The sequence below is a fragment of the Pan troglodytes genome, chromosome 13 (genome assembly GCF_028858775.2).
Source record: "Pan troglodytes isolate AG18354 chromosome 13, NHGRI_mPanTro3-v2.0_pri, whole genome shotgun sequence".
NCBI classification, from domain to species: domain Eukaryota; kingdom Metazoa; phylum Chordata; class Mammalia; order Primates; family Hominidae; genus Pan; species Pan troglodytes.
Window position 1 is genome coordinate 56713489 of NC_072411.2, and position 288358 is coordinate 57001846.

At 35.9% G+C, this 288358-nt stretch overlaps 1 protein-coding gene, 2 long non-coding RNA genes and 1 pseudogene across 5 annotated transcripts in view; 1 reads left to right on the forward strand and 3 right to left on the reverse strand.

Moving 5' to 3' along the window:
* Positions 1-832: 832 nt before the first annotated feature.
* On the reverse strand, positions 833-10106 carry LOC104005215 (uncharacterized). Its single transcript, XR_678432.5, has 3 exons — positions 10029-10106; positions 2143-8204; positions 833-2028 (listed from the first exon to the last, which is right to left on the reverse strand). It is a non-coding gene; the product is annotated as an uncharacterized LOC104005215 (long non-coding RNA).
* A 20-nt stretch (positions 10107-10126) lies between these two features.
* KCNJ3 (potassium inwardly rectifying channel subfamily J member 3) lies at positions 10127-169164 on the forward strand. Of its 3 annotated transcripts, XM_001141809.7 has the most exons (3): positions 10127-10939; positions 21083-21299; positions 165565-169164. In XM_001141809.7, the coding sequence occupies exons 1-3, from the start codon at positions 10238-10240 to the stop codon at positions 166149-166151; spliced, it is 1506 nt and encodes a 501-aa protein (XP_001141809.3). In that variant the 5' UTR covers positions 10127-10237; the 3' UTR covers positions 166152-169164. The 3 variants fall into 3 exon arrangements, 2 of the variants coding, with proteins under 2 accessions (XP_001141809.3, XP_003949951.1); XR_678431.5 differs by lacking the exon at positions 165565-169164 and having other exon boundaries at positions 10127-11052; positions 21083-21170; XM_003949902.6 differs by lacking the exon at positions 21083-21299.
* A 90107-nt stretch (positions 169165-259271) lies between these two features.
* On the reverse strand, positions 259272-259920 carry LOC100615690 (chromobox protein homolog 3-like; annotated as a pseudogene).
* A 23408-nt stretch (positions 259921-283328) lies between these two features.
* LOC107973708 (uncharacterized) overlaps positions 283329-288358 on the reverse strand; it is a 5165-nt gene continuing 135 nt past the window's right edge. The window contains exons 1-4 of the long non-coding RNA XR_001716101.3: positions 288268-288358; positions 284336-284512; positions 283961-284033; positions 283329-283388 (exon numbers count right to left, since the gene is read on the reverse strand). The exon at positions 288268-288358 is cut by the window's right edge and continues 135 nt beyond it. This is a non-coding gene — a long non-coding RNA (uncharacterized LOC107973708). The remainder of the gene's footprint in view (positions 283389-283960; positions 284034-284335; positions 284513-288267) is intronic.

A 288358-nucleotide genomic window follows, 5' to 3' on the forward strand; every position in this document is an offset into this window, starting at 1 on the left:
AGTTCACACAGCCAGAAAGTGCAAAGCAAGGATTTACACTCCAGTAATCTCAGGGTAGTATCAGAGGTCATTTTTAAGAGGATCTTGAAATTCACGCTGATTAAGGTAACTTTGAATTGTGTTTTGAGCATCAAGTGTTTTAGTATGATTAACAGAGTGGAAGGTTATCCCCAATAAAATAATACCTTTTAATTATACTTTAACAATTTAAAATGTCTGATAACAAATTTATAATTACCTTACAAATTTTACTGATGGAGTTGATAGAGTATTTTCATAATGCGTGCTTTTGTCCCATTGATTAGTGCTACATCTCTTATTACTCATTAGTAGATTCGGAACAGGAAGCAATATGGAATTGGAACAACTAAGGCGTTAACTATCTTAGTCACGTTGTGTACATTCTGCTGAGACATTATCATGCCAGACTTCGTTAATAATTGCAGTACCCTTAAAAAATGGACTTCAAATTCAATTCCAGAAGCAAGAACACTGGGAAACAACGACAAATTAAAGAAGAAAAAGAAATGACACTTCTCTTTCAGTATGAATATCTACATGGTAGCAGAGATTCAGAAATGCATGGTAATTAGGAAATGTTCTGCATTAAATTGTTTAGGCAATATTCTTTCAGGAGAATCACAGTAGTATTTACCGTGATGGCTACTGCAAATATATCTAATTTAATAGCACAGTTTAAATGAATTCTGATAACTACTTTGTCCTTCATCTATGTTACCTCTAACAATTGGTATGCAACCTTTCACAGCTGTAGAGGCAGCTTTGTCATTCATTGATGTTGTCAAGAAGCATAAATAATCACTATGTGACATTTTGACACGAGGGTTTATTTACTGATGTTTGCATCCTGACATTGACAGAATATGTGAGGACATTCTATCAGCAGCACCTCCAGCCTCACAGAATACAGAAAAGAATGTGCACTTTACTGATAACTGGAAGTGAGATTTGACCTCCCTCTCCCAACTTTCTTATGTTTTCCTCCACATTTCTCTAATTGTTACATCCCCATTCTTTGCTTTTATTAAAAAGAACTTGCTAAAATAACTTCCTTGTATCCAGGAAGTTAATTTATTATTTGGTAATTTCACGACATGTTTTTATTCACTTTTTGATGTCTGTTTGATGAAAAAAAAAACTACACAGAATGTTAATGTTAAACAGCAGGTATCTCCTTAATATTATGTGTCTGATACAGTGCTAACATCCATTCACCCTCTTTAATAGGGAAATTTGTGTATTTTTAGAATTCTGTCAATCATCTTTGCTGTGTTTGGAGAATAGACTTTCCAATTAGTAGATAGAGATGAGAGAAGGAAAACGAGTAGCTTTAGAAAATCATTACATTTTATATTTTAATTGGCTATTTGAATACCAAGATGTTTCTAGAGTCACATCACCTATGTGGTAATAATAAATAGGTAGATGCTCCCTATGAATGAATTGAATACGATTTTTATTTTCAGGTTAGTTTTAAATAATAATTGCTAATTACTCAAATGGAAATTTGAGTTACAAGCACACACCTTGTAGGGTGGAGGAGGAAAGACCATGTAACAAGGAAGTAGAGAATTTTAATACATTCCCACTCTACCAATAAAATCATCCCCAGGGCCTCTTCCGTTATTTCCAGGAAAATCATGAAGATGATCTGAGGATGGCTGGGTAATCATGAAAGTGGGTGAGTTTTAGTGGCCATCTTATAGGGTAAACTCAAAACAGTTCTTTCCCCAAATGAAAATCATTTTAAAGTTCCCTTGAGTAAAAACTGGGAGGAATTCTACAAATGAGCGTGTAAAAATGACATTCTAGTTTCTGGCAGTTTTTTTTTTTTCTGTAGTTGTTCTCTACCCACCATCTCTAAATAATTGTATTATATAGAGCAGATGACCAGCATGGCTGAACCCGGCCTGGCTCTGTATCTTTGTGGACACACAGTGGTGTGGTCTTCCTCTAGCTTAACGGTAGCCTTTGTGAGAATTTTAATTTCTGTGTTCTTTCTTCCTCCTGGAAAGTATGATGCAAAGTGGTGAGAATTATAAAGACAGAACTTCTACATACACATACACAGAAAGCAGAAATATTATTAATGGAAAAAGTTTAAACATTTATGAGCCTTACAATTCCGCAGCTCCAGACTCCCCCATCCATGTTCATTATTTATGCCTGCATGGGTGGTGGCATTGGATGAAACTGCAGTCACTGTACAGTGTGTCCTGCTTTTCCCAGTTGCTTTTCCACTGAGGGAAAGATCCTCCCATGAACAAAAGTTTATATCCACACGTTGGACTCTTGTGATTTGCGAGACAGCAGGGAACCAGGGTTTACTAATTGCAGCTGTTCCTGGTGCCAAAGAATGAGGGATCTCAGGAGTGGGGAAGGAAGATTGATGTTCTGTGTGTGACATTTCCCAGGGAAGCTCCTCTGCAACAGGCATGCCGTTCCCATTGATCAGTTTCTTAATCCTAGCTGTGCTGTCAGAATCACCAGTGGAGCTTCTGAAAAATACCAACGCCTTGGTCCTCCCCCAGATATATAATTGATTGGGAGTGGAGTCCTGAGGTGATTCCGATGCATGGCTAAAAACTATAAACACAGCAATTAATTTCAGAAAATTCATTTCACCATTCTCCCTTTATATTCACCTTTCAATTTACCATTCTAAGCTGGGTTACCTGCCATTAAATGTTTGAGTTCTGTTCCCTGCCCCTTTGTCACGGAGGGTCTTTCCTGCCTTACTGGCTTCTCCCTTATTCCCTATACCTGTCCTATTGTCCAACTGCTCTGTTTCTCCCTTCTCTCCCTCTCCTTCATGCAGTCTTAATGCAGCCTCCATACTGGAGGATGCTAGAGGAAGTTACATAGATATATGTGTATCTTCTAGCCAATTATATTCAAAACGAAGATGAACATGGATGGCTATGGGTTATATCCTATACCCCAGTCACCTCTTACTCCACAAAATGGAATTCATGTGATTGCACCAAAACTGAAGTCTAATGCATATATTCATAATCTGCTGATTAGATTATAGAAATATTTCTGGATATTTGTAACAAAACTTCTGAAGAGACACCGATAAGTTCCATTTCTCTACTCTGTCTGGCAGCCATGGAGATATGCCACTGGATCTTCCTTCAGGAAGAGCTTGCCCTTCACCTGGAGGCCATGCAGTTAGCTCATGGCCTCCAGCTACAGCACCTTTCCAGATCTGAAGCAGCATTCAGCTAAAGACAAGGACTGACAAGGGCAGCTCCCAGCCACTGACAACTCGGTGGGCTATTAGGACCAGGCCATCTTTTCCCAATGTGGTACTCTTCTAATGGGCACGCTGGGCTCGGGAGCTCCCCATTGAGTTAGCCAAGACTTTATCTGACTTACATCTGATTTACATTGTAGTCTGAGTCCCTCTCTACTCAATTCTTCTTCTTATACCTCTCCATCTTTCCTTTCACAGGTGTCAGCTCTGCATCACAGTTGAAGGCTGTCTCTGCTTCATTTTCTTCTTACGCCTTTTATCTTTTTTAGGCATTGAACCCTAAGAAACTTCCCCTCTTAACTTTCTCTCAGCATCTGCTTCCCAGATAAGCTGTGTTGACGTTATTATCTGCCTTAATATTTTTAAACATTGTTTAAAACTTTTATTACTGTTTTCCAATTACTGAAAAATAATTTCAATCTTTTCTGTATATACATACACAGAATATTAGAGTGAAAATTTTACCACCTCTAAAATCTACTGTTTGTATTTTTCTCCCAGAATTTTAATACATGTTTGAAAGGTTCTATAACGTGGTTACAAATTATTTCTTATTTTATTCTAATTGTGTAAAAATCTTACCCTTAAAAATCTTGTCATTAAAAATCCATTCTCAGAGTTCTAAAATTAAGTAGTCTGAGCAGAGAGAATTTAATGCTGAACCAAATGTAAGTGATTCCAGTTTGATAGGTTTGGAAAACTCCCATTAGCCGGAGCCATATTTCCTGAAGGGACTTACTTGTTCCTCTGAATGCAAATAAAGCAGTCCTCTTCCTTTAGGTACTTACCACATTGTATTGATTATTATTATTGTCATTATTATTTTGAAAAAATACATGTTGTCATAATATATTTTGTTGACATAATTTCTTCATTTCTGATCTGCACAAACCTTGGCATAGTGCTAGATACATGGTTTGTGCACATTAAGTGTTTATTGTACTGAATTAGGCAAAATTCTTATACATATTTTGACATCTGCGACTTCATTGGTGTTCTCAGGGGGAGAAATCCTCAGTATAACTTCCATGTACCTAGATGAGAATAGGAAATTGTTATTTTTCTTTGAAGCCCTGCCAAAAAAAACTTTAGGTCTGATAAAACAGTTATTTCTTTTTAAACAGATGTCGAGCTCTTGAAGACTTTAAAAGTCCTTATTATTTCATAAATCAGCATACTCCAATGTACAGCTTTGCAGTAAAGAGAGGGTTTAAGTCAGGAAAACCTTGTTAAATAAATGGTCTACAAGTTAGAATGGCATATTGCCTTTCTCCGAATCCTCAGGCAGAGGCCAGGGTTTGGAGCCAAGATTAAAGGCTGGATGAGTCATCTGCCATGGTATGGCAATGCCTCTGTTCTCACGTCTGCGCAATCAAATCTCAAACTGATTTCTCCTTCTCGTTTTTTTCTTCTCTTTTTGGCAAGAGAGAAAATAACTTCAGCATTCTTTTTTAGGAGGGTAAAAAAAAGGAACACCATTCTATTTCCCAAAATTGCATATAGAATTTCAAAGAGTGACCTCTTCCCAGATATAGCAAAACTTATGGTAGCAATGGGAATGTGTCACCTTTTGATGTATGAAAGCATTAGATCCCCAGGCCTGCCCATCTCTTCATTGTACTTTTGGAGAATGGTAGGATTAGGAGTAAAGGAGTATTAAATATAATACCATCTTCCCCAGACAGTAATTAATATTTCTGGCCATGCAGACTGTCACGTGGTATGTCACAGTGGCAATAAGTGAATGACGAGAAGACAGACTCCAGGGATACTGAGATGTTCAAAGCCTTGCTTTTGTCACAGTTGGCCGATTAAGTCATTTTTAGAATTTGGACTTCTCAGGGGCAGAGGTTTTTTCTTTCATATTAGATATACTCTTTTCCCCACACCGTTCAGTTACATAATAGGATAAGTGCGTGTACAAAGTATAAAACACAGAATCATATTCTTCATTTTTGAAGTTATAGTTATTCATGATATTACTAATTTTGGACACAGCAAATAAGACACTGCCAGAAGTACTTTCCAGGCAGAATAAATATGTAGCTTGCTCCTAGCCGAGTTTGTTAAATATAGCTTTGATCCCCCCCACCCTCATGAACTGTATGGTAGTTTTCTCGTAATCTACCACCCTATCTTTAAATGTTAGACTCCAGATGATTTTGTATTCTGCAGTTACATTTTCCAGATCTTTTCTGGCTTTGTGGCCTGGCCTGAAATTGTGTGCCTCTCTCTCCTTTGACCCATTCTGCTTGCAGTGTTTCACTTCAGTTCATCAGACAGCACCTGATTAGGAGGCCTTCTATCATCCATTCCCCACACATCCTCCTGGCCTCTGCACCACGGGGCTGGCTGCCCTCCAGAAGCTCATCCTGGAAGCAGCTGCCCTCACAGGAAAAGATGAGTTTGGTTCATCTGTGAACATTTTCAAGGAGTTGAACTCAATGTCACAAATAGGTCAAAGCCTCAGTGACATTTAAAGTGTGACAAAATGGCATCCTTAAAAATATTTAATTTCCCTGGCAGGACTGTGTCATTAAAAGAATAGAAATCTTGACAATAAGCAGATGTGTTTTGGAATCCCTGCTTCACTGCCTATCTGTGTAATATAAATGCTAACCTGTACAGTTCAAAGCACATTACCTGGCACATTAAAGTAGGTTCTTAATAAATTTTGGTTCTCTCTAAAACTCTATCAAGTGTTTATCATGCGTAAGGCCAGTTTGGATCATGGAATACCGGATGGTACCAAATTATTAAGAAGTCGATGCTCAGGGTGCTCAGAGGGAATCTTCATAAATTCTAAGCTGAAATACCAGTTAGAATGTGAAAAATGCCACATTGCAAATCTAGGGAAATGAGAGTTCAGAGGAGGGATGTATTACCCTTAGTGGGAGTATATAAGGAAAAACTTTATGACATCAATAGCAATTGAAATAAAATATGAAGAAATCCTTCCCTTTCCTTACATACTAGTGCCTATTATTTGAACTTTGCAGGTGTAGAAAAAAGATATTCTAAGTGATGAGAAAAAAAGTGAGCAAATGAAGATAATGTAGGGCATGTTTGAGAAATACCTAATAGTCAAATTTGGCTAGAGCAAAGTGCCCATTAAAAGGAAGGTAGGAGATAATTTGGAAAGCTAGATTATGCAATGTGTTGGAGAATCTTAGATTTCACCTGCATGAGAAGCTAGGCCTATAAAGGAAGAAGGCCTTTGCCACGAATCAGGAGTCCTAGGCTCTTTTCTTACTCTGCCACTACCTGGTAAGGGACGGCAGAGCATCCAGGTTCTACAGTCATATTGTTCTGTGGTCAAATCTGTTTCCACTTATCAACTCTGTGACATTGAACAAGTTATTTTGCCTTTATATCCCCAATTTCCTCACTTGTAAAATGAGAGGATTAGACTAGACCATGTCTCCTGAAGTATAAACTTATTTGTTTATAAATTTGGTTGCTAGAAAATGGCAAAGGTTTTTCATGAAAAAGTGTTTTTCAAAAAGTGGGAATGTTTTAAGATCTTCCAGATGAAATAACTGGAGAACTTTTATTTTCTATAACAATACTAAACACATGGTTTAAGGCGAGAGATCTAGTACTACTATCCTGGGCAGTTTGCAGGAGATGAAAACCAAATAAAGACAAGAAAGTTATTTGAGTTGGGCCTAACTTGAAATGAGAATTTGAAGAAGAGTAGTGACTTTTTTTTTTTTTAAAGAGCGGGGGAATTATGAGAGATATTGCAGCAATAACAATAAAAAAGACTTGGAACCTGATTCAGTATCATTTCTAAAGCTGACGAGCATAGGAAGTATTACTCTTTTTCAACAAAAACTTACATGTTTTTTATATTGCCATATAAGTGATCTGATTTAGTCATTACTTTTATTTAATTCCATATTACTTAGAGAGCTTCAATGCATGTAAAGTTTCCAGTGATATAGATTGGCACATATTATTGATCTAATAAATATTTATTGTGGACCTAGTATGTGATACTTTTCTAGGTACTGGAGACATAGCAGAGAACAAGACAGACGAGGTCCTTGCTCTTGTACAGCTTACATTCTACAACTGATAATGGTGGAAGAGAAAGACAACAAACAAATGAAGAAAATGGTAGCTAAAAAAAAAAAGTGAGATGAGGAACATAGATAAGGTTGATGTGATGGGAATACCTGAGATGCTAGGGAAGGCTTCCCTGAGAAGGATGCATTTAGGTTGAGAGTTGAATGAGTGAAGGAGCGAGCAACACGGAGCGGCAGAGCAGGAACTTTCTAGGTAGAGGTAACAGATCTAGTGCAAAGGCCCAGGGCTGGAGCTATGCTTTGGTGTGTATCAGGAATTGAAAGAAGCCAAGCTGCCAAGGGCATAATGAGCTTGGGGGAGAGTAGTCAGAGATGAGATGAGAATATAGGTGTTAGTTCACAGCATGCTGCCAACTCCAAAAGCTCATTTGTAATCTCTTCTTGGCCTTGTTGCAACTTTATAGCCCACTATATAACATCCTTCATAGCAGAAATAAAAAAAACACATTTACTCTCTTTTTTCATACCAACACTAGGAAAATGTTCAAACTCCCAATTTCTCAGGGGAGAAAATTAGGTCTCAAAGTTGTTCAGCTACTTGCTCAAGGTCACACAGCTTGTAAATGGCACAGACGCGACTCAAATCAGGTCTTATGATTCTAGGACCAGAGAAGTTTCCACTTCCCACGGTGTCACTTTCCCTTCTTATGTAATTTTAAGAGAACAAACAGATAGTTACTGACCTTTTATCAGCGAACTGGCAGGAGAAGCATCTGTAACTGAGGATAGATGTTTTAACCAAATAACAGTGAAAGAGTCCCCTGCTTATGGCTGACAACCTGACATGCACTTTCCTGCAGTTGGTTTATAAGTAGAGAGGTAGAGAGGAGTACCTATTGGCAGAGAATGCATAGAGTAATTATGTACTTATTTTCCTTTCCATGGGAATCTTATAGCAGCCTTTTGCTTTTATAATGCCATGATTTGATGATTTTCCAACAAAATCAACTTCATGTATCTGGGCTGACTGAAATATGCCTTAAGATACCATGGCATTTTAAAGCAAACGTGAAATGTGGTAAACAAGCTGGTATTTACTCATGGGCACTCTATTAGCTATTTCTGCACTTTGTCCCTCCATTAAGTTAACTGCCAGGCTGAGGCCATTAAAATCCAGCCTTCTTCCTTCAATTATAGGCACACATTAACTCTAGATATTCTGAGCCTTTCTAATAGAGCCATTTGCAGAAAGGATTTCTATTAGTGTTTCTCTCCTTTCTGTTCTCATCCTAAGGCCCCTCCTGCTTCCTGCAACTTTGAGTTCTGAATATGCCTATCTGAGAGCCAGTTGGGATCTCTGTTTATGATGCAACCCCAAATCCAGGCATCCGTTTAAACGAGTGCCCAGTTATAGAGACATATTGTACTTCTCTTCCTTCAGAGAGCAGCATTTGCTTTTTACTGGGGGCTTTCTGACTGATGCAGGGGGCGAGGAAGGAGAGTTGGCGGGCGTTTGGGAGCAGATTTAGAGCCGCTTCTCATTGGAGGGGCTCGCTTTTCCTGAGCTGCCAGACACTGCAGGCTCAACTGAGGCTCGGAGGTGCAATTCAGGCTGGTGGAGCAGCGGGGGAAGGCAGGGACAGGCGGGGCTAGCGCGGCTCTGCAGCTGATCACACGCACCACCACACACACCACATTCCTGCTGCCCCGGCTTGCGCCTCGCATCTTCCACCCGGGGCCACCGAGGCGCTGACAAGGAGTGGGGGACCGAAGAAGGAAGAGGCAGAGGAAAAGCTAGAGCGGCGCTACTGTTTAACCTGAAAGTCTGACCGGCAGCCCAAGGCTCGAACCCCGTCCAGCAGCACCGCTGTCGCCTGGAAGGAGGGCACAGCGCCAAGGAACCCACGAGCCCCCGCTCGAGTCATTCTGTGCTCTGTGCGCCAAGGATCTTTCTGGCAGGGACAGCGCGGTGCCCTCAGGGAGGTGCGGAGCTTGGGGGACCTGCATTGGCGCCCATCGTGGTACACCAGGAAAAGTGGGAACGAGGAAAACAGCCGTGAGCGCGGAGTGCGAGGCCAGGCTGCCGCTACCGCCCGCTGCGCCGCCTCCTGCCCTCTCCCGCTGGGTGAGTGCCCAGGCTTCGCGCACTGCCGTGTCTCAGCTGAGCGCGGGGGCGGCCTGCGGGCCCTTGAGGGTCCGCCGGAGGGCCCCGGTGGCGCCCGCGGAAACTCGGCGGTCGGGGGACGCCAGGCGGACAGGTCTCTGGAGTCCGGAACCCGGGAATCTGAGCCCGGAGGGCGTGGGTAGGGGGCGTTGCACCAGTGCCCGGCAGACATGCCTTTGGGCGGGATTTTGGCTAAAAGATAGGAGACAGGTGCGCCGGGGGTGCGGGGAGCGGTCCCAGGGGGCGGGAGATTGGGGAGCGGCGGGGAGGGGGGAGGGTCTGGTCCAGGCAGGTAAAGGCAGCTTCTTAGGCAGCCAGCGAGTTGGCAGGTGGGTTGGGACTCGCTTGTCAACTCATTAATTTTAAGCAGTCAGTTTGGGGGTACTGCAGGATAATCAGGAGGGCCGTGGGGAGTCAAGAGCTGACCCGGGATGCCGGTGGTGGGGAAAGAAAAGAGGAGCCTCTGGAAGCTTGGAGGCAAAATTGCGCTTGGGTTCCTGTTCCTTGCATCCCTCCTGGCTTGAGTGCGGGAGAACACTTTTTAAAGACTCACCTTGGAAAGAAAGCCTCCGTCCCAGGGGAGAAGGAGAGGCGTCTGCAGGGGGCAGAGACCGCAGCTACCTGCCGGGTGCGCCCCCCACCCAGGAGCGCTCGCTTCGCCCCCTTTCCTCCCCCGCCCCCACCTCCTTATTGGTGCTAGTTTGCAGCGCCCAGCTCCTGCGACTTCGCTTCGCGTTTGAATCTGGCTCGCCCCTTCGTATTATGTCTGCACTCCGAAGGAAATTTGGGGACGATTATCAGGTAGTGACCACATCGTCCAGCGGCTCGGGCTTGCAGCCCCAGGGGCCAGGCCAGGACCCTCAGCAGCAGCTTGTGCCCAAGAAGAAGCGGCAGCGGTTCGTGGACAAGAACGGCCGGTGCAATGTACAGCACGGCAACCTGGGCAGCGAGACAAGCCGCTACCTCTCGGACCTCTTCACCACGCTGGTGGACCTCAAGTGGCGCTGGAACCTCTTCATCTTCATTCTCACCTACACCGTGGCCTGGCTCTTCATGGCGTCCATGTGGTGGGTGATCGCCTACACTCGGGGCGACCTGAACAAAGCCCACGTCGGTAACTACACGCCTTGCGTAGCCAATGTCTATAACTTCCCTTCTGCCTTCCTCTTCTTCATCGAGACGGAGGCCACCATCGGCTATGGCTACCGATACATCACAGACAAGTGCCCCGAGGGCATCATCCTCTTCCTCTTCCAGTCCATCCTTGGCTCCATCGTGGACGCCTTCCTCATCGGCTGCATGTTCATCAAGATGTCCCAGCCCAAGAAGCGCGCCGAGACCCTCATGTTCAGCGAGCACGCGGTGATCTCCATGAGGGACGGAAAACTCACGCTTATGTTCCGGGTGGGCAACCTGCGCAACAGCCACATGGTCTCCGCGCAGATTCGCTGCAAGCTGCTCAAAGTAAGTGCTCCCCGCCCCTTCCCCACCGGGAGACCTGCGTCCCCCAAACCCGCGGAGTAACTCGTCTGAGAACCAGCCCGGGCCCCCTCCCCTGGTTCTACCTATAGCCACAGGTAAAATTCCTTTTGGGGGGTTGGGGGTTGGAGGACTGGGCAAAGAATGCGGTTGACAGTTCTGTTCCTTTTCCACTCACTCTCGTGCTCTTGTTTATATTCGTCATTTCGGATCTGCTTGTATCACTTACTGGACTAGTAACACGTGAGGACTGCTGTTGGCTCCTGGAGCCATGAGGGCAATTAGTGCCCTGTTCGCCTTCCTGTCCCTGTTGCTTCGCTATTCAGAGCGATTTTATTTGTTGTCTACACACTACCCCATTCAATGCGAGGTACTAGAACTCAACTGAACAGCTGTTATTTTGAAGAAATAGGTGCTGAACTTGCCTCAACTTTCACGATGGGCTTTTCTTATTTTTTTCTTTCCTTTTTTTCCCCCTAATAATATTAGGAGGCGGATTGCTCCTCTGGACCCAATGACTTTAACTCTATGGTCATCTTTTTAACAAACACACAGATACAAGAAGCAGATAATAAAGTGGAAGAAACCACACTTGGTTCTTTTAAATTTTTATTTTTACTAAATATTTTCTTGGAGAAGTATTCTTTGAAAGCTTGAGTGCTTTTCCTGTAGAGCCTCTTGTTAATTTTATTCTTAATTGCCTGTTTCTGTGAAGCCTTTGTCAATTACAGATTTCACTTGAAGCTTTCAGCATCCATTAAAGAAGAATTGCTTCCTACCATCAACGGTGTAAATGCTAAAACAAATTGCACATGGAGTGGTTATTAAAGCAAGGTCCGTCTAGTCGTTAGAGGGCACCACCACAAACAAGAGAAGTCCTTCTTAATCACTCATCCAATTAGAGTATGGGAAGGAAGGCTTAAAGCCCAGTTGTTTGTCTCTGTGTGTGATTTACAATTCATTTTTTTCCCTAGAGGGATTTGTCTTAGTAGTTTTCAGATGTCCATAAATTGAAAAAGATGACCTTAAATAAATAGTTCGTACAATGAAAAATATTTATTTGAGGTTGCGTAGAGAACTGAAGCCAGAGTCTGAATTTAGTATTAATAAAATGAAAATCTGATCAATATTTGAGATTTTGCCTTTGAAATTTCAATTTCCAATCCACAAGTATATATTATTTTACACAGCCTCAACTTAATGTTGTAGTTAAAAGGGATCCAATGTGCTTTTAAAAAGTTTTGCTCTTGTGTCATTTTCATTATTCACTTACAAGATCTTACCATAATTATCCTTGACCAAGTTGCTCAGTAAAGTGTTTAAATTAAAGCAGTTCACTTGTCCTGTCACTTCATATCATATGCATATTTACTGTGCTACATACAGTAAATAAACTACATTTTGTACACCACAGTGGAAAATTATCAACCTGGTTCTGATGTAAACGTTCATTAACTATGAATAAATAATTTGGGTAGATCATATTCATATATAATTAATTTCAATGAACTGCATACAATTTTTTAAAATTTAACTTAGTGTATTGTTATTGACCGCTGATTGAACCAAGCAGTTTGTCAGATCAAGCTGGGCAGTTGTGTTGTAGATATGTTTATTACAATAGTAACTGTATGTGTCTTTATCTTTGCATAGACCACAATATAGCACCTGCTTCTTTAGGTTAGGCCTACTAGACAGATAGAAATACTTTGTTACTATAGTGGCAAGGTTTCTGTTCAAGCAATCCATGTTTATGTATCACTTTGAGACTTACTGAAGAGTAGTTTACTATATTAACTGATGTAATGGAAATTGAAAATTAGACATTAAAGGTTATTTATAGACATTCTTTAGTTTTTTAAACATTTAAGGTTATTTATTACAGATGTCTTTTCCAGACAACATATTTTTGATGTTTATAGATTTTATTACATTTTATTTCAACAAAGCCAGTCGTAATTAGAATTAACCTATATGTTAGTTTTTGTTTATTTTCTTCATACAAAGGTACAATGATTCTGAAGCACCCAGTCTCTACACTGGTGCAGGGTACTGATAATAATTTTTCTGCCTAAGGAAATGTACCACATATACCATAAAGAATATCCTAGTTAAAAAGATGAAAGATGTATAGTGTTGACAAATTTGGAGCAAGGTGCTATATTAACACAAGGTGATAAAAACATCTAGTTAAAACAATACATATAATATTCTTATAAAGTCTTTTACTTTTGATTTGTTAGGAAGATGTCAGTGCTAGAAGTAAACACGATTTACCTGTGGCATCAATTTATATTTAAACAAAATTATGGTGAAATTCTCCCCATGGCGAAGGGAGAGAGTTGATCTGTGAGTAGCTCTTCAACTAGTCAGTTAGCGTAGCTTGTTCAAAGTTAATCTTTCCTGTAGGCATGGTAATTTAAATGAATTGCTGTAGCTCTTGTTATTCCTTAGACTTCATTAAAAAGGAGTCATGTTTTATTGGGGAAATAATAACATTCAGCAAAATTAGAGGGGAGATTTGCCTTTAACAAGTTGCTCTCATTTTCTCTTAGGAACTGAGATTAAGTGACCTAAAACAGTCAACTGTATTTTTAAATAGAAGCTATACCAAAATCTTGACGTAATAATATGTCCCTATCAGTTTTATACATTATTCTGATTAAATATTACACACAATTTCCCCCTTTTAACCTCCATTTAACAATTTAAATGCAAAATTTATGTGTCTTTAATGCAGAATGTGTAGAATTTTTAAGGCAACAAAAGCCAGTATAATATTTAATGCTAGTAACTATAGTGCATGTATTCTTTTCCTACTACCTAATTTAATTTACTAATTTTTCTATTACTGTTTTCTTATTTGCTAAATAAAAGCTTCTTTAGATAAATGTAAAACTTCTATTTAATAATTATAAAGCACTTTTTGATTCTTGGGGAGACAATAAGAACATGGGCATGGCTTTCTAATGCTTTCTGTTATGAAATTTCTCATGTATAATAGTTTTTAAATGCCTAACTTTTGATGGAAGTTTTTTGTAAAACTTATTTGCCTAATTTTTATTATGCTTTTCACTTATTTGAAAGCACATTTTATCTCATCTCTATTCCTGTCTTCCAGCCTTACAAACACTAAAATATCTTTCAGTAGTCAAATATAGACCTTTCAACTTTATGCCTGGAGGGGTCAGTCCTTTTTCTACTCATAAAAAGAGAAAGTAGATTACATAAAAATCAAAGGCTATAGTTTGAAGTTCCTCATTAAAATCTGTGATTGAATTATAAATATAGCTATAGACAGCTCTTTTAAGATGAATATTCTTTCTTCCTCTTCTCCCCATATTGAATTTTTACTTGAATTTTCCATTTATTTTAGTTATCTTCTTTTCTCTTTTTGTTTTACCCAGAAAATAAGGACTAACTAGTATCATGGCTATGCTAAGTTAATATGTCATCCAATCGAAAGTTTTTATAAAAATGCCTGGATTAGGGATTTGAGACCAGTAGTTGTAATGTTGAACCCTATAGTTTAGTGCTGGGTTTAAAGGATTTGGAAGTCTTACTTACCCCTTTCTACCATCCTAATAATAATGGTTGATAGACCTAGGCATACAACTTGTTAGGGCAAGAATTAATTACTATTCTTTGATACACTGTTCGAGAAATTACAAATTTATTATCTCAATGCCATCATATATATGGTTATATTCATCCAGTCAGCACACATTTTTTACATAAAGTAAACATAAAATAAACTATGGTTGCATTCATATTTTGAAACAAAAAGGTAAGGATTAATTTTCTGGAAGCATAATGTTACTTCTTTATAGTTCTATTTATTGCCAATAGGCATCCTCTTTCTTTCCTAAGAGGTCAGCTGTGCAATCCTTAACTTTCACTTGTCAAAAGGTAATAGAGTATATTCCTTTCCTCTTCTAACATCACATATGTTATTTTTGTGCTCACCTTCTTTTATCCTCCATATATATGTGTGTGTGTGTGTGTATACATATCCTCCATATATATATCTATATTCCAAATTGGATGTTGTCTTGTTTCTCCATATGACTATTATCAAGTGCAGATGCAATAAAAAAATGGTGGTCTGAAAGACCATTAAGCTCTTTATCCTCCTCATATGTCCTAACATTTTGCTAATCTAACCACAACGATTCCTGAATCACAGGATTCCTGCAGTTTTCTCATATATTTATAGGTTTGCTTTCATTTTATATCTTGCACTGAAACGTGATTATGTTTTTGACTCAGTATGATCTTAATTTTATAACTGACTCTTCACCAATTGACCGTGGCCAATTTGAACTTTATTTTTAATCAAGAGACAATTATTTACCTCCCTTTCCACAAATAAAATCCACAAATGAATGTCTATATTTGTAAAAGCCCTGTTCTTCTGAACATCATCTAAGCCATTAGTAAAAATATTCGAGAGGTCTAAAGCTGAGTACCTCAGAATGCTCAGGAGCTAGGTCCTGTATTGGTTGGTGAGTTCTTCAGGTAGATTCACTTTATCCTTAAAATTAGCACAGTTCCTATTTAGTCTAGTTTTTCTTTCTCTGACACAAGTATACTAATTCTCTAATAAGTATAGAACTTGGCTTCTAAAAATATATAATTATTATTCTTTTTAAAATAGTGGTAATATATTTTGTTTAGTTTTGTTTTTTATTTTTAATATTATTCCTGAAAAGTAAAGGGTGGATTGTGCTCAGGGAATAAAAAGTGAACAGAAATTAGGGGCATAAAGACCCATAAATAAACAGCAGTAGGTAAGAACAAGTGATAAAACGAAGCAGGAAAAAGCATTTAATAGATTGGAGGGTATTTGGCGAGTAGGTGGAAATGTGCAAGTAGGGTTACGAAGCCTGTCCTCAATTATTATAAATGCCACAAAGGCCCTCAAGGAGTTATAAAGCCGCTCTTTCATTTGAATGGTAAGAAAGCCTCACATAATCTATTATAAAATAAATTACATTGCGTTCTGTAAGAAATGTTCTTTTCACAAAATTGAACATATTTTTGTGGGTTAATTGGCTCAGCATTAAAAATCCTTATTTTGGACTTGACATTGGGTCATAGTTTTTCCTTCTGAGTATTCATGGAGTTTCAAGCTTAAGGAGTCCAAATAAATGTACAATGTAATTGTAGACAATGCCAATAAAATTCTAGGTCTATATTTCCCTCCACCTGACTACTTAAATTTTGGTCTGTGCACCAAAGCCATTGCCCTAACTGCTTTGGGTCACAAGGTACTTTTGTTCCTGATTCTGGTACCTGCGTTTGGCTCATTTCCCAATGTTAGTTTCCAGATATTACCCTGACCTCATTCCATGTAATTTTTTTTATGACTGCAGCATATATTCAGCATGCACACACACACATAAATGCATATTACACATGTAAAGAGGATAAGTGAAATTACAGATAAAATGGTGGGGAGGTGGTAAGCAAGAATGGCTTGCTCTCTCCGTCTTAGCCTCCTTTCCTTTCCTTCCCAGACCACTGGCCCTGTGGGCCCTTTTCCAGCAAGGACTTGTGAAAGGTGGTTAGGCATGGATCAAACTTTAGAATATGATAGAGGTAAATCTATAGTGTAGGACAGTAGTGATTTAATGTGCTATTCAGAATTCCTTAAGCCTCACTCCAAGCTAGGAAAGAACATAGTTACATATTAGAGAGACGGGAGAGAGAGAGGGAGCAAAGATATGGATTGCACTGGATAAATATGTCCTTGACAAATGAATGTGGGCACTTGGCCATATATCCACGAGAAGGAGGGGGGCCAAATGTGGATCCGCTTGTGCCAGGGCAGTGCTAAATGTATATCCTAGGATCATGTATGTATATGTGTGTGTGTGTCTGTCTGTCTTTGAATAAGCACTTAACAGTTGCCCTCTGTAATATGAAGACTGTTGGCAAAATACATGACAATGATGATCCCTTCTAGGCACCTGTGACTTTTGATTCTTTTTCCACCTATAGTCAGAATTGTAGTTGATTATCTTGTAGGCCTCTTTTGGGGCTCTAAGGAAGTTCAAAGGCCTTTGGCTTGAATTGCTTCTTTGAAATTAGTATAAATGACTATAAAATGTGACACAACCCTTAAATTCTACACATAGAGCATTTACATATAGTGAAAATGTGAATAATTGAAATATTATTAAATGATATCTGTATTATAAGTAACTTCAAAATTATTGCCACAACCAAAATTGTACAGAATTATCGAAAAATACCTAATATTCACGTTATAATTTTTTGGACAGTTAATTTAAACAATTAATTTTTTTAAACAAATTTTAAGCTCTAGATTTCTTCAATTTTTATAACTCCCAGAATTTTTTGTAATGCAATCAACAAGATATACTAAAATGGTGGAAAGACCTTTATTTCCTTCCCAAGATTCTATAAAATTGAAAGTAGAAGTTGAATGGAAGTCATTCTCAACCCAAGGATTTTTTCAAATTATCTTCTAAATTTTTAAGAATTAGTCATTTTTATTCACTGTCTTTCTTTAAACTTCTTTTTTACTTTATTTGTTCCACAATTCTTGTGATTCTAAATAATTTTCTTATAAACTAAAAGTCAAACTTAGTAATCAACTTCTTATAAATTTAAATAATTTACTGCATAAATCTTAACTTTTAGCGATCGCTTTGAATTTGAAAATAATTTAAATTATTGTTGATCTAGACCATATCAATTTATACATTTGTATCTAGAAAACGATCCTGGTTCTATGTTTTCTTGGGAATTAGAAAGTTTATTGAGCTAAAGGAGATAACTGCATCATCAACAAATTGCTCTATCAGTGGAAATTTTCTTATATCATAATGCTTAACATGACACAATGAAGAAAGGTCAAACTGGTTTTTATCTCAAAATATTCTGCTTATTATCAAATATTTCTGAGTGAAATAGGGTAGTTAATTGCTATATAATATGAAACTGATGAAATATCAGTGGTGCCAATTTATTATATACTCAAATTACAGAAGAAAATTGATTTTGTAAAGACACATGCATAACTCATCTTTATTTTTTCTTTCACTTTCATATACATGTATTTATCACAGTTCCTTGAACAAACATTCAAACATTCTCTCACTCCTTTTACACAAGTTGAGATTTAAAACTAACTCATAGGCTTTTTTTCCTCCTGCAAATCCCCAGAATTGCACCAGAATTAGGACAGCCTAGATTAGAATTATTTAGAAGCCTAAAGTAGAATGTATGTGCTTCTGAAAATGTATTTGGTAAGCATGTATAGGTTTTGAGAGCATCAAAAGCATGTGACTGAACACTGCTAAGATAACTTCGCTGTAGTCAGAAGCTCAGACTTCAAACAATTGTAGTATTCCAGGCACCTGCCACATTAAAACCACACCCTTCACTTTTGACCTGAGCCAAAGTCTATGGAATTTCAGTGATTAACAGGCTCCTCACTCTACTACAAAGTCAAAGAAGGAAAAAAAAATCAGGGAGGTGAACATATTAATAGTTGAAATATTTGGTGGCCTAATATAAAGGAAGAAGGACCTGGACAATAAAATTGTGAATATGTGTAGCATCTTTGTCATTTAAAGAAAGGTTAAATTATATAGTATCCACTGGATACATATGTAAGGAATTCAATACATATGTAAAGAATTTCACTTATCTGAAAAATATATGAGCATTGAAAGCATGTTTCCCAAAGTGTCATATAATAGGAAGACCTGGATAGGATATCAAGTATTTGAGGTGGGAGGGTGGGGTAGGGTAATTTTGAGTACAGGTGTAATTTTCAGTGTATAGAGCAAATATTTAAAATCAGAAGGTATATTAAGTCTGAATGGAACAGATATATGCATATTTAAGCCAAAATTACTTATGTCTGAATAAACTACTTTGGTAAAAATAAAGTATTTCTTATTCCAAGTTGTCATCCTCCTGATAGACTGCCTGTTTCTAGGCCACTTATATCCATGGGTTATTAAATGATTAGGGAATACAAAATTTAATAGCTTACTCTAAAGCCTTTTAGAATGAGGCACAGGTATAAATAACAAATGTATGAACAAGGAAGACAAATTTTAATATTTGTGTACATATATAATACTTGGGAAAATATATCTTCTTTGGGGAAAATTATTTTAGAATAAATGGGAGATTTAGTTTCTAAAAGAATTATTATTGTCAACAATGCCATGTAGTTCAGGAAAAGCAGAACTTAGAATGGTCAGCAAAAAGACCCAAATTAATTATATACATCAGAATACCACCTTGTGTTTATATAGCACCTGTTTCTTAGTAGGTGAGAGAACAATGACACAAGGTTTTTGTTTTTGTTGCTTTAATTTTGTTTTGTGTCCGGCATTTATTTTGTTATATTAATCAATACTTGTTATACAACCATGTAGTTGGAAAGATGTTGGTCTCATTTATATTTTACTAATTTGAGAATAGATTTAGAAATACAGGTCACTCAAAAAAGTTCTTTTGGGAGCTTTTTCATGCTGTCTTGGAAACGCCTAGTTTTCTCCAACATTGGTTGCTAGAGCTGCTGTTTTAATTTTTGCACCATCAGATTTTTCAATGGGCTCTTTTATTTGTTTGTCAGTAATCATTTTTTTCATAGCCTTCTTTTTTCAGCCACACACAAGTTAGAGAAGAAAAATAGTCTCCCTTTCATTAGGATTTTGTCTACACAAATAATATCCCTGAATATTTCTAACTACAAAGTAGCCTCTCTAGTTGACTAATTCTCCTGTTGAAACTCTTTGCAACAATTGCTGCCATAATGAAGCACCACCAATTTGGAACCCTTCATTCTGTTTTGCCACAAAGGACATGTTGCTAAGCCACATTTCTCAGTGTTTTCAGACTCACTTACTCCACATAAAAAGCCAATGTATTTTTTTTGGAACTCTGAGAGTAAGAATTTTGTCTTCAAACTATCACTTCATCGGGCAGACCAGTCTTATAGATTGTTTTGTTATTACATTTGTTTTACATGGAATCTGTTAGAATACAATGGATTCATCAAAGTCCTATTTGACCAGCAGCATGCTCCACCTTCCCCCCATTTTTTCTGTATTTAATTCCTAACTACCTAGCCCTTATTTTACCCCATAATTACATAAATTAAATGTGTATGTTTGCTTGTGCATGATTATTATATGTGACAGATATGGAAAATAAAGATAAAAGGAAATAAGTAATTTTACTCTCATGGTTTGCTATTTTTTAACAGTCATATTAAATTTTCTCATAGAACCCTAGCATGCAAGCAATTTACTTAATTAAGCTTTAGAGTGATTTATACCGAAACTGAATGCCACTACCTTAGAAACCTTTTATTAAACTATGTTTCTCAGGTATAGCTTTTTGAAATTGCATTTTGATTAAAGAAAGTTCAATTTAGTTCAGTTTTTCACTGTTTTAAAACTCATGAAATGACAGAGAAGCAAATATTTATAATGCAGTTTATTATTAGGAGTTTGAAAACCATTAGCTAACAACATCTGCCATTTATTTTTATTATGTAAGCTCTTGTGTACATAACATAGCTTAATATGGGAACATCTTCACTCTTCTATTCCATTTTATATGTCTTTGTTACTTTTCAAAAGTCTGAAAAATAAATTGTTGTGTTTTGCTTTTTAGTAATCAATAAATCTCTTTCAAAATGATGGTCAATCTTTGTCAGCTTTAACACACTCCATAAGAATTGCCTACTTATTTATTTGCTTTGTTGAGAAAAAAAATATCTGGCATGCAATGAGTTATCCTGCAGTGATTGCTGTCAAGCAGCAGCACATGCACACTCAGTTCCACAGTTTGTGCTAACAACCATTGTTGGACCAGGCATTTCTCCAAAGCTCATGAGTTAGGGAATGGTAATTATAGCAAGTTGTGTATTATAAATAATGCATGTATGTTCCGCATGAGCTATGTGGGATTTCGGCCCATTTGCTAGAACATAGTTGCATAATGATTTGTTTGGATTTTGTTGCAGATGATTGATAGTGCAGAATGTTGGCAATGATGTAAATTACTGTTGGGCTGCCTTGAAATTTTCAGTACAAGTGGTGATTTCTTCTCTTTTTCTGTGTGCTTGTCTAGTCTCGGCAGACACCTGAGGGTGAGTTCCTTCCCCTTGACCAACTTGAACTGGATGTAGGTTTTAGTACAGGGGCAGATCAACTTTTTCTTGTGTCCCCCCTCACAATTTGCCACGTGATCGATGCCAAAAGCCCCTTTTATGACCTATCCCAGCGAAGCATGCAAACTGAACAGTTCGAGATTGTCGTCATCCTAGAAGGCATTGTGGAAACAACTGGTGAGTAAAAACAGATATGCCATAAAGTTTCTTTATACCATAATGACATTATATGATATGCACAATACCTGTCATGAATTGGGCGAAATGACTCAGAGTTTACAATAATGAAAGTAATGATTTGCCTTTTATTTCTTTGTAAGGTTAAATTGATACCATTTTGAAAATTAAAATGTACTGTTTTGATGGTTACATAGATAATATTAACTCAGGAACACTCACTGTAAAAAAAAAGTGAGATGACTTCTTATAAATGATTATGATGTTCTATTATAATTACAAACTTGACTTTCTTATAATCATGATTTTTCTTTAAAGATTTAAGGCTCAAAAAAGTAGGGTAATTATTGAGCAGCCTGAAATCAGCATGCATATTCTGGCCTTGGGGATGGTGACTTGGGGTGTCATTGATAGAGCTTTGATATCCACTATGTGCAACCTCAGTGGAAAATTCCCTGTGTGTGTGTCTGTGTGTGCTAAAGCAGCATTTTAATATCGAAGTGGGTCAGCGGATTTCCCCAGCTGAACCTTGACCAAAATTTCATTTCAAAAAGATATTTTTTTCTTTTTCTGCTCCTGTATAGCTATGTGCTATATGTTTCTCCTTAACATCCAATATAACATTGGTATGCCCCAAATACCATTTGCTATTTTCTGAGGACAGTTAAGTTGACAAAGGAAATAAACAATAGTTATGAACATATTATTTGGGGCCTACACATTGCTTAGTTTGGAAGCTACTGGATGTTTGAGATTAATAATGTAGTTTCCATATAATTATATGTATACATATATGTGTGTGTGTATGTGTATGTGTGTATTTTGAGTTCTATGCTTTCTACAAGTACTGAGAAGACAATAAATATTTTAGCTTTTAATTGTTTTCTACCACTATCATCTGAATTATATAATGCTAATGATTATGTATAAACTATAGCAATATAGAAATTAGCACTGGCAATACTACAGATAAATTCAAGCTTTATACCAAGGTGGAAGATCCTCAATTATGTAACAGTCAGTATTGTCCAAGTAATAGAGGGAGGCCAGTCATTGTAATTTTAGCATGTCTGTCACATAACACCTATCTGAAATTTACGCAAGATATCTACTCTCTTAAAGCTTCTTTTCCTTCTCTTCAAAGTGAGGATGATATAATAACCACCTCCAAGCTGCTTGTAGTATTTTAAACTGAAGCACTATTATTAGTTACTGAAGCACTATTATTATTACGATTTTAAGAGCAGTGAAAAAAGATTTAATGTATTAATCTATATATGAAATTGTATTTCTGCATACTATTTTATGATTTAAAGCTCCCATTCATTTTTTCAACTTATAATTGAAATATCATAATATTTTTAAAAATACCATATATTGATAAAAAGTATAACCAATTTATAAAGGCTCGTAGTCCAAGAAATCTTTACATTTCCATTTTTAGTCATCTCATTTATTAAAGTAGTAATGTATTAGGGCTTAAAAACAGATGTTGCCATTTTTATTGGTTTATTTCTTATGGCATATGGTTCTTTCTTTCATACATCTGCTTATAGTTTACCAATTGCTTATTATTATTCTCATCACTGACATTAATGCATTTTTGCTTCACTTGACAGCTTTAAAAATGTTTTATTAGATCTATCTATCTACTTATCTATCTAGCTACCCATTCATTCATTTCTGTTTTTCCCTAAATACTGAATATATTTGTTAGGAGCGAATGCGTTTTTCTATAAAATCACGGTCTGAAGATGGTATAGTTCTTCAACATTATTTTGTGTTTCTTAACCTTAATATACTTGAAAAATTAGGCCGGGTATTTTGTAGAATATCTCTCAATTTGGAAATGTCTGCAGTATCCTTATTCATTATTTTGATTTTTGGCCCCTACATGGCATCTTAAGGGAATATTGAAGCAGGTTGTTTGTAAATTTTACCTATTTTTCAGAGGATCATGGTTAGTACATAATATCCTACATGAGATTGTAAAGAGTTTTATAACATAAATTGTTTATTAGAATTATAGATGTTATTTTACCATTCCCCCCCCCCCCCCCCCCCCGCCTAAAAAGAAATAATAAGCTGGAAGACAATACTTTCCACAGAAAATGTGAAAACTTGGCTGGAGATTGAATTTCTTATTTAGAGATTGCCTTTTATGGAGAAGAGATTAAAGTCCACTTCCTCTTAACCTCTTAATTAAGCCTGTTTTCTAGATCTAATATAGCAAGACAAATAAGAAAAACATTACTCATAATTTATAGAATTTATTTTGTGGAAAATTTATCTGACATTTTGTTTGTGTGTATGCCCTAACTAATTAAATCCCACACTGTTCAAACTCTATAAAATCTCTGTATATTTCCAGACCTCCCTGAGCCTGGTAAAAATAACAAAGACATTCTTATGTCCATTTGATCATTTAAAATTTTGCTGAGATTTATTTAGTTTCATCTTTGAGGATGTTTCTTCCTTTATCCTTTCATTCACAATCAACTTTACTTTCTCATAATACGTATTGCCTACAACAAGACAAATATGATCTTATGGGATTGTTTCAGGGAACAAGAATACTGTTTTTACTTCTTACTCTCTTGTGAATAAACTTTTCACTACTTTGTGAATAAAGTTAGCTGATGTAACTTTCTATCATATTTAACATTAAAAAACAGCTTTTCATCATTCGGTCACTCGTGTATTAGATAAGTATGTATCGAATGTGTGTTGTGTGCTTGAAAGTATGTGAGATGCTAGAGATATAGTGGTGACCCGGACAGACAGAATTTCTTTCCTCAGGGGGGTTATATTCTAAGGAGGTGGCAGACTATAACAGCCAGATAAATAAGGGAGATATCAGATAACATTGTGTTGCGGGGGGTGAGCGTGCGGAACCAATACTCAGGAGGCCGAAGTGGAAGGATTGCTTGAGCCTGGGCGACGCAGTGAGACCCTGTGTCTAAAAATAAATAAATAAACAACAAAACCAAGGTGACGGGATAGGGATAAAGGGTTCCTGTAGGCTGTTTTAGGCTAATAGGGAAGGTCTGAAGAGGGGACACTCGAGCTGAGACCTGACTATGCAGAAGGCCCTTTTGGGCCAGTCTGGGGGAAGAGCGTGGCAGACGCTGTGGAACAGCTGGTGCAAGGGCCCTGAGCTGGGAATGAGCTTGATTTATTCTGGGAACTAAAAAAAGGTGGAGGTGGTTGTAGCAGAGTGAGCCATGTGGAGAGTGGGGTGAGAAGTCAGAGAGGAGGAAGGGCCTATCTGCATTCTAGATGGTTTTATTGCAGCAATAGGAAGTGTTAGGATTTCATTAAAAAGCAGAGCCTGTATTTATACGAAAGAGTAATAATTTAGTAATCTCAAAATGTATATAACAACAAAAAATCCACTTTTTACCCATGGTGGGTTGCATGTAGTTAATTTAAAAATTAGTCATTCTGAATGTCTTGGAAATGCATTCTGAGACACTCTGATGCCTCAAAAATGCACAAAATTTTAGATAGCTACCACTTTTGTATCTATCAATTATCTTCCCTCTTTTACCCTCCTACCCTAGCACCCCTACCCAATTTCTCCATTCACAGCAGTGTGCCGGTGGTAAGAATCTTCTCATTTCATTTAGTTTTTGCTCATTCCTATTGTTGTGGTCTCAGCAGGAGTGGTGGGGGGAGGGAAGTGAGAAATTAGCTTTCTAATTTTCTTGAGAGTTTCAGCTTTCAGCCCAGGACTCAAATGTTACTTTCCCCACTTTTTTGGAAGTACTCCTCATTGATCAGACACAGGTTTGTTGCCCTCCTTGCTTCAAATGAGTTGGATTTTCACTCTCAAGCTTTGCCTCTTCATTAATAAGCTTTACATCTTTGCTCATCTAGCAAATTTCAAAACAGAGGTTACCTCTCACTCTTGCTCTCTTTGCAACTTCTCCCAGGAGAGAGAGCACTGCTAGAGGCAAACAAAGCATTGCAGATTTGGCTCATTAGAACTCCATGCTTTCAAACTTCAATCTGGTTTCTGCTGCTATTTGGCAGTCTTTTTAATTGTCTTTTCTGTACTCTCAGGCCTGCTCCCCATGGGATCTATTTTAGACCTTTTCTCTCTTTCTACACTCCCAGTCCCAGCTGTCCCATCCCTGCCTTGGCATGTCATCTCTCCACCTAGTCTGTTAAAAAGAATGAGACACTTCAATTTTTATACATTTCTTTATCTCTATTCTTTTCTCATAGTTAGCTTCTCTTTCTCTTTCCTGGTGTCTGTGGAGAAAAGTATCTATTCTTTTCCGAAACTATGTCTTTTATAGCTACAAATGTTTCTTATGCATTGCTTTCCACCACCTATGACTCAAGCTCCAATTCTTAGCATCCCTGACACCTAAATTCCCATTGACTCCTTTCTATTTGCTCTGAAATATTTTCAGTTCTTTCCTACTGGAAAAAAATAAAACCCTATTATTTATTTGTCCCTTTATACATTTAAGGTTATTTCTGAAATTCAGACACACTACATTTTCCCTGCTTTCTCTCTCTCTTTTTTCTTTCTCTTTATATTTTTCAATTGTTCCATATATCCTACATCCCTGCCTCTTCCTACTCCTCCTCGCTCCTGTAAATATTTTTTAGTTTTTCCTTTCTAGTCTAGATATTTCCTTTCTTTTAGTGAATTCACAAAGTGCTCACAAGTCCACCATTTATTTTATCTCCAGATATGAAACTTACCCCCAGCTATGGTCTTCTATTTGTTATTTAATTTCTAGGCCAATTTTTTCCACTTGAATGTCAGTATTTTAATTCAAAGTCATCTTGTCCAAATACCGAGTCATCAACTTACCCTCAAATTATATCCTCATTCAGAAAATCTACATCTATTAATGGTAGCTATTTTATCCCTGCCCCCTGTTTTTTCTTTTTATATTTAATTAATTTGTTCATCCAGCAAATGCTTATTGAGCAGGTATTGTAGGCTAAACAATTCTAGACTTTAAGGGACACAGTTTGCAAAACAAAATCCCTGCCTTGTATGGATACTTATGTAATGTGAGATACAGACAATAAACATAATGAAGTGCATCATATATAATGTTAGAAAATGATAAGTGCTTTGGGAAAAAAATGCAGCCAGGCAAGAGGGATTGGGAGTGTAGGGAGGTCAGGGAAGGCTGATTAAACAGGTGATACTTGAGCTGAAACTCAGTATTTTGAGCAAAGCAAATATTAATGACTCAGAGTAGAACTTTCCAGGTAGAAATATTAGCAATTACAAATGCTCCAAGGGGGCAGGGTACCTGGCTGCTACTCCCTGTTAGTAATAATTCTCAATTCAACTATTCCTTTTTAAGCCCACATCACGGTACTTCTAAATCACAGTAGTTGTTTCAGAAATGGATTTAGTACCTGGAGGATCTCTGTTTGCATACAGATAGCAAACTACTGCCTGGTAAATTTGTGTACAACACTACTTTCATGAAATACTCGTGCTCAAAGCCCCTAATGACTGCTCCATCAAAATACACACATTTCTTATTGAGAAAATTAGGCTGCCCTTCTTATGGTACTGCTCATACACTCATGCTCACTCTTGCCTCCCATATTTGTGATCATGTCATTTTTCACTGCCTAGGATAGGATTTCTGCCTTTTCTCATATAGCACAAGAGTGGCATATTTGTTGAATCTTCCCTGGGCACTTTAATCCATAGTTTTTCTTCAATACCTCATTAAAACAAAACTTTTACTATGCAAGTGCTATTAAATGCATGCTTATTGTAGAAAAAAGTACAAATATGCAAAATATAAAACTTTACTCTTAATTTTATCTATCGCACTGTTAACACATTTGTGAGTAAGGTGCTTATATTCAGATATATTATTCTTATGCTACATGTGCCATGTTATAACTGGCTTTATTGTATAATCTATTGTTAATCCCTTTCGTGTCAAGTTACTGATCTACACCATTAGTTTTAATGACTTTACTATATGCTAGTTTATATATCTATCTCAATTTTTTATTGCTTATCTCCTAGTTTTGGATCTTGAGACATTTACTTTTTAATAAGGTTAAATACTATTATAGGCCCAGTTTCAATTTACTTATCACCAACTTTACCATTTTAGATAAATTCTCTGCAGATAGAATTTCTGGGTAAAAGCACATATATATCTGCTGGTTTGTAATACATATTGCAGGGTTGCTACCAAGTGCCTGTTTCCTCATACCCTTGCTAATAATGGACATAATTATTTTATTTTTTCATTATTTATTATTATTATTTTTTGAGATGGAGTCTCACTCTGTTGCCCAGGCTGGAGTGCAGTGGTGCGATCTCGGCTCACTGCAAGCTCCGCCTCCTGGGTTCATGCCGTTCTCCTGCCTCAGCCTGCCGAGCAGCTGGGACTACAGGTGCCTGCCACCACGGCCGGCTAATTTCTTTTTTTTTTTTTTGTATTTTTAGTAGAGATGGGGTTTCACCGTGTTCGCCAGGATGGTCTTGATCTCCTGACCTCATGATCCGCCCGCCTCGGCCTCCCAAAGTGCTGGGATTGCAGGCATGAGCCACCACGCCTAGCCCATTATTTTTTTTCTTTGATTATTAATAGTAGTGAGATTGAAATTATTGTATCTCTCTATTGGCTACGAATTTTATTTTGCAAATTGTCAGTTAATATCGGTCATTTGCTTGCAACTCTTTTTATGCATACATTGCTCTTATAAATAACACATTAAAAAATGTTTCTAGCAGTCTGAATACTTTTATGAAAATGTTTTCTTAATGTGTATGTGTATAATTGTATTATATTTAACTCAAGTGTTTTACTACATCTCTGAATAAACTATAAACTTTCGATATTGGTTATGGACTTTGTTTATGGCTACTTATTTTATATGCCATAGATCCTGGAAAGTGGTAGAACCTAGTAAAAACATTTGATCTGTTTGTTTTTATTTGTAACTGATTTTAATAGAGTTGCCTTCGTCTTATAAGCTTACTCTTGTGAATTTTTTCTTACAGGAAATTAATCAGTAAGTGTTTGTTGATTACCCATGTTATTTTAGGTTCAGGATAGTATAAGATTGATTAAGGAGAAAGTCCGTAGTCCAGAGGGAAAAACGAACTGAACTAAATCAAGTATTAGCACTGTGTACTCAAATGAATGTTAAGTTAGGCTACAGCAGGGACCTAGAGGAGTGGTCCCTAATGGATTTCTTCCAAAGGAGGTCCGAGAAGTCTCTCCTGAGAACATGGTGTGAACTGAAACTTGAAAGTGAAGCAGAAGCTCAGCAGGAGAGTAGAGGGAGCTAAGCCTTCTGGCCAGAGACAAGTGCAGGCGCTTAGGATTCATTTTATTAGGGGTGTCATAAATAATTTGGTATGATGAGAGTGTAGAACAAGTCTAGGGGAACTGACTGGAGATGAGCCTAGAATTAGCCCTGGATAACAGTTTGGACCTAATTCTGCAGGCCATAAAGCTCTTGAAGGATTTTAAGTAAGAGAACACCATGATCATATTGGTGTGCTAGAAAGATGCCTCTGGCTCCAGGTGGAGGATGTGTGGCTGAGACTGGAGACAGCCCAGTTATTAAGCTGTTACAATAGACTTGACCAGAGGTAATTGGGTCCTTCATGAAGTTGTCTGGCTCAGCAACCTGTGACTGTTTAAAATAATTTAAAAAGCCCTTGGTTTCCAAGATGTTACTTGTGATTAGGGAAAAATGGCCCCAGGATTCTTCCTCCCGAAGTTCTGTAGGCTACTTAAAAATCCAAGACACCCAGATAAATAAAAATGATAAATTAAGAATGATAAATTAAACAGCACTATCAAGCCCTTGACTCTTTTCCTTATTAGTGAAAAACAGCTAGGAATTTTCTAATGAATATATCATAAAGTAGAAGCTCCACTTGTGAAAAATTGAGGTGTACCTGTAATTTTCCTCTCTTAATGATTTGACAATGTTCAGCTTTATTAATTGTAATTAATCATAACTTTTTAGTGATCTGTCAAAAGACAGGATCAGCAAACTACGTAGTGTTATGGTAAGTGAGGTAGTACTCTAATGACCATTGGAAATGTTATTTATCCTTCGTAATTGCAGTTTCTGGGTCATTAGCCTGTGAGCTCCTCACTCTTGTTATAGCCATATCTAAGTCAGGGGTATCATGTTTACCTCTCTAGTTTCCTTGTTTCCGCCCAGATTGCTGATTCCTTTTAAATTAATTGTTGGTGTTTTAGAAGACTTACTACCTTATCAGGAAAAACTAATGACACATGGATTTGTATAGATTGGACATCTCAAAGTAGGTTCTTCCTGGAAATTTCTATTGTTATATATTTGTTATCTATTGCTTAATTGTGAATTTATTTCTCTTTAAGATATATCTTATCAGTAATTCATAGGTCAAAACTCAAACTTTTTGAGGCCACAGATTCCTTTTTAATCAAAGCAACTTTTTATGAGGAGTTCCTAAATAAAATCCTACCTTACTATTTTCTTTTGATAGGTAATTGTAGAAATTTTCTGCAGACTTATGAAAATAATACTTAAATATTGAAGCATGAAGTAGGGTGACAACTGTCTTAGTTTGCCTGAGGCTGAAAGGTTTTCCAGAACATGTGAAATTCAGTGCTAAAACCAAGAAAGTCCTGTGCAAACTGGGATGGTCCCCTTACTCAGCAGTCTGAGAATGTTAAATCAGCCTTCCTAACTGCCTGCCTCAATTTAATTGAGAAGTTTACTTATCGATAGTGAAATGTCTTTTTGCACTTAGGATTGGTGTATTCCACCATTTCCTTACTTTACTTTTGTCAAGACTGAAATCACAAAAATACATAAAAAGGATATTTGCACATACGTTATTTTTCTGTATGGTTTTCATTGCAGTGTTTTATAGAAAATTTAGTTAATACAGCCCTTAACATCTTAGAGTGGACATTTTTCATTAATTGTGTGGGAGGCTGGTATGGGTGAATTACCATACTAATGTGAAGTGGGTTGAAATATGGTTGACACTACCTTTGTCATAATCTAGACTTATATGGATAAAGGAAATCAGCAAGCCTTATGGATAATCTAGTTAATTTTTAAATGTAAGCACAGGAAAATTGTAATTGGGGGACAAGCAGATTTGGTTAAGATGCGTCATAGTGCAGTTACAAGGAACTGCACAATTTACACTAATTCATTTCCAGAGTTTTTCAAGATGAGGTCTTGGGACTACCTGTATCATAATCTCATGGGATTCTTATTAAAATGCTGACTTGTGGGCCCTCACCTAGATTTACAATGTTAAAATGTCTGACGTTTGTGGTCCAGGAAATGTGCATTTTTAAAAAACACACAACTAATTCTTAGTAAAAGCACTAAAGTATAGGACTCCTCCATCTAGCAACTAGGAAAGCCACTAGTGTTTATTGAATTAACTACTCAACTGCAATAGCTTGACTTAACCTAAGCCATTGGCATGTGGTAAAACTGGAAGAGAACATAGCCCTTTAAATTTCTGAAGTCTTCGGAGGTGAATCTTTGTTAATTCAGACTGTGCCGATCAATGTAGCCAAATGAAAATTAATGTGGGTAGAAAACAGTGAAAATCAAGAGTATGAATTAAAATGCATGACTATTCATTACCATAACCAAGAACAAGATGTGATATTTATTGTGGAACATTGTGTGAAGATGTAATATAAATGCCATGCAAGGATGTTAGTGCCACTCACTGATGGAGAGAATTCTGATCCTTGAAACTGCTACACACTCATGAAACCAGAACACCATGTGCTATTATTTACTGTTTCGTGGTAGAGAATATCATTATGCTTACAGCAAAATTCAAAATGACAATTTTCATAATTTTACACGGAAACTAACACTGGCTGTTAGTCATTAAAACTAAACTATTTGAGGGCTTCCTTTTCTGGGGAAAATTTTCCAAAGTTAACAGAGATTAAATAGAAATATGCTTTTAAGAGGTAATGATAATGAGTGGATAAGGGCTGAGGTCCAGATAGAGTGAGTCTCTCTTGACAAATAAACATTTTAGGCCTAGTTTGACATTGCCTCAATTTGATTAGTTTTAACTTTGTTATTTCTATGCCCCAGGCTCTGTCTGAAAAAGAACTAAGATTATTTGACCTGCTGGATTCATAGCAGTGACCTTAGCACTCAAATTCCAGTAGAAAATCATAACTGCACTTATTATTGCTGTTGAAAATACATGTTCAATGAGATAAAATAATATGAAGTTATTTTATGAACTGGAACATCTTAATATTTATTAATGGTGGAAGCAGAGTGCCATCAGAATATTGAGAAAATATCCTCTTGGGACAGGGTAGGGAGGGAAGGAAGGAAGACCATCAATTCTTTGTTGTCCAGGGGTGACTTACCCTTGGAGCATATTATTAACTGTGGTGATTACATATGGGGTGTATTTGTTTAGCCTTTTATGTCAAAAATATACTCATAAGCCTAAGAGTAGCTCTAGTTCTGATCCATTCCTGCTGCCCACCTCAGAGAAGAGCTATGTCTAGACCATTTTAGAGGGATGATTAGATCTTAAAGCCTTTTGAAGAAAGAACATCTTAGTCTCCCTTAAATTACTGTCAAGCGATTTTTCCATATGACTCTAAATTAATTTTTAATATAATTTAAGCCCTTAATTTTATTTTACTTTATTTTCATTTCAGATTCCTTGTCATTTAAGTTGGAAAATGTCCTGTTCATATTTCAGAGCCCTCTTATTCACATGTAGTACCGACTCTGTGCTATACCTTACCATTTAGATACAGGTAAAATCTGGTTCCTTGGAAACAAAATTTTCTCCCAAACACACATGAATATGAGAGGATAAGTGTGGGAAGGGATGAATGCATAGTGCTTTGATGACTAGAGAAGGTTTGGACCTTATGAACTGAACGTATGTGTATGTGTATGAGCTTTCAGCACTATTTTAGTACTTTTTCTTCACTAAGGGTTTACTTTCTGACTCATGCTCCTGATTCAGCAGTTCCCCAGAAATGGCTTCAATCCTTCTGTATTTGGCAGCACTACTTAGAGAATGTAGAAGGAAAATGATGTAGCCTCTTTGTGTGTGTGTGTATTTATTCAGATTAGCATTATCGGCTCCAAAAATGTTTCAGCATGTGTTATCTAGTTTTTTTTCTATTTTTGCTTTGCTATACATTTTTCCCAGTGGCCTTTTAAAAAATATCCTTCATTACCCTCCATTTTAATTTTTCTACGTTCTGTGCAAAGCTTTGTTAAACTCATATGATTTATTCTATTCATTCAGTTAAGATTTTTAATGTTTTATAGCCTGTAGATTGTATAACAGTAGTGCTTTACAATAATCTTTTACGCAAAAGGTCAGGTCTTTTAAGTGTTTAAAGCCAGTTTTCTAAAATTGAGGGTAGGCTTTGGTCTTGAACTTTCTATGTCCCATGCTGTGTAGCACACTGATCTATTGGTTTTAATTGAGCTATTGCATATTGTTGGAATTCAGTCTAACAAGCTGAATTTGTCTTGTCTGCTAAATATATCTAAAATATTACTAAATGAAGAGATGTAACAGAGAGCTCTCCTGGGTTCCAGGTTCTACTAGACCAGTAGTACAAATGCCAATTAAAATATTGTTTCTTATTTGAACTGATCATTTAATCATATCTGCTTGATATGTCTTCTCTGGCTTGGATAAGCTTGGTAAAATCTAACACGACATGTTCAGCTTTGGAAGGATATTTCTTACTTTTTTTTTTATAGTGGAAGCCAGAATATTATTGGAACCAGAAAAGGATAAGAGTTGGAAAAAAAGGCACATTTATGATTTTTAAAATCTTAGCTGCCATCAAATTGAATAGTAGAATTGGAATGATAAAATTATAAAGATAAAATGCACCTTAATGATAATCTAGTTAAAACCCTCTATTTTACAGAAATGGAAACTGTGATTCATTGAGATGAAACAACTTGTCTGTCTTCTCAGAGTCCATTGGTGGAATGATCTGGAACATGTTTTTGTGCTTTGATTCTTATTCCAGTGTTCTTCTCATTACCAATAATGTTTCAGTTATTTAAATGCATGTCTTGCTTGCCCACTTTAAAATAATTTATAATGACATAAAGACTATATTTTGTTAACATTTGTCAATAATCTTTTTTATTTCTAGGGTCTAAGTTTCAGATCAGATAGATAGTTACCTAGCTAACTAGAGAGGAAGGCAAGTCAATAGATTTTTGTCTCATAGGTAGGCCTTCTCTTGAACAAAATTACAAAGACTTTTTTTTTTTTTTTTTTTTGCGGCAAATGCACTAAAAGTTGTAGCTATTAAGACAGCCATATTGTCAGTAACTGTGCATAAACAAACTACGTATCAAGCACTGTGCCAGACACTGAGTACACAATGGTGAATAAGAAAGTCTAGGGGTCTCAGCCAGTATAATTCATAATCCGGTGAGAGACAAAAACATGTACACAGGCAGTGATGAGTAGTGTAAATTGGGAAATGTGCCATGCTACTAGGGGATGGATGAGATCACAGTTTAGTCTTGGGAAGAATGAGTGAGACTTGGCAAAGAAGGGGGAAAAGAATATTATCAAAAGAGTGAAGAAAGTTGGGGGACCTCAAGTGTAAGAGAAGAGAAGAACTTGCTGTTTAAATAACTGAATGACATTCATATGGTTAGAGGTAGAGTGTGTGTGAGCTAAGGGTATTTCAGGAGATGTTAGTGGAAGAGTAAAGGCTGGAAAACGTAGCACTTTTAAGTCACGTATGTGCACTTAACTGTAAATGGCAATGGGGGAGCCATAGATGGTTTTTAAGCAGGAAAATGACATAATCACAATAGCACTTTAGAAAAAAACCCCACTGACTGACCTTGGAGACAGTGTAAAATAGGGCAAAACTGGAGGTGGGTAGAACAATTAGGGTATTACGGCAGTAATTGAGTTGAGAGATGATCATTTATTCATTTATTGCTAGAGGAAGTTTGAACAAGTATCCACTTTTGGCTGGGGTATAGGGGAAGACTTGAAAACTCAAAGTATGTAACATTCTAATTTTTCCCTTGATAAAGTTTCATGCTTGAAGATGGAGGGGAAGACATTTAAGATGGTAAAACAGTACAGGTTAGAGGGTATGAAAATGCAGGAAATAGGCTGAGCATGGTGGCTCATGCCTGTCATCCCAGCACTTTGGGAGGCTGAGGCAGTTGGATTACTTGAGCCCCCAGGAATTCAAGACCAACCTAGGCAATATAAAAGACCCTCTATCTGCAAAAATTACAAAAATAATAGTGGGGTGTGGTGGCACGTGCCTGTGATCCCAGCTACAGGGGTGGCTGAGATGAGAGCATTGCCTGAGTCTGGGAAGTCAAGGCTGCAGTGAGCTGTGATGGCGCCATTGCACTCCAGCCTGGGCAACAGAGTGAGATCCTGTCTCAAAAATAAAAAGATAAAATAAAATAAAAGCAGGAAATATATAATGGAAGAGTTTCTAAATTCAGGTTTGGACTGCAGGGTGAGGTATACGAAGAGGAATAAGATTAAACAGTAAGGTGTAAGCTAGAAATGTATTGGGAGTAGGTTGTGGATAGCTGAGAAAGCCAGACTTTCACTTTATGAGGCAAAAAACAAACAAACAAAAAGGGAAGCTATCACAGGTTTTTGATCAGGAGATTCTGGGGTCATATTTGTATTTAAGGTCTTTGGGTAATAATGTGTAAAATAAGTAACAATAGTATACGTAATATTGTCTTTCTCATTTTATTATGTTTTGTGTTTGTTTTGTCCCTTTTGTGAGAGGATAAATGAATGTAGTTTGTATTCATTTAGCTTTGTAAAAAATGCTTTACATTAATGGGGTAAGTACATTTAAAAACTAGATTAAATATGCTCAGTACTTCAGTAAAAATAAATTGTCCAAATTATTAATTTTACAACTAAAAAATACAAAAATTTATTTTTAGGAGAGTATTTAGATACCTAGAATGAGTTTGTGTTCAAAACATAGTCTTTTAAAAATCCTTCAGAGTGATATGAAAGATAAATTACAATTTATAGCTTAAATTATAATTCCAAATTATGATTAGATTTCTAAAAAGCTTTTTAACAGGAAATCTGTGAAAGCATTTGAATCACCCAATTATACATTTGTATTTCATAATTTAAAATTAAATTCTAGAGAGCACTGTTGAATCATACACCACTTGTCTTTCAGAATTCTTTAATAAAGAAAAGTATGACTCTGTGAAGAAAAAACAAAATATCAGAAACTTGATATTTCTGATATTCCAAATATCTCCTTCAAGAAATATAACTTTATTGGTATAATATCAACTACAGCCTATTGTTTGTTTGTTTGAAAATAATATTAAATTAGATTTATGCTTTGTGTGAAGATAAAATGATGAATGTTATAGTTACAGAAATCAGTCTCATGGTGACAATTTCCCATTAATAAAATACCATGAAGAGCTGAGATTACACAGTGTTGTTGTGGGTGTGTGTCTGTGTGTGCCTCCTGGCTTCTGATGCACACACTTAAGGTTAATCAAGGACCATTAAAATATAATCATTATTATTATTATTTTATCTATGCTATTATTAGAATATCTTAGTTCAGTAAGTGCTGACTATAGATAAATTCTGCCCTATTTTTTGAACAAAATGCATTTAAACTGATTCAGGGAGAGAAAGGTATAGATAAATCAACTTTTCGTACAGCTCGAGAATTTTCTTTTGATGTGTTGCCAAGGTCAGCCTAAGTTATTAAACATTTCCTGCTCATGCAGTGAGCAAGCAAAAGTGAGAGTAGAGCATAACCTGTTGAAGAATGCTTTCCCTACGTATTTCAATTCCTGGAACTGTGCCGCAATTATGTACTATAGGAATGGTTTATTGCCTTTTACCTTTGCTTTGCCATTCTCCAATATAATGTCGTGTCAAATGGGAAAATGAAGATTTTTTAACTGTCTGAGAGAATAAAACCTGCTGCAATGGGTGTAAGTAAACTCTATACTACTATTATACCTGTAATGTTTATTTTAATTATTTATAAATAAAATATACATTTATATTTATATTTATACTTATATTTATAAATATAAGAAAAATGTTATGTTTTATTATATATGTGTATATATATACAAGATATATATAAGGTATATATATATACACATATATATATATATATATATATATATATATATATACCTTTGATGCAGACCTGAAACATGAAGAAATATTTTACTCTGAAGAGATTTTAATGACTCACCTGGGCTTTTAGTGTTTCCCTTGGGAGATTCTTCTGCTTCTTAATGGTACATGTTTCAAAAATAATTTTCTTAGACATTCAAATATCTCCTTCAAGAAATATAACTTTATTGGTATAATATCAACTACAGTCTATTGTTTGTTTGTTTGAAAATAATATCTTTCACATTGTTACTGGTTTTGATCACATTCCCACCTTGTCATTCTCTAGTCAAACAATAGATGGTTATATTCTGTTTTTTTTTTTCTCCAAACTTCTCTTCTATAGACATGTCCTCTACTACTTTCTATTTTTTATATCTCGCCATTCTTCACCAACTACCCAGATATTTTGGGAAGATATCTTTTCTCTGCAAGTTTGCTTTTTTTTTTTTTTTTTTTGAAAATAGTAGTAATGGGAATAGCTTCTCCACATAACTGTCAGATTTATCCTGAGAAACGTTTTCCAGTTCAGTGTGTCATTTTGTCTTCCGTTTTTCATTTCCCCATCCCCATTTCATGGTTCCACTCCCAGTGTTTTTTTCTTAGAAAAATTTGATAATTTTCCTGTATCAAACTTTATTTTATTAGTTCTTCTAGAAAAAAAGCAATTCTAAAATTCTTATGGAACCAAAAAAGAGCCCACATAGTCAAAGCAAGACTAAGCAAAAAGAACAAATCTGGAGGTGTCACATTACCCAACTTCAAACTATACTATAAGGTTACAGTCGCCAAAACAGCCTGGTATTGGTATAAAAATAGGCACATAGACCAATGGAACAGAATAGAGAACCCTGAAATAAAGCCAAATACTTAGAGCCAATTGATCTTTGACAAAGCAAACAAAAACAAAACATAAATTGGGGAAAGGACATTCTATTCAACAAATGGTGCTGGGATAATTGGCAAGCCACATGTAGAAGAATGAAACTTGATCCTCATCTCTCATCTTATACAAAAATCAACTCAGAATGGATCAAGAACTTAAATCTAAGACCTGAAACCATAAAAATTCTAGAAGATAACATTAGAAAACACCTTCTAGACATTGCCTTAGGAAAAGACTTCATGACCACTATCCCAAAAGCAAATGCAACAAAAACAAAGATAAATAGATGAGACTTAATTAAACCAAAAAACTTCTGCACAGCAAAAGAAATAATCAGCAGAGTAAACAGACAAGTCACAGAGTGGGAGGAAATTTTCGCAGACTATGCATATGACAAAGGACTAATATCCAGAATTTATAAGAAACTCAAACAAATTAGCAAGAAAAAAAGAATCCGATCAAAAAGTGGTCTGAGGACATAAATAGGCAATTCTCAAAAGAAGATATACAAGAGGTCAACAAACACATTAAAAAATGCTCAACATAACTAATGATTAAGGAAACGCAAATCAAGACCACAAAGCAATACTACCTTACTCCTGCAAGAATGGCCATAATCAAAAAATCAAAAAATAATAGATGTTGGTGTGGATGTGGTGAAAAAGGAACACTTTTACACTGCTTGTGGGAATGTAAACTAGTACAACCACTATGGAAAACAGTATGGAGGTTCCTTAAAGAACTAAAAGTAGAGCTACCATTTGATCCAGCAAGCCCACTACTGGGTATCTACTCAGAGGAAACGAAGTCATTATAAGAAAAAGATATTTGCACATGCATGTTTATAGCAAGCCGCACAATTCACAGTCACAAAAATATGGAACTAGCCCAAATGACCATCAATCAAAGAGTGGATAAAGAAAATGTGTGTGTGTGTGTGTGTATATATATATATATATATATACACACACACACACACACATTTTATATACATACACACACACACACATACACACACACATACACCATGGAATACTACTCAGCCAAAATAAGGAATAAAATAATGGCATTTGCAGCAACCAGGATGGAACACAAACTCAGGAATAGAAAACCAAATATCATATGTTTTTACTTAGTGGGAGCTAAGCTATGAGGACGCAAAGGCATAAGAATGATCAGTGGACTTTGGGGACTAAGAGGAAAGGGTGGGAGGGGACTGAGGGATAAAAGACTACGCATTGGTTACAATGTACACGGCTAAGTTGATGGGTGCACCAAAATCCCAGAAATCATCATTAAAAAACTTATCCATGTAACCAAACACCACTGTTCAAAAACGTATAGAAATAAAAAACAAAAATTTAAAAAACTTCTATTTTACTAGTTCTTAACAATACTTTTAACTTTCCATTTTTATTATCTTACTTGTAATCTACACAGATTTGCCAGTGACCTGAAAATTATATTAATTTATGAAAAGAGCATGAATGGCCGTGCGCGGTGGCTCATGCCTGTAATCCCAGCACTTTGGGAGGCTGAGATGGGCGGATCACCTGAGGTCAGGAGTTCAAGACCAACCTGACCAATATGGAGAAACCCCGTCTCTACTAAAAAAAAAAAAAAATACAAAATCAACCAGGCGTGGTGGTGCATGCCTGTAATCCCAGCTACTCAGGAGGCTGAGGCAGGAGAATCGCTTGAACCCAGGGGGCGGAGGTTGCTGGTGAGCCAAGATCGTGCCATTGCACTCCAACCTGGGAAGCAAGAGCGAAACTCCGTCAAAAAAAAAAAAAAAAAAAAGAGAGAGAGAAAAAGAGTATGAATTAAATTGATTTTAAAACTGTTCCTTTTAGTGTTTACAGAATATCATAGGTTCAATATGATTTCTCACATTAAAAAAATTGCTTAGATTGAAAATTTCTAGGGTGCAGAGGTTATACATGATGTTAACTTTTAAAAAATGGCGTCTAATACCTGCGAGGTCAGCTGTCGTAGTAGAAAAAATGCTAGGTTAGAATACAGTTCTGCCCTTTTCTGGCAAAAAATGTTATTTTTGCCAAAGTCAAATAATAATCTTGAGTAAAATTCTCATTGCTTATAAGATATAATTTATAATATATATTTATTTAAAGTATATGGATAATATATTATCCTGGAATTTGCTAAATAAAGTGAAATATTTTATAAAATTATGAAGTTCCATAATGTGAAAAACAATTATTTTGATTAATGAAAATAACTTAAATATTATTTCCCCCTGTTATTAGTATTTCATTAAATTCCATTTCATTAGCTCTTCTTTTGATTATATCAAAATTTCATTAGTATTCTATATCATATTGCATATGTATTAGTATAGATACATTCCTGGTTATTCATTGTGACCTCATTACTCTTAATGATAGTGTGGTTATAGCCAGTAAAATTACTGATACTCTTGGCATTGTCTATTATTTACAGAAATCACCTTGTGTCTTAATTTTATCTACTTGCTTGTTGGATGCTTGTCTTTATGTATTTTTCCAATACTTTGCTCTAGTGCTCTGATGCTGGGCAGCCATGCAAATGTCAGAACTACTTTTTACTGATGTCAGTTTGGAAAGGGGATGTCTAAAATAGCATATATTCTCAAAGTTTTGTGAAGTTACAATAAACCTCTTCCCTATTAATATACTACAGGCTTGGTCTCACTTTTTGGGAATTTATGTGGTTGATTCCTGGAAACACTGGAACAAATCTGCCACCTTTAGTGAAAAAATTCAATATCCACAATATCCACAGTCTGAATTTCCTATAGAAGAATGTAGCATGTGATATTTAAAACTTGCCAATTTAAAAATATGTCAGGTGATTGGGCTGTAGTATTTTAAGGAATTAGCACCTGTGGTGAATTTTGGTCTAGATAGAGTCAGATTGCCTGGTTTTAGTTTCTATATGCCATGTAGTATCCGTGAGATTCTGGGCCAGTTGAATAACTTCCCCTGGCCTTGGTATCTTCATATGTAAAATGAAGGTAGAAATTATACCGGTCTGATTTTTTTTAGTGGGAAAGGGAAGGATTAAATTAACAATATTAAGATGTTAACAATATTAAAACATGTTAGTGGCCTTAGCACATTATCTAGTACTCCAGGCCATCCAGTAAATATTAGTAATTGTCATTTTTGTCATCAAAATCATTAATATCATAGGGTTCTAAGTTTAACTCAGCTTTGAGGACTAATTATGTTTTAACATCTGTAATATATACCAATTTCTTGAATAAATTCTCTAAAACTATTAATCAAGAATGGAAATTGTTTGAGATTACAACATATTTACAAGAAAACCTTTTTAGTGAGTGCCAGAAATGAAGTCTTCTTCAGTTTCAGAATGTTTTTGAGTTAGCAAGTGCACATTTAGCATGACTTGAACAAATTGCAAATTGGGTTTCTCTATGCCATTTTGGGAGGATCACATCCAAAATTTATATGTTTTGCAACCAACTTTGCCAGCCAGATCATCATAGAAGAATTTAACTAATCCTTTAATTTTTAAATGCAATAAAATGTCATAAAGTGATAAGAGGAGAGACTTTTAACTGAGCCACAGTCATTTAATTAAGTTCCTTTGAACTAGACTATGAACCTGAATATAGTAGTCAGTGTTCACAATACCCCTTGTAGATTTTATTTTATCAACAACTGTAAGTTTAACTCCTAGTTGATTTAGGCCTTCTTGTTGTTGTTCTTGTTAAATAGCATTTTTGAAAGTGTTTTTCAGTAGCTTAATCATTATATGAACCATCCACAATAAAGCAGTATATGGCTTATAATGTTTGATAACAAAAGTTAATTATCATGACTTCTCATCATCAATGAGAAGCAGAGACTGGGGACTAAGATGCTGTATATAAAGCAATACAGACTACATAAATCAATTTTTAAAAACAGAGTGAATAAGAATAATGTTTTATTATAAAGCAAACTGTAATGAAATAATTTTAAATCAGAATAACTTTATATCAGAAAGCTGGGTTTGATTGCAAATAGTAGAAAACCCAGCCAACCATGGCTTAAATAGCTGAGTGTTTATTTTTCATCTGTAAGGAGATGTTCAGAAGCAGGCAGTCAGGCTGATCCATTTGCTCGAAGACTTCATATAAAAGCCCAGACTCCTCTTACCCTCCTTTACCGTCTGTAACACTTGCTTTTCCTAGTTGGGTTCATTGAGATGGCTGCTGCACATTTAGGCATCATTTCAGAGTTATAAGCAGAAAGCAGGGGCAACTGCTTTCTGCTTATAACTCTGAAATGATGCAACTAAGGACCAACAAGGCTTTCTCCTGGAGAGACTTTGCCATTTTATTCAGAAAAGGACATTACCTGGGAAATTATCTCTCCATTTCATTGGTCAGAACAACCTCCTCCCACCCCACTGACTCCAACTGGAAGAGTTAAAAAATTGAGTAGTTGTAGTTGTACATATTTTTGATTAAATTAAAGCCTTCTCTTAGTAAGAAATAATGAAATGAAGGAATGGATAATCTGAGAAAAGAGGAAATCCTTGCTCAGCCAAGTTTTAAAAGTTATGTTAATAAAGCCATAAAATGAAAAGGCATTATTTTATATAAAATTTCTCAAGCTTAATAATTTAAAAGTCCAAATAATCCAATGAAGATATTTAGTATTTTTCCCATAAAAGCTAACTTAAGTAGGAAAAATTGTGGTAGAGAGTATTAAAATTATTAGGTTTAGTGATTTGGTGTTAACCCATATTGCTTTTTTAATATGAAATAAGGCTAAGGTATAAGTAAAGAAAACCTTCATCAACTTTTTTTTAACTACCAATGAATTTTGCAAATATAAACATTAAACCCCATATAAGGTATTATAGAAACATCAAATTTTATTGTAACCTTAATCATGCTCACATGAGAAGCTCTTTTCTCTCCATTCTTTTTAACATATTCTAGTTTGAATCTCATCATAGATTAAAAATGCCCTTCCAGTAGATGGTTCTTCATCTACAATATATTGGCAAATCACACCCTGCACTAACGTATAATTGATCCCTATTTGAAGTATGGTGTTATTTCATACCTATCAAAAATTGAAATCACATTTAAAAAGTAATTTAGCATATTTTTTTCTAAAAAGAAGTAAGAATATAATTCATTTAGACTCTGTTTTATGATTCTTACAATACTAGAAGAATGCCGAGTACAGAAGGATCATTTAGAGAAGAATATGATTAAATGCCTCTCCGAGTTTGAGGTCAAGGTAGCCTATTCAGATGAAGTGTCATCTCACTAGAATTTTAAAAAGATGAATAGAATTTTAGCCAGCACCAAGAGCAAAGGCTTGAAGGAGTGATACAGTATGGTATGATTTGGGTAACATTACCTGCCCTTCTATGTGAGACAGGGTGTGAGAACTCTGAAATTCTGCCTATCAAAAATAAGAGGTGGAGTTGCCGTATCATGAAGCTATTCAAATATATTCTTTTGGATTAGCAAAATCCGAAACAATTTTGAAAACTCAAATTTATGTGGTGAAATTTTTATGTTAGAATTAGTAGCTTTAGTTTTGTATCATTTTTACACTTTGTACCCAAGTTCCTATGCCCATTTTTCTGTTTTGTGAATAAGAGAATTTATCTAGTTAATTCAAGGAAAATAATTTTTTTTCTGAAATGTACAAGTTATGTACATATTTGAGTTGCTCTGAGTAAGGCAAATAACGTCTTTGGGTATCTTTTAAATATACATAACTCATGCTTTTTTGTTTATAAATGTAAGGATGGTATCTATGTATTGCTGTCTTATATATTTGTTGTCATATGAAATTACCTTTTCAAATAGGTGATAGGTGAACAGATCTTGCTCTGGAAAAAAAAAGAGAGACACAGTTTTTGTATTCAGTACTTTTTCAAATAAAACAATCTGATTCACTTTTTTTTTAAGTGGAGGGGATTCCAGGGTAAGCCCATGCATTCTTAGATAAAAAATTGTCCTACCAAATGAAAATAATTCATTTCAGTGGGTCTTTGTAGGGTAAAAAATTATCATCATGTTCTACTGATATGTAATGCTAGTATAGCAATAGTGTATTCATTACGATGTGCCAGGGAAGAGACTAAACATGTTAAAATACACCTTTTGTTTACTCACACCATCTCCATGAGTTAGGCAATATTTCCCCATATTTGTAAATGAGGAAATGTCAGAATAACTTGCCTCTTATAAGTCAAAGTCTCAATTTGAACTTTGACCTGTGTGATATAAGTCAAGGTATTTGCCTATTAAGTTAAAAAGTACTGGAAATACAATTTATTAATTTTTATCTCCTTATGAAATGCAATTTGTATAGAGTTTTGTAAGAAGTGAGTTTTGCACCTTGCATACGTGTGCATTTTTTATTTCTAAATGTCTTATTTATCCCAGGACAATTTGGTTGCTATGGGAATTTGTCACTGTTTCCTAATTAGAATAGCATTTATGGGTTATTTTATTTTTCACTTGTTATTTACTTTACTTCATGACAGTCAATACTTTTCTTACCCATTGGTGTTTGGATAAATGAAAGACAATTGCAGACTTCAGTGGATTCTTTAGAAACAAACAAACAAAAACATCTTACAGGCTCATATTTTGGAAAAAGACTCAAAAGGCTTGTGACTTCAATCAGTTTTTTCCCATTGTATTACCACTCAGTTTGAAGTTTTGTATGGTTAAAAATTATCATCAGGTTCTACTGATAGGTAATGCTAGTATAGCAATAGTGTATTCATTACAATGTTCCAGGGAAGAGACTGAACATGTTAAAATATACCTTTTGTTTACTCACACCATCACCATGAGTTGCCATCCCAGGTAGTTCACTAGCAGCTCATTTCTATCTTCTTTGCATTGTTTTGCTAACTGCCTATCAAAATCCAATGTGTAGCTTTGGGCCTGCTGTAAACAATCTGGCAAGATATCATTCAAAATCATGCATTATTTACAGATCACTTGGAAGTACCAGAGATTAATCAAGGATGGAAAGTACAAAAGCACATTTAGCTTTTATCAGTGATTTATTTTAAAAGTGGAAAATAAATCAGATGTTTCGTGCATTTCTAGGAAACAGAAGCCAAGTCTGCCCAGCACAACATTGAAAAAAGCAAACTAATGAAAACTTTAGTGTTGATTTTTGGTTAACCTATTTGTATGTATACATTTTGTTTTATAAAACCTACTGTCCTTTTTACAAACTTAGAGATAAACCAGTCATTTTACTTATGGTAAGAACCCATATTGGGTGTTGAAACAGATTCTATCACTGGCAGATTCTATTTTACTTTTTTTATTACAAAATTATTTTTTAGTGTCTGTATTTGAACTAACTACCCTTAAACCTAATTCTCAAGTGAATGCTTTTTTAAATTAACTTACTCTATATTAATTTTAAATTTAAATTTAAAAATCTTAAGAGTCCTACCTCCTGCAAAATTAGCCTGCAGTGTTTTCCTTTTCACTGTGATACAATGAACATTTATAATAAACAGTGAATGTTGCGCTTTGTTTCCATTTTGCCTTGCAAAACAAAAATGAGTTTTCCTAGGAAAATAAAATAAAATATAAAATAAATTTATCTTCCTGCATATTTTCATTAGTTTTAAGTTGAGGCCCTCTTTGGATGAAGGAGGAAGCCTGAGTCAGTGATATCCACTTGCGTTGTCTCAGGGGAATGAATGCTTATATAATAGAAATTTCTATGAAAAATTCCTTCTTGTCTTGAATTGAAAGGTTGAAGCCCCAAAGCTGAAATTACTGGGTAAAAAGTGCTTCATATTATAAAGAGGTGCTAGATACATTCGTGTAGGACTGTCAAAATGACTGAAAAACTGCTTCAGTGACTATTCACCCCCATTGCTAGCCTTGATTTGTGGAAGAATATTGACAAGAATTATTAATGTAGAATGTGTCAGCCTACTGGGGAGTTTGTTATTCTGGGGCATTTCATCATTCTTATCCCATAGAATATTGAAGAGGAGAAATCCTAGTCACAGTTCCTAGGAGATCTGACATGTGTTTGTTGGTGTTGGGGTTTGGTGTGCCTAAGTGAATATAGACCTCAGGAGCATCCAAGATTTATGAGTCCTGAAACTTACACAATATAAAGAACTCTGTATTACGTTTGCAAGTTTTACAAACTTTCACAATGTGAACTTATTTCTAAGGCCTTTTTCAGGGATTTGGAAGAGCCTTATGCAAGGGACCCTGAAGTTTAAATTTCCTTAATTTCAAATAAATCTACTTCTAACAGAAAAGAATATTTGCATCCCACTTTCATGAAAATTTGCTGAAGATACCTGAGAAGACAGAATTCTGCAAGACTGAAGGCAGATAATGTGTCTAACATTTTAAATGGCAAGGATGCGTTAGTTTGTCATAAGCTAACTGCATTCTGGAGGAAATAGCTGGAAATACTTGTCCTAAGAGGAATTCGCCCAAAAGGACTACTTGCTGGAGGGTAGCACCTCCTCACCTTAAGAAAATCTAGGATGATCCTCCATGGTTAGAATCTGAGAAAGAAGTCATTAGAAATACCGCTCACCCTCTCCTTCATCCTCTGCAAAGAGTGAATTAGTGAAGTATCAACCACAATTAAGTGTGAGCCACCTCAAAACAAAACAAAACAAACAACAATGACCCTATATGTGTCCTATAAAGAAACCAGCATCTGTTGATGGCCAGAATGGAGAGCAAGACAACCAGCCTGTGTTCAACAAGATAGAATGGAGAAGTGCCTGTGTTTCACCCCTCTACTAGTAATTCTCATGCCTACTGTTCTGTCCAATTTTGTAAGAAAGAGAAGGAAAGAGGGTGAGGGAGGAGATGGAGAGAGTGAAAGGTCAGACTACACATCCCTATTGATATAGAATGAAAAAAACATTGAGAGTGAGGTTTGATTTTATAGAGTTTTGAACCACTTAGTAATAAAAGTGAGTTGTAATTATGGGTAAAGATACTGTTCTATACTGAGAAGTTACCTGAACGGCTGAGATGTTGTCAGAGTATTTAAGAATGAGGACTCAACAGAATGAATTGAAGGGCAGAAAACAGAGAAAAAGGGAGACTTTTTTTCCTCCCACATCAAATTCAGACTGTTCAATAAACAGGTTCCATTTATGTTTAGTCAAAAGTCAAGTGATACTGATGGCTTTAGCTATCTAGACTTTTCACTCCCCTTGTAGGCCTGTTTCTGTGTGTGTGTGTGTGTGTGTGTGTGTGTGTGTGTGTGTGTGTTTGAGACGGAGTCTTGCTCTGTCGCCCAGGCAGGAGTGCAGGGGCGCGATCTCGGCTCACTGCAAGCTCCGCCTCCCAGGTTCACACCATTCTCCTGCCCCACCCTCCTGAGTAGCTGGGACTACAGGTGCCCGCCACCATGCCTGGCTACTTTTTTTTCTTTCTTTCTTTCTTTCTTTCTTTTTTTTTTTTTTTTTTTTTTTTGTATTTTTAGTAGAGACTAGGTTTTACCGCGTTAGCCAGGATGGTCTGGATTTCCTGACCTCGTGATCCGTCCGCCTCGGCATCCCAAAGTGTTGGGATTACAGGCATGAGCCGCGGAGCCCGGCCATAGGCCTGTTTCTTATTCTATATTCCTGTTAATGTAAACCTCCTGAGATTGGAAGACAATCAGTTTTACAGGGTAAGAATTGTTTTAATTATGTGGCAGCTTTTCTCCAAACATGAAGAGAAACATTAGAAATACGTTTAATAAAATTCTATATTATTTTGTTTTCTTTCAGTTAATATAATTTTCTCGACTTATTGATGTTAGTACAAAACGTTTTTGATTATTAAGAAGTCCAGATGTTCAATTTAAAAATGGAACTAGACATTCATAGAGGCATTAACAATTGTTCTGAAATGTAGTTGGTCCTTTATATGTTATCTTAGATGACTTCATTTAATTACTATTTTAATATTTATTTTCTGCAGAATAGTCCACATTTTTGAAGAAATACATTGGAAATCTTTCACTTCGCCTGCCCTATAGTTTTCAAAGCAAAAGAAAACTGAGTAATCTTGATTTTGAGCGAGTGACATGCCTTGCACTGTTTCATAGAAAATTGTTATGGCTTGGATTTAAAAAATTATCTCTATTCTTCTTATTTGATACATTAAAATCTGTAATAAGTTCCATTTTTAGTTTTAAGTTATAATTTCTACTGCTAAGGAGAGACTACTCTGTCTCTATTAAATTCCTAGGGCAGCGTGTAAAATTTCTTGTGGCTTTCCTTTCCGGAAACTTGCAATGTCTTCTTAATTATTCTTGGAGTTTCTATTTCCTGTGCTCCTCTTTCCTCTCTTGTCATTGTAAATTATATACAGTTTTTCTAAGTTTGTCATACATTGATTGGTATAACAAGTCATAAACTTAATCATTGCAGCTCTTATTGTGGGTCATTTTAATATTTAGAACCTGAGCCTACTTTAATACTAAGAGACACTCAAGGCAACAGAATTATGTACCCTTTTGCCATTGCATCTTGCCCTTTTAGAGTGGAAGAGACTGACAGGAGTCACTAGTTCTAAAAAAAAAAAAAAAAAAAAAAAAAAAAACCTAAACAAAAACAAACCTGACACTGGATTCTGCTTGTGGCCCCCGATTTGACTTATTCTAAAACAACAAAAACAAAAACAAACCTGACATTGGATTCTGCCTGTGGCCACCCTGAATTAACTTATTCTTACCAACTCAGAGGGTTTTACAATGTATATATGCAGTGAAGCAACAGAACTCGTAAAGAGCAACGAATGTGGGGAGAAAAGAACAGACTCTTATCTTTAAAAGTATATATATGAAAGAAAAACAAATCCAAAATTCCATGCCTTCAAAGATGGAGTAACAGGGACAAGGTGTACTCTTCTACCTGAAACAACTGAGCAAAACAGATTGAACACCAATTTTCAGGACAATTGGATGTCACACGACGAAGTCCAGTGATTCCTGAGAGACAAGAAACAAATGAGGTAAGACCTAACACTGCCCCGGCTTACTGCTTATACTTTTTTCCAGACTGTGGTGCAGGGAGGGGAACCCAGGTAAAGCATAGAGAAGTCCTTGAGTTGAGGAGAACTTGGAATCTGGAGAGGTCATCATAGTGGCTAGAGTTTACAGGCAAAACATCAGGGAGGGGAGAGCTACAACAAAGAAATAACTCTGGACATCTACAAAGATCTATAGTCTTCACCTGGGGACTGATCAGCTCATGTCCATGAATGAGGACACCACCTGAGGTGAGGAGGAACCACTCAAAGGGAGTAGAGGTCATGTGCTGGAAATCAGGCAAGGCCAGGGAAAGTTCTTGTTCACCCAGACAGAGAAGAAAACCTCATAATTTTGGGACATTGTGTAGAATACGCAGGCAGGTTTTGTGTCAGTATTGGGGCAAAATTATCTCTAGATTGAAGTTTGTTCTAGATCTGCTTAAAAAGGTTTAAAAGTAAGATTTGAAAAAGTGAAACTGTTTACAAATAAATATGCTCAGAACAAAACTCAAAAATATTTATGGAAATACAAAAATATTTAGTACCTAACAATGTAAAGTTCACAGTTTCTGTCATCCAATAAAGCAAATTTCACAATTTCTGGCATCCAATTAAAAGTAACCAGGCATTCAAAGAAGCAGGAAAATATGATCCACAAGGTGGAGAAAAATCAATCCAGGACATTAAGACAGTTATTAAAACTATATTCCTTATGTGCATAAAGCTAGAGGAAGGACTGAACCAGTAGAGATACATAGAAATATTAAAAATACTCCAACCAAGCTTCTAGACATGAAAACTATAATGTTGGAGATGAAAAATAAACTGTATGGAATTAATGGCAAATTAAACATTGCAGAAGGAAAGACTGGTGAATTTGAAGACATGGTAATGGAGACTATTCAAAATGAAACACAGAATTTTTTTTTTTAAAGGGACATCAGTCAGGTGGGGGTTATCTTAAAGGTGAAGAGTGGGGAGATGAAATAGTTGAAGAAACAGTGGCCACAAATTTTCCAAATTTAATGAAAACTAAAACTCTATGTACATATGTATTCAAGAAGCTCAATAAATCTCAAGGAGGCAAAACGAAGAAAACTACACTAAGACATACCATGATTAAATTCGTTAAAATTAGTGATAGTACTCCATTTTGTATATGTACCACATTTTCTTTATCCATTCATCTGTTGATGGACACTTATTTTGCTTCCAAATCTTAGCTATTATAAACAGTGCTGCAAGAAACATAGAATGAGATCCAGTCATTTGCAACAACATGGATGGAAATGGAGATCATTGTGTTAAGTGAAACAAGCCAGGCACAGAAAGACAAACATTGCATGTTCTCATTTATTTGTGGGATCTAATAATCAAAACAATTGAACTCAAGGAGACAGAGAGCAGAACGATAGTTACCAGAGGCTGGGAAGGGAGGTGGGGAGATGGGGATTATTAATGGGTACAAAAAAGTAATTAAAGACTGAATAACACTTATTGTTTGGTAGCACAATAGGATGACTACAGTCAATAATAACTTAATTGCACATTTTAAAATAATTTAATGCCTGTAATTGAATTGTTTGTAACTCAAAGAATAAATGCTCAAGGGGATGGATACCCCATTCTCTATGATGTGCTTATTTCACATTGAATCCTATATCAAAACATCTCATGTACCCCATAAATATATACACCTACTATGTAGCCACAAAAATTAAAAACTATATACTACAAAAAATAAAAATTAAAAATAAAATTAGTGTAGACAATCTTAAATGTAACTGGAGAAAAAAAGACATGTAAGTATAGAATAAAGGATGACATCCGATTATCCTCAAAATGAATGCAAGACAGAAGACAGTGGAAAAATATCTTTAAAATACTGAAAGGGAGAAAAGAAGCCAAGCTAGACTGCTGTAAACAGCAAGGACTATCTTTCAAAAAAAGAAGGTGCAATTAAGCAATTTTTTTCATACATACAAAATTGAAATAATCACCAAAAGCTCCACATCGTGAACAATTGTTAAAAGAAGTCTTTCAGGAGGAGGAGAAAAATAGTACCAGATGAAGTGAAGAACATGGAAATGGTGACTATATTAGTAAATATCTTAGAAACCCACCCAAAGTTCTTACTTTGAATTACTTCATTATTGTTAATGCAATACGTATTTAAAAAACTAGAAAGCAGAAATCATAAATTATATAATTAAGAAAAAATAACTTTCAGACTCGTAATCTTCTAAAGTTACTTTTGTGGGGGTGGGTAGATCCTCAGGTGCTGTTTTTATACTTTTTAGTATAAGGGAGTTTATAAGATCTGTAGCATGTGGGAGTATTAACCTATTATACTATTTCCTATGCAAAAAGAGGTCTTAAATTACTACAGAGAACTAAGTGTTATTTTTATATGATAACCACTGTACCAGCTTCTGAGAAAATTTTCAACTGTGTCAAAAATTTCACTTTGGACAGAGCACAAGATATTTTTTTCTTTCATGTCCTCATTCCCACATAAAGAGTTCAAGTTCCCAGTCTCTATTTAAGATTCTTAGAATAAGCGTCCAATTGAATTTTCCATGAGTGATGAGTTGGTGCTCTCACACAATAGTTGGTTACTCTCTTTTTCTCGTCTTTCTCCTGTCATTTGCCTTCCTTATTACCACTTGGGGAAGGACCATCCATCCTTCTTCACCTTCGTTTTCATATAGCTATAATTTCCTACTCCCCAGAGACTCCCAACCTTCATCCTATCTTGGCTTTTGGAACAGAACAACTCAAGCATACATCTGAGTCTTTCAAATACTTCTTCTATGCCCAGAGGCTTGAGGCTTCTTTGAGTCATTGTTTTAATATGGGCAGGGGAAAAGAAAATTAGCTCACAAACTGGAGTTCCCTTCAGATTACAGAATGAGAAGTGTGCACAAAATGTATACAGAAGAGTACTCAGGCTAATACTTCAAGATATAGCCCACCAAATATGTTTTGACAAATGTGTCTTTATTTCACTATTTGGCAAATAACTCAGTCTTTTCATATGTGTTCAGCAACGAATATGGCATTGTATCCTGTAGGGACATATATGAGTTTTCCTCTCTGTAAATAGAAACGAGAAGCAGTGGGGTATAGAAATGGAAAGGACTGACTGATGAGAAGAAAATCTCTTTATATATTTGCCTTAGAGTAAAATGAAATAAAGTAAACATAAACTTCCCAGGTAATAGTAGTAATTATAGATTATTTTTCATTTTTAATGCTGGATGTTACCTTTGAGTTAACAATTTTTATTATCACATGCTTGTCAGTGTATTGTTAAAAAGACGGAGAGATTTCCTTATTGTTTTTCTTCAACTCTGCATTGGGATTGGAAACTATTTTTAGTAATGGCTTCTGTTATTATTTCCTTGATTGATCTTATGTTCCCTGTTGTTGCCAGTAATTAAAAAGGTACCTGCTGGTCTCTTAGGAACTTGTTCAGTAGAGTACAGATTTTACCTCCCATCCCACAGACCAGTATGTTCATTTCTGTTAGTAGAATTTTAGTAGCGTAACTATTTAATGGAAGCCATTCTTCATTAAGGAGGGAGTTTTGTTTTTTCAATAATATCTCATTGCCATTGTGGTGACTGTTGCCTTTTTAGAGAGAAATTATAGGACTCTGATGTCACGCCCTAGATGAGACTTTCCAGTTTTAGCATCTGTCCCCTTGGCATGTTTCCTGGTGTTGACAGTTGGGTAAGAAGACACCCCTGGGTTTTATAAAGTCCTCCTGCTACAGATGGTAGGCTTTTGCTTTTAAAGAGTCTGTTTTAGCACTGACTCTCTTTTTAATCTCCTTTCTATATTTTTTGGTGAAAGTTTTATATAATCAAAAAATGACAATTCTTGCATAGAAAATCAGTACAAAATCATTTTAATGTGGTACATGAGATGAAATCAAAACCACAAGTTTTGGATTGTCAGAATCTACCAGTTCTAGCTCTGTACCTGACTTGTCAGATAGAAAATAATGCAAATTGCAAATAAGACCAGTACCAAGCACTTTAGTCACCTTCCTTGAGTGTTTGTACTGGGTACCAAATAGCTGAATATTTCACTCAGCACAATATAGGTTTCTAGAGAATCTTATAACTGGAATTAATGTTGAGAGAATATTCAGTCTGACTTTCTGGGAATCACTCCATGTATAGTTTCTGAGAAACACAGCTTTTAATAATCTTAGGAAATATTTATTGAGAAATTGTCAGATGCTTGTCTTTAAGTGTTTTTATAGATTATTAAGCCTCACATCACCTTATGAGATATAAACTATTATTACGTTTTACATTAGATGAATCTGATTGTAAGAAAGATTAAGTAACTTATTCAAAGCCACACAGCTAGTTAATGGTGCATCTGAGATATGAACCCTTGCAGTCTGACCACAGACCACATTCTGATAACTGCTTATCTCCAGGATAAACTATAAGCCCCCTTTTGACCCACATTTCCCTGATGAGTTTAATTCAAACTACCTTATAAACAAAAATATGTTTTTGTTAACTTTGATATGTCATTTTATAGTGTTGCATTTTGATGAATTTTTTTTTTCCATTTAGGCTTTTTGTTTTGGTCTTCCTTAAAATGATTGACAGAGAATCAGTTGTGTTAAAAATTATCCGAATCAAATGTTTTATTGTTTTTGGGATGTGGTCATTTCTTCAGTCAAATCATCTGCTTATGGAAGTAGGTAAAATCAGATGAAAATCTAAATAAAATGAATTTACAATAATTATCTGGAAAATCATGGCTGAAAACAGAATTTAGAAGATTGACTTGAGGTTTATGATGGCAGATTAAACATGTGAGTTTAGTTCCCCTCATTCTCCGAATTTCTTTGAAATGACAGAGAAATATATATGCAAAGAAATGAGTCTATAACAATCCCAGGAAGCAGAAAAGAATACATACAATCATTGATGTAGCTAAGACATTTTGATGAATTTTGTAGTTTTCAGCGTACAAATCCTGTATTTTTTGTGGTAAAATAAACATAAAATTTACATCTTAACTATTTAAAATATACAATTCTGTAGTATTAAACACATTCATAATGTCGTGCAATCGTCACTATCATCCCTCTCTATAATTCTTTTCATCTTAAAACTGAAGCTCTGTACCTGTTAAACAATAACTCCTCATTCTCTCAGACACGCTCAGTCCCTGGATACCACCATTTGACTTTCTATCCCTATTATTTTAACTACTCTAAGTACCTCATCTAAGTGGAATCATATAATGTTTGTCTTTTATAATTGACTTATTTTACCTACCATAATGTCCTTAAGATTTATTCATGTTGTAGCATGTGTCAGAATTGTCTTCCATTTTAAGGCTGAGTAATATTCCATTGTATGTCTATACCACATTTTGCTTGTCTGTTGATAGGTACTTGCATTGCTTCCATGTTTTAGCTAATGTGAATACTGCTGTAGTGAACATGGGTGTACACATATCTCTTTAAGACCCTGCTTTCAGGTCTTTTGGGTGTATACTCAGAAGTAAAATTGCCAGGTCATATGGTAATTTTATTCTAAATTTTTGGAGGAACCACCATAGTCCTCCACAGCAGCTATGCCCTTTTATATTCCCATCAACAGTGCAGAAGGGTTAAAATTCCTCTACGTGTTCACCAGCACTTGTTATTGTCTGTTTTGATACTAGCCATCCTAATTGATCTGAGGTGGTATGTCATTATTGTTTTGGTTTGGAGTTCACTAATGATGACTGATACTGAGCATCGTTTCATGCTTATTGGTCATTTGTTTATTTTCTTTGGAAAAAAATGTCTATTCAAGTTCTTTGCTCATGTTTGAATTGGGTTGTTTGTTTTTTAATAGTTGAGTTTTAGGAATTCTCTCTATACATCAGATGTCAATTCTTTATCAGATATACGATTTGCAAATCTTTTCTTTCATTCTGTGGGTGGCCTTTTTACTTTATTGATAGTGTCTTTTGAAGCAAAAAAAAATTAAGTTTTCATTAAGTCCAATTTGTCTTTTATTTTGGTTATCTTTACCTTTTGTATCCTAGCCAAAAAATCAATGGCCAATCAATGTTGTAAGCTATTGCCATGTGTTTTCTTCTAGGAGTTTTATGGTTTTAATTCTTACATATAGGTCTTTGATTCATTTTGATTATTTTTTGTGTATGGTGTTATATAAAATTCAACTTCATTCTTTTACATGTGGATATCAGGTTTTCTTAGCACCACTTGTAGCAAAGACTGTCCTTTCCCTCATTAAATGGTCTTGACATCTTTGTCAAAAATTATTTGACCATATACATAAGAGTTTATTTCTGGGCTCTCTATTCTATTCCATTGGTCTATATATCTGTATATACCAGTACCACACTGTTTTTATTACTGTAGCTTTATAGTAAATTTTAAAATCAGGAAATATGAGTCTTCCATCAATTGTTTTGGCTATTTGGGGTCTCTTGAAATTCCAAATGAATTTTAAGATGAGTTTTTCTATTTCTTCAAAAAATGTCATTGAGGTCTTGATAGGGATTGGATAGAATCTGTCAATAGTTTTGAGTAGTATTGACATCTTAACAATATTGTCTTCCAGTCTATGAAGATGGGATGTCTTTCTGTTTATTTATATCTTCTTTATTCTTTCAGTCATGTTTTGTAATTGTATACATTTTTTCAGATTTACTTTTAAGTATATTCTTTTGAGTCGTTATACATGCTGTATTTTTTTTTGTTTTAGTGTCTATATGCTCACTCATTGCAAGTGTATAGAAATAAAACTGATTTTTTAATGTTTATCTTATATTTGTAAACTTGCTGATGTTACATATTGTTCCAAGAGGTTTTGTATTTAAAGGTTGCTATTTTTTTTACAAAGAAAATCATGCAATCTCCAAAAAAGCAGTTTTATTTTTCTCTTTTCAACATGAACACATTTTCTGTTTTTGTTTTTGTTTTTTTCTTCCCATAATGTGGAGTCTTGAACTTCCAGCACTATGTTGAGTAAGAGTGATAGATGTGGACATTCTTGCCTTATTCTCTATCTTAAAAAGCAGCTTTCAATCTTTTAACATTAAATATAATATTATATATGGTTTCTGTAGACATTCTTTATAAAGTTGAGAAAATGCCTGAGTATTCCTATTTTCTATATGTTTTTATTATGAATGGATATTGAATTCTGTTAAATATTAGTACTATTTCTGCATCAGCTGAAATGATTCTGTGATGTTTCTCTTCACTTAGTTAATATTGCAGGTTAAATTGATTGATTTTGAATATTGAACCAGCTTTGCAAACCTGGAATAATAAACCCTACTTGGTTATGGCGTATAGTTCTTTTTATATGTTGCTGAATTCTATTTGCTTATATTTGTTGGAAACTTTTATAGCTAAATTCATGAAGGATATTGAGGTGTGGTTTTCTTTTTTATACTGATTGTGTCTGCTTTTGGTATCAGGGTAATACTAGCTTCAAAAATGAACTGAGTAGACTTGTTTTTTTGGAAGGTATTGTTTATAACTAGTGTTAATTCTTCCTTAAATGTTTTATAAAACATTTCACTCAAAAGTGAAATTAGCCTGAAGTTTATATTTGGGCAATTTTTAATTAGGAATTCAATTTCTTTATGGCTATATGACTATTCAGATGTTCTATTTCATATTGTATTTTGGTAGTACATTTTTTTAAGGAATTAGTGCATTTCCTCTAGGTTGTCAAACTTATATATGTAGAGTTGTATATTGTATTCCCTTGTTAACCTTTAGATGTCTGCATTGTCTATAGTGATATCCTCTGTTTCATTGCTGATATTGGTAGTTTGCATCTTCTCTCTTTCTTTGCTAAAGGTTTATCAATTTTATGGATCATTTCCAACAACCAGGTACATGTCACATTGATTTTTTAGTTGTTATTCTGTTTTTAATTTTATTGATTTTGCTCTTCTCTTTATTATTTCTTTCCATCTGCTTGCTTTGGATTTATATAGTGCTATACGTTTCCATCTCAGCACTGCTTTAACTGTGTTGCTCTAATTTAGATATGTTGTATTTTCATTTTAATGCAGTTTAAGGTATTTTTTATTTTCCTTGATATTTCTTCTTTGACCCACGGACTATTTAGAAGTATGTTGTTTGGTTTCTGTTTGGAAATTTTTCTGTAATCTTTCTGTCACTGGTTTCTAGTTTGATTCCATTGTGTTCAGGGAACACACTCTACCTCATTTAAAACCTCTTACATTTGCTGAGGCTTGTTCTATGGTCCAGTATAGGCCCTATCTTGATACATGCTATGTTGGTACTTGAAATAAACATGTATTTGATGTTAATTGGTGGAATGTTTTTTGTGAATTAGTTCCTATTGGTTTATGGTGTCTGGAGTTCTTCTATATCCTTACTAGCTTTTTGTGTAATTGTTTTATCAATTGTGGAAAGACAGGTGCAAAAGTCTTTAACTATTGCTGACAATTAGTATATTTCTTCTTTCATTTCCGTTACATTTTATTTCACACATTTTTAAATCTCTGCTTTTAGTGTGTACACATTTAGGATTGCTATATCTTCTTGGTGGATTGACTCTTTCATCATTATTTGATATACTTCTCTGTCCTTGGTAATTTTTATTTCAGTTATTGTGTTTTTCAGTCTAAAATTTTCATTTGGTTCATTTTTATATTTTGCATTTCTTTGTTGCCACTATTTTGCCATTGTTTTCAAATGTGATTACAATTGCTCATTAAAGCATTTTTAGAATGTCTGCTTTAAAATTTTTTTCCAGAGAAGTCTCACACTTTTGGCATCTTCATTTGGCCATCTATTGATTGTCTTTAACATTTATCTTCATGGTTCTTGGAATAACTAGAGATTTTCAGTTGAAACCTGGACATTAATTGAAACTTGAACTTATCTAAATTTTCTGGTTTAGCTGGCTTCCTTTCATACTACTTGAACAGAGAAAGGTGAAGTACCACATCGTAACCACCAGTTGTGGATAGAAGTTCAGATTCCCACTCAGCCGTCATTGATATCCTAGCTTTCTTACTGCTAGGCAGGGGTTGAGTACTGGCCTCCTACTAGGTCTCCATTCCCTGTCTGGGAGGTGTAGAAATGCCACACTACTGTTCCCCAGGTAGCGACCCCTGAGACATCAAGACCAACTCCTCCTCTTCCTCTCCTTTCTCAGCTTATTCTACCTGTACATGACAAGAATGAACACCTTTATGATGACCCACTTCTACTTAATGAATAGTAAATAGATTTTCTCTTCCTCGTGAGGGTTTTTTAATAATATTTTCCTTTCTCCAGATTACTTTATTATAATAATTCAATATATAAACATATAACATTAAAATATTTGTTAATTGACTGTTAAAGTTATTGATAAGGTTTCCAGTCAATGGTAGAGTGGTTAAGTTTTGGAAAGTCAAAAGTTGTATATAAACTTGTGCCTGCGTGGTAAGTTGGCACCCCTAGCCCCCACATTGTTTAAGGGTGAACTGTATAACCTATGTACATCCTCCTATATACTTTAAATCATCTCTAGATTACTTATAATACCTAGTATAAAATAAAGGCAATGTAAATAGGCGTTATACTATATTGATTTTTATTTATATTATTTTTATTATTGTACTGTTATTTTTACAAATATTTTCTATCTGAGGTTGGTTGAATCCATGTATACAGAACCTGTCTATATGGAGGGTCAACTGTATGTGTGTGTGCGTATACACAGATATATATATATATGTACATATGTATATATGTGTGTGTGTGTGTGTGTGTTTTCAAATATTTCAAGATATTTCAATTTTGAAATTTATTTGGAAAAAGAATCACAGGGAGCACAAGAAAATTCATAAAGTCTTTTTAAAACTACATTGGAAATTAATAGGCACCAAACTCTTCTACTTGGAGGTTTTCTTTCTATAACTTCCTGGAAAATGATTTGTGAAATATATTCCCTATGTCATTACATCATAATAATATGGCCAATGTTATTATCTAAATTAGCAATAATAGCTCATTGCTTGAATCTTACCAATAATATCTAGTCTGCCTCTTGTAAAATGACAGCAAGAACTTCAAACAGGAAAACTACTTCTTACTGTTGCTGTTGAAAGAACAGGGAAGTCCCATTACTTTTGTACAACAGGTAGCACATCTCAAACTTACAGTACATTTTAGTTGTATAAAGCACTTGAGAGTTGTGTTTTATAGTTACTAAGAAGTGAATTATTTTCAGTTCATTTTTTACTTAGTGACTATAGATAATAGTTTATAATTTGCCTCTCTAAGGAAGTCAGTATTATACTTGTCATAAAACATACACCCTTTAAGCTATTAACAATTACTCCTTTTACTCATATGTCAGTATGTTTGGGGCTATGGTCCCTAATTCTTGTAAAATTATTTGTAAAGTAGAAGAGTTGTAAGAGATAAGATTAAAGGGTTTTTGAGGGGGAAATTGAAAAGGTTTAATTAATATTCTACTTCATTTTTAATCTTTTTGCTTATATACATATTTATAAAACTTATATAACAAAGTATATTTTTAAGAAAATAACTAGTGCCCAGGATTTTTTGTTAGTGTGGACCCATTAAGGAAGAGTGATACTAATCTGTATTCTCCCCTTTCCAGGTAGGCAGGGGTGGGGAATAGCCTTAATGTTTTTACAAGTCTGAGCTCTCCTTATCTTACCCCCATCTCCATTATAAGTAAACAGCTTTGTGATTTCATTCCTATTCCAGAATAGAGAAAGGAGAGGTTATTGCTTTAATTTGAAAAAGACAAATAGCCCTGCATGGAGTTAATTTCCCAAGAGAAATGAAATTAGAGTTGTAGGTTTTGGAAGTGGAAAAACCTTCAGCCTAAAACTTATAGAAACCCAGATAAAGGCCTGTTGTTTGATAGGTGATGTATGGCTCCTGGGAGCTGAATACCAGGGACCTTGCTTTGGGGAAATAAGGTGGAAGATTCCAGTGGCCAAGGCAGAAAAATAGTCAATTTTTAGTCAACTGCATGGGCTTGGTCAGGAAGCATCCTGACCAGTTCTTACCAAACCCAATGTTCTTCCTCAAGTTTTCTGGATAAAGTATGCCGCTTTGGGAATCTAATAAAACCCTAGAACCCTAGAGATTGTTGAGGCCCCCTGCCTCCATCTCCCATCCCAAAATATAATACATGACTAGTTTAAAATTTTCTGTCAACCCTGTGTGACAAGAAGAAATAAACCATATTAGATTATTTTTAATTTTTTGAAAAGTTATGAAATGACTTTTCTTTCACTTGAATGCCATTCATGGAACAAATTCATACCTAAATAAACTGACTAAATAACACTCTTTTTTTAAAAGAAATGTGACTTTCATTTTAAAGTTAACTTAAAATCACGTGATTTATTTCCTTCTGTCTTTCATGTGCTAGGGATATAGTGGCCTTTCAAATAAATAAAATGCAAAAAAATAAAAATACATTGGCATATTGAAGGTACGATAGTGCTCCTTCCTTGTTCCCTTTAAGAAACGAAAAGTAGAAAATTATGTGTGGAGTTTCTGTTAAAAACTAGGTTTTCCTTTCAAACTGCTATGGAGTGTGATGTCATCTAGTGAGAGCAAGTGAGGAAGCAATTCTACATGACATTTCTGGGATGCCCAGTGCCCTTCGTCCTGTGCCTTGGAACCAAACTCATCCAATTGTAAGATATCTAGTTTAAAATAAATATGAGTGAATTGAATACTATCAGCCATACATCAATTGACAGATTACTTAGAAACCTATGCTTTTCTTCATTGAGTTGCATTATGAAAATAGAGTAAGTAATGACTTACATCCTCAAGAAAGAGTGATAAAATTCAAATGTTTCTTTTAAGTTCAACTGTCAGTGAGAAGACAGATCAACATACTAGAAAACACAAATCGTTTCACTTGTCTAATCTTTGGAGATCAGACATTTGGTAAATGTACCACTGATACGGACATATTAACAGTTATCTGTCAGTTACGTGACTTTTCCCTCACTTCACAGTGAAAAATGAAGTGGCTTGCAAGGCACTTTGCAAGTTTCAGCTGACCTGACTTATTGCAATGGAGAACTACCAATATTTTTATTCTCCAACATCAGCAGATATTATTCCCATGTAATTTTTAAAAGTTACCAGATCTGCTGTGTACTGAGAATCATTACTTTTGTTTTTGTTTGGAATGGGCAGTGGTGGAGTGAACTGAGCCTATGCAGAAGTCAAGGTGTTCTTACAGAAGCCATTAATTAGTTATAAATTATCATTTAGAAATTTAGCCACTGAACACTAAGTAATAGATTCATTGAGAAGTAAGCGACCTTTCAAATGCATTTAGATGATACCAAGAGACCCCCCTCAAAATTAATTAAAGCTTTCTGAGATATGTGTATTTATAGCAGGCTCATCTACTTGTCTGTGGAAAAGTAGGATATGCTCAAAAGTTTTAGCAGATCTGCATCGTTATGGTTCATGCAGGTAGTCAGTTTGCCAGTCCTTAGGATGGTAATCTAGTTCTCTGTCCAACTCAACATTTAGCAGGCATGTTGTGGGCAAATGAGCAAAAGATTTTTTTCTTGCATGTGATTGTGATAATTTTGCATAGGCATAACTTGAAATTTTGAACTCTGTGAATATGTAGCCCATGTCAGAGGGTTGTACTGCAAGATCATGCGTTTTGCGCTTTCCTTTATTTTAAAATGTGTTTGGCTTCTGGTTCGATCACATAGTTTTATGACCTTGCCAAAGTAACATAAATTTCCTCACACTCATTTTCCCTTATCTGTAAAGTGGGAACAGATTATTACTGAGGGAGTCGTAGTGAGTGCATATATGTAAATTTTTTCTTTTTCCTTTCTTTTTTCTTGGCCCCTTTCCTCCATCTTTGAAGACAGCAATGGAAGTCAAGTTTTCCTCATGTCTTGGCTCTCTGACATCCTTTCTGTCTCTTCCTCTGTGTGTAAGGACTCATGTGATTAGATGGGACCCACCTGAATAATTCATAACAATCTCCCTATCTCCAAACTAGATGATTAGTGACCATAACCACCGAAATAAATGCATATTAATTTACCTTTGTATGGACTCAAAACTGAAAACCATGCCTAAAATAGTAGTTTATTGTAAATGTCTTGTAGAAGAAAGCCTAGTGAATAGCAATAAAGCAAGTATGTCCTCTTATTAAGGTGTTGCATTTCCAGAAGTTATATTTTTTTCATATTTCTCCTATTGAACAATATTAAAGAATAGATTATATGACTATTATGTGCAACATATAAATGAAATAAGAGCTTCCTTATGTTTTATTTGTACACAATTGTATTATACAGCTATAATTAATTAAGTGATTAACTGACAAAGACTTCATTTTAGTTTCAGTATCTATAGGGTTAGGTTATAAACTTTGCTAATTTGTAATAGTATTATGCTACTAATTGTTGCTAATATAATTAAAATATCTGTACTGAAGAAATTTTAGACACAACTAATATATATAAATTATGGAACTTTTAAACATTTAACAAGTTATGTTGTTCCCTAATGCAATGGTAACTTATTCCAAAACTGATTAGAATTCTATTTCTATAACTTTTATAAATTCTTATCTTGAAATTATATTATTTATGAGATAGCTTCTGAACAGCATAATTTTATTGCTATCAGACTAGCATAAACAAATAGAAAAATACATAAGCAACAACAATAAAAACCTTACAGTATTGATTTATTATCATAGCTGCTTGTGGCCTTTCATACAATTTTTTCACCGTCCAGAACTAATTTAATCTATGGCTTGGATTTGTCCTTGTGGATTTGTGATTAACCAGCAACTTTTGCCATTTTGTTTTCATTGCAACTCTTCCTTCTATAGACCAAAATGAACAAAGGTGTAGGTTTTGAGCCTCAAATAACAGTGAAAATTCTCATTATTTATATTTTCTAGTCAAAAATAAGTATATTTCACTTTTTTCCGTGGTGGTAGTTAATTATTTTTCTCCAGAAAAACTGAAAATTTGTATTTGTGATTTGGAAAAACTGAGTTTTGCATATTATCATTGTAATAGCAAAACACTTCGTTATCTATATTGCTTTATAATAATAACTTAAGGGTGAGGGATAAAAGACTACAAATCAGGTTCAGTGTATACTTCTCGGGTGATGGGTGCACCAAAATCTCACAAATTACCCCTAAAGAACTTACTCATGTAACCAAATACCACCTATTCCCCAAAAACCTATGGAAATAAAAAAAATTAAAAATCATAAGTTAGATGAATTTATTTTACTGATATTTTTCTAATTTTTTGAAATGGAAGTTTAGCTTATTGACTTTTGGCCTATGTTTTAAATATATGCTATACATTTTCTTCTAAGTTGCAAATTTCTCTCTAAGGAAAGCTTTAGCTATATCTCATAAATTTGAATAATATAGTATTTCATTACATATCAAAATAATTTCTAATTTTTATTTCATTTTTGAACCAGGATATTTAGTACTTTATTTCATAATTTGCCAAGTATGTGACATTTCAAATTCAGCTTTATTATTAATATCTAGTTTAGTTGCTTTATAGACACAGGATATGTCCTATATGATCTGCATCCATTCACGTACCCATTTTTATTATGTGTGCCTTTCTGTGTATTTACTACATTTCACCTAAAAGGCTGAAAGGTTAAAGCAGTCTCTCATAATATGTAATACAATTAAATAATTATATCCTCTAGAAAGAAAGGTTTTATTTATTTCTATTATAGTAGTTTGTTAGGGCTGTCTTAATAAAGTACCGAACAAGGTGGCTTAAGAAACAGAAATTTGTTTTTTGACAGTTCTGGAGGCTTGAAGCCCAAGATCAAGGGGTCAGTAGGGCTGATTTCTTCTGAGCCCTCTGCTTGGCTTATTGATGGACTCTTCTCCAAGTGTCTTCACATACTTTTCCTTCTGTGTTTGTGTGCGACCTAATCTTCTCTTTTTATAAAGACAACAGTCATATTGGATTAGGGCACCCTAATTACTTCATTTTAACTGAAGTACCACCTCTTTAAAGACTCCTTTGCCAATACAGTCACATTCTGAGGAATTGGGGGTTAGAATTTTAACACATGAATTTTGGAAGGACACAATTCACACCATAACACCAATTAAAATTACTGTTTACTCATTAAAGGCAATGTAACTTCCTTTATTTTCATTACAAAGTAATTTCCTCTTATACATTTCCATACAAATAAAATAGCTTGATGTTATCTTAAGTGCTGAAAAATATATTCTTGAATATATAAACATTTTGGTGTACTCAAACTGAGATTGTTTTTCTTTAGAAAGTGCTATTGTCATAATAAAAGTAATACAACAAAAAAATAGTAGTTTTCCTTTGGAATAGCAATAGTCAACTAGGAAATGTGATGGAAAAAAATCAAATCCACTCATAATAACAACATAAACTACCACATAAACTACAAAATACAGATGAATATATCTAAGAAAGAATGTGAAAGATAGACAAAATGAAAAGTATGGAGCTTTAAAGAAGGATTTAAAAAACTTGATGAAATTGAGAGATATATGTTTTGGTTAAAACAAAACTCTATAAGCTAGTAATTTACTAAAAATTATTTATATGGTACATTATTAACTATAAAAATCGGAAATATTATGAAACTTTCTATGATGATCCCAGTAATAGCTAATCACTAAGTTTTCCTGCCTATTTACTATTTGTAAATTTTCAAGTGCACATTATTTGTTATGTCCAAAAATTTCTCAAATATTTACAATTTGTAAGATTCTATGTGAGTGTTCATACTTCTCTATCCTTGATATCCCCAACTATAAATTGGGGACAATAATTGTGCCAGTATGACAAAGTGTTAGTTAGCTTGAAATTCTGTTAAGCTACATAAACATATAGAACACTATAAGTAAAGGAAGTTATTCATGATATGACTTGATGCAGATTAAAATTTCTGTATCATAAAAAAAGAAGAGAAACAATAACAAAGCAATTATATGAAACAAAACAATTATGTCTAAAACATTAAAAATATATAACCAATCAGTATGTGACACTGTTAATAAAAATTATATTGATCAATCTTTAGGTATCAGTTATTGTTCTAAGACAACAATCCTATTTGGTTAGCATTATTGACCTCAGATGAAGCCTCTAATTCTCTCTTATTGGATAAGAATTTTTCTCTAACGATGTATAATGCAATGACCATTGTTTTTGTAGCAAGACTTTTTCAGTGATTAAAATATTTCATTGTAATGGATTGCTAAAACTATAATTATAAAGTCAAAGGCCAGTGATATGACAGTCCCCTGTTACTTTCAATACAGGTTATACCAATTATCCTACCACAGAAATGGAGGATAGTAATGTTTATTAATAAAAACTTTCTGATTGACTGAAAGCCATTTAGAAGCAGCATGGCGTATTGGCTTATTAAAATTTTGTTGATACTAACGTTAGGAAAAATGTCTGTATTTCCTTTGTTATTTCTTTATTTATTGTTGCCTTTATGCATGTTCAAGATTGTAAGAAATCACATTAATTGTGGAGTTTTTTCCAGATTTTAGCACTGAAGTATAAATACCAGTCCTTCACTCAAGTTTCAATTTTCAGTGGAATTACCTTTTCTCATGCTTACTGTGTTTTATGTTACGATTTCGGATCCTGAATATTTTGGTTTCTTATAGCTACATGGATTGTTTTTAATCATGGTTTTAAAATTACATTTAAAAATGTGTATTTGACAACTCTGAAAGAATGGAAATGGAAAAGCCTTCTAGAAGGTACTGCAGGTGTTGGGAAGGGCTGACTCTGTGGCATTTATAAGTGATAGATTTTAAACATCATTCAGAAGACATTCAAATAATTATACATTTACTTCTGTTGTTTAATACATAGATTTGTTCATTTATTCAAGAAATTTGTCTTATCCTTTTTTTAGAAAACTTATTATTTTGAAATAATTCTACAGAAAAATTATGTAATTAGCAGAGTTCCCACTTACACTTAACCTCGCTTTTAATGTTACTGCCTTTCAGAACCATAGTACAATTATCAAAAACAGAAAATTAGCATTGACTCCATAATTTTTTACTATGACTCTTACTTGATTTTTGCCAATTTTCCACCACTATTTTTTAATAACCTTTTTACTTTAGAATAGTTTTGGATTTACAGGACAATTGCCAAGATTTTACAAAGTTCCCATCTATTCCCATTTTGTATCATGAATAAATACTAACCATTAGCAAATACTATTTCTCAATCGATTGAATGGTCTTTTTATGACATTAATGTGATAAATAACATTGATGTTTGAATATTTAATTAACCTAGCACTCCTTCAATAAACCTTATGTGAACATTTCTTTTTTTCTTTTTTTGAAACGGAGTTTCTCTGTTGTTGCCCAGGCTGGAGTGAAATGGTGCGATCTCGGCTCACTGCAACCAACCTCTGCCTCCTGGGTTCAAGCGATTCTCCTGCCTCAGCCTCCCAAGTAGCTGGGATTCCAGGCATGTGCCACCACGCCCAGCTAATTTTTTGTATTTTTAGTGGAGATGGGGTTTCACTGTGTTGGCCAGGCTGGTCTCAAACTCCCGACCTCCGGCAATCCACCCGCCTTGGCCTCCCAAAGTGTTGGGATTACAGGCATGAGCCACCGCACCCGGCTGTAAACATTTCTTTAATAATACTTCAATATATGGCATAATATCCTTTTTATATCTTGGTGAATTTGAGTTGGAACTATTTTACTTAGGGCTTACATGTCTATTTTTGAGATATTAGCTTACAGGATTTTTTCAGTGGAAGTTATATATAATGTCCTTGTGAAGTTTCTCATGAGGTTATACAGGCCTTATAAAACTAGTTGGTAAAATTTTTCTCCATTTTTAAGAATGCATAAGATTGATATTATTTCTGCTTTAAATATTTGATAAAATTTGCTTGTGAAGTTATCTGTGGTTGGAGTTTTAATGTAGCAGGTTTTAATTGCAAATATAATTTTTAAATCAGATATAACACTATTAAGATTTTCTACTTTTTCTTGTGTTGGTTTTGGTCAGTTATATTTCCAAGAAATTTGTCTATTTATTCTAAGTCATCAAATTTATTATTGTAAAGTTGTTTGTGATACCTTTGTGTTATTTTTATAATATTTTCAAGATCTGTAGTGATACCTCTCTTTTCATTACTATAATTGGAAATGTGTATTTTTAACCTTTTTCTTCCCATCAGTATTGCTAGAGAGTTTTCCACATTTTTAAAGTTTTTCAGAGAATAAAATTTTGAATTTCTCCATTGTATGTCTGTCATATTTGCCATTAATTTATTCTATTACCATTCTTTTGTTCTTTCTTCTACTTCTTGAGATTGATTAACCGTATTTGTTTAGCTTCTTGAGATGTAAGCTTACATTAATGAGTCTTTTTTATTAAATTCAAAATATGAGTATTCTCTGGTTTTCATTTGGATAAGTTTTGTCATGTGTATTTAGAGTTTTGTTGCTAAATTTTCAAATATTTTAATGTTTTACAAAATCTGATATTAGGCATTTGCAAACATTATTCTGCCTAAGGAATGCATGCCACAAAAAAGGTTAAGGATACCTGTAAATGAATGTAGCCATAGGAGGTACTCAAATTCAAGTAATTTTGCTTTTTATTCCAGCATACTAGATTATTTCTGACCATGGTCAGCATTTTATGTTCATAAAATCTACGAGGGCATAAATACTTTGTACTAAGGTTCTTATTCACATTGTTTTTACAAATCTGTTTTTCTTCTTTGCTTGAAATAGAATACAAACTAATATGTTCTTTATTGCTTTTTAAGTTTGCTTAGAAATGAAGTTATACAAAAGGAATGTAGAAAATGTAACAAATAATTCCATCTAAAGGCTAGTGTGATAGGGTGGGAAATTTAGATTTGGTTCTGTCTTGTACTAGCTTTCTGATATTAAGTTACTTAATAAAAGTTTCCTTGAGTTTTTTCATGTGTGAAATAGGGATAGTTAATAGAGATACAACTGTCTCGAAGATGTTAAAACAATTTCTGTTACATTTTAAATATGCCATTTTTCTTGCACATCATCTACCCCTAAAGATGTCACTTTGGGGCAGACCTTTTTTACTTTCAGTCTTCAGCATCTTTATATTGTGGTTCCTAGATATCCAGATGGGTTTAGATCTTTATGTAAGCAGCATACTTATTACATACTTTTTATTATTGATATTTGATCCATCCTTCTTACAGTCTTCATTTTGAATAAACTACAGAACTTGATACCAGTATCAACTAGAGTTAACCATTACCTATCTAGATAAATAATAATGATAATGATAGTAGCAATTATCATATATATTATTTCTTATAGACAAGGTTCTAGCTAAAATACTTTACACTTGGTATTTTATTTTTCAAAACAACACTGTATTATGTACTTATGCTCTGATATCCTCCAGCCTAATTGTGACTCATGTTTGGTAATTTAGTGAATATCAGATAGATATATAATGTTAGATTTTATATAACTGGTGCTATGAGTAATATTTTCATAGTGCCATTTTCATTAAAAGTGTTGTGTCCTAATGTTATCCCTAATGCTATCCCTCCCCTAGACCCCCACCCCCCGACAGGCCCTGATGTGTGATGTTCCCCTCCCTGTGTCCATGTGTTCTCATTGTTCAACTCCCACTTATTAGTGAGAACTTGCGGTGTTTGGTTTTCTGGATAGCATTAGGAGAAATACCTAATGCAGACGACAGGTTGATGGGTGCAGCAAACCACCATGGCACGTGTATACCTATGTAACAGACCTGCACGTCCTGCACATGTACCCCAGAACTTAAAGTATAATAAAAATGAATAAAATAAAATAAAAATGTTGTGTCATATAATAGAGCAAAGCCCTTTGTTTTCAGTTTAATTTAATATTTAGAACAAAAGCAAATTTACAAATTTGACACCTAAGACATTTGTACTGTAGAAAGAGCATAAGATATATGTGAGAGGATTTTGACTGAAATACACTCTTGGAAACTATATAATCTTGGAAAAATTGAACTCATCTGTAAATTCCTATATTCTTCCAACAAAAATGTATAAAATAGGATAACTTCACAATTCATTAGAAATAAAAAATGAATTTAAAAAGTATTTTTAAATGTCAAAGTATCATATTTTTTTTTTCACAGCAATATGGATTTTTCAAAGTGGAACAGGACATATATGAGTAGATAAAATATTATAAATCAAGAATATAAGTCAAGACATTTGAATTCAACAGAATGCCCTTTCCATCCTTGTTTTGTGTTTTGGTAAGGTGGGGTGGCTTTTTTCAAGATGAGCAACTAAGGAAAGCTGCTGGTTTTCTATTTGTGAGCAGTAGGGCAGTAAAATAAGTGAGGTAAATATTTTTGGGAAGAAAGTTTAGTATTGCAAAGGCTGGCTCAAGCTGTTCCCTTATCAGAACTAGTGCTTCTAGAGTATCAAAAGGAGGAATAGGAGCATAAAATACAATTTTTACTCAACTAAATTAATTCTGCGCCCTTTTCTCCCTCTATAAATTTCTCTCCATATCTCCCCATTCTATATATTGCATATTTTGTTGTTTTTTTCTCCATGAGATCTTATTATGTAGTAAGAATTAGAAAAAAGGATGTAGATATAATACTTCACTTTATTTTGTAAATTTGTTTTCAATCTCTGATTTTGACGATGTCTTAAACTGTTCAGGCTGCTATAACAAAATAGGCTGTGTAATTTATAAATAATAGACACTTATTTCTCACAGTTCTAGAGGCTGGGAAATCCAAGATCAAAACACCAGCAGATCTGATATCTGGCGAGGACTCCCTCTCCACTTCAGTGATGGTGCATTGTTGCTATGTCCTCACATGGTGGAAAGGAGCAAGGGACCTCCCTGGAACCTCTTTTATAAGGGCACTAATCCCATTCATGAGGGTAGAGCCCTCATGGCTTAATCACTTCTCAAAGACCCCACCTCCTAATACAATCAAATTGAGTATTGTGTTTTAATATATGAATTTGGGGAGGACATGAATATTCATATCATAGCAGATGGCACTTAAAAAATTATATGTTTAGTATTTGAGAAGTACTCAGCATTTCAAATATATTGAACATAATTTCTACTAGATAAGGTTCCTTTATTTCAGGCATTTTAAAATTTCTTAACAATAGAGAACGTCTTGATACTTGTTTCCTATGTTTAAGCTGAGTGCATTTGCAGGGCTTTTGGTGGGGAATCTCAGAATTTCAGAGTAAGGATTATTTTTCTTATGGCTAGTATGGCACTTGGTTAGTAGCATTGTTTAGAATTTATACTTGTTGTTGGTTTCTAGAGAAGTGGTACATTAAATGCAATTGAATAAAAATTAAAGACAAACATACAACATAGTACAGTTGTTCCTTGGTATCTGTAAGGGATTGGTATGAGGACCTCCCTCAGGTACCAAATATGTGGGTGCTGAAGTTTCTGATATAAAATTACGTAGTATTTGCATATAACCTGTGCACATCCTCCTATATACTTTAAATTCATCTCTAGACCACTTACAGTACCTAACACAATGTAAATGCTATATAAATAGCTGCTATACTATATTGTTTAGAAAACAATGACTAGAAAAAATGTCCTTACATGTTCAGTAGAGACATGACTATCCGTTTTGTTTCTGAGTATTTTCAATCCCTAGTTGGTTGAATCCACAGATGGGAAACCCCATGGATCCCCAATAAAATACACTTGTGTTCTAATACTGGCTGTCTCTGGAGAAATTGCAGTCTTGCAAATCAGGCGACGTGTGTTAAGGGAGAAACCTTCTTTTGTTGACTTGAAAAAATTGTGACTTGAATCAAATGCTGATTTAATGTATTAAACATTAAACATTAAACTGAATATGAAACTGAATATGAAAGAGGACAGTTGAACCAGTCGAGAACCCACTTTTAAGGAAAAGGGTGTTCTAAAGTATTTGTCTTGACAGCTCTTTTTTAAGCTTTTTCTTCAGGGCATTATGTTTAGTTATTTCAAGTTTGCTTCTCAGGCTGTTGATTGGAGTCTTGGATTTGCCCTAGAGGCCTCTAAAAACAGAAAAACAAGTTTCATAAGCAAAGAAATAAAATGGTTGGTGGAAATTCTCTGTTTATGCTGACTCAGGAACAGATGGTACTTCTAATCCTTCTATTAAATGCCCATTTATAATGTTCATATCTGTAGCCAACACAGAGCAAGTCTCATGGCTATGAAAGCACAGGATTGTGTAGAATTGAAAGTGAACAGTGCAACAACTGCTAGTGCCGGGACACTGAATTTTGTTCTTATTATTTTTGTGTGTGTAGTTGAACTAATACTTTGAACTTGTGTTTGGACTGAGAAGGACTCTCTAATGCACCAGAAGGATTTTTTGATATTGATAATGGTTTTAGAAGTCTTCTTTTTACAACTTTTTTTTTTTTTTGCAATATACCTAAAGGACCTTCATAGTGGTGTTAAATTCAACTTAATTTCATTGGTAAAATATATTTCAAACATATAGGTAAGAGTAAATCTTTGTGTATATAGCAACCAGATGTAATAGTTGTTTATATTTTGAAATATTTGTTTTGTATTGCTTGAAATATTTGTTTTTTTTTAAAAAATATCTATCTATAGATATATATAGATAGATAGAGATACATATCTGTATACATAATCACTAAGACCAAAGCACCTTTTTCTTTCCACTTCTTACTTCTCCCAAGGAAATTCAAATCCATGTATTGATTTTTACTTTAATCATATTTATATAAGCCCATGAAAATTAATATTGATTGTTCTACTTTTAAAATGCAGGTAAATTGTGTCATTTGCAATTTGTTTCTTTAACTTCATTGTATTTTTCAAAAAATAAAATTTTGTTCATGTATTTGAACCACTGGATAGTCTTGCATGTTATGAAAGAGTGTTCAATAATCAGCATTTTATTAATAGATCATTTGTTTCTAATTTTACATATTAACCAGCGTCACTGAAATCCGTATCATTTTAGATGTTTCTTTAGATAAGACAAGGTTTTACAAGTCTACAGAACTATTTAAAGAAGTACTGAGTGGTAGGGAATATACATCAACAGATTTTCTAAATACTGTAACACACTGCCAAATTGCTCTGCTAAGTGATTACTCCAGTTATACTCTTACCAGCTATTCATGAACTCTGTAACTAACACATCCTAACCAGCACCTGGTGTTATTAAATCTTTAAAATTTTGGGCCAGCTGGATTACTGTGAAATGTTACACTGCCATTGTTTTAATTTACATTTTTCTGATCCTAGTAAAGTTTAACCTTTTTTCATACAATTATTACTCATTTGATTATCTTCTGAATTATCTATTATTTACTGACTTGTAGGAGATAGTCATTTTTCTGACATAAACTTTTATGAGATATGTGTGTTATGACTGTTTTCTCTAAGTTTTGGGCTTTAAATATTTATGTAGGAGTTTTTGTTGTATAGTACCCTTCAGTTTATTATTAAATTTATTGGTCTCTTCCTTTAAATTTGGTTGGTTTTATTTTAAGGGATCTTAATTACTTTGAGCAAATTCAATTTTTCCAAATGTTGTGAAGTTTTGCTTTTCACTTCTCTCTCTCTCTCAACAGAATCTTTTTCTCTCTTTCTCTCTCTCTCTCTCTTTCTTGACGGAATCTCATTCTGCCACCCAGCCTGGATTGTAGTGGTATAATCGTGGTCTGGTGTAGCCTCAACCTCCTGGGCTGAACTGATCCTCCCAAGTAGCTAGGATTACAGGCTCATGCCAACACCCTGGCTATTTTTTTCTTTTTTTTCTTTTCTTTTTTTTTTTTTGAGATGGAGTCTTGCTCTGTCACCCAGGCTGGAGTGCAGTGGTGCGATCTCTGCTCACTGCAAGTTCCGCCTCCCGGGTTCATGCCATTCTCCTGCCTCAGCCTCCCGAGTAGCTGGGACTACAGGTGCCTGCCACCACACTCAGCTAATTTTTTCTATTTTGTAGTACAGATGGGGTTTCAGCATGTTAGCCAGGATGGTCTCGATCTCCTGACCTCATGATCCACCCGCCTTGGCCTCCCAAAGTGCTGGGATTACAGGTGTGAGCCACCGTGCCCGGCCCCCTTAAATTTTTTTTTAATTTTTTCTTTTTTTTGTTGTAGAGACAGGATGTCACTATGTTGCCCAGTCTAGCCTTTTACTTTTTGGTCTGTAATCCTTTAGAATTCATTTATCAGTATTATATGAGGTATGATTTAACTTCATCTTTTTTTTGTTTTAATATGGATAGTTGACTTTAACAGAAGAAGTAGAGCATATTTTCTCCATCAGACTGTAGTGCCAAGTCTACCTTCACAAGTTTGTTTATATTGCCATTTGTTTTTAGGTTTTAACTTCCTCAGTGATATGTATATCTATGCCTATATCAATCCCTACTAATTTAATTACTGCAATTATAAAATAAGTCATGATATCTTGTGGGCATATGCCCCTGTCGTTATTTTTGTCATTTGATCTCTTGCGTAATTTTAGGATCAGCTCTATCAAGCTCTAGAAAAAGGCTTACTGTGATGCTGATTAGAATTTAATTGCACTTTTAGATTTATTTGGGAGAACTATCAACTTCATAATTTTGGGTCTCTACATCCTAATGTGTTTTTTAATTACATCTTATTTTATTATGCTTTCTAGGAGACACATACATGTTGAATGAGATAGATAGGATTTTTTGACTTTATTCCATTTTGTACTTTAAAGGGAATAATTTAATTTTTACCATTATATGTGAATCCCTTTTTTAACTTCTGGAAATGGCTATATCAGAGCCTATGAGAATTATGTAAAATGTAATTAGTTAGGGTACTTGCTTTTTAAAATTTACCTTTTGTAGTAAGCAGAAAAATGACTCCTTAAAGATGTTCAGGTCGTAATCCTCAGAACTTGTGAATATATTACCTTACATGGCAAAAGAGACTTTGCAGATGTGGTTATGTTAAGTATCATACCTAGGTTATCCAGGTGTACCCAGTGACATCACAGAGTCCTTATAAAAAAAAAGTCTGAGAAGAGGATATAATGATGGAAGTAGAGAATAGATGGATGGGGCCAGTAGTCAAGGAATGTGGGTAACCTCCAGAGGCTGGAATAGACAAAGAATGAACTCTCCCTTGGAGCCTCCAGCAGGAACACAGCCCTCTCAATGCCTTGGTGTTATACTTCTGATCTCCAGATAGATAGTAAGGTAATTAATGTATGTTGATTTAAGCCATTAAGTTTGTGGCAATTTTTTTACAGCAATAATAGGAAATAAATATACCTTGTAATGAAATTGTTTTGCAAGGCTCTGATGGGATTCAAGTAATAATAAAAAAGTGCCTTTAATATTATGTATCAAATAACAAACGTTGTCATAGTGTGAAGAGTTTGTTGGTTTAGTGACATTAATCTAGAAGTAGAGGCATTTAGAGGAGGTTCAGTCTTACCAGTTACACATTCATCATTTATACACAGGCCCCTGGAGAGTGGGCCAGGATTTAATAAGGCTAGCTGAATATAAGGGAGGTAGCCAGTTGTAATAAGGAGATTCTAGACTAGATTTTTTAAGATCTGATAGTCATTTCTTTACAGAAGTGTTCCCAGCAAAGCCAATTCTCCTCTTGGGAACTTGGTTTCCTTTTTTTGAAATAGGGTTTATAATATCTTCTATCTCAAGGAGTTGTTGGGAGAAATAAATAAAATCTTACAACTAATTCTCAAATTATATACAAAATAATATGGTAAGAGGAACTCCATTCCCTGGGGCCCACATGAAGGAAGGAGAACTGGAAAGAGGAAAACAAATTGGTAATGACAATGGATGTGAGACTCTTTTAACTGTTGCCATTACATTGCATTGGCTATTGACTTAAAAATGTAAATAGCCTCAGGTAGTTAGAGGGCTGGGAAGCTTTAAGCTACTTGGGCTAGAGAAATAAAAAGCGGGTAGGGAGGAGTGGATAAAATGCCTTGTAAGTGGTCTCATGGAAAGTGCAGAGAAAATTTCATTTTACCATGAATTATCTTCTCAGATTAGAAATTTAATTTCTCCAAGCCTCAGTTTCTTCATCTGTAACATGACAACTGCAACTGTTGTGATGATAAAGGGAAATAATATAATGACAATACCCATTCCATTATATCTGTAACTTTGGAATTCACATTTCTGACAGTCAATTTTGTGAGAACTTTATTAAAAGCATAAATATCTTAGAGTGCACCTTTTAAATTTGTTTTATATGCTGCTAACAGAATTAATCTAGTCTCTTGTCTGTGTCTACCTAATAAGGCTTAGAAGCTAATGTGCTGTCAAGAAGAAATAAACGGAATCTTTTTCTTCCCCACTGGATTTTCTCTAGGTGGGGCTATAGTTTTCATCCTTTTAAGGTGTTTCTGCACAGGCCTAGGCTGCTTGGAATACTAGTATTTCTTACTAAGATGAATGCTTATTCTTTTCAGCTGCTTCTTTTTTTTTTTTTTTCCTGCATTACTTTTGATGGCCTGGAGGATGTGAGATAGTGCTGATCCATGTCACCATCGACCATCTATTCCGGGGACACAGAATGTGATAGGCTTTCTTTATGAGAGAAAGATTTGGAAGTAGGTACTCACTTCAGGGTCTTCCCAGCAGCTGTTAGAACACCAAGAAGCTAGAATGCAGGAGAAGAATCACTTGCAGAGTAGAGGAAAGCTAGGTTTTCCCCTTTCTACTGAAGGGAAGTATGATATGGTAGGATCTTGCATAGTGAGAGATGCTGAGAATCAAACCCCAGCTGTACCTTCTAGCTTCCAGGTTCTAGCTTCTAGCTGCTAGAGCTGGGCAAGTGACTTTTCTTTGTGTAGACTTAGTTTTCTTTTTCTTAAAACGAAGATATTTCAGAGGTTAGATAGAAACAAGTGAAAAGATTTAGCTTTGAATGTAGCATATACAAACTAGGTATTTAACAAATACTACGTCCCTTCTTTCTCTCTGTTGTTCAAGTGCTAATATGAGGAATGATTTTTAAAGAGTCTATGCTGCATATCATAGATATTGTCTGATGGTCTATAAATTAGGATGTTGCTGATTATGTGTATCACACCTGAAATATACAGAATTGTCATTCAAACTGAGACAGTCTCTCTGTTCTCAAGTGTGATATCAATGTTAGTTGTCGGCTTACTACATCATTGAATTTCTTAAGCACGAAAAGTGCTAGCACTATCTCCATTATATTCTGGGCTAAAATAAAGATTAAGAGTAATGAAAGTGTTTATTTAAAAGGAGCGTTAAGGGGTGAAAATATCTCTGATTATATTTTTAGAATGCCCTCCTCTCTTTTACCCTTTGTTTGTTTTGTTTTGATCAGATTAGGCTTGATCAGCCTTCAGAATCTCATGGCTGCTTAGTCGCCAACACAACCATGGTATGGCCACTTAATGACTGTGTGGACTTTTGTATAGACAACTTGCCTTCCATCCTGTATCATATTTCACAGAAGAAAATGTTGAATACTACATACAGCCTGGCATTGGCATGAATAATTAAAATAATAGCCATTAATCTTCCTTCTACTCTAAGGAATATTCGGGCACACTCACTTTTTTGATTACATCTTCTTCTAACTTTCTTGAGTGAATATTGAGAATTACTGCAATTTTCTACAGCCGGTGGTGTCCAATCTTTTGGCTTCCCTGGGCTACATTGGAAGAATAATTATTTTGGGCCACATGTAAAATGCACTAGCACTAACAATAGCTGATAATCTAATTAAAAAAAAGATCTGGGCATAAATCTCATAATGTTTTAAGAAAGTGTATAAATTTCTGTTGGACCTCATTCAAAGCCGTCATGGGCTGCATGCAGCCTAAGGGCCATGGGTTGGACAACTTGTTATCCTCCATCAACACTAGCCCTCTCTTGGATCCTTGGATGCCCCATGCTTTTTGTATTTCAAAGCCTTTGCACATGTTGTTTGCTCTAGTGGAAATGGCCACTGATGCTCTCCACCCGCCAAACATACATCCACATACACACTTTTGCCTACTTAAAAACTACACTTTAGAACATTATTTCTCAAGGTGGGCACGATTGACATTTAGGATCAGGTAGTTTGTCGGGGGGAAGGGGCATGAGGGCTGTGCTATGCATTTTAGGTGTTTAGCAGCATCTCTTGCCTCTACCCACCATTGTGGCTGTAGCATTCTCCAGAGCCCCAGTTATGGCAACCAAAAGAAATTTGCCAAATGTCCCATGGGGAGCAAACTCACCTTCGATTGAGAACCACTGCTTTAGAGTTTACTGCAAATGTTACTTGCTTATTAAGGAAGGCTTCTTTTATCCCCTGAAATAACTTGGCTTCTTTCAGCCCTTATTCATTCTCAAGTCATTCTATCCTATTCGTCTATCAAAGTCTCCTTTGTGGCACTTATTACCAGTTTCAACTACAGAAGGAATATTTATATACATATTTTGCATTAATTTCTCTTGCTAGAATGTAAAGCCCAAAAAGAAGTGACTTGTTCTGCCTGGTTCCCTACTGTATTTCTAGTGCCTAGCATACTGCCTTGCACATAGTTGGCATTCAGTATGCATTTGTGAACTGAATGATCTTTGATTTTGGTTCTGTTTATTCCTACTACATAAAACTAGTATTTTTGAAACTAGCGAATATTTGCAGTTATCAGAATCCTAACAGTGAATTTTGTTATTGTGATTATATTAATATTTAGCCTAGTGGTTCCTTAACTAGGTGCCACAGCACTGCAGTGAACTCTTGGGATGCTGTGGAATATTTTAATCTTCAAAGAAAATACAGTAACATTTACATACATCCTGGAAACTACTGGTTCTAGTTAGTTCAGTTTCAACATTATAGCACATTACATTACTTTTTCAATGTCATATCTTTGCAAAGCTGTATTTTTGACAGTTGCTGTGATGAAAAAGCAAATACTAGAAGAAAAATCAATCTGGAACAGAAAACGAGGGTGGTGATATTTAGTCTGATTCTAAGATTCCAGAAACGGTGTGGCGCCAAACAGTTGCACACATGCCATTAGTAAGTAACTGTGGTTACTAAAGAATGAAATGAAATGCTATTTTTCTATTTATGTGTACTAGTTTTTAAAATGACTATCAGGTTGCTAAGGACATAAATAATTAGTAGGTTGCTTGAATTTAACTACTTAAGAAGTAGAACAATAGATATTTCTTTTTGCAAAAGGACGTAATGAGCAAAATTACTGAAATGGTAAGGGGGTGATGAAGTGAGAAAGTTCAGCATCTCTGCATTAACCAGTTTAACCATTTTCATTCTAACCACTTTCTTTTTATAGGCACTATTTTGCATTTCCTTATGTAAGCAATAATATATTTTAACAGGTCTGAGTGTAATATATTTATGCCATGATATATCATTGTGACCTGTAGAATATATGGCAAGAAACTTAGGAAAGATAAAGGTTGCAGGTTTTCTTCTGCTGTGATGCTGAAGCTCAATATTCAAAGAAACCGGTATTGATTTTAGAGGCTTTTCCAGGTTACCCAAAGTGGATAAAAGAAATTTTAATAAAAATGATCCATCATTATTTATATATTATATTTATTTATTTATTTTTATTTTATATATTTTTTGAGACGGAATCTCACTCTGTCACCCAGGCTGGAGTACAGTGGCATGATCTTGGCTCACTGAAACCTCCACCACCGGGTTCGACTGATTCTTCTGCCTCAGCCTCCTGAGTAGCTGGGACTACAGGCACGTGCCATCATGCCTGGCTAATTTTTGTATTTTCAGTAGAGATGGGGTTTCACCATATTGGACAGGCTGGTCTCGAACTCCTGACCTCGTGACCCGCCCACCTCGGCCACCAAAAGTGCTGGAATTACAGGCATGAGCCACTGTGCCTGGCCTAATTTTTATTTTTATAGGGGCCATCTATCTGTTAATGCCGAAACTAAACTGTAATGCTGAGTAGATGTTAGACTTTATCACTGTATCTGCCCGAGGGTTACTAAGCTACTCACAAGTTATTAATATCTAGATATTAATACTAGATAAGACCCTTAGAAGAATTTATTTGGAATAGGTCTTAACTGTCACTTTTAATTCAACTATAAATCTCTTTTTGTCTTTTCAGTAATTTTCACTCATTTGTACCACAGGTTTCAAAAATGGAATTGTAATTAAATCAGTTATTTTAGCTGAGAATGCAAATTGTGCTAACTGCTAGTACATTCTTTACCTTTTTTTTTTTTAAATTATACTTTAAGTTCTAGGGTACATGTGCACAACGTGCAGGTTTGTTACATATGTATACATGTGCCATGTTGGTGTGCTGCACCCATTAACTTATCATTTACATTAGGTATATTGCCTAATGCCATCCCTCCCCACTCCCCCCACCCCATGACAGGCCCTGGTGTGCGACGTTCCCCATCCTGTGTCCAAGTGTTCTCATTGTTCAATTCCCAACTATGAGTGAGAATATGCAGTGTTTGGTTTTCTGTCCTTGTGATAGTTTGCTGAGAATGATGGTTTCCAGCTTCATCCATGTCCCTACAAAGGACGTGAACTCATCCTTTTTTATGGCTGCATAGTATTCCATGGTGTATATGTGCCACATTTTCTTAATCCAGTCTATCACTGATGGACATTTGGATTGGTTCCAAGTCTTTGCTATTGTGAGTAGTGCCACAATAAACATACGTGTGCATGTGTCTTTATAGCAGCATGATTTATAAACCTTTGGGTATATACCCAGTAATGGGATGGCTGGGTCAAATGATATTTCTAGTTCTAGATCCTTGAGGAATTGCCACACTGTCTTCCACAATGGTTGAACTAGTTTACAGTCCCACCAACAGTGTATAAGTGTTCCTATTTCTCCACATCCTCTCCAGCACCTGTTGTTTCCTGACTTTTTAATGATTGCCATTCTAACTGGTGTGAGATGGTATCTCATTGTGGTTTTGATTTGCATTTCTGTGATGGCCAGTGATGGTGAGCATTTTTTCATGTGTCTGTTGGCTGCATAAATGTCTTCTTTTGAGAAGTGTCTGTTTATATCCTTCACCCACTTTTTGATGGGGTTGTTTGATTTTTTCTTGTAAATTTGTTTAAGTTCTTTGTAGATTCTGGATATTAGCCCTTTGTCTGATGGGTAGATTACAAAAATTTTCTCCCATTCTGTAGGTTGCCTGTTCACTCTGATGGTGGTTTCTTTTGCTGTGCAGAAGCTCTTTAGTTTAATTAGATCCCATTTGTCAATTTTGGCTTTTGTTGCCATTGCTTTTGGCATTTTAGTCATGAAGTCTTTGCCCATGCCTATGTCCTGAATGGTATTGCCTAGGTTTTCTTCTAGGGTTTTGATGGTTTTAGGTCTAACATGTAAGTCTTTAACCCATCTTGAATTAATTTTTATATAAGGTGTAAGGAAGGGATCCAGTTTCAGCTTTCTACATATGGCTAGCCAGTTTTCCCAGCACCATTTGTTAAATAGGGAATCCTTTTCCCATTTCTTGTTTTTGTCAGGTTTGTCAAAGATCAGATGGTTGTAGATGTGTGGTGTTATTTCTGAGGGCTCTGTTCTGTTCCATTGGTCTATATCTCTGTTTTGGTACCAGTACCATGCTGTTTTGGTTACTGTAGCCTTGTAGTATAGTTTGAAGTCAGGTAGCGTGATGCCTCCAGCTGTGCTCTTTTGGCTTAGGATTGTCTTGGCAATGCGGGCTCTTTTTTGGTTCCATATGAACTTTAAAGTAGTTTTTTCTAATTCTGTGAATTAAGTCATTGGTAGCTTGATGGGGATGGCATTGAATCTATAAATTACCTCAGGAACTATGGCCATTTTCACGATATTGATTCTTCCTATCCATCAGCATGGAATGTTCTTCCATTTATTTGTGTCCTCTTTTATTTCATTGAGAAGTGGTTTGTAGTTCTCCTTGAAGAGGTCCTTCACGTCCCTTTAAGTTGGATTCCTAGGTATTTTATTCTCTTTGAAGTAACTGTGAATGGGAGTTCACTCATGATTTGGCTCTCTGTTTGTCTGTTATTGGTGTAGAGGAATGCTTGTGATTTTTGCACATTGATTTTGTATTCTGAGACTTTGCTGAAGTTGCTTTTCAGCTTAAGGAGATTTTGGGCTGAGACAATGGGATTTTTTAGATATACAATCATGTCATCTGCAAACAGGGACAATTTGACTTCCTCTTTTCCTAATTGAATACCCTTTATTTCTTTCTCCTGCCTAATTGCCCTGGCCAGAACTTCCAACACTATGTTGAATAGGAGTGGTGAGAGAGGGCATCCCTGTCTTGTGCCAGTTTTCAAAGGGAATGCTTCCAGTTTTTGCCCATTCAGTATGATATTGGGTGTGGGTTTGTCATAAATAGCTCTTATTATTTTGAGATACGTCCCATCAATACCTAATTTATTGAGAGTTTTTAGCATGAAGGGCTGTTGAATTTTGTTGAAGGCCTTTTCTGCATCTATTGAAAGAATAATGTGGTTTTCGTCTTTTGTTCTGTTTATATGATGGATTACGTTTACTGATTTGCGTATGTTGCACCAGCCTTGCATCCCATGGATGAAGCCCACTTGATCATGTTAGATAAGCTTTTTGATGTGCTGCTGGATTCGGTTTGCCAGTATTTTATTGAGGTTTTTGCGTCGATGTTCATCAGGGATATTGGTCTAAAATTCTCTTTTTTTGTTGTGTCTATGCCAGGCTTTGGTATCAGGGTGATGCTGGCCTCATAAAATGAGTTAGGGAGGATTCCCTCTTTTTCTATTGATTGGAATAGTTTCAGAAGGAATGGTACCAGGTCCTGTTTGTACCTCTTCTTTACCTTTTTTTAATGGACTCTATATACTATCCCAACATTCTGTGGTTATATGACAATGTTGGGATAGTATATACAGAAATGGGTGGAAGGAAAGCTTTATGAATCCCAAAACTAATAATAAATTTTGCTTATTGGTATCATTCCTCCATTGACAGTTTTAATGAAAAAGTTTTCAGTAAAAAATTCAAGCCTTTTAAAAGACATTTTAAATAAGATGATTATATCTTCAGCACTATATTATTACTGGTTCTGAAAAAGTATTTCTAATGATAGATTAAGTTTCAGAATGAGTTGCACACCTTAACTGAGGAGACAAGTATGTCATCGGGAGCCAATTCAACAATCTACAATTCTCAGTATCAAACGTATTTGCCACAAAATTTATAATCATGAGCTTTACTTTGCTTCATTACACCTCCTCCTTAGCACATAGCTTTCCATTTAACTGCCCTCTGAACAATCTTCTTTGAAATCCCAGATATTGTACACTAAAGTAATTTGTGAAGAATTTGTATCACTGAGACTTCTTAGAAAGAAGAGTAGAATTCATGTTGATGGAAATCTTCCTGGTTCTTAATTCTGTTCCGTCATAGCTTTTGGAAACTGGGAGGAGCATTTTTGGCAGCTTGAAGAAATTTGAGAAATGGGATTTTTTTTTTTTTTTGCCGCAATTTTTTCTTTTTCTCTTTCTTTCTTGCCTGTAGTGTTTTAAGGATATATCATTGTGTAGTATCTTGATCATTTCCTTCCACTGTTATTAGATGGTTTTGTGATTCTAATCAGTTGTCCTCAGTCTATTTCATTTATTACACTGCTGATTCTTTTTAAATCATGGTTTTATTGTTGTTTTGGAATTTTGAGAAGTACTTAAGAATAGGTTAGGAATCATAGGGATCCATAAAGATCCTCTAATTTTCATTCACTAGAAAAGTAGTTTTGTTACTCCTTATTATAGTCTCTGGATGACAGCTCTTCTATAACAAAATACTCAAGACATCATTTTGAAGGTGCAAAAAGAATTTGATTTATATGATAAATTTGTGATTGTAAAAATATTAAATTTATTTTCATAGTAAGTCTCAAGATATTTTTTTTTTTTTGAGATGGAGTCTTTCTCTGTTGCCCAGGCTAGAGTGCAGTGGCACAATCGCAGCTCACTGCAACCTCAGCCTCCCAGGTTCAAGTGACTCTCTTGCCTCAGCCTCCCCAGTAGCAGGATTACAGGCACACACCACCATGCCCGGCTAATTTTTGTTATTTTTCATAAAGAAGAGGTTTCACTATGTTGGCCAGGCTGGTCTCAAACTCCTAACCTCAAGTGATCTGCCCGCCTCGGCCTCCCAGAGTGCTGAGATTACAGGTGTGAGCCTCCGCACCCTCCCAAGAAGATAATTTTCAATGGTTATTTGTTAAAGGAAATTTATCTGGAAGAGGAAGGGGAAAAAAGCTATTGATTCTGTCCCCCATGTAAACAGGGCTTTTTAATCAATGATGTTGGGACAAGTGAACAATCATCTGGAAGAGAAAATAAATTTGGATTCATCACTTACATAAGCTAAATTGCAAATATATCAAATATTTAAATATATAACCTGAAAGCATGAAAGTAGTAGATGAAAATACTGGAGAATTGCTTTATAATCATGGAGTGATCCTGTGAAAAGCTAACTTGATTTCAGTGAGCAGGAATCTAGAAGAAAGTTTAGAGCTACTGAAATAGGGTAGCTAAAGGGATAAAAATTAGTGTGCAGAATAGGGCAGACTCAACCACGGGACTAGAGAGGTTGTGTATTCCAAAAGGTAGAGCTCCTTAAACTCTGGACCAGTTATCAAACAATTGTGCTCCATTACAGTTGGTATTGACTGTGTCCAACATGGCTAGAATGTTTTAAGAATCCAGTAGAAAAGGGACAGTTCAATCCTGTTCAAGAGGCAAATACACTCTGGGAACTAGACAATATTGTTGAGAGATGGCAGGACAATACCTTAGATTGGGGTCATGGGTTGTACTCCTCTAACCTTAAGGGAGGAATTGATATCAGCAAGATTGAAGCACTATGCAAATTACTAAACGGATACCCTGGAGTACAATAGTGGTGGCTTCATACCCACGGTCACTTGTTACTAAGTATTAGAGTAATATGCTAGCTTGAATTCTTATTGCTTATGTTTGTAAATACTGTAATCAGAGAAACCACCCAAGGTTGAGGACATTTAACTTCATGTGTGCTAGAAACAGATGCAGGGACAGAAATGAAAGATCTGTTGTCAAGATGCTAAAAATACATAAATTGATACTGAGAAAGATGACTGACTGGCTTGAGTGAAGCCGTAAAACAACATTGACACAAACTAATAATTTGTAATGACAATTTGAATTTAAGCGAAACTCTAAATAGTGATAAATGTTTTACTAACTGTTTTGCAAAAAGACAGGGTATTTTTGTATTTTACATAGTGAATATTGTCCTGAGTGGATCGGTCTAATTTTCCTGTTCCCACTCCTTACGTATGGGATAGCACATTATAAAAAAGAGAGAGAACAAGAGATAAAGGCTGAGAGTCACTATGGCAAAGTGTTTTTTTTTTTTAATCTCAGTTCTTTTTTTAATTTGCTACATACTTTGGAATATATGAAAATCCTAATGTGTTTTCGTGGATATTAAAAATACTTCATGGAATTTGTAATGATTGAAACACAAGTACTATAAAATCTACTTTGAATGTTGGTTTTGTTCTTGAAATAGGACTTTTGAAAGTACAATGCTGCATGGTCATTTTAACCTTTTACTTTCCGTTTTACTTTCCCTCAAATTGTTAAAAAAGAATATTTACTGTGTAATGAATGAATGTTTACAGTATTTAATCTAGTTTAAACATTAACTGAGAAAATAAGATCATCTGAAGGCTGGGAGTCATTCTGCATTATTATCCTTAGACTTTTGTTTTCAGAGACCATTTCTTGTAAACCTAATTAGAGATGGCTGCAGCAAACTTCAAGCCTTAGTGTCTTTACTCATCTCGGTGTCTAAAAGTCACATGAAGCTTCAATCATACAAACTGTGCAGTTAACCAAGTGTGATGATTTTTTTCCCAAAGTAATTTTATTAACTCAATTTTGTTTTAAAATAGTATTTCCAAATTTAAATATATTTTATTCTAGAAAAAAATCATTGGAATATTTAGTGCTATAAGATCTACAATCCATGAATCCTTAAAAAGCAGGATTGCAAATTGCCCCGAATAGATTAATATAAAGTAGTGAAATAAATTAAGCAAGGGATAAAAAAGAAACCTTTGGTGAAAAGTTATCACATGTAATTGGGGAAAAATAGCACATTTTGACTATTGAAATTAACTGTTTGTTAATATCAATTATTTTAATACATTTAGTCTCTGCTTTTAATATGTAAGCATCTTCTTGCATGACTTACAATATTTCCCTACACATCATATCATAGGATTGCTTTCTTTTTGATTACCTGCTGAGATTAGTACCAAAATATAAATTTTAAGAGCATGTGTGTGTGATGGTTAAGGATGATATATATTCTTGGAGCATGGGCTGTTTTGCTTAATGGGTTGGCTTAAGTGTGATTCTGAAAATAGGAATTTGGGGGTAGATTAAAGGCAACTTTAAGATATTGGGTATGTAGGGTTTAGGGAGAGATTTCATGATCCAGAGATTAACTTTGTTCTCGGAATAATTTCTGGTGATATTTAGTTCCATGGTGCTGCCAAATTCACTTGCTCTTCCACATGCCAAGGACGATTAAGCCAGCGTCATGTGAAGTCATGTTTCAATTAATGTCTTTTTATTCTGACTTTGATATCACTAGTATTCTGTATTTTAATGCTCTTTTAATAATTCAGACCTATCTTGTTTAGGTTGCACATTTTTCATTTATGCATTTTCAGAAGTTTTGAAGGGTTATTAAATTGATTGAATGTCTGATATTCACACTTGAAGCATGTCTTAATATGTAAATTATATCTACTAAATACATTGTGTAGTCATTATGAGATGTTAACTTTCTTCGATACTTTGTCAGAGAATGACTTTTTCTTTACAAATGTATTAGTCTGTTAGCTATTTTTATGCTTACTATCCAACTTTAATACCACCAGTTCATAACTGCCTGATGTTGTTAATTCTGTCCTTTCCCTGGAGTTCATATTTCCATATATATCATCCCAATGAGCTGCAAAGAAGGTTTTCAAATGTAATTTTGACATTAAGTTACCAAAGATGCATATTGCTCTCCTATTTTATTATGTTTAAAATTTCATTCAGTAATACTTTAATATCACTTCCATGTAGACTGACTCTCATTTGACAATCATAATTAGCTTCTAGCATATTATTTTACAAATGACATATATCCTCAAAATGAAACAACTCACTGGTCCAGGACAAATTCTGTAAAGGAGATTTTATAGAATAGAACTAGTTTATTCAAATAAAAACCAATTTCCATGCCTGTAAAGTTTGCTTCATTTCATTTCATCTCCAAGACTAGTTTTACAGCACTTGGATAAAGAAAGTTATGCTCATTTACCTTTTCATCATTTGCATTGCTTCAGTGTTTTAATGTAGCAATTTATGGTCAGAAGGGTAACTGTAACATATTATATAAAATATTTCTAAATATTAACATCATTATTTAGAAAAAGATGATGTAATTTTTGACAATTTTTCGCTTAAGATTTAATTATTTAAATTAATATTTATGAAAAAAACTATTTATAGCCTTTAGAGGGGCAATCATTTTCATTGGTTTAAAGACCTTCTGCAATACAAAAATACAAATATTTTCATGAAATGGTTAAATCAAGTGGGAACACTCTATTCTGTAATACATGGAAAAATACCTTAAAATTCTGAAGATATTAGAAACAGGGAAAAGGCAAATGCAAAGTTACTTTTATGAAATCATGATAAGCCCTTTAGGATGTTACATTTTTAAAGCTTTTATAATGACAATAACTGGGCACTTTTATGTTTAAAATTTAGATAAACAAATGTTGAAGTTATCCTTCTATTTTTGTTAACATCTCCCAATGAATTTTATTTTTACTAACTTTTCTCTTTTTTTGTTGTTTTTGTTTGGTTTGGTTTTAGAGACAGGGTCTCACTCTGTTGCCCAGGCTAGAGTGCAGTGGCACGATCATGGCTCACTGCAGTCTCTCTACCTCCTTGGCTCAAGCGATCCTCCTGTTTTAGCGTCTCGAATAGTTGGGACCACAGGCATAAGCCACCATGCCCGACTAATTTTTGTATTTTTTGTAGAGATGGCATTTCACCATATTGCCCAGGCTGGTCTCAAACTCCTAGGCTCAAGCAATCAGTCCACCTCAGCCTTCCAAAGTGCTGGGATTACAGGCTTGAGCCACTGCACCTGACCTGTTTTTGCTAACTTTTCTTTGTTGTAAGACAAAAGAATTGCCTTCTTCATAACATTTAGTGAATATCACAAAAACTTATAAATGACATGTTTTCAGTTGGGTAGAATTAAAAAAAAATCATTTCAAAGATGCTTGGTTAATTTATTACGCTATTCTGGAATCAGTATTTTGCAGAAGAGATTTTGCTAAACCACTCATCTATATTATTTGTATCTGATTCCTGTATCATAGTGCTATTTGCTTCCCAGAATTGGGCATAATTTTTAAGATGTTTCCTTAATATGTACATTTCTTAATTTATTTTACTTTCCTAAATATCACAGACTGCTGAAAAATAAAAGATTGAGCTTACAAAGCATTTTAAGATAAGTAAACATAAAAAAATCAAATAATACCATTTACTTAAATATACTAATTGAATTTAGAACACATTTTTATTGTTATAAATGTCACTATGTACCTCAATATTCATTTTAGGATTAAGGAAATTCAGTATATGTCCTTTTGGGGGTTTATAGAAGTTCTCCACTAAAGCATTTGGGTACAAGTAATTGCGTAAAACATGAAAGGACAAAACCTTAGACCAAGACAACTTTGGGAAGATATAAAAAGTACCAGGAGAAGGGGTTGATGTAACGAAAGTTTAAGTAATATCTATGAGGCAGACAAAAATTCTTTCCAAAATACTGAGCTTGTTTTCTTCATATTGTATTTTGCAGTGCATAGTAGTATTTTTATTTTTCAGACAGATAACGTTTTTTAAAAAAGGAATTCAGGAGAAGTGATTCTTTTTTTTTTTTTTGAGATGGAATTTCGCTCTTGTTGCCTAGGCTGGAGTGTAGTGGTGCAATCTCGGCTCACTGCAACCCCCGCCTCCTGGGTTCAAGTGATTCTCCTGCCTCAGCCTCCCAAGTAGCTGGGACTACAGGCACACACCCCCACGCCAAGCTAATTTTTGTATTTTTAGTAGAGATGGGGTTTCTCCATGCTGGGCAGGCTGGTCTCGAACTCCTGCCCTCAGGTGATCTGCCTTCCTCGGCCTCCCAAAGTGCTTGGAGTACAGGCGTGAGCCACCGCTCCCGGCCAGGGATTCTTAGTACTTGTGCTCTTCCACTGCCTCACAGTTCCCTTTCCCACCCCCAACCCCCATCTGCTAAGAAGTTTAGAAAATAGCTGGGGAGGGAACTTGAACAAAAGCATTTGTTCATTATTGGCCATCACAAAATCACGTACACATAATATATTGGCACATATATTAATTAATTAATTAGTGGATTTGAAGCTGAAGATTTCAGCTATTTCATGGTAATTTTCAAATCTCATTATTTAGTAAAACAGGTTCTTACCATTCCTGAAATTGTCACATATCTAATTTAGGAAACATTCTTTCAATTATATGACTGTATCTCTAGAATATAATTCAGTAAGGACAGATAAGTACTTTGAAAATATTCATATGATTATATTGAATTAATATCCTAGTCCCTCTGAAGAAAAGATACGTAACTGCAATCTCAGTTGAAAAAAATACCATAGTTAGATGATTATGACAATACTAGACATTTAGCAGTGTTCCCAAGATGACTGAAATTTTATTATCTTTGGTCTTTATTTTTACATTTCTTCGCAATCCATTGGCAATAAATAGAAAAAAAAAATCCCTCTACATTAACAAAAAGGAACTTAAGAAGAGCGGAATTATGTTCTAGTGTTCTATTTTAAAATGACATCACACATACCAGGCACACTCCATTTCTTAATGTTCCAAGGAAATCTTGTGCTAGTTTATCCAGAAGTCTCTCCAACGAGTTTTCACACGTACACGCACACACACACACTCATTAAATTGGAAAGATGCAGTTGGGACATGAGCTAAATTTGTCTGATGGATCAAAATAGCAAATCCAGCCTGCAAATATCTCCATACATAATGCACATACATGAAAACATTTTCTGTAACTGGGGTCTTTTCAAACAGTTTTCATTGAGAATGTTTGAATTGCATTGCAATAGGCCTCATTATTTTCCTGTGACTACAGTGTTTCTGTGACTTATTTGTGAATATATGTGTATGTGGTGGTTGGTGTGTTTGTGTGTGTCTCAAACTTAAGCAAATATTCTTTTAAATTTTCCATCCTTAGTGAAAACCATGTACATTTATTGGGTTAGCCAGGTTGGCATTGTCTGCTGTCAAAAATTACTGACCCAGAGCAAACCAAAAACAAACAGTCCTATGAAATTTATAACTTATCTTCCTTTTCTATCAAAAAATTTTATTTATCTTTTGTTTCCGCTTCGCTTTTTCTCCCTCTTCATTTCCTGCCTGCAAATTGATACTTTTTTTATAGCTCTGCACGATATAGGATATTGGAAGTGGTATTATTATTAGTTGAATCAGTAACTTCTTTTTCTCCCACCCCCACTGTGTGGTATATCCTGTTTAAATACATAGGATTTTGGGAATGTTTTATTTTTTTTTCTTTTGAAATGTATTTCTTCAGTAATGCTTTTGCAAAGGCTTAAAATATTTTTCGCATAAACCTACTGAATTTTTCAACTCTAGCTTCTCTGAGTCAGTTGTCCTAATTTAATTTAGACTTGGTTGGCAAAACATACTGAGGAGAAAAAGGAGATTGGCTTTATGGTAGCCATTATAAAATAAAACATGAACACATATATGGAGCTTTAATATGGAGCTTTCATAGCAAAAATCAGTTCAATAAACCACTTCATCTATAGTTTCTGTTTCCTGCTATGCCAGAGTAGTGGATATTCCCTAGCTAGCTTATTAATTTATTCTCTCCTAATTCTTCTTCACAAAGGAGAGTAATAATTAGAAATCATAAAGAAAAGATACTAGGTGTAATACTTATAACATTGTGTTGCCTTCTAAATCTTTATTGAAGAGTCCTTAGGTCTAGCTACACAATTTGATCATTTAAATGATAAAGGTTTCTTCAGTTTTTATGACCAAATGCTTATTTGTAGTTTCACTACTGAAACTCATGTTTTGAAAAAAAAATTTCTGAAAAAAGTATTATGTAATAATTCATTTTGTTCTTTTATTAAAACAAAGACTTAGCAGTCATAGCTTATAATTTGTATGTGGTTGCCAAGATTACTGTAGTGAATTGAGATATTTAAAGGCCAGTGCAAAACAACAGATCAAATTGTCCCTTGAAACTCTTTCAAGAATAAATGACAGACTTCCATATGGTAATTTCTGTCTAGTAAACCAAAATCCCTAGGACAGGAAGTATGTTCTACAATATCAGTCAGGGAGTGTTATTTATAATGATTGAAAACATTAAGCTCCTTTCAAACTCTTAGCCTATTACATTATAATGAGATTTGTCGTAGAATTAGACAGGGATAGATTTCCCTTAAGACAATTGAGCACCATGTAAATGGTGCAATAGGTTTAGGAACTGAGATAATTTTTATTTAATTATTATTGATGTATTTAATAATCATTATACATATGCATATGCTCTTTTTGGAAAACAATAATATTCTTATAAAATTATAGTTGAGATTGGGAATAATTCTTTTTTCTATTCCTTTCCTGTGGTTAGAAGAGTGGTTAATTACTGAAATATTTTTTCCCTCAGGTCTATGGGGATGTAGAAAAACTTAAGAGTTTAGGGCATCAGCTTAGTTTTTGAAGGGGGCTAAAACTTTTTACGTTAGCACCAAAGGGTTGATGCAATGCCCTAAATTTTAGTATTCCCCTATGTGAAATAGAGATAATAATATACTTCTGAGGTGCCATAGGATTAAATATGTGTAAATTTCATAGGAGAGTGCTTGGCAAATGGTCAGTAGCTAATAAAACCTTAGCAGTACTTATTCTGAAATGAAATAAAAATTATCACTAATTTTTAAATGATTTATTCTATTCTTGTGTGGTACAGGGAAAACCACACAATACATTGACCACTCATTTTATAGTTTAGAGCTAGATGGCATGCAGAATCATTTGAGAAGTTTAACGGTGTTGGTTTTGAGTCACTTACCTCTAGCCCAGAAGTGATTTCTGCAGATCTTGTGCAAACAAATTATTGGTAAAAAGAGACCACATGAGATGGTGCTTAGGAACCTAAAAGTTGCTCAAAATACTGGCTTCTCTAACATGAGAGCTCCTCCTAGCATCCTAAAGGACTCAAATCCTTGGAGACTAATGAGGTCAGTTTACTAGACTTGATATACATATATATATATGTATATATATGTTATATATATATGTTATATATATTTTATATATATGTTGTATATATTTTATATATGTTATATATTTTATATATGTTATATATATATTTTATATATATAGTTATATATATAGTTATATATATAATTTTGGAGACAGAGTCTTGCTCTATATCCTAGGCTGGAGTGCAGTGGCATGATCTCGGCTCACTGAAACCTCCACCTCCCGGGTTCAAGTGATTCTCCTTCCTCAGCCTCCCGAGTAGCTGGGGCTACAGGCGCATGCCACCACGCCTGGCTAATTTTTGTGTTTTTAGTAAAGACGGGGTTTCACCATGTTGGCCAGGATGTTCTCAATCTCTTGACCTCCTGATCCGCCCACCTTGGCCTCAAAGCACTGGGATTGCAGGTGTAAGCCACCACACCCAGCCAAGTTTGAATCTTTTATGTGCCCTACTAGTTTAGGATTATGATGAGGTATTATAATTTTATTTTCTATGGCTTCAAAACATGCCTCTGTTTGTACTATTGTCTTGTTAAAAGGAAGAGAGGAAAAAACAGGTTGTGTGTGTGCATGAGAGAGAAGCAAGGACATACATTCAAGAGTAATGTGATAACACTCTAATAACAGTATATCATGTACTGTGGGAATACAGAGAATGAAATGTACTACCTTGGAAAGGTCAGGAAATAATTTACTCATGAAGAAATATTTGAAGTGGATTATGAAGAGGAGTTTTTGAGACACACTAAGGAGGGATTGTGGTAAAGAAAAAAAGACACAAATGCAGGAGGCAGCCTGGTACATTCTGGTTATCATAAGTGTTTCAACATGGATTAAGGTGTGTGTGTGTACATGCACACTCTCGCACAAGTTTATGTGCCTATATTGTGAGAGAGGCTTGTGTTTTATGTGATATGACTGCTGGATAGAGAATTGCTCTCTTAAATGACTTCAGTTTATCTTATAGGTGATGGAGAACGATGCAACAATTTTAAGCAAAGAGGACATGATAGGATTTACATGATGGATAATGACTGCATTATCAGTATGAAGGGTGTTAGGAAAGGAAACCACTGGTAACAGTCAATAGGAAGTGTCCAGGCAAAAAATGAATGGGATTCAGAGCAAGGCAGTGGAGACAGAGAAGAGGAACCTAGTTATTAGTGCAGTGGGTTAGCAAGAGTGAGGGGGGTTGGGGGTCAGGGAGGGGCTCCTGAGTTCCAGCTCGCATGGTCTCTGAGATATGGGCTACAGGGTATTTATGCTTATGATTTTCTTGTTTCATACATATATATCTTACATAAATGTTATACGTGTATACCATATGCATGTATTTAGAAATATATATCCCTCCAGCTTTCCTCTTTTTTGAACAAAGAAATTGACATAAATAATTTCTGAACAGCAAAGAAACAATGGTCCTTTATGGTAGGAAGAATAATGGCTGCCCAAAGATGTTTACTTGCTATCCCCAGAACAGCTAAATATGCTGCGTTACTTGACAAAGGGAAATTAAGGCAGCAGAAGGAATTACAGTTGCTAATTAGCTGACTATAAAATGGGAAGATTATTCTGAATTATCTTGGAAAGGGCTTTCACTGTAATCGCAGTTGGTCCTTAAATGAGGACGAGAAAGGCAAGAGAGTCAGCTTCAGAGTGATGAGATATGAGAAGGACAACTGGCCCTTTGAAGATGGAAGCAGGCCAGACTAAAGGCAGTCTTTAGAAGGTGGAGAGGCAAGGAAATGGATTCTAGCCTAGAAGCCCCAAGAAAGAATGCAGCCCGGCCAGCACCTTCATTTCAGCCCAGTGAGACATGTTTCAGGTTTTTAATTTATAGAACTGTAAAATGATCTATTTTTTATAACAAATAAGTTTGTGGTAATTTGTTATAGTCACAACAAGAAATTAATTCACTCTGGAACAGGAATGAACCTTATGACTGTATCTTTTTTCTGCCATCTTGTGCTCAATTATTTACATGAAGTTTGCAACTAATAGATGAATACGAAATTATCCGTAACTTTTCCAAGGAGGTCTTACCTTTGAATTTTAGTATTTTGCTGATAGGAAAAAAATATAGTCTGAGAAAGAAAAAGGAAGTAGCACACAACAAAACAAAGTACGGATGCTAGAATTAGCTGTGAGGAGTCTGTTTTGAAATTTGTACCACTTAAAGTGCATTTTAATTGCTGAAATGATGGCAGAATTTAATAGCATGCAAGATCTTGGCTTTTGATTGGTTTGTTTCTGGTCACTGATATTGTAGGTTAAAAATAGATCTTAAATTGAAAAAAAAGTCAATATTTAGGTACTTTTTACTTGCCCGAACCATTTAATAATTTATTTGCAATAGGTACGTGTAATGAATATAGAGATTATGATGTAAATGTGGAGTATATCTGTGACTTTTAATTTCTCCAACAATGCTTACCTTACTCTTAGGAGGGGCTCAATAGAGCCCTAAGGAATATAATTACATTTATTTAGTGTTTTAATTAGGCTGGTTTAACAAATGGCGAGCTGGTCTCTAAGTTCAGTGGTTTTGAGTGCTTAGAACTTTCTCATTTAAATGGATAAATAATTCTCTGGACTTTTAAATCTGTTTTTGTGATGATTTTTGTCCGTGATATTGAAGTGTATACAATTATTGTTTAGTTTCGGGGTACTTTTAGGAGCTTCATCATGTTCATCATGTTTGTGCATTCAGTGATTATTAGGAAGTCTTAATGAGTGAGATAGTTTAAAGAAACATTGTAATGCCTCAGAAGAAGAATCAGGGAGCCAAAATACCTGGTTAAACTTGGTTCTGCTACTTGCTAACCAACTAATTCTGGGAAAGCTTCTCATCTGTCCATGCATCAGGATTTTTACTGTGTATAAAATGGGGATAATAATAATGCCTTTTTCACGGGGTGTTGAAAGGATTAAATGAGTTAATACATTTAAGGTAGTTAGAACAGTGATCGGCCCATAGTAGGTGCTAAATGTTAGCTTTAATTATTTACTTAAGCAACATATGATATTGAAAATAATCCAGGCTTGCATTTAAAGTTGTCATGATACATAGCATAATAATACCATACATATTCATATTCCTACAACATACAGGCACACACACACACATACTCACACGCAGGCTTTCACATCCAACATGCATTTTATAGGTCAGAAATTGAAGGCAAAATGACATGATAAAATATCTACTAATAAATCTGTGTCCCCAACTGCCTGTCTAGTGCCATGCATGACAATAATAAAGTGTTCTCTCTGTGAAAAGATTGGGAAGAGTGATATGGTTTTCTCACAGTGTTCTACAACTCAGATCAAAGCACAGAGAAGCCTATCCCTACCTTGTTTATTTTTTTTCAGTTGGCCAGAGTGTATACAAGTACAAAAGAAGACTCGGGTTAAAATTAAATTAAAACTTAATATTTCCTTTTGAGCCAAGAGCTCTGAATTTAAATCCTAAAAGAGTACTTTTAGGCCAGGTGTGGTGCCTCACACCTGTAGTCCCAGTACTTTGGGAGGCCAAGGCAGGCAGATCACCTGAGGGCAGGAGTTCGAGACTAGCCTGCTCGACATGGGGAAACCCCGTCTCTACTAAAAAGACAAAAAATTAGCTGGGCGTGGTGGCGGGCACCTGTAATCCCAGCTACTCGGGAGGCTGAGGCAGGAGAATAGCTTGAACCCGGGAGGCGGAGGTTGCGGTGGGCCAAGATTGCCCACTGCACTCCAGCCTGGGCGACAAAAGTGAAACTCCATCTCAAAAAAAAAAGTACTTTTAGTATGTTTGGGTTAAGAAATATACAGAGGAGACACTGAAACAACAAGTAGGATCTTAATAGAATTGGAATAATCAAGGCTGTTAAAAATTTTGTATGTGCTTCTTCAGTGCATTTTGCATAACTCAGGTTTTTAAAAATGAGTTTTAGTGATGTTAACAGATCTGTTCTTTGTTTGTTGGATTCTTTGTTTTGCTTGGAACAAGACAGAAACAAGGAGACATGGGAATATGCTTTCCTATGATGCAGCAAGAGAAAGGCTCTTTATTATATTTTCCTGCCACTACTAACACCCTGGATCTGTCTCAAAATAATAATACTTACATGGCTTATGAAAAAACACATACAGAAGATAATATGTTCAAATCACATTTTAAGTGGCTTATAAATATTAACTTATTAAATTTTCATAAAAACTTCATGAGGTAGGTATTACAAGCATTCCCATTTTATGGAAGAGAAACCAAGGCACAAAGAGGTGAAATAATTTTCCCAAGTTGGCACAGCTGCTAAGTACTAGAGTCAGATTTAAACCCAGGTGACCTTATACCCTACCTCCTTAACTACAAGAGATGGTGTTTCTTCTCTATATAAGAAACTCAATGGCAACTGTTTCCATTATTCTGGTTTTTTAAAAATTTGCTCAGTTTAAATTCTATGTATGCTGCAACCTTAGAATAAATTTGGATTACCACTATTATTGATTGAATTAGATGCAAAAATAATTTCCTGAACATATACAATGATGGAATAATAGAGAATTGATTCATAAAGGAATGATAGAAGAGTATGGTACTCTTATATTTTACAAACCTTACATAAAAATCCAATAGTTAAAATTTCTTGCTGGGTGATAAAATTTGAGGTTTATAAAATGACTTAGATTTGAAGGTATTGCTTTAATGATACGTCAACAATTGTAACAAGCATAAGTACGTTTTGTGAATTGATAATGTTAACTCAAAGATTTTCAAACCATGTTTAATATTTAAAATTTCTTATTTATTACAGAAATATTATTTGTTATAATGGCAAAATTGGACAAAATTTAGATTTAGCTTATCTATCTGAGCTGAAAAGATCTTTGTGTTTTGTAAAAGAGAAAAATGCTTGAGTGAAAAGTGGACATGACTTTTGTAATAAAGACAGGTTAACAGAGTGATTGAGATAGAATGAAGGACAGCCTATTTGTTTGTTTGCTTTTTGAGACGGAGTCTCGCTCTGTAGCCCAGGCAGGAGTGCAGTGGTGCAACTCGGCTCACTGCAACCTCTGCCTCTCGGGTCCTGGTTCAAGCAATTCTCCTGCCTCAGCCTCCCAAGTAGCTGGGATTACAGGCACGCACCACCATGCCCAGCTAATTTTTATATTTTTAGTAGAGACAGCGTTTCACCATGTTGGCCAGGCTGGTCTCGAACTCCTGATCTCGTGATCTACCCATCTCAGCCTCCCAAAGTGCTGGGATTACAGACGTGAGCCACTGCGCCCGGCCTGGACAGTCTAACTTTTTAAAAGTCAAAGTGGTGTTTTGGTAACCCTTTAACATGTTGGTTAAAGAACACAAGCAAAGTTGTGCTATCTACATTGTGTTTGTAAGCTAGCTCTGCAAATTTAGTTAATTAACTAAGTTAATTAACAAGTTAGTTAATTTCTTTGTGTCTGTTTTCAACTTGTTAAAGTGAGCACAGTAATAGTACCTACCTTACAGAATCATTGTGAGAATTAAATGATTTAGTGTGCAAAGCATTTAAAGCAGAGCCTGCAATATACTATGTGCCCAATAAAAGTGAGATTATATTGTGATGGTGATAGCAGTGTGAGGAGGAGGAGAGGGCTTTACTGAATTATGGTCTAAATGTGCCAAATAGCAGATAAGACATAGCAGCATTACATGAGTGAAATATTACTCCAAATGCTGCTGCTGTAAACTGTTCTCTCATAGAGAATATATGATGGCTAAATAAAATGTGTAATTTCATGTAAATAGCAAGATATGTGGTAAAGTCATTGTGTTAGTTTGCTAGGCCTGCAGTAACGAAATTCCACAGATTGGATATCTTAACAGAAATTGATTCCTCACAGTTTAGGAGGATCCTAGTCCAAGATCAAGGTGTTGGTAGGTATGGTTTCTTCTGAGGACCCTCCTCCTGCCTTACAGATGGCCATCTTCTTGCCTTGTCCTCACATGATCTTTTCTCTGTGCACATGTGCTATGGTTTGCGTGTTTGTCCCTTCCAAAACTCATGCTGAAACTTACTTGTCATTGTAACAGTATGAAGAGGTGGGGCCTTTAAGAGATGACTAGGTCATAAGGGATCCACTCTCACGGGTGAATTAATGCTGTTATGGAGAGAGTGTGTTAGTTACTAGGGGAGTGGCTCCTGGTAAAAGGTTCTTCGGCTCCCACACCATGTGATGCCTTTTGCTAATGTGCTTACCCTCCCCAGATGCCAGTACAGTGCTCTTGCACTTCTCCACCTTCAGAAATTTGAGAAATACATTCCTTTTCTTTATAAGTTGCCCAGTCAGTGATATTCTATTATAGCAACAAATATGGACTTAGCACATATCCCTGATGTGTCTCTGTGCATTCAAATTTCCCCTTCTTATAAGGATACCAGTCAGATTGGATTAGAGCCCATCTTAATGGCCTCATTTAAACTTAATTACCTATTTAATGTCCTTATCTCCAAATAGAGTGACATTCTGACATACTGGGGGTCAGGGCTTCAACATATGAATTTGGAGAGAAAACACAGTTCAGCCCATAACAGTCACTTTTGAGGTAAATGAATTTTAAGACCTGTGACTAAATGTCTGGGCTAATGTTAAGGTGTCAATGTTTTAATCATGAAATTGATGGTTATCTGTCTTTTAGGACTGCTGTGGTAATATGGAGCTTCATCTTCTGAGGAAATGGATTGCTTATAGTAGAAGCACAGCTCACGCAGACTGAGGCCTTTGGAAAGTGTTTCAGATCTGGTGCTTTTAGATTAGGGTTTTGACTGCATTTATTTAGAGATAAAATAGCCACCAGTTAGAAGAATTTAGTCTTTTTACCTCAGTATATTTCTAACGAAAATTTTATTCCATTACTTTGAGAACTGTGGGAGGAAAATTATAAACATTTCTTTCTATAGACCCTTGGGAACCAAGGGGACATAGAAAGCCAAATATTTTCTGGAAAAATAAATACTCAAATTTATAAATATTTCATTCATTTCTGAAGGATGAGACAATAGACATACGAAATGTATTTCAGGATCAATGATGCTATCCACCAAACTGTATAAATTAACAATTTGTTATTGGACACCATTTATGTGAGGAATGAAATGTCACTCGCCATGTTGTTTTCAGTCAGTCAAATTGCTTCTGAGTACTTGACAATCTTCTATATTGTACCAGTGAGATGCAGATATATACGTATATATGTATTCAAGACTCCTCTATTATTTATTGCCCCGGCCCAAACACACCAAATGAAAGTACTTTCTGCCTACATCATGAATCACTGTACGCCATAAATAAAGCTGTCACAAAATGAATTTTATTTTAGTTAACTGAAAAAAAATCAAGAAAAAATACATTTCCCTTTGTTTAGAATAGTAGTTGCCAAAATTGAATTACAAAATGTATTGTTTTTCGTTGAAGAGCAAACCAAAAATGAATTAGACATGGACTCTCAGGGGATAATATCCACTGGCACAGGGAAAGCAGATTTAGTGGCTATGTTTGCAACTATGAGCCAGAGAATATTAATTTGTTATTCTAAAATTTAGCTTTCTGTATAACTTGAGGTATGAAGTGGGAATATGCTGTTAATAATGATAACGGTTGGCTTATTTGTTGGAATCTTCCAATAAGTGTTTTTATGACCACTAGAAAAAAGGGGTGTAAATTTAAAAGTAGTTATAAAGTATATTGAAAAGATAATTTTAAAATTGAGAAAGGAAAGAAAAGAACTTTTAATATTCTGTTGTGGAATTATGGCTCTCTCTCATCCTCCTCGCATTTTCAATAACAGTATTATTGACATAACTTTGTCTTCTTTGAATTGCTTCTTGAGCTCTACCATTCACTAATGGCTTTTGCTCTTAGCATTGTCTTGAAAAAATTAATTTTCAGTCTTTTTTTTTCTTTTTTGTGCCTCCTTAATACTCTTTTCGAACAAAACCTTTAGTAGAATTTCAACATATAATGGAGCTGCTCTCAGTCAGGGATTGACTCAGCCCTGTTCAGAGACCGAACCCTCTTTTTCCCTCCTCCTCCACCACTGCAGCAATCATCAAGTGCCTCTTTGAAACCTCAGGACATCAGGAGCAAAGGGTGAATGTGACTATTCCCAGCAATGCAGATCCATGTATTTACCTCTTCTTATTCTTTCGGTTTTATCAAACTTTTCCGAGTCCAATTCTCACAACAAGTAGCAATTAATACATGGCAAAGCCATATCTCGGTGGATTTAGATGTAGATAATTTGGCATTTCTTACTCACTCTTCAAGCTGGACTGCCCAGGTTCCTTGAAACTAGCCTGTGCCATTTTGCACTCAAACATTTTTTTCATGACTTTCCCTCTAACTGGAATGCAACTTTTTTTATCTCTTCCGTTTGAAAACTTGTGCATCATTTGTTAGTCATTTCTAGTATTCCAAATATAATTTACTGGTGCTGTCAAACTAAATGAGATCTAGTACCTTTTATGACAATTATTTAACCGTTGCTTATGATATGATCCAACATATATTTGTGTTAATTGGTAAAAACTCTTTGATGAGAGAGAAGAGTGTTTAGAAAGACACATAGACATCTGTCCACACCCATTTATTCAGTTTAGAAAATTAAGAAATGGAACAGCTGATATTTCTATAAAATGCATGAAAACTGAGCTGAGAAGATGTTCTTGGACAGAGCATAGAAGGTAAGCAATAATTAAGATACAGAAAAGGAGGCCATCAGAGAGAGTGAGAAGAAGCAGACACATCCTACATCTAAATTCTTTATTGCTATATAAGGTAAATAAAATCTACATAAGTATAGTCTAGCCAAAATATGCAGCTGGCAAAATGGAGATATTGAGAAGATATAATAAAGTAACTAGAAAAAAATATTGCAAATTATTGTATTCAGCTGCTTTCTGGTAGATAGGAATTCCTTGAATATAAGTTCATGAGCAGAGCCAGTGGTCCCAGTGAATATCAGACTGCTGATATTCTAGACTTTAATCAAGGTGCTATATTGCTACAATTGTGAAAAATGGTGGTCTTTTTGCATTTTGCAGAAAAGGCAATTTACTGGTTAGAATTTCCCTGTGTCTAAACAGATGTCTTATCATTTTTTCTCATATTCCTTTGATACTTACTACTGTTTGTCTGCTAGCAAAAGCAGTTTTTAAAATAAATATTGATGGGAAAATTTGAGATAGCCAGTAACACTTGTTATTGACATATGTTTTGCACGGTCATGAATTTTTCCTCTTTTTAAAATACTGATCTAAAATATGTTTATGTTTCCTGCTGTTAAAATTTCCATAGATTTTAATATGGGTGGGAAAATATCAGTATGTGAGTGTGAGTTTTTTTTTTTTTAAAAAGAAACTCAGGTGTAAGAATTACTAGCAAATATATTTGAAAGGATAATTTTCAAGAGGTGAGGCAGCATGCTGCATGAAAAAAAATGAGGGTATGCTGGAGAAAAAGGTTACTCAAAATTTGCCTCAGTGTGACTATGGCAGTTCTTTTAAAAAGCCGTGTTATCTGTTCTTGATTCAGAGTGGTTTATGACTCTCATTCTGAAGTTTAGTTTTGAAGTTTGAGAAACCATTACCACATGGTTGAGAATTTGTTGGCGTGAATGTTATTTTTTGATATTATAGATTGTCCTGTGTTATATTGACTCCAAAACCTTTAATTTGTTGAAGATATGGATGTTTGGTGGCTATTTTCCAAGCTGCATATTATTGCAAAAAGAAAAAGCACAAGGATATTTGAATATTAGATTTTTTAATCAACAAATCCAGAAGTTACCATGTACCTAGGCCTAATAGTAATCAGTAAAGTAAAGAAGACAGTGGCCATGGGGGAAATTAAACTATCTCCTTGTTTGTTGGAATACCATGGGGTTTTTATATGAGGAAAACACTAAGAATATTTGTTTTATTTAGTAATCTAAATTGTGTAAATTTGCTTTATGCAAGACTTTATTAGGAATTAGAAGAGCAAACAAAGCTAGGGACCTACAGTTACCTTCTTTAGAAAACATATTGTGCCCTTCATATAATTAACAGATTGGTGTAGAAGTCAAACCTGATTACTGGGATAATGCACTCAAAAGTGCCATGCAAAACATCATTCAAATGTTAGATATTATTAGCTTATTAAAACAGAAGCTTCTGGGCAAGGTAAAAAAGTAGCCAGAACATACATATAGTGTAATTAAACAAATTCCCTATATCTTCTGTCCTCACATTATATACACACATATGTAGGTATTTGCACTCAAGTAACCCAAATTGTCGTATAATTTCTAAAATCTTTGTTGATGTTCAGTGTAAAAATGTGTGATTTTTTTATTGAAATACTTGCCTAGGAAAGGCTTTAGCTATTAAAACATAAATAGGTCTAGAGATAATTGAGAGTTCAAAAATGGTGCAATGGGGAAAATAAGGATTTGCAACAAAGAGAATTTGAGGCAAAATAAAGGAACACAAAATGAACACTAATTTTATCAGAGTTCTTTAATAGGAATATGATGTATAATAATTTATAATGTTTGAGGATTTCACAGAAATCAAGTTCCATCAAGTCTTAATAAGAGGCAGTTTCATTCCCTATAGGAAAAAAGGAAAGTAAATGATCCAACATGTTTCATAAATGCCACTGACATTGGGGGGCATGACCTTACTTCTTTGTCGTGACAGATAAACGACAGAGAGAACATTTTTTGACAGAAAATGTCCAAAAACAGCACAGTGTTCAAGACAGATTGACCAGATTATTCAACGTAAAGCAGAGAACTAGAAAGTTTTCCAAGGAATATTTATTTTTCCATCACAGGTGATGCAGTGATCTATAGAACAAACTATAACTTTAGTAATCTGACTCTAGAAACTAAATGACTAGGGAAACAGAGCAGCAGATGCTAAAGATAATTCGTACCCTCTCTGACACTCTGTTGTTTTTCTAACGGTATTGTTGCATAAACTTCAATCATCTCTTCCCCTTGCTTTTGTTATTTCTCTTACATACTTATTCTGAATCTGACGCCCTTGAACTCATCTGAGGCTTCCCAAAAGAATGACTAGGAGGGTATGTTGATAGGATGATAGATACACTAATGCTTAGCTACGTTGCGTGTCTCTCATTTCTCACTGTAGTTCCATGGTGAGGTTAAATGCTTAGAAGAAGGTTATCGCCCCCACAAAATATCAAACAGGTTATAAAGTGTTGGTTATCACAAGATATAAGAGTGTTTTCTTCTTGATGTTTAAAATTTTGGATTTTGGGGGATGTAGAAAACATAGGCCACCTATTAGAATGCCTACATTTTGAAGTCCATGTACTTTTTTAATGCATGTGATGATCCCAGCAGAAAGACGTATGGAATATACAGCAGGAATTGCGTGGGAGTCCTGAGAGGTCTGCCAGGGAAGATCTGCCTGTTTTGACAAGGAATGGGGTAGTGGAGAGACCCCCAGAAAGGGGAGAGAGTGATCTTTGAGTAAGTCAGAAAATAATAAGAGATTACCAATATTTGTGTTTCAACAATCTTAGTAAAGTAAGACTTTCTTCTTATCATTGCATTTGTCCTCCTTCTCTCCCCAGAAGCTGTTCAGTGAGTAGAGGGTGGGGTTTGGAGGAGGTGAGGAAGAACACAGGGAAGAGTACTGGAGAAAGACAGAAGCCTCACCCCACTGTTGGCCGGTGAGATTTGCTGGTCTTTCCTGATCTAGGGAAGTGTTGAAATTTTATTTGGTTAAGATTAGAGTCTTAGTGGCTTAAAATACATCACCTAAGAATTGCTTATTAATTAATTTCTGAAAGCCGTTAAAGTGCTAAAGCATATGCCCAAAATTTGGTCTAGGAAAGAGGAAGATAGGGGCGCCAAAGCTGATTTTGGAGGTGTTAAAACTAAGTGATAGAAACAAGTAAAGTTTGTTATTCTTTCCTTAAGCCTTCTGAGTCCAGCCTGTTCTGTAAACTGGTTACATGTGCTTTACCTCATTGAATCCTTATGAGATGGATTCTATTATTATTATTATTTGAAGAATGTGCATTCAAGAGAGGTTATAAAACTTGTCTGAGTTCACACAGTTAGTGGATGGCAAGGCCAGATTTTGAAGCTAGACACTGACCCTTATCCAGGATGGATAGGTGCAAGAATTGGGTAAAATGGGAGGTAAGATCCCATGACTGTGAACAGCAGTGGTATAAAAGCTCTGAAATAGATAAAGGATAAGAGATTTAAAGCAAGGGCTTGGGAACCAGAGCATAAAATCAGAGACTAGAAATCCTTTAGTATTAGTCCACAGGGTCAAGACAAATTTTAATACAGCCAAGGTTAGTGATTCAAGCAGAAAATACACAAGATCTATGTGGCTAATCAGCAGAATGCTCAATAGAATGTGACAAGTACACTGGCAAACAGAATTCATTTACTCATTCAAGAAAAATATATTAAAAACTCTAGTACAGGCGAGATTTTGTATAAGGCCCAGAGATTGCATTAGTCAGCAAAGCAAATGAGGGCTTCTGTCCTCATGTGGCTTCTTTAGGAGGCAAAGTAAAAGTGGGTGTTTTGTCTTTTAACTGCTTTTATATTTCTAATCCTGTACACGTGGCTTCCCAAACACAAAACAGTTTTCAGATCTGTTGGAAAGCAGTCCACTGCTGTCATCTTGTGCTCCTACTTGTCTTCCTGGGTGTACCAAAATGACAAGGCCCTGACTATTCCTTCACCTGTGCCTTTTCTCAGGATTGTTTAGGCAGCAGCCATTTCTGGAAACTGAGGCCATGCATCCCAGGAATGTATCGTGTTTACCTGAGTTATGCTTGGTCTCCCCATGAGTAGAACAGAGGCTTGCTTAATGTTTATTGTAAAAGTAGTGTGTGCTCCTTAAACTCAGGGCTCCTCTCTGATGACACACTCCACTGAATATACAATCTCTCCCTAGCCCTTTGGGTTGCCCTGTGGGATTTAGGGCTTGGGGAATCAGCACTAACTGATTAACAACTGTGCTGATTCTTCTGCTTCTGTGACCCAGGAGTCCTGTGTCTGCTGTCAAAGTCTATGGAGCTGGACAAGCTAATCTATTAGTTTATACAGTTGTTGCAGTGTGAATTGTCCTGCTACTAAGTCCCCTCCCCATATCACACGTAGTGAAGTAGGGTAGAATTTCAACAGACTCCTCTTAGGAGCCATGCAGATTATTCAATCAATCACTAGTATGTGATTGTGTTTGCCAGGAGAATCATTCTCTACTTTTTCATCACCAAGCCCAAAGACAGAGAGATCTATGGCCTCACAGAATGGTTGTCCTTGTTTATTGTTTTCTGTTTTAGTTATTTGGGTGTTTTTAAAGAAATGACTATTCTACCTAAAAATATTTGCTTAGTTTATCATGCTGTCAACCATACTTCAATCCACTTGGCAAACTGTTTTCTGAACAAAGTTGTCTCGTAATTATAAATGGAGACCATGGAGGTAGGAGAAAGATAAATGTTTATCACAAATCCCTAGGATGAATCTTAAAAAAGACGTCTACAACAGTTTTATTTGAAAGAAAGGCCAGAGTTGTACTAATTAGCACATTGGAAAGTGCTTCTTTACATGGTTTGTTTTATGGGAACAGAATAAATTTAGGCCACAGGCTGATTTAAAATTTTTTCCCTCCGAATATAGTATAGTTTTTAAGTATTCACATCATGACATTCAAAAGTGAAAGACTTCAAGATTTTGTGGAAATAAGTGGGTTCATGGAAAGTGCAAGCATAGGTCATAAAGATTATATTATATTGGCGAGTTTTTACTGTATTTTTTCCCTCTCTTTGAGGCAATCCAATACTTGAAATCTTCTTTTCACGACTTCTCTTTGCTCACCGGAAAATATTCACTGATGACAGTGAATATTTTGAATAATCAAAGGTTACTGCATAAACCCTATCAGGTTTGTGCCTTCTAGGAACATGCTTGTCAATTTATGGTGAAAGCTAGAAACTGCAGGCCTGTATACAAACAGATGAAAACAAGGAACACCCCACTGTATGAGTGGTCTTCCTTTTAACATCTTTTTTAAAAAAATATGATTTCCAGGACAATAGTGTATCAGAAAAGTGTGATTGCTTGGGCTTACCATGACTACATGGCCCTCAATTCTTCAAAAAATATTCCTTATCAAATTAAATTTTCTAAAGTGTTGTCTAAAGCGGTATCTGTAGTTTAAAACACAAACACTTCTAAAATTTTAGTTTCGCCAAGTATTAGCCACTAGAAGTTTCTGATAAACACACATACACACATAAACTGGACTTAGGTTTAAGTTTTGCTGAGACCAATGACTAACCGTTGATATGTTTCTCTGTAAGCTTTTCAAGTAGCACAGGGAGCCTGGCATTTAAATAGTTGCTGGTTGAATGAATAAATGAGTGAGTTGTATCAGAGGGAATGGCTATGGATTAAATATATGTAATTGGATTTAATGCCTCTAGGCACTTGTACTGTAGATTCTGAGCCCAAACATTATGGTATATATATATATTCTTTTTTCCTGAAGCAAATGCCTTGCTATTTTCAGGGACTGTTATGTGTTCACTTTCAGCAATGTAATGTGGAGGTGTCTGGAATCTCCTCAAAGCTAATCTATGAGAAAAGTTTGGTTTTGCTGAATTGGGAGATGACATTTCAAATCTAACTAAAGAATCAGATTAATATATTCTATAATTTTATGTCTTGGGCTATTGGGTAAGAATTTCAATTGCTTTATTTTTAGGAAGCTGGTCAGATAAAGTTGTTTTTGCCAGATAAAAAGTGACATGTATTTTCTTGTCATTTCTCTTTAATGTTTTTATTTCCTTTAAGAGAAATGATTTTACCTTAAAACTTTTATTCTTATTCAGTATTTCCTTTCAATGTTCTTTAAAAATATCTGCCAATGAAACTAATTCACCTTCTTGCAAAATGTTAACATTTTCAATTTTAAGTAGAAACCACCTTGCCAACAGTGTTATTTCAAAACGTTTGATTTGTCATGATATGTTCAGTCTATTTTTAAGATTCTCCAAATTGAATTTTGAGGTTGGTGCTTGTTCCAAGTTAGAGCAGCATGCAATATGTTGCAGTATGACTGAGTGGAGGAGAGAAAGAGATCCAGGAATAAATATATCTAGAAGAGTGCTCACAGAAAAATTCTGTCTTTTCATTTCCCCAGCAAAGAAGATTAACTTGCCAAATGGCATCTTGCCCTCAAAGTCATAATGAATCTCATTGATGAACAAGTGTGATAGTTACTTTTGATGAATACTTCCATTTATGTGAAGCACAAAACATTGTTGAAAAATACATGAATTATCTGACTTCTCATTTTCAATCAAAGATAGTTTAGTGATTAGTCATATTGAGATGTTTGTGCACAATGCTGAGGCCATAGTAGGTATTCAGTAAATACTAGTGAATGATGAAGTACTGAACATCCTTAAAAGAAAGCCTACTACTCGTGTTAACAAAGAAGAATTTTCTTTTCTAATACCCAACAGTGTATGCCAAGCACTGTTTAATTAGACATAAAAATGAGAATAAGACAACATTCTAGCCATCAGGAAACTCACAGTGAAATGAGGGATACATACCTGTAATACTAAGGGGGAAATGTTACACAGGACATTAAGGAATCTTCATCAAGGAAAACTGTTCTCTTAGTAACATTTACATGTATCTTGGAATAACTGGATTGAACCTCCACCTTTTTGAATAATCTACTTTTTAAACAGCCATAATTTCTTTTTATTTTCTGTATGAATGCTGTTTGAATTTAGCAAACAAGTATACATTGTTCAACAGCAATACACATATCCCTTGGCACAAATCAGTGCTCCTCAATAAACAATTCTGATTGAAAGAATGACTCTTTACTAGATTACATTTAGATTTTTAGTATTAAAAATGTTGATTTCGCTATCAAGAATCTGTCTCAATTTTAATTTTTTTCTTCTTCCATTTATGTCTTAAGGAAATCTGTGATGTTTACTGACCCTCTTGTAACTCCTTAATTGGGCTTGGTTCATAATTATGATGTATTTTCCACAGTTTTAGAGGAAAATCTATGTTCTATAAAACTGGAGATTTTAAATCAGTAATCTGTTGCAGTTAACATTGTTTCCACATTTAATGGAATTTTCAAGTCTTTAGCTTACGAAGGGCATTTTTATTTAATATTCCAGAGTCAATCTAATAGGCTTAAAGTATTTAATGTTTCATGTTGATTTGGTAGCTTTGTAGATGAAATAAATTATGAGTTTTTTAATTATGTACACTGGAAAAGGAGGCCTCTTTTTCAGTCATGTAAGAATACCTGCTGCTTTATTTTTGCATTTCTTTGTGAAGTGCTTTCCCTTTTATCCCCTTTGCTAAATCAGTGTGGAGCCCAAAGCATCATCACAGCGTAAGGAAAGAATTGAATTTCTACTTGGGAAATTGGATTTTGACGAGTTGGATTTCCCCAGTGGAGTACGAATGACAGTAACTCAAACTCTAAGAAAAGGGCATCTTTGGAATATCCTTGTAGAATAGTTCACAGAATCCTGGGCCATAGTTTTAGTGTTCTTTTCTTTCCCCCTACTAGATTGCAAATTTCCTCATGTGCCTTTCTTTAACTATCATGTATATAACATGAGTGATAGATTAAAACGCAAACTGTGAATAGTGTCTTAACGAAGGTTGAGATGCAGTGCTAAATTCCGTAATCGTGTGAGGTTATCTGAGGAATTAAAGGAATTGAGGTCTATTGCTGAGGTACAGTGTCTATTTGTACAGTAGAAGGATTCATTCTAGGAATGGCACTGAGAAGATGCAGTCAGAAAAGAAGAAATGCCAAGCTGGGTAGACATTCAAGAGATTCTGTGGATTTCTGTGGACATAAAATACCCCTTCATACAAAATTAAAAATGCAGTTTTCTAATTATGTTGTCTAGACACTATTGAAGTATTCCAATTTCCTTTATTATTATATCTCAATGATTTCACTGTTATATTGACATAATTGTTTGCTTTGTATCTTTTAAACACCTGACCACCTTACTAAATGAAGCGATACCTTTTGGGCATTACTCAGTTGAGGATCCTGGGTCATGTTTTTGTATCAAATGCAGGCAAAGAATTTAGCATTTGAGAAGGCAGTGTAGAAGTCTATATTGCTCACTAATGTTTGAGTCACTGAACTCAAATCATGTTTTAAAGGTTTTTTTTTTGTGATACTTATGAAAAAGTATGCTATATAACAGAGTTGAATGACCTGATGTTGACAACATTTAAAGTAGACTACCTAGAATACTAGCTGATTACCTTGTTAGCATTATTGCAATTTATTAATTTAAATTTGGAAGGGTGCTTAAGAGTCACAGAATATGCTTATTAGAAGAAGCTGTATCATTCAATTTTATAAAATATTCTCTTAAGGGTAAAAAAATCTTTTTCAAAATACTTGCATCAAAATCAGTGGCTATAGCTGCTTGAGCCAGCCCATTTTATTCTAGACTCATTGTAGCCCATTCTATTCTAGGATTGCTGGCCAAGAGACTTTAGCACATACCTATTGAGCAATGTCTAGCGAAATGCTCACCTGTACAAGGTGTAGGAGGAGAAAGAGCCTCAAATTAGATGTTAAGATTACTGGTCTCTAGAAACAATCTGTCTTTTATTCATGCCATTGAGCGTTTACTGAGAGACACAATGCACCATCTAATGTGGGAGGTGTTTGGCAAATGTGGGCAGCTGTCACTTGTCTGGTGCTGAAGCATTTTAGTTACATTCTGTGGAGCATCTTTTGACTTGTTTTCTCATTTGTAAAACTGAGGTATTAATGTGTGGTTGTGTTTCACAAAAGTTGATATGAACCTTAAATTAGATAATAGATTTTTTGGAAAAAGCCTTTTATTTGATACTATGATACATGCACAAATATACATTTAATTATAAAAGTAAAACATGAAATGTCTTCTTTTTAAAATATTTAATAAACCCAAACTCCGTAAAATAAGAAGTGAAATTCTTCCAGGGCAAACCCCACTGTCTATAGTTTAGTGTGGTATCCGATGATTTTAGCCATGGTTATGCATAGAAGCAAACACGTTTAGTTTTGATATTGTTGCTGTTTTCAGTGTTATTATTTTATAAAATAAAAAGATATATGTATGTATGTATATTGGTGTGATAAGGATATACATATAAACATAATCACTATATATAAATATATTCATATAAAATCACATATGTACATATGTCCTACTGTAACTTGCCTTCTCCTTAGAAGTTAAATTTACATTGAGCACACTCTTCCTATATAAAATATTTTATGGAACATATGATGATTTATAAAACCATTCCCTTTAGATTAAACATTCAGATTGTTTCTACTTCTTATTATTATATTGCATTATTATCATAAAAGTACTTAACATGAGATATACTCTCAACAGATTTTTAAGGGTAGAATACAGTATTGTTATCTGTGGGCACAATGTTCTACAGCAGATCTCTAAAGCATATTCATTTTGCATGATTGAAATTTTATACTTATTGAACAATTCTTCATTTCCTGGTCCTCCCAGCCTCTGGCAACCACCATCAGCACTATTCATAAGAGCCAAGATGTGGAAACAATGTTACATGTTTACACACCCTACATGTACACAGAGCATTCACATACACCCCACACATACCATGCACATATACACACTACACACACTCTAAATGTACCTATACCACAAATACCCATCATTCGAACACCGCACACACACACACACAGAGTCTGTTCCCTAGCCACAGCACTCCTGCCCACTACAACACCGAATGAAAGACATATGGTTAAACTTAAAAGATTCCTAGACTAAACGTCCTATACCTCAAATATGTCAACTCTTCCCAAATACATGTAAAATTCAGTGCAATCTCAATCAAAATCTCAACAGGTTGTTTTTTTTTCTGAGAACTCGTCAAGTTTATTCTAGAGTCTATCTGGAAGACAAACTGTGCAAGAACAGCCAGGATATTTCTTAAAACAAAGTAGAATATTAAGGGATGACTAGCCTTTCTCGTTATCAAAACATACAAAAGGTCGCAGTGATTAACATAGAATGGTTTTGGGTCCTGGGATATATCGGGATATATCAGTGACAAAAAAATAGAGTCTGTGAATATTGAAACCTGAGCATTAAGATAAGTGAACCATGTTAGTCCCTGCAACTTCATTTAATATTTTTAAAAAGGTAGTCTGCCCTTCTGTAATGGGATTATTACCTTAGCATAATGTCCTCAAGGTTCATCCATGTTGTCGCATATTGCAAAATTACCTTCTTTTAAAAGGCAGACTATTTCGTTGTATGTTTATAGCACATTGTTTTCATCCAGTTATCCATTGATAGAAAATTAACATTGTTTCCACATCTTGACTGTTATGAATAGTACTGATGGTGTGTGTATAGTGTGTGTGATGTGTATGTGCATGCCGTGTGTGTGTGTGTGTATGCCATGTGGTATGTGTATGTGGTGTGTAGTGTGTGTGGTGTGTCAGGTGTGTGTATATGGTGTGTGTTGAAGTGGGAGAGAAACAGGGATGAGTATGTTAGGTGGTAGATCTGTATGTACGTATGTAATTCTATGAATTTAGCAACTCCACAGTCAAAAGAAAAGAAACAGTAAGTTTTTTGTTTGTTTGTTTTTTGTTTTTAACAGAGTCTTGCTCTGTGGCCCAGGCTGGAGTGCGGTGGCACGATCTTGGCTTAGTGCAACCTCCTCCTCCCAGGTTCAAATGATTCCTATGCCTCAGCCTCCCCGTAGCTGAGATTATAGGTGTGCACCACCACGCCCAGCTAATTTTTGCATTTGTAGTAGAAATGCTGTTTCACCATGTTGGCCAGACTGGTCTCAACTCCTGACTGCCTTGGCCTCCCAAAGTGCTGGGATTACAGGCATGAGCCACTGTGTCCAGCCACAAGAGTAAAATTTTAAAGCAATTCCTGATAGAATGCTGAGGAAGGAGGAGGGGTGGTGGGGTCTAGGGTGAGGAGGATGGAGAAGTCAATGGTCTAATCAACTCCAAGATGTTTCCAAGGCTCTGCATACTAGATGCAACCACCCCTTTTATTTTACCTTGGACAGCCCAAAGCCTCAATCTATAGCCACTGTCTCCAGACTTAGCATACAGGTCCCTCTTCCAATCTACCATTCCAACCATATTTCAGGTTCTTCTTTAAGTGTAAGTGCTTGAGGCCTGCTGTTTCCTCCTGTGTGTGTGCAGCCTGCTCTCCACCCACTTCCTAGGTAATTCACCCCTTAATAAATCGAACACTTGTTGATATCCTAATACTCACCAGTGTTCTCTGTTCTTGGAATTTATACCTGGACAGCATTAAAAATGTCCCATCCCTCAAGAAGCTTACATTCTAGTCATAATTCGTAAGAAATTATGTAGTACGTTAGCAGATTTTAAGTGCAAAGGATAAGTAAAAGTAGAACCGAGTGGGATCTAGCTGGAGAGTGGGTTGAAATTTCAAATAGGATGGTCAGGGCAGAGCCAAAGACAAGATGACATTTGTACCAAGTCTTGAAGGAATTTGGTGGATTTATCAGTGGAAACATCTGGACTCTACACTAAAGAGCGTGTTTTCATTACCCTTGATGCTCAAAACAAGATGTACATGTTGGTCCATTTGCATGATGTTTGTCTGGTCTTCACTGACTTATTTTGATTTATAGGTTTGTGACCTCTTTGCCTCCAGCTCTAGAAAGCTTACTATTAATAACTTTGAATATAGTTTGGGCTGTTCTGGTTTCCTCTGCAGGCATTAAAATTCAAGCTAAATGAAGTCAAGTGTTCTGTTTCTTTCAGTTTATAAATTCTGTAAAAATGTGGACATGATTTTAAAGGCAATAGGTTTTCAATTTTGGGCAGTCCTAGGTAAATTCTCATTAAGTATTTGTGAAATGGAGGACGGGATGTAGAGATCTGCACTCCATTCTCTTTCTCCCACACCTATCACATTTCTTGTAGTTTTTCTTCCAGTGACTTTCTTCTTTATTTTCAGAGCACTTATGTTTTTCCTTCACATCATCAATTTTATGTTTTAAATTCTACTTTTTACTGCCTTCAATATGACTTTTAATTGAGCCTTAGTATTTAGAATGTTTTGCATTTTTTCTTATTTCTGCCAACCTCTTTATACTATCTTGTTCATCCTTGCTTGTCTTTTCCTTATGGCTCATTTTCCTGTTTCATTGATCTTGACACTTTTTGATGACACCAAACAATTATTTTCAGAAATGCATTTTAAATCCCATTTAAACAATATTTGTCACTGCTGTGCTGTTCTATAGTGCCTTTAGAGAAAGAGTCTGCTTATTGTATAGATTATATTTTAAGTACAGTATATAAAAGTATAACTGGAAGATGGCTACACAATGCAGAATTCTTGGCGGTACCATCGCCATCAAAAGAACAAGCTCCTTGGCCTTCCTATCCCTATGAGCCTCCTGCCCCTCTGGCTCCCATGTGACGTCGGGGAGACATCTATTAGTTGTTTTAGCATCTATCTTAGACAGTCTCACTTTTTTAAAGCCTTGGATATAGCAGGTACAGTGTAGTATTAACCCGGTGTACTCTGGAGCCAGATGCCTGAGTTTAAAACCCACTTTGACTGACCTTTGTCAGCTCCAAGACTCAGGGAAAGCCACTTACCTTAATTTCTCTGGTCTTCCTTTTCCTTTTCCTGATCTATAAAATAGAAATAACCACTGGCTTCAGGAGGAGTAAATGAGTGAATGCAGGTTAATATCTAAAAACATGATTAAGCACTCTGTGAATGTTAGCATATTTATTCTTAATTTTATTTACTGTTATTTATAAATCCCATAGTTTTAGTGAGTTTTTTCTGTTTCCTAATCTTTGAAAGAGAACACATGTATCAATTGTTAGCTTCTGGTACCAGGAAGGAATTTTTTCTACCTACCTCATTTTTTCCAAGGGCCTGGAAGGCCCCCTTCCTCCCTCCCTCCTTTCTTTTCTTTTCTTTTCTTTTTTCTTTTCTTTTCTTTCTTTCCTTCTTTCTTTCTTTTTCTTTCTTTCTTTCTTTTCTTTTCTTTCTTTCTTTCTCTGTCTCTCTCTTTCTTTCCCTTTCTTTCTTTCTTTCTCTTTTTTTGGTTTGTTTTTGTTTTTGAGACAGGTTGATACAGGGTCTCATTCTGTCACCCAGGCTGGATTTCAGTGGTGATCTGGGCTCACTGCAGCCTTTACCTTCCAGGTTCAAGCTATTCTCCCACATGAGTCTCCCAAGTAGCTGACACTACAGGTGTGTGCCACCACACCTGGCTAATTTTTGTATTTTTAGTAGAGACAGGATTTTGACATATTGCCCAAGCTGGTCTCGAACTACTGGGCTCAAGCGATTCACCTGCCTTGGCCTGGCAAAGTGTTGGGATTACAGGCGTGAGCCACTGCAACTGGTCTTCCTACTTTCTTATTACACCTAGAATTAAAACAAAACACAACAACAACAAAAGTAATTAGCCTAACCTCCATCTCATTTTCTTGCTATTAATGTTGCTTGCATCTGTAGAACTACTGCTTTGGGATTTTCTCCTGCTCTGGCTCTTTGGTTCTAACTGTAATTGTGAGTCAGGAGTAATGTCTATATGTTTATATATCTTTGATAAAAGAACCTGCTGCCCATTATGTAATTTTTTTTTTTAGGTTTTTAAGGATTTGGGGAGTTTTTTTTTTTCTAAGACAACAAGTTTTCTCTTATGCGCTACTTGTAGCTTGCTTGTCACCCAGTTGTTTACAGTGACATAAAATGTGCTGTAATGTTCCATAGATGGGAACATAGGTGTGGTCATGTGAGGGAGCTTGGTTCCCCATGGCTTGGATTAGGGATCTTAATCAGTATTATCGTTGCCTGATATTATGGTCCCTGCCATGACTTGGTTGTATTATCTCACATGTAGTTCATTTCACATTGCCAGTTTTTACAGCTGTATATTTTCATAGTGTTTTTGAATAAATAGCGAGCCACGGAGAAAGATTAAAGGAAACCTGGGTTGCATGCTTTTAATCATGATTGTATCTTTTAAGTATATTGACATTTTGACTAAAAGATCAACTGTGCCTTTGCATGATACATATGCATAACTACACTTTCCTATAATAAAATAATTTACATTCCCAGTTCTCTTTCATATACACAATAACTCATGGCTATAAGAAATTAATTCTATCTCATTCAGTCTCATAGTTTCACAGATATGTGAAATATATTTATAATATGTTGATTAACAGTTTTATAGTGAGATACATGGCAGCACAGCCATTTTATAAGGTAACTAACTGAAGGTGATACGGATAATTTATTGACTTTTAGTTGGCTTTTAAAGTGAACTACACATTTTTTTTTTGAGGGGATGGAGGAATTGCCTGTATGGATTGAGTAAAATAGTTTACAGATTCTAGATTTTGCAATTAACCTACCCACTTTCTAACAGTAAATTAAATGGCATCTTCAAGGCTCTGAAACCAATAATGTAATGTAATTCCACTATTGGAACTAATGATGAAAAGAAAAGAGATTAAGGAAATAGATGAGAACAATGTTAAATTGTAACTTACTGTCGCTTAAGGTTATTTAGATGATCTCCATGACACAGTGGGAACAAATTTGGATATTTCTTAAATTTTGCAGGTTCTATCAATAAAAAGTGTTCTAAAATTTATTTTAAATGGATTTTTCATATTCAGAGAATGTAATACTCAAGAAGCCAAAAAAGCTACTTTTTAGCAAATAGTATTCATTTCCTATATTTTCTCATAGATCTATGAAATGTAAATTTGGTATATCATGAAATTAGAATTGAATTAAATGAGCACCTGTTTTAAAAAATAAGAATTGGAATAATTTAAAAATCATTCTCAAACCTTGGACTTTTATAATGTTATTTTTAAATTAAAATAGTTCACACGCACTAACACACAGAAAATAATTGATAAGGATTCAATATATTATATTAATTTATAAAATATTTAGTGGCAGTTTCAAATATGATGGCAAAAGAATAAAGGTTGATAAATCACACTCTTTCCTACACAGAGTTAAGAATCTAGTATAATGAAGCTTAAACCAAATTATTGTATCCCTTTAATTATTATTTCAAAAACCTAAGTTTTAAATTCTGAGTTCTAATTTACATGATGGTATGTTGACATTTATTTTTTCTCTGATGAAGTTGAAATAAGAATAAAAATAGTTAATTAGAATATCTCACTGACAATATGCATACAGGAATAAAAATATATTGTGGTATGGAGATGAAATGCAGTCAAGATTAATGCTGAATTTGAATTAAAGCTTAATATAAAATGAGTAACGCTGATTAGGCTGTGTGTGAATAAAAATATTCTGGATGCAGAAAATTATGACATTTTAAGTATAATTTTTGAACTGAAGGAAAAAATTTAAAAGAGCAAAGGAAAGTTACAAAATTTAACAGTTGTGTTAGAGTATTTCAATGCATTCTAACAAGTTTTTCAAGCTTATTTTTTAAAAAAGGTTTTATATTTCTAAGAATGATTTCAGTATTTTGAAGGCCATTTCAAAATTTGGGGTCCTAAAATGTTATTGGCTATTATAAAGACATAGCTAATAAAATGATTTTAAAAATGCTTAAATAGATAAAAATAATATCTGTTTCAACGAGTAGTCTCCAGACAGGAGAAATATAATACATGTAAAATGGCACAACCTGCGATACATAGGACATCCCCAGTGAATGTTGGTAAATGTTGAATCCAAAGGTGCAGGTGTACAAAATGTCTGTAAGGAAATAATGATAAAAGTTTCAACTTCACTAGAAGTGCTAGTTTTAGTGAAAAAGTAGTTAAACATATTTATGATTGAGCTGTTTCTGATACCGGGTCACTTGATTTTCTTGTCAGTCTCAAACTTTTCTATTTTCCTCCACTGCCAGCATTTGCAAAATTTCTTGATTTCCCTATTGTTTTAGAAGATATTTCACATTGTTGTAATGGGAGGAAATAGTCAGGTGAGTAAAAATGAAGCAGAAGCCATCTACTGTATTCCTATTGAATTTTCTGCTGAATTTCTCATCAGGTAATAAGAGCTCTGACTTATTCTGTGACAAGTAAGTGTCAAGTACTAGGCAAGGTGCTGTTTATATAGCATCCAACCCTGTAAAGTAGGTATTATCTACATTGTATTGACAGATACTCCAAGACAGAGAGAGTTAAGGAGCTTATCCATGTTCATACACTAAAAATAATGGTGCTGATGTTGAAAGCTGGGTCAGTATCACCCGAAGCTGAGTTCCCAACTGGAGGAAGTATTTTCCTCTGACATGCTCCTAAACTTTGTAAACATTAAACAAAAATAGTCTACAGTAAGAATTACACATTATCAGTTTTTTTATTATTACATCATTTGAGTTGCTTATATTGAAATGTGTTTCAATATAAAATTATAGAGAACCACCACATTACAAATGGATTATATTCCAGAAATTTATTTCCATTATCAGATCTTAGAATATAAGGATAAGAAACACAATGAAGGACTGACAAATGAAATCCTGAGAAGAATGAACAATTTTCCTAAGAAGTAAACTTAGCAATTGGAATATGGTGTGGAATTGAAAAGTTGCAATCTATAAGTTTGTGTTCAAAAGAGGTGAATTTAATAACTTGTGAAATATTACAGAAAAAAAACAGATTTTTTTTTTGGTACAAATTGTGACCTAACAGAATAAAGGGAGGGCTAATTTGAGGCAAGATAATTTCTTCTTGTGCTGATGAAGTATTGCCATCAGCCTGGGGTAGGCAGATTGCTGAAATTGTGTAAGTGCCTTGATAGGAACAAAAGCTTCAGAGGGAGTAGAAGAACGCCGGGCTGAAATGAAGGAGAAATCTTGTGAAGTATTTTTTTCTGCTTCAGAAAACATTTCAATAACATTTTGAAATGATTTTAAATTTGCTTTTCTCTCCTTCTGGTTAATTATTGAATGGTAGTGCAGGGATAATTTTAAAGTCAGCACATCATATGAATTACAGTTTGGAGCAAAGGAGCTAAAAGATTGTATTTTTACTTAACAAATTCCTGGCATCTAAATTTGTGGAACTTTTTAGTTAAAGGGCTATGATAGAAGTATATTTAAATTATTTTAAATATTGAATCAACTCTCTTTAACTGTTATATGCAAATGATAGATTATGATGTGTAGTATGGGCATATTACAATTAAATCTCTAGTTTAAGAATGTGCATATATCACACAAAATTAAAATGAATAATGATGAGACTCATCAAATTTACATGAAGTGATTTCCAATTTAGAAAATAGGATTTAAAAAAATTATATTTAGTGAGTTATAAGCAGAATTACATAAGACAGATATGGAAATTTTATAAACAAAATGCAAAATATTCTAATGTTTCAATGTTCTACATGAACATATAGGGAAGCATAGACAATAGCCAAAAATATGTTCTGCATTCATATACTAGTTCAAGTCCGAGTCTGGCTACTTTCTAGGTAGTGTGCTTTTTGTCAAATTATAAAGATATATTCCATTTGTTTTTTGAAAACGAGTGAGATGCTTAAATAGAGTACAATTATCTCATTCAAAATGTATGTTGTTTCCTCTCGAGAATTGTGAAGGTTCTGAGATTTGATTTTACTCTACTTGCAAGTGAAAAGGCAGCCTTCCTCCATTACATGAATACTGACAGAAGACACAAGACTCTTGGGTCAGAGATAAAGGATGTTATTACTCATGACACAGTGAGCAGTATGAGCATCAGCAAAGTTGTGTCTGTCTCCTTTGCCTCTCAAGTACCAATGGAGCAATGCAATGGAACCAGACAGATGTTACACAAGCAGTGGGTTTGCTTCACAGCTGAGGAATCCAGGACTAAGGGCCCAGAACTTTTTGAGCAAGGATCAAACATTGTGCCAAATGGCAAACAAGCAGATTCCCTGTCCACCAGGGAGCACACAGTTACATGGTTGTCATACTCTGGTAGACTTGACCTATTTAGTTGCTTATGTGACTAGCTAGAAAAACTGCTAAGTATCAAGAGACAAATAAGCCTTGAAGTCTGGCGTATTCAGCAATAACATACTGGATGCTAAGAGACCTGGAAGACTGCCTCTCCCGAAAAAAACACTCTGTGGCCCTACATATTCTTAGCTGCACTCAGATTTTCACATCATGTGTAAGGCTACCATCAACATGACTCCAATCAGCAGGATGGCACTAACCTACACTATTTACCTCAACCATGTCTGCCTTCCTCAGGTTTCCAGATTCAGCTACCTGAGCAAATCCTATAAATTTTAAAATATACCTTAAAAAGACACGTAACTTTCTCTTTAAGTCTCGCACTGACCTTTCCTCTTCTCCAAGGGAACTAATCCAGGTACACCAGGGTATATTAGATTCCACAGGTTTCACCTTGGTCTCAAAGACGGATGCATAGGACAATACTGTTCTGCATAAGAGTCTTGCCAGTGAGTTGAGGTGACATAAATACCTCTGTTTCCATAGTGGTGTCATTGATAATTTCACCTAAAATCAGGGACACATTTATTATCACTATTTCTAATTGGATAGTATCAGTTATAAAAATAACCACCCACAGAGTGCACAGAAACATTCAGTCATTTCTTCCTCCTGGAAGCTCCTTGAATAGTGGCCTTTTCCAGAGAGATTTCCACATTGATCTGAGGACTACATGATTGATTAGTGGCGTTTCATTCAACATTTGAAGGGCTCTTATTACCATTCCTTGGGTACAGGTTACAGCAGGCTTGGGGGGAAGAAAGTTAATGCCTAGCATTCACAGAAATAGTACAATCTTGGTGACACACATAGCACCCTTGGAGGGAAAATGTTAATTACAGTAGTCGTTCACCCAATGTGTGACCTACATCAGTCAAGGACACAGGTTGACAATGCCTCTGATGTGGCTTCCTGGCTAGGTTGTAAACCTTAAGGTCTCCAATTCAGCTAAGACTTTGTCTTTGGAGGGATAACCTGAGAACAGCAGTCTGACCTATAATATTTGTCTATACCAACTACCAGGTGGCATTTATCTATCCCATGGGATGATCCACTGATACAAATGGGGATGGAGATGAGAAGACATCTAGAGGTGGTGACAGGTGTTTTACATTGGAGCTACAGGAGCTAGGGTTGCCTCTTAATGTTTCTGATTGACTCCTTGGTAAACTTAGAGACTGGTGATCAAGTCATGGCCACCACCATCTGGTGAAGAGTGGCAGATCTAAGAGTTGTTTAAATTTAAACAGCTTGCTATCCTGTAGGAGAGATGCACTGGGACACTGGGATGTGTTTCTTTGTGAGGAAGGCACCAGGGTGGCTCTGAAAGACAAAAAGATCGTTAGTGTCTCTCCCCACTCTATCCCTCTTGGGTCCTAAGGTGTTTCCTCCCCAGGTGTTGGAGTTGGTGCTCTCTCTGTACTCCCCCAGAATCAGTGTGTCTCATTCTAGTACCCATAAACTCAACTTTTCCTCAATCATAATCTACCTGCACCCATATCTTGCATCTGGAGTGTCAAATGGAAGAGGGATAAGGGCATTTAAATTTTTTTTTTTTTTTTTTTTTTTTGAGACATAGTCTTACTCTGTCACACAGGCTGGAGTGCAGTGGAACGATCTCGGTTTATTTCAACCTCTGCCTCCCAGGTTCAGGCAATTCTCCCTGCCTCAGCCTCCTAAGTAGCTGGGACTACAGGCACATGCCACCATGCCTGGCTAATTTTTGTATTTTAATAGAGATGACGTTTCACCATGTTGGCTAGGGTGGTCTTGAACTCCTGACCTCAGGTGATCCACCTGCCTCGGCCTCTCAAAGTGCTGGGATTACAGGGGTGAGCCACCACACTCGGCGGGATAAGGGCATTTAAATAAAATGTGTTGAGGTGGATTACACTCTCCTACCTTGCCTCATGTGGGCCTCTATCACAGACTCAGGATCAGTGCACTCAGTTAGTGATCATTATCCTTGTGACCTGAGAACAATAACAACCCAACAAGACAATTCAGGTGGCTGAACAAGAATTAAGTGTTAGTTCCTTAGACCACCTTTGGTCCAGGTTGCCACCTAGTCTGAGTACTTACCAGGCTGGCTTGAGGTTGTTTTTAAGGGCAAAAAATAGCATCATGACCAAAAAATGCATGGTGGCATCCCAAATTTAAAAACTAGACTGATATAACTCTTCAACCATTTTTATTTTGATTATTACCCATGAGACAATCAAGAAAAAAATTAATCTTTTGGAGAAACTGCCATATTCTGTGACCAAATTGCCTTTACTAAAGTGTATGGATCAGGAGAAGGTGAAGGAGGTGGGGTCATGTATCTTTTTCTGTACATTTTTAAAAGACCATGCCAATTCTTAATGACATCAGCATTTAAGAATGAAAAGGGGTATGAAATGTCTGTCGGATACCTTGATTATTGGCCCACTGCTAGGTGACCTTTCTGACAAAAGTTGTATCATTGTCAGATGGAAAAAGGTCTGGAAAGCTAAAAGCATGACACAGTTCAGTTTCATGGGCCATAATGATGTAGCTGGAGTTGGCTAATCAGCTTGGAATAGTAACAGTTTTCCTGACCCCTCCCCACCCCACGAGCTCATTCCCTCAGATATAATCAGACCTAGACAGCTTTGGGTAGCCCGGTCCAGCAATGAGCACCTTACTGCATAGCAGAGGAAAGGCAAGAGAAGAAACCTGCAACTCCTGGTAAATCAACCAGGTTTTTTCTCCAGATCTCACCAGTCAGATAAGTCAGATAAGGAAAACCACCAATGAGAGGAGGTTTTCCATTAATGCTGAGAGATTAGAATTTTTATTTCATTACGGAGAAAACTGAGAAGAGGAGTGAATGATCTTACCTACAATAGGGCTGTGAAAATGAGTAGGCTGGATAGTTGGCTAATTAAATGAGATAATCAGGTTAATTACCAAATTGAGAAGTAAAGTGAATTGTCTATAAAAGCAATTATCAGAAGCTCTCATACAAGGCAGAGAATAAGTAACATTGGATTGACAAAGAGTGGTCAGGTTTTCATTTTAGCACCGTCTACCACAGAAAGCCTTGGCTTGAGGTTTTCCTTTATTTACCGGTTTTCTATCATAGGCAGAAAGGTCCATTGTCTGTTTGTGAACTTGAAACAAAAACTTAAAGCAGTCTTGGTCGTGTACTCATATAGAGCAATAACATACTTTGCAAAGTGGTATCTTATCCACAATAATTTTTTTGCCTAATACTCAAAAAGCAAACATTGCATAGCTAGTTTATGCAAGTTTTTATACCTGTGTGTGAATATTATAAAGAAATAACATTGTCTATTTTATATATTGCATATGAAATTCTATATCATAGAAAATATTATATATATATATACGCACACACACATATATACTATCTGGATATACACACATACATGCATGCACAGATTTATTTTATTTACATTTTTCCAAAGTTCAGTTCAGTATCACATATATGGAACATTTATATGTGCAAGGCACTAAATACGGTTCTAACAATGATTAATATTGTTCTCTCTCTCTCTTTCTCTCTCTCTCTGCCTACCTTTTTAGAGAAAGGATCTCTCTCTGTTTCCTAGGCTGGAGTGCAGTGGCATAATCTCGGCTCACTGAGCCTTGACCTCCTGGGCTCAAGTGATCCTCCCACCTCAGCCTCCACAGTAGCTGGGACTACAACTGTGTGCCACCACGCCTGACTAATTTTTTGTATTTTTTGTGGAGATGGGATTTCACCATGTTGTCCAGGCTAGTCTTGAACTCTTGGACTCAAGGGATTTGCCTGCCTCAGCCTCCCAAAGTGCTGGGATTACAGGCATGAGCCACGACACCCAGCCACTACTGTTCTCTACAATAAATTCAAGGAATAAGAAAAACAGGCAAGACAAGAACACTTTTGGAAAACATTTCCTACTAGATAAGATATCATAAGGGCCAATTATTGAATCAATTATTAAAAACTAAGAGATCCAATACTTAAAATAATACTATTATAAGACTAGCCAGATCAGTTAATCAAAGTAGAAGAACGAAAAATAAATTTGGCATTTAACTGGCATTTCAAATCTATTTTTATTAAAAAAAATCATTAAGTGGTACCAAAACAGTTGGCTTACTATTTGAAAAACTAGTCAAAAATATATCAAATCAAACTACAGACGAATTAAAAAATAAAAATTAAACCAAAATTAATTAGCTAGAAATATAATTGAAGTATTTATCTGAGCTCAATGTGGCTAAGCTATTTCTCAGGCTAGTAAAATTTAAGAAACTGCAATGGCTAAAGACTGATATCTAAATACATATAACTTTCTTTCCTGGCAAATGATCTCAGACTCATATAAAACTTTGTCAGAATAAAGATATTTTATTTGCCAGTGCTCATGGATGATCCTTTTACTATCCAAAGTTAAATGTTATTTTAGATCACACTGTTGGAATGTCACTTGCATTCTCTTGTCCAAATGAAAATAGGATGACTAGGTTTGTTCCTGTGTGGGATAAAGCTTGAACAACTTTCTTCACCTTCATATATTTATTACATTTATTGTATGCTTAATATGTACCAAGTACAACTCTGGGAAAATCAGGATGTACACATCCAGAAACTTACGCAGTTATGCAGTAGGGGTGTGGCTTGGGGTTATCTCCTCCCCCATACCTTCTAAATCTTCTGGAATGCATGGCCGGAAGAGGGCTAGGAGACGTGGTATATGTCAAATGACAGGTTATATTAAAATGTGATAGGAGGGTGGTGGCTCAAAACTGGTTCCATATGCTCTTGGAGTCTCTGCCAATGAAATACCTCCTCAGGAAAGATAAGTGTTCTGGGGACAGTTTTCAGCGATTTTTCTGCCTCAGCCTCCCAAGTAGCTGGGACCACAGGTGTGCACCACCATGCCTGGCTAAATTTTTGTTTTTGTATTTTTAGTAGAGATGGGGTTTCACCATGTTGGCCAGGCTGGTCTCGAACTCCTGACCTTGTGATCCGCCCACCTTGGCCTCCCAAAGTGCTGGGATTACAGGCATGAACCACTGTGCCCGGCCCAATCTATCACTTTCTTAGAGGGGGAAACTTTGTTCCTGTTTGTCCCTATCAATTCATGAGCCCTCACTCCACTATACCATTGTTACTTCCTGTCCTAATCCCATGAGCTCTAGCAAGCCTTTGGTCTCCAGAAACACCTAGTTAAGAAGCAAATTTCAGTGTGTTTTTCAGCCATCTTAGGGAAATGGGATAGAGGAAGACAAATTGTAGGTTTGTAGCAGAGATGGGTGGTATTTTACTTAATTCTGCCACATTTAATACACTAACCTTGGAATATACTAGCAGGGTCTGCTCCCTGTTCTTTCACATTCTCTTTAGAATAAAAGATACTTAAAGCCTCCTGTGTTTCCAGGTCGTTCACCAGTTTTCAATTGTTGGGCAAAGAAAAAAGTCCTATTCAGCATCCGTTTCTACCAGTGACAACTAAACAAAATTCTTTAAGAGGAAAATGATCTCATTTACCAGAAGTACAAAATAACTTGGAATAACCTTGAAAATAAATGTTTAAGACGCATTTTAAGAGCATTGCAAAAAATAATTGGGTGACATTTATGTATTCCTTTGATAAATGCTTACTGAGTGATTATTGTACAAAAAACTTTGAATACCATTGCCCTGGATGAGAAGAGTCAATATTATAAAGGTAAAACTTGGCTCAGATTTATCTCTAAAATTAATATAATTTTAATCCAAAGCCCAGTAGAACCAAGCAGACACTTATATAATCAAGAAAATTTTGACAGACTGCCTTGTCATGGTGTGTAGGACACAGAATATATCCAACTTTTAGGTGAAAAGAAGAGTTAGGACAAAAATTATAATATATCTACACTTTTAATTTTAAAAGAGTCTTTAAAAAATCTCTATCTAAGCTTTCCTGATCTACCATTGCTAATTCATGACTTTTCTATTGTGAAAGCTGTAGAATCTTCTGAATTCTGTTGAGAAGACAAATTAGAAACTTTCTCAAGTTGCTTGGAATTTCTTGTAGGACATTGATTTCGTCGTAAAGCAGTGGTTCTGATCTCCAGAGTAATCCCCTTCTTTTAGACTAAAGAATTTTTTTAAAAATCTGGGGAACTTTCTGTTTTTTCATTCATACAGGTGCAGTATAATATTGGGAGTTGATATAGGCTTTTCAAATGTTTGTTTTGATTTATTTTGGCTCTCCTATAACGAGGTTAAAAAATATAAAAACAGTTTATCTATAATTTGCTTTGCTAGGTCATATGTCAAATTGCCTGTGAATAAAGCCGGAAAAAGGGCAGTAAAAGCTTCATTCTAGATATTGTATAAAATAATCGTAAGTAACATTTATTGAGCACTTTGTGTATATCTTATATAGTATATCTTATATATGTTAGTGTTTTACATTTAGTGTATTCACTAATACAGGCAGTATCCACAGGTAAGTATTGCGATCATTCCTGTTTTTCAAATGCAGAAACTGATGTTAGTAAGGATAACTCATTAACCCAGGTTACACAGCTAGTTAGTAGCTAGAACTCACTCCTAATCACTATGTTGGATTGCTAAAGAGTTTCATTCATAACTTAGTAGTTAGCAGGGCCGATCACATCTTTTTTTTCTAGTCTACTTGCCCTCTTTAGTAACTAGCTTGCAGTTGTGCTTCATTTTCTGCCAGGCACAGAGATCTTTTCTACATGCAAATTATGGGAAGCTCTGCGAAGCTTCTGTTTGAAGCGTTGCTGATAAGAACCCCCATCCATAATCTCTGCAAGATTATGTTGTTAATGGTCCCCTGAGTTCTGCTCCACTTGTTTCTCAAACAAACATTTTCATCATGCATGGAGCCCTGGATCAAAGTGGCCTTTCCATCCTCTGGTTCTTTCTATACTCTATTTAGCAGAAATTACTTCTATTAGAATCCAAAGTTTAATTTTTTTTTTCTTTTTCTTATGTTGTTGACTGCTTCAGTGAATTCTGGTAGAACATAGGTTTAGATGGATATGGTAATTTGCCACTTTTCAAGACATTTGTTATTATTTGGGATGTTTTATCATTGGTTTAGCAAAATATGTATTATGTAAATTTGTACTATGTAAAATATGTAATATAAATTATCTTGATACTATCCAGTCAGCTGAATCAAATTTCATATCTAGAGATCAAAATGTATAACTCTTGTTATGGACCTTATAAATGCAACCTTTGTGCCCTAAGGATACAATGTTAACACTGTGTGAGAGAGAGCTTTAGTTACAGGCCCTGATGATGTCAACTGGCATCTTCCTCACATAGAACAATGCTTTACACTCTTACTGAACCACAGATAAATGCATTATCCCTTTAATGTTATGTTTCAATATTGGGTTTACATGCCCAGATAAATAGTCACAAGTTGTAGCCTTTAAAAATGTGTATATTCGTCAACCAGTCGTGTGGTCCACATATTTGCCACTGACTGGTCAATTGCTACACTTCTCCAACAATGTCTTAAATTCTAGTCTCATCACATTCTCTCCTACCTTGTCATTACTTCCTCAACAGTTCTGTTAATATTATTGCTTAAGATACATTTTTAAAGGTTTAATTTTCTTTTTAAAACTAAATTTAATAATTAATTTTGTTGTTCACCTAACTGTGTGACTTTTGACATAAGGTGACAGCTCTATTCCCAGGGCACATGCAATACTATAAATTACTAGCAAATCTTCTAAATATATAGTGTCTAATATAACATATAAGTATACAAATATTATAATCCTCAAAGTATATATCAGGTATAAAATGAAGTATTTTGGCTGGGCACAGTGGCTTATGTGTGTAATCCTAACACTTTGAGAGGCTGAGGTGGGCAGATCACCTGAGGTCAGGAGTTCGAGACCAGGCTGGCCAACATGGTGAAACCTCATCTCTACTAAAAATACAAAATTACCCAGGTGTGTTGGCAGGAGCCTGTAATCCCAGCTACTCAGGAGGCTGAGGCAGGAGAATCATTTGAACCTGGGAGGCGGAGTTTGCAGTGAGCCAAGATCGTGCCACTGTGCTCCAGCCTGGGCAACAAGAGTGAGACTCCGTCTCAAAAAATAAATAAATAAAACAAAATAAAATAAATGAAGTATGTTAAGGGAGGAAATCTCTCAATACATAAAATTTACAAAAATCATTTTTACTCACCTTTCAATCTTTTTATTTTATAATTATCTCTGTAGAACTGCCTTCACAGGCCTTCAGGTAAAAATTTGTAGTCAATGAATTTATATGCATTATTATGAAAGGTGACACCCAGGAACATTTTGTAATCTTTGTTAAGTTCTAAGTTCTAAGAATAAAATGGTAGAAACAACATTTACTCTAAGATAGGAAATTTAACAGTTAATACTTTTAGAGCCAGAAAGCAATTCTGGAAAAGATTACAACTGTAAGTAGGTAAGACAGTTAAAGCAGGCACCATGACTTGCACAAAAGCAAGGCTTGTGTGTATACGGTATGCTGAAAGTGCAGGAATAGTTGCTCCTATCCCTAGGAGTCAAGCAAATACAACAGTTGAGTTGCCTAATTTGTTTGACTTCTTTTCAATATAAACATTTCCTTTAAAGCCATATCTCTATAGAAATTATTGTTTTCTGTATCTTTTTTTTTTTCTCCTTAAGGAAGAGAGCCTTCTCAACTTCTTCAATATGTGTTTCAATTTTAACTAAATCCTAAAAAGGTAAACATACATGGTTATTAATTCAGCTATAGACAATACCCAGGAATTTAAAAAATCCTCAATGGCTAATTCTATTCCAAAGATCTGTATCAATAATTGGTAATAGCAAGCAGGAACTGCATCTTTTGTTCAGTTCTTTTTTATCTCCTCTTTTTTCCTTTTGAATCTGCATTAGACATTAATATTGATTGTGCAGTCAGCTTTCAATGTTGTCCTTTGTAATTTATTTATAGGACTATCACACATGCCCATGTTCACCAGAAAGAATCAATGACTAAATGGATGGAAAATGTATTAATTAACCCAGTATAGAACTTGTGTGTACTTATGCATAGGCATATATGAAGTGCTCATGCATTTTGACTCGTGAGAGAAATGCCCTTCCTGTCTTCCTTGTATATTATATGTTTTCTGTTAATCTATGAGGCCTGCATAAGCAGACTCTTTACTTGTTCCCTGATTCAATTCTTAATATTCATTGCCTCACTGCAGGCCCTTCAGCCATACTGGACAGAATACTGCTGTTCTTACTTACCAAGCCTGTATCCATCTCAGGGTCTTTTCATTTACTGTCCTTTTGCTGAAACCCAGTTCTTCCACATATTTCCATGGTTTTCCTTGTTCCCTTTATTTACATACCTACTCATCAGGGAAGTGTTTCTTGGCAGCCAGAATATAAATGTGTGTCCCACCATAGTGCTTTAGTATTTTTCAGAGAGCGGATCACTGCCTGCAAGCCAATTATTTGTTTGCTTGCTTACTTTTTTTCTCTTTTCATTAGAATGCAAACTTCATGAGGGTGTTGCTCTGCCTCGCATGTAGTAGATTTGCAAAACTGTGAATGATATAATGAAGAAAACCTTTATTTGAAATTCAGAACATTCTTAAATACAAAGGAGTAAATTACTTAACATGATCAAACAGTTAAAAAATTTTATAAAAGTAGCTGCAGTAAGTGAGTTAAAAATGCCTTACACAATATTATGCAAAAAGAATATTGGTTGTTGGGACTTGATCAAAGTCTTAAAAAAGTTGCTCATTTAAAAATAGCTTCTACACTACAGTTTGGATGTCACTGATTAAAAAGGAAAAAAGCATCATCATTTGGTTTTTGTTTTTGACCTGTTTTTAACTTTTCCTTTTATGCAACATGCATTTTAGAATGCCTGCTATGTCACGTAGTATAGTATATGAATAAATGAAATCCCAAAGCTGGAGGAGCTTATTTCTATTTGGAAATAAAAGCACATTCACAAATACTTTAAAGGCTTGTGAACTGGTGAAAACAGATAAGCACTGACAACTGGCCATAATAAAAGTTATACATATGGTGTTTAATACATACAAATAATTATATATTGGTAGGCTCTATCTTTATAAATTCGGACCATAAAATAATGGATAGAAAATTTTTGAATACATCAGCAGATGCCATAGCAAATAACTTTCACCATTAAACTTTCAGTTTATGTAAGCCTTAGGAAAAACTGATTTTCCTGAGGTGATGTTTGCATGTAAGTATTAATAATTATTCTGTACACACATTCTAAAATATGGATGTAAAGTGTATGGATGTAAAGTGTAGCCCTTCTATCCTTATCGCAATTTCTCATTGGCCTTTACATTAATCACGGATATTAGTTTCATATCTGAAAGATAAAGCCCTGTGAGTAATTTTAAATAGTTTATGACTTTATTTTTCTTCTTCTGGCAAGTCATTTGGCCCTGAGGCATTATATCATATCTATGGCAGTCCTCAGTTGTAAAAATGATTAATGTGAGGAAACAAAAATAACACAATCATTTGAGTGCATTAATTGCATTCAAGATACAATCCTTTTCTTCCCCCTGATAATAAGAACCTATGTTTGGTTTTCTTCCCATTAATTTCATACTTCTTTTGCATTCCAATAAAAACCTGTAGTCTGCAGCCTTAATCATGATAAGCAGTCTCAAATCACTTTATTTCATCACAGTGTTGGATAAACACTTCTGATTTAAATTTCAATAATTCTACATTAGCAGTGCTGATAGGAGCCTTCAATGTCTGATGGAAATTCTGCACAGGGATTACTTAGTAATTATTGGTTTCACTGAGGTTTATGTTAGAGCTGGAGTTAGCTTTTTTGCCAGAAATCCAAGCCCCAGAGAGCAAGCTGGGCCAAGTTTGCACAATCACTGCTGTTCACCTATTAGATGTGTCACAAAAAATGAAATTAAAGTCTCTCTAGTGAGTGATCAAACTGTTTAAAGACCTCATAGAATTTTAGGATTATGGAAATTTAAAGAAGAGACAGCTCTATTAGGTTATCTAATCAGCCTACCTCCCCTCTCTTTCTCTTAAGGGACTGTTCTTTAATGCCGTTTTTGATTATTTTGTCTAGTCAACTGAAATGATTTGGTCCGTAAGACTTCTATAATTCCCCCAGGATAACTTTCCCTGCTCTAATAGATTTCATTGTTAGGAAGTGCTTCCTAATAACTAAACCTTCCCATTCATCCCCTTTAATTCATGCCATTCTCGTATTTTAACCTTTGTTTTACTGTCCATTAGTTCCTGTACCTTGTATAAAACCCACATCCCAAATAAGTTTTGCCTTTATCCCATTGAGATTTAAAGCATGGTCAATAAAAACGTGTCCAACGATGTCATATTTATTAATCAAATAAGAAATTTTCTTATTTCATGTCTTGTAGAAACTGATATAATCATTTTTATACTGTTATCTCTCTCTCCATGTTCTTATATGAAAATCATGAGCCACATTGATCATGCAAAGCTATTTGCACCCCCTTTTTGGTGGAAGAAAAGTTAGAATAAATATTCCCTTTATTATGTATTAACTTATATATGATATATGGGTATATATGGTATGATAAAAGTATACTTCATTTCCTGATACTTTTATCATACCGTATGTAACCTTGGACTCCTCTAGGTTGTGGGGAATAACATAGCCTTCCTCAATTTCTGAAATTCTTCGAAGTATGGGTCTTGGATTGGAGTTAACATTGAAAATATTTTCCCACTGAAATGGCTAGGGAGGGAAACTAGGTACATGTTTTTTTTTAATTTGACACAAACTAGTTGTTTGCATCCTGTCATAGACCAGTGTTGTTCAAAAGAAACATCTACTTCTCCATCTGGAGAACAGAAGAATTGAGATAGCATCATTATTACTTCGTTTTATTTAGCAGTCATTTGCATCAAACATTTTCCTAAGTGTTTTACATGTGATATCTCAGTTATTTCTCAGAATTCCAACTACAGGTATTATTATCTTTTGTCAGATGAAGAAACTGAAGCTTAGAGAGACCCTAGAAAAGTCATACACCTAAAAAAATGTCTGATTCTAAATACTGGTTTTAACCTCACTACTATGCTGCCATTCTATACTTATTTTGAAACTTTAAAAAGAAAGTGTAATGACAAGAGTATTCAGTTATTTAAGAAACTATTGTTTTCTTTAATTGGTCTGTGATTACATGCATGGAAGTTTCAAAACATCTGAAAAGCTTGAGTGTGGACAAAGCACAACTGATGCTTTTGACATTTTGTCCATTTTGTTAGAATTCAGCAGCCAGCTAAACATAATAGAAATCCAATAGAGCTTGAGCTGTAGCTGCAAAAGCCTTTTTTTTTTTTTTTTTTTTTTTATCATCTTGTGAAATTCTACTGCAGGCCATCAGGGATTGCCAGGCAGTCCTTGCAATAGCAAGATAATGAGGCAAGGCCAGAGTGTGTCTATAATCCCAGCTACTCTGAAAGCAGAGGCAGGATTGCTTGAGCCTAAGAGTTCGAGACCAGCCTGAGAGACATAGTGAAACCATGTCTTTGAAAAAGTAAAGAAAAGAAAAAAAGACCATGAGATAACTATTGCACCTCAGCATATAGTGAATGAAAGGTATGACCAGAGGCTGAAATGGGCCCAGAACTTTGTCCTAGTTTCATGGCCAAGCAAATGTTATAAAATGTAAACTTTTAAAAAACTTTTTATTGTTAGGGTTTGCAAACAAACACAAATGTGGAGATGATGTTATAGTAAACTCTCATATACCCATCCTCAGATTCAATCAGTATCAGTGACAAATAATCAATGCTTAATTTTCTTTTTTCTGTTGAATTTTTAAGTTGAACCTTTAGAATCACGACATTTTATTACTAAATAATTCTGTGTTTTTCAAATTAATGATATATTCTTCTCTAAACACAATAACATTTTATTTATTTTTATTTATTTATTAATTTATTTTTGAGATGGAGTCTTGTTTTGTCACCAGGCTGGAGTGCAGTGGCATGATCTTGGCTCGCTGCAACCTCTGCCTCCCGGGTTCAAGCTATTCTTCTGCCTCAGCCTCCTGAGTAGCTGGGACTACAGGTGTGCACCACCACGCCCAGCTAATTTTTGTATTTTTAGTAGAGATGGGGTTGCACCCTGTTGGCCAGGATGCTCTCAATCTCTTGACCTCGTGATCTACCCACCTCACCCTCCCAAAGTGCTGGGATTACAGGCAGGAGCCACCACTCCCGGATACAATACTATTATTATATATAACAAACTTAAGTTTAACATGTAATACTGAATTTATATTTAAGTTTTCCAGATTGGCAAAAAAAAAAAAATCCCTTTATGATGAGTATGTTCAAATTCAGAACAAAACAAGCTGTGTGCTTTGCATTTGTTGTGTTTTTAGAATTATAGAAGCATTGCAAAATAGCACAGAGTTGGAAAATACTCTTCCCTCAGCTTCTCCTAGTATTAACATCTTACATAGCCATAGTGCAATAATCAAAACCAAAAAATTAACATTGGTCACAATATTATTAATTAACCTACTGGTGAATTCAAATTCCACCAGTTGTTTTCATTAATTATTTTTTCCTTCCTCTTCCAGGATCCAACCCAGGATCCCTTGTTGCATATACAGCCCACTTTATCTCCCAACGTTATCGAGTTATTGAAGAAACTGAAACAACTGATAGAATTTCTACATTCTGAATTTTTTGTGTTTTCTTACGATGTTAGTCACTATGTATCTTTATCCATTGTTTTTCCTGAAAATTAGAAGATAGACCAAATGGTTTGATTTGATTCAGTGTCATCATTTTCAACTAAAATATTTCAAAGGTGATGCTGTGTACTTAATATTGTATCACATCAGGAGACGCAACATCTGCTTGTCCCATTTTAGTGGTGGTTGGAGGTTGAAGGGTGAAGACGCTTGAGGCCAGGTTGTTCAATTGTAAATTTTCCTATCAACTTTTCTCCTGATGGTTTTAGTATTGTGAACAAAAGTTCTCTGAAAAGGGATTTGGAAGACAGAAACTTTATTCTAGTGAACAGTTTGCAAACCTGGCAGTTAGAGCTTTCAGTGTCTAAATTCCTTTTCAGAGAAGGTTTATTCACAGTATCCATCGATAACCATTGCATGAATCACTTATTTCATTTGAGGTTGCAAAATGATGGTAATTTTATTGTTTCTCTTAAAATTTATTGTCTAGAATTACTCTGTAAAAGAAAATTTGTCCTTAACAACTAAAGTGATTTAGTTACCCTGAATTTTAATTTCTCCCTTTAATTACCAACTTTTAGAGTAAAGGGTTGGTGCTCTAGCTACCTTCAGCTGAAACAAGAGATTTTATTTTCTCTTTCATTTGGTTTGAGTAATTTGTCTCTGTGTCACGTCTATGTTTTTAAGTATCATTATGAGCTCCTGGATATTATACATTCAATATTTCTCTTAATTATACTCATTATTCTTTTCCATGCTCAAATTCCTTGTCTCTTATCAGTACTAGCCCAGTCAAGCTGGCCCTCGTGCCCTTTGCACACAATTTCATTAGACATTGACAGTTTTCTTGTTTATCAGCACAAGTTGTCAGTCTCATCTTGTGCATTTTTTGCCCCAGATCTGGAATGAGCCAATCCTTCAAAAAGCCCAAATTTCTCTCTTTGTGAAAGAAAGCGAAAATGGTATTAGGAGATCATAGCCTGGATGTGAGAGTCAAGACATAGACACTATTTCTTGAAAGTGCATTATTTTTCATGAGCAGATTACTAGGCAACTATTAGAAAATAATCCACTATGAAGTTTGAAGGTAGGAAATTTTGTTTTGAAAATATTTTCCCTGTATCCCTTCAAAGCCAAGCTATCTACAAATCAGTTTCTGCACAGTAATTGAAACAAGATTCCATTAGTGTATTTTGTACCTTCCTTGGGATGGCTTTCTAATTTAAAGAACAGCCTGCCTCAAAAGCTTGCAGTGACTGAGCAGATATGCTAGCACCAACTTTTCCAAAAAAAGAAAAAGAGAATATGTGATTTTTTTTTTTTTTTTTTGAGATGGAGTCTCACTCTGTCGTCCAGGCTAGAGTTTAGTGGTGCGATCTCAGCTCACCGCAACTTTGCCTCCCTTGTTCAAGCAATTTTCCTGTGTTAGCCTCCTGAGTAGCTGGGTCTACAGACATGTGCCACCACACCTGGCTATTTTTTGTATTTTTAGTAGAGACCAGGTTTCACTATGTGGGCCCAGCCGGTCTCGAACTCCTGACTTCAGATGATCCATTCGCCTTGGCCTCCCAAAATGCTGGGATTACAGGGGTGAGCCACCACTCCCAGCCTGAATATGTGATTTTTTTTTTTTAAATGTGCATCTGTTGACAGCAGAACTACACCAAAGAGTGCAATCATTCTACTTTCTTATCTCTGGACTTAAAGTACGCCAATGTTACTATTCACTACCTATACAGTATTACACTTGCCAAACTTAATGATGATGTTCTCCACGAAAACATCAGAAACAAGGCAGCAGAGTAACATTTTTCTGACTCCAGTAAATAGTTTTGTAATATATTTTCAGATGTTTACAAATGAACACGAGCAGGTTTGCAAATATCTGATGTGGAATAAGTCAAATGTACATGATCATGTAAATTTTCTTAATATGTGAGATTGAAACTACAGTACTAAAATTCATACTTTCTATTTTTTATCTGTGTGCCTCATAATTATCTTGAACCACTGAGGCATTTCTGCAGCTCTAACTGACCTAGGATGACATTTACAAATGGTCTGTTCAGTTTCTCTAATTGACCAAATGAAATAGTACTGTGGCAAACACTAGAATTGGATCCATAAAAATCTATCCATTCATTTTTACAAATAGTTTTCTTTCCACTTGTCATTCCTTCATTGACACGATGAACTTAGTTTAGTTAATGTAGTTGACACTTTATGTAGCAGTTTCTGAGCATTTTGCTGTGCTAATGAATACTATGTTTGAATTGCAGTAAACACACCTATTTGATTACAGGAGTAAAGTTTTCATTCCTCCAAGTAAATGAAACATTAATTAATATGCTAATTAGATACCTTTAAATATATATATTTTTAAATTGCTGAAATTATTAAAATAGAATATATTTTCTAAAAGTACCAGCAGTTGAATTCACAGTATACCAAAAATAGTTGAATAAAATAATCTGATATAGTAGACAGAAATAATTTGTGGTACTATAAATCTAAATGCTTTTAGCTGACTAAGTAATAGTGTAATATTTGTTAAATTTGGCATTGGATATAATATGAAACCATTAATATAAGTATATGATTACTATGTATTAATCATATGTAATTAATATATAGCATTAATATGTTTCTTATGCATATGAATATAATATTAAAATCTGGTATTTTTATAACATGAAGGATATTCTTTTTATGAAGAGTACATGTTTGAAGTACATTGTTTGACTACTGGGAACCTAAACAGATGTTTCTAATAATTTACATTGCCAAATAATATTGATATGGTACTAATAAAAAGTATGGTACATACAATCATGCATATGCAACATTGAGTTAACTTTTAATCATTTATTACTGCACAATTAATGGAATTATATGAATAATAATCAAAAGGACAAAAGGCAATGATAAAATAAAGAATAGTTAATGTTTTGATAGAGAATTAGAAGGGCAGAAGGAGATGGAAAAGAGAGAGAGAGAGAAAGAAAAAGAGGCCAGGGTAAAGTAAAGAGAATTGCAGTACCATAGAAACTTTCCACATTCTTTTTTTTTTTTTTTACATCCAGTCAATGACTAAAGTCCAGCAATAATCATGGTTTGATTTATTCAGTTTTTTATCTCTTCAACCAGCAGGTATTTAGAGCATCTACCATGTGGTAAGCACATAGATCCCAATGCCTACATCTCTCAAATGTGAACTCCTTCTCTGCTCTCACTGCCTTCATTGACTCTTGAATATATCAATTCCTTGTTTTTTATTCCCCTTTTCAATATAATGTATATCTGCATTACAAACTCACTTCATATATTGCCTCCTCTTAAGTGGTGTCCCCAATCTTACTCAGCTCAATTTAAATTAGTTTCCTGTTATCACGATATTTATACATATGCATCTTAGTTTATTTATATTGCTTTTTTGTAAGGTGTTTATATTTTTGTCTTCTATAGAAGACTGTGATGTCCATGGAGTCAGGGGGTTTGTGTCATTTATTTGTCTTTGATCTTATGACTTTTTAGTGTTTAGCATAAAGGAAGTACTCATCATATAATTGTTGAATAAATAAATTAATGAATGAAGAGCTACAACTTCCTTGTCGCAACTACTGTGCACTAATGACTGCAGTGGGGTCTTCTCAAAAGTAATGCAGTGAAGCATGTGTGAATCCTCTTTATGGGAAAATATTATGTGGATGATTTGGTGTTGCAGTCCTGCGCAATGTGTTTTGAGTATTTCTCTTAAGATAAATACTTGCTTATTTACTTGATGTCTCTCCCCTTCCTTTTTAATAGTCTGTGCCTTGTTTATAACTTGTTTTCTTTAATACATTCAAGGTACTTTCTGGCTCCCCTTTTGGGCATGCTAATAGGCAGATCTTTTGGCCTGGAACAGTCTTCCTCCCAGCTTACACTTTTCCTGTCATCCTTCTGTGTTTTTCCTACCTTTGGAAGCCTTCTCACTCTTCTTGACCTCATGCTCAGGGTGAATGCCCAGCTTTGTCTTCCAAAAGTGCCGGTGATGGAATTATCAAACTTTGCTGAAATGTTGTATTTAAAAATCTATTCATTGCTAGTTTCTTAGGTCCATAAGAGTGGGAATCTAACCTGTTTTGCTTACCAATTTATCTTCAGTGCCCAGTACAATATTCAATATCTAATGTATGAGTGAATGTTAATGATGTAACTGAAATATTGGGAGAAATATTGTGTAGCAAGTAGCAATTTCAAAGATCTAGTCACAGTAATGAAGGTTCAGGGCCCCAGGAACTCATGAAATTATTTATTTATTTATTTATTTATTTATTTATTTATTTATTACTTTTTGAGACAAGGTCTTGCTCTGTTGCCCAGACTGGAGTGCAATGGCATGATTACAGCTTACTGCAGCCTTGACCTCCCAGACTTAAAGTGATCTTCCCACCTCAGCATCCCAAATACTGGGGACCACAGGCATGCGCCACCACACCCAGCTAATTTTTTTTTAACTTTTGTAGAGAATGAGGTCTCACTATGTTGCCCAGGCTGGTCTCAAACTATGGGGCTTCAGTGATCCTCCCACCTCGGCTTCCCAAAGTGCTGGGATTACAGTCATGAGCCACTGTACCTGTTTTGTTTTGTTTTTTAATTATTAATGTTAACCTATTACAAACAAGCTTAATCATGCAATCACATTCCACCCAGGATACAGGGCTGTGATAGAAGTGTTAATTAATAGTCAAAAGATTAGTGGTAGAATTACCTAATATAAACTCACAATTCATTCTATTGAAGCAAATCCTCGATAATACTTCCCTCCCATTTATTGGTCTTGTAGAGTAAATATTTCCCACATTTAACTTAGAGGGAAGAATAATAGAAGTTGATTGAGGCTCTGACTAACTTACCTATGGCATCCTTTGTCGTTTGGTTTCAAGATTCATGAATTGTTTATTGAGGGCCATCTATGTACGAGACTAATCATTAGAAGGGGCACAGATGAATAAGAAATAGTCTGCCCAATGGGATATGTGAAAATATTTATAAAGAGTGGTTCAGAATACACAGCAGTTTGGCTAACAACAGCTTTTCATTCTGAAATGTTAACCTTGGCATCTGGAAATTTTCAAATACTTATAAACTGTTTAAAGAATTTCAGACCCTTATGTTGTTTTCCTGTTACTTGTATAAAATGGAATTTCTTGAAGACACTAGTCATTTGCAGTGTTGGTTAATGAAGTTGTGGTAATTTAACTTAATGTTGGAAAAGCCATTACTATTTTCACATATATAATTTACTAAAAATTGTCATTAAAATAAGCTTTGCAGACATAAAGTTAAAACTCGTTTTATATGGAGCTAGAAATAAATACATGCAGCTACTTTTGCGCTGTTGTTTCTCTTTGACATGAGCACCTTGAGGATCGGGGTTGTCCCGCCATGAGATATGATGAATGTTAGCAAGACTCCTTGTTACAAAATACCCCACAATGAATTCAGAGAGCACCAATTTTGTTACGCATGTTTAGATCAGACATTTTATTTTTATAAATGAACCTATCTGTTTGTGCACATGTGTGGATGTGTGTGGATGTCAGGGGCGGGGTGATATTTTCTGCAATTTCATTTTAATTTAAAGCAGGTACACTTCATTTATCAGAATTTTGGACTTACTAAGTGTGTATAATTTGTATTTCTTGTTCAAAACAGCATATGTGATTTGGGGACCTCTAGGCATCTTAGACAGTTTCATTTTTCAGAGCAGGTCAGAGTGTGTGTGTCTCTGTTTAGCTGAGCGTCCAAGATCCTTGTTTCGTTTTCTGATTGGTATATCCTGTTCTTGGAGATGACAACCTTTTGCCGAATTGTATCCTTCTCCCAGCTTAATAAGTCTGTTTTTATTTTGCTTGAATTTTTTCCATTCTGATAGTTTAAAATAAGCATATCTTTTAATTGACTTATATCTTTTTTGATTTGCTGAGAAAATCTGACTCCTAAAGGCAAAGCGCTCTAGGCATAGACTTTTCTTTAGCTTTTTACTTTCTTGGCTTCACTAATCTTTGGGGTATTTTTCTATTTTATTCAAAAAGGTTTTTAAAAGAACCTCTCATTCCTTTTCACTTGTATGTTGATAAAATCTATTATCGTCCTGTGACTTAGTGCTCTAAACCCAGAAATTTCCCCTAAGGCCTTTCAAAGGTGATATTTTTCCTAAATCAGTTTAACAGATGTTCTGCTTAACATCCTGCCTTATGTTAATGAGACTGTTTCTGCTTGGCAAGTAGGAAGAGACAGGGACCCTTTCTAGTAATAACTGCTGCTTGAAACACAATTTACAACAGACTCTAAACCTCTGGAAGCCTCTCAATCTAGTGACATTTGGAAGACTCAGGAGGAAAGGAAGGTGTAAACAAATCAAATACAGGCTATATAGGTGCTTTCTATAAATGTTCAAGAAATTATTATTTTTTTGGCATGTGCATTTAAGGTTTTATTTTTAACCAGGCTTTTACTATGTTAGCCATGTTCACTGTAATATATCCTAATCAAGTGCATCTTAATAGAAATTAATAAATATAAACACGTCTTAGTCATAGAGTACCTTATTAGCATTATAAGCAATTTTGTTCTTCAATGTAACTTAACAATTCTAATGATCAAATTCTGGAAAGAACAACATATTTTCTGTAAATAACTTAGATTTTAGAAAATATAAACAGATACCATCAGATGTTTATTCTTGTGTTAGATGAAAGAACACATAATTTTTGACTTCTATACTTCATTATCTTCATATGAATTCTTTTCACATTAAATGGGTAGCAAGGTTGATATCCGCATTGTAGTTATGCTAAAACTAAGTCTTAGAAGACATTTACACTGTAATGACTCAGTTCTGAAGAATTACTACTACTTACCTATTATTGTCAACATTTAAAAAATTATAAAGCATGGTTTTTACATTACTGCATGGGTAGGTTTCACTGATAAGAGCCATCATATGAAAACCACACGAACCTGAACTTTGTAAAAGCTATCCAAGTGTTTTAAACAGATATTAAAAGCTTTAGATATCCTACTGGGGCTCCCAGTGATTGCAGTCCTGCCCACCTCCCACATGCAAGGGCCATCAGGGAAGGGAAGCGTGGAAGTTCCCATGTTCTGGGAGTGGGGAAGGTTGAGTTAGAAGCATCAGTATGATCAGGATCATCAGTTTACTGAATGGGGCACAAGTGTTGGAATTTTTGGGTGGTGCTTTGTCGAGACTGGTCAAGAGATTTGAAATAATCATTGTATTGCATGCCTTTGGGTTTGAGAGATGTCCATATGACCTGGCAATGAGAACAATAACTAGACTCTTAGCTCAGACCAAACTGGGCTATTCTAGTCCAATGTGAAGCACAAGTTTGGGCATCTTCTCAGTTCTCAAACTGCTCCCTTGAATGCTATTCCCTTTGGCAGGGGTGATAAATCTCTTTTAAACTAATTATCTCTTCTCTCCATGCCTTTGGGTATGTAAAGTCTTGTATCTTTTCAAAATAAAGAACTTTTGCTCTGTATTGCTAAATAGGAAGATTTAGGGGTAAAATATTTAGTTTGAGTTTTTCAAACAAAATACAGTGGAAAATAGAACTTATTTAACCAATTAAGTATATCAAAAATATATTATGCCAGGTATGTGCTCTTATGGTATATAACTGATTTTATATAATGTTTACATCTGAAGTTAAAAACTTAATAAACACTTAATAATGACTATATCTGCTGTACCATCTTGATTGTGTGACTTTCCTCTGTGGCCTGGTAAAGTGGAGGTTAAAAATATCTGTGGGACCTCAGAATGGGTATACTAAGGGACTGAAACTCAAATATTATTTATTTTTGTATAACTGATATTGTAGGTTCAGGGGTACATGCACAGGTTTGTTATACAGGCAATTAGCATGTCATAGGGGTTTAGTGTACAGATTATTTTGTCACCCAGATAATGAGCGTAGTACCCAATAGGTAGTTTTTCAATTCTCACCCTCCTCCCAGCCGCTACCCTCAAGTAGGCCCTGGTGTCTATTGTTTCCTTCTTTATTTTCATGTGTACTCAGTGCTTCACTCCCACATATAAGTGAGAACATGTAATATTTGGTTTTCTGTTCCTGCGTTAGTTTGCTTAGGATAATGTCCTCCAGCTTCATCCATATTGCTGCAAAGAACACGATCTTGTTCTTTCTTATAGCTGTGTAGTATTCCATGATGTATATGTATCACACTTTTAAACTCCAGTCAACCAGTGATTAGCATTTAGGTTGATTCCATTTCTTTGCTATTGTGAATAGTGCTGCAATGAACATATGTGTGCATGTGTCATTATGGTTGAACGATTTATATTCTTTTGGGTATATACCCAGTAAAGGGATGGCTAGGTCATACGGTAATTTTAAGTTTTTCGAGGAATTGCCATGCTGCTTTTCAGTGTATAAGTGTTCCCTTTGCTCTGCAACCTCACTAGCCTCTATTTTTGACAGTTTATTAATCAATAGGAAATACTAATAATAACATTCTTATTATCAGTTAATAATAGCCATTCTGATTGGTGTGAGATGGTATCTTATTGTGGTTTTGATTTTTATTTTTCTAATGATTAGTGATGTTGAGCACTTTTTATATGCTTGTTGGTGACAGATATATCTTCTTTGGAAAAGTCCCAAATATTATTTATAAATGATAGTAGAGAAGGAGACAGATGGCTGTTTCCTTCACATATTCTAATAGCAACCTCTAATTAAAATGAGGTAACTCAGAATATAAGTAAACCTGTACAGAAAGTTCATCTGGAAGACCTTGAATTACGTTATAAAAAGTGAAAATAGATAAGGCCAGGATAAGTACAGGAAATTCCTCCTCTGTACCTCAGTTTCCCTCTTGGATATAAGCTAGTGTTTTAAATTATGTTTCCTCAGGCTTCTCCAACTCAAATTAGTCTGGATTTTTAAATTGCACTATTCAGGCAATAAGGTTATTCACTTACAAAAGACATAATTTTTATTTCATCAGATCTGAATAAAGTACAGTTTCTTTGCCTGTTTTGTTCTCATATTCCTGAAAAAGTAGCATTGAATTATGGCTATATTCCAGCAGATTCTTGTTGATTATAGGAAAATTAATGCCTTTTATTAAAACTGTATTTTAAAATCATCAAAACACTATAAGATTATTATACCTGTTTTTCCAGAAAAGAGCCTTGGAAAAAACAATTGCATTAAGATGCGCTTTGTGCGTTTCAAACTTAATGTATTTAATCTTGATTAGTTGGCTGAGACCCAGCCAGTGCTCTGTCAGCAGATCAGGAGTAAAATAAAGAGGCTATAATTAATGAAATTAATGCCAGATATAGAAACTTGAGACTTGAGGTGACACTTTGGTCATAACATTTCCTTTGAACTTGGCAGAATGGAGAGACAGCTTAGTTGGAAGTAATTGTTCTTAGTTTAATGGCACATGATTAGATGAGAATGATTATTTTTCTCATTCTATTGGCTGCTAAGACTGTTGGCAGGGATGACTCTACAAAACTGTCAGACAAATTTGATCAAAAAGTTCAGAAAATGAAAGGGCATGATTTAATTTACTATTTTTATCTTTCCTTTCTTACAAGAAGTACAAGTAAAATTTCAGAGTATGTCCATCTTCATCATTGCAACAATAAGAAATTGTTCGTAGCCAGCCTTCCTCACCTTCTAAATCCAATTAGTTGTCAATTCCTGTTAAATTTCCCTTCTAAATATCTTTTTGATCTATCTCTGCAGTCACTTGTTTGGCCACTGTCTTTTACTACAGCTTCCCAATTGGTTTACTTGTTCAGTCTTGACCTCATCAGATATTTTCTCCAATGGACAGTCAAAGTGATCTCTGCAAAACACAGTCTCATAAGACTGTGTCACAGCCTTTGATAAAGCACAACAGTTACCCCTTACTGAATGGATTAACATTTTTTTCAGGTGATAAGTATAATTTCCCTTCAATATACAACACCAAATACTCCTTATCTGATGGAGGTTTGTCATCATTCAAAAGAAATGGAAAAGTCTGTTTTACTCTAAAAATAGTTTTGTATAAGACTTCATTTCATAAGATTAAATCTTTAAATATTAATAATTACGGTAGTAGTAATAGTCAATATTTATTGAGTACCCCTTGAAAGAGAAGAAGGGCGATTATGAGGAACAGTTTTAAGGTTAGGATAATTGCCAGGTCTGTCGAAGACTGTTGTCAGGACTAGCTGTAGCATGGGGTGGGGGAGATGATACCAGGTTAAGGACAGTGTCCAATGGGCCACATGTATGGATGAGATGTGTCATTGAGGGAAAACAGGCAATGTCTATAAAAGGTGTGCAGAATGTGTATTCTGCTCTCAGTGTTCATAAATATTAAGAACAGAAAATTTATGCAACGATACCACCAAGGTACTGGCAAATATTTTTAACTGTGCATGCAGTCTAGGTCAGGGAACATTGCTTTGATTACATGTTATAGCACTTTGCAGGAGCACATCTAGGTGGGGATGTATCTTAGTCCATTTGTGTTACTATAAAAGAATACCCAAGGCTAGGTACGTTATAAATAAAATAAGTTTATTTGGCTCATGGTTCTGCAGGTTGTACAAGAAGCATTTGCTTCTGGTGAGGACTCAGGCTGCTTCCCAGTCATGGCGGAAGGTGAAGGGGAACCAGTGTGTGCAGAAAACACAGAGATCACATGGTGACAAAGGAAGCAAGAGAGAAAGGGAAGGAGGTGCCAGGCTCTTTGTACCAGCTGTCTTTCTTTGGAATTAAGAGTGAGAACTTACCACCAATATATTCATGGAGAATGCATTGCACCAAGACATTCATGAGCGATCTGCCCCCATGCATCTAGACACCTCCCACCAGGCCCCATCTCCAACATTATGGGTCAAATTTCAGGAAGATATTTGAAGGGTTCAAGTGTCCAAACCATAGGAGTGGGTTTCAATTTAATTTAAAAAAGTATGAAATCAAATGTATGAAAATGGAAAGGACTTGTGCTAGTGAGAGTCCCTGAAGCTTAATCTTCACAAGTATGTTAAATCCATCTCTGGCCAGTTGAAGTTTTGAATGTTTAGTTAATGCTCCTCTTGAAACATAGTCTATGCATGTTTCTCTTTGTTTGATGGTGATGGGAACATTTCTCTTTTAAGATTATAGCATATTCTCATTATAGTCCTAAACTTGGATCTTATGTGATAACACTTTATAGTAAGCTCTGCTTCTTCCACCATTTATTCGATAATTTATATACTTAACTAATTGATGTCTGAAGACAGATTAAGAAAATAATATGTATTGCTTGAGGGAAGAAGCAGTTATAAAAGAGTATGATGATAGCCAATAAATAACTTGGAGTTATTAACATCAGAGGAAATGGAGCTTATAGAGTGTATAAGCAATAGTGATGGCTTCAAATGGAGATGCTTTACATTTTGAAGAATGATGATTAAATAATAATTTTATCTTTGTTCACAGAAACTTTAACATTAGACTGAGGCTTCTGAAATTGGCTTATAAGGCACAGAAAATCTACATGTTTCTTGCCTTCATTTGTTTTGGAGAGTTGTGTGGAGATATGGAATAGGTACAACAAAACAGATTTGCCTATTTACTTAGGTGACTCGGCAAAATGTTGCCAAATGTGGTGAGCAGGGTATTTAGAATATACAAATTTCAGAACAACAAAAATAGGGTTTGACTATGTGACTTCTCATTCCACCCTTAAAGGCATTGTTTTTAAATTTTTAAAATTCCTTGAAATATAGTTCTAGGAATTATTATAATGAAAATTTAGAAATTGTTAAATAAGTAAGCAGATTTGGTGGTAAATCTTTATGTCAATCATTTTTATTTCATTATATGCATCACGGTACATAGGTCCTTTATGGCACAGTGAAATGGCTGAAATGTAGCATGTAATCATACAACCTTTGTGGAATAGTTAACTTAAAGAACAGAAATAATGTGGCTTCACCACTTACAAACTGTGAGGCCTTAAGCAAGTTATGTAACCTCTCTTAAGTACAAGGTTTTTCTGTTTTTGTTATTTAAATTTTTTAAACTTTAAAATTTTCCAATTAATAGACTTTACAGCAGCTTTAGACTCTCAGCAAAATTAAACAAGTAGTACAGGGAGTTTCCATGCATGTTCCCCCCAGCCCAATCTCTACTCCAGCTTCTCACACCATCAGTTTGCAGCATGCTGTGGTACATCTGTTATAATCAATGAACCACACTGACACATCATTATTCAGCCAAGTTCATAGTTTACATCAAGGTTCATGCTTTGTGTTGTATATTCTGAGTTTTAACAAATGTATGATGATGTATAACCATCGTTGTGTATCAAACAGAATAATTCCACTGCCCTAAAAATCTCTGGTATTCTATCTATTCATCCCTCCCTCTCCCTAAACCCCTGGCAATCACTGATCTTTCTACTCTTTCCATAGTTACATTTTCTAGAATGTTATATAGTTGAAATAATACAGGATGTAGCCTTTTCAGATGATTTATTTCAAATCATAATATGCATTTAAGGTTCCTTCATGGTTTTTTGTGGCTTAATAGTGCATTTTTTTATTACTAAATAATAATTCTATTGTATGGCTGTACCACAGTCTTGTCTCCTACTGAAGGCATCTCGATGGCTTCCAAGTTTGGGCAATTATAAATAAAGCTGCTATAAACATTCCTGTGCAGATTTTTGCATGGACATAACTGTCCAGTTAAACTGGGTAAATACCAAGGAGTGCAACTGGGTAAATATCAAGGGTTGTATGGTAAAAATATGTTTAGTTTTGTAATAAACTGGCAAACTGTCTTCAAAAGTGACTGTGCCATTTTGCATTCCCATGAGCAATGAATGAGAGTTCTTGTGATTCCATAACCTTACCAGCATTCGGTATTGTCAATGTTTTGGATTTTAGCCATTTTGATAGCCATGTAATGATATCTCATTGTTTTAGTTTGCAATTTTCTGATGACATATGATGTTGAACATCTTTTCATACACCTACTTGCCATCTGTATATCTTCTTTGATGAAGTCTCTGTTAAGGTCTTTTGCCCATATTTTATTGAGGTATAGATTTTTCATCTGAAAAATAAAATATTAATTATATTACAAGGATTTGAAAATAAATCAGTTAGGCCGGGCACGGTGGCTCACACCTGTAATCCCAGCACTTTGGGCTGCCGAGGCGGGTGGATCACGCAGTGAGGATCGAGACCATCCTGGCTAACATGGTGAAACGCCATCTTTACTAAAAATACAAAATATTAGCCAAGCATGGTGGCGGGCGCCTGTAATCCCAGCTACTCCGGAGGCTGAGACAGGAGAATGGCGTGAACCTGGGAGGCGGAGCTTACAGTGAGCCGAGTGAGCCACTGCACTCCTGCCTGGGTGACAGAGCGAGACTCCATCTCAAAAAATAAAATAAAATAAAATAAAAAATAAAATAGAATAAATCATTTAAGTCTTTTACCATAGAACCTAGCATATGTAATATATATGCAGTAAATTTTAAATGATGCCATTTTTATGAGTTATCTACATCATAATAACATACTTAATAATAACAACTTCTCATTCCACCCTTAATAGTAAATTTTAAAAGTTTAAAATACCTTTAATTATAGCTTTATGAATTATTTTAATCAATTATAATAATTAGAACCAAATGTTGCTCACTCCTCCTCACCCCAGCTTCTCTTCCTATTTTTTTTTAAATATCATTACCTCCGATATTCTTCCTTTTGATTTGGCTTAAAGCATTTCTGTTATTCTTGATTCATAAACTAAATACAGAAAAATGTCATTTTATTTCTCTGAAACTTTTGTTAAATAAGACATGAGTCAGTCATTACTTCATTAAGTAGGCTCAGAAAAATCTTGGATACTTTTGTCAATATGTATAAGAAAGGATTTAATCATTACAGTTTATATATTTTTCAGGTTAATTGGAATATTATCTATCTTGTTAATTTTTGAAATGCTTATTAGGCAGCATAAAATGTTACTTAAAATAACTTTACGACAAATTATTTTCTACTTTTGTTTACTGTTCAAAAAGTAATATATTTAAGGGTAAATATCACTAGCAAAAGGATGTTAAAATTTACAGATTATATATGAATATATAATATTCATGAATATGAATATATATATCTATACATATATATGAATATATATTTTCTGGATGACATAATAATTTATACCTGTGGATAAGTTTGGCCACAACGTAAACCTTTTCTTCACGAATTATTATTTCTATCTAATGATTCCTAAGTGAGTATATGGCCAAAGAGCTCGATTTCCAAAATCCCAGGTGGCTTAATTTACCCAACCTTCCTCCTTTCTCTCTCCCTTCCTTGTTTAGATGTTAGCTATGTCATTTTATAATATTAACAAGCTTTTGAATATTAGGCAGTTTCATATATTTTATATCTTACTATCATTCATATAATATGGATAATTATGTTCATAAATGTCAAAACATTCTTCACATATGAAAAAAATTTTCTGAAAGGTCACCAGACCTAGAGAATTTTATATCTAGACCTTGGCTCTTGATTTTAACAGAATGCTTATAGACAGATTATCTTTTAGTTTAAACTCTAGCCCAGCATTTTGGGAGGCTGAGGCGGGTTGGTCACCTGAGGTCAGGAGTTTGAGACCAGCCTGGCCAACATGGCGAAACCCTGTCTTACTAAAAATACAAAAATTAACCTGGCGTGGTGGCATGCGCCTGTAGTCCCCACTACTCGGGAGGCTGAGGCAGGAGAATCGCTTGAACTCAGGAGGCGGAGGTTGCAATGAGCCAAGATCACACCACTGCACCCCAGCCTAGGTGACAGAGCAAGACTGTGTCTCAAAAAAAAAAACAAAAACAAAAAAAAAAAAACTAGGAGAAAATCTAGCCTGCCTTGGAGTTGAGCTACATTTTAGCATTAAACTTACAGAGCTAAATTATCATTTCTTTTCTGAAAATGTCAATTTTAAGGAAGTCACTGTTTGCATCTCATATGTTATTTGTCTCAGCATTTTTATATCTTTGACTTTTTAAAAGTGATTTTCTGTTTTTTTTTTCTTAATTGAAATAAATTACATGTAAGGAAATGAGAAGCCGTGTAGTTTAGGAAACTTTTAATAATGTGACTTTAAATGCCTATTTATGTCATGGCAGAAAATTAAATTCCTTTATCAGACTTGTATATACATGGTCAAAGCAATCATTTATTTTTTCTTTTAAAATACATGTACTAAAATATATATTTGTGATTATTATTGTGATGCATTTTCACAACCAAAATACAAAGCAAAGCATTCCAAAATGTTTTCATAAAATTATAGGGAATTTATTTTTCACTTAGGTTCTATAAATAGCATAAAAGAAAAATTAGAAGCAAAATTCTCTGACCTTTTACTGCAAAGCATAGAACCAGAACAACTGCTGAATTGCAAATATTTATTCAGGCCCTGTTTTAAGCCTGCAAGCAAACAAAATGAATTTCTGCCAAAGGAGATGTTAAAAAATAGCCATAGTTTGTGATTTAAAAAGATGTGGCAGCCTATGTAAAGAGTAAGACTCATGAGTTGGGGTAAAACAATTTTAAAATTGTCAGGTAAAAATAGATACAGTGTATTTTTAAGGTGATCAATCATAGTTACATGAGGGATAGAAATTTCACCAAAACTTTAGATTCCATGGATGTCAAGTGTGTAAGTGTATCAAAATGTCCAATTCCTGTAATTATTCTATAGTTTAATGATTGAATGACGATAAAGCCAACTTTTTTAGTAAATGTAACTAGATATGCATCTATCTGTGTATAATTTCATAAAGGTAAAAGGAAAAACACATCTGGTTATGACTGAATTTGATTTGTCAGCAAATGTATCTTACTTTTTTGTGCAAACGTCATTCATGATTTAAACAATGATTATATATAATTTATGTTGACATTCTTTCCCCCTCACTAATCAATATAAGAAGCTCTTTGTATGGATGTTTCAAAGTCAAGTTTTGAGTTCATGAGTTGAATTGATTAACATATCATTGTCTTAAAAGCACAGGAAATAATCCAGATTGAAATGTAGCATATATTTATTTCAATAATAATTATATTCCTTTTATTTTTATTTGTGACCCTCTGGAGTGGTGGTGAAGTAGATTGGTATAGTAATGGGAATGGAAGACCTTTATTATTCCAAAAGTTGACTTCACCTGTGCTGACATTTTTAACCTTCCCATTCTTCCTCTTTCTCCATTCCTTCTGCTGTCTCTCCTGTGGAATGCATTAATCATCTCATACCTGGCACAATGCTGGGTAAGGAGATGGATAAGGTATATAAGAGCTCGCTTAAGAAGCTTACTGTAATCTGAAATGTGTCTGTAACTGCAGTGGATTATAAATAGGAATTATATGTTGACTGGTGATGCCTTTGCATGTGCTCTTTTTCCATCCACCCCAGAATGTAGTTTTCTCACATTGCGGATATAGACTACATGGGAAACTGCTACTTGCCTTTCCAGAATAGGTTTAAAAATGGAATTTAAGAGAGTTTATTCTTCACTTTATTGTTATAGCATCTTGTAATTTAGCATCTGGAAAGCCTGGCAGAAAGGAAATTTTAATAAATGAATAAATGTTAAATATTATTACTGATTGAACTCAAGTATGTATGTCATTGAGACATTTACAGTACATAGCAGGTGCAGGATGAGTGTGTGTATGTGAATGCATGTTTGTGTGTGTGACAAAATGACACATTCAAAAGACAAATTAAGATGGAGAAATCAGGAATGACTTCATAAAATTAAGAGCATTTCATCAGCCTTGAATGTGAGGAGTTATGTCAACAGGTGGAGAGACGGAAGAGGACATGCCAGGCATCAACCAAGTAATATGAATGGGAAATAGTAGTTTCTAGCTAATGGAAAAGTCAATAATTTATGAAAACAAAATAGCAGACTAGCATGGAGGTGAAAAAGGCTGGCTCTAAAATTGAGGACCTGAGTGTGTATTTTGACTACAACCATCTCTTGTCCTGTGATTCTGGACAAGTGACTTTACCTCCCTGTACCTCAGTATCTTTCTCAGTCATATGAGAAAAAGAACAGTACATACTTCCTAGGGTAGTGAGGAGAATTATATGATAATACACATAGAAACACTTAGGATCCAGCAGGTATGTTTTTACTGTGTGTGTGGTTATTGTTGTTAAAGATTTTTAAGAGTGAAAATTGTAATGGTAAGTTAGAACTAGATTTTGAAGGAACTAGAAAGACATGCTAGAAAATTTGGGGTTTATTTTTATTACCTATTTAAATTTTATTTGTTTATTTTATATAAATGTAACATTGTAAAGCAAGGCTTTAGTAATCTTTGGAAACAGAAATTAACCTAAGTATTTGATTATTGTACTTTGCATGTAACATTTAGAAAAAGATGAAACATATGTCATTGCTTTATACGATATTTCAAAAGATTTTCTTCTGTATGCTAGGGATAATGTTTTCCAAAATAATTAAATTCCAGCATTGCCTGGATGTTTCATTTTTTTAAGCTAGAAATTTTTATATATGTATTTATTTTTATTATACTTTAAGTTCTAGAGTACATGTGCACAACGTGCAGGTTTGATACATCGGTATACATGTGCCATGTTGGTTTGCTGCACCCATCAACTCATCATTTACATTAGTTATTTCTCCTAATGCTGTCTCTCCCCCAGCCCCCCACCTCCCGATAGGCCCTGGTGTGTGATGTTCCCCGCCTTGTGTCCAAGTGATCTCATTGTTCAGTTTCCACCTATGAGTAAGAACATGCGGTGTTTGGTTTTCTGTCCTTGAGATAGTTTGCTGGGAATGATGGTTTCTAGCTTCATCCATGTCCCTGCAAAGGATATGAACTCATCCTTTTTTATGACTGCATAATATATGTGCCACATTTTCTTAATCCAGTCTATCATTGATGGACATTTGGGTTGGTTCCAAGTCTTTGCTATTGTGAATAGTGCTGCAATAAACATGTGTGTGTGTGTCTTTATAGTAGCATGGTTTATAATCCTTTGGGTATATACCCAGTAATGGGATTGCTGGGTCAAATGGTAATTCTAGTTCTAGATCCTTGAGAAATTGCCACACTGTCTTCCACAATGGTTGAACTAATTTACACTCCCACCAACAGTGTAAAAGCATTCCTATTTCTCCACATCCTCTCCAGCATCTGTTGTTTCCTGACTTTTTAATGATTGCCTTCTAACTGGCATGAGATGGTATCTCATTGTGGTTTTGATTTGCATTTCTCTGATGATCAGTGATGATGAGCATTTTTTCATATGTTTGTTGGCCATATAAATGTCTTCCTTTGAGAAGTGTCTGTTCATATCCTTTGCCCACTTTTTGATGGGGTTGTTTGTTTTTTTCCTGTAAATTTGTTTGAGTTCTTTGTAGATTCCGGATGTTAGCCCCTTGCCAGGTGAGAAGATTGCAAAAATTTCCTCCTCATTCTGTAGGTTGCCTGTTCACTCTGATGGTCGTTTCTTTTGCTGTGCAGAAGCTCTTTAGTTTAATTAGATCCCATTTGTCAATTTTGGCTTTTGTTGCCATTGCTTTTGGTGTTTTAGTCATTAAGTTCTTGCCCATTCCTGTGTCCTGAATGGTATTGCCTAGGTTTTCTTCTAGAGTTTTTATGGTTTTAGGTCTAACATTTAAGTCTTTAATGCATCTTGAATTACTTTTTATGTAAGGTGTAAGGAAGGGATCCAGTTTCAGCTTTCTACATATGGCTAGCCAGTTTTCCCAGCACCATTTATTAAATAGGGAATCCTTCCCCAGTTCTTGTTTTTGTCAGGTTTGTCAAAGATCAGATGGTTGTAGATGTGTGGTGTTATTTCTGGGGGCTCTGTTCTGTTCCATTGGTCTATATCTCTGTTTTGGTAGCAGTACCATGCTGTTTTGGTTACTGTAGCCTTGTAGTATACTTTGAAGTCAGGTAGCATGATGCCTCCAGCTTTGTTCTTTTGGCTTAGGATTGACTTGGCAATGAGGGCTCTTTTTTGGTTCCATATGAACTTTAAAGTAGTTTTTTCCAATTCTGTGAAGAAAGTCATTGGTAGCTTGATGGGGATGGCATTGAATCTATAAATTACTTTGGGCAGTATGGCCATTTTCACAATATTGATTCTTCCAATCCATGAGCATGGAATATTCTTCCATTTATTTGTGTCCTCTTTTAGTTCGTTGAGCAGTGGTTTGTAGTTCTCCTTGAAGAGGTCCTTCACATCCCTTGTAAGTTGGATTCCTAGGTATTTTATTCTTTGTAGCAATTGTGAATGGGAGTTCACTCATGATTTGGCTCTTTGTTGGTCTGTTATTAGTGTATAGAAATGCTTGTGATTTTTTGCACATTGATTTTTGCATCCTGAGACTTTGATGAAGTTGCTTATCAGCTTAAGGAGATTTGGGGCTGAGATGATGGGGTTTTCTAAATATACGATCATGTCATCTGCAAACAGGGACAATTTGACTTCCTCATTTCCTAACTGAATACCCTTTATTTCTTTGTCTTTCCTGATTGCCCTGGCCAGAACTTCCAACCCTATGTTGAACAGGAGTGGTGAGAGAGAACATCCTTATCTGGTGCCAGTTTTCAAAGCGAATGCTTCCAGTTTTTGCCCATTTAGTATGACATTGGCTGTGGGTTTGTCATAAATAGCTCTTATTAGTTCAAGATAGATACATTCCATCGATAGCTAGTTTATTGAGAGTTTTTAGCATGAAGGGCTGTTGAATTTTGTTAAAGGACTTTTCTGCATTTATTGAGATAATCATGTGGTTTTTGTCATTGGTTCTGTTTATGTGATGGATTACAGTGATTGATTTGCATATGTTGAACCAGCCTTGCATCCCAGATGAAGCTGACTTGATTGTGGTGGATAAGCTTTTTGATGTGCTGCTGGATTCAGTTTGCCAGTATTTTATTGAGGATTTTCACATCAATGTTCATCAGGGATATTCATCTAAAATTCTCTTTTTTTGTTGTGTCTCTGGCAGGCTTTGGTATCAGGATGATGTTGGCCTCATAAAATGAGTTAGAAAGGATTCCCTCTTTTTCTGTTGATTGGAATAGTTTCAAAAGGAATGGTATCAGCTCCTCTTTGTACCTTTGGTAGAATTTGGCTGTGAATCCGTCTGGTCCTGGACTTTTTTTGTTGGTAGCTATTAATTATTGCCTCAATTTCAGAGCCTGTTATTGGTCTATTCAGAGATTCAACTTCTTCCTGGTTTAGTCTTGGGAGGGTGTATGTATCAAGGAATTTATCCATTTTTTCCCTAGATTTTCTAGTTTTTTTGCATAGAGGTGTTTATAGTATTCTCTGATGGTAGTTTGTATTTCTGTGGGATTGGTGGTGATATCCCCTTTATCATTTTTTATTGCATCTATTTGATTCTTCTCTCTTTTCTTCTTTATTAGTCTTTCTAGCTGTCTATCAATTTTGTTGATCTTTTCAAAAAACCAGCTCCTGGATTCATTGATATTTTTGAAGGCTTTTTTATGTCTCTATCTCTTTCAGTTCTGCTCTGATCTTAGTTATTTCTTCCTTTCTGCTAGCTTTTGAATGTGTTTCCTTTTGCTTCTCTAGTTCTTTTAATTCTGATGTTTGTTAGGGTGTCGATCTTAGATCTTTCCTGCTTTCTCGTGTGGGCATTTATTGCTATAAATTTCCCTCTACATGCTGCTTTAAATGTGTCCCAGAGATTCTGGTACATTGTGTCTTTGTTCTCATTGGTTTCAAAGAACATCTTTATTTCTGCCTTCATTTGATTATTTATCCAGTCGTCATTCAGGAGCAAGTTGTTCAGTTTCCATGTAGTTGTGCAGTTTTGAATGAGTTCTTAATCCTGAGTTCTAATTTGATTGCACTGTGGTCTGAGAGACAGTTTGTTGTGATTTCTGTTCTTGTAGATTTGCTGAGGAGTGCTTTACTTCCAATTATGTGGTCAATTTTAGAATAAATGCGATGTGGTACTGAGCAGAATGTATATTCTGTTTATTTGGGGTGGAGAGTTCTGTAGATGTCTATTAGGTCTGCTTGTTGCAGAGCTGAGTTCAGGTCCCGGATATCCTTGTTAACTTTCTGTCTAGTTGATCTGTCTAATGTTGACAGTGGGGTGTTAAAGTCTCCCATTATTATTGTGTGGGAATCTAAGTCTCTTTTTAGGTCTCTAAGGACTTGCTTTATGAATCTGAGTGCTCCTGTATTGGGTGCATATATATTTAGGATAGTTAGCTCTTCTTGTTGAATTGATTCCTTTACCATTATGTAATGGCCTTCTTTGTCTCTTTTGATCTTTGTTGGTTTAAAGTCTGTTTTATCAGAGACTAGGATTGCAACCCCTGCTTTTTTTTCTTTCCATTTGCTTGGTAGATCTTCCTCCATCCCTTTATTTGGAGCCTATGTGTGTCTTTGCATGTGAGATGGGTCTCAATACAGCACACTGATGCGTCTTGACTCTTTATCCAACTTGCCGGTCTGTATCTTTTAATTGGAACATTTAGCCCATTTACATTTAAGGTTAATATTGTTATGTGTGAATTTGATCCTCTCATTATAATGTTCACTGCTTATTTTGCCCATTAATTGATGTAGTTTCTTCATAGCATCGATAGTCTTTACAATTTGCATGTTTTTGCAGTGGCTAGTACTGGTTGTTTCTTTCCATGTTTAGTGCTTCCTTCAGGAGCTCTTGTAGGGCAGGCCTGGTGGTGACAAAATCTCTCAGCATTTGCTTGTCTGTAAAGGATTTTATTTCTCCTTCACTTATGAAGCTTAGTTTGGCTGGATCTGAAATTCTGGGTTGAAAATTCTTTGCTTTGAGAATGTTGAATATTGGCCCCCACTCTCTTCTGCCTGTAGGGTTTCTGCTGAGAGATCTGCTGTTAGTCTGATGGGCTTCCCTTTGTGGGTAACTCGACCTTTCTCTCTGGCTGCCCTTAACACTTTTTCCTTCATTTCAACTTTGGTGAATCTGACAATTATGTGTCTTGGGGTTGCTCTTCTCGAGGAGTATCTTTGTGGTGTTCTCTGTATTTCCTGAATTTGAATGTTGGCCTGCCTTGCTAGGTTGGGGAAGTTCTCCTGGATAATATCCTGAAGAATGTTTTCCAACTTGGTTCCATTCTCCCCATCACTTTCAGGTACACCAATCAAATGTAGATTTGATCTTTTCACATAATCCCATATTTCTTGGAGGCTTTGATCATTTCTTTTTACTCTTTTTTCTCTAACCTCGTCTTCACATTTTATTTCATTGATTTGATCTTCAATCACTGATACCCTTTATTCCACTTGGTCAAATCGGCTACTGAAGCTTGTGCATGTGTCACGAAGTTCTCATGCCATGGTTTTCAGCTCCATCAGGTCTTTTAAGGTCTTCTCCACACTGTTTATTCTAGTTAGCCATTCGTCTAATCTTTTTTCAAGGTTTTTACCTTCCTTGCTATGGGTTCTAACATCCTCCTTTAGCTCAGAGAAGTTTGGTATTACCGACCTTCTGAAGCCTACTTCTGTCAACTCGTCAAAGTCGTTCTCCATCCAGCTTTGTTCCATTGCTGGCGAGGAGCTGCGATCCTTTGGAGGAGAACAGGCCCTCTGATTTTTAGAATTTTCAGCTTTTCTGCTCTGGTTTCTCCCCATCTTTGTGGTTTTATCTGCCTTTGGTCTTTGATGTTGGTGAGCTACAGATGGGGTTTTGGTGTAGATGACCTTTTTGTTGATGTTGATGCTATTCCTTTCTGTTTGTTAGTTTTCCTTCTAACAATCAGCTCCCTCAGCTGCAGGTTTGTTGGAGATTGCTGGAGTTCCACTCCAGACCCTGTTTGCCTGGGTGTCACCAGCGGAGGCTGCAGAACAGCAAATTTTGCAGAACAGCAAATATTGTTGCCTGATCCTTCCTCTGGAAACTTCGTCCCAGAGGGGCAACTGCCTAGTGAGGTGTCTGTTGGCACCTATTGGGAGGTGTCTCCCAGTTAGGCTACACAGGAGACAGGGACCCACTTGAGGAGGTAGTCTGTCCATTCTCAGAGCTCAGACGCCGTGCTGGGAGAACCACTGCTCTCTTCAGAGCTGTCAGACAGGGACGTTTAAATCTGCAGAAGTTGTCTGCTGCCTTTTGTTCAGCTATGTCCTGCCCACAGAGGTGGAGTCTAGAGGCAGTGGACCTTGTTGAGCTGTGGTGGGCTCCGCCCAGTTCGAGCTTCCCGGTCGCTTTGTTTATCTACTCAAGCCTCAGCAATGGTGGATACCCCTCCCCTAGCCAGGCTACCACCTCACAGATTGATCTCAGACTGCTGTGCTAGCAGTGAGCAAGGCTCCGTGGGTGTGGAACCCTCCGAGGCAGGCATGGGAGAGAATTACCTTGTCTGCTGGTTGCTAAGACCTTGGGAAAAGCAGAGTATTTGGGCAGAAGTGCCTCATTTTTCCAGGTAGTCTGTCATGGCTTCCCATGGCTAGGAAAGGGAAATCCCCAGACCCCTTGTGCTTCCTGGGTGAGGCGACGCCTTGCCCTGCCTGCTTCAGCTTGCCCTCTCTGGGCTGCACCCACTGTCCAACCAGTCCCAATGAGATGAACCAGGTACCTCAGTTGGAAATGCAGAAATCACCTGTCTTCTGCGTTGATCACATTGGGAGCTGTAGACCAGAGCTGTTCCTATTTGGCCATTTTGGAATGCCTTAAGCTAGAAATTTATTCTATTTTTCTTTTGAAAAAAATATATTTTTTGAGACAGAGTCTGCTCAGTCTCCCAGGCTGGAGTGCAGTGGCATAATCTCAGCTCACTGCAATCTCTGCCTCTTGGGTTCAAGCAATTCTGGTGCCTGAGCCTCCCAAGTAGCTGGGATTAGAGACATGTGCCACCATGCCCAGCTGATTTTTGTATTTGTAGTAGAAATGGGGTTTTACCATGTTGTTCAGGCTGGTCTTGAACTCCTGACCTCAAGTGATCCGCCTGCTTTGGCCTCCCAAAGTGCTGGGATTACAGGTGTGAGCCACCGCACTGGGCCTGAAAAATATCTTTTCCGATACCAGTCTTATGGAGTCTGTTTCAACAATAGTTATATTATATTGTAGTTACATAGTTAAGATATTTTGAAAGCTAAAAATTGTATCTTACTGCAACAGCATGAATTTATTTAGGTAGCTATTGCTTTCATTCTATAATTAACAATGCTTTAATAAATACCAAAAGGAGAAAGCAGAAAAAGGTGTGATGAGACTGGGACATTTCCACTGTTAGGTTAAAGGAATAATAATCAGTTGAAAGTGAATTTAGGCCAGGTACGGTGGCTCACACCTGTAATCCCAGCACTTTGGGAGGCTGAGGCGGGTGGATCACTTGAGGTCAGGAGTTCGAGACCAGCCTGGTCAATATGGTGAAACCCTTTCTCTACTGAAAATACAAAAATTAACTGGGCATGTGGCATGTGCCTGTAGTCTTAGCTACTTGGGAGGCTGAGGCAGGAGAATCACTTGAACCTGGGAGGTGGAGGTTGCAGTGAGCCAAGATCGTACCACTGCCCTCCAGCCTGGGCGTCACAGCGAGACTCTGTCTCAGAAAAAAAAAAAAAAAGGAAGTGAATTTGGCAAATTCTGCAATGCTTCTAATTAAAGTAATAATAGAATAGGAAGTTAAAGGTAGTGCTTTGTCAACACAGCAGATAAATCAATTATATTTTTGAGAAAGTAGTTACTACAAAGTTAAGTCAAATTTGTTCAGAGCAGGCCAGGTTGACAGTGATAGCAGACTGGGCTCAGTTCCTTGTGTTTGTTTTACTCACTTCATTATATATACTTCCTCATATTCCAGATAAATATAGACAACATAGTCTGTATCAAATTGCCAGAAATTAACATGGTGAAAATTATTCTATGCATTGATCTGTTTCTGAGAAATTAAATGATCACTAAAGAATTATTTAAAATATATCAGAACTAATCTTTTAATTAATTGGAACCTTAATAATCATGACTAATAGTGATCAGTGATTGAACCTTTATTATTTACCAGCTAATATAGTAGGCCCATAAATAGGTGATATCATTTGTAGTCACAATAACCATATACATTATATATTTTATCTAGTGCTACTACCCATATTTTATAGCAGTCAAGGTTCAGATAATCATAACATGCCCAACGTCTTACTAACAGTGAGTTATCCAAACAGGAACAATCTCAAGTTTATATTCAAAGCCCATGTTCTTTTGCTTAATATTTCCCTGTCTCTCCTAAATATATTTTCAGCAATATGATTGATTGTGAATTTCCTGTCATGTTTTCTACCTGACCATGAGCCTTTAGCATCTGCACTTATCTTCCTTTTTGAACATCTAACATTGTGTTCTGTTGGTCATTGTTAAAAATCTATTTTTTCTTTTGTTCTGGGAGCTTAGAAACCTTAAGTATTGTATTTGAAATATTTGTTTATAAAATTCTTATTGAAGCTTTATTTTCTGACAAATACAACTGGGCTTTTCTTCTTTTTTTATTTTTAGTTTTTTAAAATTCTTTGACCTAGCTTGAGCAGTAGTGGCAAACTGATGTCTGAGAACACATTGTAAGACCAAGTGCTTGTAAATAATAAAGGATAATATTGAGTTGAATGCATGCCAGAACCTTCTACTCCTCGATAAAAGTCTGTTTTGAGCAGAATATGTGGAGATTTAAAGAGATTCCATCTTTTTGAAAACTGCAGTTTCTGGAAGCAATTTATGTATTCTTAATGGCTTTGCAACCTGTATCTCAAAAGAGCCTATTGCCAGTAACCTTAGTATTATTGAACTGTAATGTATGCAGTGTCTTTGTGTTTTATAAAAAAGATTTTAAAAAAATCATAAGCTTCTTCAGAAAGTTTATACTTTACATTTGGGTTCAGCTCAGTACAACACAATAGAGAGCATGCAGAGAATGCCAAGTTAGTGTTACAGTTAATATATCTTGGAAGATGGGTGAAATTTTGGAAGTACCTTAGAGAAGAAACAGCTATAGTCCTCATTTAATAATCCTCAGGGCAGTATGTAGGGTGGACCAGGAAGTTACTTGGTGATATACAACATGCTTTGCATGCTAAGCTGTTAGCTGATTCAGTTATTAAAACAACTGCCAATTTGAAGTAAATAATAGAATAGATTTATGGAAAAAACTAACATGTTATTTGGTTAAATTTTCAGGATTTTTTCTTCTGTGTATGTGCCTGTGTAAATGAAAGTTGTAGTCATATAGCCTGTTATTAAGGATTCTTCTGAGAGAAAATTATCAATATTTATTGTGCATGTAGTTTACATATGTCACTTAATTTCATTTAATTCTCACAATCTTCTTGTAAAATCAGCAGGGTGGGCCTTAATGTACAGATAATGAAACTAAAGCTTAAAGAGATGTATTAGTTTTTGTAAGGTCACATATTAATTACTGGTGGAGCTGGGATTCAGTGTTTGATGTTAGGTGCATCTGGCATTAAAACCGATGCTTTACCCTCTCTGCAACTGGCCTCTAGGGCTGATATGACTTACTTACTGTGGACACCAGAATATCAGCTAGCATTGTCCTATAGAATCTCTTCACTTCAGATCCTTATAGTGATACCAAAAGGCTTTGTTATTCAGGAAAGTAGTTAGAAATCTGGATGCCACACTAGAAATGAACAGTGTACAATTTACTTAATAACAACTCAAATATATATATACACATATACATATACCACCTATATATATATTTGTACAAATAATATTAATTTTTAATTCTATGTTTTGGTGTAATATGCTTCACTAAGGAAGTCATTAGATAGTAAAGTTATTTGTTAAGAGCTTAGGTTTGGGAATCAGTATGAGTTCTGGACTTAGCTTTGCTGTTTATTCTCTGTTACTTGAAGTTTCAAGCTCTATCATTCTCCTGGAAGTATGAAAATAATAAAATCTTATTTACAGTTTTGCTGTGATGAGATAATGAGATAAAATATATAAAACCTATATAGCACACTATTTGGCACATTGTTACTCAATATGTAATTAATATCACCACTATTATTTTTATGTTTATAATTAGCAATTTTAACCAACAGTCACATTAGCAAATATTTCTTTTTCCCGTCCAGTAAGAATATGATTCATTCATTATTTTAATTCTTAAAAGTTCGCTCATCAATTGGTTTCCCATACTTTTTCCACATGTAATAGCAGCTACAATAAATATCACTAATATTTATTAAGACATTGCTAAACACATTGCATACAATATCTCATAAATTTATTCCAATTATCCTAGAATATAAGTACTATTCTTAATATAATTTTCAAGATTAGAAAAACGGAGGTTCAGAGAGGCAAAGCACCATTCCAAAGGTAAACAGCATAGGTGGTAGAGCTGGGGTGCGGCCCCAGGGTCGTCTGACACCACAGTACTTACTCCAGGGAGTTGTGCAGAGTGCCTCTGGTGTTCATCCCTGAAGAAAGGTTCATTTCTTTCATCACTTGCTTTGATTTTTATTGTGGCAAATCTGGTCCCCTTGACCACAGAATCACAGACTTGATGCTTTTGTAGCCAAAAGTTGACACTTTAATTTGAATATTCACTAATTATACTACTAGTGATAAACTCTCTTTTGTTTCTTCTTTTGCCTACACAGTACTACTTGATAGAGAGATGAGATTAACAGCATGAATCCTCAAGCCCGATTTCTTTCTTTTTTTTTTTTTTTTTTTTGAGACGGAGTCTCGCTCTGTCGCCCAGGCTGGAGTGCAGTGGCGCGATCTCGGCTCACTGCAAGCTCCGCCTCCCGGGTTCACGCCATTCTCCTGCCTCAGCCTCCCGAGTAGCTGGGACTACAGGCGCCCGCTACCACGCCCGGCTAATTTTTGTATTTTTAGTAGAGACGGGGTTTCACCGTGTTAGCCAGGATGGTCTCGATCTCCTGACCTCGTGATCCGCCTGCCTCGGCCTCCCAAAGTGCTGGGATTACAGGCGTGAGCCACCGCGCCCGGCCAAGCCTGATTTCTTATGTTCAATTTCCAGCTGCATCACCTCTATGTGATGCTACTCTCTTGTATCCCTCTGTGACTCAGTTTCCACCTCTAGAAAATAGGAAGGGAGATAACAGTCTCTTCCTCGAAGAGTTGTGAGGATTAAAGACAACTTGTAAATAGTGCTTAGAGAGATACTTGACATATAATCCTATAGAGATATTATTACTACATGACTTAACTGAAAGGGATTTGCTCTTCTGTTTTTTGTTTTGTTTTGTTTTGTTTTGTTTTTTGCTTTTGTTTGATGTATGTGTGATAAAACACAGCCACAGCTACCATTACAGGAGAACACTCTTTTGCTCTCTCTCCTGTCTCTTTTTTCTCTCTCTGGGTCTGATTCTCTCTATCCCTCTATCTTTTCTCCTTCCCTTTCTTCTCTCCCCCAACCTCCCCCAAACACATCTATATTGGGTAAGGTTTAGATAAAGCCTCCATGTTCAGAAGTTATTGATTGTGTGATATTTTCTGTGTCACAGCATTCAGACATTTCCCTTGGCCTGTGGTTATATTGTTTTTAACCATATTGTGCCCCCTTTGTGTGAGTGACACATCCACCATCCCCGGCTAGGAGAAACAATGGAAAATAACTGAGTTAGAGATATCCTGAAAGTTTAATTAAGGACTTGTCAAATAACAACTCACTTTGTCATTTTCACTTTAAAACCTTCCACAGATCTGTTCTTTGAATGAATGTTTAATTCAGTTAAAAGGATGGACTTAGTTCAGTTTAGAGGCAGAATCAGGAAAGGAAAATGTCAAAAATAAAAAGGTTAGACTATGTTGCTTCTACCATTTTAAATGGACATACTGATACTGGAATAAATTACACTAAACAATAATATAGACCCTTTTAAATCTGTGAATATTGCAATGCAATGCACAGAATAAATCTTTTTTTTTTTTTTTTTTTTTTTTTTTTACAAAATGTTTTTTATCTAAGGATTCAAAAGTCCCAGCTATTTCCAGTAGCAGCATCTGTTGCTTTGCCAGTTTCCACAGAGATGAGCTCGTGTTGATTTTCACCACATTTGTTCAAGTCTGGAATCTGGTTAAAACATGCAAACAGTTGTGTTGCTGGCTAAGAGGTGCAATCTCATAGTACCCTTTGAATAATAGTAGTCACTTGCATTTATTTTAATTCAAATGGCATTTGCAATTATGAATCTAAGCATGGATTATTTTAAAATAACTAATTAGAATAAGGAATATAAAGCATTCTAATTCTAGAAGGAAGAATGATATGGTACATGCATGTTCTTAGAAACCATAATGATATCTACTTTAAATCTTCTCAGTTGAAATTTGCATTTTATTTTTTCATCACCATTTTGGGATAACTTTTGCAAAAAGAAGTACTCTCTCAATTATATCTTATCTTAGTTCATTGTCTAAGATGCAGATTGGCAAACATAGACATTTTTCTGTTATCCAATTTATAAATCTTCCATATCCTTATCCATATATTGATTGCAAATTCATAATATCCTGAGATGAAACCAGATTTTAAAACTATGATTGTGAATTGGAAATGTCTGCTATTTGGGTACCTACATCTAATGAAAGTAGGACAGGAACAGTAGAAAAACAAACAAAGGTTAAGGTGCTGGCAAATGTTCTTGGCATGATTAACATAGTGTTAACATTGATTTTAGCCATTCTGCTTGCTGCAAGCCTTTTAATACACCCCATATATCCATACTTAGTCTCTTCTGCTATTAGGGGTAGTTAGGTGGAAAATGTTGAGAAACCCTAAAAGTTGGAAATATCAGTAATGTAACTTTTTTCTATACTTTTAAATATTTTGAATGTTTAATTGTCTGACAATTTTAAAAACAAATTACTGGCTGGGCATAATGACTTATACCTGTAATTCCAGCACTTTGGGAGGCTGAGGTGGGAGGATTACTTGAGGCTAGGAATTTGAGAGCAGCCTTTTGTGAGACCCCATCTCTACAAAAAATTGAAAATTAGCCAGACTTGGTGGCTCGTACCTGTCATACCAGCTACTTGGGAGTAACAGGCAAGAAGATTGCTTGAGCCCAGGGGTTTGAGGCTGCAGTGAGCTATGATCCCACCACTGCACTCCAGCCTGGGTGGCAGAACAAGAGCCCATCTGAAAAAAAAATAATTGTTATCTCATAGCCAGTGACTTTTAAACTTAATTCTTAATATTCTATATTACTAATATGGGATAAATTACAAAGATGTAAAAATTCATCACACATATTAAGGCACCTTACTAATTTTCAGGAAGAACAGGAAATGTAAGTGACTATTATAGAACAATAAATCACTAGTCATTAACGGGCATTACCTAAACACCAAGCAAGGTTCTATGTCTTTTACTTTCAAACTTTCAGTAGGTTTCTAAGAGAAGATATGTTGTTATCTCTAGTTGATAAAGGAGAAAACAGGGCGAGAGAGCTTTAGGTAATTTTCACAAGCTATTTAATAGTGGCATTGACAGCCAGATTCATAAACTTTTTAATTATATTTCAGATGTTGCCTCACTTATGTGAGTTTGCTGTGAAAATAAGTAAAGTTAATTTTATCTAGTAAAATAGATTCTCCACCTTCCTTTTCAGTTGAAATCATGCATTGGCATTTCAGTAACAATGATTACAAGTATTTTAATGCCAACAAACATTTGAATACACGTTTCCACTGTAGATGTCATAGCACTTTAAGTACCTTAATAATTGATGGCCAGTTTTCCCAATGTTAAAATTTTATAAGATTTTATTTTCCCAATTGTAATGGTAAAAGCAGGGGCAAAATTTTGATTTTTTATTTAATGTTATTTTCGCAGTGTGAAAATAAAAAAAAGCCACCAAAATGAAATGGGCTAAGATGGTGATATCATCAAATTTTACTTCAAAATTTACTTTGTGATTGTTAGAAATAATTGAACAGACTTCATAACCTGAATTTACTTTAACTTATTGTAAATATTTATTTATATTAATCAAAGGACAAACTTACAAACTTTCCTTACTTTTTAAGACACTGAATTATATTGAGTACGTAACATTACTTAGGATAATTCTGCCTGACATCAATTTTCAATGATTGAAGTTTTTAAAATTAAAAAAGTGGCTGGGTTCAAGATGAGTCTGAGTAACATGACAAAACCCTGTCTCTACAAAGAAATACAGCTCACTTGGGAGGCTGAGGTGGGAGGATCACCTGATCCCAGGGAGGCTGAGGCTGCAATGAACTGAGATGGTGCCACTGCACCGCAGCCTGGGCGACAGAGTGAGATCTCATCTCGAAAAACATAAAAATAAAAAAGATTGTAAGGCAGTATTATCACTTAGTAAAAATATATTTATAGTATTTTTTCTTAAATTTAAATTAATGTCTTGGATGGGAAAGACACTTAGAATGACAGTGGCTGCTTTTAGGGAGAAAATATAAGGCACTTCCACATTATTTGTTTTACTATTTCTTATCTTAACAATGACATCAGATATTTATTCTTTATTCTAGATACTTTTCTTTATCTTTAAATTTCTCAAAATAAAACCAAGTAAATATATCAGGAAATACATTTTTTATTTTTCCTGATTAAGTGATAATCTATGATTTTTCTTATGAAATACTTAGAGGCTAGAAAGTTATTAGAAAATACAGAATGCTGCTATGTGTGTGTTTACACTTAATATTTTAAAACTAATTTATTATCTTATATATAAATGTTTCTGGGGCTATTCCTCACGTAAAATTGATTATAAACACGGATATCTGATCATAGTCAGATTTGCACCATTACAGAGTTTAAGTGATAACTGAGTTCATAACTAAAATATTAGAGACATTACGGCAAAGTAAAATAACAACAATTAAAAAAAAACCCACACATAGAAATAGGATGATACTTTTTTTCTCTACAGCTTATTAGATCTGTGCTCAAGAAAGGTCAAGAGACTTAACCTCTCTGAGCACTAAATTCCTTATCTTTAAAATAGATACAAGAATATCTTCTCAACAGGACCATATTGAGGATTAGAATGGAAAAAAAAAAAAAGAGGGAAGAAGAGAGAGAGTACCTAACACAGTGCTAGCCACATGATAGATACTAATTTTCTACATGAGTTTATTTTAAAAGTGTCTTGAAAAAACATAGTATATAGTGATAACAACTAATTCTTTGGTAATATATAACAGAATATTCATAAGGCAAGATTTTGGAAGGATTCAAATGTGGCTTCTTATTTATGCATTATATCCTAATTATCTATATGTATTGTATGTCTGATTGCTAGTCAGTTAGAAAAAAGACAGAATATCCCTTCCTTCAAACTATGCCAGGCTTAAAAACAATAGAAATTACTTATAATGGATGGGGGAGAATTGAAATGAATGAAGAAAAACTATCATCACTTATTTAAATTACACTTAATTATTGAGGGGATGGTTTTTAAAATTCATCATTATCTTACATTTTAATAGCCTTTAATAGAAGTCTATTAGACTTCTATTAAAGTAGAGTGGTGAATTTTACTATTTACAGAAAATTGTGTCTTTTGACTAATATGAGACAGAAACTTGATATATGGTTTTAATTTATTCCTGTACTTCCAGTCTTCACAAAATGAATATTCACAAGTTGACTGATTTGATTGTAACACAATAGAAATAAATGATTTATGAAGAGAACAAAATTGAGTAAATTAGAATACCATGAGGCAAATGATATCCAAGGAACATAATTGATAAATTGAAAAAATTTACATCTGATGATAGCCAGCAACCAGTTCCAGATATTCCTAGAGCAGGAATGGAACTTGATACATCACATGGCCCAGAACACTGATTTTAGCATGTGGATTTCTGAAACTTGAGCAAAAGTTTATTCTGGCCTTATAGATGCAAAAGAATAGAACCAGCACAATGACTTTTCTTTTTCTAGCATATAAATATTACCACCTTTTATTTGTTTAACAAATACTTGGGAGAGTTACCTTTTGTCCTCCTACCCCCCATAGCAATCCTTTGCTACGTAAAGACAAAAAGGTAAGCGTCCATTAATTGAGTCACTTATTGTAGATATTATATGACAAATTTTACATTTCTGTATATGTTATTTCATGGTCACAGCAGTGTTGTGAGACAGGTATTGTTGACAGTGCTTTACTCTGCAGAAGAATAAAGTGATACTCAGTTAAATATATTTTCTAAGTTTACACGATATTAAAGTTTAGATTCAAAATCAGATTTGTTTTATTTATGACACTGTTTCTTAAACAATGAAAAATTGTTACATAATTTTCCCACTTATCTCCTTATAGGGACATGTATGTTCTGAGATTATTCTATGCTACTTTTGCTTTTGGTTTGTGGTTAATATTTAGGTAATGATGCATTATCCTTCAAACATGAATACTATCATCACCCTGTGTTTTTTGTTGAAAGAAAGTATATGTATCAAAGCTATTAACTTAGAGTACAACTTTTAATCTATTCTATTATTCGGGCTTCGGATAAACAGTCCAAAACCTAGGTAAGAAAGTGAAATGAATTATTTAGGCCAAACCGGCTTTACATGTGCTTCCACTATGCATAATTTATCAAGAATTTTCTCTTTTCTTGTAGGGATGACTTGTCAAGCTCGAACATCATATACTGAAGATGAAGTTCTTTGGGGTCATCGTTTTTTTCCTGTAATTTCCTTAGAAGAGGGATTCTTTAAAGTTGATTACTCCCAGTTCCATGCAACATTTGAAGTCCCCACCCCACCTTACAGTGTGAAAGAGCAGGAGGAAATGCTTCTCATGTCGTCCCCTTTAATAGCACCAGCCATAACTAACAGCAAAGAAAGACATAATTCTGTGGAATGCTTAGATGGACTAGATGATATTACTACAAAACTACCATCTAAGCTGCAGAAAATTACTGGAAGAGAAGACTTTCCCAAAAAACTCTTGAGGATGAGTTCTACAACTTCAGAAAAAGCCTACAGCTTGGGAGACTTGCCCATGAAACTTCAACGAATAAGTTCAGTTCCGGGCAACTCAGAAGAAAAACTGGTGTCTAAAACCACCAAGATGTTATCTGATCCCATGAGCCAGTCTGTGGCTGATTTGCCACCAAAGCTTCAAAAGATGGCTGGAGGAGCAGCTAGGATGGAAGGGAACCTTCCAGCCAAATTAAGAAAAATGAACTCTGATCGCTTCACATAACAAAGCACTCCCTTAGGCATTATTTAATGTTTGATTTAGTAATAGTCCAATATTTGGCGATGAGGTAATTCTCCCTAAGGAATCTGAAAGTATATTTTCCTCCCAGTTCTACAAGCATATTTGAGAACCCTTCCTTTCCCAAGTATTGCGAATGTGCAGAAAGCAACAGTTACGGAGGGAGGACATCATAACGAAGTTATTAACGGGCATGTATTATCACATCAAGCATGCAATAATGTGCAAATTTTGCATTTAGTTTTATGGCATGATTTATATATGGCATATTTATATTGTATATTCTGGAAAAAATATATATATATATATTTAAAGGGGAGATACTCTCCCTGACATTTCTAACATATGTATTAAGCCAAACATGAGTGAATAGCTTTCAGGGCGATAAAACTAAATATATGTCTGTGTGTGTGTGTGTATGTATACACACATATACATATATATATACACATACATACACATACATACATACATATATATCTGATAAAATTGTGATGTTTTGTTCAAAGTTGTAGTTCTTGTGCATGTTTACTTTATTAGAGTAGGAAGGCTACTGGCATTAATTATTAATACCAAATATTTTAGCCTTAAATTTTTGTCATTTTAAAATCTGATTTAATGTTTTCTGCTGTTTAAGGTCTTGGGAGGCTTTCAATTGTATTTTATATGAGAGAATCACACAAGTTTGTGCTATCTATGGCCCTGCAAAAATATAACCATTACATGTTTAAATTGTAAATTTTAGAGCATACCAGTACTCAGTATAGCATTGAACATTTCTTATGATTTTTAAAAGTTGCTAGTACTGGGGAGAAATAATTGTTGATTAATTTGAGAATTATTCCTTTCCTAGACTAATTAAAATCTGGAAATCTGTTTTGTATATGATCTAATACAAAGATGAGCTCTGAACAAACACTGAATCATGTTAATAGACAGTAGCCAAGTTATATTGAATATATCAGAATCTGTGTGAAGTTACACAATTAATTGTCCCTGTTTCAAACTGAGTAAATTGGAAACATTTTCATTCTTTTTCTGGAAATTTTGTCCATTTTAAAAACCAATCATTTTAAGAAGACATGACAATGCAATGAAACAGATGATAAATATTTATGCTTAAAATATGTATGTCTAATTGAGTCTCTTTTTTATTCTGTTTTTCTTGTTTATGGCATTTGTTGTAACAGGATAGACTTTTTCCTCACCTAGGAAACCTATCCCATGCCTGTCACTTATAGTTCAGGAGGAAGTTTTTGCACAGACCAGAGAGAAATTAAAATTAGATGATAAATTGAAGATATCTTACACACAGTTTTTTGGTGAACACTGATTTTATTGGTGTCTTAGATCCCTAGTCTACCCAAATGATTTTAACGGTACTGTTTTTTTCTAATCCTGAAGTCTGATATTTATGACTCATTAGCAGGAATCAAAACTAGTGATCAGTAGAACACTTTCAAAATAAAAATTTGGAATGCAGACTTTTATGAAAATTTAAAAGTGCTCCTTAACAGAATATCATGGGTTTTCCTATAAAACTTCTTTAAGTATTGTAATTTCAGTCTGCCCCAACTTTAAAAAAAATTCTCATTAATATGTCAGTTATTAATTGCTAGTTTGGGCTCTCATTATTTCCTGTTTTTTAACAATTTTGTGATACTTTTATTATTGGCAAATTAATACATCAACACTTAAATCATTGACTATAATAATACCTTCTGGCTACCTCTGTATCAACCAAATTCTGTAGGTGCAAACATATACCAGGGAATTCTTACTGGCAAAATGATCAATCTGGAGTGTGCATCCACTGTGAATGGAGCAAATTGCCCTATACCCATTGATAACCAAGCTTTCTTAGTTTGTAGATGTAGGAAACAAAATAGTGACAGAGAGAGAAGGGGGCCCACAGGGCATGGTACATTTATCAGCAGTGGAAAAAAAGTGCATAGATCATTTAGTCCAAGAACTTAAAACTAAATAGAGCCATAATTTACTTTGGAGAGTCATTTTAATTTGTCTTTGGTACCAAGGAGAAGACGGAACCAAAAACAAACTCTCCAAGTATATTCACACATTCAACAAAATTTTTGCATGCCTTCTATGTCGTAGGCATTTTTAGTTCCTGGGGATTTGGACATGGCTAAGTCAGAGAAGGCCATTGCTCACCATGAACACTGTATACCAGAAGGAGAGTGGGGAGGAGACAAAAAACAAATAAGACCACTTCAGACAATCAAAGTATCAGTTAAGAGAATGAAAACAGGCCTGACTCAGTGGCTCACGCCTGTAATCCCAGTACTTTGGGAGGCGGAGGTTGGGGGATCACCTGAGGTCAGGAGATCGAGACCAGCCTGGACAACATGGTGAAAACCCGTCTCTACTAAAAATACAAAAATTAACTGGGCATGGTGGCAGGCACCTGTAATCCCAGCTACTGGGGAAGCTGAGGCAGGAGAATCGCTTGAACCTGGGAGGTGGAGGTTGCAGTGAGCCAAGATTCTGCCACTGCACTCCAGCCTGGGTGACAGTGCGAGACTCCATCTCAACATCAAAAAAAAAAAAAAAGAATAAAAACAGGGTAACATAATGCAAAGTAACTGTGTGGAATAAAAATTGATTATTTTAGAAAATGTGACTGGCTTAGGACGGGGATAATATGTGAACAGAAATCTATCTCATGAGAAAGTGCTACTGTTGTCAAAATTACCTTATCTGAGTGAATGGTATTTTTTTTATCTTTTCCACACATGCGTGGGAAAGGTATGATTTCTGCATGTAATTGCAGTTTAACCCTTATTTCTAGGTTGATCATAGGTCCCAGTTTACCCAGGAAAATTCCAGTTTATACCTGTTGTACCTGTGTAATTATTGGTAGCACTCCCTTTCACTCTTACAATGTCTTGGTTTGGATGATATATGGTGAAGTTTTTGTTGAAACTAAATTATGAAGTCTGATATATTTGGATAAAAATAAAGAATTGCTTTTCTTCTCCTTTTGCTGATTTTTTGACACATCATTCTAAGCAAAATCATCTCAGCTTCGTATATTGCAGCCTGAAGTACTTCTTACCAAAGTTATTTCATGTAACATTTGTTCAATATGTTCGTGACATGTCTTTCAGTAATGAAAAGTTATGCATTTTATTGAATGAATAAAAACCTAACCTCTGCTATTTCCATTTCTGGAAGTTGTAAGAGCTCACATTAAAGAGAGTAAAAGTCAATTTAAGCCAAGATCATTTTCCGCCCACCAATGTCATGGCTATTGGAAAGGAAAACCTAATGTGATCATTGAACTGAATAACTCTACATAACAAGTGGAAACTAGAACTTTTTTATAGCATTTTCATGATATAGGTCCTGTTATAGTAAGATATTTCATTCTATTTATCAAAATGGTGTAAATAAAAGAAACATAATTATTTTGATAATGCTTATCTTCAGTTTGAACATTTATTCTTTTCAGAAATATGTAAATACCCTTTTGTAAATATATACAAAATGAAAAATAAGGATATTTTACCATTAATTATTTCTGAAAGATTCTTATGCTGTTTTAAATTTATCTATATATGGCTTAAAATATTATGAAAAGAGCCTTTTTGTCAGGACAAAATGGCTCATACTACAGTATTTCTACTGGAGGAAGACTGGGGTCATGGGAAAGCTGGCTTACATTCTATTAGTTCTTACATTCTTCAGAATTTATGTTTGAATTACATTGTACATATTTAAATTAGCATCAACCTAATTCCATTTTCTGGCATGAAATCTATAATTATTTAAGTGTAAAAGGTCATTTAGTTTCAAAAATATAAACTCATGTATTCAATACTGCAAGTTCAATTTTATAAAAAACGGTATTAAACTTTTGAAACATGATTGGGTTTAATTTTTAGTGTTCTCATCCTTTTTGCACTCTTCACCACTTAATTATTCACATTTCTTGACTCAGTTTGTTTATCATAAGACTCTTAATTCCTGAAAGGCAATCATTAAATTCATCACAAGTCATTCCTTGATAATTCCTTTTATTTTGGCTGCTTATTGGTAAGATGCTTCAGCAATACCAAACGTCAGCTTAATAATGCAGATACTCAGGACCTGCGTTTCTTGGAGGAAGCTTCATGGTTATCCTACCCCTTGCTGAACCAGTGTTTTAAAAGCTACAGTAAGTAAAGCAGACAAACGCATAGTTTTTCTAATTTTGTTTAAATATCTAATCATCTTTTAATAAAGCATTCAGTTGCTTCACCTGTGTTTCACAGAAAACTGTGTTCTTAATCTTGGAACAGATGAGTTTTGTGATGTGTAATGTGCCCAACTCCCAGGCACCTCAGAGAATTAATTTAGAAAAGCTAAGTCGCTACAGCTTCTGACCTAGTAGAGTTCCATACAGATGGTCTTTTATCATTTAATAGAATTGTTAGGGTTGTTCCTCAAAATATATTTTGTTGTTGTTGTTGTTGTTTACAATTTTCTTCTGGACTTTCTTGTTGCTTAAAGGTCTATTATATGTCTGAATGCTGTGTTTTCAGAGAGGAGGATGTTTGCATATTCTCTTTAACTTAGATATTCTCCAGTTTCACTGTGATTTCTTTGGGATTTTTAAATCTACTTGTAAAGATTTTTTGAAATTATAGCTGTTTCAGAATATCTGGGCTTTTTCTGACCAATAGATGCTATAGAGCACAAATACTGTAGGACCTACTATATTCTCCTTGTTTACTAAGAATCAAATCCATGCTTCTATTTATCCTCTCCCAGCTCTGAATGTGTTGATCATGTACATGGTGACTTGCACACATTATTTATATATTAGGAACAACTCTGCACGGTAAAGATCATCCCTATTTTACACTTAAAGAAACTTATTCTCAGAGAGGCTGTTTAGCGGGTTTTTAATTAAATCCACAAACATGGGGTATAGTCTCTGCTCCCTGGAAGTATAAAGAATAAAGAGAATCCCTTTTAAAAACAACTGCATATTCCAGAAAATTTGGATGCATGAACATAAATATTCAATGACTGTGTGCAATGGCTTCTAACCTAACAGAATGTCTTGTGCAATGGAGTTTGCATTTTTCCTAGCTGTCATTTGGAGAAGTGGTGAATGGAAAATGAGAGTCGTGTAAGGAGTAGCTGTGGTCACAATTGTGTGTTGGTTAGAGGAGGGAAAAAAAAGTAGGTAGGAAGCAAGGACAAATAAAAATGAAGAAAATGTGGAGGAAAGTAGACACTTGAAGTGTTGCACAAAGAAATACCTAAGTGGCAAAGAGGTAAAAATGAAAAAGACAAGCTAAAAAATCAAGAGTCCAGTGGATACTTAAAAAAATACTGCAAATAAGCAGAAAGTTTCTTCAAACCCAGGCACCTCAGACCCAGAGGTTTTTTTAAAAAATGATACAGTAACATTTTGCTGTATTTACCTCATGTACTTATTAAATAAATAAAGTGTCATAGAAATCTAAAACAGGCTGGGCATGGTGGCCCACCTGTAGTCTCAGCACTTTGGGAGGCCAAGGCAGGAGGATTGCTTGAGCCCAGGGGTTCAAGACCAGCCTGGGCAACAGTGGCACTTCATCTCTACTAAAAATAAGTTTAAAAAAATTAGCTGGGCATAGTGGCATGTGCCTATAATCTTAGCTACTAGGGAGACTGAGGTGGGAGGATCCCTTGAGCCCAGGAGTTTGGGGGTTGTAATGAGTTATGATCTACGACACTGCACTCCAGCCTGGGTGACAGAGTAAGACCTTGTCTCAAAAGAAGAGAAAGAATAAAAAGAAAAAAAAAGAAACCTAAAACAGCCACTTTGTCTCTTCCAAATCCTACACTATTCCATTTCTCTTCCTCATCGGAAGCCATCACTACCTAGAAATGAGTGTGTATATTTCCTGTGCTGGTGTGTATATGTATACTGCATATACATAAATTTATATGTAATACATACTATAACAATCTGATATTTTACTTGAATATATTTCTATACAAATGTATATAAATATGTGATATTTATATATAAAATATATTTGTTATATAAATATGTTTCTATAAAATATGTTATATATAACATGCTTTATATATATTTAATATAAATATAAATATTCATAGATACACACCTACTGATAAATTTGTTTTTATTTTTTCTTTCTTCTCTTGGATTTTGTGTTTTCTTTCTTTGCCTTTTTTAAAAAAAATTTCCATGTCTATTATTGTAGTAACCTTCAAAATTTAAGCTTGCTTACAGCAACTAATGAAACCAAAGCTAATTAACATCTCCACCTTCCTTTCAAACAAAAGAAGGATCTTACAGCATATTAAATTCAGCCACATCTTCCCGTTTTCTCTATTTTTGCATAGTATTACACGTGTTTTTAATGTTCTAACAAAAAACTGTTATTTTTAAGTCAATGCATCTGTATAATTGCCTATATATTTCCTGATTTCTTCATTCACCATAGCTTCTTGCATCCTACTCATTCATCCTTTCTTTTTTTTCTTAATTAAGTATGTATTTTAACAGTTATTTAGGCAAACATCTGTGATCATCTTAAATGTTTTTTTCTTTTTTTACATTTTTTTCTGGACATTCTTGTTGATTAAAAGTATATTATATGTCTAATTGACGTGTTTTCAGGAAGGAAAATATTTTCATATTCTTCAGTTTCACTATGATTTCATTTTTCAGGAGCCAGGTAACAAGAATTTCTTCACATGGGATATCCTGGATAAGATATCCATAATTGCATGATGCTTAGGTTTGAGGTTTCAGCTTCTCCCAGAATACCTTCTGCTCTCTCCATAGCCCCGTGCACAGACAAGCTTCCTTGTCACTGGGCCTTAGGTGGAAAGTTTGGTTCCTGATAAGGTTTTACACAGCCCTAGACTTATTTAGGGTCTTCAGTTCCAGTTTCCTGTTTAACAGGTATCGAAGTTGCACCTTTCCCATTATAGGTGTTAAAATCTCAGTCCCCAAATTAGAACCTATCTCCATGTCTAATTCTCCTGAATTTGCACACACACACACACACACACTCACATACATGGAAGAAACTCCTGAATTTTAAAGACATTGTTTCACGTCTTATATATATATACATAAATATATACACACACACACACACGCTTTCATACATATATACATGTGCATATATCTGTGTGTGTGTATATATATATAGTAGAAAGTCACACATACACATAAAGAGTCATGAAGTTTTTACAAGGCTTGTTACAATAAAAACAGCCTCCACTCTCTACCTACTCTCTCCTCACTCTCTCCCCAGAGACAAAGACTTTCAACCCTTTTAAATGACTCTATTGTTATTTACATGCAAATTTCTAATCATTCTTTTATTGCTTCCCTTGGTTTTCCATTTTGGGGTATTATTTGTTTGTCTTCCACTGTGGTAAATTATTTAGTTCTATTTTAACCCTTGCTATCCACTATACATCTTCAACATCCACTCTAGTATAGTTAGATTTTCAACAGCTATATTTTAAGAGTTTAATTATCAATGTCCTCATTAAGTTCTATCACAACTGAGCCCCATGTATTTTGATTATTTTTCTCACCCTTTGTAGCTTCTTCCTCCTATAATTGATAACTGACTTCTTTGTTCATTTATGTATGTATCACTAATACAGTCATAGAATCTTTCCCAATTATGTAAATGATTTCCTGTTAATTTGTCAGACTCATTAGTTACCCTACAAGTTTCATCTTCTTGAAGAAGCCTCCACCGAGATGTTCTGAGACGTTTCCTATGAAGGAAAGATCTTTTGACGCCATACAGGTGTTGTCTTGGGATCTTCCTTTGTAATCATCCTGGAGAGTCCATTCACCTTGTTCTTGGTGTAGAAACCCTGTTTCATGGAACATGTTTTCTTCTTTCTGTGTTTACTTTGTTTTGTTTTGATAAAATTTGTTTTGATAAAACATATTTTCCAGGGGTTTCTGAGAAAGAAATAGTGATAAACTCTTAGAGGCCTTGCACATATTTAAATAAATCTTTCCCTTGTAATTAATTGTTTGGTCTCTTGTAGAAATTATTTTTTCTTCTGAATTTCAGTGACATTGTTTTTTTTTTTTCTAGTTTCCAGTGTTGCTATTGAGATATCTAATACCATTCTGAATTATAATAATCTTTCATATGAAAGTAATTTTTATCCATAAGGCTCTTAAGATATTCTATTCTTCCCCAGTGTTCTAAAATTTTCAAATGATCTACCTTCGTAGGGGCCCACTTAATCCCTTTTGCTGGGCCTTTGCAATCTGTATCCTCATGGTCCTCTCCATTTTCCTCTATTCTTTCTTTCTGGAATTGTTATTGTTTGGCTGTTGGAGCTCTTGGACTGATTCTCTAACCCCTTCATATTTCCTCTTTTATCTTTTTGCGTTTTTTTCTGTACTTTATTGGGGATTTTCTTGACTTTATCCTTTACGATTTTTATTTCTGTCAATTTATTTCACTTTAGATCATTTATCTTCCAGATTTTCATTTCTGCTATACTAGTTTTAATTTTCAAGTACTTTTTCCTGTTCTATAAACATTTCCTTTTTTACGAGTCCTTGTGTTGTTTCATGAATGCATAATTTTAGCTCTCTCAAATTATTAAAGATAATGTGTTTTAAATGTTTTTTTCTGTCTGCATTGTACCTATTTCTAATGTCTTTTTATATGTATGATTTGGGGTCTATATTTCCTATTAGATTGTTTTCTCATATATCTGATGATTGTTAGGTCTCTTCTCATACTTAAAAATGGAGCAATTGCAATGATCAATGAAGTTCTGTTCAAATGTATGGGGTAAATCAAATTGATCTTCACTGGAGTGTGATGTGGTTCAGCTATTTGCCTGAGCTTAGTGTATCCTTCAGCTTGTTATTTAAGGTCAGTAACTGTACCCAGGTAAGACTCTTTCAATCTGCTCTTGCAGTCTGTGAAGGGTCGGTACCTGGCCACCAGAGTTCACAGGGAAGAGAGCGTTCAAGAATGACTATCTCTATCCTATTTTCAGAACAGTATCCTCATTCTCAAGACTGTTTAGGCTTCTGATTCTAGATACAGTTTTCTGCCAGGATATGAGAGAAGCAATCAACAAGTTGAGTTGATTAGAAGGGGATCTGCTCCTTAAATGGGCTTTCAGTGAGTTTCTTGCTATCATCTCCTTTTCTGACCTCTTCCCTCTACTGTGCTTTAATATCCCTCAACTACTGTCTTAGTAATTTCAGAAATCAATCAATAAATAAATGCTTATACTTAAGTTATTTTGAGTCTTAATTAACACACTTAATGTATTTAATTAGACTATAGTATCACCGTTGCTATAAATTACCACAAATTTAGCAGCTTAAATAACACAAATGTCCGATCTTACAGTTCTGAAGCTAGAAGTCTGACATTGCTCTCACTGAGCGAAAGACAATGTCTTACCAGGGCTGAGTTTCTTCTGGAGGCTCTAGAAGAGAATTCATTTCCATGTCTTTTCCAATTTCTAGAGCCCATCGACATTCTTTGGCTTGTTGTCCTTTCCCCATCATCAAAGCCAGCAAAATGACCTCCCTCTTTGCCTTTATTCTATAGTGACATCTAGCTCTGACTCTCTTCTACATTATTCTTACAACCTTGGGAGACATTGCAATTACACTGGGGTAGGTAATCCAAGATAATCTCACCATCTCATAATCTCAAGTTCCTTGGCCTAATCACATCTTCCCGTCCCCGTTGCAAAGTAAAGTCATATATTCACAGGTTCCAGATATCAAGATACAGACTTCTTTGTACGTCATTATTCTGCCTACCTCACTAACCTTTCTTTCTTCTTCCCTTTTATAAAAAGAGAATATAAGAATAATTTTTTAAAGTATGTTCTTTCACTAATCTAAGTATATTTATGAAAATTTTAAAATAAGAGAAGACACTTATTACTATTAATGACATTTTTCCTTGTGAAGAAATATATTTACCCGTACATTGTTTAATTATTCTCTTGGAAATCTATTTCTGTCACAGTCTGTGAACAAATGTCTGGCCAGGTTTTATTTTATACTTCTTCGTGGAAGATAAAACAAAACAAAACAAAATGGATTAAAATTAACATCTATAACTTCAATATTCTGAATCTAAGAATGTATCTCAAGTCCACTTTCTTTTGGTTCACTGCCCTACCCTATAGTCTTAAAACAATATCAAGGTTAGATTTAAGTTTCAGTAGATCAACTTGAGAGCTGGTGTCAGTATTTATTGGGAGAAAAATATTACTGTCCCACACAGACACATAAAATGTATAAAAACTTGTGGCCTAGCAATTAATTTTAGAAATGAATTCCAATGTTTTTTAACCAGGTGATCAATGAAATGTATATAGCGACTTTGGATGGGCCCATGAGAGTGAACACTTTGATCAGTTTTTAAGTTTCAGTGGCTGACTCAACGAGAAGAATGAGTCATAAAATGTCATTTAGATGCAGGTTTAATTTTGTAAATGAAAGCTGCTAGTATATCCTCTACTAGTATCCCATTGTCATATAGAGGGCTGTGAAGTCTGATGAGATTTATGGCTTTCTTTCTTAGTAAAAATTCCTAAATAATTATTGTTTTTTGTTACCAACTTTTATCTCCGACCCACCTCACAGCTTAAGTCATTTCTTAGGTTCATAAAGCAAGCTATATTGAAGGGAAAAGTGGGCAAAGAATAAAACAATTATATTATAGTCCCATATTTTTGTAATATTATACAGGTTTCACTTCACTGGCTCTTGCTTTCCCTATGTATAACATTTATAGTGTGAAATTATATTCCATTACTTTTCATACTGAGATTCATATTTCACATTATCTACAACTTTCTTAAAATATCTCGATTTGGACATGTGAATAAAATCTCTCATCTAACTATAGTTTTTTAGTTAAATATAAGAATCTTGTATAGAATGCCAGCCATTAGAGTTGATGTTCAACTGTAAAGAAGATATTAAGTGGAAGATATTTGGAAAAGTGAGATCTACACTATGCTAGAAATATGTAGTGATTAAAAAGTAAAGATTAATCAGAAAACTTAGGCTTGCTAATTGATAAAATTCTTATTGATGGCTAAGTCATAGGAAAAGATTGCTTTGGAAATTGAAAAGAGCCGTGCACATTCCTCAGCCCCGGGCTCAAAACAAACAAGCCCAGTACAAACACATCCCATCCTCCCATCCCACCACATATCACCATATATCTCTTAAACTTCCCCCGGGCTCAAAACAAACAAGCCCAGTACAAACACCACCAGGAAAGTCTCCGACAAGGGGACAGATGAGGGGACAGCCGTTCAAAGTTTTACTGCAAGAGCGGGAACCAAAAGAATTCCTTTGTTCCCCTGTAACTTTCAGGCTATAAAAAAGCAAACACTCGCATTGTTCGGGGCCCTCTTGTATGCGTTGAAATGGAGGGACCAGGTTCGAACTTGTAGTAAAGATCCTTGCCACTTGGCTTTGACTCTGGACTCTGGTGGTCTTCTTTGGGGAACAAACGGTCTGGGCATAACATCTGGGGGCCCATCCGGGATTCCCCAAGCCCACCAGACCCCTGGTCAATGGATCTGCTAGGATCGATCTACTGATAGGTGAGCTGGCTCGTCTCCGTTTGTCTGTCCGTGTCTGTTCTGAATCCGAATCTGTGACTCGCGAGGTCTGAAACTGGAGCTGGCACAGTCCTGGCGGACGCGCTATAGGACAGCCAGCAGAGACCGGTGGGAGACGTCCCCTGGCTCTCATCTGATCTATATTGCGATCTGAGCTGCCCCGGTTTGGCGGGCAGCAGCCGTATCTGAGCTGCCCGGTTGGGCGGGCAGCATGTGTCTCTGATCTGAGCTGCCCCGGTTTGGCGGGCAGCAGCCATATCTGAGCTGCCTGGTTGGGCGGGCAGCAGCTGTCTCTAATCTGGGCTGCCCCAGTGCGACCGCGATCCAGGCAGCTGACTCTGACCCGGGCTTCCGGTGCGCGCTTGCGATCTGAACTGCCCCGGTTTGGCGGGCAGCAGCCGTATCTGAGCTGCCCGGTTGGGCGGGCAGCAGCTGTCTCTAATCTGGGCTGCCCCAGCGCGACCGCGATCCAGGCAGCTGACTCTGACCCGGGCTTCCGGTGCGCGCTTGCGATCTGAACTGCCCCGGTTTGGCGGGCAGCAGCTGCCTCTGACCAGGGCTGCCAAGGTGCGCCTGCGATTAGATATCACTAATAAGTCAGATCAGATTTCCTTTACAGGGATTCAAACCCACATTCCTTTACAGGAAGAGACTACAAATTATTACAGGATGGGTAATACCCAGAGCACTCCTCTATCTCTCCTTACGAGTAATTTCAAAGAAGTTAGAGCAAGGGGCCATGATCTTGGTATAAAAATCAGGAAAGGAAAGCTAATTACTCTGTGTCGCTCCGAATGGCCTGCCTTTGATGTGGGGTGGCCGCCCGAAGGGACCTTCCGATTTGCTGTCATCACTAGGGTAAAGTCCAAGATTTTCCTACCTGGGCGTGCGGGCCACTTAGATCATATCCCATATATCCTCATATGGCAGGACCTTGTTGAGAACCTGCCTCCTTGGCTGTCCCCTTTCCAATTGGCCTCTGAACCCTGTAAGGCACTAGTTGCTCGACCACTAAAATCCAAGCAACCAACTGCCCCCCCCCCATCCTGTTTTACCTGACAGCGGGGACCCATTGTTCACAGAACCCCCTCCGTACCCCTCTGGGCCCCAGGCCCCAGCCCCCCTGGCTGAGCTGCGGGAGGGAGCAGGCGGACGGGAGGCGGCCGGCACTCACGGGCCCGCTGAAAGGGAAAGTAACTTTGAAGGGCCAGCGGGGAGGACGCGAGGGCGCACTTCGCGGACCAGCCCCCCTCAGCCGCCTGACTCCACGGTGGCTTTACCCCTTCGGGAAATAGGACCCCCGGATGACACAGGAATCCCCAGGCTCCAGTACTGGCCATTCTCCACCAGTGATCTGTATAACTGGAAAACTCAGAGTGCTCAGTTTTCAGACAACCCCAAAGATTTACTGGCTTTACTAGATAGTGTCATGTTCACCCACCAGCCCACTTGGGATGATTGTCAGCAGCTCCTCCGAATTTTGTTCACCACGGAAGAGCGAGAGAGAATACAGATAGAAGCTAGAAAGCTGGTCCCAGGGGACGACGGTCAACCGACTGCCAACCCCGACCTCATAAATGCAACCTTTCCTCTGACCAGGCTGGCGTGGGACTACAACACGGCAGAAGGTAGGGGACGGCTACACCTTTATCGCCAGACTCTAATGGCAGGTCTCCAGGCAGCTGCTCGCAAGCCCACTAATTTGGCTAAAGTATATTCTATTCTGCAGGGAAAGACAGAGAGCCCAGCTACCTACTTAGAAAGATTAATGGAAGCTTTTAGACAGTACACCCCCATAGATCCAGAGGCTCCAGGAAGTCAGGCAGCTATTGTAATGTCTTTCGTAAATCAGGCAGCCCCAGATATTAAGAGAAAACTCCAGAAATTAGAAGACTTGGAGGGAAAGCGGATTCAGGACCTCCTTCAGATAGCCCAGCGGGTTTACAATAACAGAGATACTCCAGAGGAAAAGCAATTTAAGGCCACTGAAAAAATGACCAAGGTCCTGGCAGCGGTGGTACAGAAAGAGCATCTACAGCCAGAGTACACCCAACCTAGGCGGCCCCCCCGGCATGATAATCTGAGCAAAGACCAATGTGCCTATTGTAAGGGGGCTGGCCACTAGGTAAGAGACTGCCCCAAAAAGAAACCACGAGGACAGGGACCCGGACCCCCTAGGTCTACACCCGTACTAGTCACTCAAGACGAAGACTAGGGAAGACGGGGTTCGGACCCCCTCCCCGAACCTAGGGTAACTTTGCAAGTGGAGGGGTCCCCAGTCCAGTTCTTGGTCGATACGGGAGCACAGCACTCGGTCTTAGTTAAAACTAATGGGAAATTATCCTCCAAATCCTCGTGAGTACAAGGGGCCACAGGAGTTAAGAAATACCCATGGACAACACAAAGAACAGTAAACCTCGGAGCCAAGAATGTAACCCATTCTTTCCTGGTCATCCCTGAGAGCCCCTGTCCCCTATTGGGGAGAGACCTGCTAACTAAAATGGGAGCACAGATCCATTTCCTCCCTGAGGGGCCCGTCGTGACCAACCCCCACAATCAAACCGTGTCCATCCTGACTATAAACCTAGAAGATGAGTACCGGCTCCACCAGGAGAAAGCGGCCCCTGACCAGGACATAGCAACTTGGCTCCAGCAGTATCCAGAAGCGTGGGCGGAAACGGGGGGCTTAGGTCTAGCAAAACACCGTCCTGCCTTATTTATTGAACTTAAGCCTGGGACAGACCCCGTGCGGGTACGCCAATACCCGATGCCCCTAGAGGCCAAGAGAGGGATTGCCCCGCATATCCACCGGCTCCTTGACCAAGGGGTCCTACGCCCATGTCACTCACCCTGGAATACTCCATTGTTGCCGGTACGAAAACCTAATAGTGGAGAATACAGACCTGTACAAGACTTAAGAGAAATCAACAAGAGGGTTGTGGACATACATCCAACTGTACCTAACCCATATACCCTCCTAAGTACCTTAAACCCTAAACATCAATGGTACACTGTTTTAGATTTGAAAGATGCTTTCTTTAGTTTGCCTTTAGCCCCTCAGAGCCAAAAGCTCTTCGCCTTCGAGTGGAATGACCCTGATAGGGGCATAAGTGGCCAACTGACATGGACCAGGCTGCCGCAGGGATTCAAAAACTCTCCTACCCTGTTCGATGAGGCCCTCCATGAAGACCTGGGTGAGTACCGACGTAAACACCCTGAAATAATTTTACTCCAGTATGTTGATGACCTCCTGATTGCTGCTGAGACCCAAGAAGCTTGCATCCAAGGGACCAAGGGTCTCTTACAAGCTCTAGGGAATCTAGGCTACCGAGCCTCGGCAAAGAAAGCTCAAATCTGTAAGCCAGAGGTAATATATCTAGGGTACCTGCTTAAGGGAGGGCAGCGCTGGCTAACAGACACCTGGAAACAAACTGTTCTGCAGATCCCCAGGCCACAATCCACCCGACAAGTGAGAGAGTTCCTGGGGTCGGCAGGATTTTGCCGACTATGGATACCTGGGTTCGCAGAACTGGCTAAACCCTTGTATCAGGCAACACGGGGGCAACAACCATTTAATTGGACAGACGAAGCCGAGTTGGCCTTCCAACAGATTAAAACCGCCCTACTCTCCGCGCCTGCACTAGGACTACCTGATGTTACCAAGCCCTTCCACTTATACATGGATGAAAATAAGGGTGTCGCCAAGGCGGTAATAAGTCAGAACTTAGGCCCCTGGCGGAGGCCAGTTGCCTACCTGTCAAAGAAGTTAGACCCAGTAGCTGCCGGGTGGCCCCCTTGTCTCCGAATGATTGCGGCCACGGCTCTGATGGTGCAAGATGCTGATAAACTTGTCATGGGGCAAGAATTGTGGGTCGTTACTCCACATGCCATCGAAGGTGTACTCAAACAGCCACCTAATCGATGGATGAGTAACGCCCGGCTCACCCACTACCAAGGACTACTACTAAATCCTCTCAGGATAATTTTCCTGCCCCCAACGACCTTAAACCCTGCCTCGCTGCTGCCCAACCCGGACCTGGACGCCCCACTCCATGACTGCACCGAGATACTAGCTCAGGTGCACGGAGTTCGAGAAGACCTGCAGGACCGCCCACTTCCTGACGCCGACCTCGTCTGGTTCACTGATGGGAGCAGCTTCATGCATCAAGGCCAGAGGTACGCTGGGGCGGCAGTAACTTCAGAGACTGAGGTAATCTGGGCGGAACCCCTGCCCCCGGGGACCTCGGCCCAGAAGGCCGAACTGATAGCGCTCACCCAAGCTCTTACCTTAGGGGCGGGGAAAAAGCTGACAGTATATACAGACAGCCGATATGCTTTTGCAACGGCGCATATACATGGGGCCATTTACAGGGAGCGAGGGTTACTGATGGCTGAAGGAAAAGAGATAAAAAATAAGCAAGAGATCCTAGCCCTGCTAACAGCCCTATGGAGGCCAGAAAAATTAGCCATTGTACATTGCCCAGGGCATCAGAAACTAACTACTCCAACTGCTCAAGGCAACTTTCTGGCAGACCAAACTGCAAGAAATGTGGCGAAGGCTCCCAGCCAACTCCTTGCACTCCAGCTCCCTGACCCGGGCCCCCGGGACTTGCCATATTTCCCTGAATATTCAGAACAAGATCTCCAGTGGATTGACAAACTTCCCCTGAAACAAATCCAGAATGGGTGGTGGACTGATACTAATGACCAAACCATCCTACCAGAAAAATTAGGACAACAGGTGTTAGAACACATCCACCGAACCACCCACCTGGGGGCCTGGCGGATGATAGACCTGATCAGACGCTCCAAGCTCAAAATCAGACATATAGCTGAGACGGCCAGCAGTATCGTGACAAGTTGCAAAGTCTGCCAGCTTAACAACGCATACCCCCAATCTCAAGCTGCAGCAGGAACAAAGCTCAGGGGAACCAGGCCTGGTATCTACTGGGAAGTAGATTTTACTGAAATAAAGCCAGGAAAGTACGGGTACCGGTACTTACTTGTCTTTGTAGATACTTTTTCAGGGTGGACTGAAGCATTCCCAACCAAAAGAGAAACTGCTCAGGTCGTAGCAAAGAAAATTCTGGAAGATATCCTCCCCAGGTATGGCTTCCCCATCCAGATAGGGTCAGATAATGGGCCCGCTTTCGTCGCTAAGGTAAGTCAGGACTTGGCTTCCATCCTTGGGGCAAATTGGAAACTACATTGCGCTTACAGGCCCCAGAGTTCAGGACAGGTAGAAAGGATGAATCGGACCTTAAAAGAGACCTTAACTAAATTGACTATAGAGACTGGCGCTAATTGGGTAGTCTTTCTCCCCTATGCTCTGTTCCGGGCCCGTAATACCCCTTACAAACTGGGCCTCACCCCTTACGAAATCATGTATGGCAGACCTCCACCCCTGGTTCCTAGCTTAAAAGCTGAAACAGAAAATGTCTCTGAATTCTTATTTTCCTTACAAGCCTTACAGAAAATTCACCAAGAAATCTGGCCCAAGCTGAGAGAGCTATATGAGACCAGTCCCCCACCGACACCCCATCCGTACCAGCCGGGAGACTGGGTCCTGGTTAAGCGACACCGACAAGAGACCCTAGAGCCCAGGTGGAAAGGACCACTCCAAGTACTCCTGACCACACCCACCGCCCTGAAGGTAGAAGGCATTGCGTCGTGCATCCACTACACCCACATCAAGCCAGTGGACCCAACCTCCGACCTTCTGGGGCCAATCACGGCGGCGGCGGCTGAAGCACTGGACACGTGGACTGTGGACAGAGCTAAGAACAACCCCTTAAAACTCACCCTGCGCCGGCAGCATAACTCACTGCAAACATGCAGTTAGGTAGTCTAACTCTAACATTAGTCGCCCTAGTGGCCGCTGGGGAAAACATAAAGCCAGCTCCTAATCCCTTTGTCTGGAGATTCTGGCTTTATGAAAACCAAACCCACCCTGGGCAACCTCATAAGCCCGGGAAATTAGTGGCCAGTGCAGATTGCCCCTCCTCAGGGTGCAATAGCCCAATTTTACTAAATTTTACCGATTTCCCAGTAGCCAAACCAGTGGCACCAATAATATGCTTCGAGTATGATCAGACTGAATACAATTGTAAGCACTACTGGTGGCACCAAAGTGCCGGCTGCCCTTATAACTATTGTAACATCCATAAATACCAATGGTGGGGTGGAGAAGAACAGATAGATCCCAGATGGCCCTTCCATCGCAGACGAGATAGAGACCTTTCATATACATGGATAGTTAGAGACCCCTGGAACTCCCGCTAGACCATGCCTCAACACGGGGCTGTATACTACTCCTCCGCCTCCACATGGCCTAGCAGTCACCTCTATCTGTGGCGGGGTCTAGTGCAGGTACGGCCCCTGGTCCATGGAAATATCCAGCGACAAGAAAACCGCCTGACACAAGATTTACGTCCTTTTTCCTGGTTAAAATTATTGCAAGAAGGATTAGAACTTGCCAACTTTACAGGACTTCACAGCCTGTCTGGCTGCTTTCTATGTGCCACTCTAGGGCGTCCACCGCTAACCGCTGTCCCCCTGCCATGGGGATCATCCACCTCTGCCCAAGCTAACAACCACCAAAACCTCTCATATGCCCCTATCCCTAACGTGCCACTATACCTAAACCCCAGTCAAGAGAAGTTTCCCTACTGTTTCTCAGGAACTAATTCCAGCCTCTGCAACATCACTGCAACGCCCCCTAACATCACCTTAAGGGCTCCGTCAGGCATATTCTTCTGGTGTAATGGAACATTATCTAAAAACCTATCAAGCCCCTCTGTTACCAACCTACTGTGTCTTCCTGTCACATTAGTTCCCCGGTTAACTCTACTTACTGCCGGCGAGTTCCTAGGGTATACCGGTAACTGGACTAGTGCTGTTATTCACCCAGACCCTAGACCGAGACCTGCACGAGCCATATTTCTCCCCCTCATTGCAGGAATCTCCCTCACCGCATCCTTCATGGCGGCCGGACTGGTTGGGGGTAGCCCTAGGTCACACCCTTATAGAAAGTAACAAGCTGTACCAACAATTTGCTGTTGCTATGGAGGAGTCAGCTGAGTCCCTTGCCTCCCTCCAGCGGCAGCTCACGTCCCTAGCACAGGTAACCTTGCAGAACCGGAGGGCCTTAGACCTACTCACTGCTGAAAAAGGGGGAACATGTATGTTTCTAAAGGAAGACTGTTGTTTCTACATAAATGAATCAGGACTCGTGGGAGACCGAGTCCAACAGTTACGCAAGTTAAGCACAGAAGTAAGAACACGGCAGTTTGCTTCAGCTGCAGATCAATGGTGGAACTCATCTATGTTGTCTCTGTTAGCCCCCTTCCTTGGACCCCTGCTGAGTCTACTATTTCTGCTTACTGTAGGACCTTGTGTTGTTAACAGAATTTTGCGGTTCATTAAAGAAAGGTTTAACACTGTACAACTCATGGTCCTCAGAGCCCAATACCAACCTGTAAACGCTGAAACAGAATCAGACTTATAAGACCCAAGATTGGCTGTAAAAAAATACCTGAAAAGAAAGGGGGGAATGAAAAGAGCCATGCACATTCCTCAGCCCCGGGCTCAAAACAAACAAGCCCAGTACAAACACATCCCATCCTCCCATCCCACCACATATCACCATATATCTCTTAAACTTCCCCCGGGCTCAAAACAAACAAGCCCAGTACAAACACCACCAGGAAAGTCTCCGATAAGGGGACAGATGAGGGGACAGCCGTTCAAAGTTTTACTGCAAGAGCGGGAACCAAAAGAATTCCTTTGTTCCCCTGTAACTTTCAGGCTATAAAAAAGCAAACACTCGCATTGTTCGGGGCCCTCTTGTATGCGTTGAAATGGAGGGACCAGGTTCGAACTTGTAGTAAAGATCCTTGCCACTTGGCTTTGACTCTGGACTCTGGTGGTCTTCTTTGGGGAACAAACGGTCTGGGCATAACAAAATTATGCATCATAGTTAGCCTTAAAGAGGGTAGTTTCCCCTCCAGATGAGAACTAAAATGTTGGAATAGAAGAAAAGCTGTGAATGAGCACTATTCAAACCAATATTCTATTATCCAGAGCCAAAAAGAGATTAGTCACCTTTTATGTATTTATTTGTTATTTTTCCCCAATAGTTTATGATTACTTTTGAAACTGTTAAGCATGGCTTTTTATAGGGGAAGCTCTTACTTGAGAATTATGGAAGCAGTTTGTATCATGTATAGAATCTGCCCCATCTCTTGCCGATTTACACAAACTTCGTTAGTATTCATGTACAGAAGTTTCAAATCTCCACAGAGACCCATCAACTTAAAAGCATTAAGTCAACAATCACTTGTTTGGCCAATTTTGTGTCATGTTGTAGGTGTTATTGTATGCACGAGGGTTATAGAAAATAATAAAGGGAAAAAATTATAAACTTATTCAAAATGACTGACAATTAAAATACAGTAAATGTTTTGAAACATAACTGCACAGCATGCTATGGGAAAACTGAGTAAGGTGATTTAAGTTATGCATGATGTGGAATTGCGTGGGGCTAAAAAAGATGGGAAGATCTTGAAGAGTATTTTATAGTAAAGAATACTGGAATTGTGTTTTAGAAGACTTGAATAAATTACTTAGACAATGAAAAGGAGGAAAAGTAAAGAAAGAAGCCTATACAGAATTTGGAAACAATATTTATCAGGCCTGAGCCCAAGCCAAGCCATCGCATCCCCTGTGACTTGCACGTATACGCCCAGATGGCCTGAAGTAACTGAAGAACCACAAAAGAAGTGAATATGCCCTGCCCCGCCTTAACTGATGACATTCCACCACAAAAAAAGTGAAAATGGCCTGTTCCTGCCTTAACTGATGACATTATCTTGTGAAATTCCTTCTCCTGGCTCATCCTGTCTCAAAAGCTCCCCCACTGAGCACCTTGTGACCCCCCCCCACTCTGCCCGCCAGAGAACAACTCCCCTTCGACTGTAATTTTCCTTTATTTACCCAAATCCTATAAAACGGCCCCACCCTTATCTCCCTTCCCTGAGTCTCTTTTCGGACTCAGCCCACCTGCACCCAAGTGATTAAAAGCTTTTATTGCTCACACAAAGCCTGTTTGGTGGTCTCTTCACACGGACGCGCATGAAATTTGGTGCCATGACTCGGATCAGGGGACCTCCCTTGGGAGATCAATCCCCTGTCCTCCTGTTCTTTGCTCCATGAAAAAGATCCACCTACGACCTCAGGTCCTCAGACCCACCAGCCCAAGGAACATTTCACCAATTTTAAATCGGGTAAGCGGCCTCTTTTTACTCTCTTCTCCAGCCTCCCTCACTATCCCTCAACTCTTTCTCCTTTCAATCTTGGCGCCACACTTCAGTCTCTCCCTTATCTTAATTTCAATTCCTTTCATTTTCTGGTAGAGAGAAAGGAGACACGTTTTATCCGTGGACCCAAAACTCCAGCGCCGGTCACGGACTAGGGAAGCCAGCCTTCCCTTGGTGTTTAATCATTTCAGGGATGCCGCTCTGATTATTCCCCCCATGTTTCAGAGGTGTCAGACCACACAGGGACGCCTGCCTTGGTCCTTCACCCTTAGCGGCAAATCCCGCTTTTCTGGGGAAGGGGCAAGTACCCCAACCCCTTCTCTCCGTGTCTCTACCCCTTCTCTGCCTTTCTGGGGGTCAAGAAACCCCCAACCCCTTCTCCTTCACCCTGAGTGTCAAGTCCCACTTTTCTGGGGGAGGGTCAAGTACCCCAACCTCCTATCTCTGTACCCTGAACCCTTATTTCCACACCCCGACCTCTTATATCTCTGCGCCCTGATCCCTTATTTCTGCGCCCCAACCTCTTATATCTCTGCACCCCGATCCCTTATTTCCATGCCCCGACCTCGTATCTCTGTGCCCTGACCTCTTCTCTGCTTTTCTGGAGGGCAAGAACCCCCCACCCCTTCTCTGTGTCTCTACTCTTTTCTCTGGGCTTGCCTCCTTCACTATGGGCAAGCTTCCACCTTCCATTCCTCCTTCTTCTCCCTTAGCCTGTGTTCTTAAGAACTTAAAACCTCTTCAACCCTCACCTGACCTAAAATATAAGCATCTTATTTTCTTCTGCAATGCCGCTTGACCCCAATACAAACTTGACAGTAGTTCCAAATAGCCGGAAAACGGCACTTTCAATTTTTCCATCCTACAAGATCTAAATAATTCTTGTCGTAAAATGGGCAAATGGTCTGACGTGCCTGACGTCCAGGCATTCTTTTACACATTGGTCCCTCTCTAGTCTCTGTTCCGAATGCAACTCATCCCAAATCTTCCATCTTTCCCTCCCACCTGTCCCCTCAGTCCCAACCCCAAGCGTCACTGAGTCTTTCTAATCTTCCTTTTCTACAGACCCATCTGACCTCTCCCCTCCTCCCCAGGCTGCTCCTCGCCAGGCCGAGCTAGGTCCCAATTCTTCCTCTGCATCCCCTCCTCCACCCTATAATCCTTTTATCACCTGCCCTCCTCACACCCAGTCCGGCTTACAGTTTTGTTCCGTGACTAGCCCTCCACTACCTGCCCAGCAATTTACTCTTAAAAAGGTGGCTGGAGTTAAGGCATAGTCAAGGTTAATTCTCCTTTTTCTTTATCCCAAATCAGGTAGCGTTTGGGCTCTTTTTCATTAAATATAAAAATCCAGTCCAGTTCATGACTTGTTTGGCAGCAACCCTGAGACACTTTACAGCCCTAGACCCTAAAATGTCAAAAGGCCGTCTTATTCTCAAAATACATTTTATTACCCAATCTGCTCCCGACATTAAATGAAACTCCAAAAATTAAATTCTGGCTCTCAAACCGCACAACAGGATTTAATTAACCTCGCCTTCAAGGTGTACAATAATAGAAAAAAGTTGCAATTCCTTGCCTCCACTGTGAGACAAACCCCAGCCACATCTCCAGCACACAAGAACTTCCAAACGCCTGAACCGCAGCAGCCAGGCGTTCCTCCAGAACCTCCTCCCCCAGGAGCTTGCTACAAGTGCCAGAAATCTGACCACCAGGCCAAGGAATGCCTGCAGCCCAGGATTCCTCCTAAGCCGTGTCCCATCTGTGCGGGACCCCACTGGAAATCGGACTGTTCAACTCACCCGGCAGCCACTCCCAGAGCCCCTGGATCTCTGGCCCAACGCTGTGTGACTGACTCCTTTTCGGCTTAGCGGCTGAAGACTGACTCTGCCTGATCACCTCGGAAGCCCGGTAGACCATCACGGACGCCAAGCTTTAGGTAACCCTCACAGTGGAAGGTAAGTCCTTCCCCTTCTTAATCAATACAGAGGCTACCCACTCCACATTACCTTATTTTCAAGGACCTGTTTCCCTTGCCTCCATAACTGTTGTGGGTATTGACAGCCAGGCTTCTAAACCTCTTAAAACTCCCCAACTCTGGTGCCAACTTAGACAATACTCTTTTAAGCACTCCTTTTAGTTATCCCCACCTGCCCAGTTCCCTTATTAGGCCCAGACACTTTAACTAAATTATCTGCTTCCCTGACTATTCCTGGATTACAGCTGCATCTCATTGCTGCCCTTCTTCCCAATCCAAAGCCTCCTTTGCGTCCTCCTCTTGTATTCCCCCACCTTAACCCACAAGTGTAAGATACCTCTACTCCCTCCTTGGCGACTGATCATGCTCCCCTTACCATCTCATTAAAACCTAATCACCCTTACCCCGCTCAATGCCAATATCCCATCCCACAGCATGCTTTGAAAAGATTAAAGCCTGTTATCACTTGCCTGCTACAGCATGGCCTTTTAAAGCCTATAAACTCTCCTTACAATTCCCCCATTTTACCTGTCCTAAAACCAGACAAGCCTTACAAGTTAGTTCAGGATCTATCCCTTATCAACCAAATTGTTTTGCCTATCCACCCCATGGTGCCAAACCCATATACTCTCCTATCCTCAATACCTCCCTCCACAATCCATTATTCTGTTCTGGATCTCAAACATGCTTTCTTTACTATTCCTTCACACCCATCATCCCAGCCTCTCTTCGCTTTCACTTGGACTGACCCTGACACCCATCAGGCTCAGCAAATTACCTGGGCTGTACTGCCGCAAAGCTTCACAGACAGCCCCCATTACTTCAATCAAGCCCAAATTTCTTCCTTATCTGTTACCTATCTCAGCATAATTCTCATAAAAACACACGTGCTCTCCCTGCTGATCCTGTCCGATTAATCTCCCAAACCTCAATCCCTTACAAAACAACAACTCCTTTCCTTCCTAGGCATGGTTAGTGCAGTTGGAATTCTTACACAAGAACCGGGACCACGCCCTGTAGCCTTTTTATCCAAACAACTTGACCTTACTGTTTTGCCTAGCCCTCAAGTCTGTGTGCAGCCGCCGCCGCCGCCGTCCTAATACTTTTAGAGGCCCTTAAAATCACAAACTATGCTCAACTCACTCTCTACAGTTCTCGTAACTTCCAAAATCTATTTTCTTCCTCACACCTGACACATATATTTTCTGCTCCCTGGCTCCTTCAGCTGTACTCACTCTTTGTTGAGTCTCCCACAGTTGCCATTGTTCCTGGCCCGGACTTCAATCCTGCCTTCCACATTATTCCTGATACCACACCTGACCCCCATGACTGCATCTCTCTGATCCACCTGACATTCACCCCATTTCCCCATATTTCCTTCTTTCCCATTCCTCACCCTGATCACGCTTGATTTATTGATGGCCGTTCCACCAGGCCTAATCACCACACACCAGCAAAGGCAGGCTATGCTATAGTACAAGCCACTAGCCCGCCTCTTAGAACCCCTCATTTTCTTTCCATCGTGGAAATCTAGCCTCAAGGAAATAACTTCGCAGTGTTCCATCTGCTATTCTACTACTCCTCAGGGATTATTCATGCCCCCTCCCTTCCCTACACATCAAGCTCAAGGATTTGCACCCACCCAGGACTGGCAAATTAGCTTTACTCAACATGCCCCAAGTCAGATAACTAAAACACCTCTTAGTCTAGGTAGACACTTTCACTGGATAGGTACAGGCCTTTCCTACAGGGTCTGAGAAGGCCACCGCAGTCATTTCTTCCCTTCTGTCAGACATAATTCCTCAGTTTAGCCTTCCCACCTCTATACAGTCTGATAACAGACCAACCTTTATTAGTCAAATCAGCCAAGCAGTTTTTCAGGCTCTTAGTATTCAGTGAAACCTTTATATCCCTTACGGTCCTCCGTCTTCAGGAAAAGTAGAACGGACTAAAGATCTTTTAAAAACACACCTCACCAAGCTCAGCCACCAACTGAAAAAGGACTGGACAATACTTTTACCACTTTCCCTTCTCAGAAGTCAGACCTGTCCTCAGAATACTACAGGGTACAGCCCGTTTGAGCTCCCATATAGATGCTCCTTTTTATTAGGCCCAAGTCTCATTCCAGACACCAGACCAACTTAGACTGTGCCCCAAAATAACTTGTCATCCCTACTATTTTCTGTCTAGTCATACTCCTATTCTCCATTCTCAACTACTTATAAATGCCCTACTCTTGTTTACACTGCCGGTTTACACTGTTTCTTCATGCCATCACAGCTGATATCTCTTGGTGCTATCCCCAAACCGCCACTCTTAATTCCCTCTTAGAGTGGGTAGATGATCTTGGCTGGCAGGGCACCCTCCAATACTTCCACCCTGATGAAGTTCTATTCTTTACTTTTATACTCACTCTTATTCTCATTCCCATTCTTATACCACCCTTTACCTCTCCCCAGCTATCTCCACCACACTATCAACCTTACCCATTCTCTCCTAGCCGCTTCTAATCCCTCCTTAGCGAACAACTGCTGGCTTTGCATTTCCCTTTCTTCCAGTGCCTACATAGCTGTCCCCACCTTACAGACAGACCGGGCAACATCTCCTGTCTCCTTACACCTCCGAACTTCCTTTAACAGCCCTCACCTTTACCCTCCTGAAGAACTCATTTACTTTCTAGACAGGTCCAGCAAAACCTCCCTAGACATTTCACATCAGCCAGCTGCCGCCCTCCTCCACATTTATTTGAAAAACCTTTCTCCTTATATTAACTCTACTCCCCCCATATTTGGACCTCTCACAACACAAACTACTATTCCTGTGGCCGCTCCTTTATGTATCTCTCGGCAAAGACCCACCGGAATTCCCCTAGGTAATATTTCACCTTCTCGATGTTCCTTTACTCTCCATCTCCAAAGCCCAACTACACACATCACTGAAACAATTGGAGTCTTCCAGCTCCATATTATAGACAAGCCCTCTATCAATACTGACAAACTCAAAAATGTTAGCAGTAATTATTGCTTAGGAAGACACTTACCCTATATTTCACTCCATCCTTGGCTACCTTCCCCTTGCTCGTCAGACTCTCCTCCCAGGCCCTCTTCTTGTTTACTTACACCCAGCCCCCAAAATAACAGTGAAAGGTTGCTCGTAGATACTCAACGTTTTCTCATACACCATGAAAATCGAACCTCCTCCTCTATGCAGTTAGCCCATCAGTCCCCATTACAACCTCTGACAGCTGCCGCCCTAGTTGGATCCCTAGGAGTCTGGGTACAAGACACCCCTTTCAGCACTCCTTCTCACCTTTTTAGTTTACATCTCCAGTTTTGCCTCGCACAGGGTCTCTTCTTCCTCTGTGGATCCTCTACCTACATGTGTCTACCTGCTAATTGGACAGGCACATGCACACTAGTATTCCTTACCCCCAAAATTCAATTTGCAAATGGGACCAAAGAGCTCCCTGTTCCCCTTATGACACTGACACCACAAAAAAGAGTTATTCCACTAATTCCCTTGATGGTCAGTTTAGGACTTTCTGCCTCCACTATTGCTCTCGGTACTGGAATAACAGGCATTTCAACCTCTGTCACGACCTTCCGTAGCCCGTCTAATGACTTCTCTGCTAGCATCACAGACATATCACAAACTTTATCAGTCCTCCAGGCCCAAGTTGACTCTTTAGCTGCAGTTGTCCTCCAAAACCGCCGAGGCCTTGGACTCAGTATATTCTTAAATGAAGAGTGTTGTTTTTACCTAAATCAATCTGGCTTGGTGTATGACAACATAAAAAAACTCAAGGATAGAGCCCAAAAACTTGCCAACCAAGCAAGTAATTATGCTGAATCCCCTTGGGCACTCTCTAATTGGATGTCCTGGGTCCTCCCAATTCTTAGTCCTTTAATACCCATTTTTCTCCTTCTTTTATTTGGACCTTGTATCTTCCATTTAGTTTCTCAATTCATCCAAAACCGTATCCAGGCTATCACCAATCATTCTATATGACAAATGTTTCTTCTAACAACCCCACAATATCACCCCTTACCACAAGATCTTCCTTCAGCTGAATCTCTCCGACTCTAGGTTCCCATGCCACGCCTAATCCCGCTTGAAGCAGCCCTGAGAAACATCACCCATTCTCTCTCTCTATACCCCCCAAAAATTTTCGCCGCCCCAACACTTCAACACTATTTTGTTTTATTTTTCTTATTACTATAAGGAGGCAGGAATGTCAGGCCTCTGAGCCCAAGCCAAGCCATCGCATCCCCTGTGACTTGCACATATACGCCCAGATGGCCTGAAGTAACTGAAGAACCACAAAAGAAGTGAATATGCCCTGCCCCGCCTTAACTGATGACATTCCACCACAAAAAAAGTGAAAATGGCGTTCTTGCCTTAACTGATGACATTATCTTGTGAAATTCCTTCTCCTAGCTCATCCTGTCTCAAAAGCTCCCCCACTGAGCACCTTGTGACCCCCCACTCTGCCCACCAGAGAACAACTCCCCTTCGACTGTAATTTTCCTTTATTTACCCAAATCCTATAAAACGGCCCCACCCTTATCTCCCTTCACTGACTCTCTTTTCAGACTCAGCCCGCCTGCACCCAGGTGATTAAAAGCTTTTATTGCTCACACAAAGCCTGTTTGGTGGTCTCTACACAGGGACGCTCATGAAAATATTATGTTTTGCAAATAAAAGTTTAGGAAGACTAGAACATGGGGTGTGAGAAGTGGGTCAATATGGGACATACATAGAGAAACAAGTAGGCACATTGACAATGTGTACCATAACCTACAGGAAATAGTTGGATTTTTATGTTCAAAGCAACTTTTTAAGATGTTAAAGGGATGGTAGGACCAGATACGCATTTTAGAAAATTTACTCCACCAACGTATATTAAAGATAAATGAACTCTATAATTTTTTATTTCATTGGAACCAATGTATTTTTCATTAAACTTTATAGTTCACATTTTTCAGAAAAATAATTTTAGAAGCTTAAAAATGTTACATGAAAAGATGAATAATATCAAATACACAATGAAGATAAGGAAAAAAGCAAAAATAATTTTAAATGCAAAAGATAATATAGATGCTGTTACCAAATGTAATATTTCACTCTTGTCCTATGAGATTTAGAAAAGCGTGGGGATCATGTTTGTGGTTCCCCTTATCTGAAAAGGAGAAAGCCAACAATTGCCCAAAGGTCAACCAAACATTTTAGTACTTTTTAGTTCTCATTAGACTTTCACAACAATGTCACTTTCCTCAAGCATTGCAATTAAGCACTCCATCTGAACCATTCCCGAAAGGAAGCTGTTTTGAAAATTTATTTTCTTGGCGCGGGCACGGTAGCTCACTCCTGTAATCCTAACACTTTGGGAGCCTGGAGTGGATGGATCACCTGAGGTCAGGAGTTCGAGACCAGCCTGTCTAATGTGGTAAAACCCCATCTCTACTAAACATACAAAAATTAGCCAGACTTATTGGCGCATGCCTGTAATCCCAGCTACTCAGGAGGCTGAGGCAAGAGAATCTCTTGAACCTGGGGGTGGAAGTTGCACTCCAGCCTGGGCATTGCACTCCAGCCTGGGCAACAAGAGCAAAACTCCATCAAAACAAAACAAAAAAAGTTTATTTTCTCTCTTTGTTTCCTCTTGTTGCATTTAAGAGTATGAAGTTTGTTTAAATAAAGGCAGTAAAATCCAAACTGAAAAAGCAAGTTTGAGAAATATAACAATATTGATATGCAGATGCTTGCTAACCAAGAGGTGATTTTGTATTAGATATATGTTTCAGATGAATAATTCCTAGATGAAATTTTTAAAAAGAAAATAAATGCCCAGTGGTGGTACACAGTCTAGAGCCATCTCAAGTAATATTATGGATGGTCCATTATTTGAAATGTAATAAGAGTCATTTGTTAAATCACTAGAATTTAAAATATATCCAACAAAGGGCATTTTTTCAGTAATTATTTGCATTAAAATAAATAATTGGTTATTAGGATATATCACTCTAGGCAATAAATGTTCATACATTAAACCTCCCCTTTAACAGAGGAGTTCTGAATAGTGACTGATCAATATAGACAACACGTGGACTGATATTCATACATAAGCCATCTGCATTTACATTCGCGGAACTTGTATGAACTTTGATGAACTACAAATCAGAGTTGCTGCTTTACAATTTTAATTTACAGCTAATTCCCAAATCTAGAAAAAGAGAAATGAAAGCACAGCCAATAACTGGCATTTATGTTGGTGTCCCTAAAATCAAAGGTCATTTTGAAATAACAACAGAAATTGACTACCCTAATCAATATCTGGCTTGAAGGACGCGGATGCAATATATCCTCTGAAGAGGTTGGTTGAGTTAAACATATCCCAGCTTCCATTTAGTCTTACAATATAACAAATGGAAAATTACACAAATATGGCAGATGTTTTTGAGCTTACCAGCACAGGTTTATTTTAAAATATCTCTCAGAACAACTTCTCAAGAGAGTGCTCACTTGGAAGAAATTCATTCCTGGACTTATCTGAGTACCCAGAATGATTACTAGCAGCTAACTGGGCAAAAATCAAAAGGGATGCAGTACTGAGAAGTCTGACAAGAAGAAAAACAAGTCAGCCAAACTCCACCTCAAATCAGTTTTGTGAAAAAATATATAAATTGCCAGATCACTAAACCAAGTACTTGCTTTAATTAGTGTTAGAATCCATGCCTATTCAATGCATAAAAATAACTATAGTTTTACAGTAACAAATGACCTAATATATTTTGGTGTACGTATAATTGTACACATTCTCAGAGAATTTGAAATGTGAAAATTATGCTATCTTTGTTAGGAGAGACACTACATTTATTATTTTAGATGCTTACATGCACATGTATAAATGATTTCAAAATAAATGTGTGATTAGTATAATATGGAAAACAGATAGAATACTCAGATAATTTTTAGCACATCAAGAGAACTACTTTTGTGTTTATTAATGAATGAGCCACTTAGGTCATGGAAAATTTCAGCTGGATCTTGAGGAGGGAACTAATTGTAATGGAGAAAACTCAGTGCCACTAGTTAGCACCAGGCCTCCATGTAAAACAATTGTGATGTTTCAAACAGTTTCCTTCATGCTGCAGATTGACAGTTTGTCAATAATTATTTTCCATAAGCAGATGACACCTTAATCGCCAAACCATAGAAAGCTTTTTGTTTTTCTTAGCCATCTTCCAATGAGAACTCCCATGCTAGTAAGAATATATTAATATTTCCTACTGAATTACATCAGGTTCTCCTCTTTAACTACGGCACATGGCAACAAATTTCCCAGCTGAAAATGAGTATGTAATTACCGTTACAACCATCCCCCAGAAAATTTTAGATAGGAATCCAGTGAACTCTTACTTAATCTGCATTCCTTTCACATCCAACACAATGGTAGTTCCTAACATAAAATATGCAATATAGTTGCTGAGTGCTATTTTCCTGATAAAGTCTAATTAAAGTGACTCATTTGGTCTCCCAACTTTGTGTGAGAAATATATGAGCCTACTTATCCTTGAATAATAATTAAGTGATGCACTATAATAATCCTACTACTCAGAAGTAATGTAATCAGGATAAGTAAGAAAAATTTCTTTTCTTATAGCTGTAGGATTGATGGCAATGTGCTTCTTCAAAGCTAGCAAGGGATAGAGAGAGGGACCCCAGTAGGACTGTTGCTATACTTTTATGTATCACATACAAGTAATCTAAATCCCATTGCCTTTGGCACATTCATTTCACTTAAGCAAGCCATAGGTCTTGCTCACACTCAAGAGGAGAGGATTATATAACGGCATTAATCCCAGGAAGTGGGGATCATATGAGAAATTTTTTCTCTCTGGCCTGGAGACTGATAATTTTAAATAGAGTTTAACAATCTGAACATATAGATAAATTCCCAAGATTCTAGGTGAACAGGCAATTGCCAGAATATGTCGTCTGCTACTTTCTCCGTCTTACAAAATATCAAATATGGAGGACTCCACACAAACCTCCTATAACTTATCAATTACATTTTATTTAGTCCTATATAAGTTTCAAAATTTCTAAAATTACTCAAAGCAAAGATACAAACCTATGAGTCAGATCTTACCCATGATGTGAAGTGAGACCTTTATGAAAAATCTGTGTAGCGGTAAGCAGGTGAGAGAATTTTCTATTTGTCCTATTTTCCTTTTCCAATATCAATTACAAATATGTACCTAGTCTATTTACTTGTATATTTATTCATTATTTATTTTACTTCTTTCTCTGCTTTCTAGATCCTCATCCACAAAGGATTCTGAGATAGCTTTTAAATTATAATAAAATTGTAAAATTTAAACAAAGTTGTTTTTAATATAATTTAGAAACGCTCTTAATAAGAGTATGCCCAAATCTAAATTAAACAGAAATTTATGACATATAAGGTATTACATTTTGTTTTAATTTGGCTGAGAAATTTAGGCTCACTTTACAGATAAAGTGAAATAAGGAACATTGATTTTTTAAATATGAAAAAACTAACAGGAAAGCAATAAAAGTTTAAAAATAATAAAACCACTACAGTATATTGACTATTTGCATTGTATTAGGTAGTATAAGTAATCTAGAGATAATTTAAACTATATGGAGGGATTTGCATCAGTTATATGCAAATACCATTTCATTTTATCTAAGGGACCTGAGCATCTGCAGATTTTATCTGCAGGGGCTCTGAAACTAATACCCCATGGATATTGAGATTGTACACTAGAGAAGCTCAGTCACATTTATACCAATATACATGTAAAAGAGTATTCACAATAGCATTGCACATAATGTAAAGATCCATCTGACTTTTAACAGTAGAAAGGAAAAATAAATCATGATAAATTCATAAAATTAAATGTTGTAATAAATGAAAATAAAGGATCTAGACTGTAGATAACAATGTGGATTTATCTTGCATGCATAATGTGTAAAAGAGAATTTTTTTTCAAATTTATTTTTCACATGCATTTTTCACTAAGGACACCTTGATGGAAACCATAGATGTCTTCAGATTCTGTCAGAAACTGGTTACTGAAATAGCCAGCCTTATGTAGCATTATCCTCTAGTGTCTTTATGGTACATAAAACCTAACAGTCACCCACCCTGGCTATCGCCACAATAAAACCTCACAAACTATATTTTGAAAATTTCAACATACTTATTTAGATAACAACTTACAAAATTCATCAGGAAATGTTGTGATATTGCATTTCCCATAAACATAACAAATATAACAAGATGGCAATTTCTGAACATGTTCATGGACTAAATATTAACCTGTTTCCAAAAGCACAGTGTGATTTACATCCAATGTTTTGATTGTTTTGGGTGTTTTCTATGGATTTAGATCATATAGTGTCTTTTTAAAGGGGAATGATTTATCAACAATTTTTTCCTTTAGTAACTTAGGCTTTTTATTTCTCCTTAAAATCTTTTTTTTACAGAAGTAACTCCAGTGTGAATATAAGCCTATGCATACAAATTCATTCAATTACAGGACTCAAAAATTGTTTTCAATCAGTAAGCATGTTTAAAACTGAATTATTATATAAATATATGTCCTTGTGGTAAAGTCAAAGTACACTTAAATCTTAAAAGTACAAATAAAAGAAATGTTTATTTCACTAGGTTTAATTGAAAAAATAGAACAGTCTTTGATGGTGGCCTTCATTTTGGGAGGGTAAAAAAAAGATAACATTTTGTGTGCATATGCATAATACATGTTGGGCATACAGTAATTGTTTAAAAAATATTTCACCTTCTGAGATCAGTGTTAAAATTGGATGTTGAAATTTTAATTAGCAATGTTCAATTCAAAAATTCTTATATAAGATAATGTTTTTCATAGTGTATCTCAAAATCAGTATGATCTTTAGATAAAGCTGATGCAGAATAAACTACTTGGACATTTTGACATTAGCATTCCTAAAGCTTTTTGATGAAGCAAAAATAGTGTTATTAATTTGCTGGTACAATTGTATCCATTTCTCTAGGGAATTATGTTTTAGGCAATGCAGCAAGAAGAGTAAAAGCATAAAATTGAAGATGACAACAAGAATGAGTTCAGAGATATAAGTAAAATTCCAATAATGTGGAAGGGAAACTGGTTTGTTACTCAACTGAAATGGAAAACACTTAAACAGAAGTTATATTAAGAAGTGAAATGGTTTACTAATAGAGGCTAGAGGCTGCAATTGCTTTTGAGAATTAAAGCCTTGGGAAGATCAAATGTTTGCCTGTATGTTTTGGACTTCACAGCTTGAGTCATGAAACAGATGAATCCTTTGCTTCAAAAGATGATGTTTTGATTTGACAGTATACATAGAGGAGATTTATGATAAAGTGAAGTAGCAAGATAGAGGAGAAGAAATTATAGAATTGAAATGTACTGCCATGGTCTTTGTATGATGGAAGGCAAATACTAATAAACTTCTGAAAGTATGAGTCTTCTCTAGTTAATCAGGTTTTAGTTGCCCAAACTCTTTCAGATTTGAATAAGCAGAAAGTTTTTGTTTTGTTTTTGTTTTTGTGTTTTGAAGAAACCCACATATGAGCAAGCATATGTGATATTTGTCTTCCTGTGCTTGGCTTATATCGCTTAATGGCTTCCAGTTTTATCCATACTGCTGCAAATGACAGAATTTCCTTCTTTTTATGGCTGCATAATATTCTTTTGGGTATATACACCACATTATCTATATCCATTCATCCACCGAGGGGCACTTAGGTTGATTCCACATTTTGGCTATTGTCATTAGTGCTGCAATAAATATAGGAGTGTAGATATCTCTTTGATATGTTGATTTCCTTTCTTTTGAATGTATATTTAGTAGTGAAATTACTGAATCATAAGGTCATTCTATTTTAATTTTTTGAGAATCCTCTATACTATTCTCCATAGTGGTTGTACTTATTTACATTCCCATCAATAGTTTACTAGGGTTTTCCATTTTCTACATCCTCACTAGCATCCATAAATATCTTTTTGATAAAAACCATTTTAACTCTCATGAGATGATATCTCATTGTGCGCTTGATTTGCTTTACTCTCATGATTAGTAATGTTGAGCATTTTTAATATGCTCATTGGCCATTTGTATATTTTCTTTTGTGAAATATCTCTTCAGAACTACTGCTAATTTTAAAGCAGATTATTTATTTTTCTGCTGTTGAGTTGTTTGAGCTCCTTATATATCCCAATTATTAATCCGTTGTCAGCTGAAGAGTTTTGCGAATATATTCTCCCATTCTGTATGTTGACTCTGCACTTTGTTAATTGTTTCCTTTGCTGTGAAGATCCTTCCTTGATGTAATCCCATTTCTCAATTTTTGCTTTGATTGCCTGTACTTCTGAGGTTTTATATAAGAAATATTCTTGCTCAGACCAAAGTCCTGGAGCTTTGCCCCAGGGTTTCCTTCTGGTAGTTTCATTGTTTCAAGTATTAGATGTAAGTTTTTAATAAATTTTGATTTGAGATTTGTGTATGGTGAGAGATAGGGTCTAGTTTCATTCCTCTGCATATGCTTATCCAGATTTCCCAGCACAGCCTATTGAAGAGATTGTCCATTTCCCTATGAGTGTTCTTGGTGCCTTTGTGGAAAATTAGTTGGCTGTGAATGCAAGGATTTATATCTGGATTCTCATTTCTATTTCATTGGTTATTTGTCTGATTTTTATGCCAATATCATGCTGACTTGGTTACTATAACTTTGTAGTATATTTTGAAGTCAAACAGAGTAAAAATTCTAGCTTTGTTCATTTTGTTCAGAAGTGCTTCGGTTATTTGAGATCTTTTGTAGCCCCATATAAATTGTAGGGTTTTGTTTTTCTATTTTTGTGAAGAATGTCATTGGCATTTTGATAAAGATTACATTGAATCTGCAAGCTGCTTTGGGGAGTAATGCCATTTTAACTATTTTATTTCTCCAATTTTAGATAATGGAGTATCCTTCCATTTTCTTGTGTCCTCTTTAATTTCTTTCGTCAGTGTTTTATAGTTTTTCTTGTATAGATCTTTCACTTATTTGATAGATGATTCTTATGAAATTTATATTTTTTGTAGTGATTGTAAATGGGATTATCTTTTTAAATTTGTTTTTTAGGTTGTTCTCTGTTGACATGTAGAAATGTTACTGATGTTTTTAAAAGTTTTATTTTAGGTTCAAGGGTATATGTGTAGGTTTTGTTATATAGGCAAATTGTGTGTCATGAGGGAGTGGTGTACAAATGATTTCATCATCCAGGTAATAAACATAGTGCCCTATCGGTAGTTACTTACCCTCATCCCACCCTCCACTCTGAAGTAAGCCACAGTGTCTGTTTTTCCCTTCTTTGTGTTCAAGTGTACTTCCTGTTTAGCTCCCTCTTATAAGTGAGAACACACAGTACTTGGTTTTCTGTTACTGCACTGCTTTGCTTAGGATAATGACCTCCAGCTTCATCCAGGATGCTGCTAAGGACATGATCTCATTCTTCATTACAGCTATGTAGTATTCCATGTCACACCTTTCTCTTACTTTAGTCAGAAAAGGCTATCACCAAGTCCTCCTCCTGAGATTTTCAGCATTCTGCATTCTTTATGCCATAACTACATTTCTTTTCCTCCAAATTCTTAACTGGATTCTTCTTCCAATTTCTCTTTCTCTCTCTCTGTTTTCTTTCCCCTTTCCTTCTCTTTATACTCTTTCTTCTCCCTGTTTTTAAACACTTATTTTAGGTTCGGGGTTACCTGTGCAGTTATATAGGTAAATTGTCTGTCATAGGGGTTTGGTGTACAGATTATTTCATCACCCAGGTAAAAAGCATAGTACCTGACAGATAGTTTTTCGATCCTCACCCTCTTCTCACCCTCCACCTTCAAGTAGGCTCTGGTGTCTGTCGTCCTTTCTTTATGTCCATGCATACTCCATGTTTAACTCCCACTTACAAGTAAGAACATGTAGTATTTGGTTTTCCTGTTCCTGTGTTAGTTTCACTAGGACCATGGCCTTCAACTGCATCAGTGTAGTTGCAAAGAACATGATCTTTTCTTTATTATGGCTGTATAGTGTACTATGGTGTATATGTACCTCATTTTCTTTATCCAGTCCCCTCATCGATGGGCACTACATTGAGTCCATGTCTTTGCTAATCTGAATAGGGCTGTGACGAACATACATGTGCATATGTCTTTATGGTAGAACGATTTATATTCTGTTGGGTATATACCCAATAATGGGATTGCTTGCTCAGTTGGTAGTTCTGTTTTAAGTTATTTGAGTAATCACCAAACCGCTTTCCACAATGACTGAACTAATTTACATATCCACCAACAGTGTATAAGCATTCCTTTTTCTCCATAACCTCACCAACGTCTGTTATTTTTTGACATTTTAACAATAGCCACCTGACTGGTGTGAGATGTTATCTCATTGTAGTTTTGATTTGCATTTCTCTAATGATTATTGCTGTTGAACATCTTTTCATATGCTTGTTGGCCCCATCTATGTCTTCTTTAGACAACTGTCTGTTCATGTTCTTTGCCCACTTTTTAATGGGGTTGCTTTTTGCTTGTAAGTTTAAGTTTCTTATATATTCTAGATATTAGACCTTTGTCAGATGCATAGTTTGGAAGTATTTTCTCCTATTCTGTAGGTTGTCTTTTTACTCTGTTGATAGTTTGTTTTGCTGTGCAGTTGCTCTTTAGTTTAATTAGGTGCCATTTATCAATTTTATTTTTGTTGCAATGGCTTTCAGAGTCTTCAACATAAAATCATTGCCAGGGCCTATGTCCAGATTGGTACTTCCTAGGTTACCTTCTGGGCTTTATAATTTTAGGATATACATTTAAGATTTTAATCTGTCTAGAGTTGGATCTTCCCTTTTTTTCATTATTAGTCTAGCTAGTGGTCTATCAATCTTATTTATTCTTTCAAAAATTAATTTCTGGATCCATTGATCTTTTGTATGGTCTTTCATGCCTCAATTTCTTTCTGTTCAATTCTGCTTTTGGCTTTTCTTATTTCTCGTCATGTGCTAGCTTTGGCGTTGTTTTGTTTTTCTTTTCTAATTCCTTTCAGTTTGATGTTAGGTTGTTAATTTGGGCTCTTTCTAACTTTTTGATATGTGCATTTGGCACTATAAACTTTCCTCTTAACACTGCTTTAGCCATGTCTCAGAGATTCTAGTATGTTGTATGTTTCTTATCATTATGTATGTTTCAAAGAATTTCTTGATTTTTGCCTTAATTTCAATGATTACTGAAAAGTCATTCAGGAAGAAGTTTTAATTTCTATGTAATTGCATGGTTTTGAGAGATCTTTTTAGTATTGATTTCTGTTTTTATCACAATGTGGTCTAAGGGTGAGGTTAGTACAATTTCAATTTTTTTGAATTTGCTGAGAATTCCTTTATGATCAATTGTGTGGTCAATTATAGAATATATGCCATATGAAGATGAGAGGAATGTATATTCTGTTATTTTTGGTTTTTGGTTGGAGAGTTCTGTAGTTGTCTATTAAGTCTATTTCGCTAAGCATCAGGTTCAGGGCCCAAATATCTTTGTTAGTATTCTGCCTCAATGATCTGTCTTATACTTTCAGTGGGATATTGAAGTCTCTCACTATTATTGTGTGGTTACCTAAGAACTTGTTTTATGAATCTGGGTGCTCCAGTGTTCACTGCATATATATTTAGGATAATTAAGACTTCTTATTAAATTGAACTTTTTACCATTATGTAATCCCTTATTTGTCTTTTTTGATCATTGTTGGTTTAAAGTCTGTTTTGTCTGAAATGAGAACAGCAACCCCTGCTTTTCTCTGTTTTTCATTTGCTTGGTAGATTTTTCTCCATCCCTTAACTTTGAGCCTATGGGTGCCATTGTAAGTGAGATGGGTCTCTTGAAGACAGAATACAGTTGGTTCTTGCTTCTTTATCCAACTTGCTGCCCTGTGGCTTTTAATTAGGTCATTTAGCTCATGTACATTCATGTTCAATATTGATATGTGCAGATTTTATCCTATCATCATATTGTTAGCTGATTATTATGCAGACTTGATTTTATAGTTGTTTATAGTGTCAATGGTCTATGTATTCAACTGTTTTTGTGATGGCTGGAAACAGTCTTTCAATTCTATATTTAGCACTACCTTAAGGACCTTTTGTAAGGCAGGTCTGATGGTAATGAATTTTCTTAGCATTTGTTTGATTGAAATGGATCTTATTTCTCCTTCTCTTATGAAGCTTAGTTTGGCTAAATATGATATTCTTGGTTGTAATTTATTTAAGAATACTGAATATGGTCCCCAATCTTTTCTGCTGTGTGTAGCATTTCTGCTGAGAGGTCCACAGCCTGACGGTATGCCCTTTGTAGGTGACTGGCCCCTTTTCTCTAGTGACTTTGAACATTTTCTTCTTTCATTTTGATCTTGGAGAATCTGATGACTATATGTCCTGGGGATGGTTATCTTTACAGTATATCACAGGGATTCTCTGCATTTCTTGCATTTGAATATTGGCCTCTCTAGCAAGGTCAGGAAATTTTCATGGACAATATCCTCAAATATGTTTTCCATGATTTTGTTCATTCTTCTGTATTCTTTTTTCTTAATTTTCATCTGCCTAAGTTATTTTAGACAACTGGTCTTTGAGATCTGAAATTTTTTCCTCAGTTTGGTCAATTCTTCCATTAACACTTGCAATTACATAACGAAATTATTGAAGTGAGGGTTTTTTTTGGCTCTTATCAGATCAGCTGGCTTCTTTCTTAATATGGTCATTTCATCTTTCAGCTCCTGTATTGTATTATTGTATTCCTTTGATTCCTTGAATTGGATTTTGAATTTCTCCTTAATCTCAATGATCTTCATTCCTGTCTATATTCTGAGTTCTATTTGTGTCATTTGTGACATTTCAGCCTTTTTAAGAACCATTCCTGGGGAAGTAGTGGGCTCATTGGAGGTAAGTCAACACTCTGGCTTTTTGAGTTCCCAGAGTTCTTGCATTCATTCTTTTTCATCTGTGTGGGCTGATGTTCCTTAAGTCTTTGAAGTTGCTGTCCATTAGATGAGGTTTTTTTTTTTTTTTTTTTTTGCTTCTATCTTATTTTATGCCCTGATACGCTGCATGTTTGATTGTGGCATAAGGTTGGTTCAGTCAACTGGCTTCATTTCTGGAAGTTTTTAGGGGCCAACACTCAGTTCAGCACTCCTGACCTCTGTACTCTTACTGTGCATGTGTACGGGGCCCCCAGCTTTGTTCTCTGGCCCCTAGAGCTTAGAAACCTGCTATGCTGGAGGGGCCTAAGTGTTCCTGGTCTGCCATCCACAATATCTGGATGAGTAGTGCTGTCCAAAGCACTTCATTAGGATGGTGGCAGTGGGAACCGTGCTCGTTCACTCATGCCAGCAGCTGCAGTAGCACAGTGGGGTGTACGTGTGCTGTCTGGTATGCGGTACCAGCAGGAGTCAGGCTGCTGCATATCTGTATGTGTTTACATTAGCAGCAATGGAGACACGGCACTGGTGAGGGTGGGGCCACTGTGTCCACACTTGCATTCACGTACCAGCAGCAGTGGTGGCATGGGGTTGCCCACTTCTGTGCATGGGTTTGCAGTAGCTGTGGTGGTAATGTAGGAGGGATGGGGTTTTTGGCATCCATGCTTGTATTCACACTGGCAATGGCATACAGCCAGGTGCCTGTGTGTCAGCAATGAGGTAGCATGGTGGGGTGCACTCACACTGGCAGAAGTTGCACAGGGGCTGTGTGTGCACATGTGGTCTAGTGGGTAAGCGGTGGGAGGTGAGGTCCACCTGTACACATGTGTGAACCAAGTGGTAGAAGGGTGATCATTGGGAAGTTGTGCCGAGAAAGCATTGTGGGAAGGCTCTGGGGTGTGGTTGTGGGTTGGCTGTTGCCTGTCAGTGGGAACCAATCTGCTGGAGTTCTTTTGTGGTCTGGCATGGTCTACCAGTGAAGGAGCTATGATGATAGCTCTGAGGAGACAGTCTGTTTAGGCATCTAAGACTGTATTGCAAGCAGACATGGTCAGGTTGCAGCCCCAGGAGAGGCAAGCAGACAGATGGCCCTCAGAACCATGTGGCCCTGGCTAATGGGCAAAACTACACTGCTTTGTCCAGGTCTGACAGTCACCTGAAGGTTAAAGTCTCCTAGAGGAGTATGGCCAACCTTGAGGGATAGGCATCCCTGGTTTTGCTTCACTGCAGACATACCCACACAAAACCATAAGGGCTCTGCACAGGCTGGAGATCTACCCCTACTACCTTTCTAAGCAGCTCTCCATCCTAGCTCAAGTGTCCTTGGATGTATGGGGGTCTCCTGCTGTCTGGATTCTGGAGGTCCGTGGCAACAGTGGGCCATTCCTCTCCTTTTCAATTTACTCTTTCCCTAGGAGTTGCTAGGGCCAGAAACATGTCCCCATGCTTGGTAGTGCTGTTCAGCATTCCCAACTTCCTCCCCCAACAGCCCAGTATCAGCATCCTCTCTCCGTGCACTGTAAATGCCTTTACTCTGAAGATCTGCTTGGAGTATGCCAGTCTTCCCAGGCTTTTGGTGAGAGATGTTCCTTCTGGCTTTATCTAGTTGCCCATCTTGGTTTCCCCCTCTAACCTTTGTCATTGTTTTCTTGATTTCTGAGTTCTCTCCCAGCTTTCAGAGCAGAGGAGTGCCACTACTTATTTTTGTATGTTGATTTTGTATCTTGTGATTTTACAGAATTTATCTGTTTTAACAGATTTTACATAGAGTCTTTAGGTTTTCCTAAGTATAAGATCATGTCATATGCAAACAATGCTAATTTGAATACTCCCTTTCTGATTTAGATGTCATTTATTTATTTTTCTTGCCTAATTGCTCTGGCCAGGACATTCAGTATTATGTTGAATAAAAGTGTTGAAAGTGGTTATCCTTGTCTAGCTCCAGATCTTAGAAGAAAGGCTGTCAATTTTTCCCTATGCCCTACACTATTGGCTGTGATTATTTTGAGTTATGCTCCTTTTATACCCAGTGTTTTGAGAATTATTATATAAAGTATAGTTGAATTTTATCACATGCTTTTCAGAGTATTTATTGAAATGATCATATGATTGTTGGTATTGCTTATGATAATGTGATGTATTGTGTTTATTATTTGCATATGTTGAAGTATCCTTGCATTCTGGGGATAAATCCTATTTGATCGTGGTGAATAATCATTTTAATGTGTTGTTGAATGATTTGCTAGTATTTTGTTGAACATATTTGCATCTATGTTCATCAGTGATACTGTCCTATAGTTTTCTTTTTTGTTGTGTTCTAGTCTGGTTTTGATAACAGTGTAATGCTGGCCTTGTCAAATGAGTTTGGAAGTATTTTATCCTTTTGCATTTGTTTTGAGAAGTGGGCACTAATTCTTTTCTTAATGTTTGGTAGAATTCAGCAGTGAAGCTCTCAGGTCCTGGGCTTTTATTTGATGGGAGACTTTTTACTACAGCTTTGAACTTCTTATCTGTTATTGGTTTGTCAAGCTTTTTATTTCCTCATGTTTCAATTTTGGTAGATTGTATGTGTCCAGGAATTTATCAATTTCTTCTAATTTTTCCAATTTTTTAGAGTACAGTTGTTAATAATAGTTTTTAATAATTCATTATATTTCTGTGGTCTCAGTTGTTATTTCTCCTTTTTCATTTCTAATTTTAATTTGAATCTTCTCTCTTTTTTCTTAGTCTAGATAAAAGTTTGTTGATTTTGTCTTTTTATAAAACTAAGTTTTTGTTTTATTAACCTGTGTTGTTATTTTAATCTTAATTTCATTTATTATTGCTCTAAACTTTATAATTTCTTCTTTCTACTAATTTGGCTTGGTTTGTTTTTGCTTCTCTAGTCTTTTGAGGGATATTGCCTAGTTGTTTGTTTGAAATCTTTCAACATTTTTATGTAGCTGTGTATTGGTATATACCTCTCTCTTAATAAAGCTTTTGCTCTATCTCACAGATTTTGATATGTTATTTTTCCATTTTCATTTGTTTCACAAACATTTGTACATTTTTTTCTTAATTTTTTTATTGATCCATTGATCATTCAGAGTCATGTTGTTTAATTTCCATGTATTTTTGTAGTTTCTGAGACTCCTCTTACAGTTGATTTTTAGTTTTATTCCATTGTGGTCAGAAAAGATATTTAACATGATTTCTACTATTTTTAATTTGTTGAGACTTGTTTCATGTCCTAAGATATGGTCTCTTCTGCAGAAAGTTATATGTACTGATGAAAATCATATGTATTCTGTAGCAGTTGGGTGAAACACTCTGTTAATATCAGTTAGGTCCATTTGGTCAATTGCGTAGTTTAACTCTGATCTTTCTTTGTTGATTTTCTGTCTAGATGATCTATCAGTTATTGAGAGTAGATGTCCATTATTGAGAATTAATGACCCCTAGTATTGTGGTATTTAAGTCTATCTTTCCCTTTAGATCTATTAATGTTTGCTTTATAAACTTGGGAGCTCTGGTGTTTGGTGCATAGAGATTTATTATTGTTATATCCTCTTATTGAATTGACCTCTTTATTGTTATATAGTGACCATCTTTATTTCTTTTTATAGCCTTTGCTCTGTTGTCCATTTTATCTAAGTATACTTAGATTTATTTCAGTCTTCTTTGTATGGCTTGTGTTTATTTATATTGGATATGTTTACTTAGAGATTCTTTGTAATTTATCTGTTGATTTCTTTTTTTTTAAATCTGCTACATCACTACCTTCTTTTCAGTACTAGATGATGTCTTAAGTCCAGGTTTGCCTTGGTTCTAGTAAACAATCATAGCATTGCCTTTTCCAAGTGAGAAAGGTCCCAAAGCTAATCTCAGTAGCGTGGGAAGACTGGCTAGGGGGTTCATGCCCAGGGAATCTGTGAAACAAATCTCCTACAATGTGGTGCTGCCGAACAGCCACTCTAATTTAGAGTGACTAAAGTTATAGGTCTTTTTGCCAAGTTACAGAACAGAGTTTCTTGGGCTAGTTATGCTAGTCCTGCTTCCAGCTGTTTATCACTGACTGTCCTCAGGAATACTTCTTCCTTCAGGAACTCCCATCATTTCCTGTGGATTGAGGCAAATATTGGTTTCTGGCCAGAGATTCCAAAATGGCAGGGAAGCTTGTTGTCCATCTCAATCTTACATTTACCAGGGGAGAAACTATAAGTTAGGGGAAATTTCCTCATGCTTAGGGATACACAGATTGGAGGAGGGGCATCACACATATAGAAGTCAGATTTGTTTTCTGTCTTCTTGGATTTTTTTCAAGTCTCTGTGGTCTTAGAAACTGGCTGTTCCTCATACTTGAGTTCTGGAATCTTGCTGGTAATAATCTGTTCTATATATTTGTGTGGGGCTTTTTTGTAGAGGAGAGTGAAGCCAGCTTGCTTCTATGCTGCCATTTTGAAATTGGAAGTCTAGTGCCTATTCTTTAATGTGCGTTTTTTTCTTTTTTAATCTTCATAGGCATTTAATGGGATAAATGCAATTATTACCCTTATGTTGAAAATGCAGATATTGACACAGGCATGTTCTGTAGCTAGATTAATGCTCTTCAAATGCAGGGAAGTACATGCTCAATGACTGGAATGAATATATAAATATATAAGAGAAGATAAAAACACTCAAAATAAACATAAACATTTTCTCTTAGAGAAAATATTATAGTGTTGGAAAGATAAGCAATATACAAAACAAATAGGTAAGATATATAATATGTAGAAAGTGATTAACACTATGCTGAAAAATGTAGGAAGAGAGACAAGTGATGCTAGGGTAGGGAACTAGGAAGTTTTTACTGAGATAGTGACATTTGAATGAAGATCAGTAGAAGGTTCCAGAGCTCTCTTGGAAGAGAAAATTCCCAAAAGTGGGAACTCTCTCAAGGCAGAAACGTGCTTAGTTATTTTATTTCAAAGCAGCAATGACAATTTCTCTTGGGATAATTAAGAAGGGTCAGATTAAGTAAGTGAGCTAATTGGAGGACGTGGTAAATGGAAGGTGTGAAGTTGTGTGAACCATTTTAATTACTGCCATGGAGTGAGAAGCTGTTAAGAGAATTTTTGAGCAAAGGAGTTTTGTTGATTTAATATATATTTAATAGAATCACACTGGTTTGTATTTAACACAATACACTAGCTGCTGTATTGCAAGCAAATGATAAGGAGCATGAACAACTCAGGGAGACCATTTAGGTGGCTTTTGGCAATAAGCCACAGAGAAGAGATGCTGAGAAAGGAACTAGGAAGATAGCTATTCATTTAGTAAGAAGTAGTTGTATTCTGAATATTTTTGAAGATAGCTAGTGGGAATTCCTGCCAAAATAAAATGCAATTGCCTTTATAATTTTAACATAACACATGACAAATCAAAGTTTCCATGTTCATTTTGTAAACCTAGCACACCCACCAAAAGCATACTTTAAATGAAAACTGTCAAATAAGACTCTGATGTAAAAGCATTTAGAAAAGAAACAAAGTCTACTGGCAAAGAAATCTTACAAGGGAAAACAGGAGTACTGGCTTACCAAAAAAAAAAAAAAAAAGAAAGAAAAAAGAAAAAGAAAGAAAGAAAAAACACCCACAGGAATAGCAAGGTTATTGATGGAAACCTGTCGTTGATGGAAAACTACAATTTCCCCATGTGATTTTCATATTTTCCAGGCTGCTTATAGATTTTCAAAAATCAGACCTCCAAAGCCCATATTAAAAAAAAAATGTTCTTCTTTGAGGAGAGGTCAGGAAAAGCTCAAGGTTTCATTTATTTGGGGAATTAAAACTAAAAGAAGCTGATGTAACCCAGATGAGAAGGTTACTTATTTATTTATATTAAATTAAAATTTTAAATTAAATAATTAAAATTTGTTCCTAATCTAATGAAACAAACATTTCTTCTTTTCCTCTTCTCTTAAATGGTTTCTGATAAACTGGTCACTCTCAGTGGAGGCAGAGCAAGGAGTTAGTTTCCTTTAAGGTAAATTATTTTAGCTGATATTAAAGTGGACCGTTGGTCCTAAACTGTACCTGAAATTTGTCTCCTCCTTAGGCTGGCGAAAGCAGCCCTTCCATACATTGTTGGGTGATTTGCGCTTTGCCTGAAAGGCTGATATCCAACCTCTGCACACTGGCAAAACTAAACATTGTGGTATTCACCAGATGGGGCCCTTTGTGTCTAATTGCTCACTCAGAGAGGGGATTTCTCTCTCATACTTCTTTCCAGAGAGAGCTCCTTTTTCTGATTTTCACCAATGTGCTGTATTCTGAGCCCAGGTTTTGGAAGGTAATGTTACATACTTCATTATGTCTGATCCTAGGTAACAGAATCATATCTTTGCCTTGAAATTTGCTTCAACAGTTAATGAAAGAAAAAAATCATATACCCATGGTACCCTAAGAAACTAATTAAATGAATCAGAAATATTTGCCTTTCTAATACATAGTTAATATTAACACAGTAATATACAGGTAATGAGTTTAATCAAAAACAAGAGTTAAGTAGTGAATAATCAGAGACTCCCTGGTGGCAACTCAGGTAATCACATCAATAACATCTCATGTGTACTTCTTGAAAGAATACTGTTAGTCAATCACAGGTAGATTGAAATCTATAGTTGGGGAAGAAATTTTAGAAAATGACAGCTAAAGTTTTCTTCTACTGTAGAAAAGAAATATTATTTTTCAAAAACAGAAATGCCCATTTTAACAACTGAGACGGTAAAAGAGAGAGTGATGGATAATATAAATAAAATCAAAAAGGATTCTTAGCTGTTAGCAGAGACCATTGATATTAACTCATAATTATTGTCAGTGTAACTAAAATTGTTAAAAGAAATTCCAGAAAATATAAGCACTTACAATTTCATATTGGATTTAAAGGCAAATAATTTGTCCATCTCCAGCTGACAACATAAATGTAATTACTATGACATATTGGACAAGAACTTTGAGTCTTAATAGTTTTAGCTCTTAATGTTACTTTTCAAATAGTTAATACATGCTTGTGGTATAAAATTCAGAATTTGCAATAGTCTGTATGGTGAAAAGTGTATCTCCTATACTTTTCCCACTGAGCCACTTCATTCCCATTCCTAGGGGAAAACACTATTGCCTGTACCTTATGTATATACGTAGAAATATTCTATGTAGGTATAAGTATATATCACAGAATATTTCAGAGGCATCTTATGCAGTTCTAAACATAGAATTCATAGAAAATTATAGGTGCACACACACACTCATATTTGTGTTTGCATAGTTGTATATAACTATGTGTGTGTATATATATATAGTTTTTAAAAATTTGTTTCCTCTCACACATTGCAGCCCACTACAAATATATGTTCAATGGTCTCACGTTTTCTTTTATCCACTTAATGTGTCTTGGAATATGTCTACAATATAAAAAGCTGGCAGTGGAATTGCTGGATCAAGAACAATCCACAAATTTTCAGTTTTGATAGAAAATGCTTATTTCACCACCTAGAACTGGCACTCATTAGCATTCTTACCTTCAATGTTATCAACCAGCCTATTGCCCCAAAACCTTCTTTACAAAGTTGTTTATCAATTTCATGTTACATTTGTCAAATTTGCAGATGAAGTATAAATGCAATGTATTTTACATTGAATTTATTTAATTATAACAGGGATTAGGCACATTTTAATATTTAAGGCCCCTTTATCCTTTTCTGTCAATATTTAGTTTATAATCTTTACCCATTATTCTGTTGACTTTTTCTTGCATCTGCATATTTACGTCTACTTGTGTAAATATGTCTGAGTGTGTAGATGGTAGATTCTCCTACTTTTCTCAGAGTTTTTCTGTATAATTTAAACTTGAGCTTATCCTGTTTTGCACATAACACGTTTCCACTGTTTTTCCTATGGCTAATGGGAACATCAATGGTATCACAGGTTGGATTTTTGGGAAAGCGTTCAATGTGAGATGCTTATTACAAAGCGACAAGGGCATCCAAGTCTATGGAAGGGAGTGGGAGGAAGCAACACTGAACAGAATTCAAGTTGTAATGCAGGTCCCACAAGAGCTCTACTGACTGTACAGGAAGCTCTGGAACTAAATTGCCCCTGAGATGCCAGGCCTTATTGTGCCCTCATTGATCAGTCATTGGATGCAGCTCTCTGCAAAGAGAAGGAGCCTTGAGACACTGGAACTGAGGCAACCCTTGAATAGGCTGACAGCTGAAGGCATCTGTCCACAGCACTTCCAGCAGACAGGGCAACAAGTCCATCACTGAAGAAATACTGGATGTGCACACATCATGGTTTGTACAACAGATGGGGAAAGAGACCTGATGAAAACCTAAAAATATGATTCCCTCTGTCATTAATGCTCTTTTAAAGTGCTTATATTGGTAGTTGGCATTGTTTAAATTTGAATCACATGGACAGTTTTTAGCCATTTCACTGGCTTTAATTTGAGTCTCAAAGGGAATTCTTCAGGCTTTTTTCTAAATATAATATAATAGCAATATTGTTAAGAAGTTGGAATTCTGCATAATTACCATAAGATTAAGAAGTCGTTATGTTTAGTTTGGACATACGGAAACTGTAAATTGCATTGAAGATAACTTCATTTAGAATATTTTGATGTTTTTTTTATTAGTTATACCCTTGGAGTCATACCCTTGGAGAGGAGAGTATTTTATCAATATTTTAATGGGTCAACTATTAAAATTATTTCACAACTTTGAATAAGAGTACACAAAGGTTTTAAAAAATAAGGTCAAATTGGAAACACGTCAAAAGAAAACCAGTGACATAGTATTAGAAACAGCTATGACTATGAAACTAATACATTTTTATAGACCAATAATAATTTTGTTTACATCATTTTAAATTATGAAGTAATCAAAATAAAGACTTTTTATCTTGTATTAATGTTTGCACTAATTTGTAATTTTTGTTTTTAAAATAATTTTAGTTTAAAATATATTGGAATGTGATTTAGAAACCAAATCAAAATTGCCTACAAATTGGATGAGGTTGCAAACCAACTAAATGAGAGGAAAGACAACATAACTCCTAGAATTAGCACAGTTGGTAGTCAGTGCAAGTGGTATTGATTAAATTACACAACTAGAATATGATAAATTTTTGAAAGAGGTGTGATTTGTTAGAAGGTAAAACACTATTCACAACAGCAAAGACTTGGAGCCAACCCAAATGCTCATCAATGATAGACTGGATAAAGAAAATGTGGCACATATACACCATGAAATATTATGCAGCCATAAAAAAGAATGAGTTCATGTCCTTTGCAAGGACATGGATGAAGCTGGAAACCATCATTCTCAGCAAACTAACACAGGAACAGGAAACCAAACACCACATGTTCTCACTCATAAGTGGGAGTTGAACAATGAGAACACATGGACACAGGGAGGGGAACATCACAAACCGGGGCCTGTCGGGAGGTTGGGAGCAAAGGGAGGGAGAGCATTAGGACAAATACCTAATGCATGTGGGACTTAAAGCCTAGATGACTGGTTGATGGGTGCAGCAAACCACCATGGCACATGTATACCTATGTAACAAACCTGCACCTTCTGAACATGTATCCCAGAACTTAAAGTAAAATAAATAAATTTAAAAAAATAAAAAGTTAAAACAAAAGAAACTTGGTTTTAAAAGTATTTCAACATACATTATTTTTTGACTGTCATTTTTCTTTCTTAGGTTAACTAAATTAAGTATATTTTTCTTGCAAATAAATATTTCATACAATGCAAATAAAAATTATATGGAATTTCATTGCAAAGAGAGAACAAGAATTGTAAAACTGATTAATTAGATCCTATAAATAGGCATTAGCAATAGCTTTGGTGAACAATGCATTACATTTTATTACAAAGGGCAAATTTTTTTTTTTTTTTTTTTTGAGACGGAGTCTCGTTCTGTCACCCAGGCTGGAGTGCAGTGGCATGATCTCAGCTCACTCCAAGCTCCGCCTCCCAGGTTCACGCCACTCTCCTGCCTCAGCCTCCCGAGTAGCTGGGACTACAGGTGACCACCACCACGCCCAGTTTTTTTTTTTTTGTATTTTTAGTAGAGACGGGGTTTCACTGTGTTAGCCAGGATGGTCTCGATCTCCTGACCTCATGATCCACCTGCCTCGGCCTCCCAAAGTGCTGGTATTATTACAGGCATGAACCACTGTGCTACAAAGGGCAATTTAAACATTTTGGCATAACTCATATACTTCCATAACTCAGAAATGGCTTGGCAGGTATCCAGATTCCATTGTGGGTAAAACTGCACACTGTAAAAAAGTGAGAATTTGCCAACCAATTATATTGAATGATTGGACAGTAGGAAGAATTTACCTCTATTTTTTAAGAGACACACGTAAAGGATGCAGATAGATATACAATAAGAATGCAACCTCAAATAAACCTGGGATAGATACATTAATAACGGGCAAAACAGACTTTAAGTCAAAAACTTTACCAAAGTTTATGAAAGGCATTAATCACAAGAAGATACAACAATTTTCAAGTGAAATGACCTAAAAACATAAACATAAGAGATACAAAAGAATTAACAAACTAAAAGAAGATATTGATAAATTCACAATGATAACAGAATATTTTAACAATTCTATTTCAGTAATTGAAAAATTGAATAAAAATTATTAAGGATATTGGAAAAATAAGATTCATTACAAATTTACTGATATTTAAATAGAGCATTATGCTACCCATAAAAGCATGACATTCATGCCTTTAAGTATACCTGGAACATTCACAAACATTGATGATACATGGACCATGAAGCAAGTGTCCATTAATTACAGATTTAAAATCATAGAATCTGCTATCTAGCCATAGCACAATTTAGCTGTTAATCAACAGGACAAAGCTAACTAGAAAACAAAATCCACATATTTAAAAATTAACAAAGTGCTTTAAGTAGTACATGGTTCAAAGAATAAATAACAATGGGAATTCGTTAATACTTAAATCAATTTTAACAGAAAACTAGTGATCAAAATTTGTAGAATCCAGTTAAAGCAAAGAGAATTTTATACCTTAAATGCATGAAAATATTAGAAAAAAATTAAAATTAATGAGATAAAAATCTCTCTTAAGAAGTTAAAGGATGGCAAAATAAAACCAGAGGAAAAATGATTAATAAAATAATAGAGATAACAAGAATTCATGAATTAGAAAACAAACTAAAAAATAGAGGTAACATACTTAAAAGTTTGATAAACTTCTGTCAAGACTGATCAAGAAGAAAAACATCAAAAATACAAAAGTAATTATCATTACAGATGCTGCAGTTAATAAAAATATAAGAATTGGATATTACAATGATGCCTTTGAGAATTTAGATGAAATGGAAATTTTTCCTAGAAAGTGTTAATTACCAACACAGATGTAGAAATATAGAGAAATTGTGAAGAGTTCTACAATCATTACAGAAATTGAATCAGTAAATAAAATCCTATGGCAAAGAAAACTACATGGAGAGTTTCTTTAGTAAATTCAATCAGTAGTCATGAAATAAATTATTAAAATGTTAAACACTCTCAGAGAATAGAGAAAGAGGCATTTTCTCCAAATTAATTTATGAGACCAGCATAATCTTCACATCAAAACCTGAGTAGTACTTTCTGTGAATAAAAAACTATAGTCCAATTTTACCTATGAAAAGAGAGAAGTCCTTGAAAATGGTTATTATTAAACCTTATTCAAAAACATTAAAAAAGAATAATAATACATCACACGCAAGTTGGATTTATCACACACATCCATGGTTAGTTTAGGAATATAAAAGTTACTCAGTACAATTCACCTCATCAACAGATTAAATTAGAAAAACGATAGGTGTAGAAAATAATTTTGGAGAAAATCACCAGCAGTTTATTTTTAAAAAAAGATGAACTTTTATTATCACAGGGATTAAATAAAAATCCTTTAAGTGATTTAATATTACCACAAAAATTTTACAGCAATATACAAAACTTCAGAATGAAACACTGGGCCAGGTGCAGTGGCTCATGCCTGTAATCCCAGCACTTTAGGAGACCGAGGTGGTTGTATCACGAGGTCAAGAGATTGAGACCATTCTGGCCAACATGGTGAAACTCCATCTCTACTAAAAATACAAAAAATACCTGGGCGTGGTGGCGCACACCTGTAATCCCAGCTACTCGGGAGGCTGAGGCAGGAGAATCTCTTGAACCCAACAGGTGGAAGTTGCAGTGAGCCGAGACTGTGCCACTAACACTGCACTCCAGTCTGGGGACAGAGTGAGACTCCGTCTCAAAATAAAAGAAAAACAAAAAAGAATGAAACACTGACAGCTTTCCCTTCCTATTCCCACTCCTATTCAGTATTCTACAGTATGCCCTGGTGAATAAACAAAAAAGAAAATTTGGGAAAACATCTAAATTTGTGATTATTCATAGACAAAGTCCTTTTATATGTAGAAAATACAAACAATTTAACACATCAACTTTAAGATTTAATGATTACTTTGCAAAATTACTGGATTCAGGGACGACACACAATAATCAAATGAAAAGGTCTGCATCACCAAGAAATACTTTCCAAAAGAAGTGTCATTTATAATACCATCAAGAAAATAAAGTACATTAAAAATAAACTAATAAAATAAGGGCAAGACTTGTGTAGGGAAAACTACAAAACATTATTAACATTCCAGAAGACTCAAATAAATGGAGCTATATGCTGTATTTATGTATTTGAAGACTCAATATTGTAGAGATGTCAACTCTCTCAAATTTATGTAACCAATACAGACCACTCAGAATCCCATCATTGATTTTTAGTTGGCAAACTGTTGCTAACATTTCTTAGGCAATACACAGTGCCAATAATAGCTGAAACACTCCTAATAGTGACAAGTTTACTTTTAAAGCTGAAACTTTAGCAAATATTAAGACTATCACAAACAAAACAGTATGAGATAACAATGAAATAAAATAGAAATCACAGAAACAGACATTCACATTTATGGGAATAGGATTTAAGGAAAACATTAGAGAAAAATGGAATTTTTAATTTATAAAACTGAAATGCCTGATAAGGGAAGACTCTGCACCTGATTTTTTTCAAAATTTTATTTGTATTTAAGCCCTTTAATTCTCAGCTTCTATAATCAGATTTTTAAGTTCCATGAAAAGCTCTCACGGAATTTTGATTGAAATTGCATTATATTTTGGTATAACTGAGAAGAATTTACAATACTGATTCTCTATATTAACAGAGAGTAGTATTTAACTTTCCATTTATCCAAGTCTTATTTGATGTCTTTTAATAAATACTTATAATTCCCCTTTCATGTCTACACATAATTTATTAAGTAAATATCTTGATACTTTTAGATGTCACTGCTTTTGTGATATTTTAAAAAATGCATTTTCTTCATAAATATTATTCATGAATAGGAATGCTCTGATGTGTATCTAAAATTCTGAGTTTCTTGGATTTTGTATGTAGATAGCCATATGTTTTTGGATAGTGATTTTTTTATTTCCAATCCTTATGAAATGTTGTATATTTTCTAAGTATAAAATCAAATTATTTGATAAAAGTTTTAATTTCCATTCCTTATTTACTTTCCATTCCTTATATATCTTATTTATTTTAATAATTTTCTTAAATTAGGACCTTGAACGAGATTATTAATACAAGTACTGATATCCAGTATTATTGTCTCATCTCTGATTTTAAATTCCTGATTCTATCTTTAAAAATCAATGAGTATTCAAAAAAATTCTTGTCACTCACAAGATTCACCAGATATTTGTGAATAAAAATTCCAATATTACCGTATTATTTAACAATGTAGAAAAGGAAGTAAACAACTTAACTTGTTCGATAAATTTAACACAGTTTTTAAAGAAAAGTGCTTGATAAAGGTGAGATAGAACATGCAAAATTATGAGCTAATAACACTAATACCTTTTGAAATTATTGCAAACCAAATCATTTACAGATTTTATGATCCAATTAATTTAAAATGCATTTGTTAAGATTCACATTCATTACTAATGAAAACCCATGCCAAGCAGTATGAAAAAGGACATCAATAACCCAGTAAAGAGTACCTACCAAAACTTCAACATCTATTGTAGTTCATGTAATGATGAAAACGTTTCCTCTGAGTTAGGGAACAAAAGAAGATTATCTCATATGATCACTTCTAGTCAACAGAATTCTCCAGGGACTAGTGAGGACCGTTTAAGTTGGAAAAAATGAATGTAAGGTACAAAAATTGGAAAACTCTTATTCTTTGAACCCTCTCTCAGATTAGCTAACACAAAGCTAAATCTTGTTATCAGTTCTTTGAACACTCTCTGAGCTATCTCACCATTTTCTATGATGTACATTCTCCCTTGCTGCAATGAATAATAAACCAAACTTCTTCAACTACAGATATATCCCTGGTGATGCTTGAATAGAGGGCATCGGCAGAATTGATCAAAATGTTGAGTGAGATTTGCACAGTGGTATGTAGGGATTAAATCACTCTTTGTTACATGAACAGTGTAAGAAGATATATGGGCACCGTAAAGGGCAAGATATGTGAAAAGGAAACAGAAAGTTGTCTAATGTAACTGGACTATCAAGTGTGGGAAGTTCATGCAATAGAGAATGAGAATAATAACAAATTGTGCAATACATTTTAGATAAAACATGACAAAGGTATCTCAATTATAAAAGTAAATAGGGCAAATGTATTTTTATCAGTTGCCTAAAGCAGATATATGGTTGAAAGATTGGAGGATATGCATTTGTATATATGCATGCACACACACACATATATGATTTAATTATATTTTTAAAATCTATGTGGTTTGAGACATGGTCAGTTTTAATATCATACTTCTTATTCCAGAAATATAGTATATCTTTTTGAACCAATTCAAAAGTTAGAACAAGATTATAAACTGGGAAAAAATTTTGCTGTTCTCTGCTAATTTTTTAAAAATTCTCCCTCATAGTCCAAATTTTAATTCTGTTTTAGGGCTAATAACGATATTTCAACTTAATAAAATAAACATTCCCTGCTTTCCTCAGAAGTTGATGCCTTTATGATTAGGGGTGGCAGCAGGCGAAAGTCTTGTGTTTAGTTTTAACTGTACCTTATCTTGGCTCAAGATAAAATCTTCACAATCTTTATTGCAACTTAGAAACAGACTGTGTTTATAAGCATATTTCAATTGCAGACACAATAAAAGGAATGTCACCTTGAATTCATGCTTTACTTTAAGCTTATGTCTCTCTGTAACTTGGTTGTTTATTTTGATAATTTAAACTACGACCCCTGTTAAATAAATATACTACCTAGTAATAAAGAGACTGGTTGCCAAAATAACAAACAAATATGTACTTTACTTAATACATTTCATTTGTAGTGGTAGCATTTGGCAACTACAAGGTCTTCACTCAAAGTAATGACAATAAAGGAAACACATGGGTAGACCTCTTGGTATTCTTCCAATCTGTGAACAAGGGATGATTTTCTATATGTTTGTGTCATCCATGATATATATTTTTTTCAGTGTTCAGTAGTTTCGCTCCTAGACATCTTTCATCTCCTTGATTAAATATATTTCTACATGTTGTCCTTTTTTGGTAGTTATTGTAAATGGCAATGAGTTCTTGATTTAGTTCTCAGTTTGATCATTGTTGGTGTATAGAAATACTACTGAGTTTTGTGCATTGATTTTATATCCTGAAACATTACTAAAGACATTTATGAAATCCAGGAGTCTTTTGGAGGAGACTTTAGGGATTTCTAGATATAAGATCATATCATCTGTGAATAGGTATAATTTGACTTTCTCTTTTCCAATTTGAATGCATTTTACCCTTTCTTTGGCCTGGTTGCCATGGCTAAAGCTTCTAGTACTGTGTTGAGTAGGAGAGGTGATAGTGAACATCCTTGTCTAGCTAAAGTTATTAGGGGGAATGCTTTCAACTTGTCTTAGTTTCACATGATGTTGGGTGTGGGTTTGTCGTATATGCCTTTTATTATTTTGAGGCACGTTCCTTCCATGCCTAGTTTGTTCAGGGTTTTCATCAAAAAGGTATGCTAGATTTTATTGAATGTGTTTTCTGGTCTATTGAGACTATCATATGGTTTAGGTTCTTAATTCTGTTAATATGGTGAGTCACATTTATTGATTTGCATATGTTGAACTATACTTGAATCCCTGGAATAAAACCCACTTGATCATAGTGTATTATTTTTTGACATGCTGTTGGATTTGCTTTGCTAGTATTTTGTTGAGGATTTTTGTATCTATGTCCATCAGGGTTCTTGGCTTCATTCTTTTTTTTTTTTTTTTTTTTTTTTTTTTTTGTGGCGTCCTTGCCTGATTTTGGTATTAGGCTTATGCTGGCTTCATAGAATGAGTTAAGAAGGATTCCCTCTTCCTTGATATTTTGGAAGAATTTCAATAGGATTTGTATCAGTTCTTCCTTGTATGTCTGGTTGAATTCAGCTATAAATTCATCTGGTGGTGGGCTTCTTCATCTTAGAATATTTTTTAAATTACTGATTCAATTTCACTACTCATTATTAATCTGTTCGGAATTTCTATTTTATCCTGGTATAATCTTAGGAGATTGTACATTTACAGGAATGCATCTATTCCCTCTAGGTTTTCTAGTGTGTGCTCATAGAGATGCTTATGATAGTTTCTGATGATCTTTGTATTTCCGTGGTATCAGTTGTACTGTGACCTTTATCATTTCTGATTGTGCTAATTTGAATCTTTTTTTCTTGGTTAATCTAGCTACCAGTCTATCAACTTTATATATCTTTTCAAAGAACTAACTTTTTCTTTTATTAATGCTTTATATTATTTTGATCTCTATTTAATTTAGTTCTGCTCTGATCTTTGTTATTTCCTTTCTTCTGCTATCTTTGAGTGTGGTTTTTGTTTTTTTCTAGTTCCTTGAGGTGCAATGTTAGGTTGTTAATTTGAGCTCATTCTATCTTTTTGATGCAGGCATTTAACACTATGAACTTTCTTCTTAGCCTTGCTTTTGTTGTATCCAAGGGGTTTTCATATGATTTGCCTTTATTTCCATTTGTTTAAAAATTGTTATAATTTCCACCTTTATTTCATTTTTACCCAACAAATATTTAGGAATGGGTTGTTTAATTTCCATGAGCTCCTTTAGGTATTGATTTCTATTGTTATTTTGCTGTGGTTTAAGAAAATATTTAATATAATTTTGATTTTAAAAAATTTATTGAGACTTGCTTCGTGGCCTAGTATATTATCTATTTTTGAGAATGCTCCATGCACAGAAAAGAAGAGTGTATATTCTGCAGTTGTTGCATGGAATGTTTTGTAAATGTTTGTGACATTCATTTGGTCTTCAGTCCAATTTAAGTCTAGACATTCTTTGTTAATTTTCTGCCTTGATGATCTGTCCCATGATGTTGGTGGGGTGCTGAAGCCCCCTCCCCATTATAATTTTGTTGCTCTCTATCTCATTTCTTAGGTCTAGTACTGTATTAGTTCATTCCCATACTGCTATAGGGACATACCCAAGACTGGGTAATTTATAAAGGAAAGAGGTTTAATTGGCTCACAGTTCAGCATGGCTGTCAGGAAACTTACAATCCTGGCAGAAGGGGAAGCAAACACATCCTACTTCACAAGGTGGCAGGAAGGAGAAGAATGAGGGCCAAGCAAAGGTGGAAGCTCCTTATAAAACCATCAGATCTTGTGAGAACTTACTATCATGAGAATAGCATGGGGGAAACTGCCCCCATTAGTCAGTTCCCTTCTACAACATGTGGGGATTATGGAATCTACAATTCAAGAAGAGATTTGGGTGGAGATAGAGACAAACCATACCATTCTACCCCTGACCCCTCCCAAATCTCAAGTACTCACATTTCAAAACGCAATTGATATGATTTGGCTGTGTCCCCACCCAAATTTCGTCTTGAATTGTAGCTCCCATAATTCCCATGTGTGGTGGGACCCAGTGGGAGATAATTGAATCATGGGGGCTGTTTCCCCCTACTGTTCTTGTGGTGGTGAATAAGTCTCATAAGATCTGATGATTTTATAAGGGGTTTCCCCTTTCACTTGGTTCTCACTTCTCTCTTGCCTGCCACCATGTAAGACGTCCCTTTGCTTTTTCTTTGTCTTCCAATTATGAAGACTTCACAGTCATGTAGACTGTGAGTTCATTAAACCTCTTTCCTTTATAAATTACCCAGTCTTGTGTATGTCTTTATTAGCAGAGTGAGAACTAATGCAACAATCATGCTCTTCCAATAGTCCTCCAAAGTCTTAACTCATTCCAGCATTAACTCAATAGTCCACAGTCCAAAGTCTCATCTGAGACAAGGCAAGTCCATTCCACCTATAAGTCTGTAAAGTCAGAAGTAAGTTGGTTACTTCCTAGATACAATGGAGGTACAGCACTGGGTAAATATACTCATTCCAGGTGGGAGAAGTTGGCCAAAACAGAAGGGCTACAGGCCCCATGCAAGGCCAAAATCCCACAGGGCAGTCATTAAAGTTCCAAAATGATCTCCTTTGATTCCATGTCTCACATCTAGGGCATGCTGATACAAGAGGTAGCCTCCCATGGCCTTGGGCAACTCCGTCTCTATGGCTTTGCAGGGTACAGCACCCTTTCTGGCTGCTTTCATGGACTGGTGTTGACTGTCTGCCACTTTTCCAGGTGCACAGTGCAAGCCATCGGTGGATCTACCATTCTGGGTTCTGGATGATGCTGGCTATCTTCTCACAACTGGTGCACCAGGCAATGCACCAGTAGGGACTCTGTGTGGGGGCTCAACCCCACATTTCCCTTCTGTACTGCCCTAGCAGAGGTTCTTTATAATGGCTCTGCACGTGCAGCAAACTGGACATCCAGGTGTTTCCATCCATCCTCTGTAATCTGGGCAGAGGTTCCCAAACCTTAGTTCTTGACTTCTCTGTACCCCCAGGTCCAAAACCATGTGTAAACCACCAAGGCTTGGGGATTGCATCTTCTGAGGCAATGGCCTGAGCTATAAGTTGGCTCCTTTTAGCTACAGCTGGAGCTGAAGCAGCTGGGATGCAGGGCACCATGTCCTTAGGCTGCATAGAGCAGAAGAGCCCTGGGCCCAGCCCATGAAACCATATTTTTCCTCCTAGGCCTCCAGGCCTGTGATGGGAGCGGCTGCTGTGAAGATCTCTAACATGCCATGGAGACATTTTTCCCATCTTTTGGTGATTAACATTTGGCTCCTCATTACTTATGGAAATTTCTGCAGCAGGCTTTTAATTTCTATGCAGAAAATGGGGCTTTCTTTTCTATCACATCATCTGGATGCAAATTTTCCAAAGTCTTGTGCTTTGCTTCCTGTTGAACACTTTGTTGCTTACAAATTTCTTCCACCAGATACCCTAAATCATCTCTCTCAAGTAAAAGTTCCACAAATCTCTAGGGCAGAGGCAAAATGCTTTCAGAATCTTTGCACAGCAAGAGTGACCATTACTCCAGTTCCCATCAGGTTTCTCATCTTCATCTGAGACCACCTCAGCCTGGAGTTCATTGTCTTTATCACTATCAACATTTTTTTGAAAGCCATTCAACAAGTCTCTAGGAAGTTCCAAACTTTCCCCCATTTTCTGTCTTCTTCTGAGCCTTACAAACTGTTCCAGTCTCTGCCTGTTACCCAGTTCCAAAGTCACTTCAACATTTTTGGGTATCCTTATACCAGCACCCACACCTGGTACCAATTTACTCTATTAGTCCATTCTCATGCTACTATAAGGATATACCTGAGACTGGGTAATTTATAAATAAAATTGACTCACTTTTCAGCATGGCTGGGGAGGCTGTGGGAATCTTACAGTCATGGTGGGAAGGGAAACAAGCACGTCCTTATTCACATGGTGGCAGGAAGGAGAAGTGCCTAGCAAAAGGGGGAAAAGCCCCATATTAAACCAGCAGATCTCTTGAAAAGTCACTCACTATCACAAGAACAGCAGCATGGGGGTAAGTAGCCACCAATGACACGTAGGGATTATGGCAACTACAATTCAAGATGAGATTTGGGTGGGAACACATTCAAACCATATCAAGTACTATTGTTTTATAAATTTGGGTGCTCCAGTATAGAGTGAATACATATTTAAAATTATTATATTTTCTTGTTGAATTGATTCCTTTATCCTTATATAATGACATTTGTCATTTTTTAAACTGTATTTTCTATAAAGTCTGTTTTCTTTGATGTAAATATAGCCACTCCTGATCATTTTTGTTTCCAATTTGCATGGCATATCTTTTTCCACTCCTTTACCTTTCAGTATGTAAATGTCTTTACCAGTTAGATGGGTTTCTTCCATGCAGCATATGATTGGATCAGGATTTTTTTTTTATCTCATTCAGTGGAGCATTTAGTCCATTTATATTCAATGTTAATAAATGATATAAGAGATTTTGTTCCTGTCATATTGTTAATTATTACCTATTTGCTTTGCTATGTCAGTTGTATAATTGCTTTATAAGTCCTGAAAGTTTTATATTTTCATGTGTTGTTATGATGATGAGTATTGTTTTCCATTTCCATATTTGGAACTCTTTTGAGCACCTTTTTAGAGCCAGTCCAATGGTGAACAATTCCTGTAGTGTTTGCTTAACTGGAAAAGACATTATTTTTCCTTTGTTTATGAAGCTTTATTTAGCTGGATGCAAAATTCTTGAATTGCATTTTTTTTTTCTTTAAGAAGGCTGAAGATAGGATCTCAATATCTTCTGGCTTTTACAGTTTCTGCTGAGAGGTCCACTGTTAGTCTGATGTGATTTTTTTTTTTATATATGATTAGATGCCTTTCTCTTGCCACTTTCAGAAATGTTTCCTTCATGTTAACTTTGGAGAACCTGATGACTATATGCTTTGGTGAAGTTCTTTTTGCCCTGTATCTCCCAGGAGTTTTCTGAGCTAAGAGTATTTGGATTTCCAGATTTCTAACAAGACCGGAGAACTTATCCTGAATTATCCTCTCAAACAGGCTTTCCATGCTTTTTGCTTTTTATTCTTCTCCCTCCAGAGTAGCTACAATTTGTAGGTTTGAGCACATCATATAATCCCATATTTCTCAAAAGCTTTGTTTATTTAAAAAAATCCCTTTTCTTTATTTTTGTCTGACCGGGCTAATTCAAAAAAAAAAAATCTGTCTTCCAGTTCTGAAATTTTTTTCTTCTGCTTGGTCTAACCTATCGTTAAAGCTTTCAATTGTATTTTATAATCCTGCAATTTTTTTATGTCCAAAAGTTTTCTTTTTTAAAAGTAATTATCTTCTCTTTTAATCCTGAATTGTTTTTCTGATTTCTTTGTGTGAAGTTTCAATTTTCATTTCAATCTCATTGAGCTTCCTTAAAATCCATATTTTGAATTCTTTACATGTTATTTCAGAATTTTCATCTCTAAAGAGTTGGTTTTATTCTTTGAGGATTTCCTAATGCTCTATTTAATCATACTGCCAGAGTTCTTATGCTGGTTCCTTCTCCCCTGAAGAAGCTGTTACTTTTATTTTTGAATTTACTTTCATTTAGATTATTTAGATGGGACCTTTTTTTTCCTGCCTTGAGGATGTGACTGTAATGTTTGTTGTGTTTGGATTTAACTATATGTGCTTTCATGAGATTAAAGCTCTGTATGAGTTCCTTGGTTATAGACAGACTTTGTGTAGGGGGTTTCTTATGTGATGGTTACAGTAGTAATGTACTAGGCATATAAGCAGTGCTCACTGTATTCTCACTGTACTGAGGTCTCCACAGTAGGCAAGGGGACTGCACCAGCTTCATATCCCTGGCAGGCAGGGACATGATCCAGTTCTCTATCACACCTCTGTCCCAGGGCTTGGGACTCTCAGTTCAGTCAGACACTGTCCTCTATTTCTAGGTCACAATGTAGGCAAGAGCCAAGGAAAACACCTGTCTCACAGTTCTCCATGGAAGTGGCTTTAAGGTGAAACATATTCCCTCAGCAAATACAGACAGCTTTGCGGCTCACCTGTCCCCTGATACAGGAACAATGCTGTGATGTTGTTTTGTGTAGAGAGGGGAAAGGGCTATGCCTTTTAGTGCATGCTGGTAGGTGTCAGCTGTGGTGGTTTCAGCTGGTTGGGTCAGCTTGACCTCAGACCCTGGGAGGAATGATCAGGTTCTAGAGATGGTGGACCAGGCGAGGCAATCTGCAGTCCTCAAGCCCCTAGACAGCCCTCTGCATGCACAAGTCTTGGAAGGACTGGGCTGGGACTTGACCAGGAGATTTGCCCTTAGGTCTCCAAGTTCAGATGCTGGTAATGATAGGGAGAGGTGGTCAGGTTTTTAGGGCATGCAGGAAGAACACTCAGGCAATGGCAGGCTAGCTGCCCTGTGGGCCTGCCAACAGGGTAGGCAGGCCCCTCTCAGAGGCAGCAGTGGAGGCAGGTAGCTGAGGGATGCACAGACTGCTCATGCTTTTGTCCTGAAGCAGCAGAAACAACAACCACCATCCCCGGCATGCCTGAAGGCCCTCAGTCTCCATGCTCTCTCCCGGGCCTGCTAGCAGTGGCAGTGACAGCCCCAGCATGGAATGCAGGTCTCTGGGGACTGGGCTGTCAGAATGTATCAGGCTGCTGCTGAAAGGTTCAGGCAAGAGCGGGGTAGCTATGCCATGGAGGTGTCGGGAGGGAAGGCAGGCCCCTCTCAGCAGGAGCAGTGGAGGCTAGCACCTATCAGGCATGTGGCCCACTCATGCTTCCATCCTGCAGTGGCAGCAATGGTATTCATTGTTGGAGCACATGAAGGTGCACAGTCTCCATATTCCCTCCATGGCCTGACTGCAGTGGCAGCTGCTGAGGCAGCAGTGCCAACCCCAGGGCAGAACACAAACTTCTAGGGTTTGGGGTCTCAGAATCATGCTGAGCTACAGTTGAAATGCTCAGGACGGGGCAGGGTGGCTGCACTGAGGGCCCACCACTGAATATGGCAGGCCTGCACAGAGGGAGCCAGTGGAGGCAGGCAACCATGGGGTGCATAGTTCACACTCTCTTCAATCTTGTAGCAGCTGCGGCTGTATCCATTGCTGCGGCACACATCGCTGCCCAGGCTCCATGCTCCGTCCCTTACTTGGTGGAAGTCATGGCACAAGTGGTGTTGGCAGTCCCAGAGCAAAGCCCATGTCTCTAGGGTCTGGGCTTTCAGAGTGGCACTGGGCAGCAGCTGCTCAGGACTCAAATGCCTGTACGATTCTGTGCAATTTTGAGCAATGCCTCTGTGCAATCTGTAGGCAGCTCTCTGTGTTAGTCTGGAGGCCTGGCTTTGGGTGGTTGAGAGGCTGTCCTGTAGTTAGGACTATAAAAGTCTTCAGAGAAAGTGTGGATCCTCAGTAGTTCCTCACTCACCCCTTCCACAAGTGAGGGAGTCTCTCCCAGCTCCATGTTGATCACAGCCCAGCAGGCTGCCTGGCTTCACTCTCACCTGCTTTCCATAATTCCTGTCACTTCTCTGATGAAATCCTTTGTTCTTTCTTAGATAATCTGTCTGAAGTGTAAATATTTACTTGTTATTTCTATTTCTCTCCATGGAAGAGGTGCCCACTAGCTACATCTAGTCAGCCATTTTGAACCAGCACTACCTTTTCTCATTTTTATTGGGCTAAGAATATTTTTTAAATATATATTTAAGACACATTTTTTTCCGTATCTGAATGGCAAATATTTTCCCCTAGTATGTGACTCTTTCTTTTCATTTTCTTAATAGCATCTTTTGAAACAAAGGTTTTTAATTTTGATAAAGTAAAATTTATCATTGATTTCTTCTATGGATCACGATTTTAGTATCATATCTTAGAAATCCAGAACTTAAAATCATGAAAATTTTCTTGTATGTTTTCTTATAGAAATTTTACAGGTTTAGCTCTTACAATGAAAGCTATTATTCAGTTAAGCTAATTTTTTGTGTATTGTGTGAATCAAAGAGAAAGCTCTACATATGAATATTTCATTGCCCCAGTACCATTTGCTGATAAGTCAAATTTCCCCCCATTGAATTGCCCTGGCACATTTGTGAAAAATCAATGTACCACAAATATAAAAGTTTATTTTGAATCATTAAATCTATTCTATTGATCTACATGTATATTCTTATGCCACTATCAGACTCTCTATTATAGATTTAACATTAGCAGACTTCAAAGTGAGCAAATGATTTTACACAAAGCATACAGGTAGTAGCATCACCTGTATGTGTATATGTATATGTGTTCATCACATTGAACTTATACAATCTTACTAGTATTGGAAGAAATGCAAACTAAAAGAATGCTAAGAATCAAGTAAATTATAATTAAACAAGAATAATGAATTAATAATAAGGATAAAATCAAGTATAAATGTAGGCTTTGCAATTTCATGTTTGAGACTATACCCTGAAAAAATAAAAGCATTTACTTTTAGCAATGAACACAATGCAGCGTATTGTGTGAACGAAAAGTTTCTCTCAACCAACAAAATGAGGATAAATCATATGGCATACCACAATTTCAGTAAAATGAAATAAATGCACACTCAGTCAGAAATGAAAGTACAGCATTAAAAAAAGCATGTTAAGTTGCATAAGCGAAGCTGAGAATAAAACAGAAAAACTGTAGAGCATTTTACTATATTGCTTGGAATAAATGACAAGGATGACATGTAAATTTTGTGTGATTAAACAGCATTATTAGCCTCACATTCTTTTGTTTTGCAAATTTGTCTTAGATGTATTTTTCTAAGAAATTATCTAAATTCACAATTATCACACATAAATATGTATTTTAAAATAGTAACATAATTTTATTAAAAATTATCCTTTTCTTTTCTTCTGTGTGTACGTGTGTCTTTGTAATGTATGAGCAAAGAAAACAACAATTAGGATACATCCTAATCTTATTGTGCAATAAACCTATAGATCTTAACATTTATGAAACAGGAGTTTTGTGTCAGAATAGATTTCAAATGATAGCTCAGTTTATTGAGTCAGGAAGACAAATCAATGCCACAAAATTCTGGAAAATATTTCCTTAAGAGTAGACCTTACATTTTTAGGAGTTTTAATGGTTTTATTATTTTTTTCAATTTTTCCATTTCTTGCACTTCATGTCACTCCATTTCTTACATTTCAATTACCCTCACCTCACTTCCACCACATGTATTCTTCTACATTTCTCCTTCTCTTATGTCTCTTATTATCTCAAGCCTATAATAGTTTTGAGTCTAGTTGTTTTTAAAGGATAAGATGTTGGCTCACGCCTGTAATCCCAGCACTTTGGGAGGCCGAGGCGGGCGGATCACGAGGTCAGGAGATCGAGACCATCCTGGCTAATACGGTGAAACCCCGTCTCTACTAAAAATACAAAAAATTAGCCGGGCTTGGTAGCGGGCGCCTGTAGTCCCAGCTACTCGGGAGGCTGAGGCAGGAGAATGGCGTGAACCCGGGAGGCGGAGCTTGCAGTGAGCCGAGATCGCGCCACTGCACTCCAGCCTGGGCGACAGAGCGAGACTCCGTCTCAAAAAAGAAAAAAAAAAAAAAAAAAAAAAGGGATAAGATGTTACCACAATTAGGGCATCAACCTACATATATTGGCAAGAAACTCAAGGGATAAATAACAAATGAATAAAAGGAATGACATATCTTATCTGTTCTCAGAAGGAAAGATAACACTGTTAGCATTTTTTCCTCCTGTGAGAAGAAAGACCAAAGGCCAAGCTGGGATCTGGAACAAGTGATTTCAGATAAAAACATCTGTAGCAACAGAGTTTACTCTCCAGTATCCCCACACATAACACATTCTGACATGCCCTGTGCAAAAATCCAGCAGTTCGATATCAGGAGTTTTAAGAGATTCGCATGGGGATAGAGAAACTTGATGGTCTTTTGTTACTAGTGGGAATATCTGTATTGGCCTCTTAATAATATGTTATTGCTATGAGAGAGGGAGCAGAAATATTTATTCTCTACTCATAAGATGACCATATTTTAAACTATCTTGTACAAACCCATGTGTTAATCGTGATTTGACTCTGACAATTATGATGTGTTTTATTTTTTTCTATATCTTCTTTGTTTTCTCCTGGCATCATCCTAATGCCTGATATTTTAGCATGGCCTTCTGTAATGTTCTAGCAGTTTAATGTAATCTGTAATCCTTTTCCATTTAGGTCACAGAAGTTAATTGATGTTGTGCTTACTGAGCTATTACTAATAGAGTGGAGAGGAATCTCTCCATTACACCATACTGCATTGCCTGAGAATGCCTCTGGTCTGTGATGATGTTGTAATAAAGTTGTAATTGCAGAAAGAATATTTACCATCTTTAGCAAGAGAAAACATTATTTGGCAAGAGAAAAAATTATTGCCTCACCTCATTATGTCAATTAAAAATAGAAAAGCAAAATGAGTCTTCCAAATGTTGGTCTTCACAATATAGTTGCAAGTAATTTGATCTCTAAATCAATGCATCTGTGCAAGATAAATCTTAATTGCCTTCTACAGGTAAACTAAATAATAACCAATGTATTAAAATACTTTAATATTTTCTTTACGTTATGATGTTTTGACATCTTAAACTTTTCTAGCTAGGTCGTGACTGCTCCTCTTTGAGCTAGTTAATTCTTAAATATAATAAAGGGCTCATGTCTTTGATATGGAAACCAAGCAATCAGGAGCTTTATCTCCTCCCTCTGGCTCATAAACCCAGGAGGCAATATGCCTCTGCCTTAATCATCCCAGGGCCAGGTGCCAGGGAACTAGAGATCACCCAGGTAGCCCAACACCTTTTGTAATTATGCAAACTAGACAATCACCAATGGTTCACTTCATCTGCCTTACCTTTCCTTTGGAAACCTCAATAAAGGCAGTGGCCTAACTCTTCCCCTAGCTCCTGTCTTCTGCCTCCTGACTACCACGGTGTCTTTCCCATGTGAACTCAGGTGGCATTTTGTGCCTCTAGGACCTGTGAGTATAAAAAATTTTGTTTTCCTGAGCCTCGCCTGTGTCTCCTCTTGTGGCTACACCTAGCTGAACCAACTCATGAAAGAATACAAATGAACAACTTTAACTTTTGGTTGCTACACCAAAAAGTATGGTGAGGTCTCTTAAGACACAAATCTGTAGTCATTTTAGGGATTTGAATGTTTAATGAAATAATTTTAGGTTTATAAAAGTTATGATTTTATTGATTTATTGATTGCTCTTGCTGATTACTTGGGGATGAACTCACTGATTTGAGAGAAAGAGCATTTGATAGACTTTTTTTCCATTTATTTATAAATTTTAAAGAGTCAAAAATAGATGTCACAATGAATTATAGCTACATGAGATTATGTAATTATTTTCCTTATGTATTATTGAATGAGAAAAGCAAGCCACAGAATATCATCAGTCTAGTTTATTCTGCATATGTGTATGTGCACATGCATGCATGCATGCATGTGTGTGTGTGTGTGTGATACATATATGGTTCTATTTAGCTTTCCATTAGTACAGAGAACAATAGAAGAAGACATTCAGTTTTTTCTTAACAATTAGACTTGGAATAGGGGCTCAACTATAGGGTGAAAAAGAGAAGAGGAGTAAGGAGTTACCAACCAAAGAAGAAAAGAAACAACAACAACAACAACAAACTGTCCTTAAATAGAAACAATTTGGTATTTAGTCACATTTGTTTATCCACATAAAATTAAATATATATAAACATATGTTAATAAATATGTATTTTAATTTAGCATGTTGGCTAAGATGAATAAATTAAAACACACACATGCAAACTATTAAAACTGTGATTTTAAAGACTTAGTGAGACATAACTTCAATGTAAATAATTAGTGATGAAGTGTAGAATTATTTTTTGCAAGCCTAATGACATGCATAACATTGTACGGTGCATATACTTGACAGTCAATAAACAATACACATTTATAGATGGTTTGGTAAAACATTTTAACTGCTGCTACCAGGGATTCTGTAAGAAATAATTTTTTAAACATTTACTAATTATTTTTATTTTAGGGGAGGGTATTTTTATATGCTGTCTCAGGAGGGGAAATCTGGGCCTTTGATGCCTTGGTCTACAGAACACAAAGTAAGAGCCATATTGTTATTTATAAAACATTATTAAGGAATTTTTATTTGGTGCAAGCAGGGAGAAATGGAACATGAGAAGTGAGGTAGCAATGCAACAAGACAGATGAGGTTGAGTTCTTTGGGGTACGGTGGCCAGAGAAATGATCAGTGGTGAGGAAGCTAAAGAATTCAAGAATAGTGGTAGATGTCTGCATTTCTGATATGTAGAAATGCTTCACCACTTAAAGCATCACTAAAATTTGCTATGCATTAAAGACTTCAGATGCAATGGTTTTTGGTAAATAGTTTGAGGGGAAAATGTGGAAAACTGACTTGGTTTTCCTTCTGGATGAGTGTGCTAACGCAGAAAGCAGTTATTCATCAGAGGAAGAATTCAAGTGAGAATGGGTGGAGGAGCAGCCACTGGTGTTGATAGTCCAAAATTGCTGTGAAAATATACACTTTCAGAATTTTGCTTATGTTTTAAGAAAGACTTTGCACTGCTTGTGAATAACAGGGGAAATATAGATTACCTCAAAGCCTCAACGAGATAATTTTGGGTTCCCAGTTGATTTGCATGTTCTTTTGCAAACATTCCTCCTATGTTTTTGGGTTTTTATTTGTTTGTTGTTGTTTCTAGCTCCCTTGTTGATGGCCACAGCCCACATCACTTGAATTTCTCTGGATCCCTCCTACTCTCACAGTGTAATCTATGGTTCAGGGTTCAGATACATTAACATTTGGGGAGCTTTTTAGAAATGCAGAATATCAGGCACACCCTAGACCTACGGAATCTGAATGTTAACAACTTCCCAGGTGTTTCCAATGTACCTCTAAGTTTTAGAACCACATCCCTAAAATACTGATAAGCCGAATTCCTACTATGCTCTGTGCAAAAGTGAGATAAATGTTAACTTCCTCCTGATTTGTCATCTGGATTCTTGAGAGCCATTTATGCCTTGTGCCTCTAAGATTCTCTTGTGCAAACAACTTTTTATTTTCAGCCTAGAGTTCCTCTTTCTATAAGCCTCAGGCAAAAGTTCATTGCCCCTGCTGGGAAACTATTACCCAAGATAGGCAGGATGATATCTTCTGCAGTCTTTTCTAACTCTCCCAGGCAGCTGTACAGAAATCTTTCTCCTATTTTTTTTTTCAGCTTAAAAAAAATCTCTCTTGCAAACAACTCCTGGCGGACTCACCAACTTTACACAGATAAGCCTAGAAACAGGCTGAGTCAAAATCTTGTGACACTACAGTCAATTATAAAGTGATATAATGTAGTGGTTGAGAACACAGATCTCTAAAGCTACACACTCTGGGATGAATCCCTGATCCTTCACTTGCTCTCTGTATAACCTTGGGCAAGCTCTGTAACCTCTCTGTCTCAATTTCTTCATCTATAAAATGAAGATAAATATAGCATCTAAAGATTAAATGAGTTAACCTATGCAAAGTTTCTACAGGGCAGTAGGTAATATTAAATATTTAAAATTACATATATTAGGTAATGTTAAATGATAAACATTAGATAATATTGTTGTTTCTCTTGAACAATAATATGATTTAGTCAATAACTGTGACCATGATTCCCCTTTCACCTGAACTCTGTGAGTACTTCATACTAATGAGGTAGGAGCAGGGTAGTATCTGCTTATAAGAAAACTAGGTGGTATATGAAACTTTGACCCTCTGATCCCTGCAAGTTGAAAACAATTGAAATGGGTTGGTTAGGAATGAGCTACCCATTAGTGTATCCAATTAGCATATGAGTGGTAGACCAGGATCCTCATGCATTCATGTATTAAACAAATAATTATTGAGCTACAACTATACAAGAGCCAGGGTACACAGTGATGGCAATAATTAGTTCCCACCACTAAGAACTATAAAGTTTAGTAGAAAGATAGACATGAAAATATAAAATTATAAAGGCATTAATAATAATGTGCATAACATACAAGGTAAAGTGGAAAAAAGCGTTGGAAGAAGACATTAGGTTGATTTATACAAGCCACACAGAACGTCACAGAAGATGCGACATTAATCTAAGACTTGAGAAAAAGAATAAGATTCCTCTGGTAAATAAGTCAAGTGATGACATCAGACCAATGAACAACAAATGCAAAGATGGTGCTGCAAATGTGAATTGTGCTTTGGAAGCTGCAAATAATTCAATATTTCTGTAGCCTAGATTTGGGGATGAGGGTGGTAGGAAAGGGAGCCAGATGATAAAGACTCTGCATCTCATGTAGTAAACATGAAAATGTGTCTTTCAGGTAATGGGAACCACTGAATAATTTTTAAGAAGTACATGATATAATGCAACTTGTTTGATGAATCTCCAGGACAGAAGTGATGATTAGAAGGACTCAGATACTAAGAGTCAGTGAAGCAGCTGTTGGGTGTTCAGCTAAGGGATGACCAGTTCCTTAGTGAGAGGGAAGCTAGTGGGATAAGAAGTGAGGGATTTAAGAGATATGTAAGTAGGAGAATTGTTTCAACCTTGTGATTGCCAGGGTGCTGAAAATGCGTTCACATGAAGAAAGAACACTTTTACATTTCTAGCTAGATAACGAATAGATGGTGGAACTGATATAAAGTGGCAGTTTCCCTTCCCGTCTAGCCTAAAATATTCAGCATTGTGGATTTCCTGTCCTCTAAAAGATTCTTCAAAATTGCTTAGAAATGACATGCACAGGGAAAATTATCATCCACTGTGTTAGTGAAATCATCTGTAAGGTGCCAACTTTGTGATAGATTTACCATAAATAATACAGTTACTATTCTGTATCAGATACCATATATGACATTATTGCTAATTATTGCAAAAATCCTGCAAAGATTTTTTTATTTTTACTTTTACAGATATGGAAAGGAAGATTAGACAGGTAATAGCTTGTTAATGTCATTTATTGGGAAAGGGTGAGTGGAGTCAGTGTTTAATTCCTATGCTGGCTGACCTTGCTTACAACTTCATGAGCCACATGCCATTCTCTAGTCCCTGAAATTATTTTTTAAAACATAATGAAAAAGAGGCAACTTACATGTTAATTTGTTTTCTAGGATTATCTAAATGAATTCTATAGAATCCATTCACTAAGGTATCTATATTAATCCAGAATAAAGAATAATATAAATTATAGATTTATCAAAAAATTATTTGCTACATGTGAGAAATTAAAGGCTTCATCTTGATGATTTTTTGTTGTTGTTTTTTGAAGCTATGAAGAGTGGAGCGGTTATACAGTTATTGCCTAAAAGTTTTCTATCTTGTGAGGCCACTCCTTTTCTGTTATTTTGTCTAGAGAGAGAAGGGTTTTGTGGGCTTTTTGTTTGTTTGTTTTTCCTTTACTCATTGACATCTCTGTGTTGCCAGCTTTGTCATTTCCATGTCTGATACATAAGAAACAAAATCAAAACCAAGTAAGGGCCAGGAGTGGTGGATCATGCCTGTAATTTCAGGAGTGAAAGGGAGGCTGAGGCGGGTGAATCACTTAACGTCAGGAGTTCAAGCCTAGCCTGGCCGACATGGTGAAACCTCGTCTCTATTAAAAATACAAAAATTAGCTAGGTTTGGTGGTACGCATCTGTAAGCCCAGCAGGTGAATCACTTAAGGTCAGGAGCTTGAGCCTGGCCTGGCCGACATGGTGAAACTTTGTCTCTATTAAAAATACAAAAATTAGCCAGTGTGGCATCTATAATCTCAGCTACTCGGGAGGCTGAGGCAGGAGAATTGCTAGAACCCAAGAGGCACTGCACTCCAGCCTGGGCAACAAGAGTAAAATTCCATCTCAAAAAAACAAAAAAACAAAATCTAAGTAAGGTCACCACTATGTTATTCTTTAGATCCCAAGTTATCTTTAATATATACCTTCTTCTCTTTATCTTTCACAGCCTTCTTATTTCTGTTTAATATATCATGTGCATGGTTTTTAGCTGTACTTAGTAGAAAAAGTAAGGAGAAATATTTAAAGTCTGTCTTCCTGGAAACTGAAGTCTTACAAAGTTATTATATAAATATGTTTCAGACAGAACCGGTGAGTTAAAGAAAATATCATTTCCCTTCGTGACTAAGTATTGCTCATTAGCTTGTATCAAGGTCTCTTACGAAATTTTAAAGATGTCTGTCTGAGAAACAGTCATCTGAAGGCTTGAAAGAAATTGAGGAGGCACTTCTGAGTTGTTTCACTCACACGGTTGGCAAGCTTGTGCTTCATGTTACCAGGAGGCCTCTCTTCCTCACACACAGACCTCTCCAGAGCTGTTTTAGTGTTCTGATGACATCGCAGATGGCTTTCCCCAGAGCAAGCCATTTCAGTAAGAGCAAAGCACAAGGAGGAATGACTCTAATGACTTAGTAATAGGACACACACATAGTTAATTCCAAATATTTTATTATTTACATAGGTCTTCACACTATATCATAGAAGCAACTACACAACCCGATAAATACCAGAAGATGAGGGTCAATGGTGGCGATTTTGGATGTAGGTTACCACATGTGTTTTCAGTAGTCTTTGAAGCTTCCTTACATCCTGGTATACCAAGATCTTTCAGGATCACCTTCTTTGTTTCTTTCCCCAGACATGGAATCATTGATTTTGGTTTCTTTTAATGGAAAACATGCATGTTTTCTGTTTGTTTCGATATGTAGTTTGAATCTATAAGTTTAGACTTAGAGATCTTCATTCCATAAGATTGGTCTTTGTTTCTAAGTCATCTCAGTTGGATAGAGCTGGAAATCTGTGTATGTTTGCATGTTCATAGAGCTAGAGATCTGTTTATATGTTTGCATGTACACACACAAATGCATATGCATACATACGTATTTTAAGAAAAAAAATTCATAATTTACACTATTTGAATTTGTGTTAAGGATACAGGACTTTTACTTAATATCACATATCTTAGTCAGTTTATCTTTTCTTCCATGTCAAAAATAGTCTACCAACAATGTAATTACTGAAACAAGTTTAAATTTTTTATAATTTTTTTTCCTTGATATATATCCTATTAGAGACATACAGGAAAAATACATTATTGTATTTTAAATTCAGTTCAAGTGGTTTCTGTGAGGTGCTAATTATGCATCTAACAGAGTATGTAGATTTTATTTTACTTTAGACTCTAGAGGTTGTTTTAAGTATTTTATAATTATGTAAAATATTGTTACATAGTTAAAAAGTAAATCTTCAAGACAAACTATATTTGGAGAAATTTAGGTTCTGTCACTGTCCCCTTAATCTTAATCCTTTCCTTTCCTAACAGAGGATCACTGAATAGAGATCTGGTTTTTGTTTTCATTTTCTAAAACATATAAGCAAATATGAAGGCTTATGCTTATTCTCTACTTTTACGGAGAAAATCATAGCACAATATGCAAACCTTTTCCCTTCTTGATTGTTTATTTAATAATATATACACAAGATCATTTCACAGCAGTATATTGAGATATTTCTTATTCTTTTTTAGAAATGCATACTATGTAATTATGTGTAGGAGCCATAGGGGAATAATGCCCTTTAGGATGAAGGGCATATTTTTTTTAATAAAATGACATTCTAATTAACATGAAAACATATTTCTTAAAACAGGAAAGTAAATGTTTCTTTCTCATTAAACATCATATTACTAAAAAAGAAATAAAATTAAACTGAAGATTATATTAATAAAATATTAACATTTTAAGAGTAATAGCATTTTAATAATAAAATAGATGTTAATTCTTCTAGAAAATATTAACAAAAATTGTTAAGGCTAAACACCTTCACTTTTTTTCATGAATTTAATTTATGAGGAATTCTGGTAAGACTTTCTTTCAAAATTTGTTCTCCTGTTTCTTGTGTGATATTCAGATTTATAAATTTTAGCATCTCATTGCCTCAACTAAAAGTATAGTTATAAATATAATAATAGCTTAGTTTTCAGAACTACCTAGTTAATTTCCTAGTTAATTGAAAATAATGTGGAATCATAGAAACAGCAGATGGATAATATGGGCTGGAAAAGAAAACCTTAATACTCTCAGATATAAGAAATACAAGGTTATCTGAAAATGTGTATTTAAATAGACAAATAAATTACACATTGTGGGATCAAATATGTAATCATTGATACTAATATATGGTACCACATGTCTACTGAACTCAATCCTATTTTATGATGCATTATTTTTGTAACTATTACATGTTGTTTAAGATGTTTATTCAACTCAACCTTATTTTCCCCCTAAATTAATGAGAATTTTATATCAAAGTACTGATAGATGATTACATAATTTGTACATTAATTTTATGTTCCAGTGTTTCATTTTTTATTTCTCAACATATAAAGCCCTTTCTTCAAAAAAATATTATTAACTGTTAAAATGCCACAATACAAATGTGATATTATTCAGATGTTAAATCTACTTGAATTATTAAGTGGTAGCCTGGTGTTTGATTGAGAGATAATGCTCGCTTTTTTTTTCTTTTGCTTAATAACTATCCACTGCTGACTATTTTTGTCAACCAAGACCAACATGTAAACTGTAATATTTTCCATCTTGAGTTTATTGTTAAAGTGAATTTATAAGAGATTATTGCCAATGATTATGGGCTTCATGTATTCTTTTTAATTCCGTTTTTAATAAATAAATTTTCTATGACCTTCCTTAGCTAAAGCCCCTCGTTTTGTGCATGGACTTCCATCTGTCACCCACCATCTACTTGGGGACATCATACTTGGAAATGAAGAAATTAGACTATTGGAAATATAGAATGAGAAACTAAAAATTGAAATTAAATTATATCTCTTATAATAGCATAAAAATATGAAAGATTAAGAATTTCTAGATTAAGAACTACAAACATTGTGAAGAGATATTATTTAAAAACCTAAGTAAATGGAGACCTATACCACATTTGGGGATTGAAAGAAAAAAATATTTTAAGATATCAAGTTTTCTTCACAATAATTTATAGAATCAACACAATCCCAACCAAAATCCCATTTTTTTTTGTTAGTAGAAATTGACCACTTAATTATACAATTTATGTGGACAAAAATCAAAACACTTCTGAAAAAAAAGAAATAAACTGTAGGACATGGACTATTGGATTTTAAGATTTCCTACAAATGAAGACATTTTCAGGAAAATAAAAGCTAAGAAAATTCAAGGCCGTATTGTTTTGGAGGAAAAGGGACAAAAACATCGACAAAAGGATACAGAGTCCAGAAGTTAACCCACATATCAATTTATTAATTTTTGAAAATGTGCCAAAATAATTCAAAATGGAAAGGATTGTCTTTTGAACAACAATGTCTGTAATAATTGAAATTCATATAAAAAAGAATCTTTACTCTTAATTCACACTATATACAAAATTTATTTGAATGAAATAGACCTGTAATGAGACAAAAGTGAAACAATTTTCGTAAAGACATAAAAGAAAAATTATTGCATCTTGAGTTAGGCAAATGTTTATTAGAACAACAAAAAGCACAAAAACATAAAGGGAGAAATTAATAAATTAAACTTCATCAAAACTAAATGTCTACCTTTGAAAGGCACTATAAAAAACCATAAGCCATATATTGACAGAAAATACTTGCAAAACATCTGTCTGTAAAGGACTTGTAAACCAGACTATAGGAAGAGCTCTTACAACTCAATAAGAAGAAAAACATCCCACTAAATTATAGGGCTAAAGATGTGAGCAAAAGAGTATGTGTAGATAGCGAATAAACTCATGAAAAGATGCTGAGCATCATTAGAAAGGAAATGCAAATTAAACATAATGAGATACCTCTACACACCTGCTAAGATGCTTAAATTTAAAATACTGGCAATTCCAAATCCTGGTGATGGTGCAGAGCAACTGCATCTCTCTTACCTTGTTTTGGGAATGCTGTATGGTACAGTGCTTTGGAAACCATTTTGACTTTTTTTATGAAGATAATTGTACACTGAGCATAGGAACCAACAATTTCACTTGTAGGTATTTACCCAAGAAAAATGAAAAGATATGTCTACATAAAGACGTGTACACAAATAATTATGACTATTTTATTCATAATTATCCCAAACTAGAAACAACTCAAATGTCCATCAACATGTAAATGGCTAAACAAAGTGTAGTACCTCTACACAATGAAATGATGTTCAGTTTCAAAGGAAATGGACTACTGATATAACAATATGTATGAATCACTAAAGCCTTTTGCTAAGAGGCAGAAGCCAGATTTATAAGGCTACGTGTTTTATTATGGCATTTATATGACATTCTGTAAAAGACAAAACCATAGAGGCAGAAATCAGATTAGTGATTTCCAGAGGACTTGGGAAGAGATTGACTACAAAGTGCAAGATATAACTTTCGGAGAGCTGGAAATAAATTTTGCTTGTGATATGGCCTCACTATCACATTCATTTGGCAACATTCAATCAACAGTGCACTTTTAAAAAGGTATATTAAATTAAAATAACCATAGTTCTTTTAAATTGGGAAAGGTGTTTCTAATCACCTGTGATATATATTTTGTATAGCCTTCCTTGTTTATTTATGATAATGGCCAATTGCCATTTTTACTTTAGACTGCAGAAGAATTCTAAAGGTAGTTATTTCATTTCCTATCATTTGGGAACTCACAATATAAAAGATGTCATTATAATAATACATTTCATTATTGTCAAGGATTCATGTTATGTCATGAAAAATCAGCAGTGTAATCAATGCTTTGGGGATGATGACACTACATATTTTTGTTATTTAAAATCATTATTTTTGGGGCAAAGGGAATGAGAGCATTAGGACAAATACCTAATGAATGTGGGTCTTAAAACCTAGATGACAGGTTGATAGGTGCAGAAAACCACCATGGCACATGTATACCTATGTAACAAATCTGCGCATCCTGCACACGTATCCCAGAACTTAAAGTAAAATAATAAAAAATAAAATAAAATAAAATCATTATTTACATTTCATTATTAGGATTCCTAAAATTAATTACGTAATGCTTTCTAAATTTAGACTGCCTTTTCAGTTTGTGCAACACAAGAAGCAAAGGGCTTTCTAATGTCTCCTACCACAAAATTTAAATAAAGAACAAAATGATTATTTAAGAAATTGATAGGTATTTGTTCTAAAATCAAATTTAACTTAAAATTATTTCATCATTTTGTATTTATCTGCAAGATTTAGGTTCACTGTACCTAAAAATTAGTTTAAGATTCAGATTAGGTTGCGTAAGTAAATAAGAATGAACTGTTGTAATTAAAAAGGGAAGATGAATGGGACTCTTCTTTTCAATTCTTCATATTTTCTCTACTACATATGCCAAAATTAAAAACAAAGTCAAAATATTTCTCTTTGAAAGGACATATGAAACATGCTGAGGTGATGATAAAGCAAAAAAGTAATGATTTTTAATTCTTTTTTTGAAAATCTGAAGTGCACTGCATGAAAATGAATCTTTTAAGTACTATCAGAAGTGTTTTCTTAAAATGTTTCTAAACTTTAAGCATTAAGGAAGGCAATCTGTTCACCAAGGAGTAGCCAGACGCATATTTAAGATCACCTCCCTTTTGAATCTCTTCTGCAAGTATTGATATGTTGAATCAGATATTGCAGAATGTATTGATTCTCATTATTTGGATAGATTTACCACAGACATTTCTTTGCCTCCTGGTTCCTGGTACTAAAAATATTTCCCTTTCTCTTATTTTCTAAAATGAAACTTAAAGATTAAATAGTATCTCAGTGCTTTGTTATTCATGGCTATGGTACAAAATACCTCATATAAAAGTATCATCGTCTCATTAACCACAATGAGATATAAAATCTTGTTTACAGTCTTAACCAAGAATGATGTGTAACATATCAATCACTGGTAAGAAAATGATGCATTTCTTGTTTAGGGTTAGATTTATTCTTTGATGTAGCTAGAATATTCTTTAGTAAAAAGCCTTACTTATTATCACTAACAAAGATTAAGCAAGAGCATGTAAATTCCCAAGAACATTTATTTTCATTAGTACTACTTTTGATGAATAAGATATATGAAGGGTTAAGACGGGGACATCTACTCAATTTCTTCCCCAAACATTTCCTTTAAATGTGAGGGAGAAAAGATTTTGTGATTTAACTAAGTATAGGACTGCAACTATCTTCTTAGCCTATTAGGCCAGGTATATAATTTAGAATATGTGTTGCAAGCGACAAAAAATGCAACTACAAAAATATGTAACATAGTCAAATGTGGCCTTAGTTTTAACCTTGTTGTCATAAAATATCAGTAGCTTTCAATTTATATTGTCACAAACTGGTAATAGTAAAAAATAAGCACCTGCCTCTTTTCTAGCACCCCTGCCCACCTGCCCCCAAATCCTGTTTTCTTTCATTGCCCCTAATTGTACCATATGCCCATCCCTAAACCAATTAGAGCTTGGTTAATTGCAATACTCACTTCTAGAGAAGAGGGGAATCTACCACTGGAGCAGCACATAGACTGAATATATTCCCTAGAACAGTGTTCCCCATACTTTTTGGCACCAGGGACCGGTTTGATGGAAGACAATTTTACCACAGACTGGGGCGGGTTGTGGGGGGGATGGTTTTGGGATGATTCAAGTGTGTTACATTTATTGTGCACTTTATTTCTATTATTATTACATTGTAATATATAATAAAATAATTATACAACTCACTATAAGGTAGAATCAGTGGGAGCCCTGAGCTTGTTTTCCTGTAACTAGACGGTCACATCTGGGGGTAATGGGAGATAGTAACAGATCATCAGGCATTAGATTCTCATAAGGAAGGCATGCAGCCTAAATCCCTTGCATGAGCAGTTCCCAGTAGGGTTCACCCTCCTATGAGAATCTAATGCTGCTGCTGCTCTGACAGGAGGCGATGCTCAGGCAGTAATGCCAGCAATAGGGAGCAGCTCTAAATACAGATGAAGCTTTGCTCACTCACCCGCCTGCTGCTCACCTCCTGCTGTGCAGCCTGGTTCCAGCACTGGTCTGTGGCCCAGCAGTTAGAGACCCTTTCCCTAGGGGGTATTCCCCAGAGAGGATATCAGTCAGAAGTTACAAGAAATGATGTGAAACAGCAGTTAACTATTCTGGGCACTTACTATGTGCTAGGCCACTTTATAATTGGGTTACAGGTGGTCTTAGTTAATGTTCAGAAAAACCCTTTTAGTTTACTTAATGTTCAGAAAAAACCTCTTTTATTACAATGAGCAAACTGACAATTGAGGAATATAATAAATTGCCTGAGGTTGTATGGCTAGTAAGTAACAGAACTTCTATTCCAACCCAGGCAATCTAGCTTCAGAGACAAAATACCTAGATTTTCTTTGGAAAGTATAGTGTAAACGTTATATATAAAAAGAACATATTAATTTCTAATGCAATACAGAAAGAAGGGAAAAGAGTGAGGGAATTAGTGAAGGCCTTGAGAGTGTCTATATAGATATAAACTCATAAAAGCCCAGGAATAAAGGAAAGACCAGGAGAATAAAGTGTACTCTGTAATCTCACTTCCCCAGCTAATTCACATTCTACTGTTTGGGAATAATCTCCAGCTCCTTTACTCAGGAAATTTATTAAACTTCCATGAGATACAGACTAAACTGATCTTGGAGAGGTTTGGGGAGTGAAAAGTTAGGCAGGATTTATACCATTAAAGGGTAGAGTCATCACCCATATTCTGGACCAGTCAACATCTAGAGATGAAGCAGCTGCAGAATAAGTTAATACCAGAATTCACTCTCCCTAGGAGATAGCATGGCATACTAATTGTGGGACCAACAAAATTAAATCTAATTATAAAGATTAAATTTGTTTCATGTAGGAAACATGTATATCTCTCAACTACTAATGTCTCTGACAAGCTTTCAAGGTACATCATAAACTAATACTGTCTTTGAAATTCCTGGTTACCACTCGCTTTGCCCCAGAATATAGAATGTGCTTCATTTAGATCAAGCTCCTAATTCACCCTACAATAGATCCCAGCAATATCTACTTTGATGACTTACCTCGTTTTTAAATTTTTTTTCTTGGAGTGCACTTGCTTGCTCTATTCAAATTCTATGATTTTTGAGGTCCATTGGACATCTCTAATTCTGTTACAAATAAATTGCTTTTAAATATGTCTGTTCCTTCTGTCTTATAATATCTATACTTATTGCCATGCTATTTATTATTTATAATAATGCAGTGTAGATTGAGAATATAAATAATATTTTATATGTAATTTTTAGTCCTTCCAAATAAAGTTGCTAGGAAAACTGTCAAGTTAATAGGTAAGAGTCCTTAATTATAATATGCAACATGCACCTCAAAGTGTTTTTATCTTGACACTTTGGAAATTAATCATCATGATGATCATACAATATAGATAAAATATAACTGAATCTATGTATGTTCCACTAAGTCTTACCTTTTTTTTTTTTTTTTTGAGACGGAGTCTCATTCTGTTGCCCAGGCCGGGGTGCAATGGCATGATGTCAGCTCACTGCAACCTCTGCCTCCCGGATTCAAGCGATTCTCCTGCTTCAACCTCCCGAGTAGCTGGGACTACAGGTGCAGGCCACCAGTCCTGGCTAATTTTTGTATTTTTTTAGTAGAGACAGGGTTTCACCATGTTGGTCAGGCTGGTATCGAACTCCTGACCTTTGATCCACCCGCCTTGGCCTCCCAAAGTGCTGGGATTATAGGTGAGAGCCACTGTGCCCGGCCTAAGTCTTATGAAATATTAATACATAATTTTACTTCTTTTTTGCAAAATTTTGCCAATTTTTCTACTTTTGTGAAAGTGGAATGCTATACATACATTTGAAATCTACTTTTTTTCTCTCCACAGTTCCTTTATCCTTTTATTATGTATTCGCTATTATTTCAGGTCATGATTATTGTAGAAATCAGATTACTTAATTCATATAGCATTGATTTTATGGTTTTACAACAAATATAGTTATCTAGCTAGCAAGATAGACAAATTTGTGGCAATATATCTATATATTTATTGTACATATAGCTATCCACACACATATATTACATATATCTATTCATATAATGATATAATATATACACACGTATCTATTCATATATATGATGTATATTATATATATGTTACATGTTATTATATATTATATATGTTATTATATAGTACTTTTACAATACTCATGATCTGAAATGAAATGAGATATATGCACACACACATATATACATATACCTTTTATATGTTATGCATATCTATATATCTATATGAATATATAAATATGTATATATCTCCTATATACTTGAAGAAGAGTATGTATATACATATATATTCTTACATATGTATATATTGATACATATATGTATAAATGTGTACATATATGCATACATATACATATGCATGAGTGTTTTTTCTAAATTTCACTTTTTTTACTATTTCAAACAATTCTACACCTAACATCTGTTTCAGCCCTTGTGTAGATGTTGCAAGTGTTTCTAGAAGGAGAATGGCTACCAGGATTGTATTAGTTATAAGCATTGTAAATATATCTTTCTCAGACTATGTTTTACTTTTAACTCTATGGGGTAATTTTGTTTGTCTCCTTTAAAAAAATTATCTGCATTGATGTCATAACGTTGCTTTCATATATTTTCTTATAAATGTTTCAATATTTTCATTTTCACATATAGGTATTTAACCCATCTGGAATTTATTTCAGGCATGGTAAGAGGTAGGCATCTAATTTATCATTCTCCATATGGAGAGCCAGTTGTCCTAGCATCATTTTTAGGAAGAGGCATCTTTTCTTTGCTGATGCATAACACTTTTTCTGCCAAGACCACCTTTCAATATATTCAGAGGTCTGTTTGTATCACATCCGCATTATTTTTTGTCTTTTGCTAGTCTCTCTATTTTGTAGCAAATATATATATGTTATATGTATATATATAAAATATGTATTTTATATATATATTAAAAAATATATATGTATTTGACTAACACTACTTTGAAACCACATTGTTTTAATTAGTCAATACATTTTGAACTCTGATGGACAAGTTTTGGTTGCTTATTACTTTTTAATATTGTCTTGGCTACTCTTGTATTCCTTCATAAGCCTTTTAGATAGCTTGGTAAGAATTGTTAAAAACCCTGCTGAGATTTTTTTTGGAACTACATTAAATATATCACTTAATTTAGGGAAAATTGTTATCTCCAAATAGACAACATTTGATAGGATTATTTCTAGATATGTTATACCAACTTAGATCTATAGAATAGGATTTTAAAAATTATATTATCTAATTTGTTGTTCCTGATATATGAAATTTTATTACATTTTGTAGATAGATTCTATAGCTAAAGATACTGCTGAAATGTCTCATGAATCTCTATTTTTTTGTTGATTCTTTTGAATTTTCTGTTATAAGAATGAATAATCACTGTTTTGTTTTTTTAGCTTTCAATCCTTAAACCTCATTTCTTTCACTAATTGATTACATTAATAAGATTATTATCTATTATCTTATTAATAAGAATAATATTATCTGCATTGATGTCATAACATTGCTTTCATATATTTTCTTATAAATGTTTTAATATTTTCATTTTCACATATAGGTATTTAACCCTCTTTATATAATTTTGAAAAGGTATATCTTCCTAGGAAGCAATTCTTTTTTCCAAAGGTATTTTTGAAAGGTGGTTCATAGTAATTTCATATGACAACTGTCTTTTATTATGTTGATTTTTATTTCTAACAGTATTTTTTACTTTTTATTGAAGAATGATTTAAATCAATGATGTATATCAATACACCAGTCATAGGTGTATGCTTTGAAGAATTTTTAGATCTGGGTACACTCTTTTAAATATCACACAGATAAAGGTATAAAATATTTCGGCTCCCCAGAAAACTTCCTTATTCCTCTCACAGCCAATACTATCCCTCTACACACCAGTGTAACTGTTATTTGGACTTCTAATACCGTAGGTTTGTTTTGGTTATTCTTGAACTTCATATAAACAGAAACACAAAAAATAAATAATTTTGTCTAATTTCTTTCATTCAACATTTTATCTGAGATTATTGATACATGTTGCATGTAAAAATAGTTCCTTTAAAAAATTCTGGCTGGGCGTGGTGGGTCACACCTGTAATCCCAGCACTTTGGGAGGCTGAGGTGGGTGGATCATCTGAGATCAGGAGTTCAAGACCAGCCTGGCCAAAATGGCTAAATCCTGTCTCTACTAAAAATACAAAAATTAGCCAGCCATGGTGTGGGCACCTGTAATCCCAGCCACTCAGGAGGCTGAGGCAGGAGAATCGTTTGAACTTGAGAGGCAGACATTGCAGTGAGCTGAGATCACACCACTGCACTCCAATCTGAGCAACAAAGCGAGATTCTGTCTCAAGAAAAACAAAATTCTTTGTAAGTGTTATATAATATTGTATCTCATTTCTTCTAATTAATTTTGATGAATACTTGGTTGATTTTCAGTTTTTAATTATTATGAATAAGGCTGGTAGAATCTTTTAATAGACACATTAACTCATTAATCTTGAGTATCTCAAGAGCACAATTGATGCATTATAAAGATCATAAGTTATATGAAGGTTTGACTTTTTAGCTACTGCTAACTTTTTAAGTGGCTGAACCTATTTAAAATCCTTCCAGAAATATGACAGTTCTAGATGTCTACATTCTTGGCATACACTGGAAATTACTAGTCTTTTAATTATAGTTGTTCTGATATGATGATCCCCTTCTGGTTTTACTTTGCATTTCCTGAGGCCTAACGAGGTTGCACATATTTTCACTTGCATATTGGATAATTTTATAAATATATTTTATTCAAGTGCATTTACTGCAAGTCGGTGACTTTCCTTCTCACTTTCTTATTATTATCATTTGATAGGCAGAAATTAATTTTTGTTTTCCTTTTTTTCTTTTCCTTTTTTTTTTTTTTTTTTGAGACAGAGTCTCACTCTGTCACCCAGGCTGGAGTGCAGTGGCGCAATCTGGGCTCACTGCAAGCTCTGCCTCCTGGGTTCACGCCATTCTCCTGCGTCAGACTCCCGAGTAGCTGGGACTACAGGCACCCACCACCACGCCCAGTTAATTTTTGTATTTTTAGTGGGGACGGGGTTTCACCACGTTAGCCAGGATGGTCTTGATTCCTGACCTCGTGATCCGCCCGCCTCGGCCTCCCAAAGTGCTGGGATCACAGGTGTGAGCCACCGCGCCCAGACTGTTTTCCTTTTATGGTTGATACTACCCGTGTTTTTTTGTTGCTGTTGTTTTTTGTTTTAAATGTTGCTATCTCAAGGTCATGAGTGTGTTTTGTTGCACTAGGCTTTCTTCTAGCTCCTAATCGTTTTACCTTTACATTTAGTTCAAAATTCATCTCAAATTAATTTTTAGGTATGATTTGAGGTAATGGACACGGGATTTTTTAATGGATATTTAATTGACTGAGCACCACACACCATTCTTTTGTAAAGAACATTCTTTCCTCATTGATTTGCAGAGATTTTGTTTTTTGTCATAAATCAAGATACTTGATATGTGTGGGCTTATTTACAGTCTCTCTTCTGTTCTGATAATTTATTTTTCTAAACTTAAACCAAAATCATCCTACTTTAAATAAATAATATTGAAAAAATTTAGATATCCAGTATGGAAACTCTTTCCCATTGTTATCCCTCTAAAATAATTTAGGTTTCTTGTTTTCTTAATCAGTTTTACCATAAATGTTTCTCTCTCATGAGTGTTTTTAAGGAGGATTGTTCCTGATTTACCCATCATTATCACGATTTTCAAATTTTTCTATTTTTTTTTTCCAACTTTTAGGTTCGGGGGTACATGTGCAGGTTTGCTACATGGTAAATTTCATGTCACGGGGGTTTTGTATACAGATTTTTTTGTCACCTAGGTAATGAGTATAGTACTCAATTTGTAGTTTTTAGATCCTTACCCTCCTACCATCCTCCACCTTCAAGTAGGCCCTGATGTCTATTGTTCCCTTCCTCATGTCCATGTGTACTCAATGTTTAGCTCCCACTTATAAGTGAGAACATGCAGTATTTGGTTTTTGGTTCTTGCATTAATTTGCTTAGGTTAATGGCCTCCAGTTCCATCCATGATGCTGCAAAGGAGATGATTTTGTTCTTTTTTATTGTTGGTTAGTATTCCATGGTGTATATGTACCACATTTTTTTTAATCCACTTCACAATTGATGGGCGTCTAAGTTGATTCTACGTCTTTGCTATTGTGAGTAGTGCTATGATGAACATACACATGCATGCGTCTTAGGAGGCCATTATCCTAAGCAAATTAATGGTAAAATAATTTATGTCTTGGGAGGTATATACCCAATAATAGGATTGCTTAGTTGGATGGTAGTTCTGCTTTAAGTTCTTTGAGAAACTGCCACACTGCTTTCCACAGGGGCTGAACTAATTTACATTTTGACTAGCAGCATAGACATGTCCCCTTTTTTCTGCAACCTTGCCACCTTCTGTTATTTTATTTTTATTTTTAGTAATAGCCATTCTGACTGGTGTGGTGTGGTTTTTATTTGCATTCCTTTAATGATGAATGATGTTGAGCATTTTTTCATATGATTGTTGGCCACATGCATGTCTTCCTTTGAAGTAACACTTCATGTCTTCGCCCATTTTTTAAATGGGATTTTTTGGTTTTTGCTTGCTATGTTGTTTAAATTCCTTATAAATTCTGAATATTAGACCTTTGTTTGATGCATAGTTTGCAAATATATTCTCTCATTCTGTAGGTCAGTGGTCCTCAACTTATTTGGCACCAGGGACTGCTTTCATGGAAGACAATTTTTCCATGGTTTATAGGGGGTAGGGTTGGTTTCAGGATAAAACTGTTCCACCTCAGATCATTAGGAATTAGAGTCTCACAAGGAGCACACAATTTAGATACCATGCATGTACAGTTCACAATAGGGTCCGAGCTTCAATGAGAATCTAATGCTGCCACTGATCTTACATGAGGTGGAGCTCAGGCAGTAATGCTCACTCGCCATTGAAGATCAGATGGATGTAGGTGGGCAGCTTTTTTTCTGGGCTCTCTAACCTGTTACATTTGTCTGTGTGTCTGTTTTGCACCAGTACCATGCTGTCTTTGTTACGGTAGCCTTGTGTAGTTTGAATTTGGGTACTATGATGCCTCCAGCTTTGTTCTTTTTACTTAGGAATTCTTTGGCTATTTGGGCTTTTTTGGTTTCAAATGAATTTTAAGATAGTTTTTTCTAGTTTTGTGAAAAATGTATTTGGTAGTTTGATAGGATCTCTTTGGGGATTATTGCCATTTTAACAATATTGATTCTTCTCATCCACGAGCATGGAATGTTTTCTATTTGATGGTGTTGTCTCTGCCTGCTTTCAGCACTGTTTTGTAATTATTCTTGTAGAGATTTTTTACCTCTCTGGTTAGCTGTATTTCTAGTTATTTTGTTATTTTTGTGGCTCTTATGAATGGGATTGCATTCTTGATATGGCTCTCAGCTTGGATGTTATTGGTGTGTAGAAATGCTACTGATTTTTGAAAACTGATTTTGTACCTTGAAACTTCACTGCAGTTATTTATCATATCTATGAGGCTTTGGGCCGAGAGTATGGGGTTTTCTGGGTATGAAATCATATCATCTTGAAAGAGAGAGAGTTTGACTTCCTCTCTTCCTATTTGGATGCCTTTTATTTCTTTTATCTTGTCTGATTTCTCTGGTTGGGATTTCCAATACTGTGTTAAATAGGAGTGGGGAAAGTGGGCTACCTTGTCTTTTTCTGTTTCTCAAGGGGAATGCTGCCAGCTTTTGCCTGTTCCATATGATGTTTGCTATGAATTTGTTATAGATGGCTCCTATTATTTTGAGGTATATTCCTTCAATGCCTAGTTTGTTGAGGGCTTTTTTTTTTTTTTTAACAAGAAGGGGTATTGACTTTTATCAAAGCATTTTCTGCTTCTATTGAGATATCATGTGGTTTTTCCTTTTAGTTTTATTTATGTAATGAATCACGTTTATTAATTTGCATATGTTGAACACAAAGGATGCTTCCATCCCAGGAGTAAAGCCTATTTGATCATGGTGGATTAGCTTTTTGGTGTGGAACTGGATTCAGTTTGCTAGTATTTTGTTGACAACGTTTGCATGCATCAGGAATATTTGCTTGAAATTTTCTTTTTTAGTTGTGTCTCTGCCAGTTTTTGGTATTACGATGATGCTGGCCTCATAAAATGAGGAAGAATCCCTCCTCCTCAATTTTTTGTAATATTTTCAATAGGATTGGTCTCATCTCTCCTCTACATATCTGGTAGAACTTGAACCTGCTATGAATCTATCTGGTCTAGTGTTTTCTTGTTGGTAAGTTTTTTTTTTTTTTTTTAATTGCTGATGCAACTTGGGAACTCATTATTTGTCTTTTTAGGATTTCAATTGTTTTCCAGGTCAAACTTGGGAGGTTGTATGTTTCTAGGGGTTTGTCCATTTCTTTTAGGATTATTGTTTGTGTGCATGGGAATATTTGTAATAGTGTCTAAGGGATTTTTGTATTTCTGTGGGGGTAGTGATCATGTCTCATTCGTCACTTCTGATTGTATTCATTTGGATCTTCTCTCTCTCTTTTTTTTTATTAATCTAGCTAGTGGTCTGTCGATCTTAAAAAACTAACTTTTGATTTTGTTGATCTTTTGTATGATTTTTTGTATCTGAATTTTGTTCAGTTCAGCTCTGATTTTGGTTATTTCTTTTCTTCTGCCAGCTGTAGGACTGATTTGCTCTTGGTTTTCTGGCTCCTCTAGGTATGGTGCTAGGTTGTTGAGAGCTTTCTAACTTTCTGATACAGGCAATTAGCACCAAAAACTTCACTTTTAGCACCACTTTAGTTGTGTACAAGAGATTCTGGTAGGTTCTATCTTTCTTCTTATTAGTTTCAAATAATGTTTTGATTTCAGCCTTAATTTTATTGTTTACTCAAAAGTAATGCAGAAACAGGTTGCTTACTTTCCATGTAATTTTATGTTTTTGAGAGATCTTCTAGTACAGATTTTTATTTTTACTGCACTGTGGTCCAAGCATGTATTTGGTATGATTTCTGTTTTTTTTTTTTTTTAATTTTGTTAACAATTGCTTTATGTCTGAGTATGTGTTTGATTTATAATATTTGCCATCTGCAGGTCAGAAGAATGTATATTTTATCTTTCTTGTAGCTGTCTGTTAGGTTCTGTAGCTGTAGCTGTCTGTTAGGTCCATTTGGTCAACTGTTAACTTTACATCCTGAATGTCTTTGTTATTATTCTTCCTTTTTGATTTGTCTAATACTGTCAGTGGGGTGTTGAAGTGTCCAACTATTATTGTGTAATTAGCTAAGCTTCTTCTTAAGTCTCTAAAATGCTTTTAATGAATCTTGGTGCTGCAATGTTGACTGCAAATATATTTAGGATAGTTAAGTCTTCTTGTTGAATTTAACCTTTATCATTATATAATGTTCTTTTTTGTATTTTTGGATCATTGTTGGTTTAAAGTCTGTTTTGTCTTTAATAACAATGGCATTCCCTTCTTTTTTTGTTTGTTTTTGTTTCCTGTGTGTTTGGTAGATTTTTCTCCATCCCTTTACTTTGAGCCTGTAGACATCATTGCATGTGAAATAGGTCTCTTGAAGACAGCACACAGTTGGATTTGCTTCTTTATCCAGCTTGCTACCTTGCGTCTTTTAATTAGGGGCAGTTAGCACCTTTATTTTCAAGGTTAATATTGATACGTGAAAATTTGATCCTGTCATTGTGTTGTTAGCTGATTATTATGTAGACCTGATTGTGTAGTTGCTTTGTAGTGTCAATGGTCTATGTACTTAAGTGTGTTTTTGTGGTGGCCGATAATGGCCTTTCATTTCCATGTTTAGCACTTCCTGAATCACCTTTTGTAAGGTAGGTCTATTGGTAACAAATTCCCCTAGCATTTCCTGCACTGAAAAGAATTTAATTTATATTTTGCTTCTGAAGATTAGCTTAGCTGGAAATGAAATTCATAGTTGGAATTTATTTTCTTTAAGAATGCTGAATGTAGATCCTCAATCTCTTCTGATTTGCAGGGTTTATGCTAAAAGGTCTTCTGTTAGCCTAATAAGGTTTGTAGATAACCTGCCCCTTCTCTCTAGCATCCTTTAATAGTTTTTCTTTTGTGTTGACTTTGGAGAATCTGATGACTATGTCTTGGGTCAAGTTCATCCTAGGGGGGCATGAACCTTTCCAGCAGTTAGTTGGGGATCAGTCAGTGAATAAGCTATGGTAGTAGCTGCTGGAAAGCACCCTAACTGGGCATCTGAGGCTGAGCTGCAAGTGAGCACACCCAGCTAGGAACTAGGGAGAGGCATACAGACTGGGGTCACTCAGAACAGACTGGCACAATCTCACAGGCAAGAGAGCTCTGCTCTGTCCAAATTCACACAGCCTGAGTTCTGTCTCTGCCACCTCTCTAAGCATCTTTCCCTGCCAGCTCAAATGTCCATGAGGATTGAGGGGTCTCTTGCAGCTAGAATTCTGGAGCTCTGTGGTAACAGTGGGCCATTCCTTGACTATTTAACTCAACCCCTCCCTAGGAGCTGCTGGGGGCCAGGAATGAGTCCTGGTGCTTGGCAACCCTATGCAGGGTTCCCAGCTTTTCTCCCCCTTCAGTCTAGGGTCTGCATCCTCCCTCTGTCTGCTCTCAATGCCTTCCTTCCAAAGATCTGCACAGAGTGTGCTGGTTTATTGAAGGTCTTTTCTCACAGTGGTAGATGCTCTTCCTGGCTGTGTCTAGTTGGCCATCTTGGTCAATTTTTATATTTTAATTATTTATACAGATATCATTATTTCCCTTCTTTGTGTTTATATGTTACACTCGTTTTCTGTCACTGCTGTAACAAAATACTATAAATGTAGTGGCTAAAAACCATTCACATTAACATTAAGTTCTGTAGGACAGAAATCAGAGTAAATTTCACTGGCTCCTCTTCTGTAGGTTTTACATGGCCAAAATTAACGTATTGGCTCACCTGGGTTATTATCTGGGGAGAAATTTCATCTAAGCTGTTCCATGTTGTTTGCAGAAATCAGTTTCTTGTGGCAGTGGGACTGTGGTCTTTATTTCCTTGCTGTCTGTCAGCAGGGAGCCTCTCTCAGCACTTAATGCCAGAGCTGCATTGCTGTTATATTGCCCTCTTCATCTTCAAACCAGCAATAGCATGTCAAGTCCTTCTGGTGCTCAAATCTCTCTGACTTCTTCTTCTGCCCCATTTCTTCTTCTTCCGGAAAGTTCTTTACATTTTGGGGCTCAGAAGAAAAAGACCACATGTTGTACAATTTCATCTGCATAAAACATTAGAAAAATAAAATGCATAGTTATAGAAAGCAGATAGGGAGTTGCCTGGGCCACAGGTGGGTATTAAGATTGATTGAACAGGGATATAAGAGAACATTCCAAGGTGATAGGAATCTTCTCTATCTTGTTTATGTTAGAGATTAAATTATGTGTGCATTTGACAAAATTATTGAACTGTACACAAAAATGGGTTTAGTTTATAAAATGCATCTTGTATTTCAATAAAGTTTGTGTCAAAAATATAGTTCTCCATTGTTTAGATAAGCGATGTCAAGTTCAGTCATTTGTTTAAGGAGGTTTGTAAGAATATATTAGAGAAGAAAGGCAGCTGATTACTATGCTTTAACTTTGTCTCATCTCTCTGCTGAGTCCCAGGAGAGAGAAAAGACACAAGAAAATCATTCTGAAAATTTGGAGTTCTGAGAGAAACAAATACCTGTACTAGGTTATGCATTTCCTATGCCTTTCTGTCTAAAATTTGTCTTTTGAATGGTGCACTTAGAAGAGCTTTTGCTCAGTTGTAGTGGCTTTTATGGCAAGAAATGCATAGCATTTTAAGATAAGAATAGCCTCTGAGAGGGTGAATTTCAACTCTTCATATGTGTTCTGCAAAACGTTTTACTTTTGTTATAACTATAATATTCATGGGTTTCATGGTCAATGACAAATTTTGCCCCAATAGTTACCATGTTATATTTTCTGAATTAATTCTTCCAGAAGATTTCCTTTGATCTGATGCTTACACTCTGTAGACACTACTCTAAATAGTTTTAAAACTTCTAAAATGGTAGTAAAACATATATAACATAAAATTTAACATTTTAACAATTTTCAAGTGTGTTTCAGTGACATTAAGTAAATTCACACTGTAGTGCAACCATCACCACTCTCCATCTCCAGAACGTTTTTATCTTCCCAAACTGAAGTTTCATACACATTAAACAATAACTTGCCAAGCCAGCTTCCCCCAGCTTCTGGCCATCATCGTTCTACTTTATGTCTTCATGAATCTGTCTATTCTAGGCAGCTCAAATAAATGGAATCCTGCAACATTTTTTTCCTTTGTTACTCGTTTATTTTACTTCATGTGATATCTTCAAACTTCATCCATATTGAGACATGTGTTAGAACTTTCTTCCTTTTTCAGGCTGAATAATATTTCATTGTCTGTACATACCACATTTCATTTATTTATTCATCCACTGATGGACTCTAGGATTGCTTCTCCGTTTTGGTTACTGTGAATAATGCTTCTATGATCATTGGTATACAAATCTCTGGCCCACCCCTGCTTTCAATTCTTTTGGGTTTATGTTCAGATATGGTATTGCTAGATCACATGGTAATTTTATGTTTAATTTTTTGGTGAACAACCATTCCATTTTCCACAGTGGCTGCCCCATTTTAGATTCCCACCAGCAATGCACAAGGGTTCCAACTTACTTACATCTTTGCCAACACTTGTTACTTTATCTTGTTTTTGTGTGTATGTGTGTGTTTTTTTAAAATCTATCTTAGCCATTCTCATGGACTTGATTTGCATATCCCTAAGGCAAATCCCTACTGATGGTAAGCACATTTTCATGTACTGGTTGCTCATTTGTCTATCTTCTTCTTTGAAGAAATGTCTATTCATCCTTTAGGCCAGTTTTAAATCAGTTTTGTTTTTTGTTACTACTGAGTTGTAAGAGTTTTAAAATATATTGTGGATATTAATCCCTTATCACATATATCATTTGCAAATATTTTATTATACTATGTGGGTTGCTTTTTTACTCTGTTGCTTATGAGCTAATGCACAAATGTTTTAAATTTTGAGGCAATAGATTTTGATGGTCTAATTTTTTCAATTTTAACATTTTTTACATATGATTTTAGTGTTATATCCAAGAAATTTTAAACAATTTTAATTGAACTGAATATATGTATTCATATGTTCATATAAAAACTGAAATTTTTATATGTATATTCAGTTCAATTAAAAATTATATATTTATTATATATACATATATTGTAAAAATTATAATATATAAATAATATATATTCATATTATATATTTATATATAAATAATATATATTCATATTATATATTTATATATAAATAATATATATTCATATTATATATTTATATATAAATAATATATATTCATATTATATATTTATATATAAATAATATATATTCATATTATATATTTATATATAATGTATATTCATATTATATATTTATATATAAATAATATATATATTCATATTATATATTTATATATAAATAATATATATATTCATATTATTTATATATAAATAATATATATATTCATATTATTTATATATAAATAATATATATTCATATTATATATTTATATATAAATTATATATATATTCATATTATATATATAAAGGAATGTGAAGCTATTTATTGACTACTGTACACCAGTATTTAAAATAAAGAATATACAGCTGGATAACATCCTGATTATTACAAAGGTATTGTTTTCCTTGATTTTCTTGGCTTCTGCTAAACCAGTAACCCAAATACTGAAAAAAATGAGCCTATATGTAAGGAATGAGTTGGGTAAAGGAAAACACATGCAGGTCAATTGTTTACATTATACACGTCTCTTTACCCATTTATGCCAGCAGGTCCTAAACTGCCTTTTCTAAACTTATCTGATTTGGTTTCCATGAGCCAAGACTGAGACATTCCACAAATCATGATGTTTTAATCAATACAGCACAAGGATTACAGCTTTTTCTAAAGGAAAGGCTCATTAGAGGAATCTTTAAATATGTCTATTTGACTAACACTTGCTTAGCCAATTAAAACAGCAAGATTTGTCTAGTTTCCTTGTCTAAGTGAGGAGGTTGTTGGTAGTAATAAAAAATCTTCCATTTAGAAATTTTGAAAACAAAGAATCACATTTATATGAATATAGGTAGAAATGTGTGTTCTGATGTGGATGCTTTTAAATTATCCAGTTAATTATAGAATCATCTATGTAATTTGAAATATTACGACTTCAGGAAAAATTTCAATTTAACTTGAAGTGATTTATTTCTTAGGTTGCACAGAATTATGGCATCCCAGGACCATGGGCATACCCATGGTTTTTGTTTTGGTGAAAGTTTAAAAATAAACCAAGAAAGAAAACCATTTACATTTGTGTTTTAAGCACAAACACACAAAACATAAAACTCAGAATGGTTCTTAGGCATACGAGTTAAACACAAGTACTGATTGTATAATGACTAAGGAAGTTTCCCTCAACATTAACAACGCTGTTCTCTAGTGCAGAGGACAAAATATGCCATGGTATCAAATGTTCTTTTCTGATAAAGAAAGCAACTACAGAAAGTTTCATTTATTTGTTGAAATTAACCAATGTGATTGATGCAAAAAAAAAAAAAAATCTCCTGGCAAATCTCCCAATACTACTTTGAAAACAAACATATCAAACTTGGTTTTCATTAGAATGTAGAGAGTTCTTCACATTAGTAAATTTAAAAAACCAAGATCCAGATTTTATATATATATATATCAATCATACATATGTAAAATGCAATGCAAACAATTGTTGAGCTTCATCTTCTCGTCAAGAATGTCAAGGCAATCGCTCTTCATAAGAAGCAATTACAGTTTGATGACTCCTCATGTTTGTCTCTTTTGCCTGCAGCAAGTCTGCCTTATCTGAATATTCCCATTCCAGGAGAAATATCCATTCACCATTTCTCTCTGTGGCAATTTTTCTTTCTGGATCATGACCTCTGGCGAAGCCTCTTGGTTTGTCAGCAGCATCTCTTTTCTTTGATTTGCTATCATCAGATTCACTGTCAGATAAACATTTCCTTTTTGTATCATCTTTTTCTTTGCCAGCTTTTTGAGAGTTAAGAAATGTTTCAATTAACTCTTGACATTCTAAGTAGTCTTCCGGTTCCCAAGTACTGTCAGCATTTGTAAATCCCTTCCACTTCGGGAAATACTCCAGCTTCCTATTTGCTATTTCCACCACAAATTCTTCAGTCTCTGTCTCTTTGACTTTTCTACATTTCCCATTCTGTTACTTTCCCATTTTTTTGCAATGTAGTTTTATTGGAGGTCATTTTTTATTGCAGGCTTGAAGAGCTATTCACTGCCTCTGAGCTGCTCCAGTTTCTGGCCCTGCACGCCTCACATACATATGTTCTTATACAGCACTGTGGAAAACATTTGAATTTCACTTGGCATGAATGTAAAACTAAGGAGTTAAGTCTCTCCGAATTATTTTCTAGACAGTCCAGGCAAAATAAACTGTTTTGTCTGATTTTAAATCAATCCTGAACTGAAACACTGGCATTAAAATTAGTAATGCCTGGCTAGGACATAATTATCAAGATATGTAGTCCAGAATTCATGATTAAGGTGTGTGTGTCTAAGTCATTATCAAAATATTGAGACAAAATTAAGTATATTCATAAATAATTGAAAACCCTCAGGCATATGTTCACTCATGTCATTCATGTTTAAATATCTTATTCCAGTTGACTAATGATAAGTAAAGGAATCCCTTATAGAAAAATATGTTGACATACCTGAACACTGATGGAGTCATCAATGTCTGTTTAATGAAAGGCTTTGAATGTACTCACTATAGTCCCTTCCAGAGGAGACTCTTCTGTGTTTAGAGCATGAAAGCTGTGCCATCAACATGTCCCTTACCTTTCAAACATGCTGGGAAACAGCAATGGTGGCTTAACATATTGAAAAGTATGAATCTATCAATGTATATGCAGAGTCACTTATTCCACTAAATCACTCTTTATCTTTCTCCTCATAATGTCTTTAATTTCCTTTAAAACCTATTAAATATTATTGCATCAGAATTTACAACAATTACATATTTTAGGCATATAGTTTATTATGTGATATGCTACATATTTATACAACATTTAAAGAAATGCATGCAACCACTTCAGGTTTTACAGGAACATGATTTTATGGTGCTGAATTTAAATGTAAATACAGAACTTAATGCAGGATGCTTTAAAAATAGAATTGTAGCCTTTACTTTTAGTCCATTTATAAGCAATGTTCTTTTATAGGTATATTATTTTGGCATCACCAAAATTATGTGTTTTGGTATAAGCATAACTCATATTTATGATACACATGTTCTACCCAATATAATAGGTAATATAATTCTAAATATGATAATTTAAAATATTGGATACATAGCCTACAAGTGACCAGTGAACAGTGACTGTCATTCTCTTCTAAGTTTGTATTTTTCTCTCAGTTGATGATTCAAGTATCTCATTATCACCCATCTGTTAAATTAACTTTACTTATAATTAATGTCATCTCCAATGAAAACCTCCTACACTTAAATAGAACAATGTATTAAAAACCACAAGTTTTTTTTAATAAATGAAAACTACTTCAAGTTAAAATTTGAAGCAATATGCAGAACATCATTTCCTGTTAGTAGGTTGCATAAAAATTTAAAAAAAAATGAATCAGAATGGCTTGAATCCTCACCATGCTAAACAGGAGACATGAATGAGGGTGCGATAACTCTATAACCTCTGTGTTAATGCTGACTTTCAGCTCAAATTTCTGTCTGGAGAAACCCAAAATTCTGTGATGATGTTAATGTTAGGGATAGAAATCCCAAAACAGGCTGCTTAGATTATTTCAAAGTTTTACACAAGGCAATGGGAATGTGACTTTCCAGATCTTGGGTTTCTTGTTTGTTGGATTTACTTTCTAGAAATGAGTTCCAGTTTAGCAGTCAAGAAAATGTGGTTATGTAACCACATGCTTTATAACTGAATATTGACTTTCCTTCTCTACCAACTACCCTGCCACCCAAGGAAAGTGATGTTAATAAGCAGAATAACAATAATAATGATTTATTTCATCAAGCACTTGTTGTGTAACAGGCATGATCCTATCTCATTTCAACCTGAGAAAACTGTGTTCGAATAAAGAAAGAACAACTGTTAGAACCACATTTACATTTAGAATTTAAATAAACTTTCTTTTGTTAGCCTGTCATAAAACATAATAAATATCAGCCAATAGTATAGAAGAGTTTATGGTTAAAAATTTGCCTTTACCACCCTTTCCAACTCTAATATTTCTATCCCGAGGGAACATTCTAACATTCTTTCTGTTTCCGTTTTTCCTGGTGATTTCCTCCATCATTATAGATAATATTTTACCACATTTTCTTTATTTATCAACTTCAGGCAGTACTTACTGGCTGTATCTTAAAAAACTAAAAGTTTAGCTCATTTTATATCTCCTACTTTCTTGTCCACTAATTTTCTCAATGCTTGATTATTATGGTTTTATTGATATTGATTCTTAAGTAACTTTAAATATTATAATCCAATTTTTTATTGTTTCAGCCACTTTAAAAAATATTTGCTGACTCTTTGTTTGTAAATATAAGAATAATAGTGCCTCTAAAATTATTTCTCTTTTCTTCCCCCTTTCCATATGCTATTCCTATTTATTTTAATTTTACATTGTCAAGGTAATTAATATTATATTACATCCTCAATCATAACTAAGTCTTTCTTACTTTGTATCTTGACTCTGAAATTTTAGAATAGTTTTATTATCATTTTGTTAGATAAACATTGTTTATCACTGGCATGCTAGGGTTCAATTTCATTCTGTCTAACCTCACTGTCCCTCAGTAGACACAGTTCAATTTACTGTATCCCTCATCCCTCATTTCAAACTCCATACACCTGATGATTACAACCTAGATTCTGTCCTTAGTTCTCATAAACAGTTACACTCCCTTATTTCTTTAGTATCCATGCAGCAGCCTCCTGTGTATGACTTCTATAAGTTAAAAAAATCTTGTCCTGTAATAACCACTCCTTTCAATTTTCTTTCCTGTTACAGTTTTATTCCTTTTGTGTGACTTCACTTTCATTTCAGGAGCATTTCTGATCCAAATGAAAGCAATATTTTTGCACAGGCTGTCATCTTCAAATGGAATTCATGAAAATTGGTAACTCTGCTTAGCTGTCTCCATGGTTCAGGGTTCCTCTCTCTAAATAAATATGGCAGTGATGGATTTGATATCTTAATTCTTTTTCAACCATGTCTACTTGACACGGGATCTTTTCCAAGGTCGCTCTTCCAGGAAAGATCAGTGGGATCAGGCCTCAAGGAATCATGGAAATAGGTCAGGTATTACTACGAAAATTTCCCCTGTGATGGTGAATCAATAATCCTTCCACCTACTACTTTTTACCTGCTTACCACTGGTGCATTTATCCCAAAGTAAGGGGCTAATTCTCAGTATAATCTTCACACTTAAGAACAGTGTAAACACTGTTGGGTTTTCTATTATGGTCAGTTAGCATAATACTTAACTAGTTTAGGGAGACTAAGATTAAAAAATCCATACTATTTTGATATTCAGGCATAACAGACCCATAAAGAATCTTAATTGTTACATTTTTATTGATAAAAAGACATAAAATAAGATCATTTAGTAAGTTCCCAGAAGAAAAATCCTAACTAGTACCTATGATTGCTGCTTCTCCCATAGGCAGGCATGGTGTCACCCATACAGAGTACTGGAATCTGTGGAACAGTGGTGTGTTGGGGGAAAGGAGGCAAAAGGAAGAGTAGAAACACCAGAGCAGGATAGGTGACCTCTTTTGTTTTGGGAGGTCATAAAAGGAAAAGGAAACTAAAAATAAAACAAAACAAAATTCTAAGCAGGCCGCCTTCAGGAATTTCAAGGATCCACCTTGAAAGGTGAGAATTCTGGGCTGGGCAAAGGGGAAAAGATCATGTGTCAGTATCTGGGTAGCATTACTTTGAATCAAATTCCAGTATTTCTTGATTATGGGGGTGTCCTAATAAAGATTAGAAAAATCAGAAAATGGTCTAGCACTAATAAATAAGTTTAATCACTATAGGAAAATAAATGTGGAAGAGCTCTTGCTCTTTGACCAGCATACAGGTTAAGATATTTGAACCATGAAAGTTGGGAAAGTGAAAAAAAATGTAGTAACCTGAGTCCATGTTTCTTCTGGCATTTAGATTCTGTTAAAGTGTGGGTCCTCAGCTTCAGTGCATAAGACAGCAGACTGCTTTCAAATCCTACTTGTTCATGGCAATGTATTTCCTAATATTCTGTAGTCTCATCTTCTTTCTGTTTATGGGGTGAGGCTGGGAGAGATGTAGATCTGTAATTTGCTTTGCAGCTCTTATAAAGTCTTGAAATTTAAATGAGATGATAAAATTCTTCTTTTAATTTTATCAAAATGCCTCATACTATTATTTTATTCCAATTTTTCATTTTAAATTCACTATTACAAATTCAAAAATCAATCATTGACCATTGACATGCTTTTCAGTAGGATTATGCAGATCAAATCAGATCCTCTGTTCTCATGCTCCCTGGACACTGAACAAAGGTAGATATGATTTTGCCACAAACGGTCCTCTGTCTCTGGTTGTCTATTTTCTTATTTTTTTCCCACATGCCACATTAAGTAACATCCAAAAGCATCACCAGTAAATTTACAACACTAAGGAACAGCTTGCTTGCTTAATGCTGTGAGAATCGACAAGATCTAAAAAGCTAAAGCCAGAAATCTGTGATAAACTTCAATCTGATGAACACATGAGTCAACCAAACAGCCTTCAAGAACCAGATCAATCTAAAAGTTAATAGAGAATCACTTGGGTCCAAGCCATGATTTTGTAAGATACATTATCTGGTGCTATAATCCCACTTTTTAAGCATCTCCTAAAAGCAGACTTTATGTCAGAGCAAGGTTATCTAATGTAAGGTAGCAGATGTAAGATACAATTTTAAAAAATTGTTGAATAGGAAACATACTACAGGAGAAGAGCGCAGAATGTAATAACACCTTTCTTAAAAATTATAATTTAACTGTTTTCATTTAAGTGTAGCAGCATGGTTATGAAAAAAATGGGAAAATGTAGACAGAAAGAATATGACAATGTTTAAAGCCAATAAGAGGTTTTACTTATTTATTTTTTAACCCATTGACATGCCCAGAGCAAAAAACTTGCATTGTGAAATTTTGCAAAAATTTCCACTTCCAGAGGGCAACCTACATAAGGACTACTGTTTAAGAACAGCTTGAATTTTATAGACAAGGAGTGGCAAAAACACTTTAATAAAGTTCACCCCTGCTGATCTTGCTGATAGTACCTCCTGCAATGCATTACAACTTCTCTGTATGCCAAATGGCTGTAGTTTTAATCCACAATCATTACAATACTGAGCTTTTGAAATCCTGGAGACGCAGACTTTATAACTAAGGAATACAACATAAGAATAACAATGTTCCAGTTGGGAATCCATTTATCTCTCAGATCTCCATAGAATTATGTGTAATTGGTCAGCTTGTGAAAAGAGTCCTTGTTTCTATCAGAATATTTTTAAACAGATTTTTTTTTCTGAATTGAGCGTTAACTTTTGTTTCTATAAACATTTATGGTATGTATTTAAGTTACCATGAAATTCTCAAATTTCTCCTGTTAGCAAACTGAGAAATTAAACCAGTAGAAATTCTAATTTTCCCAGTTAGGGGAAAAGTCAAAACTAGGAATAATGTGATTTGACCAAAGCAGATAGAGGGTGTACACTTCATAGTCGCGTTAACATTTCAAATTTTATCATTCATACCAACACAGGATTGTTTCCATATATTTCAACTAATATGAATTTATTATCCATCTCAAGTGACATGTTTCCTATTTGCACAGTCTAATTATGGATCAATTAACACTATGGAGTTTAAACACATATCGTGTATTTTAATGCCCTATTAGAATTAGACAGATGTTACATTTCAATATGAGAAAAATATCATTAATTATCTAACACTTAAAATGGTTTTAAATGATGATGAATGACATGTAATTCTGTGCTCTTTGATGCCTACAAATATACATAGGGAAAGCATCTTTACTTGCCTCAATATTTACAATTATTTAGCATGTAAGACTCTTGAGTACAAAATATAATTGGTAATTTTAACTAACAAATCATAGATTCACAATTTATTGGCATTTTGGAATTGTTTCTAGCTCTTATGTTGTGTTTTCTGAGGCAATAGACAGGTTGCAGTGTTGTGGTATACTGCATGTTTTTATTTACCTAGAATTTCTCTTAGTCTAATGCTAATTTATTTTCATTCCTCATCCTGGGATCTTATACTAATCAGAGAACAAAAAACAGCCTGAACCATTCTTCCACCAGCTGCTTGAGGTGCTCTGAGCTCTCACTATAACTCTGTTTTAAGGGGTTGCAGAAGCAAATATGGACAAATTAAGAAAAAAATACAAAAAATAATTAGATATAAAATAAACATATAAACTCAGAAATTTGCTATAAATCATGAGTGATTATATTCTGACATATGTGAGAAAGTACTACATTTCCATAGCCAATTTTCACTGTTCAAATTATCTAATCATACACATCATAAGGGGCACATATTTCAGAAGTAGAAGAGACAATATTTAAATAACTTGTCTTGCTGAAATATCTGTAACCATAATTTTGTGTTCCTTTTTTTGTTTGTTTGTTTGTTTAAACGGAGTCTCACTCTGTCTGCCAGGCTGGAGTGCAGTGGCATGAGCTGGGCTCACTGCAGGCTCCGCCTCCCGGGCTCGCACCATTCTCCTGCCTCAGCCTCCCGCAGCGTAGCTGGCACTGCAGGGGCCCGCCACCACGTCCGGCTAATTTTTTTTTTTTGTATTTTTAGTGGAGACGGAGTTTCACCGTGTTAGCCAGGATGGCCTCGATCTCCTGACCTCATGATCCTCCCACCTTGGCCTCCCAAAGTGCTGGGATTACAGGCATGAGCTACCGCGCCCAGCCAATCTTGTGGTTTTTTAACTTTCCCTAACGTTGTAATTTAAACTTAAGCTATTATTTGCCTATAATGACTTTTATAAAATTAAAGGTAATTTGATATTTAACAAGAAGATATATGACAATACAAAAACATATTTTATTAACTGGAAATGGATCTATCTCGTGAACAGAGGTAGCCATCTATATTCTAGTGGATTTCATTTGTGATACGAAGTTGTACTATGGAACATGGGTCTCAGCTATAAAATTTTGCTCTGTTACTGAGACTCTGAAAAAAATTCAGCAAGTCTCTGACATAGGTAAAATTATGTTTAAATTAAACAATTTTTTAAAATCAACTGTCATTAATTATTTAAAGGAAAATGTGTTTCAAGTTAGAATTAATAATCATAGGTCAATGTAAACACTGGGATCCTTAATTAAACTGCAGGGATTCTAATTCTAGCTATAGCACTTAATAGTTACATAACCTTGGAACAACTATTTATGTTCTGTGTGATTCATCCACAAAATGAGCATAGAAAAGTATCTACCATGTGGGGTTATTATATAATTAAATTAATTGATGTATATAAAATATTTTAAAATAGTGCTTAGTGTGTTAGTATTTACATCCTTCTTGCTGTTATTTACTTAAATTAACTATTTTCTCACATTGCTATATAAGATGAATACCCAATTCATATTCAGTGGGCTGGCTATGAATCTAACTGCAGACAACAAATGGGAAGAGTCATTATTCAGGGTGTTACATTGCCTATGATTTAATACTTAGCCAGATTCAAATATTTTTGACATCACTGTGGCCCTTGTACTCATTTAGGTTTATGATGTGATGCTAGAAGAGAACATCTACCAAAATGCTTTACAGAAATAAAAAGTTTCAAATCATATTCCTCTTTTCCTGCATGCCGTCTAATTTACCTATGCCTCTCCTTGTCAGTAAACAATGACACTTTATTATATCTGATGGTAGACTTTATACTATACCTTTCTATTCTTTAATTGAGCCTTATGTGTTTTCTGTACCATAGTAACCTAAAAAATGCATGAGCTAATGAATTGTTAGCTCATTTTTGTGTCCCAGACTCAACTCACACAAGGTCCTTTTTATTTATTTATTTTTTTTTGAGACAGAGTCTCACTCTGTTGCCCAGGCTGGAGTGCAGTGGCACGATCTTGGCTCACTGCAAGCTCTGCCTCCCGGGTTCAGCCATTCTCCTGCTTCAGCCTCCCAAGTAGCTGGGACTAAGGTGCCCGCCACCACCCCCGGCTAATTTTTTTGTATTTTAGTAGAGACGGGGTTTCACCGTGTTAGCCAGGATGGTCTCCATCTCCTGACCTCGTGATCCACCTGCCTCGGCCTCCCAAAGTGCTGGGATTACAGGCGTGAGCCACCACGCCTGGCCCACAAGGTCCCTTCTACTACAGATCCTACATTATAGTATATTTACTATAATCTATTTTATTTATGTATTTTATATTTAAAACATAACATATTTTACTTTATATTTAAACATATACAATTTATTTCAAGAAATATTTAATTGTGTAAGAATTAACATTAATAATATTTATGTTATTTTTGAAGGACTATCAAAACTATTAAAAAGATTACCTTATATAAAACACTCAGGGTTGTCCAAGCACATTATCCCAGAGGAAAGTCTAAAAGAACAATTATTTTTGATTTTTTGATTTTAGCTATCGTGCAGGAGTAAACTTTATGCCTGCAAGATAGCTATAAAAAAAAAGATAAAAAAACAATAGATGTTGGCATGGATGTGGTGAAAAATGAACACTTCTACACTGCTGGTAGGAATGTAAACTAGCAAAACCACTGTGGAAAATAGTGTGGAGATCCCTTAAAGAACTAAAAGTAGAACTACCATTTGATGCAGCAATCCTACTACTGAGTAACTACCCAGAGGAAAAGACGCTATTATACAAAAGAGATACTTGTACACACGTTGATAGGAGCACAATTCGCGATTGCAAAAATACGGAACCAGCCCAAATGCCCATCAATCAATGAGTGCATAAAGAAATTGCGATATATATAGATATATGTTTAAATATACATACGAAGGAATAGTATTCAGCCATAAAAAGGAAGGAATTAATGGTATTTGCAGCAACCTGGTTGGAACTGGAGACTACTATTCTAAGTGAAGTAACTCTGAAACGGCAAAGTAAACATCACATGTTCTCATTCGTAAGTAGGAGCTAAGCTATTAGGATGCAAAGGCATAAGAATGATAAAATGAACTTTGGGGTTTAGGGAGAAAGGGTGGGAGTGGGGTAGAGGATGAAAGAATACAAATTAGGTTCAGTGTATACTGTTTGGGCATTAGGTGAACTAAATCTCACAAATCACAACTAAAGAACTTACTCATGTGACCAGATACCACCTGTTCCCCAAAAACCTATGGAAATAAAAAAGTAAAAATAAATAAATAAATTTTCTTGCAACTTTAGCAATAATCATCATAATTTTAATAAATAATTTAATTGTAGGTATATTATTGATAAAGAAAAGGGTCTGTATTCTAAAAATTATAATTTAGTAAATGGATTGAAATGAGCTTTGTTTGGCTCAAAACAACATTACATATAATCACATGAAAATTACAAGCTTTAAAGAAGTTTAGTATGCTCTCTTTGTGGCCAGCATTTCTTGGTTTGCTTTGCCTTGCTTCTCTGTTTCTGTTTAATGAGGAAGCAAGTGGCCACATGTACTCTTGAGATCTGTTCTCCATTGGTCTGGGACCCAAAGTTGGAGAACTATTGACTTAGAGATGAGAATTTCATTAGAAGACAAGCACATAAGGAATAAAGCAAATTAGGCCTCTCTTGAAACACAGCCTTATTTGTTCTATGAACGACAAACTCCAGTGGCGTCAGAATCTCTCTCCTCTCCCTCTTTTGTTGCCTGTTTCTGGAATGCCTTTATATAGGGTAAAATGCAAACTTCTCTGAAATTCGAGGTTAATGTAGACATAAAGGTCACAAAATCTCTATGACACTAGACTTATTATTGCTTCAAAAATTAGTCAAAACTATTTTTTATGTAATAATAGAAGAAAAAATAAGAATTTTAATTGTGGGGACATTAAAGAAAACATCTGAGACCTCGGTTTAGATTAGCAGAAGCCCACATTTCATAAGCAAAAATACTGATAATCAAACTTCATATGGAGTCTCTTGTGTGTTTGGTCCTTAATTCTTGGTATTTATCTAATACCTTCCTACATAATAGAGGGACTAAAAGCCTGAAGACTTTCATAAGTATGCAAGCAAGCCAGTCTACAGCAACAATATAAGTATACCTCAGGTCTTCTAGCATCTCAAAACTCTATAGGCAACAGTGGGAGAGGCATGAAAATTAATGACATGAATAGAACACATTTTACCTAGGGTTTATTATAACCAGAATGCAGCAGTCCAAACTTTTTATAACCTATAGTGCTCAAGATTGAGAATAAAAATAGATGGAGACAGAAAATATTGAGTTAGCTGGTTATTTTATGAAAACTCAAATCAAGGAGGGTACTCAGTGTGAAAGCAGTCATTAACAAAATCGTGTTGAGGCAGTGGGTTGGGAGGAATAACAAAACAATTCATAGATTAGTAACTGAGCATGTCCTGCTGAGTATGTGAGTTTTAATCCTGGTTTTGCCACCTGCTAGTTGGATGCCCCAGGGAAACATATTTCACACCGCTGTGCTTCATTTTTTTCATCTATACAATGGGGATGATAATAATAGTGCCTTCTTTAGGGTCATTTGAAGATCAAATTAAGATCTGTGAAGTACTAGTATATTGGGACCTTGTGGGCACCCGAGAGGTTCACTGTTATTAACAGGCAAGGAAACAAATAAGACTAGCTAATGAAAAAAAGAATTGACATGGAAAACCCAGGCAAAACTTAAGTAACAATCAACATGATCAAAGCATAGCCATTGTTTTTCTTCCATTAATAATCATCTTTAAAATAATAGATTGAGGATAATTTTTAAAAAAGTTACCTGTGGTAGAAAATAGTGAGGTTTTTGTCAATGAAGAAGTTTAGTTCAATTTTATGGTATGTACACATCAGAGTTTCTGGAATCTTTATCACATATTTCAAGGTTTCTCAAAATTTAGAATTTATAAATATACCTTTTATCTCCTGCATCCCTTGTCCTCCTGTATTTCCTTTTCATTTCTAAGTTTACTTTTTGATTTCTAACACATGTTAATCTCCAAATTATCTCAACATCTAACACTAAAAAAATTATTTGTTTTCTGAAAATTGCCTTCCAGTTGTTTCTGGTATTTTTTAATTATTGCCTAGGTGCTAGGTTTTATTTTGGACAGACATAGTTAATATACAAGGTTAACTCTAGGTTATGAGATAGCCCACTCAAAAAGTCTCAAGTAGGTGGGACCTGTTGGATTATGATTTGGGATTTTTTTTTTTTTTGCAGAAGTTCTATTTGCATCAACATTCATTAGTTTTCACACAGTATTCCAAATTCCCTGGAACAATTTTTGATATAATTTTTTCCTATTTTCTTTTATAATTTCACATTATGATCTGCATCATTAAAACCAAGTATAAATAAAGCAACTGTTCTGAACAAAGCAGACAAAGGAAGTGGTTGCCTAGCAACAGAAATCACAGAACAGATCCTGAACTCCTACTCAGATGGAGCCTTCATACCCCAGCTTGATGGTGAAAGCATTTCTGAGTATCTATTCTCTTACTGTGCATGTCCCTTACACTGGAAAAAGAAGCTTTTGATCCTGCTATTAAATGGAATTGGAAATTAATAGGCTTCAGTAGAGTTTGTAGTATTTCTTTAACGTTCATGAATTATTATGTTGAAGATGATGAATGTTACACGCCTGATATGCTCACGCTTTTGTTTCAGAGCTGAGTGACTATGTACCTGAGAATTATTCTGAATGCTCATGGGGTGACCATATGGGCTGAGCTGGAGATTAAAATGCATCTGAATCTGTGTGTGAACAAATCCAAAGCAAGCACTGGGACATCCTAGAAACCAAGTCAGCTTGATTCTCTCATATTGGGAATGCTGTTGTATACAGCTCTGGAATTGCATATCAGGGTTTGTGAACCCATGCAAATTACAACTAATTTATATTTTAATTCATATCATAATTCCCTGTGTTTAAGCATAGGAATCTTCAAAAATTAAAAAAAAATACAAATAGATTTCGTTCTCTTGCCTTGTGTGTGTTTTTAAAAATTATCTCTGAAATTAGTAGAAAGACCAGTATATTTCACAATTATTTTTTTATTATTTTGAGGCTATAAGTTAAGCTTTTTATTTCTTTGTGGATGTCAGATGCACAGAATTGGGTCATTCTTCATTTATTTTCTTGTTTAATATTATCCCTCATCCTTGCAAGGCCTCCTGGATTTTAGATATTTACTTAGCAGTATATTTTTAGTATCTCCTTTGTATCTGGTTATCTTTCACAGATAAGTTAAGCCTTGTCATTGATGCCAAATCTATGAGCCAACTCATACATAGATTCTGAGAAGTCAGGTTGAAAGCCCTCCTGAGAGGAAAAACTAAACTTGATTCCAACAATAAGTACCAATGTGAGTGGAATATAATGGAAAGATGTTGTAAAAGCAGCATAAAGTGTCATTTGCAAGAGAAGAGCATGTAACACCACAGACAAAAGAGAGAGACAATAGAACAGGAACCAGCTTTCCTGTGGGATATGAAGAAAGTACAAAGTGAAATGAGGTAAGTGGTTGAGGGTCTAGACCATGAACCCTAAACCAATCATCTCAGGAGACAGTGGATAATTGTTAGTGGGGACTGTCGTGAAATGAGGTAAGTGGTTGAGGGTCTAGACCATGAACCCTAAACCAATCATCTCAGGAGACAGTGGATAATTGTTAGTGGGGACTGTCTATGCGAGTATAGGGGGCAAGTTGGTGGCTGAGAGTAATATGTTCTGAACCTTCTAAGGCAATGTTTTGAATACATAGTAGAGAAGTAAATAATAAAAGTTCTTGCTCTCCAGAGTTCACACTAAAATAGAGGAAGATGAGCACATAAATAAATGATTCTAAATTATGGCAAGTACAAGAACAGAGATTCACATGGCATGTTTCAAAGTGAAAGGGAGTGGGGACAAACAACTATACAGAGGGGAGGTATGGTCAGACTAGGCTTTCCTTTGCGAGCTAGCATGTCCTATCTGTTCTCAAAGAGTTACATTCATCATGTAGTAAGAGATTTTCAGGCACATCTCCATGGAGATTCAATCTCCACTACACTGTGGAGTCTACAGTCATAACTTGGAGATATAGCAGGTTTGGTTGCAGATCATTGCAATAAAGAAAATACTGCAATGAAGTGAGTGGCACATATTTTTTGGTTTCCCAGTAGTTACATAAATTATGTTTATACTACACTATAGGTAACTGTGTAATAACAGTATGTCTAAAAAAACACAACATCCATACCTTCAATAAAAATACTTTACTGCTAAAGATAATGTTATCATCTGTGCCTTTAGCACATTTTTATCTTTTTCCTTGTGGAGACTTGCCTTAACTTTGATGGCTTTTGACCAATTAGACTGGGGGTTGCTGAAGGTTGGGGTGGCTGTAGAAATGTGGCTGTGGACATTTCTTAAAATAAGACCACAATGAAGCTTGCTGCATAGATGAACTCTTCCTTTCATGAAAGATTTCTCTGTAGTCTGTGATGCTGTTTCATAGCATTTTACCCACAGTAGAATTTCTTTTGAAAGTGGATTAAATCCTCTCAAACCTGGATGCGGCTTTATCAACTAAGTTTATGTAATATTTTAAATAAATATTTTCTTCTCATCTCAACAATGTTCACAGCATCTTCACCAGGACTACTTTCTTTTTTTTTCTTTTTCTTTTTTTTTCCTTTTATTATTATACTTTAAGTTTTAGGGTACACGTGCACATTGTGCAGGTTAGTTACATATGTATACATGTGCCATGCTGGTGTGCTGCACCCACTAACTCGTCATCTAGCATTAGGTATATCTCCCAATGCTATCCCTCCCCCCTCCCCACACCCCACAACAGTCCCCAGAGTGTGATGTTCCCCTTCTTGTGTCCATGTGATCTCATTGTTCAATTCCCACCTATGAGTGAGAATATGCAGTATTTGGTTTTTTGTTCTTGCGATAGTTTACTGAGAATGATGATTTCCAATTTCATCCATGTCCCTACAAAGGACATGAACTCATCATTTTTTATGGCTGCATAGTATTCCACGGTGTATATGTGCCACATTTTCTTAATCCAGTCTATCATTGTCGGACATTTGGGTTGGTTCCAAGTCTTTGCTATTGTGAATAATGCCGCAATAAACATACGTGTGCATGTGTCTTTATAGCAGCATGATTTATAGTCCTTTGGGTATACACCCAGTAATGGGATGGCTGGGTCAAATGGTATTTCTAGTTCTAGATCCCTGAGGAATCGCCACACTGACTTCCACAATGGTTGAACTAGTTTACAGTGCCACCAACAGTGTAAAAGTGTTCCTATTTCTCCACATCCTCTCCAGCACCTGTTGTTTCCTGACTTTTTAATGATTGCCATTCTAACTGGTGTGAGATGGTATCTCATAGTGGTTTTGATTTGCATTTCTCTGATGGCCAGTGATGATGAGCATTTTTTCATGTGTTTTTTGGCTGCATAAATGTCTTCCTTTGAGAAGTGTCTGTTCATGTCCTTCGCCCACTTTTTGATGGGTTTTTTTTTTCTTGTAAATTTGTTTGGGTTCATTGTAGATTCTGGATATTAGCCTTTGTCAGATGAGTAGGTTGCGAAAATTTTCTCCCATTTTGTAGGTTGCCTGTTCACTCTGATGGTAGTTTCTTTTGCTGTGCAGAAGCTCTTTAATTAGATCGCATTTGTCAATTTTGTCTTTTGTTGCCATTGCTTTTGGTGTTTTAGACATGAAGTCCTTGCCCATGCCTATGTCCTGAATGGTAATGCCCAGGTTTTCTTCTAGGGTTTTTATGGTTTTAGGTCTAACGTTTAAGTCTTTAATCCATCTTGAATTGATTTTTGTATAAGGTGTAAGGAAGGGATCCAGTTTCAGCTTTCTATATATGGCTAGTCAGTTTTCCCAGCACCATTTATTAAATAGGGAATCCTTTCCCCATTGCTTGTTTGTCTCAGGTTTGTCAAAGATCAGATAGTTGTAGATATGTGGCGTTATTTCTGAGGGCTCTGTTCTGTTCCATTGATCAATATCTCTGTTTTGGTACCAGTACCATGCTGTTTTGGTTACTGTAGCCTTGTAGTATAGTTTGAAGTCAGGTAGCGTGATGTCTCCAGCTTTGTTCTTTTGGCTTAGGATTGACTTGGTGATGTGGGCTCTTTTTTGGTTCCATATGAACTTTAAAGTAGTTTTTTCCAATTCTGTGCAGAAAGGCATTGGTAGCTTGATGGGGATGGCATTGAATCTGTAAATTACCTTGGGCAGTATGGCCATCTTCATGATATTGATTCTTCCTACCCATGAGCATGGAATGTTCTTCCATTTGTTTGTATCCTCTTTTGTTTCCTTGAGCAGTGGTTTGTAGTTCTCCTTGAAGAGGTCCTTCACATCCCTTGTAAGTTGGATTCCTAGGTATTTTATTCTCTTTGAAGCAATTGTGAATGGGAGTTCACTCATGATTTGGCTCTCTGTTTGTCTGTTGTTGGTGTATAAGAATGCTTGTGATTTTTGTACATTGATTTTGTATCTTGAGACTTTGCTGAAGTTGCTTATCAGCTTAAGGAGATTTTGGGCTGAGACAATGGGGTTTTCTAGATATACAATCATGTCATCTGCAAACAGGGACAATTTGACTTCCTGTTTTCCTAAATGAATACCCTTTATTTCCTTCTCCTGCCTGATTGCCCTGGCCAGAACTTCCAACACTATGTTGAATAGGAGTGGTGAGAGAGGGCATCCCTGTCTTGTGCCAGTTTTCAAAGGGAATGCTTCCAGTTTTTGCCCATTCAGTATGATATTGGCTGTGGGTTTGTCATAGATAGTTCTTATTATTTTGAAATACGTCCCATTAATACCTAATTTATTGAGAGTTTTTAGCATGAAGGGTTGTTGAATTTTGTCAAAGGCCTTTTCTGCATCTATTGAGATAATCATGTGGTTTTTGTCTTTGGCTCTGTTTATATGCTGGATTACATTTATTGATTTGTGTATATTGAACCAGCCTTGCATCCCAGGGATGAAGCCCACTTGATCATGTTGGATAAGCTTTTTGATGTGCTGCTGGATTCGTTTTGCCAGTATTTTATTGAGGATTTTTGCATCAATGTTCATCAAGGATATTGGTCTAAAATTCTCTTTTTTTGGTTGTGTCTCTGCCCGGCTTTGGTATCAGAATGATGCTGGCCTCATAAAATGAGTTAGGGAGGATTCCCTCTTTTTCTATTGATTGGAATAGTCTCAGAAGGAATGGTACCAGTTCCTCTTTGTACCTCTAGTAGAATTCGGCTGTGAATCCGTCTGGTCCTGGACTCTTTTTGATTGGTAAGCTATTGATTATTGCCGCAATTTCAGAGCCTGTTATTGGTCTATTCAGAGATTCAACTTCTTCCTGGTTTAGTATTGGGAGAGTGTATGTGTCGAGGAATTTATCCATTTCTTCTAGATTTTCTAGTTTATTTGTGTAGAGGTGTTTGTAGTATTCTCTGATGGTAGTTTGTATTTCTGTGGGATCGGTGGTGATATCCCCTTTATCATTTTTTATTGCGTCTATTTGATTCTTCTCTCTTTTTTTCTTTATTAGTCTTGTTAGCGGTCTATCTATTTGTTGATCCTTTCAAAAAACCAGCTCCTGGATTCATTAATTTTTTGAAGGGTTTTTTTGTGTCTCTATTTCCTTCAGTTCTGCTCTGATTTTAGTTATTTCTTGCCTTCTGCTAGCTTTTGAATGTGTTTGCTCTTGCTTTTCTAGTTCTTTTAATTGTGATGTTAGGGTGTCAATTTTGGATCTTTCCTGCTTTCTCTTGTGGGCATTTAGTGCTATAGATTTCCCTCTACACACTGCTTCGAATGCGTCCCAGAGATTCTGGTATGTTGTGTCTTTGTTCTCGTTGGTTTCAAAGAACATCTTTATTTCTGCCTTCATTTCGTTATGTACCCAGTAGTCATTCAGGAGCAGGTTGTTCAGTTTCCATGTAGTTGAGCGGTTTTCAGCGAGTTTCTTAATCCTGAGTTCTAGTTTGATTGCACTGTGGTCTGAGAGATAGTTTGTTATAATTTTTGTTCTTTTACATTTGCTGAGGAGAGCTTTACTTCCAAGTATGTGGTCAATTTTGGAATAGGTGTGGTGTGATGCTGAAAAAAATGTATATTCTGTTGATTTGGGGTGGAGAGTTCTGTAGATGTTTATTAGGTCCGCTTGGTGCAGAGCTGACTTCAATTCCTGGGTATCCTTGTTGACTTTCTGTCACGTTGATCTGTCTAATGTTGACAGTGGGGTGTTAAAGTCTCCCATTATTAATGTGTGGGAGTCTAATTCTCTTTGTAGGTCACTCAGGACTTGCTTTATGAATCTGGGTGCTCCTGTGTTGGGTGCATATATATTTAGGATAGTTAGCTCTTCTTGTTGAATTGATCCCTTTACCATTATGTAAAGGCCTTCTTTGTCTCTTTTGATCTTTGTTGGTTTAAAGTCTGTTTTATCAGAGACTAGGATTGCAACCCCTGCCTTTTTTTGTTTTCCATTTGCTTGGTAGATCTTCCTCCATCCTTTTATTTTGAGCCTATATGTGACAGCAGGACTACTTTCAAGAAACCACTTTATTTGTTCATCCATAAGAAGCAATTCCTCATCTGTACAAATTTTATCATGAGATTGCAGCAATTCAGTCACATCTTCAGGCTCCACTTCTGTTTCTCTTGCGGTTTCTATCATATCTGCAGTTACTTCGTCTACTGAAGTCTCAAACCCCTCAAAGTTATTCATGAGTGTTGGAATCAACTTCTTCCAGTCTCCTGTATATGTTGATATTTGGACCTCCCATGAATTACATTTGTAATGACATCTATAATGGTGAATATTTTCCAGGAAGTTTTCAATTTATTTGCCCAGATCCATTGGAGAAATCACAATATATGGCAGCTATAGCCTTATAAAATGAATTTCTTTCCTTTTTTTTTTTTTTCTTTAGATGGAGTTTTGCTCTTGTTGCCCAGGCTGGAGTGCAATGACACCGTCTCAGCTCCCCTCTGCCTCCCAGGTTCAAGTGATTCTCCTGTTTCAGCCTCCCAAGTAGTTGGGATTACAGGCGTCTGCCACCACATCCTGCTGGTTTGTATATTTTTAGTAGAGATAGAGTTTCACCATGTTGGCCAGGCTGGTCTTGAACTCCTGGCCTCAGGTGATCTGCTAGCCTTGGCCTCCCAAAGTGCTGGGATTATAGGCCTGAGCCACTGCACCTGGCTAAAATGTATTTCTTAAATAATAATACTCAAAAGTTGAAATTGTTCATTGATCCATGGGCTGCAGAATGGTTACGTTTGTAGGCATAAAATAAACATTAATTTCTTTGTGCATTTCCATCAGAGCTCTTGAGTAATCAGATGCATTGGCAATAAGCAGTAATATTTTGAGAGGAATTTTTTTTCCTTAGCAGTAGGTCTTAATATTGGGCTTAAAATATTTATTAAATAGTGCTGTAAACAGATTTACTGTTATGCTGTAAACAGATGTGCTGTGATCCATGCTTCGTTGTTCCATTTATAGAGCATAAGGAGAGTAGATTCAGCACAATTCTTAAGGACCCTATGATTTTCAGAATGCTGAATGAGCTCCACATGGTAAATGAATTCAAAGTCCAAAAGGTGAATGAGATCCAAATAGTAAATGAGATTAAAGTCACCAGTGGCCCCTAACAAAAGCCAGTGTCCTTTGAAACTGCGAAGCCAGGCATAGATTTCTCTTTTCTAGCTATGAAAGTTTTAGATGGCATCTTTCTTCAATATAACATTGCTTTGCCTATATTGAAAATATGCTGTTTAGTGTAGCAACCTTCAATTATTTTAGCTTGATCTTCTAGATAACTTGTGGCTTCACCTTGAATTTTCATGTTATGGTGAAAGCTTCTTTCCTTAAACCTAATGAAACTAATGAATCAACATCCGTTGGCTTCAATATTTTCTTCTGCAGCCTCTTCACCCCTCTCGGCCTTCACAGAACTGAAGAGAGTTAGGTCCTTGTTTTAAATAGGTTTTGACTTAAGAGAATGTTATGGCCGATTTGATCTATCCAGACCCCTAACACAAGCCTGTTTTGCTTTTTTATAATTTTTTGTGTTCCCTGGAGTAGCAATTTTAATTTCCTTCAATAACGTTTCTTCTGCATTCACAACTTGGCTAACTGTATACTGCAATAGGCCTAACTTTCAGCCTATCTTGGCTTTTGACATGCCTTCCTCACTAAGCCTAATCTTTTCTATCTTTTGGTTTAAAGTGAGAGATGAGAGACTCTTCCTTTCATTTGAACACTTGGAGGCCACTGTAGGTTTATTAATTGGCTTAATTTCAAAATTACTATGTCTCAGAAAATAGGGAAGCTGGAGGACAGGGAGGCAGATGAGGGAATAGCCAGACGGTGGAGCAATCAGAACACATACAACATTTATCAATCAAGTTAGCTGTCCTATGTGGGTGGGGTTCTTGATGCCCCAAAACAATTACTACAGGAACATTAAAGATTACTAATCACAGATGACCATAACAGGTATACTAATATCAACAAAGTCCAGGCACGTTGGCTCACACCTGTAATCCCAATACTTTGGGAGGCCGAGGCATATGGGTCACTTGAGGTCAACAGTTCAAGATCAGCCTGGCCAACATGGTGAAACCCCATCACTACTAAAAATAAAAAAGTTAACTGGGTGTGGTGGCATGCACCTGTAGTCCCAGCTACTCGGTAGGCTGAAGTGGGAGAATTGCTTGAACCCAGGAAGAGAGGTTGCAGTGAGCCGAGATAGCACCACTGGACTCCAGCCTGGGAGGGAGAGTGAGACTCTGTCCCAATAATAATAATCATAATGAAAAAGTTTGAAATATTGTGAGAGTTACCAAAATGTAACACCGAGACACAAAATGAGCACATGCTATTGGAAAAATGGTGTCAATAGATTTGCTTGAAGCAGGGCTGCCACAAAATGTCAATCTGTAGAAAACACCGTATCAGTGAAAATCAACAAAGCAAAGCTCAATGAAACAAAGTCTACCTGTACTTCCCAAAGATATGACTTCCCAGATTTCCTGGAATTCTGTCAGCAACTATCAGTTTTGTACCTTTTCTCACCTGCTCAAATCAGAACCAGCTTAGAGCTTCCCCTTTCAGAGCCGTTGCTCTGAAACATAAATGTTTCATATCTCTTCTTAACATAAAACATATCTCTCTTTAACATAAATGCATATATTCTTTTCCAAAGCTGTCTTTCATTTTAGTAAAGTTGGTTCCTTCTCTAAAGATCAGGAGTAACTGCATAAAAGTAACACAGCATGTGAACAGTTTAGAGGCACTCAAATAAGTGTTCTCTTTAGTTCTGTGATTGTTTTCAGTTTCAAAATTGCTGTGAAATGAAAACATACATTTAACTAGACAGAAAACCCTACTGGAATTGGCCACAGTGCTAATTATTTCTATCCCTCTCAGTTCTTTAATTTGTTGTGGTGAAATGAATGTGATCAGCATGGGGATTCGTGGTAGGTAGGTGGCTCTGCAGATAGACTGAAGCTATGTCTGTATAAGTCAAAGCCTTTACAGATTTCACTCATCCTGCTTCTACTGCCACCTTCTATGTTGCTTAGGAATTCAGAGTTTCTTTGGATTGAACATTAGGACATTTTCATATTCATAATTGTCTCTTCTTTCTGTATGGTATATAACATTAGAAGGGTTATAGGCTACCTGGGTAGGATGGAAGTTAAAACTCAGTTCACTCATCCCAGAAATTATTCAGACGGCCGTGAAGCAATATTCTTCCTTGAAGGGTAGCAGGGTGAGAAGAAAGAGCCCAGGAAATTGAAGACTTAGAATTGACATTTTGGCTCCACCATTTACTTACCATATGGCTTTGTTTCGTAGTTGAAGGGAAAGGAACTTAATTTTCTTTGGTGCAAAATTAGAATAATGCCTAGCTGTCAGTGTTGGTGTCAGAATTAATTAAGATAAACAGAAGGGCCCAGTATATAGATAGTCCTTAACAAATGCTGGACTCTCCCCTTTGCTTAGCTTTCCTATTTGTTATGCCCTGATATTATCAGCCTTATGTCTAGACGGGACTGGGACTTTGATGGTTTGGGCATATCTATTAATTAACACTAATTTGTGAATTTAAGCACTGAGTGTTGTCACACCTCTGATCTAGTGAAAAACTACCTGCCGAAAGACTTGAATTCCATCATTTTACATTTTGTGTGGTCCACAGCTCTTTCCTACTGTGGTCTTAAAACTTTAAGGGCATTCTCCTAATTTCTTAGCCTTACTCACCTAGTTAACGAGTGGAGTTACTTTGGGAATTTACAAAAATCTTCAGTTTGTTCTATGACATTTACATGTAGCTGTACTTATGATATTAAACCTCGTATTCAGAATTGTTATTTTTATTCCACTTTTTCATATATTTGTTTATATTTATGGGGAACATTGACATTTTGATATGTGCACACAATGTGTAGTGACCAGAATTCTTCCCCCTGCAATGCAGAGAGAGGCTATTGACACCTGAGAAGGAATATTTCACATATATTGACAAGAGTGCATAGGTAGCTAAAGGATGTGTCTACTTCTGAATTTTGACAGAGGCATTTGCTACATTGCATTTGTTCATTTGCTTATTTATTAACTTATTTATTACTGATTCAACAATTGTTTAATATATGCTGATTCTATCCATGGCCTTGTATTTGACAGGCTTTATGCTGCAAAGCATACACCATGATTTTTGCTTTCTCATAATAATGTACTTAGTAAGATGTGTTACACATTATGGTCACTCAATTCTATTGAAATGAATTCTTGGGAAAGAATTGTGTAGTACATTTACTTTAGTATTCTCTGGTGTTCTATGATAGGATAGATAAAATGGGGAAGGTAGAAAAATTGGTAGATTTTATTAACATACAGGCAATAAATTTTTTTCTATTATATGTGCTGATCTTTTATTATCAAAAATCAGCCACATGCATTATATCATACTTATACCACATCTTTGCCAATGTAGTAATTTTTTTGCATTCCTTAATAAATAACTAAGTTCAATAATTTACCCTAAAATGCAAAAGTTAGTTTCAGAACTCAGGCTGTATTTTATTTTCAAGCTACAGTGAAGGCTAAATACTGCGTCTTACCAGATATTCATCTAGTTAAAGTACTGTTGGTAGATAAAGTTTAAATAATTAATAACAATATTTATAGCACTTTAAAATATATCATGTGACATTGTAGTGAAGATACGATTCTACTTCATTTTATAAATGATGAAATTGAAATTTTAGAAATTGAGAAAGACTTGCCCTTTTTAAACTCAGTGCTTTAAAATATATGTATCTATCTATAATAATTCCATCTCTGATTAGTTTCAATTTTTTGACATAATGTTGATTCATGTTAAGGCTATACAAAATACAGATAATATAAACAAATTCATAAAAATAAGATGGATTCTGATGACTGACATCGACATGATTTGCTCAGACATTTATTTCCTCTGCTTCCAAATGCACACATAGCCCTTCCTCTAAGGAAATATTTCTCAAAGGTTTGTCTATAGGCTACATACCTCAGAATCACTCAGGAAGTCTAACAAAATGAACATTCCTGGCTACTTCCCAAACTTCCTGAATCAAATTCCATGAAAGTGGAATTCTGGAAATTTATAGTTTTAAAAGCTCTCCTCCTCAATCTTAAGTAGATGAAAGTGTGAGAACAGCTGCTAAATGACTGTGCCCTTCCTGCAGTATAAGAATGTAATTCCATAACTGCTGATTATCCTGAGAGCTGGCCAGTCATGCAGAGCATCCAGGTGTTGAGAGTTTTGCAGCACAAATAATCCTCACAAGAACAGATGATACTTGATAGCATAGCACAGTGCAGTCATTTTAGAGAAAAAAGAAATATACAAAGCACAGAATGTGATGTTTCTCCACATTGACACTAGGAAGCTCATGCTTAAGAGAAATAATTCTCCTAGTGTGATCAGCATTATTGACACATGTAAATAAGCTGTGTGTCTGTAAGTTTGAGGTGGAAAATTCACGTTTAAAAAGCATTTTTCCTGCTTCTTCAAAGCCAGGAGGTCATCAACTGAAATTTTCCTGTGAAGATTTAGACAGTATGGTATAATACGATGCTGTCCAATACAAATATAATAAGAGCCAAAAATGCAAGCCACATATAAAATTTCAAATTTTCCAGTGGCCACATTATAAAAAATAAAAAGAAGCAGGAGACAAAAATTTTAATAATTATTTTCTTTTACCTAGTACATCCAAAATATTATCGTTTCAATATGCAAACAATATACAAATTATTGAGATAGTTTACATCCTTTAATTCATCTCAAGTTTTCAAAATCTCATCTCTATTTTTCACTTAAAACACTTCTTGTTTCAAACTAGTCATATATCAAGTGTGTGCAGCCACTTGTGGTTAGTGGCTGTCATATTGGGCTGTGCAGGTCTAATAGGTTTAATAGAGAAGAGTTGTGTTCACATCTTGTGCTTACCACTTAAATGTCTGGTGATGTCTAACAAGTAACATAACTTTTGAGCCACAGTTTTCTCATCTGAAAAAAATGTAAATTGGGAATAATATATAACATATAACTTACAATACTATTTGATCAGTTATACTGTAATCTGCAAGGTACTGGTTATATGTGTATGTATATATGATGGTATGCTATGCTGGCTGTTACAAATGACTAAGAAAGAAAATTTCTAACATATTTAACAAAAGGTTATGTTAAGATAGTCCAAGTAGTTATGGGCACAGAAATACTCTATGCTGGGTGCAGAGCCAATGGTTTTACGGCCAATAATAGAGTTACAGTTTTATTTTTTGGTTAATAAAATCTTTTATTCTCTGAGAATGGAGTGTAAATGGCAGAAAAAAGGTGTCTGGTGCACACATACTTACACGTCCTGTGTAAAGCAACTACCTGTGCTTTTGTTCACGAGGGAAGATAAGGATAGCTAAAACCAATTTAATTTTGAGTGATCTATTGGGAAGCTTAGTTATCCACCAATATCCCAGATCTATAAATTGTAATAGTTATATCCTAACTGATCCCTTCACCAGAGAAAGCTTTATCTAAAGCGTCTTACATTTTGGGTGCATAATACTGAAGAAACTCACCAATTTACTTACGATTTGGCATTCTGGAAAACATATCTGAGAAAACTTCTCTGCTTTAAAAGATGAGGTTGTTCTGAAAACAAAGGAATTAGCTATGCATTAATATGTTCTGTGATTGTACCATGCACAGCACAGTTGCATTCCAAAATGAAATGACAAAAGGATACTTATCCTTTCTTTAGATATCTCATGTCAGGAGAGAAGAATGGAGTCTAACAGCTTTTTGTTTATTTACAGGAAATATGTGCAGTAAAGCAAAAACTATACAAAATGAAATATTAAAGCAGGTTTAATAACCATTTATTGATTTAATTATTTGTGAACTCTAAAGGGAGGGAGAAATGGGGAGATACTGACAGGCTTGTGTTTTCTTACCTTCAACCAACTCAAATTCATAGTATTCTGGCTGCAAAAATTTTCTCCTATTATTTTATGAATTAATCCAGGTTAAATATTCCTTTTTAGAGCATGTCGCGTTTCTGTTTTTTTCTTTTTTTCTTTTTTTTGAGACAGTCCAGGGGTTCTCATTCTCTGAACTTTTCTTTCTAGGATCTAAAAACACATAATGGCTAATTGCAATTTTTTTTTTTTAATTTTTGCTTATTCAGTGTGCAGTGTTTATTTTGGAGCCGTATCCAAAATAGTAAAACAAATTAATGTTTTTTTTTTGTTTTTCACAGAACCATCTCCAGAGATAATTGCCATTAAATTAATGATGTAGGTTACTCCTCCCATTGATGCCCTGTGCCATGGCTTAGCATGATTTCATTTCCACTTTTCAGATTATGAGACTCAGACAGAATGTACAAAATTCACAGCAAGGTTTAGAGACACCTTGTTGAAAGCAAAACAAAGAGCCGAAAATAGCAAAGCCCACATCCCACTTTTACTTCACTTGTTTTTTTCCTCATTAGCATAGATTATTTTCCAGAAATGGCTTACCAGATGATTCTCTGGAAAACATCTTTTTAAAGTTCACTTTCTCTCTTCTGAGCTGGTTCTAATTTAGGATGATTGGAAATGTTAATTATTACCACTGCTCCATTAGGTACCTCAACAAGCACCTTCCGAGAGCCAAAAGGAATCTGTTTCTAAAGTGTGGTTTGTGTAAAAAACAGTTCACCTTAAGATACTACCATCCCTATTAATCTTGCAACAATAAGTAATTAAAATTTAGAAATTCATATAGGATATCTAAAAAGTAATTTAAATAACACGTGTAATTAAGAGAATGTGAATCTAGCTTAAAAAGCCACAGCATCTAAAAAAACCACTGTATGTTTGTATAGAGCTCATATATTACTTTCAGCAAATAGTTATGTCATCCTCACTATGCATGAAGCACTGTATTAAAGCCCAAGAATTTCAAGAAGAGTAATATGTGGTCCTTAAGTTTAGGTAGCCAGAGTCTGATGGAGAGATATCTACAAGTGAATAATTTAAGTAATACATAAGAACTATGTAATAGAATCATGTCCATGATTCTTGGGAGATGAAGAGGTGGACTTCCTTTTCCCTGATTGGGAAAAGGGTTCAGGAGACAACTTGGATGAAGAAGTGATACTTGGAATGAATCTTAAAGATTGATTAAGCGCTTGCTAAATGGGCAAGAGGAAGAAAAGTATTCCAGGCAGAAGGACCAGCAAGAAAGGACATGACTCATTCAGTGGATAGTGGGACATTAAGATGTCAATGGTAGTAGGTAAGGATGTTTACAGGAGATAGGTACAGGTCAGATCCTGAAGGGACTAGGTTGTTTTTTGTTGTTGTTGTTTGGTTTTGTTTTTTCCTATATTGTAGAATTTTGTCTTTGTGGCTCATTTAAAATAGAAGATTATAAAAATTAACTTTTGTCGTGGTCCAAATGTTTATGTTTCCCCCAAGTTCATAAGTTGAAATTCTCACTCCTGGTGTCATTGCATTAGGAGGTGGAGGCTTGAGCAAGTAATTAGGTCATGAGAGCAAAGCCCTCCAATGGAATTCAAACCCTTATAAAAGAAGACAAAAAGAAACTCTTTACCTCTTCTGCCCTATAAGGACTCAGTGGGAAAACTGTCTGTGAGGAAGCCAGCCCTCACCAGATACCAAATCTATCAGCACCTTGATCTTGAACTTCCCAGCCTCTAGAATTGTGAGAAATAAACTTTGTTGTTTATAGGCTATCTGCTTATGGTATTTTATTATAACAGCCCACATGGACAAGACAACTTCTTTTTCAGAATGAATACTCTAGTGAGCACTGTGGAGGTTATCCAAGGATAGAATGAAACTTTGAGGAGGTCCAATCAGAAAGCTATTATAATAATCCAGGTAAGAGATGAAGTGGGCACGAACTAAAGAAGCAACAATGAAAATACGAAAGTGGCTGAATTCTAGAGATATGCAGCAGTCAGAATTGACAATACTTGATGTCTGAATGGATATGAGAATTAAAGAAAAAGGAATTAAAAAGGCTTTTTATATTTGAAGGTTGGGCAACTGGATGAATGTTGGTTCCCAACACCAAAATAGTGTATAGGAAGAAAATATGATTAAGATGTGAGGTGGTTGCCAGAGTTTATATTTTATTTTGTGTATAATTCTTATTGTAGGAGGAAACTGAGGCTCACACTTGAGAATTCAGAACAGATCCTAGGACTGTAAACTTACGGTTTATTTCCCAGTCTGTTTCCTTTATCCTAGATTCTCCTGTACTATTCACTGGTATTGCTGAACATATTTCTAAATCCATCTTTGTTCAAGGCTGCAGGTCCTTTCTTCCCCGGTAACCTCCAGTGATTTACTGCATGTTCAAATGTTTTTTGTTGAAATTACAAAAATGTTGGATTATAGTCATGTATCTCATTGAAAAAAAATAGAAAATTGGAATCCAGAAGGTGATTTGACAGAATTATTAGAAAATTGGTGGGACAGTGAATGTAGCAGTAATTCATTATAGAGACCCTCTACAGACTGCTAGTATGTATTATAGCATATTGGACAAAGTACTAACTAGATTTTAAACTGCAGACTAGAAGATTCAGTCAGCGATTGATGAAACTATTGAAACAATAGATAGCCTAATCACTGTGTTCTATTGATTTGGATGATATTTTTCAGAGTCCTTCCTTTCCTCTGGAATGGGAAATGAATTAACACAGTTGCCTTATGTCCCCCTGAGTAGGTGCAGTAAATTTTATAAATTTACAATTGTGTTGTCATCTCCAAATCTCAGAGCCAGGGTCAGATTATTTTTGTGATGCAGTTGTGATCCTGCAAGCACACCATGCAATACACAATTAATAACAGGGCCTAGATAGAGATGGCTGAATTAAGTATCCCATGGTTTCCTAGGCTAGAGAGACTAAGCAACTATAGAATGATATAAATGCTTTTCCAACTTTGCTTACTGCATAAATTCCATCTGTATTTCTCAGGCAATTTCTCATCTCAATGTGATCAGATGTTACATGTGCTTGGGGACATAGTTATATTATGTCACTTTAGGCAAAATTAGAAATAAGCCAAGCTTATCTTGGCATCCAATTTGCACCTTTCCCTGCCTTTTTCCCAAGCTACTCTGCCTGGTCTCCTACTCCAACCTCTCCAGACACTCATTATTGTACTTTGCTCTTATTTTCTCCATCCTCAGTCTATTAAAAGCATTTTTTTTTTTTTTTTTTTTTTTTGGTCAGGCGCAGTGGCTCACGTCGGTAATTCCAGCACTTTGGGAGGCCAAAGTGGGCAGAACACAAGGTCATGAGTTAGAGACCAGCCTGGCCAATATGGTGAAACCCCGTCTCTACTAAAAATACAAAAATTCGCCAGGCGTGGTGGCGGGTGCCTGTAGTCCCAGCTACTTAGAAGGCTGAGGCAGGAGAGTCGCTTGAACTGGGGAGGTGGAGGGTGCAGTTAGCTGAGATAGCGCCACTGTACTCCAGCCTGGGTGACAGAGAGAGACTCTGTCTCAAAAAAAAAAAAAACAACTTTTTTTCAAGAAGGCACTAGAAACACTCCTTCACGCTAGGGCTTATATTTCTGATAAGACTTAAAGCATTACTCCTCTTTGTTAGATCAGTTTTTCCTTCAGCCATAGGAACTAGAAGTTCACAAGTGTAGGACTACAAGGTGCCAACAAACAAGTGGGTGATGGGGACACCACTCTAATTCTCTCCCCTGGTCAGACTACCATCACCAAGCTCCTATTAACCATCAACATTGTAAGACTGATAGTCTCCTTGCCTCTCTGCTTTTGCACCTAGGAAAAGTAAAGTATGCTAAAAGTGATTCGGATGTCCAAAGTGGCTCCCTCACTCTCTCCTCCCTACCAGACACCAGCAGCCTGTGGGGATATTCCAGGAGACCTTCTACTGCTCTATCAGCTCTCTCCACTGTATTTTGCTTGCTTGCTTTTTGTTG

Coding starts and splice junctions, on each gene's coding strand:
- KCNJ3 (XM_001141809.7), top strand. CDS start 10,238: ATGTCTGCACTCCGAAGGAAATTTGGGGACGATTATCAGGTAGTGACC. Junction 10,940..21,082: donor TTCGCTGCAAGCTGCTCAAA/GTAAGTGCTCCC, acceptor GTGCTTGTCTAG/TCTCGGCAGACACCTGAGGG. Junction 21,300..165,564: donor AGGCATTGTGGAAACAACTG/GTGAGTAAAAAC, acceptor CTTTTCTTGTAG/GGATGACTTGTCAAGCTCGA.